Source organism: Pristiophorus japonicus, chromosome 22, assembly GCF_044704955.1.
Source record: "Pristiophorus japonicus isolate sPriJap1 chromosome 22, sPriJap1.hap1, whole genome shotgun sequence".
Lineage (NCBI taxonomy): Eukaryota > Metazoa > Chordata > Chondrichthyes > Pristiophoridae > Pristiophorus > Pristiophorus japonicus.
In genome coordinates this window covers 51,214,988-51,433,432 of record NC_091998.1, presented here as the reverse complement: position 1 = coordinate 51,433,432, position 218,445 = coordinate 51,214,988, and the positions used below count along the sequence as shown (strand labels likewise).

The following is a 218,445-nucleotide window of genomic DNA, read 5'->3' as shown; positions in this document are numbered from 1 at the left end:
TGCCCCAAAGCGCTTTACAGCCAATGAAGTAGCTTTGGAGTATAGTCACTGTTGTAATGTAGGAAACTCGACAGCCAATTTGTGCACAGCAAGCTCCCACATTTCCCACATTACAACAGTGACGACACTCCAAAAGTACTTCATTGGCTGTAAAGCGCTTTGGGATGTCCGGTGGTCGTGAAAGGCGCTATATAAATGCAAGTCTTTCTTTTTTTTCCCCCAACCAACTGCTCTGTCCTAATTCCGCTCGATCCTGTCGCATTGAAGAGATTGTGGCTTCTCCCGCATTGCTCACTTAGTCAGCTCTGGAAGTTCCCTCCTCAGTCATCCCTTCCTCGGTCACTTAGATCTTACCTAAACTGGAACTTCCACGATGACATCATCAACTCTCACTGCCACAACCTCCTCCTCAATCCCCAATCGCCTGTCTGACATTAAGACCCTGATCGTCATCCAAATGTCAACTGGGTTGATTCTGGAGATGAAGGGGTTGACTTATGAGGAAAGGTTGAGGAGGTTGGGCCTCTACTCATTGCAATTCAGAAGAATGAGAGGTGATCTTATCGAAATGTAGAAGATTATGAGGGGGCTTGACAAGGTGGATGCAGAGAGGATGTTTCTACTGATGGGGGGAGACTAGAACTAGGGGGCATGATCTTAGAATAAGGGGCCGCCCATTTAAAACTGAGATGAGGAGCAATTTCTTCTCTCAGAGGGTTGTAAATCTGTGGAATTTGCTGTCTGAGAGCTGTGGAAGCTGGGTCATTGAATAAATTTAAGACAGAGATAGATAGTTGCTTAACCGATAAGGGGACAAGGGGTTATGGGGAGTGGGCAAGGAGGTGGAGCTGAGTCCATGATCGGATCAGCCATGATCGTATTAAATGACGGAGCAGGCTCGAGGGGCCGTATGGCCCACTCCTGCTCCTATTTCTTATGTTCTTAAACAGAAGCCACCCGTTTGGCTGCGACCAGCACCATCATCCTGCGGGATCCGTGACCCCATCAAAGCCCCCAGATGCCACCTCAGGCCAGGTGCGGTGCTGTGGAACCTTGCTGTGTTGCCAGACCCCGACACGAGCTTCCTCCAACCCCGCAATCGCGTAGTCTGCGCCCCACCTCTCCGCACTGTTGCCCCCAACCCTTGTCCCTGCCTCGAGACCTGAAGCTCGGTGTTTCTCCGCTGATCTTTTGACCTCCAGCACGCCACAGGTCACTCAGAACGTTGCAGCTTGTGTCCTCACTCGTACAATGTCTCCCCTCCCCGCTCCCCCTGCCCACATGCCCCCCCCCCCCAATTCCTCCCCAAGTTTCATTAGCTTCCCATGACCCAGAAAATCGACTTGTTAATCATTGTTGGGGGAAATTCGGCCGTGCTTCTGTTGCGGCGTTCACCCAGGCAGGGCGGTACTTTTAGCGCCTTGAAAACGTTTGTGCCTCCCGCCCAGAAATTCGTCAGAATTGCTCGAAGAGCTGACAGGGGCGATAAATCAGCTGATGCACACCAGAGCTGGGGTGGGGGGGGGGGCGATAAATCAGCTGATGCACACCAGAGCTGGGGTGGGGGGGGGGCGATAATGAAAGTTTGGTCGGTACACTTCGCGGGCCCATTGCGCATGCGCGGAACTCCGAATCAGAGCCCGGTAAAAGCCGAGTCTTAAAGGCGCGGCATAGTAACGCGCCCATTAAAGTTTCAAAATCACTTGTTTTCCCCCTGTACTGTTCTGTCTGTCTGCCGCTGCAAACTGGGAGGCTCACGCACCGAGCTGTGTGTAAATGTTGCACTGACTGTGACCTCCGAGGGAAGCGCTTCCTCGTCCCTTTAAGTAGCCGCCAGTTAACGACTCTGCAATCCCGGACCGACTGGTTTCCCAGACGTTGTTCTTGGCGGGCGCTCAATGAGGCGGCCGCACTGAATTTACCAACCTGGGCGTTGCACCAGGAATACGTCAGGATCGGAGCGATCATTAGCAGCCGGGCGCTACTGGTTTGCGCCCCTGGTGAGCCGCTAACGAATTTTCGGTCAGGGCGCGAAACGCTCTGCTCCCAGTCGGTAACCTCTGACCCTCCCATTAATGCCCCCTCTGGCCACTAACTGAGACGTCAGGCAACCGAAAATCCAGCCCAGTGTCTTTGCTTTCACATTCCTCAAGGCCTGGCCCCTCGCCACCCTCCTTCACCAATCTCCCCCAGTCTTACGTATCTGTACACACCCTCTACTGCTCTTCAATCCTGGTTGATCCACGTCCTTCACACCCTTCGCTGCATCATTCATGGCCGCTCTTTTAGTCATGACAGTGTGACCTTCTGGATTTTCCCCAGAACCCTTGCACCCTGTCTGAAAACTTTTCTCTTTGACAAAGCTTTCGCCCCAGTCTTCCCAAATTCTCCACGCTCATCCTTTCACTGCTGTTCTATACACGCTGCCGCGTGAATCACTTTGAGGCATCCATCTGTAAGGTGACTATTGCTGTAGAAATGTAAATTAGTTATTAATTCCATCCAATTTTCAATCAAAGCTACAATCTAATGGCCTCTTTAATTAAAGTCTTCGGCTCTCCTCCTTCCATAGAAGGTCTACCTCTTAAGAACTCAGCAGGGGTTGCTCATGAGGACATCTCGGGGGCAAAATTGCTTTGCGGCCCGATTAGGGGCGGGAACCATCAGTGGGCAGGACTTTCTGCGTCCGGCGTAGAAGTCCCGCCCCGCCGCGGAATTCGGCTTAGCGCCCCTCACAGGAAGCGGAGCGCAATCTCGTGCGCCCCACTTCCTGTGGGGGCGGTTCCTGGGGCGCTGCTGGGGCGGTGGGGGAACCGCTGTGCGGATGTTCCGGGTATCGCTGACGCGCTTCAACGCCCCTCGCCCTCGCTTAAAGGGGCAGGTCACTGCGCACTCTGCATGGCCTCTGATGACCGCCACCGGGTCAGCGTGGGACTGGGGTCAGCAGTCCGGCCACCCAAGACGGAGTGCCAGGCTGAACCATGACGGTATCGACCACACTCATCATCATAGGCAGTCCCTCGGAATCGCTTTGCTTCCACTCAAAGTGAGTTCTCAGGTGGCTGTACAGTCCGATACAGGAATTACAGTCTCTGTCACAGGTGGGGCAAACCTGTGGTTGAAGGAAAGAGTGGGTGCTGTATATGGTTTGCCGCACACTCCTTCCGCTGCCTGCGCTTGTTTTCTGCACGCTCTCGGCAACGAGACTCGAGGTGCTCAGCGCCCTCCCGGATGCACTTCCTCCACTTAGGGCGGTCTTTGGCCAGGGACTCCCAGGTATTGGTGGGGATGTTACACTTCATCAGGGAGACTTTGAGGATGTCCTTGAAAAGTTTCCTTTGCCCACCTGGGGCCCGCTGCCATGCAGGAATTCCGAGTAGAGCGCTTGCTTTGGGAATCTTGTGTCGGGCATGCGGACGATGTGGCCCGCCCAACGGAGCTGGTCGAGTGTGGTCAGTGCTTCGATGCTGGGGATATTGGCCTGATCGAGGACACTGATGTTGGCGCGCACTCGGGCTGTCATGGCGGAGCCGACCCAGAGTGTCCGCAATCAAAACAAGATGGCGGCCCGGGGCGCCCCCAAGAGCGCATGTTGGCCAGCTTCGTGACCCGCGGGGGCAATTTCCTCCGCTGGGCAATAAGGGGCCGGCGAGGGATGGTGAGGGGTCATCCGGTGTTGTCACGGCGACTCGGGGCACTAATTTCCCAGAGGCGCTAACGTGGCTTTAAAAGGGGGGCAATTTCGCAACCCCACCCCCCCCCACCCCCCACCCAACCCCGGACTCCACTGCAGTAGAATTCAAATATGAGTTCTTTGACACAAAGCCACATCATTTTTGTTCCGTGCCACATGCACGGAAACCCCCAACACGCCAATCGCTGAACATTTGATGTAAATTGCGGCCAATTCTCGGCACTGCACTTACAGAGAAGCTGTAAAGACCTTAGGAAGTTTTAGGAGGTTTACCAAGATGTTGCCAGGGATGAGGGGCTTCAGTTATGAGGTGAGGTTGGAAAGGTTAGGACTGTTCTCCTTGGACAGAGAAGGTTAAGAGGTGGCCTATTCCAAGTTTTCTTGATGATGAGGGGTTTTGACCAAGTAGAGAGAGAAAGGTTGTTCCATCTGGCGAATGGAATAACCAGACGCCACAGATTCAAAACCATTGGCGCATTGAGGGGAGAGCAGGAGAATTGTTTTTCACTCGGAGAGCTGTGGCGATCTGGAACGCTCGACCTGAAAAGTTGATTCCTTCAATAATTTTACCAGGGAGTTGGAAAGGTGCTGGAGGATTGGGGAACTTCCAGGGTCACAGACACAAAGTGGGTGGGGTGGGACTCAGCACAACAGCTCTTGCAGAGAGCCGGCACAAGCACGAGGGGCCGAGTGGCCTCCTTCTGTGCTGTAGGTGTCTACAATGAAGGGGTTGTCTTATGACGAAAGGTTGAACAGGTTGGGCCTGTACTCATTGGAGTTTAGAAGAATGAGAGGGGATCTTATTGAAACGTATAAGATTCTGAGGGGGCTGGATAGGGTAGCTGCAGAGAGGATGTTTCCCCTCGTGGGAGGATTCTAGAACTAGGGGGCATTGTTTCAGTATAAGGGGTCGCCCATTTAAAGCGAGGATGAGGAGGAATTTCTTCCCTCAGAGGGTCGTGAATATTTGGAATTCTCTGCCCCAGAGAGCTGTGGAGGCTGGGTCATTGAATATATTTAAGGTGGAGACAGGCAGATTTTTGAACGATAAGGGAGTGAAGGGTTATGGGGAGCGGGCGGGGAAGTGGAGCTGAGCCCAAGATCAGATCAGCCAGGATCTTATTGAATGGCGGAGCAGGCTCGAGGGGCCGAATGGCCGACTCCTGCTCCTATTTCTTATGTCCGTATAAGCTGATTCTATAACTAATTTTAAAAGGGAGCTGGACAGGTTGTTGAGGATGAGGAACTTACAGGCTTAGTCTCCTTATGTGCTGTGAGTGTCTGCGGACCTCTGAAGACGCCGATTGAAGCGTTCACCTCACGGCAGCCGCTCGCGCACACGATGGAGATAGGCCCCTCCCCCGCCGCCAAACCAAAACTTTGCGGCAAATCTTAAGCACCTGCATTGCGCAGAGAGAGAAACGAGAGAGGGGCAGAAAGCGAGAGAGAGTGGGGCAGAGAGAGAGAGAGAGAGAGTGGGGCAGAGAGAGAGAGAGAGCGGGGCAGAGAGAGAAAGCAAAAGGGAGAGAGAGACAGACAGATAGAGCACGAGAGAGAGAGCAAGAGAGAAAGAGGCAGCGAGAAAGAGAGAGGGACAGAGAGAGACAGAGAGGGGCAGAGAGAGAGAGCAAGAGAGAGAGAGGCAGAGAGAGAGAGGGAGGTAGAGAGAGCGAGAGAGGGGCAGAGAGAGCTAGAGAGCCAGAAAGAGAGAGAGGAGCAGAGAAAAAGAGAGAGCAATAGAGAGAGAGAGAGAGAGTGGGACAGAGAGAGAGAAAGAGAGAGAGTGGGGCAGAGAGAGAGAGAGTGGGGCAGAGAGAGAGAGAGTGGAGCAGAGAGAGAGAGAGGGGCAGAGAGAGAGAAAGAGAGAGAGAGAAAGAGAGAGAAAGAGGCAGAGAGCGAGAGAGAGAGAGAGATGGGGGGGCAGAGAGAGAGTGGGGCAGAGAGAAAGAGAGAGAGAGAGTGAGAGAAAGAAAGAGCAAGAGAGAGCACGAGAGAGAGAGCAAGAGAAAGAGAGAGAGAGAGAGACAAAGCGAGAAAGAGACAGAGCGAGTGTCATGTTTGTAACTACAATGTAACACCACTGTATTACTGTATTCACTTAACACAGATGCACACCTTGACCACAGGGGGTGAACTGGTGGGAGACACTCCTTACCTGATCACTCAGGTATATAAAGGGAGGTCCCACGCATGGTCATCACTTCTGGAGTGCTGAAATAAAGAGTTAAGGTCACTGAGTGGCCTTTTCCCTGGAATGTGCCCCGTGTGGTTTCATGCTGTAGAGTAAGGACTTTACATTGGCGACGAGAAACGGGAATCCACGACCCATGAGAATGACCACCGGTAGCACAGATGAACGGTACTGTGTTGGGGAAGACTGGGACGATTGTGTTGAGAGGCTTCAGCAAAGCTTTGTCACAAAAGACTGGCTGGGGGATGCAGCGGTCGACAAGCGTCGGGCTCATCTTTTGACCAGCTGCGGGCCAAAGACTTATGAAGGACTTACTGGCACCCGAAAAGCCGTTGGACAAAACCTTTGAAGAGCTTAGTAAGTTGATTGGGGAGCACCTCAAGCCGGCGAGCAGCATACACATGGCTCGACACAGATTCTACACCCACCGACGTCGTGAAGGACAGAGCATACCGGACTTTGTAGCGGACCTCAGGTGCTTGGCCAGCCTCTGTAAGTTCACAGACGCCTGCAGGGGGGTGATGCTAAGGGACTTCTTTATCGAGGGTATCGGGCTTGCGGGAATTTTCCACAAGTTAATTGAGACCAACGACTTGACCTTGGAAGCGGCGGCGATGTTGGCTCAGACTTTCATGGCGGGGGAGGAAGAGACGAAAATGATTTACGCGCGCAATTCTGCCTCCAACGCGGCGATGGATCAGGGAGTCAACGTCCTCAATGCTACTCAGAGCCCCGCGGGCAGGCAGGGGCAGTCCGACATTCATCAGGCAGTAATAGACCCCAGAATAGGACCTCAGCAGAGACAATGGTAGGCTGAACGGACGTTCACACCATCACAGTGGACAATGCTCCCCGGGATGGGGCCATTGCCACCCACTAATAGGGTACTTAAGAGCAGTCAGAGGGACAGTCAGTGCGGAATTCCTGGCCACAGCCCTTTTGTCCCCAACAATGGAAACTTTAACTCATGCTGGAGGTGTGGGGAAAAACACTCAGCCAGATCTTGCAGATTCCAACAGTTTGTCTGCAGAAACGGCAACCTCAGTGGCCATTTGGCTCGTATGTGCAGAAAGCCTGCAACCAGACTAATATATGAGGTAGATGGACCAGAAGAGGGTTCTGTGAGGCAGGATAACTTTTGGAGCAAATCGATGGACGCCGAGGTTCAGCGGGTCCATGTGGCGAATATTCACAGTTCATACACCAAAACGCCACCAATGATGATGAGAGTTTTATTGAACGGTATCCTAGTACGCATGGAGCTGGACACAGGGGCCAGCCAGTCACTCATGGGCATTCAACAATTCGAGAAGCTATGGCCACTCAAAGCCATTAGACCCAAATTAGAACGTGTCGAGACACAATTAAGGACTTACACCAAAGAAATCATTCCGGTGCTAGGCAGTGCAATGTTGGCTGTCACATACAATGGGTTAGTGAATCGGCTGCCGCTCTGGATTGTCCCGGGCAATGGTCCCGCACTGTTGGGGAGGAGCTGGTTAGCCGAGATGAACTGGAAATGGGGGGATGTTCACGCAATGTCCTCGGTGGAGCGAAGTTCGTGCTCACAAGTCCTACAACAATTCGAGTCACTTTTCCAACCGGGTGTCGGGATTTTCAAAGGCACTAAAGTAGTGATACACATCACCCCGGACGCCAGGCCAGTGCACCACAAAGCCAGAGCGGTGCCGTATGTGATGTGGGAGAAAATCGAGAGCGAATTGGAGCGGGTATTGCGAGAGGGCATCATCTCACCTGTTGAATTCAGCGACTGGGCAACTCCCATCGTCCCCGTTCTTAAAGCGGGTGGCTCTGACAGGATCTGTGGTGACTACAAGGCCACCATCAATCGGGTGTCCCCACAAGACCAATACCCGCTCCCAAGAGCGGAGGACCTCTTCGCCACGCTGGCAGGCGGCAAGCTGTTCACCAAGTTGGACCTCACTTCAGCCGATATGACCCAGGAACTGGCCGACGAATCTAAACTACTGACCACCATCACCACGCACAAGGGACTGTTTGTTTATAACAGGTGCCCGTTTGGCATTCGATCAGTGGCCACGATTTTTCAACGTAACATGGAAAGCCTGCTTAAATCCATTCCTGGAACGATCGTATTCCAGGACGACATCCTCATCACGGGTCGAGAAACCGAGGAACATCTCCACAACCTGGAGGAGGTGCTACGCCGACTGGACTGGGTAGGTCTGCGACTCAAGAAGTCTAAATGCATGTTCTTAGCTCCAGAGGTTGAGTTTCTGGGCAGGAGGATTGCTGCAGATGGGATTCGGCCCAACGAATCCAAAACAGAGGCGATTCAACGAGCACCCAGGCCCTGCAACACATCGGAGCTGCGTTCATTCCTGGGACTGTCGAACTATTTCGGGAACTTTCTACCGAACTTGAGCACGTTGTTGGAGCTGCTACACGTGCTCCTGCGTAAGGGTTGCGATTGGTTTTTGGGGTGACTGTCAGGAACGGGCTTTTGATCGGGCGCGAAACCTACTGTGTTCAAACAAGCTGTTAACTCTGTACGACCCTTGCAAAAGTTTAGTTCTGACATGTGATGCATCGTCCTGTGGGGTTACGTGCGTGTTGCAGCAGGGTAATTTTTTTTTTTTTTTTTTTTGAAATTCGTAGCCAATCGTTCCAATTCTTTGTCAAATCACAAACGCCAGAGGTCACCTTGCACACGCCAAGGATCACTCTGCGCCAATGCTCTTAGCCAAAAATCCTAGAGCCACTGCACCGTTCCTGGAAGTACTGCAATACCAGGTTCGTGCCATGGAGGTGGATGGGTCAAGCCACCCCACCCACCTCCTGTTTCCAAAAAAGCAAGCATATACCTTCCTGATCCAGGGAGAACCACCCGGAGGTCATGGTGGCTACTCCCCTGTCAGGTCAGTTACGCATGATCTTAGCCAAAAGGCCGAGAAGCGATGTTGCAGCAGGGTAATTTATTTATTTTTTTTTGAAATTCGTAGCCAATCGTTCCAATTCTTTGTCAAATCACAAACGCCAGAGGTCACCTTGCACACGCCAAGGATCACTCTGCGCCAATGCTCTTAGCCAAAAGGCCTAGAGCCACTGCATCGTTCCTGGAAGTACTGCAATACCAGGTTCGTGCCATGGAGGTGGATGGGTCAGGTCCCCCACACGCAGCAGGGTAATTTTTTTTTTTTTTTTTTTTTAAATTCATGTCCAATCGTTATCCAATCGTTACAATTCTTTGTCAAACGCCAGAGGTCACCCTGCACCAGTCAAGGATCACTCTGCGCCAATGCTCTTAGCCAAAAGGCCTAGAGCCACTGCACCGTTCCTGGAAGTACTGCAATACCAGGTTCGTGCCATGGAGGTGGATGGGTCAGGTCCCCCACACACCTCCGTGGAGGTGGATGGGTCACCAAAAAATGTAAGCATATACCTTCCTGACCAGGGAGAAACCACCCGGACGTCATGGTGGCTGGTCAGGTTAGTTATGCAGATCTTAGCCAAAAGACTCGCAACACGCAGCAGGGTAATGCTGAGGGTAAACCTGTGGCTTATGCCTCCAGGTGGCTCTCTAAAGCAGAACGGGGCTATGGCATGGTTGAGAAGGAAGCGCTTGCATGTGTCTATGGTTAAAGAAAATGCATCAGTACCTCTTTGGTAGGAAGTTTGAATTAGAGACGGACCATAAGCCACTCACATCCCTGTTGTCAGACAGCAAGGCTATCAATGCCAACGCATCAGCTCGCATACAGCGATGGGCTCTCATGCTAGCGGCTTATGACTACTCCATCCGGCACCGGCCCGGCACTGAAAATTGCGCTGACGCACTCAGCAGGCTCCCACTGGCCATCACTGAGAGGGCAGCTGAGTAAAGAGCTGAGATGGTCATGGCTGTCGATGCCTTCGACAGTGCAGGCTCCCCCATCACAGCCCGCCAGATCAAAATCCGGACAAACAGGGATCCCCTCCTATCCCTGATTAAGAAATGTGTCCTGACTGGGGATTGGGCGCCCGCACACGGAGCATGCCCCGAGGAGGTCAGACCGTTCCACAGACGGATGGATGAGCTCTCCATCCAAGCTGACTGCCTACTATGGGGCAATTGGGTAGTCATGCCCCAGAAGAGCAGGGAGGCGTTCATAGAAACATAGAAACATAGAAAATCGGTGCAGGAGTAGGCCATTCAGCCCTTCTAGCCTGCACCGCCATTCAATGAGTTCATGGCTGAACATGCAACTTCAGTACCCCCTTCCTGCTTTCTCGCCATACCCCTTGATCCCCCGAGTAGTAAGGACTTCATCTAACTCCCTTTTGAATATATTTAATGAATTGGCCTCAACTACTTTCTGTGGTAGAGAATTCCACAGGTTCACCACTCTCTGGGTGAAGAAGTTTCTCCTCATCTCGGTCCTAAATGGCTTACCCCTTATCCTTAGACTGTGACCCCTGGTTCTGGACTTCCCCAACATTGGGAACATTCTTCCTGCATCTAACCTGTCCAAACCCGTCAGAATTTTAAACATTTCTATGAGGTCCCCTCTCATTCTTCTGAACTCCAGTGAATACAAGCCCAGTTGATCCAGTCTTTCTTGATAGGTCAGTCCCACCATCCCGGGAATCAGTCTGGTGAATCTTCGCTGCACTCCCTCAATAGCAAGACTGTCCTTCCTCAAGTTAGGAGACCAAAACTGTACACAATACTCCAGGTGTGGCCTCACCAAGGCCCTGTACAACTGTAGCAACACCTCCCTGCCCCTGTACTCAAATCCCCTTGCTATGAAGGCCAACATGCCATTTGCTTTCTTAACCACCTGCTGTACCTGCATGCCAACCTTCAATGACTGATGTACCTTGACACCCAGGTCTCGTTGCACCTCCCCTTTTCCTAATCTGTCACCATTCAGATAATAGTCTGTCTCTCTGTTTTTACCACCAAAGTGGATAAACTCACATTTATCCACATTATACTTCATCAGGGAACTCCACTGTGAGCACCCAGGCATTGTGATGATGAAGGCCATTGCCCGGTCACACGTTTGGTGGCCCGGAATTGACTCAGACCTGGAACACTGTGTTCGCAGGTGCACAACATGTGCCCAGCTGGACAATGCCCCACAGGAAGACCCCGCTCAGCCCGTGGCCCTGGCCCACTAAGCCATGGTCACGCATTCACGTTGACTACGCGGGCCCATTCATGGGGAGGATGTTCCTTATCGTTGTAGATGCGTACTCGAAATGGATCGAGTGCATCATCCTGAATTCATGCACGTCATCCACCGCTGTGGAAAGCCTACATGCGATCTTTGCAACCCATGGCTTGCCGGACACCCTGGTTAGTGATAATGGCCTATGTTTCACGAGCTATGAATTCCGGGAGTTTATGTCGGGCAAAGGCATCAACCACGTCAGGACTGCGCCGTTCAAGCCGGCCTCCAATGGCCAGGCGGAACGTGCAGTCCAAATTGTTAACCAAGGGATGCTCAGGATTCAAGGACCCTCCCTACAATGCTGCCTATCGCGCCTCCAGCTGGCCTATAGGTCCCGCCTGCACTCGCTCAAGGCGGGTCCCGCCCGCAGAGCTACTCATGAAACGGACTCTCAAAAACTCGGTTGTCCCTCATCCACCCAGTCCTGACCGACATAGTTGAGGGCATACGTGGCTTGAGCAGTGGTGCAGCAGGGAGGGATTCAAATTCCTGGGGCATTGGAACCGGTTCTGGGGGAAGTGGGACCAGTACAAACCGGACGGTCTGCACCTGGGCAGGACCGGAACCAATGTCCTAGGGGGAGTGTTTGCTAGTGCTGTTGGGGAGGAGTTAAAATAATATGGCAGGGGGATGGGAACCAATGCAGGAAGATAGAGGGAAACAAAATGGAGACAGAAGCAAAAGACAGAAAGGAGAAGAGTAAAAGTGGAGGGCAGAGAAACCCAAGGCAAAAAACAAAAAGGGCCACTTTACAGCAAAATTCTAAAGGGTCAAAGTGTGTTAAAAAGGCAAGCCTGAAGGCTCTGTGCCTCAATGAGAGGAGCATTCGGAATAAGCTGGACAAATTAACTGTGCAGATAGCAGTTAACGGATACGATGTGGTTGGCATCACGGAGACATGGCTCCAGGGTGACCAAGGCTGGGAACTCAACATCCAAGGGTATTCAACATTTAGGAAAGATAGACAGAAAGGAAAAGGAGGCGGGGTGGCGTTGCTGGTTAAAGAGGAAATTAATGCAAATGTAAGGAAAGACATTAGCTTGGATGATGTGGAATCGGTATGGGTGGAGCTACGGATTACCAAAGGGCAGAAAACGCTAATGGGAGTTGTGTACAGACCTCCAAACAGTACTAGTGATGTTGGGGAGGGCATCAAACAGGAAATTACGGGTGCATGCAATAAAGGTGCAGCAGTTATCATGGGTGACTTTAATATGCATATAAATTGGGCTAACCAAACTGGAAATAATAAGGTGGAGGAGGATTTCCTGGAATGCATAAGGGATGGTTTTCTAGACCAATATGTCGAGGAACCAACCAGAGAGCTGGCCATCCTAGACTGGGTGTTGTGTAATGAGAGAGGATTAATTAGCAATCTCGTTGTGCGAGGCCCCTTGGGGAAGAGTGACCATAATATGGTGGAATTCTACATTAGGATGGAGAATGAAACAGTTAATTCAGAGACCATGGTCCAGAACTTAAAGAAGGGTAACTTTGAAGGTATGAGGCATGAATTGGCTAGGATAGATTGGCGAATGATACTTAAAGGGTTGACAGTGGATGGGCAATGGCAGACATTTAGAGACCGCATGGATGAACTACAACAATTGTACATCCCTGTCTGGCATAAAAATAAAAAAGGGAAGGTGGAAATCACGGATAGTATTAAAGCCAAGGAAGTGGCATACAAATTGGCCAGAAATAGCAGCAAACCCGGCGATTGGAAGAAATTTAGAACTCAGCAGAGGAGGACAAAAGGTTTGATTAGGGCAGGGAAAATAGAGTACGAGAGGAAGCTTGCAGGGAACATTAAAACGGACTGCAAAAGTTTCTATAGATATATAAAGAGAAAAAGGTTAGTAAAGACAAATGTAGGTCCCCTGCAGTCAGAAACAGGGGACGTCATAACGGGGAACAAAGAAATGGCAGACCAATTGAACAAGTAGGTGGGGTAGCATTGCTGGTTAAAGAGATCAATGCAATAGTTAGGAAGGACATTAGCTTGGATGATGTGGAATCTATATGGGTAGAGCTGCAGAACACTAAAGGGCAAAAAATGTTGGTGGGAGTTGTGTACAGACCTCCAAACAGTAGTAGTGATGTTGGGGAGGGCATCAAACAGGAAATTAGGGGTGCATGCAATAAAGGTGCAGCAGTTATCATGGGTGACTTTAATATGCATATAGATTGGGCTAACCAAACTGGAAGCAATACGGTGGAGGAGGATTTCCTGGAGTGCATAAGGGATGGTTTTCTAGACCAATATGTCGAGGAACCAACTAGGGGGGAGGCCATCTTAGACTGGGTGTTGTGTAATGAGAGAGGATTAATTAGCAATCTCGTTGTGCAAGGCCCCTTGGGGAAGAGTGACTATAATATGGTGGAATTCTACACTAGGATGGAGAATAAAACAGTTAATTCAGAGACCATGGTCCAGAACTTAAAGAAGGGTAACTTTGAAGGTATGAGGCGTGAATTGGCTAGGATAGATTGGCGAATGGTACTTAAGGGGTTGACAGTGGATGGGCAATGGCAGACATTTAGAGACCGCATGGATGAACTACAACAATTGTACATCCCTGTCTGGCGTAAAAATAAAAAAGGGAAGGTGGCTCAACTGTGGCTATCAAGGGAAATCAGGGATAGTATAAAGCCAAGGAAGTGGCATACAAATTGGCCAGAAATAGCAGCGAACCCAGGGACTGGGAGAAATTTAGAACTCAGCAGAGGAGGACAAAGGGTTTGATTAGGGCAGGGAAAAGAGAGTACAAAAGGAAGCTTGCAGGGAACATTAAGACGGACTTCAAAAGCTTCTATAGATATGTAAAGAGAAAAAGGTTAGTAAAGACAAACGTAGGTCCTCTGCAGTCAGAATCAGGGGAAGTCATAATGGGGAACAAAGAAATGGCAGACCAATTGAACAAGTACTTTGGTTCGATATTCACTAAGGAGGACACAAACAACGTTCCGGATATAAAAGGGGTCAGAAGGTCTAGTAAGAAGGAGGAACTGAGGGAAATCCTTATTAGTCGGGAAATTGTGTTGGGGAAATTGATGGGATTGAAGGCCCCAGAGCTTGATGGACTGCATCCCAGAGTACTTAAGGAGGTGGCTTGGAAATAGCGGATGCATTGACAGTCATTTTCCAACATTCCATAGATTCTGGATCAGTTCCAATGGAGTGGAGGGTAGCCAATGTAACTCCACTTTTTAAGGAAGGAGAGAGAAAAAGGGGAATTATAGACCGGTCAGCCTGACATCGGTAGTGGGTAAAATGATGGAATCAATTATTAAGGATGTCATAGCAGCGCATTTCGAAAGAGGTGACATGATAGGTCCAAGTCAGCATGGATTTGTGAAAGGGAAATCATGCTTGACAAATCTTCTGGAATTTTTGAGGATGTTTCCAGTAGAGTGGACAAGGAAGAACCAGTTGATGTGGTATATTTGGACTTTCAGAAGGCTTTCGACAAGGTCCCACACAAGAGATTAATGTGCAAAGTTAAGGCACATGGGATTGGGGGTAGTGTGCTGACGTGGATTGAGAACTGGTTGGCAGACAGGAAGCAAAGAGTAGGAGTAAATGGGTACTTTTCAGAATGGCAGGCAGTAACTAGTGGGGTACCGCAGGTTCTGTGCTGGGGCCCCAGCTGTTTACACTGTACATTAATGATTTAGACGAGGGGATTAAATGTAGTATCTCCAAATTTGCGGATGACACGAAGTTGGGTGGCAGTGTGAGCTGCGAGGAGGATGCTATGAGGCTGCAGAGTGACTTGGATAGGTTAGGTGAGTGGGCAAGTGCATGGCAGATGAAGTATAATGTGGATAAATGTGAGGTTATACACTTTGGTGGTAAAAACAGAGAGACAGACTTATCTGAATGGCGACAGATTAGGAAAAGGGGAGGGAGGTGAAACGAGACCTGGTATATCAGTCATTGAAGGTTAGCATGCAGGTACAGCAGGCGGTTAAGAAAGCAAATGGCATGTTGGCCTTCATAGCAAGAGGATTTGAGTACAGGTCGCAGGGAGGTGTTACTACAGTTGTACAGGGCCTTGGTGAGGCCATAGCTGGAGTATTGTGTACAGTTTTGGTCTCCTAACTTGAGGAAGGACATTCTTGCTATTGAGGGAGTGCAGCGAAGGTTCACCAGACTAATTCCCGGGATGGCGGGACTGACCTATCAAGAAAGACTGGTTCAACTGGGCTTGTATTCACTGGAGTTCAGAAGAATGAGGGGATCTCATAAAAACGTTTAAAATTCTGACGGGTTTAGATAGGTTAGATGCAGGAAGAATGTTCCCAATGTTGGGGAAGTCCAGAACCAGGGGTCACAGTCTAAGGATAAGGGGTAAGCCATTTAGGACCGAGATGAGGAGAAACTTCTTCACCCAGAAAGTGGTGAACCTGTGGAATTCTCTACCACAGAAAGTTGTTGCGGCCAATTCACTAAATATATTCAAAAAGGAGTTAGATGTAGTCCTCACTACTAGGGGGATCAAGGGGTATGGCGAGAAAGCAGGAATGGGGTACTGAAGTTGCATGTTCAGCCATAAACTCATTGAATGGTGGTGCAGGCTTGAAGGGCCAAATGGCCTACTCCTGCACCTATTTTCTATGTTTCTATGTCTAAGCGCAAGTCACAAAACAAGTACCATGACCGTAATTCGAGGGGGAGATGTACAGAAATAAATGATCCTGCATTCGTCCTCAATCACGCCATGGGGCCCAAATGGCTCGAGGGTACTGTAATTGACAAAGAAGGGAATAGGTTCATTGTGGTATAACTGAACAATGGCCAGATATGCCGTAAGCATCTGGATGAAGTAAAATAAAAGGTTGCAATGACATGGAGGAACCTGAAGAAGACCATGAGATGGAGCTCACACTACCGCAGTGAACGTGCAACAAGAGCAATAAGAGGAATGCACAGTTCCTGAGGTCAGCCCGGACAGGCCGGAATCACCACAGGAAGCGTAGACCACCTGAAAGACTAAACCTATGATCCCAATAAGACTTTGGGGGGGGCGGGGGGGGGAAGGTGATGTCATGTTTGTAACTACAATGTAACACCACTGTATTACTGTATACACTCAACTCAGATGCACACCTTGACCACAGGGGGTGAATTTGTGGGAGACACTCCTTACCTGATCACTCAGGTCTATAAAGGGAGGTCCCACGCAGGGTCATCACTTCTGGAGTGCTGAAATAAAGAGTTAAGGTCACTGAGAGGCCTTGTCCCTGGAATGTGCCTTGTGTGGTTTCATGCTGTAGAGTAAGGACTTTACAGCGGGGACAGAGCGAGAGAGAGAGAGAGAGAAAGAGAGAGAGAGAGCGAGAGAGAGAGAGTGAGAGACAGAAAGAGAGAGAGTGGAGCAGAGAGAGAGTGAGCGAGAGTGGGGCAGAGTGAGAGAGAGAGAGAGAGCGAGAGAGAAAGAGAGTCAGAGAGAGAGAGAGAGAGCGAGAGAGAGACAGAGCACGAGAGAGCGAGAGAAAGAGAGCGAGAGAGAGAGAGAGATAGAGAGAGGCAGAGAGAGAGAGAGAAAGAGGCAGAGAGAGGGGGGCAGAGAGAGAGAGAGAGAGAGAGAGACAGAGAGAGAGAGTGGGGCAGAGAGAGAGAGACAGAGCGAAAGAGAAAGAGAGCAAGAGAGAGAGAGCACGAGAGCAAGAGAGAGTGAGAGACAGAAAGAGAGAGAGTGGGGCAGAGTGAGAGTGAGAGAGAGTGGGGCAGAGTGAGAGAGAGAGAGAGAGAGAGTGAGAGAGCTAGAGAGCACAAGAGTTAGACAAAGAGAGAGAGAGCGAGAGAAAGGGAGAGAGAGCAAGAGAGAGAGAGAGAGAGAGAGAGCGCACGAGAGAGAGAGAGCGAGAGAGAGAAAGAGAGAGAGAAAGAGAGAGAGAGAGAGAGAAACAGAGAGAGAGAGAGAGAGACGCACACACACAGACAGAGAGCGAGAGAGAGACAGAGAGAGAGAGAGAGAGAGCCTCCTGTGCAAAAACAGCCGGAGGCACATTCCTTCGCTGGCACCGGAGCACACAGCTGTGCGCGACCTCAAGCGCTTGTCGGCTGGGAACATCTGGCACCATTCCTACTGGATGACGGCAGAACCACTGTCGCCATGCTTGGTGTGTGAGGTGGTCTCGATCAACAACACAATGAACATGGCCCCAATCAAAAAGGGTGGGGATGTGGTGTTGAGGAAGGGGAGGCATGGGGGGGTTTGTTGAGCAATGCGGGGGGGGTGGGGGGTTTGGTGCTGTATGATATTTCCCACTATGTTGCCGTCAGATATGTGTGTGGGTTTGGTTTTTTTGATGAGGTATTCATAATGGTATACACTGCGCCGAACCTTCAAAGGGCGAAGTCTGACGGAGCCATGTCAGCGCACGGGGCCCCGATTACTGTTGAGACAAAGAGAAAGAACCTCTGGTTTCTTGCTGACTTGGCAGATTCATCTCCGCTGAGCATCCCATCAAGCTGCCTGCAGTCAGCCCTCGTCTTGCTTTAATTAGAGTCTGACCGCTGCCTACATACACTGCAGTGAGACTCAGTGGAAGCACAGCCCTAGCTCAGCACGAACAGAGTTATTGGGCCGCAGCCAACTGTACTGCACTGTACTGGGGTTAACCCTTGTGATGTATTCGCTTTGTGGGTTCGTTGCTTAAGAATTCATAGCAACACATTGCTATTGAGAACTAGTTAGTTTATTAGCAAAAGTTTTGAATCACACTACACATTATCAGTTCATCCACTAGGCTCACAACTGCATACCTCATCGTGGATCCCCCGAACCCAACTGGCTGGGGTTTTATTGAGTCTTGTGAACATCATGTGACTGGCGAAGCCACTCACAATGCAACAGCTCTACAACTATTTTAGATAGAACTTTAAATCAAGTGCCCCCTTTTCGTCGGGGCGCCAAAACCCACAAATTACAAATGAACTGGGAACAAATAAGCCACTCACAGTGCAACAGCTCTACAACTATTTTAATGAACAGATAAAGCTGAGTGCCACCTTATTAAAGAGACACTAGAACCCACAAATTAACAATAAAACTTGAAAGGGAATTTGGCAGATTAAATTAGAATTTGGCTGCCGGGGGATGATGAGGCACTCCAGTCCCTCCGGCGCCCACCTCTCACGGAAGGCCACGAGCATACTGGTGGACACTGCGTGCTCCATCTCCAGGGACACCCTGGCTTAGATGTAACCGCGGAAGAGAGGCAGGCAGTCGGGCTGAACGACCCCCTCGACCGCCCGCTGCCTGGACCGGTTAATGGCCACCTTGGCCATGCCCAGGAGCATTCCTACGAGAAGGAGCTCCGACCTGCCCGCTCCCCTCCGCAAAAGCTCTACACACCCGTGAGCAGACACACGGGTGTGTACATTGCAACCCTCATTGGCCCAGATTCGGAATATCTCTTTTCAGCAACCTCGCTTTGCAAATAATTAGTACCCTTTGCTATTTAGCAAGCGGTGCTGAAAAGAACTGTAGCCGGGAGTTATCAGGATAATTTTTTGCTTGTGAATCATCGAGTGAAAGTCAAGGCTCACAACTCAGGACATCAGTCAAAGGTTGAGGGTAGTGCGGCGGATGCTGTGTATATGGACTTGCGAGTCATTTGATAAAGTACCACAAAATAGATCCGTTAACAAAATTGAAGCCCATGGGATTGAAGATCATAGGCGGTCCCTCAAGTCGAGGATGACTTGATTCCACGCCAAAAAAGTTCCCAGGTGTTTCAATGAAGGACCTAATATTCCAGGTCCCGTACTACATCCTGAAGGGTGGAAGATGCGTGGATTTTTTTAACGTGGGGTGGCCGTTGCACACCAGCCACCACATGGGCTTGACAGAGCGAGGTCTTGGTCCAGTGGCAAGGGTTAACCAGGATGACTGGAGACCAAGCTCTGCTGCACGGACCTAGTGCACACACATATCGCAGTGTGAGCTGGGCCCGTGTTGCCCCCGGGCCCTCGGCTCTTCTGGGCCCCAAACTCTTTGGCTCCAATCACACCCCTCTACAATCTCTCGCCGCTCCTGCGTCCCGACCTTGCAGCTCCTGCAATATCTGCCCACGCTCCAATCAGCGACCTGGATCTTGGTGACGTCCAATCCAGTCGCCCTCTTCACTACCGTTGCTCTCCAACTCCAGCACGTGCAGCTCCCTGCAGTGGTATGATGCTCCTTCTGCTCCTCGGCCTGCTCCGATGGTGTGGTGGCCTAGCCCAGCAGGCTGAGCGGCCCCCGGCCTGCAAGCACCATCGGAGCAGGCCGGGAAGGGGAAGGAGCAGCGTGGCGGCCTAGTCCAGCAGTCCATGGGATTAAAGGGGCAGTGGCAGCATGGATACGGAATTGGCTGAATGATAGTAAACAAAGAGCAATGGTGAATGGTTGTTTTTCGGACAGGAGGAAGGTACACAGCGGTATCCCCGGAGGTTGATGTTAGCACCACCACTCTTTTGGTTACATGTGAATGACTTGGTCCTGGGTACCCAGGACAATCTCACCAAATCAAGGATCTCAGTAACTCAGTGACAATGATTTGGTCAGTATAATCACTGGATCACAAGGTCACTGAGCCAATGATTATACTGACTTATTATCATGACCATCCATGATCGCAGCGATCCAACAATCTCAAGGAACCAGTGGTCATACTGAACCAGAGGCCTCACTGACAGGAGACTTGACCCAACCATCACACTGATCCGGTGTCCTGGGCCAATATTTAGCCCTCCACCAATGTCACTAAAAAACAGATTATCTGGTCATTATCACGGGCTGTTTGTGGGACCTTGTTGTGGGCAAATTGGCTGCCGCATTTGCTACATTACAACAGTGACTAGACTTCAAAATACTTTGTTGGCCGATTTCAAAATACTTTGTTGGCTATAAAGCGCTTTGGGACGTCCTGAGGTCATGAAGGGCGCTATATAAATGCAAGTCTTTCTTCTTTTTCACTGATCCAACAATCACACTGACCCAATGCTTGCATTGACTCCATGATCTCATCGACCGACATCCCATTGACCCTCACCAACCGATGTCCCATTGACCCTCACCAACCGATGTCCCATTGACCCTCACCGACCGATGTCCCATTGACCCTCACCGACCGATGTCCCATTGACCTTCACCAACCAATGTCCCATTGACCCTCACCGACTGACATCCCATTGACCCTCACCAACCGATGTCCCATTGACCCTCACCAACCAATGTCCCATTGACCCTCACCGACCGATGCCCCATTGACCCTCACCGACCGATGCCCCATTGACCCTCACCGACCGATGCCCCATTGACCCTCACCGACTGATGTCCCATTGACCCTCACCAACCGATGTCCCATTGACCCTCACCGACCGATGTCCCATTGACCCTCACCAACCGATGCCCCATTGACCCTCACCAACCGATGTCCATTGACCCTCACCGACCGATGTCCCATTGACCCTCACCGACCGATGTCCCATTGACCTTCACCAACCAATGTCCCATTGACCCTCACCGACTGACATCCCATTGACCCTCACCAACCGATGTCCCATTGACCCTCACCGACCGATGCCCCATTGACCCTCACCGACCGATGCCCCATTGACTCTCACCGACCGATGCCCCATTGACCCTCACCGACGATGCCCCATTGACCCTCACTGACCGATGCCCCATTGACCCTCACCGACGATGCCCCATTGACCCTCACCGATGATGCCCCATTGACCCTCACCGACCGATGTCCCATTGACCCTCACCGACCGATGACCCATTGACCCTCACCGACCGATGTCACATTGACTCTCACTGACTGACGTCCCATTGACCCTCACCGACCGATGCCCCATTGACCCTCACTGACCGATGCCCCATTGACCCTCATTGACCGATGCCCCATTGACCCTCACTGACCGATGCCCCATTGACCCTCACTGACCGATGCCCCATTGACCCTCATTGACCGATGCCCCATTGACCCTCACCGACCGATGCCCCATTGACCCTCACCGACCGATGCCCCATTGACCCTCACCGACCGATGCCCCATTGACCCTCACCGACGATGCCCCATTGACCCTCACTGACCGATGCCCCATTGACCCTCACCGACGATGCCCCATTGACCCTCACCGACGATGCCCCATTGACCCTCACCGACCGATGTCCCATTGACCCTCACCGACCGATGACCCATTGACCCTCACCGACCGATGTCACATTGACTCTCACTGACTGACGTCCCATTGACCCTCACCGACCGATGCCCCATTGACCCTCACTGACCGATGCCCCATTGACCCTCATTGACCGATGCCCCATTGACCCTCACTGACCGATGCCCCATTGACCCTCACTGACCGATGTCCCATTGACCCTCACTGACTGACATCCCATTGACCCTCACTGACCGATGTCCCATTGACCCTCACTGACCGATATCCCATTGACCCTCACTGACTGACATCCCATTGACTCTCACTGACTGACATCCCATTGACTCTCACTGACTGATGTCCCATTGACCCTCACCGACCGGTGTCCCATTGACCCTCACCGACCGATGTCCCATTGACCCTCACTGAACTGACTGATGTCCCATTGACCCTCACTAACCCTACAACTATTTTGGTTGTATTGTGTTCCTAACACAGATGAGACTGCACACAGGGAGGTTAAAATAACAGTGACCTCAGTCTTTAATAAAACACTCCAGAGTGAGGAACAGGCCTTAGGAGCCGACTTATATACAGTGCTCCCAAGGGTTGTTGGGATCCCTTGGGACTTCAGGGGATGAGCTCCCTGGCAGTGTACATGGGAGTGCATGATTTACAGATACACAACATCACTCCCCCCCCCCCCCCACCCAAAGTGAAAACTATTTACAAGGTGAGGCGGTCGGGAGCCTTTCTTTCCCTGGTGGACCGCTTCGGTACAAATGTCTGTTCTGGTGTGTTGGCTATGCCCTCGCTGGGCTGGCGTGTTGTTGGCCCTGCAGGGCTGCTTGGTGAGCCTGGCCTTGCTGGGCTGTTGGGCGTGCTGGGTTCGATTTCCTGGTCCGGCGTGGTGTCGTTGATCCTTTGGGTGTGTGTTGTGGGCTCGAAAAAGGTGGTGTCTGCTGTGGGTTGTTCAGGGCAGTCTGTGAACTGCAGCCTCATTTGGTCCTCTAGCTTTCTGCAAATTTGTCCATTGTCTAGTTTGACTACAAATACCCTATTCCCTTCTTTAGCTATCACCGTGCCCGCGATCCACTGCACCATGTCCATAGTTTAATACATACACAGGGTCATTCAGATCAATTTCCCGTGACACAGTGGCGCGACCATCATTTACATTTTGTTACTGCCGCCTGCTCTCTACCTGATCATGCAGGTTGGGGTGAACCAGCGAGAGTCTAGTTTTAGGTGCTTTTTCCTGAGTAGCTCAGCCGGGGGCACCCCTGTGAGCGAGTGAGGTCTCGTACGGTAGCTGAGCAGTACTCGGGACAGGCGGGTTTGGAGTGAGCCTTCTGTGACTCGTTTAAGGCTCTGTTTAATGGTTTGTACTGCCCGCTCTGCCTGCCCATTGGAGGCTGATTTAAACGGGGCCGAGGTGACATGTTTGAGTCCATTGCGGGTCATGAATTCTTTAAATTCGCCACTGGTGAAACATGGCCCGTTGTCCCTGACCAGTATGTCAGGCAGGCCGTGGGTGGCAAACATGGCCCTCAGGCTTTCAATGGTGGTGGTGGCGGTGCTTCCCGACATTATTTCACATTCAATCCATTTTGAAAACGAATCCACCACCATCAGGAACATTTTACCGAGAAATGGGCCCGCATAGTTGACATGGATCCTCGACCATGGCCTGGAGGGCCAGGAACACAAACTTAGTGGTGCCTCTCTGGGCATGTTGCTCAACTGAGCACATACGCTGCATTGCCGTACACAGGACTCTAAGTCAGAGTCGATACCGGGCCACCACACGTGGGATCTGGCTATCGCTTTCATCATTACTATACCCGGGGTGTGTGCTGTGGAGGTCCGAGATGAACGTCTCCCTGCCCTTTTTTGGTAGCACTATGCAGTTACGCCACAACAGGCAATCTGCCTGAATGGACAGCTCGTCCTTTCGCCGCTGGAATGGCTTGATTGGCTCTTGCATTTCAATGGGGATGCTGGCCCAGCTCCCATGCAGTACACAGTTTTTTACTTGGGACAGCAGAGGATCTTGGCTGGTCCAAGTCCTAATCTGGTGGGCCGTGACAGGTGATTTATCATTTTCAAACACTTCCATGACCATCAACAAGTCTGCGGGCTGCGCCACCATCAACAAGTTTGCAGGCTGCGCCATTTCCAACCCCGTGGTGGGCAATGGTAGCTGACTGAGAGCATCCGCACAGTTCTCGGTGCCTGGCCTGTGGCAGATAGTATAGTTATACGCTGATAGCGCGAGTGCCCACCTTTGTATGCGGGCTAAGGCATTAGTATTTATCCCCTTGTTTTCAGCGAACAAGGATGTGAGGGGCTTGTGATCGATTTCCAGCTCAAATTTGAGGCCAAACAGGTACTGATGCATTTTCTTTACCCCGAACATTCACGCTAATGCCTCTTTCTCAATCATGCTGTAGGCCCTCTCAGCCTTAGACAAGCTCCTGGAAGAATAGGCGACAGGTTGCAACTTCCCCACAACGTTAGCTTGTTGTAATACACACCCGACTCCGTATGACGACGCGTCACATGCTCGCACAAGTCTTTTACATGGGTTATACAATACAAGCAGCTTGTTGGAGCATAAAATGTTTCTGGCTTTCTCAAAAGCAATTACTTGTTTTTTTTCCCCATACCCAGTTCTCACCTTTGCGCAATAACACATGTCGGGGCTCTAAGAGGGTGCTTAACCGTGGTAGGAAGTTACCAAAATAGCTGAGGAATCCCAGGCACGACCGCAACTCCGTGACGTTCTGTGGCCTGGGCGCATTCCTGATAGCCTCTATCTTGGCGTCTGTGGGCCGAATGCCATCCACCGTGATCTTTCTCTCCCAAAACTCCACTTCTGTTGCCATGAAAACGCATTTCGACCTCTTCAGCCGCAGCCCAACGCGATCCAGTCGCTGGAGGACCTCCTCCAGGTATTGTAGGTGCTCGGCGGTGTCCCAACCTGTGACCAATATGTTGTCCTGAAAGACCACCGTGCGTGGGACCGACTTGAGTAGGCTCTCCATGTTTCTCTGGAAGATCGCTGCAGCCGACCGAATTCCAAACGGGCATCTGTTGTAGATGAACAGTCCCTTGTGCGTGTTGATGCAGGTGAGGCCCTTCAAAGACTCCTCCAGCTCCTGCGTCATGTAGGCCGAAGTCAGGTCGAGCTTGGTGAACGTCTTGCCTCCTGCCAGCGTCGCAAATAGGTCGTCTGTCTTAGGTAGCGGGTATTGGTCCTGTAGCGAGAAGCGATTAATAGTTACTTTATAATCATCACAAATCCTGACCGTGCCATCACTTTTGAGTACTGGAACAATCGGGATGGCCCACTCACTGAATTCCACTGGGGAGATGATGCCCTCGCGTTGCAGCCTGTCCAGCTCGATTTCCACTCTCTCTCTCATCATGTGAGGTACCGCTCGCGCCTTGTGGTGAATGGGTCGTGCCTCTGGGACCAAGTGGATCCGCACCTTCGCCCCAGAAAAGTTTCCAATGCCTGGCTCAAAAAGGGAAGGAAATTTGTTAAGAACCTGGGTACATGAGGCCTCATCGACATGTGATAGCGCTCGGATGTCATCGCAGTTCTAGCGGATTTTGCCCAGCCAGCTCCTTCCAAGCAGTGTGGGCCATCGCCCGGGACAATCCAGAGTGGCAGTTCGTGCACCGTGCCCTTATCGGTAACCTTGACCATGGCGCTGCCCAGGACAGTGATAAGCTCTTTGGTGTACGTTCTCAGTTTCGTGTGGATGAGGCTCAGGGCTGGTCTGAATGCCTTGTTGCACCACAGACTCTCAAACATCTTTTTACTCATGATGGATTGGCTAGCGCCAGTGTCCAGTTCCATGGCTACGGGTAAGCCATTCAATTTTGCGTTTAGCATTATAGGTGGACATTTCATCGAAAATGTGTGCACCCCGTGTACTTCAGCATCTGCTTCCTCTCTCTGAGGCTCGAAATTGCTTTGATCCACCATGGACCGATCTTCCTCTGCCACGTGGTGGTTAGCAGGTTTTGCAGAGTTTGCAGCTCGTTGGAGGTGCCCCGTTGTTCCACAGCTCTTGCAAACATACCCTTTGAAGCGGCATGAATAGGCTGAATGGAAGCCTCCACAACGCCAACAAGGTGTGAATTGCCTTGCATTCATCCTTTGTTGGGGACTCTGAGTCATCTGGGTCACCTGAGGCCTGCTGACAGTTGCAGACTCATGGATTCTGCCCTGTACATTTCTGCTCGCAAACACAATTCCAGTTAATTTATGAACATTGCTAGCACTTGTGTGCTGAGAGATTTGTTTGGTGTTATCACTGGTGGACATAAACGCCTGTGCTCTCGCAATGGCCTTACTGAGGGTCGGTGTCTCTACAGTCAAAAGTTTTCATAGGATGGTCTCGTGGCCAATGCCCAGTACAAAAAAGTCTCTGAGCATTTGCTCCAGGTAGCCATCAAACTCACATTGTCCTGCAAGTCGCCTTAGCTTGGCGACGTAGCTCGCCACTTCCTGACCTTAAGATCGCTGGCGCGTGTAGAACCGATACCTTGCCATCAGCACGCTCTCCCTTGGGTCAAGATTCTCCCGAACCAGTGTACACAGCTCCTCATACAACTTATCTGTGGGTTTCACTGGAGCCATTAGATTCTTCATGAGGCTGTAGGTCGGTGCCCCGCAGACTGTGAGGAGGACCACTCTCCTTTTTGCAGCGCTTCCTTCTCCGTCCAGCTCATTGGCTACAGAGTACTGGTCTAGCCATTCGACATAGGCTTCCTAGTCCTCACCTTCCGAGAACTTCTCCAGGATGCCCACAGTTTGCTGCATCTTTGCGTTGGATTTGTATTCTCGTCGCCAGTTATTGTGTTCCTAACACAGATGAGGCTGCACACAGGGAGGTTAAAATAACAGTGACCTCAGTCTTTAATAAGACACTCCAGAGTGAGGAACAGGCTTATATACAGTGCTCCCAAGGGATGCTGGGATTCCTTGGGACTTCAGGGGATGAGCTCCCTGGTGGCGTAACATGGGAGTGCTTTACAGATACACAACAGGTTGTTCCTGTAAATCAAATGCCCCCTTATTAAATGGGCACTAAAACCGGCAATTTAAAAAATTAACTTTTAATAATAAAGGATCAAATTAAAATTTGGTTGCCGGGGGTGATGATACACTCCAGTCCCTCCGGCGCCCATCTCTCGTGCAAGGCTGGTAGTGTACCGGTGGACACCGCGTGCTCCATCTCCTGGCTCAGATATAACCATGGAAAAGAAGCAGGCAGTCGGGCTGAACGACCCTCTCAACCGCTCGCTGCCTGGACCGGCTGATGGCTCCCTTGGCCATGCCCAGGAGCAGTCCTACAAGGAGGCCTTCCGACCTGCCCGCTCCCCTCTGCACAGGGTGTCCAAAGATCAGGAGCGTGGGACTAAAGTGCAACCAGAATTTGAGGAGCAGCCCCTTCAAATAGTGTCACTGATCCGACAAACCTTACTGAGGCAATAACCTTGCTAATCGGACCGTCTCCCTGACCTTTCCTTGAGATATTTGGCTGGTCTTCCAGTGCCTTGTGACAGGGAGAATTGTCTCCTTATTAAGCAGATACATCTTTGGCAGATTCCACTGGTATCTCTCTGGTTTGCAACGTCAGAGTTGCCATTGGAAAGGATGATCCACAGTGGTTGTTGAAAGGTGCGATTCCAATCAGCACGCACATCCTGAGAATGACGTCAACGATGCATTCCACTAATTGTTGCGCTAATGAACTGTGATAAGATTGCCTTCAAATTACTGATGTTATACATGGGCCACCTCTCATAGCAATACACATTCTTGCATAGCTCCCAAGAAATTGAAGAAACACTTACAAAAATATCTTTCCTGCACATTTGCTTACGTCATAGTGGAGGAGAATTCCTTACATTCCAGTTTTATATCTTGCGGGGGTCAAAGGTTGTCACTAAATCACATGGCTGCATCATGACTGTATTTCTTGGGGGAGATAGCCCTGTGTGTGCTGTGTGGCGAGATCATCGTGTTCCTTTTACAGACCGATCTCTCAGTTAATTGCACACGACTTAGAGGAAATCTTCGCCTCATGCGGGGAAACAAAGGGACAATATGGAAAGGTTTTTTCAGGGCAGATCTGGACCAGTGGATGTAGTGTATTTGGATTTTCAGAAGGCCTTTGATAAAGTCACACATAACAGGTTAGTGTGCAAAATGAAAGCACATAGGATTGGGGGTAATGTATTGGCATCTCAACCTCAACACTTTCCTGCAATATCCCCATATCCCATAATATCCTGAGGAACCCACAATTGAAGCTTGGTTTAAGAAATAATTGCTTCTTCATAAGAACATAAGAACTAGGAGCAGGAGTAGGCCATTTGGCCCGCTCGAGCCTGCTCCACCATTCAATAAGATCATGGCTGATCTGATCCTGGCCTCTAACCACTCGCTGTGTAAAAGTTTTTTCTTATGTCGTCTTTGGTTCTTTTGTCAATCACCTTAAATCTGTGTCCTCTGGTTCTCGACTCTTCCGCCAATGGGAACAGTTTCTCTCTATCTGCTCTGTCTAGATCCCTCATGATTTTGAACACTTCTATCAAAACAGGGAATTATAGACCGGTCAGCCTGACATTGGTAGTGGGTAAAATGATGGAATCAATTATTAAGGATGTCATAGCAGCGCATTTGAAAAGAGGTGACATGATAGGTCCAATTCAGCATGGAATTGTGAAAGGGAAATCATGCTTGACAAATCTTCTGGAATTTTTTGAGGATGTTTCCAGTAGAGTGGACAAGGGAGAACCAGTTGATGTGGTATATTTGGACTTTCAGAAGGCTTTCGACAAGGTCCCACACAAGAGATTGATGTGCAAAGTTAAGGCACATGGGATTGGGGGTAGTGTGCTGACGTGGATTGAGAACTGGTTGGCAGACAGGAAGCAAAGAATAGGCGTAAATGGGTACTTTTCAGAATGGCAGGCAGTAACTAGTGGGGTATCACAAGGTTCTGTGCTGGGGCCCCAGCTGTTTACATTGTACATTCATGATTTAGACGACGGGATTAAATGTAGTATCTCCAAATTTGCGGATGACACTAAGTTGGGTGGCAGTGTGAGCTGCGAGGAGGATGCTATGAGGCTGCAGAGTGACTTGGATAGGTTAGGTGAGTGGGCAAGTGCATGGCAGATGAAGTATAATGTGGATAAATGTGAGGTTATACACTTTGGTGGTAAAAACAGAGAGACAGACTATTATCTGAATGGTGACAGATTAGGAAAAGGGGAGGTGCAACGAGACCTGGGTGTCATGGTACACCAGTCATTGAAGGTTGGCATACAGATACAGCAGGCGGTTAAGAAAGCAAATGGCATGTTGGCCTTCATAGCAAGGGGATTTGAGTACAGGGGCAGAGAGGTGTTACTACAGTTGTACAGGGCCTTGGTGAGGCCACACCTGGAGTATTGTGTACAGTTTTGGTCTCCTAACTTGAGGAAGGACATTCTTGCTATTGAGGGAGTGCAGCGAAGGTTCACCAGACTGATTCCCGGGATGGCGGGACTGACCTATCAAGAAAGACTGGATCAACTGGGCTTGTATTCACTGGAGTTCAGAAGAATGAGAGGGGATCTCATAGAAACGTTTAAAATTCTGATGGGTTTAGACAGGATAGATGCAGGAAGAATGTTCCCAATGTTGGGGAAGTCCAGAACCAGGGGTCACAGCCTAAGGATAAGGGGTAAGCCATTTAGGACCGAGATGAGGAGAAACTTCTTCACCCAGAGAGTGGTGAACCTGTGGAATTCTCTACCACAGAAAGTTGTTGAGGCCAATTCACTAAATATATTCAAAAAGGAGTTAAATGTAATCCTTACTACTAGGGGGATCAAGGGGTATGGCGAGAAAGCAGGAATGGGGTACTGAAGTTGCATGTTCAGCCATGAACTCATTGAATGGCGGTGCAGGCTCGAAGGGCCGAATGGCCTACTCCTGCACCTATTTTCTATGTTGCTGCAGTGCAGCTTGTAGATGGTGTGCACTGCAGCCATGGTAGTGGAGAGAGTGAATGTTGAAGGTGATGGATGGGATGCCAATCAAGCGGGCTGCTTTGTCCTGGATGGTGTCGAGCTTCTTGAGTGCTGTTGGAGCTGCACTCATCCAGGTCAGTGGGGAGTATTCCATCACACTCCTGACTTGTGCCTTGTAGGGGGTGAAAGGCTTTGGGGAGTCAGGAGGTTACCCCATTGGTCACGGAAGGTCCCGAACGTACTGGCAGATACCACGCGCTCCCTCTCCAGGCCCATGCACAAGAGCGTGGAACAGAGAGGTAAGCAGGCAGAGTGACCCTACCCACATCCTCAGGGAGAGCGGCAGAGGGGGGGGGGGGGGTGAATGTTTAAGGTATGGGGGGGGGGGGTGGCGGGGTGCGAGGGATGCCGTTCGATCGTGGTCTGGATTAACCGCTTGTCTTTCTGTTTGCCCTCCTCAGGGTCGCTGCATTAATTTCACAAGAGTGGAGGGCAGCGGGAATCCACCCGGTTACCCCATCTACAACAACATGCGGAACGGAGGGCTGGCTCCCATCTACTGTCCGCGAGCGAGTCCTCCGGCATCTCCCGCCCCGTCGCCTGAGCCCTCGCCCGCTCCGTCAACAACTCCGTCGCCCACCCCGTCGCCGACCTCCACCCTGCCTCCGCCTCCACCGGGACCGCCGCCCACAAGAGCCCCTCCCCCATCACGCCCGCCCCCCCGCCCTTCTTTCTAAGCGCGGGGCAAGCCGCGTGGTTAACCCTTCGTTTAGCAGCCGGTGGGGAAGGGCACCAAAGAGGCACTGTGTAAAGGTTCTTACTGACCTGAAGAAGACTGTTTCCCTTTCGTCAGTTTACGGAGGACGACTGCAGGCAAACCAATTTACACAGCAATATTCTTTTGAACTTGTGCCGGTTAAGGTTGGCACCATTGTCTTAAACGTGATCAATTGTCGCTTTTAAGTGTGTGATATATTGATATTCGACAGTTACCATTTTATATATATCTTATTACATTTTACTATCTATCTGCAACACAATTGAGTGTGAAAATTCAACGTGAAACATTTTGACCCTGTGTTGAATTTTGACCAATCATTCGATTATCGAGGCGCTGCTCCCTTTAAAATGGGTTGACGGCAGAAAAATGTCAATGTTCCTTGTTGATTTGTGTCGCCCTCAATGTTCATCACAAAGAGTCTCGTGCCGTCTCTCTGTGGAATGTGCCATTAAATAGCGTTGCTGACATTATGATCAGGGTGGGTTGGGGGGGTGGGGGGGTCAACCTGGGGAATGGCTGTAACTTTGAATCCCAGCATTGCCTGCCACTTCAACCCGCCTGGCAGTGTTCGGTCACAAGATGGAGGGTCTCGCGTGTTGGGGGGGGGGGGGGTTGTGTGTGGGGGCGCTGCGCGGCAGTGGGCAAGGAAGAGCTGACAGGAGTCGGCATGCCTCGCTGCATGGTGCCCCGTCCCCCCTCCCGACCCCTCAACCCTCACCCCGACCTCAGCATGTCTAATCTGAGCTGGAGATTACACAGGCCGGAAGGATACTGCCTTGGCGGTCAACAAGGCCCCAGTGGGGAATGGGGAGGGAAGGGAATTGACTCAGAAGATGGAAACGAAAGACAAAAGGAAGGTAGTTACGGGGGGTGGGGGGTGGCACCGTGGATCCATTGAGTCAGTGCGCAGCTCTGAACCACGGAGTGTTTCTAGTGACAGGCCGCATGGCGACCTCTCGCTGAACCAAGTCCCCTCAGCAGCCACTCCCACAGCTACCTGATCATTTCCTCATGCTTGGTAACCTTTTGAAAGCAGCGGTGGCCTTTCTCCAATTAAAAAAAAAATATGTACATATATATATATATATGGCAGCATAAAGAACGCCAACCGATTAAGTTTCATTTCACGCCCGCGGGAAGCGTTGACGCACGTTGACGCTGGGGTGGGCGGGACGCTGGTTCGATCCTCCCACCCCACCCAGTTCGGCCGCACGCCCCCAGATGCCTACCTCCAGGCTCTGTGGCCAGGTGCCTGGCAGAAAGTTGCCCAGGCCGCTCTCTCCCCCCCTCGGGGCACGACGGGTGGAAGTGTGGGGGGGGTGCGGTCATGAGGCAAAGAGAGAGATTTCACACCCCATGAAGAAACTGCACTTGCATCTGTTCACTCACGTCCCGTAGAAATGCACAGGATGTGACAGGGACCTGTCTGAAAGGTCCACAAGGGCAGTGTTGCTGGAGCACTCGATTACCCTGGAGATGCGGTGGACCTAATCAGGATTCTATGGTTGTTGCAGATGCCCCCGAGGGAAAAGTTAATGGAACTCCTTTTGGAGCCCGTGTGCATTTTTAACAATGTGGAATCAGCAATGCTAGGCACAAAAAGTGAAATAAAACACAGACTGATTCAATCCAGAGGCCTACCTAGTCATAAAGTGTGTGGGACCAGGCAGCAACTTCCACACTGATTGTCGTTTGACCTTCATGCTTACCTTGGGTTGTAATTAGATAGATTTTTGGAGTCTTGGGGAATCCAGGGATATGGGAATCTGGCAAAAAAGTGGAGTTGAGGTCGATGATCAGCCCTGATCTTATTGAATGGCGGAGCAGGCTTAAAGGGCGGTATGACCTACTCCTGCTCCTAATTCTTATGTTCTAAAGGTCGCCAAGCACTTCCCCACTCAAAAAAGGCTTCTCTGATCAATTCTGAGCCGCTGCAATCCTTTCATATTTCTTCTATTCCAACAGTGACTACACTCCAAAAAAGTATTCATTGGCTGTAAAACACTTTGGGAAGTCTGGTGGTCATGAAAGGCGCTATATAAATCCAGGTCCTTCTTTGACGAGAAGGACTGAACACATTAATAATCCTTGATGCGATGATGCGTATTTTGACGGCTGTGCTGCTCCACCACCGTTTTACATAGTCTTTTCTTTATTTATTTTTGACGTCCTTTTCACCCACGGCCTAGCGACTACCAAAGCCTTGACGTCACTGTCCCTCTTCTACCGACAGCTAACAGAATCGTTATTTGCGTGGAAACTCAAGTGGAAAACGAATCTGTATTATTATTAATAACTGCAGCGGTCTGGTATGCAAGAGGCTGTCAAATCAGTCTTTGTTGTGCAGAAAAGGGCTTCAGGTTACCTCCCAAACTTCAGCCGATTACCCGTACACTGCAGAAAGGGCCTCAGGACTGACACTGCAGCCTTGCACATTGTGCAGGAAACAGCCAGATTAATAATGCAGGCCCTGTACGCTGAGCAAACTCCTGCGGAGCTGTTGCTTGAACCCAGCAACGCGGTTCGGGTAAGGCCTCGGGCTGACACTGGAACCCTGAATGTTAAAACGTCGCCTCATCGAAAAAAAACTCGCTCCCCGGCCCCTTTCCGGCACACATGACACTGAGCTCATTTTCTCGTCAAGAGGACAAATTGCTGCAAAGTTCTCGAGAAAAGGGAGGATTCACTCTCTCCTTGAAAAGCTTTCCACTGACATCTGGAATCATTTGGACACACTCTGTGATGTTGTTAAGCAGACGTTACTGTACATGTTTATCCACGATTAATGGCAGAACTACCAGAATTTGCACACTTCTCAGGTTGTGCTGGAGGTGAATTTTTCAAGCCTGGTTATAAATTAACATAACACCTTACATCGGATATACGGCACAGAAACAGACCATTCGGCCCAACCAGTCCATGCCACCGTTTATGCTCCACTCGAGCCTCTTCCCATCTTTCCTCAGCTAAATCTATCAGCATAACCCTCTATTCCCTTCTCCCTCATATGCTTGTCTAGCCTCCCCTTAAATGCATCGATACTATTCACCTCAACCACTCCCTGTGATAGCGAGTTCCACATTCTCGCCACTCTCTGGGTAAAGAAGTTTCTTCTGAATTCCCCATTGGATTTCTTGGTGACTATCTTATATTGATGGCCTCTAGTTATGCTCTTCCCCACAAGTGGAAACATTCTCTCTGTATCTACTCGATCGAAACCTTTCATCATTTTAAAGACCTCTATTAGGTCACCCCTCGGTCGCCTTTTTTCAAGAAAAAAGAGACCCAGCCTGTTCATCCTTTCCTGATAGGTCTACCCTCGCATTTCTGGTATCATCTTTGTAAATCTTCTCTGCACCCTCTCCAGTGCCTCTATATTCTTTTTATAATATGGCGACCAGAACTGTTCGCAGTGCTCGAAGTGTGGTCTGACCAAGGTTCGATACAAGTTTAGCATAACTTCCCTACTTCTCAATTCTAACCCTCTCGAAACAACTGAAGGACCTCACTGGATAAGATCACTTCGCTCTGACATGGTTGCTGGTCGAGCGAGGTAACCGCCAATCACACGCGTCACAAACATGACCTGTGGGGCAGAGCGCCAGATTCCAATGGGGAAATGATCGATCTGAAAATGGAATCCATAATCTTATCGTGATCGTTGTGTGACAGTAGCGGGTTAAAAATGTCGCAAGGTGCTGCCTTTAACTGACACTACTTGCAATGAACGGCGGTCTTGAGTATTGAGTAGACTAGGCCTATATTCTCTAGCGTTTAGAAGAATGAGAGGTGATCTCATTGAAACATACAAAATTCTCACAGGGCTTGACAGGGTAGATGCAGGGAGGATGTTTTCTCTGGTTGGGAGTCTAGAACCAGGGGTCACAGTCTCAGGATAAGAACAGAATAACATAAGAAATAGGAGCAGGAGTCAGCCATTTGGTCCCTCGAGCCTGCTCCGCCATTCAATAAGATCATGGCTGATCCAATCCTGCCCTGCCCCCTCCCCATAAGCCTTGACTCCCTTATCTTTCAAATCTCTGTCTATCTCCAACTTAAATATATTCAATGAATAAGGGGTCGGCCATTTAGGACTGAGATGAGGAGAAACTTCTTCACTCAGAAGGTGGTGAATCTTTGGAATTCTCTGCCCCACAGGGCTGTGAAGGCTCAGTTTTTGAGCATATTCAAGACAGAGATCGATAGATTTTTGGATATTAAGGGAATCAAGGGATATGGGGGCAGTGCAGGAATGTGGAGTTGAGGTAGAAGATCAGCCATGATCTCATTGAATGGTGGAGCAGGTTCGAGGAGCCGAATGGCCTACTGCTGCTCCTAATTCTTATGTTCTTATGTAGTCACTGACCCTCGAGCCCAGGAGTAATTCTGGAAGGTCTTTTTGCTTCGTGTTTTTTTTTGCAGGTCTGCCCTGTAACCAAGCAGTCCGGAGAGAGATCCGAGGTGTCCCAACCATTGGTTCAAGGGTCATAGTGCAGGACACGGTGAGAGCACGGGAGAAAAGGTGAGCTCAATCAGCAAGAGGAACGTTTCGCTGTCGCCGAGCGTAGGTTTGAGAAACCTGCAGAATGGGGAGGGGACGAAGTGAGGAGTTCCACAGTTTCAAGGTCCAGGGAAAGGAATTGGTCAAAGCAGGAGGTAGTGTGCCAAGACTTGATTGCAGTCCAGTGACGATGCAGGAAGGAGGAAGAGTGAGCAGGGTGAGGTGTTTGGAGCTCAGCAAAGAACAGAGGAGCAATGAACATAGTACTATTGATCAAACGGAAAGACGAGAAAGCTTGCCACAGAAAAGGTAGGAGAGACAGAAACCCTCACCGCATTTAAAAAGTACTTGGATGTGCACTTGAAGTGCCGTAACCTGCAGGGCTACGGACGAAGAGCTGGAAAGTGGGATTAGGCCGGATAGCTCTTTGCGGGCCGGCGCGGACATGGAGGGCCAAAATGGCCTCCTTCCATGCTGTAAACCTCTGTGATTCTATGAGAGAAGCCGGAGCCTGCACGTGAGAGAAGGATCATCCGTGGTGTGTGAGAAGGGAAAGTGTAGCTGGGGGTGGATTGGCGATAGCAATCGGGGGAATCTCTCTATCCCTCCTGTTGTAGTTTGAATGGCAGAGAGAATGTCCAAGGTGCATGTGATGTGAGATTGATGAGTGCATGTCTTGCAGACATTGCCACAAATAAGTGACTCCATTGCAGTAAAATATGGACAGGTCAGTCTGAAAATTATTATCTCTTCGAATGAGCCGATGCAGAATCGATGGGCCAAATGGCCTCCTTCTGTGCTGTACCAAGCTACGATCCTGTACTGAATGATAAGTTGCTGCCTATATACTATCAGGAGTGTCAGACGAAGCTCTCAGATACAAGGGGAGCAGTATTCACATCACGATCCAACACGTCATATCATCGTGACAGGCCAGAATATTACCTCCATTAAATAGGCAAGGAATCAGGTTTGGTAACAATAGCAACTTGCATTTATATAGCACCTTTAACATCGTGAAACGTCCCAACGCACTTCACAGGAGTATAGTGAGATAATAAATTTGATACCGAGCAGCATAAGTAGAAATTAGTGCAGGTGACCAAAAGCTGAGGTAGGTTTTAAGGAGCGTCTTGAAGGAGGAAAGAGAGGTAGAGAGGCGGAGAGGTTTAGGGAGTGAGTTCCAGAGCTTGGGGCCCAGGCAACAGAAGACACTGCCACCGATGGTTGAGCGATTATAATCAGGGATGCTCAGGAGGGCAGAGTTAGAGGAGCGCAGACATCTCGGGGGCTGGAGGGTTGTGGGGCTTTTGTGTCATTTTGTGATGTAGAGCCAATAAACAAGACCGTCAACACTGAGGGTACAATCCATGGGAACATGATCCTGATCAAACTATTCAGCCTGTTGGCCAGGTTATTGAGCCACACAGACTCAGTGGCTCCCATTTTTTATCCCCATTTTACACTGAGCTAGTATACTACTCCAGGGAATGCTGCACTGGTTAAAGCAGCATGGGTGACTCAATTAAAAAAACACATTTAGAATGCAATAGTAGCCGTCACTTACTTGATTGGCATCCCATCCACCACCTTAAACACTCACTCCCTCCACCACCGGCGCACCGTGGCTACAGCGTGCACCATCTACAAGATGCAGCACCTCCCAAAACCGCGACCTCTACCGCCTGGAAGAACAAGGGCAGCAGGCGCATGGGAGCACCACCACCTCCAAGTCACACTGTCCTGACTTGGAAATACACTTGTAGCTGGGTGAAAATCCTGGAACTGCCCCCGCTAACAGCACTGTGGGAGCACCTTCAGCACACGGACTGCAGCGGTTCAAGAGGTGGCTCACCACCACCTTCTCTGGGGCAATTAGGGATGGCCAATTAATGCCGGCCTTGCCAGCGACGCCCACATCCCAGGAACAATTTTTTTTTAAACTATCGTCCTGATCTAGCCTCGTGCAATGCACTATCCAAATCAGTTGAAGCACTATTTGAAACACTAGTTTTGAGCAGTTGAGCACCTCCCAAAATCATCTCCCAAACTTTGCTCCTGCCCTCCTCCTCGAACCTGGAATATTTCTGCTGGCTTGTTTGTGTCAATCATAGAAATTTACAGCATGGAAGGAGGTCATTTTGGACCATCATGGTCCGTGCCGGCCAACATAAAGCTCGCCTAATCCCTTGGTCGGTAGCCCTGTAAGTTATGGCACTTCAAATGAACATCCAAGCACTTTTTAAATGTGGTGAGGCTCTCTGCCTCTACCACTCTCTCAGGCAGTGAGTTCCACACCCCCACCATCCTCTGGGTGAAGAAATTTCCCCTCAAATCCCCTCTAAACCTTCTTCCAATTACTTTAAATCTATGCCCCCTGGTTGTTGATTCCTCTGCTAAGGGAAATAGGTCCTTCCTATTTATTTAGGTCCCTCATAATTTTATACACCTCAATAAGGACTCCCCTCTGTTCCAAAGAAAACAAACCCAGCCTATCCAATCTTTCCTCATAGCTAAAATTCTCCAATCCAGGCAACAGCCTCATAAATCTCCTCTGTACCCTCTCGAGTGCAATCTTTCCTGTAATGTGGCGACCAGAACTGTACACTCTACTCTAGCTGTGGCCTAACCAGTGTTTTATACAGTTCAAGCATAACCTCCCTGCTTTTGTATTCTATGTCTCGGCTAATAAAGGCACAGTGGCAGTTAACTGTTAGTCAGCTGCAAGTGTTAGTCTTGAATAGGTGTTAATCACAGGGAATAGGGGAGCTGAGTCAACACTTGTAAATTGGGTGTAACTCGTAAGAGTATAAAAGTCAACAGTTACGTATGAGTTACAAAACTCTGTTCAGCAGAAACATGACTGGTCAGGATGATAAATGTGTTAAAATAAAAACTTAAAACCTAAGACGTGAAGACGGGCCACGTGGCTGCCTTCCTAATTCCTTCTGCTCTCTGGCTCGGCGCTGACTCAATAATTATTCCCGCCCAATCCTTCACGTGAACTTCTTCAGCTTCCCCTAGCTCCGAGGACTCAGCCTGGGCCTCTGCTGTTGGAATCTTGGTCTGAAGCCAAGCCTGTATCTCTCAATTTCCTCTCGATGTCAATAGTCTGCCCATGAGCCTTCTTTGAGAGAGTCAACCAGTTCAGCCTACACCCAACTTGGCAGCGATACAACCCACAGATTAACTGTTCCGTAACAGGGCAATGATTCCTTCCTAACTTGCAATCGTAGAATAGTACAGCACAGAAGGAGGCCATTTGGTCCATCAAGTCGGCACCAGCCTCTTTTGAGGAGAAATCCAGTTAGTCCCACTCCCCCGAACTTTCCCCATATTCCCTGCACATTTTTTCCCTTCAAGTATTTAACCAATTCCCGTTTGAAGGTCGCTATTGAATCTGTTTCAACCACTAAATCAGGCACTGCATTCCAAATCCTAACCAACTCGTTGCGTAAATACGTTTTTCCTCATGTCGCCTTTGGTTCTTCTGCCAAGCACCTTAACTCGGTGACCTGTGGTTTGGGACTGAGGGATTGAGCGACATTGGTAGGGGAAGTGTAGAGGGAGATTTACTCTGTGTCTCACCCTGCTGTACCTGATCTGGGACCGCTTGCTGCTGACTAGGGTTCCTGCTACAGGAAAGTGTTCCAATTCACACAGAGCTAAAATCCAGAACCGTGACTAGCTGAAAGTAGCTCAACTATAGGGTGTTAAGGTAATCACTGTATCAAGAGTTAAGGTGGGGTTAGAAAGGAATTGGACAGGGAGCCACTTGAAAGATTCAGCTGGAAGTCTTTTGCCAGTGGGTTTCTGATCAGCCAGGGACTGTTATCAGCAGCTGGTGCTGCAAGCTTACTTAGCTCCTCAAACTAACTATTTGTCTTGTGGCTAAATTTTGAGCAATTTGGAAAGACAAATATTGATGTTCTTGAGCAAGTGCTTGAAGCCTGCTGTGCTTACCTCACTCTGACCTCTGGACTCACACCACACAAACCCCCTCCGTGTGCTAGGGAGTGCAAGCCTCCATCCACAAGTGGAAGCTTTTAATAAAAGTTTGCCAACTCCAAGTCAGCTGTAGCCATAGCGACCGTCACCACGGTAATGGGGGTTGGACCTTCCTCCCCATGTCCACATCCCGGACAAGGCACAACACCGCTGCCATGAAAATCAAACACCAGGCCCTCAATGTTTGAACCCTAATCCAGAGGCCTGGACTAATAATCTGTGAGACGTGAGTTCAAATCCCATCACGGCAGTTAAATTAAATTTTAATATCTGGAATAAAAAGCTACTATCAGTAATGGTGACCATGAAACTACCGGATTGTCGTAAAAACCCATCTGGTTCACTAATGTCCCTTTAGGGAAGGAAATCTGCCGTCCTTACCCTGTCTGGCCTATATGTGACTCCAGACCCAGCAATGTGGTTGACTCTTAACTGCCCTCCTGAAATGGCCCAGCGAGACACTCAATCGTACCAAACCGCGACGATAAAGTCAGCACTGTGGGAGCACCTTCACCACACGGACTGTAGCGGTTTAAAAAGGCGGCTCACCACCACCTTCTCAAGGGGCAATTAGGGATGGGCAATGAATGCCGACCTTGCCAGTGACGCCCACATCCTATGAACGGATACATTTAGAAAAAGCCAGTGTGGTGACAAGTTGCGCAAGTTCATTTCACCCTGAGCCACCACTTCCTCACTTGTCTTAAGGCTCGTTGAGAAAACCTTTTGCGCAGGGATCTGAAACATCGTGGAGATACTTTGCACTGGCATGGTCTCCTTGGCTGCGTCCTCTTCCCGTCACTTGACCATATCACTTGCACCACAATGGGGACGATTGTACCACCGAGCTGTCTTACCACGGCACGGCACACGTGAAAATGGTCGTCACATCAGAGCAAACATCACTGGTGGGTGAAAAATAACATATATAGGATTATATCGGATATACGGCACAGAAACAGACCATTCGGCCCAATCAGTCCATGCCGGCGTTTATGCTCCACTCGAGCCTCCTCCCGTCTTTCCTCATCTAAATCTATCAGCATGACCCTCTATTCCCTTCTCCCTCATATGCTTGTCCAGCCTCCCCTTAAATGCATCGATACTATTTGCCTCAACCACTCCCTGTGGTAGCAAGTTCCACATTCTCACCACTCTCTGGTTAAAGAAGTTTCTTCTGAATTCCCCATTGGATTTCTTGGTGACTATCTTATATTGATGGTCTCTATTTATGCTCTTCCCCACAAGTGGAAACATTCTCCCTGTATCCACTCTATCAAAACCTTTCATCATTTTAAAGACCTCTATTAGGTCACCCCTCGGCTGCCTTTTTTCATCCTTTCCTGATATGTATACCCTCTCATTTCTGGTATCGTCCCTGTAAATCTTCTCTGCACCCTCTCCAGTTTCTCGATATCCTTTTTATAATATGGCGACCAGAACTGTACACAGTACTCTAAGTGTGGTCTGATCAAGGATCAATACAGGTTTAGCATAACTTCCCTACTTTTTAATGATATACCACTAGAAATAAACCCTAGTGTTTGGTTTGCTTTTTTTATGGCCTTGCTAACCTGCGTCGCAACATAGATCTGGAATACGTTCCCTGTGTAAACATCGGACGCTCGGTGAATCCATGTTTCTTCCAACAAGGAACCGTACACTTTTCCTTGTGACACTATTGCTCATCTTTCAAGCATTGTATTCATAGAAACGTAGAAACATAGAAAGTAGGTGCAGGAGTATGCCATTCGGCCCTTCGAGCCTGCACCACCATTCAATATGATCATGGCTGATCATGCAACTTCAGTACCCCATTCCTGCTTTCTCTCCATACCTCTTGATCCCTTTAGCTGTAAGGGCCACATCTAATTCCCCTTTGAATAGACCTAACGAACTGGCCTCAACAACTTTCTGTGGTAGAGAATTCCACAGGTTCACAATTCTCTGAGTGAAGAAGTTTCTCCTCATCTCAGTCCTAAATGGCTTACCCCTTATCCTTAGCCTGTGACCCCAATTCTGGACTTCCCCAACATCGGGAACATTCTTCCTGCATCTAACCTGTCCAGTCCCGTCAGAATTTTATATGTTTCTATGTGATCCCCTCTCATTCTTCTAAATTCCAGTGAGTATAAGCCTAGTTGATCCAGTCTTTCTTCATATGTCAGGCCTGCCATCCCTGGAATCAGTCTGGTGAACCTTCCCTGCATTCCCTCAATAGCAAGAATGTCCTTCCTCAGATTAGGAGATCAAAACTGTACACAATATTCAAGGTGTGGCCTCACCAAGGCCCTGTACAACTGCAGTAAGACCTCCCTGCTCCTATACTTAAATCCCCTCGCTATGAAGGCCACCATGCCATTTGCCTTCTTCACCGCCTGCTGAACTGCATGCCAACTTTCAATGTCTGATTTACCATGAGACCCAGGTCTCGTTGCACCTCCCCTTTTCCTAATCTGTCACTATTCAGATAATAATCTGCCTTCCTGTTTTTGCCACCAAAGTAAATAACCTCACATTTATCTACATTATACTGCATCTGCTATGCCTTTGCCCACTCACCTAACTTGTCCAAGTCACTCTGCAGCCTCTTAGCATCCTCCTCACAGCTCACACCGCCGCCCAGCTTAGTGTCAACTGCAAACTTGGAGATATTACTTTCAATTCACCCCCCAAAAAAAATTCTGCATTGTCATGCAAGTTGGTGTCACTGACCAATTAGGGTTGCCATGGTCTAGTTAGATATCTTGCCGGAGGTTTGATCTGATGATCTCCCACCACCCCACCCAGTCAAATAGCACTTTCTCTCTCCCCCACCCCCCTCCCATCTCCCAATATTTTGACTGTAATAGAAACAGAAAATGCTGGAAACACTCAGCTGGTCAGGCAGCATCTGTGGAGAGAGAAACAGAGTTAACGTTTCAGGTCTGTGACCCTTCGTCAGAACTGGAAAAAGTTAGAGATGTGACAGATTTTTAAGCAAGTGCAAGGGCAGGGAAAGGGAAGAGAGGAGGAAAGAACAAAAAGGGGAAGGTCTGTGATAGGATGGGAGGCAGGAGAGATTCAGTGACAAAGGGGATGATGGTACGAGACAAAAGGAGATGGTAATGGGTCTAATAATTTTGCAACTGAGAAACAAGTGTCCCAAGAAAATGAAACAAATAATGATTTTTTTTTAAATGCCCCTTAGGATTTTTCTCCTGAGGTTCCTTGCAGTACTACTCAGCAAATTAATCTTTAATTCTGGGGTCCACAGCCCTCTGACCTATTAACAAAGCAAAAATTATACCCATTGTTCTGAGACACTTTGACATGCTGTGATGCTGCATCAATAACTGTGCGTATTATTGTTTAGCAGAGCAACTCAGAAAAGCAAAGGCTTCACCTAATTTTGAAAAAAGAAATCTTTTGCTTGTTTACCAACATGTGGCACAGGGGTGCACACCTCACTCAAAGGTGTCTGTGCTGCAAATAACGCTCACCCCCCTCTTCTCTCTCGCCCCCGAACTGGTCGGGGCACTTGTGTTTCAGAAAGCCCCCGCTTCCCTTTAAAGCAGCGGTCTCTCTCGGTGAGTGGGTGAGTGCAGAGAGGCTGAGATGCCTCTGGTTACTGTTGGGAGTGAAAAGGTTGGCAGATTTACACTGCATTTAGAGCAACAACAAAAAAAACTTTTTCTGCAAGATCTCCAAAAAAAAAACTGGAACGAGTTCATTTACACTCCCGGGCCCATTTTGCAAACACTCAAAAGTTAATGCAAGAAGGATGTTTTGCCTGTGGTATCTGTGCAGTTTGCATTTGTGACTCCCTTTCTTAAATGTGCATGTGACACTTTGTGGCGGATATCAGTACTGCACCAAAACAGGTTTTTTTAAACATAAGAATTTCCAGGCCATTTGGCCCATTAGCTCCATGCCGGCGTTAATCTCCACACCAGCCTCGCCCAATCCTGCCAGCATCACTTTCTGTTCCTCTCTCCTTCAGTTGCTCAGTGGGCAGCACACTCGCCTCTGGGTCAACTCCCACCTCAGGGACTTGAGCACTAGGCTGATACTCCAGTTCAGTACTGAGGGAGCGCCGCACTGTCGGAGGGGCAGTACTGAGGAGCGCCGCACTGTCGGAGGGGCAGTACTGAGGGAGTGCCGCACTGTCGGAGGGGCAGTACTGAGGGAGCGCCGCACTGTCGGAGGGGCAGTGCTGAGGGAGCGCCGCACTGTCGGAGGGGCAGTGCTGAGGGAGCGCCGCACTGTCGGAGGGGCAGTACTGAGGGAGAGCCGCACTGTCAGAGGGGCAGTACTGAGGGAGCGCCGCACTGTCGGAGAGGCAGTACTGAGGGAGTGCCGACACTGTCGGAGGGGCAGTACTGAGGGAGGGCCGCACTGTTGGATGGGCAGTACTGAGGGAGCGCTGCACTGTCGGAGGGGCAATACTGAGGGAGCGCCGTACTGTCGGATGGGCAGTACTGAGGGAGCGCTGCACTGTCGGAGGGGCAGTGCTGAGGGAGCGCCGCATTGTCGGAGAGGCAGTACTGAGGGAGCGCCGCACTGTCGGAGGGGCAGTACTGAGGGAGCGCCGCACTGTCGGAGGGGCAGTACTGAGGGAGCGCCGCACTGTCGGAGGGGCCGCACTGTCGGAGGGGCCATACTGAGGGAGTGCCGCACTGTTAGAGGACAGTACTGAGGGAGCGCCGCACTGTCGGAGCCATCTTTTGGATGAGATGTTAATTGAGGCCCTGCCTGCTCTCTCAGGTGGCACTATTTTGAAGAAGAGCAGGGGGAGTTCTCCATGGTGCCCTGGCCAATATTTATCCCTCAATCCATATCACTACAAACAGATTATCTGGTCATGATCACATTTCTGTTTGTGGGAGCTTTCTGTGCGCAAATTAGCTGCTCCGTTTCCCACATTATAACAGTGACTACATTCCAAAAGTACTTCATTGGCTGTACAGCGCTTTGGGACATCCTGAGATTGTGAAAGGCGCTATATAAATGAAAGTCTTTTTTGATAGTAAAGATAAAGAAAAAACTGTAAAGTATTCGTTACACCCCCAAGGAAAAAGCATGAGGGGTGAGCTGAAAGGCGAGCAGGCGCACATTGAATCTGTCTGGGGTTTATTTCACTCCATACTCAATATTTACCCAGTTGAAACATTTCAAACCCAGTGAGGGGACTGTTTTTATTTTGAGGGGTGGGTTGGACGGGATTAGTAAATTATTGTACAGAAGCTAAGTTGTTTGTTGATGGCATGTTTATCAAGCTGTGCTTGTTAAGAATTGTTTAACTGCCTATGTGTTATGTTTAAATTTTCTTTGGGTTTTGAACGAGCGCCTGACTTTCCGTTGCAACAAAATAGCTTTGAACCAAAACAAAAACCCACACACAATTCTAGCAACTCATGAAGACAAATATAACTCGGACTGGTGAGAATGTGTCCTGTTTGACTTGTCCACTGCCAAGTGTGACTGACTCCCCTGGCATGTGAACTGCCAGATACACATATGTGTGCGGACATACCATAATTGGGTCTTTCTTCCAAGTGCTGAGCCATCCATGGAAGAGTTTTGCCATACAACAGCTCACACCTGGCCTGAGACCAGTACGACCTCTCTGGGTTCCAGGTGTGTCCCTGTGTCTGCGACACCTGGTCTGGCCAGGGGGAGGCAGTCATTCACCGTGTGCCCATCCACCAGTAGTCTGTGTTGAGTACCATTCTGTTGAAAGCAGGCTGAAAAAAATTATGATATTCATTTAACACACTGTAAATAATAGTCGCTCTGCCCGAGAATCGTCCCTTAACTTGCACCGAGCACCGAATTCTGACCTGGAGCACATTGCTGGATTTTTTAACGTTGAACTGACAGGCTGGGACATTTACACAGTGACCTCTCATCTTCATTCACACAGTCTCATGAATGACGACAGTTCTCTGCCTCTACAACCATGAAAGGTGCAAGGCCAGATATTACTGCAGGCCATGCTTGTTTATGATGAATGTTTAAACACATTCACGTTGTCTGCGACTTCAGTGGCGAGATTAACCCACTTAAAAGTCAACAGGTTCAACTATTTCAGTTCATGGCTGTGCTAAACTGGCAGGTGTGAATCATCCAAATTTGCAAAACTTTTCGTCCGAGGAACACGCCAACTGTAATTTCAAAAGCTGCAGGGTAGAATTGAAACAAGCCACATTCTTTGATTGGAAACGGACCGAAAACTCTGTTGGGCCTGATATCAAATACTGGCTCTGGTTACATTGAGACATCCATCAGAAATCTGATGACAAGCTAACTAGAAAAACGACCCCTCGAATGTTGCAAGTTGAAATCAGAAATGGAAGACTCTGTTGGTCAGTCCCATTAAAAGATGGCTCAATGTTTTGGGTGTAACCCTCTGCATTAAAACTGGTCTGGGAGTTCAGGTGAGCTCTCCAGGCCCCAGAGAGGAGGGGCTTGCTAAAAGGCAAAAATCATGGCGGAGCAGGCTCGAGGGGCCGAATGGCCTACTCCTGCACCTATTTTCCACGTTTCTATGTTTCTGTCTTCATATTCACTTCACGTGGTTGCTCGCTGATGATGTTTCAGACATCAGTGAGCCTGCGTGTAACAATCCAGCAAGGTAGCCGATGGCCCATCAAACCCAGATATCAACGCCAGCCACAGTCAGAGCAACCGCTAGGTCGGAATGGCGAGTTCAAGGACGGCTCCAGGCAGAGTGCGAGTGGAAATAAAACAAAGTACTCACACCATTGTTATAGAGAGAAATTAGATGGCGGGATATTGTGTTTTTTTTGTGTCTATTCTGTTTTTCCCTTAATGTAACTTTTGTCCAATAAACTTGGTGTGCTGGTACAGTGAATGGGCGTCTCTCTCTCTTGCACTGAGCTACTTCTGCGCCTGAACAGTTGTGGAGAAGGCAGATCACAATGGTGATCCCACCACAGAACACAAAGCAACAGGGGTACTGAAGTTCCATGTTCAGCCATGAACTCATTGAATGGTGGCGCAGGCTCGAAGGGCCGAATGGCCTACTCCTGCACCTATTTTCTATGTTTCTATGTTTAATCCAATCCGAGAGCCCAAAGATGCCATTTTTACTCTACATTGTTGCCAACATAACAGCGACTGCGCTTTTAAAACTCCTCACCGGTTGTAAAGCGCTTTGGGACATTGTGAGAATGTGATGGGGCATTGTGTCAATGCAAGTTCTTTCAACTTAAAACAGATTTAGATTTACTGAGGGGACATCCGGTGTCACTCCTATTACATATCATACGGACTGCAGCGGTTCAAGAAGACGGCTCACCACCACCTTCACGAGGGCAATTAGGGATGGGCAATAAATGCCGGCCTTGCCAGCGATGCCCACATCCCATTAACAAATTTTTAAAAATCACATTCCCATCACATGGCTTCTAGCTGAAATCACACGCCAAATAATTAAATTTGGAATCAATAGTATTCAAAACACCCCCCACTCCCTCAAGCATGCAATGGATGTTGGCTGGAACTGGATTTAAATCTATCAGTTAAATCCATCACAATTGCACCACAGTAACGGATGCTCTTCAACATCCGGGAGGGCGCTGAGCACCTCGAGTCTCGTCGCCGAGAGCATGCAGAAATCAAGCGCAGGCAGCGGAAGGAGCGTGCGGCAAACCAGACTCCCCACTCACCCTTTCCTTCAACCACTGTCTGTCCCACCTGTGACAGAGACTGTAATTCCCTTATTGGACTGTACGGTCACCTGAGAACTCACTTTTGGAGTGGAAACAAGTCTTTCTCGATTTCGAGGGACTGCCTACGATGATGATGACCAGAGTGACGTTTTTCCATTTCCTCCAGGAGCCATCCTGTTTGGTGGTGCAGAGCTGTGCACACTGTGAAATGGGCTGTGGGCACCCGGACTTATTTCACATTGGATCCAAATCAGTATGGGTTAGAAATTAAATGCAAGTCGCAGGAGGTTACAGACTACAGGCCAGAATCTAGCGAGGAAAAATATGTATATAATGAAAGGCCTTAGTATGTCTGCATGGCAGAAGGCAGATCGCGTATATAGAGAACTGAAAATTTCAACCATAATTACTGACTTCACTGACGCAGCTGTGAACATTACATAATAGGAGCAGGAGTTGGCCATTTGGCCCCTCGAGCCTGCTCCGCTATTTAATAAGATCATGATTGATCTGATCTTGGGCTCAGCTCCACTTCGCTGCCCGCTCCCCATAACCCTTTACTCCCTTATCGTTCAAAAATCTGTCTATCTCCGCCTTAAATATATTCAATGACCCAGCCTCCACAGCTCTCTGGGGCAGAGAATTCCACAGATTTACGACCTGCTGAGAGAAGAAATTCCTCCACATCTCAGTTCTAAATGGACGACCCCTTGTTCTGAAACGATGCCCCCAGTTCTAGATTTCCCTATGAGGGGAAACATCCTCTCTGCATCTACCTTGTCGAGCCCCCTCAGTATCTTATATGCTGATATACAAGAAAATATGCAGAAAATTACTAGTCAGTCTTGAAGAATATCTATACACTTTTAAAAATTAAAACTCATACGAATATAGTCGGTCTATGAAGCACATCTTATTTGTCATGTGCCGTTTACGCAGGAGGTAACTACAAAAAGAGGCGCAAACTGAGAGCAGCAAACAGGAGTGTATCAGTTATTCTGCAAGCAGCTAAAACAAGCCAGTTACCTCCTTAAATATCAGCCACACAAAGCAGAAGCCAAAAGCTGCTTCTTTTTCTCTGGAGTTATTCATCTGCTGGAGGCAGTTCAGAGAAGGTTCACTAGGTTGATTCCGGAGATGAGGGGGTTGACATATGAGGAAAGGTTGAGGAGGTTGGGCCTCTACTCATTGGAATTCAGAAGAATGAGAGGTGATCTTATCACAACGTATAAGATTATGAGGGGGCTTGACAAGATGGCTGCAGAGAGGATGTTTCCTCTGATAGGGGAGACTAGAACTAGGGGACATAATCTTAGAATAAGGGGCCGCCCATTTAAAACTGAGGTGAGGAGAAATTTCTTCTCAGAGGGTTGTAAATCTGTGGAATTCGTTGCCTCAGAGAGCTAGGGACGCTGGGTCATTGAATAAATTTAAGACAGAGATAGACAATTTCTTAACCGATAAGGGGATAGGGGTTATGGGGAGAAGGCAGGGAAGTGGAGCTGAGTCCATGATCAGGTCAGCCGTGATCGTATTAAATGGCGGAGCAGGCTCGAGGGGCCGTATGGCCTACTCCTGCTCCTATTTCTTATGCTCACGTTCGAAGTGTTCTGGGCTTTAGAAACAGGGACAGAGGCGGGACGCAGGTCAAAACCAAATTGTTGCGCCACTACCAGTGTAGTCATTACCATCGTTAACTTTATATCACATATCGCAGTGTGGGCTGACCCATGCTGCCCCTGGCCCCGCCTCCCCAGGCCCTGATCACGTCCCTCTACAGTTTCTCGCTGCTCCTTCGCCACTGCGATATGTGTGTGCACTAGGTCCGTGCAGCAGAGCTGGTCTAGGTCATCCACCTTGAAAAAAAAACAGTAAAAGGGAATATTATTTGAATGGGGAGAAATTACAACATGCTGAGGTGCAGAGGGACCTGGGGGGTCCTTGTGCATGAATCCCAAAACGTTAGTTTGCAGGTGCAGCAGGTAATCAGGAAGGCGAATGGAATGTTGGCCTTCATTGCGAGTGGGTTGGAGTACAAAAGCAGGGAGGTCCTGCTGCAACTGTATAGGGTATTGGTGAGGCTGCACCTGGAGTACTGCATGCAGTTTTGGTCACCTTACTTAAGGAAGGATATACTAGCTTTGGAGGGGGTACAGAGACGATTCACTAGGCTGATTCCGGAGATGAGAGGGTTACCTTATGATAATAGATTGAGCAGACTGGGTCTTTACTCGTTGGAGTTCAGAAGGATGAGGGGTGATCTTATAGAAACATTTAAAATCATGAAAGGGATAGACAAGATAGAGGCAGAGAGGTTGTTTCCACTGGTCGGGGAGACTAGAACTAGGGGGCACAACCTCAAAATACGGGGGAGCCAATTTAAAACCGAGTTGAGAAGGAATTTCTTCTCCCAGAGGGTTGTGAATCTGTGGAATTCTCTGCCCAAGGAAGCAGTTGAGGCTAGCTCATTGAATGTATTCAAATCACAGATAGATAGATTTTTAACCAATAAGGGAATTAAGGGTTATGGGGAACAGGCGGGTAAGTGGAGCTGAGTCCACGGCCAGATCAGCCATGATCTTGTTGAATGGCGGAGCAGGCTCGAGGGGCTAGATGGCCTACTCCTATTCCTAATTCTTATGTTCTTATGTTCAGTCGTCTTGGTTAATCCTTGCCACTGGATCAAGAGCTAGCTCGGTCAAGCCCTTGTGGTGCCTGGTGTGCAACGGCCACCACACGTTAAAAGAATCCATGCACGGGCATCTTGCACCCTTCAGTATGCCGTTCAGGTCCTTCTTTGAAACACCTATGAACTTATCCTTTTTTTGCATGGAAGCAAGTCATCCTCGTTTCGAGGGAAAAACTATGAGTGAGTAAGTTTATAAATATCGTCGCTGATTAAGTTTGATATGCTTTTGAGATTCTGCCGGCCACATCGCAGACTCACAGCGAGGTCCGACCTGGGAGTTCGGGAGACCAGGAGTTCGAGGAGCAGGAGGGCCGGAGATAGGCGAGGAATTCACTTCTGACGAGGATTGGAGAGTCGGAGGAGCGGGCAGTTTAAAAAGAGTGGGAGCCGGCGAGTCGGAGGAGCAGTTTAAAAAGAGCGGGAGCCGGAGGAGTGGAGGAGGTCGGAGCGGAGTAGGTCGGGAGCAGCGAGGTCCAGCAGTCGGAGGAGGGCAGCTGGTGCAGGGGCAGAAGGTAAACAAAGAAGTAAAAAGAAATTGAAGTGTGATGCCACAGCCAAGCGGGTAAGTGATTGGCTGGTAGATTCGGGAGTATTTAATCTTTTTCTTTTGTGATCAGTAGGAAACCTTTGGCGTTGTTAACAATTAGGGTAATTTAAGGGTTAAGCCATGGCAGGAGAGCCCTGGCGCATGTCATGCTCCTCATGTGCTATGTGGAAAGTCAGGGACGCTTCCAGTGTCCCTGATAACTACATGTGCAGGAAGTGTATCCAGCTGCAGCTCCTGACAGATCGCATTGCGGCACTGGAGCTATGCATTGATTCACTGTGAAGCATTCGCGATGCTGAGGATGTCGTGAATAGCACGTTTAGTGAGTTGGGCACACCGCAGGTAAAGGTTACACAGCCAGGCAGGGAATGGATGACCATCAGGCAGAGCAGTGGAAGTAAGGTAGTGCGGGGGTCCCCTGTTGTTAATTCCCTCCAAAACAGATACACCACCTTGGGGGAGATGGCTCATCAGAAGGCAGCAGCAGCCAAATCCATGGCATCAGAGATGGCTCTGCTGCACAGGAGGGCAGGAAAAAGAGTGGTAGAGCTATAGTGATAGGGGATTCTATTGTAAGGGGAATAGATAGGCGTTTTTGCGGCCACAAACGAGACTCGAGGATGGTATGTTGCCTCCCTGGAGCAAGGGTCAAGGATGTCTCAGAGCGGCTGCAGCCGCAGTGCATTTTGGAGGAGGAGGGTGAACAGCCCGCTGTCGTGGTGCATATAGGTACCGACGATATAGGTAAAAAATGGGATGAGGGCCTACAAGCTGAATTTAGGGAGCTAGGAGTTAAATTAAAAAGTAGGACCTCAAACGTAGTAATCTCGGGATTGCTCCCAGTGCCACGTGTTAGTCAGAGCAGGAATCGCAGGATAGCTCAGATCAATACATGGCTTGAGGAATGGTGCAAGGGGGAGGGATTCAAATTCCTGGGACATTGGAACCGGTTCTGGGGGAGGTGGGACCAGTACAAACCGAACGATCTGCACCTGGGCAGGACCGGAACCGATGTCCTGGGTGGAGTGTTTGCTCGTGTTGTTGGGGAGGGTTTAAACTAAAAAGGCAGGGGGATGGGAATCTATCCAGGGAGGCAGAGGGAAGTAAGCAAAAGGTAGAAAGGAGAAAAGCAAGAGTGGAGGGCAGAGAAATCAAGGGCAAAAATCAAAAAGGGCCCCATTACAACACAATTCTAAAAGGGCTAAGAGTGTTAAAAAAACAAGCCTGAAGGCTCCGAGTCTCAATGCGAGGAGCATTCGTAATAAGGTGGATGAATTGATTGCGCAGATAGCTATTAACGGATATGATGTAATTGGGATTATGGAGACATGGCTCCAGGGTAACCAAGGCTGGGAACTCAACATCCAGGGGTATTCAATATTCAGGAAAGACAGACTGGAAGGAAAAGGAGGTGGGGTAATGTTGCTGGTTAAAGAGGAGATTAACGCAATAGTAAGGAAGGACATTAGCATGGATGATGTGGAATCTATATGGGTAGAGCTGCGAAACACCAAAGGGCAGAAAACGTTAGTAGGAGTTGTGTACAGACCACCAAACAATAGTAGGGAGGTTGGGGATGGCATCAAACAGAAAATTAGGGATGCGTGCAATAAGGGTACAGCAGTTATCATGGGTGACTTTAATCTGCATATTGATTGGACTAACCAAACTGGTAGCAATACTGTGGAGGAGGATTTCCTGGAGTGTAATGGGATGGTTTTCTAGACCAATATGTCGAGGAACCAATTAGAGAATAGGCCATCCTAGACTGGGTCTTGTGTAACGAGAGAGGATTAATTAGCAATCTGGTCGTGCGGGGCCCCTTGGGGAAGAGTGACCATAATATGGTAGAATTCTTCATAAAGATGGAGAGTGACAGTTAATTCAGAGACTAGGGTCGTGAATTTAAAGAAAGGTAACGTTGACGGTATGAGACGTGAATTGGCTAGGATAGTCTGGAGAATGATATTTAAAGGGTTGACGGTGGATAGGCAATGGCAGATATTTAAATATCACATGGATGAACTTCAATAATTGTACATTCCTGTGTGGCGTAAGAATAAAAAAAGGAAGGTGGCTCAACCGTGGCTAACAAGGGAAATTAGGGATAGTGTTAAATCCAAGGAAGAGGCATATAAATTGGCCAGAAAAAGCAACAAACCTGCGGACTGGGAGAAATTTAGAATTCAGCAGAGGAGGACTAAGAGTTTAATTAGGAGGGGGAAAATAAGAGTATGAGAGTAAGCTTGCAGGGAACATAAAAACTGACTGCAAAAGCTTCTATAGAGATATAAAGAGAAAAAGATTAATGAAGACTAATGTAGGTCCCTTGCAGTCAGAATCAGGGGAATTCATAATGGGGAACAAGGAAATGGCAGACCAATTGAACAAATACTTCGGTTCTGTCTTCACGAAGGAAGACACGAATAACCTCCTTAAAATACTAGGGGACGGAGGGTCTAGCGAGAAGGGGGAACTGAAGGAAATCCTTATTAGTCAGGAAATGGTGTTAGGAAAGTTGAAAGGACTGAAGGCCGATAAATCCCCAGAGCCAGATAGTCTGCATCCCAGAGTACTTAAGGAAGTGGCCCTAGAAATAGTAAATGCATTGGTGGCCATTTTCCAACATTCCATGGACTCTGGTTCAGTTCGTATGGATTGGAGGGTAGCTAATGTAACCCCACTTTTTAAAAAAAGGAGGGAGAAAGAAAACAAGGAATTATAGACCGGTTAGCCTGACATCGATAGTGGGGAAAATGCTGGAATCAATTATTAAGGATGTAATAAGCAGGGCATTTGGAAAGCAGTGATAGGATCAGTCCAAGTCAGCATGGATTTATGAAAGGGAAATCATGCTCGACAAATCTAGAGTTTTTTGAGGATGTAACTAGTAGAGTGGATAAAGGAGAACCAGTGGATGTGGTGTATTTAGACTTTCAAAAGACATTTGACAAGGTCACACACAAGAGATTAGTGTGCAAAATTAAGGTGCATGGTAGTGGGGGTAATGTATTGACGTGGATAGAGAACTGGTTGGCAGACAGGAAGCAAAGAGTATGAATAAACGGGTCCTTTTCAAAATGGCAGGCAGTGACTAGTGGGGTACCGCAAGGTTCAGTGCTGGGACCCCAGCTATTTACAATATACATCAATGATTTAAACGAAGGAATTGAATGTAGTATCGCCAAGTTTTCAGATGACACTAAGCTGGGTGGCAGTGCGAGATGCGAGGAGGATACTAGGAGACTGCAGGGGGACTTAGACAGGTTAGGTGAATGGGAAAATGCATGGCAGATGCAGTATAATGTGGATAAGTGTGAGGTTATCTACTTTGGTGGCAAAAACAGAAAGGCAGATTATCTGAATGGTGACAGACTAGTAAGTGCAGGTGCAACGAGACCTGGGTGTCATGGTACATCAGTCATTGAAGGTAGGCATGCAGGTATAGCAGGTAGTAAAGAAAGCAATTGGCATGCTGGCCTTCATAGCGAGGGGATTTGAGTAGAGGAGCAGGGAGGTCTTACTGCAAAGGGCCTTGGTGAGACCACACCTTGAGTATTGTGTGCAGTTTTGGTCTCCTAATCTGAGGAAAGACACTCTTGCTATTGAAGGAGTGCAGCGAAGGTTCACCAGACTGATTCTCGGGATGGCAGGACTGACATATGAAGAAAGACTGGATCGACTAGGCTTATATTCACTGGAATTTAGAAGAATGAGAGGGGATCTCATAGAAACATATAAAATTCTGACGGGATTGGACAGGTCAGATGCAGGAAGAACGTTCCCGATGTTGTGGAATTCCAGAACCAGGGGTCACAGTCTAAGGATAAGAGGTAAGCCATTTAGGATCGAGATGAGGAGAAACTTCTTCACTCAGAGAATTGTGAACCTGTGGAATTCTCTACCACAGAAAGTTGTTGAGGCCAGTTCGTTAGATATATTCAAAAGGGAGTTGGATGTAACCCTCTTGGCTAAAGGAATCACGGGGTTATGGAGAGAATGCAGGAATGGGGTACTGAAGTTGCATGATCAGCCGTGATCATATTGAATGGTGGTGCAGGCTCGAATGGCCGAATGGCCTACTCCTGCACCTACTTTCTATGTCCTTTAGCAAATTGTCGTATGCATAAAAGACCACTTTAAACTCGAATGGTTTCAGAAACATTCGTGCATTGACAGCCCTTATGGCTCTAGTCCTAGGGCTTCTTCACCCCAGGGACTTGAGCCCCTAAATCTAGGCCGACACTTCCAGTGCAGTGCCGAGGGAGCGCCACACTGTTGGAGGTGCCGTCTTTCGAATGAGACGTTAAACTGAGGGTCTGCTCTCTCAGGTGGAATGTAAAAGATCCCGCGGCACTATTTTGAAGAAAGCAGGAGAGTTCTCCCCGGTGTCCTGGTCAATATCTATCCCTCAATCAGCGCAACAAAAACAGATTATCTGGTCATCATCACATTGCTGTTTGTGGGAGCTTGCTGTACGCAAATTGGCTGCCACATTACAGCAGTGACTACACTCAAAGTCCTTCATTGATTGTGAAACGCTTTGGGATATCCTGGGATTGTGAACAGCGCTATATAAATGCAAGTTATTTCTTTTTTTTTTCAAGTTTCACTACTTGAAAGTAAGGAATGATTTAAAATAGTACTGCAGACTGCATTCGTAAAATTTACTCTTTTCCTCATAGGGAATATATGGAGATTGATAACACGCAATTTATAGATTCTGTTCCAATGGATGTGCTGTGCAGAAAACCCCGCTGTCTTACTAACTGTCGGCAAATCAGTGAATTACCCCATTCCGCAGTTCAGTGTCGTTGAGCGCTTTAAGTCCCTGGCAAAGACATAACAAGGAATTCATTAAGTTTACCTCATGTAGGGCGAGAACATTCTTTGAGCTCATCAAGGTGAGGCATGTTAGTGCTGGCGAATGGGAAACTCTCCATCTCAGGCACCCAGTGTCAAGTACTCCCAGGTGAGGTACAGCAGGTGAGATACTTCCTCCACTCTGCCCCACCAGTGTGCCTCAGCTCCAGAACAGCACCACCTCCTGCACGTGTGTGACATTTCCCACACCAAAAAATGTAGCGGCCTCTTGTGAGCGAGACCCCCAAAGCCAAATTAGGGGGTTTTGTGCTGTAGACTCGAGGGGGGCGATCTTAACCCGACTCGCTGACCGGAAACCTGGCGGGCGGGCAGTTAAAATCGCCCCGGCACTTACCTGTCCGAAAGCCGCCATGATCGTAACCTCTGCAATTTTAACCCGCTCTCCTGAGCAGGCAGCAAGGACAGGCGCCCAGAGCCAACAGGGTCCTACTTTACATATGTATGGTGCAGCCCGATGACATCATTTGAGACCTGACTGTAATTTTAACTCGGGCCTGAGCAGGGAATACACCTACAGTTAAAATCAGGTGCTGAAATTCCGACAGGCTAAACTCTCTGATAAGAACAGGGTTTCTAATGTAAAGCTGATGCGTATGAAACCACTGTATTCAACATCACACATGTGTGCTGATAATTTCATTTATTATTTTTTACATGTACAGTTTAAACAGACAGGGAATAAACATTCTACAATTTTTGGTAATAATTCTCAGAACACAACACGATCAGCTGTGGTCCCATTGCCAAATACGAGTCTAGAATAGTTACAGTTGTGTACCTAAAATCCTCCAGAGAAGAAAATCGATAACACGCATTCATTTTCCCCCCTCGCCTCCTTACACAGCAGCAAAGTTAGCCTTTGGTGATCATAGTTATTGTACAAAAATTGTGCAAATGTAGTTGGGTTGAAGTGCTTTATCTCGTCAGTCTGAACAATACCACGATTGCAATCCGAGGACTGGGGGTGGGGGGCTGTCAAACAGTGCATCCTAACATGGTACGTTTACAGATTCTGTCTTCAGTCTTCAAAAGGGGAATTGGAGGGGTACTGGAAGGAGAGAAGGTTGGAGGGATATGGGGGAAGAGCCGGGGAGGGACTTACTGAATAGCTCTTCGAAAGAGCCAGTCCATACTCGATGGGCCGAATGATTTCCTTCTCTGCTGTACTGTTCTATAATTCTATGAGGAACTCTAGAATATGGCTGTTTAAAATTTGCCTCATTTACACTACAAGTCTAAAGCAATTCTGCATGCACCATCCTGTCCTGATGCCTCGCCATAGTCTGCAAAGGACCCCAACTGGGGCCAATGCAAGATCATTGCAGCATTAATAACTGCGTTTCAAAGTGCAACTTCTGCCCTTTCACATTAGAGACACAAGATTCAACAATGGTGCAAGCAGGGGACCGAGTACACACAATGAGGTGATGTGTACAGCAAATCCCCTTGCGCATCATATTCAAGGCCTTTGTGCTCATGAACCAGCCACTGTGATTCACCGTCAGTGCAGGAGCTGTCCACATCTCCCCACAGTGCGACTGTTTCCATCACACTGACTGGGGCACACAGCTGGAGGACAGGAGCAACCAAACTCCTTTTGTTAGCTCTTTTGGAACAGGAAAAAAAAAATTAATCAATGTTTCTTCCCGAGTAAATGCCACGGTTCGTTCGTTTGTATTTGTTTAGATGGAGCAAACAGGACACACAGATGTCTCCAAATGGGTTTGAGATATTCAAACTCACTCAATCCCCACGATCCATTGGGGGATATTATTGGTGGACTGGCAGCCTAGATTGCCCGGCGACCAACTATCGCCTTGATATTCTCCGTCTGCACAGCGAGACCTGGTTTCACTCCGGTACATGAACCCACTCTCCCGTTAACTGCTGATTCAATTGAGCCGACGAAGGGTTTTTGACGATTTTTTCCGAATTTCTAATGACAATGCAAATCTGGAAAGCGCTCTGTTATTGGAGCTTAGCAAGAGGTTTTCCAACGTCCCAAGGAATCGCGCATCATTTTGTTTTGATGCTCACGTTCATTCGGCATTTTACACTTTACCACCGCACAGTGCAGGAGGGTGAGGAGGTAGCCCCGTACATCACTGTGCTCCACAAGCACAAACAAAGCAGGCCAGATAGTTTCTGATGTCTCAGAGGCTGGTTCAACCGGATCACGCCTCAGGGTCGGCTGTTTCTAATGTGGAGGCAGGCAAAACGCCGAGACTTCTCGCCTTCGTAACATCGCACTGTTGCACCCACTGTAATTGGCAATGCTGCGATGTGACTGAGATGGTGTGCCGGCCTCGCCAGTGCTCGCTGCCAGAGCGAGCTGGGCGCTCAGTCCGTACAGGCTAGGAAAGCAACTTCTGCATCAGTAGGCTGGTATTTCCCAAGCAACTGGGGCGGGGAGGGAAATCTGCATGTGGGCGCGAGTGGTGACTTTGAAAGAATCTGTGCCAATTGCTAAGTGCGGGAAGCTGCAGCATATTCACAAATCACTCCGGAAACAGCCCTCGTTAAGGTAATGGTGGGTTCAGACAACACGTCACCCACAACACAAAACAATTGCATCTAATTAGCGTGTTTGCATCAACTTACAGGGGAAAAAAAACAGAAATAAAACTCGACCCAAACGTAAACTGGTGGGTTGTAAAAAAAAAATTCATGCTCTCCACAACCTTGAGGTTGCAGAAAACTGCAGCCAGTCTCCTTCCTCAGCCTCAGACACTGCACGGTGCGGTTATCCATTATTCTCGTGCGACCTGACCTGGTCGAAATCCAAATGAACTCCACTCCCAGGCGTTGCACCTCAAAAAGCAAGGATTACAAACTTGCCTCCAACTGCACACCACGGGGGGGGGGGGGGGGGAAAGAGAGAGGGACACACCAGTGGGCCCCACATTCCCTCTGCTGGGGATCAATGGCTGCTTACCAGTGGTGCAAAGGGCCAGATGGCCTACTCCTGCACCTATTTTCTATGTTTCTACGACCCCCACCATCTCGTTGCAGCAGCGAGAATGGTAACTCATGCATCAGTTCTGGAGCAAGGGACGGTGGGCATTCCATCCACTGTGGTCAGTTTAGTGGCTCTGGAGGACATATGTGCACGAGAGATACATGCCAACTCACACAGAACACTCGCCTGTCCCAACAAAGGTCACACTCACAGCATTTTCACTTTTAACACGAGACACAACTTTTGCAGCGCTTGTCCAACCCTCAGTCACCTAACCATGAACGCAGAAGCATATCGTGAGACTGAAGAAGTGTGATCAAGGCCTTCAGCCACACTTCAAACGGACACAGAAGGGAGACGTCTATCCACATGACGGGCAGTCTCAATTGTGCGTTTTGTGTCCATTAGAATCAGCCTTGGGGAGGCAGACGGGTGTATTATTCCGTCGGACTGGGACAAGTCCTCTACCTTCCTGTGTGATATCATGGCGTTGCTGCTTGAATGGGCCACACGGCCCAGTGCTCCCCTCAGCTGTTCCCATTTGGAGCAGACATCCGTGGGAAGGGACACGTGTCCCCCAGGCTGTCCCAGCTAGCAGTTGGAAATCAGTAAACAGGCGAGAAAGTAGGAGCTGACAAACACAATGAAATGCACAGATAATGTCACATTACAGGGTAGTCTAGAAGAATTAATTTCTCCTTTAAATACTCCAGTTATTAAAATGCCCCCTCTAGAGCAGGGTTCCAGATTCATTCCATTATACAAAAGCTGGAATCAAACCTCAAGCTTGGGACAAGATAAATTATATATGTATCAGGGTGTATACAGATGAGGAGAAAGGGTGGGAAAGAGGAATTCCTTCTTATCTTAGATTTCTTTCCAGTGTCCCAGATTTTTCAGACGCAGACAGAACAAGAGACACACGGTGGGACATTCCAGAGCGCTCTGTGCAAATGTGCAGGTTCAGCACAACGCGATTCACAGCTGAGGGCTTGGGTCAGCACCTGGGAATAGTTACAGAAGAGAAGAGAACAACCTTGCCACCGCCTGAAAGTTTTCCAACAATTTTTCCAGGATGTTGAGTTTTGTGCCATGAAACCGTTAGAGAGGTGCGGGGAGGAGGGGGGCGGGGCGGGGGAGGGAGGGGCAGAAGCAGTGCCTCTTTGGAGATCGCAGATGATCAGGTGGCTGTCCACTGGAGTGTATGAAATTCTGCTTCTGCGCGCACAGCATTTACGCGACTGTCGTCACACAGCAACACACCTGCCCCAGGACTAAAACCGACTCGTTGTGTTCACATTAAGAGCGTCACTTACCCAAGGAGGTAAGCAAGATTATCCTTGGAGGAATTCAATTTTAAATAAATGATTGTAAAAATTTGCCTTCATCCAATTTCTACCATTCAGATTTCTTTTTTTTTTACTGATTCACATTTCCAAAGAGATGGACTTCCGTAGATTACATCACCCTCAGCGCTTTAAATTCATGGAGGGGAAAAGTAAATTAAAAATCACAGTATAAAGTATTAAGCCGTTATAAATAATGAATCGTTCACACACACACAGCGGGTTCCAGCTCAAGGTCAAACAATCATTAGTGTCAGTTTTAAGCGGTTTATGTTCCCCTCCCCATTTCCAAAGATTGGGTGGGGGGGGATAGTGCAAGTTCGTGAGCTGCCTAAACTCTACACACAGCTGTTGCCTTTTCCGAGAGACAGAAGCTGGTCATCGACAAAAACACTCAGGAAGCCTTGATCTTCACTATTTCAGGAGGGCGATTTCACTGCGGATTGCCTGCGCTATTTATAATCAGAATTAGAGTGCGAAGCGACCGCCCAATAGCCAGGGACCCGCCCACAACATACCGGCAGGTGAAACGATTCGAAGTTTCAAACATTTCTCCTTTTTAACGTGAGCACAGCGATGGAGCCAAGATGTCGTAATGTGCAGCAGGATTGAGAGCAGGAGAGGACGAGGCAAATCGGAACTTTCCAAAAGACAACAATTTTATAAAAAAAACCCATAAGAAGTTGTGGGCGAGGGCAAGCGATTTTGTGACACAATCCCAGGATTCGCTATCTCCAGCCCATTTCCAACACAAGATTCCCAGAGTTAGTCTCCGCCTCATTCTTGCTCCGCTGTGTCTGTGCACAGCCGGGATGTGACGGGAGAACAAGACTATGGTCATCAGCCACACATCTCCTGTGATGCAAGCTGAGGCCACCCCACCTCCCCCCCCACCCCGCTTTCTTCCCCCCCCCCCCCCCACAGCTCTCCCCCTAAGATTTCAGTGTCCCCGTCCACAGTCTTGCTTCACCCTCTCAGTCATCTATTGGTCCAAAGAAAAGAGAAAACAAATATTGCTCGTATCACTTACAGAGAAGGTCGCTGAGCGAGAGATGAGAGTTCAGTGCGCTTGTGCCCACAGAGCTTCCTTCTCCCCGCTACGCTGGCGATTAAGAGTTTGGTGACGGAGGCGGAGGGGGAATGGTTGGAACCCTGACTCGAAACCCAATCGTAACGCTGACAGAAGAAACATTGAACATAGATAAAACCGAATACAAAAAAAAAAGAGATAAGAGCCCACTGCACCTTGCCTTCTAAATCCTTTCGCTAAAATAATTCAGAAATACACAAGCCCGGCTACACGTGCAGATCTGACCCACGGTAGTTGCTCTACTCTAGACAGTAAAATAGGAAGATTTATCCCAGTGGGTTTACGTACTTTTTAAAATATATATATTAAAAAAAAAGTTAAGAATGTTCAGGTTGAAAAATCTTGGCCCTCTGTCTTTCCTGCGGTTTCTGCAGCATGTGTGTCACTCCACGGTCACTGATTTGGCCAGGTTTCGGGGGCAGTCGACCTTCGGGAGGGAATAAAATTCGATTAGTGACTTGTTGCTTCGCAGTGGTGCTCTCCTGCTCTTCAAAAATATCGCTCCTTCTTCCCCTGACTTTCCAGCACTGGCTTTTCCTGGGGAACGGCTACAGATTCAGCAGCAGCTTCATAGAAATCATAGAAATTTACAGCACGGAAGGAGGCCATTTCGGCCCATCGTATCCGCACCGGCCAACCAAGAGTTACCCAGCCTAATCCCACTTTCCCACTCTCGGTCCGTAGCCCTGTATGTTACGGCACTTCAGGTGCACAACCAAGTACTTTTTAAATGTGGTGAGGGTTTCTGCCTCTACCACCCTTTCAGGCAGCGAGTTCCAGACCCCCTCATCACCCTCTGGGTGAAGAAATTTCCCCTCTAAACCTCCTACTTTAAATCTACACCCCCTGGTTGTTGACCCCTCTGCTAAAGGAAATAGGTCCTTCCTATCCACTCTATCTAGGCCCCCTCATAATTTTACACACCTCAATCAGGTCTCTCCTCAGCCTCCTCTGTTCCAAAGAAAACAAACCCAGCCTATCCAATCTATCCTCATAGCTAAAATTCTCCAGTCCAGGCAACATCCTCAGAAATCTCCTCTGTACCCTCTCTAGTGCAATCACACCCTTCCTGTAATGTGACCAGAATTGCACGCAGTACTACCAGGAGCACGCAGAAGCCAGGTATAAACAGCGGAAGGAGCGCACAACAACCCAAGCCCCCCACCCACCCGTCCCTCCAACCACCATCTGCCCCACCTGTGACAGAGACTGTAGGTCCTGCATTGGGCTCATCAGTCACCTGAGAACTCATTAGTGTGGAGGCAAGTCATCCTCGACTCCGGGTGACTGCCTGAGAAGAGGAGGAAGAGATGACACAATACTCTAGCTGTGAAAAGGCGGTGAAAGGATATTGAACGAAAAGCTGTTCGCCCCAGATGCCCGCACACATGTACCTATCGTCAGGGGTTACTGGGGGAACCAATCAGGGTGCGGAATCCTGGCCAACTCTCTCCTTGCTCACGGGCACTTGGGGCAAATCACACTTGGGAAGCTGTGTATCCTGCTCGCTTGACAACAGCTCTTCGATTTTTGATTTTAAAATTACTGGATGAGTATAACTGCCTGCCAAACGACTAAGGGTTTTTAACATCAGCCCTTTTCCAAACACTTGCATTTGTAAAGTGCTTTCCAACATCGCTGAAATATTTCGAAGCCCTTCACGTGATGAGTGATACTGAGGGGCAATGACTGCTGTTAGATAGAACACGGCAGCTATTCTGTACCAACAACATCCCATCCGAAGCGATGAGATAAATCAGCAAATCATCCAGTTAATTTTGTGGTGGTTTGATTGAAGAAAGTTAAAAATCTTTTCCGTATCATTAAAACAGACAAAATTCTTACGGGGCTTGACAGGGTAGATGCAGGGAGGATGTTTGCCCTGGCTGGGGAGTCTAGAACCAGGGGTCACAGTCTCAGAATAAGGGGATGGCCATTTCGGACTGAGATGAGGAGAAACTTCTTCACTTAGAGCTGGTGAATCTTTGGAATTCTCCACCCCAGAAGCTGAGTCTGAGTATATTGAAGACAGAGATCGATAGATTTTTGGATATTAAGGGAATCAAGGGATATGGGGATAGTGCAGGAAAGTGGAGTTGAGGTAGAAGATTAGCTGTGATCTCACTGAATGGTGGAGCAGGCTCGAGGGGCCAAATGGCCTGCTCCAGCTCCTATTTCTTATGAGAAGATTAGAAATAATTTCTTGAACAGAAACAGAAAATGCCGTGGGTAGGTGAGTCGGTACATGAAAGAGAACATAAGAACATAAGAATTAGGAACAGGAGTAGGCCATCTAGCCCCTCGAGCCTGCTCCACCATTCAACAAGATCATGGCTGATCTGGCCGTGGACTCAGCTCCACTTACCCGCCCGCTCCCCGTAACCCTCAATTCCCTTATTGGTTAAAAATCTATCTGTGACTTGAATACATTCAATGAGCTACCCTCAACTGCTTCCTTGGGCAGAGAATTCCACAGATTCACAACCCTCTGGGAGAAGAAATTCCTTCTCAACTCGGTTTTAAATTGGCTCCCCCGTATTTTGAGGCTGTGCCCCCTAGTTCTAGTCTCCCCGACCAGTGGAAACAACCTCTCTGCCTCTATCTTGTCTATCCCTTTCATTATTTTAAATGTTTCTATAAGATCCCCCTTCATCCTTCTGAACGCCAACGAGTAAAGACCCAGTCTACTCAATCTATCATCATAAGGTAACCCCCTCATCTCCGGAATCAGCCTCGTGAATCGTCTCTGTACTCCCTCCAAAGCCAGTATATCCTTCCTTAAGTAAGGTGACCAAAACTGCACGCAGTACTCCAGGTGCGGCCTCACCAATACAGTTGCAGAAGGACCTCCCTGCTTTTGTACTCCATCCCTCTCGCAATGAAGGCCAACATTCCATTCACCTTCCTGATTACCTGCTGCATCTGCAAACTAACTTTTTGGGATTCATGCACAAGGACCCCCAGGTCCCTCTGCACCGCAGCATGTTGTAATTTCTCCCCATTCAAATAATATTCCCTTTTACTGTTTTTTTTCCCCAAGGTGGATGACCTCACACTTTCCGACATTGTATTCCATCTGCCAAACCTTAGCCCATTCGCTTAACTTATCTAAATCTCTTTGCAGCCTTTCTGTGTCCTCGACACAACCCGCTTTCCCACTAATCTTTGTGTCATCTGCAAATTTTGTTACACTACACTCTGTCCCCTCTTCCAGGTCATCTATGTATATTGTAAACAGTTGTGGTCCCAGCACCGATCCCTGTGGCACACCACTAACCACCGATTTCCAACCCGAAAAGGACCCATTTATCCCGACTCTCTGCTTTCTGTTCGCCAGCCAATTCTCTATTCATGCTAATACATTTCCTCTGACTTCGCGTACCCTTATCAAGAGAGAATCAACGATTCAGTCGTAACTTAAGCAGAGCTCTCAGTTGCCATGAAGGGTGATGGTCCTGTGTGTGAACCCCTCCTTCAGATGCTGACTGACCGGCTGACCATGTCCAGCATTTCCTGTTTGTATTTCAGATCATCCATCTTGACTGTCACCTCAAGATTATTCTTGGATCAATGTGACCCTGAAATAATATAATGGGATCCCGCTGGACGAATGCTCGACATGTCTGGCGTTACCCTCTCTGCTATTTTAGTGACGGCGTTAACCGATTGAAAACAACCCATTTGGAATAACTGGGTAAACACCTTCGCACCCTCAGGTATTCCAGACAAACCTGCTGAGCATTGATCCGTGAGCATCCCACAGTGTCATTTCAGGGGCTAAATGTCCCCTTCGTGCATTTACATTTCGATATTTCAGGAAGCTAGTGTTGATCCAAAACTCGGCTGCCCCGTGTCCTAACTCGTAGCATTCGAGACTCTCGCAGCTCGTGCTTTAACCAACAACAACTTGTATTTATATAGCGCCTTTAATGTAGTGAAACGTCCCAAGACGCTTCCCAGGAATACTATAAGATTTTTAAAAATTGACAGCAACCCATCACCCCATGCTCGCTGACCCTACATTGGCTTCTGGTTAAGTAACGCCTCAATTTCAAAATTTTCATCCTTGTTTACAAATCCTTCCAAGGCCTCGTCCCTCCCTATCTCTGTAATCTCCTGCAGCCCCACAACGCCCCCACCCCACCTCCCAGAGATGTCTGCGCTCCTCTAACTCTGCCCTCCTGAGCATCCCTGATTATAATTGCTCAACCATCAGTGGCCGTGCCTTCTGTTGCCTGGGCCCCAAGCTCTGGAACTCCCTCCCTAAACCCCTCCGCCTCTTTCCTCCTTCAAGACGCTCCTTAAAACCTACCTCTTTGACCCAAGCTTTTGGTTCTCTGCGCTAATTTCTACTTGTGCGACTCGGTGTCAAAGTTTTATTGCATTATACTCCTGTGAAGCGCCTTGGGACGTTTCACCACGTTAAAGGCGCTATATAAATACAAACTGTTGCTGGTTAAACCCCGAGCTGCGAGAGAGTCGAATTTTGCACACCGAAAATCATCTACTCACATCAAATCCTCGTAGGACGGCGAGGTGGAAGGAAAGCAGCTGGAGTGGGATGACACTGAGGATGCCCTGCAGGCAGTCCACACTGTGAGGCACTTTAATCACCCGGTTAACGCTCTTTATGGTCTCGTAATCATCCCGGTCACAGATCACCACCGGACGGCCCTGAAACAAATGAACACAGTCACGTTTCGAACAAACTGCAACGTGAGATACTCTCATCTCTAATCTCTCTCTGTTGCAGGCTTTTTCTTGTCTTTCTGTGCTATATCGATGCTTCTCTGAACTTTCTTCTCTTGTACCTTGCCCACGTATCAAACACATTGTCCTTCCCACTCTTGTATCTCCCTGCAGCCTCACTGTCTTAAAGTCAAGACTGGTTGCTGCTGTAACTCTCTCTCAGGGCTCCAATGGAGGAACTTCACACTGCGCTCTCTCAGAACCACCCCAAAAGGACTGCACGGAGTGGAATGCCTTTGAAGTGCAGTGAATACTGTTATGTAGGCCACCTCAAGTCGGTGGAGAAATACCACCAACAATGTCTCCGCAAGATCCTAAAAATCCCCTGAGAACACAGACGCACCAACGTTAAGAGTCCTTGGCCAGGTCAACATCCCCAGCATTGAAGCACTGACCACACTTGATCAGCTCCGCTGGGCGGGCCACATTGTCTGCATGCCTGACACGAGACTCCCAAAGCAAGCGCTATACTCGGAACTCTTTCACGGCAAACAAGCCAAAGGTGGGCAGAGGAAACGTTACAAGGACACCCTCAAAGCCTCCCTGATAAAGTGCAACATCCCCACCGACACCTGGGAGTCCCTGGCCAAAGACCGCCCTAAGTGGAGGAAGTGCATCTGGGAGGGCGCTGAGCACCTCGAGTCTCATCGCCGAGAGCATGCAGAAATCAAGCGCAGGCAGCGGAAAGAGCGTGCGGCAAACCAGTCCCACCCACCCTTACCCACAACGACTATCTGTCCCACCTGTGACAGGGACTTTCCTTTCTTTTGCAATCTGCATGCTTTTGAAGAAAAAGGTCTGCACATAGTGGAATGCCTTTGAAGTGCAGTGACTACTGTTATGTAGGCCAATGCATCGCCCATTTTGTGCAAAGCTAAATCCCACAAAACAATGAGGTGAGTGACAACTTCGTTTTTATTTTAGTTGCATTGGTTGAGAGAGGAGCTTTGCCCAGGACATTGGGACTCCCAACATCTACCTCCTGTTTTCATGTCATGCAATAGCACAGTGAACAACCACCAAAAACAGGCAGGGAATGGTAACGCAGAGGTTATGTCCCTGGACTAGTAATCCAGAGGGCTGGACTGATGATCCAGAGACACGAGGTCAAATCCCACCAAGGCAGCTGGGGAATTTACAATAAGTTCATTAAATAAATCTGGTGTCACAGTTAAGGAGGCCATGAAACTACTGGATTGTCATAAAAACCCATCTGGTTCACTAATGTCCTTTAGGAAGGAAATCATCTGTCCTCGATGCGATCGGTATAAGATAGTCACCAAGAAACCCAGTGGGGAATTCAGAAGAAACTTTTTTACCCAGGGAGTGGTTGAGGCAAATGGTAAAGATACATTTAAGGGGAGGCACATGAGGGAGAAGGGAACAGAAGGTTATGCTGATGAGGAAAGATGGGAGGAGGATCAAGTGGACCATAAACAGGAACTGTAGCATAGTGGTTACGTTATGGGATGAGTAATGCAATCCTCTCGACAAATGATTCGGAGATCCGAGACCCAAGGAAGCTGGGGAATTGAAATTCAGTTAACTAAATAAATCTGGAATTTAGATAAAAAGGTAGTTCCAGAACCCATCTGGTTCACTAATGACCTTCAGAGAAGGAAATCTGCCATCCTTACCTGGTCTGGCCTATATGTGACTCCAGACCCACAGCGATGTGGTCAACTCTGAAATGGCGTGGCGAGCCACTCAAGGGCAATTAGGGATGGGCAATAATTGCCGGCCTTGCCAGCGATGCCCACATCCCATGAATGAATTTTAAAAAAGGATACGACTCCTATTAACATCCCACCTGAAGCTCAAAGTCACTCCCCGATTTGCCTTCCTGTTTTGGTGGCCTCCTGCTGTTACAAGTGAGAAACTAAAAATGGTGGTTAGCATTGTACCTGTCGTGCGACCACTTGCTGCAGGGCGTTTTGGCACTTGGTGTAGGTGTGGTCCCGCATTATCACCATGATGACCGGCATCAGCTTGTCCACCAGAGCCAGGGGCCCGTGCTTCAGCTCTCCAGCCAGGATTCCCTCCGAATGCATGTAGGTGATCTCTTTGATTTTCTGTGAAAATAATTTTGAGATATTTGTGCAGAAAACAGAGGCTGTGGGGTCAGCTTTGCAAACCTCTCCACATCATCTCATCATAAAGTGATTCCCCTTCCCCAAATGTTCCAGCTTTTGTTCCTTTATTTCATTAAAAGCATGGCAACTTGCATTTATATAGCGTCTTTCACGGCCACTGGACGTACCAAAGTCCTTTACAGCTGATGAAGTACTTTTTGGAGTGAAGTCACTGTTGTAATGTGGGGAACGCAGCAGCCAATTTGCGCACAGCAAGCTCCCACACACAGCAATGTGACAATGACCAGATAACCTATTTTTGTTGTGTTGATTGAGGGATAAATATTGGCCCCAGGACACCAGGGATAATTCTTTTGCTCTTCTTCGAAAACGTGCCATGGGATCTTTTACCCGAGAGTGCAGACGGGGCCTTGGTTTAACATCACATCCAAAAGACGGCACCTCCGACAGTACAGCGCTCCCTCAGTCTAGAGTTTTGTGGAGTCTCTGGAGTGGGACTTGAGCCCACAACCTTCTGACTCAGAGGCGAGGGTGCTACCCACTGAGCCACAGCTGATACTAGCATGGACTTCACTCTTACTGGAGTTTTCAAATCGAGCTGATTGATCTCGGACGTTCCATATCTCTTTTTCTGTCCACACAGCCCCTTTCCCTGTTCGGAATGAGGAGTGCTTACAGCCAGGGTGAGATTATGAGGGCAGTTTGCATAAACTTGGCTTGTATTCCCTGGAGTTTGGATGGTTGAGGGGGTGATCTGATCAAGGGTTTGAATTAAGAACCTAAGTAGGCCATACGGCCCCTCGAGCCTGCTCCGTCATTTAATACGATCATGGCTGATCCGATCATGGACTCAGGTCCACTTCCCTGCCCGCTCCCCATAACCCCCTAATCCCTTATTGGTTAAGAAACTGTCTATCTCTGTCTTAAATTTATTCAATGTCCCAGCTTCCACAGCTCTGAGGCAGTGAATTCCACAGATTTACAACCCTCAGAGAAGAAATTCCTCCTCGTCTCAGTTTTAAATGGGTGGTCCCTTATTCTAAGATCATGCCCTCTAGTTCTAGTCTTCCCCATCAGTGGAAACATTCTCTCTGCATTCACCTTGTCAAGCCCCCTCATAATCTTATATGTTTCGATAAGATCACCTCTCATTCTTCTGAAATAATTAAGGGATTCGACAGAGTAGATATAGAGAAACTATTTGCTTTGGCGGGAGCAATCCAGAACAAGGGGGCTTAATCTTAAAATTGGAGCTCGGATATTTAGGAACGAACTGAGGTAGCACTTTTACCACACAGTAGTGAAAATGTGGAAATCTCTCTCTCTCTCCAAAAGGCTGGGTTAAGTGAAACTTTCAAGATCGACAGATTTTTGGTTAGGGTACCGAGGGATATGGTTCGAGTACCAAGGGATATGGTTCGAAGACGCGTGAATGGAGTTGAGATATAGATCAGCCATGATCTAACTGAATGGTGGAATGGAGTCAAGGGGCTGAATGGCCTCCTCCTGTTCCTACGTCTGTCCAGCTTTCTCTTGCTGTTGTTGCAGTGGAAGGGCTTTCATGGTTGCTTTGGATACTGGGACGGGTCTTCCTTCAGAGTGAACACTTTCGGAAATGATATTAATTACCACCTCAGCCCATAAACGCTGAAGGTCATTATCCTCAGCCATGGGGTCACAATCCACCACGACCCCTGGCAAATATGGAAGTTACCAGACGCAGAAACCTTCAAAATAAAGTATTAAAAAAAAAAGCCAAGTTCAAAACAGAACTCGGAAGAATTTCCATTCCAACAATGTATCAGGAGTGATGTTTTGATGGAATTTTACACAGTGCTGCCACTGTGCAGTTCCCATCACCAGATTCGAAGGAGATTGCTTGGGTTGAAGGAGTCCATTAAAAAGAAAATGCAGTTCTTGCAAACTTCCTGGACACATGAAAGACAGGTATTTTTTGTAATATTCTAAAAGAAACTAAAAACATACATATTTGTGTGGAATACTAATGGACAGGGACTTTGAGGATGTTTCCCTCGTGGGGGTATCTAGAACTAGGGGGCATAGTTTCAGAATAAGGGGTCACCCATTTGAGATGGAGATGAGGAGGAATTTCTGCTCAGAGGGTCATGAATCTTTGGAATTCTCTACCCCAGAGATTTGTGGAGGCTGGGTCTTTGAATATATTCAAGGCTGAGGTACACAGATATTTGAATGACAAGGGTTATGGGGAGCAGGCAGGGAAGTGGAGTAGAGGCCAGGATCAGATCAGCCATGATCGTATTGAATGGTTTAGCAGGCTCGAGGGGCCAAATGGCTGACTCATGCTCCTATTTCTTTTGTTCCTATGTCCAGTAGAGATTAAAGAACGTTCTGGGCCAATTGGTTGCTGAAGGCTTTTGCCACGACACTGTGATTCCATTCCAGCCACTCGAGGCACTCAAGCAAGCAAGGGGTCTCTTGTCAAACAGAGTATACTTGTTGGTAGCCAGTCAAGCTAAATGGTGCCCAGAGACCGCAGAGGGACTAAAATTTTCCAGCAAAGCAAAACACATCAACACCCTCGGGGGGGCAACATTCCTGTATTAAAGGAAAACCTAACAAGTTTGAAGAAAGAATTATTCAGAGAGCACTGTGCAGAAATTCTGTGGGGTTGCCTGCTCCATTAAATGCACAGCCTGTAGATGCTGGACTGTACAGACTGCATTCAGATTCCACTAACTGGGACCGGTGATTAGGATCATTTCTTGTGTAGCAAATTAGCACTAACATGGATTATAAGAACATAAGAATGAGGAGCTTTCTTCTCGAGGCCGAATGGCACAGCAGACTTCTCCTCGATCATGGCTGATCTTCTGCCTCAACACTTTCCTGCACTGTCCCCATATCCCTTGATTCCTTAGTATTTAAAAATCTATCGCTCTCTGTCTCGAGTATGCTCAAGGACTGAGCCTCCACAGCCCTCTGGGGCAGAGAATTCCAAAGATTCACTATCCTCCGAGTGAAGAAGTTTCACCTCATCTCAGTCCTAAATGACCGACCCCTTATTCTGAGACTGTGATCCCTGGTTCTAGATGCCCTAGGCAAAGAAAACATTCTCCCAGCATCTACCCTGTCAAGCCCTGTAAGAATGTTCTATGCTTCAATGAGATCACCTATTATTCTTCTAAACTCTAGGGAATGTAGGCCTAGTCTACTCAATCTCTCCTCATTGGACAATCCCCCCATCCCAGGAATCAGTCTGGTGAGCCTTCATTGCATTTCCTCTATCCCTAACTCTAACTCCCAACATAATAGGATTAGTTGGACTGAACAGCCTGCTTCTGTGCTGTAAATGGGAACGTCAGCAGCTGCAGTGACAAACAGATATTGAACATATATCCCTCTTAGAATTCTCTCGTCAAGTGCTTCACACCTCCAGAGGAAACACATATCCTCTGTAAACTCATTAGGGGGCCTCCCGAACAAGGCAGAAAGGAATCTCGGAACCATTTGAGCAACTTTGGAACAGGCGAGTTTCCTCCTTCGTCAATACGACCAGCAAAACTGAAGGTGCAAATCTGACCGGGATTCAGACTGGAGTCTCCAAGTTGGATGGCCAATGACAAAGCCGCTTTTCTCATACTGCATCAGAGAAAACAACAATAGTCCTTTAGTCTCCTTCAAGAGAAAATCCTTTTCATTTTAGGGCCCTTGCTGATATCTCTGATAAAAAGGAGTTACTTAAAAATCTGAAGGGATGTCACTTCTCTTCCGCTCCCTTCTCCCCAACGTGACCCAGAATGGAAACACAAAGTTTGGGGAATTACGACTAGGACAGCATCAATACAGCACCGATTATTAAAAGTTCTTCCACTTAATCTGTGCTCGCTGACCTACATTGGCTCCCGGTTAAGCAACACCTCGATTTCAAAATGCTCATCCTTATTTTCGACTCCCTCCATGGCCCTCGCCCCTCTCCCTCTAATCTCCTCCAGCCCCACAACCCAGAGATGTCTGCGCTCCTCTAATTCTGCTCTTGAGCATCACTGATTATAATCGCTCAACCATTGGTGGCCATGCCTTCTGTTGCTATGCTCCCAAGCTCTGAAATTCCCTCCCTAAACCTCTCCGCCTCCACCTCTCTTTCCTCCTTCAAGACGCTCCTTAAAACCTACCTCTTTGAGCAAGCTTTCGGTCACCTGTGCTAATTATGTGGCTTGGTGCCAAATTTTTTGTCTAATCATACTCCCGTGAAGCGTCTTGGGACGTTTCACTATGCTGAAGGTGCTATATAAATACAAGTTTTCGTTGTTAATCTGGCCTACAAGGTCAAAACCTCCCAGAGGCCCTCTCGCTAATAAAGTCACCAAGTTTCCAGGGCGCTCATAAGATCACAACAATAAAACACAGACACAGTTCCATGAGATAGATAAGATTTCTATCAATAGATAAGATTTCTACTTCTAGCCTGCTGTTGTGCTAAAGTGAGAGTTTTCTACTACTTTCTGGAGGTTTTGCAAGTCGAATACTTGGCTGTTTCTGGGCATGACCATTAATAGTTTATGTTTTGAACATAATATGCGTGGTCCAAATACTTCACTTCCTTTACACATGGCTCCAATTGCTTTTCACCGTGTGCACAGTCAGAATCCATGACCTTTAGTGCCACGATAAAGATTCCTTTCAGATGGTGCTTTGTTTAATTAATGGCAGCAAAGGCCACTCAACTGGGACCCTACACAGCATCTATAGAAGTAAATAGGTTAATTGTCCGTCTCTCCGCTCACTGCGGAAGCAACATTGTGCTTTTAATTTTCCCCACTTAGTTTTCGAGGAATAGCCTATAAATCAGGATCACTGTTTTGTAAATGAAAGTATTCTTCACCTCAGGGAACGAAAATGAAATGTGTTCAGCTGCCTGGGGTTGTTTTGCCATTGGAGGAAGCTTGCTGCCAACACAACTCTGGGATGTATTTATCTGATCATACATTTGAACAACTGTAGTTTCAGACTAATGGCATTTGATGAAGTTGCCAAAAGTGCAACCAGCTGTTTTCCAAGCCAGGATTTTATTAGTGAGTGGTTACAGGACGAGTTGCATTCACTTTACTGTGAACTTTAAATAACTCAGGTTTGATAAGGGAGAACAACCTGTAACAAACACAATGAAAGGTTGAACGGGACCTGTAGCCTTCTGTTGGGGAAGGGGCCAGGACTTTACACACAACTGAAGTGCTCTTGCAGAGAGCCAGCATAGGTTCGATGGGCCGAATGGCCTCCTTCTGTGTTGTAACCATTCTATGAATCTGCTTCCATCGCCCTATCAGGAAGCGCATTCCAGATCCTAACAACTCGCTGCGCAAGAAAAATTATCCTCCTCTCCTCTGGCTCTTTTGCCAATTTTAAATAACTGTTTAGTCAGGTAGAACAACCCGTGACAAACACAATGTTGAAAGGGAGCTGTATCCTGCTGTCGGGTGGGAGGACTTTACACACAATAGGGCAGATAACTCTGGAGATGCTGGAGTCCCAACTCACACATGAAGAATAGACGAAATACAGCTCAGCACCTGTGGAACTGCCCTCGAAGATTCAACACCTTCAGGGAGAATATCAGAGTAAAACGGCAGTGAAAAAAGATGTTGTTTGCAAGGTTACAGAAAACAAAATCCACTATATTGTCTCAGTGAATCTCTCGTTAAGTTCCTGGTGGAGTACGTTGCCATTTTCTTCACAATATTGTCATCTTGATTGTGACAACACTGTTTTTGAAAAGGTCCAGCGCTTTGTGAGGAGACTGAAGTTAACTGACGGGTGCTGAGATTGGCAAGTAGAGAAGTGCATCCAACCCTGCCCTGGTTTTAAATTTTAGCCCCGAGGTCCTGGAATACATCACGGGTCTCTTCTTGGACACAAACACTGTGATTGTGGATTCGCTGTAATTCTAGGAAACGGCAGCTATTCAAGGTGTGTGTGCAAGTTGGAAAAAGTCTTGAATTTTATAGCTTTACACATAACAATAAGCTTTTTTAAAAATTCTTTCTGGGATGTGGGCGTCGCTGGCAAGGCCGGCATTTATTGCCCATCCCTAATTGCCCCTTGAGAAGGTGGTGGTGAGCCCCCGCCTTGAACCGTTGCAGTCCGTGCGGTGAAGGTGTTTCCGCAGTGCTGTTAGGGAGGGAGTTCCAGGATTTTGACCCAGCGACAATGATAGAACGGCCGATATATTTCCAAGTCAGGATGGTGTGTGAGACTTGGAGGGGAAGTTTCAGGTGTTCCTGGGCGCCTGCTGCTCTTGTCCTTCTAGGGGGTAGAGGTCACGGGTTCGGGAGGTGCTGCCGAAGAAGCCTTGGCGAGTTGCTGCAGTGCACCTTGTAGATGGTACACACTGCAGCCAAGGTGCGCCGGTGGTGGAGGGAGTGAATGTTGAAGGTGGTGGATGGAGTGCCGATCAAGCGGGCTGCTTTGCCCTGGATCGTGTTGAGCTTCTTGAATGTTGTTGGAGCTGCACTCATCCAGGCAAGTGGAGAGTATTCCATCACACTCCTGACTTGTGCCTTGTAGATGGTGGAAACGCTTTGGGGAGTCAGGAGGTGAAACATAGAAAATAGGTGCAGAAGTAGGCCATTCGGCCCTTCGAGCCTGCACCACCATTCAATAAGATCATGGCTGATCATGCAACTTCAGTACCCCATTCCTGTTTTCTCTCCATACCCCTTGACCCTTTAGCTGTAAGGGCCACATCGAACTCCCTTTTGAATATGTCTAACGAACTGGCCTCAACAACTTTCTGTGGTAGAGAATTCCACAGGTTCACAATTCTCTCAGTGAAGAAGTTTCTCCTCATCTCGGTCCTAAATGGCTTACCCCTTATCCTTAGACTGTGACCCCTGGTTCTGGAGTTCCCCAACATCGGGAACATTCTTCCTGCATCTAACCCGTCCAATCCCGTCAGAATTTTATATGTTTCTATGAGATCCCCGCTCATTCTTCTAAATTACACTGAATATAAGCCTAGTCGATCCAGTCTTTCTTCATATATCTGTCCTGCCATCCCGGGAATCAGTCTGGTGCACCTGCGCTGCACTCCCTCAATAGCAAGAATGTCAGTCCTCAGATCAGGAGACCAAAACGGTATACAATATTCAAGGTGTGGCCTCACCAAGGCCCTGTACAACTGCAGTAAGACCTCCCTGCTCCTATACTCAAATCCTCTCGCTATGAAGGCCATCATGCCATTTGCCTTCTTCACCAACTGCTGTACCTGCATGCCAACTTTCAATGACTGATGCACCCAGGCCTCCCCTTTTCCTAATCTGTTACCATGCAGATAATATTCCACCTCCCTGTTTTTGCCACCAAAGTGGATAACCTCATACATTATACTGCATCTGCCATGCATTTTCCCACTCACCTAACCTGTTCAAGTCACCCTGCAGACTCTTAGCATCCTCCTCACAGCTCACACTGCCACCCAGCTTAGTGTCATCTGCAACCTTGGAGATATTACATTCAATTCCTTTGTCCAAATCATTCATGTACATTGTAAATAGCTGGGGGCCCAGCACTGAACCTTGCGGTACCCCATTAGTCACTGCCTGCCATTCTGAAAAGGACCCGTTCATTCCTACTCTTTTTGCCAACCAGTTCTCTATCCACATCAATACATTACCCTCAATACCATGTGCTTTAATTTTGCACACTAATCTCTTGTGTGGGACCTTGTCAAAAACCTTTTGAAAGTCCAAATACACCACATCCACTGGTTCTCCCTTGTCCACTCTACTAGTTACATCCTCAAAAAATTCTGGAAGATTTGTTAAGCATGATTTCCCTTTCATAAATCCATGCTGACTTGGACCGATCCTGTCACTGCTTTCCAAATGCACTGCTATTATGTCTTTAATAATTGATTCCAACATTTTCTCCACTACCGATGTCAGGCTAACTGGTCTATAATTCCCTGTTTTCTCTCTCCCTCCTTTTTTAAAAAGTGGGGTTACATTAGCTACCCTCCAATCCATAGGAACTGATCGAGAGTCTATAGAATGTTGGGAAATGACCACCAATGCATCCACTATTTCTCGGGCCACTTTCTTAAGTACTCTGGGATGCAGACTATCAGGCCCTGGGAATTTATCGGCCTTCAACCCCATCAATTTCCCTAACACAATTTCCTGACTAATAAGAATTTCCTCCAGTTCCTCCTTCTCGCTAGACCCTCAGTCCCCTAGTATTTCTAGAAGGTTATTTGTGTCTTCCTTCATGAAGACAGAACCAAAATATTTGTTCAATTGGTCTGCCAGTTCTATGTTCCCCATTATAAATTCACGTGAATCTGACTGCAAGGGACCTACGTTTGTCTTCACTAATCTTTTTCTCTTCACATATTTATAGAAGCTTTTGCAGTCAGTTTTTATGTTCCCTGCAAGCTTACTCTCGTACTCTATTTTTTCCCCTCCTAATTAAACTCTTTGTCCTCCTCTGCTGAATTCTAAATTTCTCCCAGTCCTCAGATTTGCTGCTTTTTCTGGCCAATTTATATGCCTCTTCCTTGGATTTAACACTATTACTAATTTCCCTTGTTAGCCATGGTTGAGCCACCTTCCCAGTTTTATTTTTACGCCAGACAGGGATGTACAATTGTTGAAGTTCATCCATGTGATATTTAAATGTTTGCCATTGCCTATCCACCATCAAGCCTTTAAGTATCATTTGCCAGTCTATCCTAGCCAAATCACGTCTTATACCATCGAAGTTACCTTTCTTTAAGTTCACGACCCTAGTCTCTTAATTAACTGTGTCAATCTCCATCTTTATGAAGAATTCTACCATATTATGGTCACTCTTCCCCAAGGGGCCTCGCACAACAAGATTGCCAATTAATCCTCTCTCATTACACAAGACCCAGTCTAGGATGGCCTGCTCTCTCGTTGATTCCTCGACATATTGGTCTAGAAAACCATCCCTTATACACGCCAGGAAATCTTCCTCCACCATGTTGCTACCAGTTTGGTTAGCCCAATCTATATGTAGATTAAAGTCCCCATGATAACTGCTGTATCTTTATTGCACGCATCCCTAATTTCCTGTTTGATGCCATCCCCAACCTCACTACCACTGTTTGGTGGTCTGTACACAACTTCCACTAGCGTTTTCTGCCCTTTGGTGTTCCGCAGCTCCACCCATACAGATTCCACATCATCCAAGCTAATGTCCTTTCTTACTATTGCATTAATCTCCTCTTTAACCAGCAACGCTACCCCACTTCCTTTTCATTTCTGTCGATCCTGCCTGAATGTTGAATACCCCTGGATATTGAGTTTCCAGCCTTGGTCATCCTGGAGCCATGTCTCCGTAATCCCATTTACATCATATCCGTTAACAGCTATCTGCGCAGTTAATTCATCCACCTTATTACGAATGCTCCTCGCATTGAGACACAGAGCCTTCAGGCTTGTTTTTTTAACACTCTTTGACCTTTTAGAATTATGTTGTAATGTGGCCCATTATGATTTTTGCCTTTGATTTCTCTGCCCTCCACCTTTCGCTTCTGCCCCCATTTTATCTGTCTCCCCTGCATAGATTCCCATCCCCCTGCCATATTAGTTTAAACCCTCCCCTACAGCACTAGGTGAGACACTCGCTGCAGAATACCCAGCCTCTCTTGTAGCCACAGTATTTATCTGGCTACTCCATGTGACCCAATTGCTTGCATTATGCAAGGTTTCCTATGCAATATGAAAACTAGATAATGCTAAACCTAGATGTTGTGAAGCTAATTGAGATCGGATCAGCACAAGAAGAGTTAATGGAAGCATGGAGGCATGGAGGCAAGTTAGGGAGGCTTTGAAGGGGCAACAGAACAATAAAGTCACTCTCTCCATTCAGGACTGCTTGAATGGAACTGGAAACATCAGAAAGAAACCAATGACAATACAGCACAGAAGGAGGCCATTCGGCCCATCGTGTCTGTGCCGGCTCTTTGAAAGAGTGATCCAATTAGTCCCGCTCTTTCTCCAAACCTTGCAAGTTTTTCCTCCCCAACAATGCACACTACACATCCACTCACCTAAGTATGAACAAAACATTAGATCAAATGATCTTGCTAATATTTAAAACTGGAAGTGTTGGCAACTGATTGCACCTTCCATTCAGATTGCCTCACTCAATGATTACAGTATTTGTATTGTCACTGGATCTCTCGGTTAAGATTTTTGGAATATTACTTGCTGGGTCGAGCAGATCCAAGTTGCATCGCTTCCCAGTCTGGGGAATTGGGAGTTTTGCTGCTTTGAATGTTAACAAAGAGTTAGCGTCTCTAACATTAGGATGAATTTTATGAAGTTCCTCAGTGGTCTATACATGCAGGAGTCTCATACCTCCACAGATGGTGTGAGGCCAAAGCGTTGTCAGGGTATTTCCCGACTGGGGTCTCACGCAAGCTGGCCAAGTTCAATAATGGCAACTTGATGCCCAAGTCACACGTTCATTAGTGTGCATCGATACAAAGTCAAAACCACTTCCCAATGACGCAAAAGATGTGTGTGATATCGGGCCGTAAATAGCGGCCTCTCCGGGTGCATACGATGTGTGCACGGGCCTGAACAGACCCCGCAAGTTCTGGGTTTAGGCATGCAAAGCACATACGCCGAAACCCGGCACTTGCGAGCTGTCCAAAAGTTCTTTTGACAGATCGCAAGTATCCCCGAGTCTGTGGGCGGAGATTTGGGTGATTTGCCCAACACCTGCCCAGAGAATGTCCTTAAAACTCTTACTCTTGGTAAAAGCAGGCATAAGGCCTGTTTTTACCAGTTTAAGTGTTTTAAACGATAGAAAAATTAAATGTTATCACTAATTTTTATATTAAAAGCCCTGTCCAATTAAAGCAATTAAATTCTAAAAAAATAAAAAAAATTCTAAACATTTAATTTAATTTCAATTAATTTTAAATGTGTGAGGTGTTTTTTTTTAACATTTATGTAGTGTGTTTTTGGGGGTATTGTCATTGATGGTAATGGGAGCTCCATACAAACAGAACTCACCATGACTAGCAATGAGAATACTCATTAGTGTTCCAGGCCCGCGTGATCCCAGGATGCGCGTACACTCCTGGGATATGTGGGGGGCTGTGCATCTAGGCCTCGGAGCGGAAGTGTTCATTCCCCCGGGACCACCAGGTACTTTCGTTAAAAAAATTTTGGTCGGAAGAAAATACCCGGTGGTCCTGGAAGTTCCACGACTTGTGGTCCTGGGGCTCTACGCGAAGACCTGCGTAGAGGCCCACGTATCCCCGGGAAGCCTCCGACCGCAATTTCTGGCCCATGATCTGGTACTTGTGTGCCAACTGTTCAAGCAGTGCTCTTTTCCGGTTTTGCCCTGAGCTGAGCAGCTCGCCCGAGATTGGCGAGGTTTCTTTGGGAGGGGAGGGGGGGGGGGGTGGTTCCCTAGCTTTAATAAGTCACCCCTGAGCTCACTGACCTACATTGGGCTCCCGGTTGGCACAGCAACGCCGCGATTTAAAAGTCACTGCCTTGTTTTCAAATCCCACCGTGGCCTCACTCCTCCTGACCTCAGTGACCTCCTCCAATATCTCCTTCTTGAATATCTCCTTTCCTGACTCGGTGTAAAATCTTGTTTGATAACGCTCCTGTGAAGCTCTTAGGGACGTTTAAGGCACTATATAAACACAAGCTGTAGTTGTTAGTGAACAAAATGGCCTTGAAATTGCGGTCGGAGGTTTCCCGCGGAAGTACCCAGTGGTGCCGGAGGTCCCACGACGCGAGGTCCTGGGGCGCTACGCGAAGGCCTGCGTAGGAGCCCACGTACCCCGGGAGCGTAAGGGTTTCGTACACATCCCTGGGATCACGTGGGCCGGCCCCTCCTATCAGAGTAGGGGATCCCCATTCATACTTTGTGATTCCGTAGATACAGAGCTCACACAAGTATGAATGGGAATACCCCCAAAAACACTGACCATAAGTTTTAAAAACATATTACATTTAAAATTAATTAAAATGCAATTTAATGAAATATTTTATACAAAAATTTTTTTTTTTATTTTTTTTTAGAAAATATGTTTTAACAGGGCTAAATATAATCTTAATAGACAGGGTTTTTAATGTATAAATGAGTGATAACATTTTATTTTTCTATTTTTAAAAATATCATTAGTAGTCCCTCGGAATCGATGAAGACTTGCTTCCACTCTAAAAATGAGTCCTTAGGTGACTGAACAGTCCAATATGAGACCCACAGTCCCGGTCACAGGTGGGACAGACAGTCGTTGAGGGAAAGGGTGGGTGGGACTGGTTTGCCGCACGCTCCTTCCGCTGCCTGCGCTTGGTGTCTGCATGCTCTCGGCGACGAGACTCGAGGTGCTCAGCGCCCTCCCGGATGCACTTCCTCCACTTAGGGCTGTCTTTGGCCAGGGACCCCCAGGTGTCGGTGGGGATGTTGTACTTTATCAGGGAGGCTTTGAGGGTGTCCTTGTAACGTTCCCTCTGCCCACCTTTGGCTCGTTTGCCATGAAGGAGTTCAGAGTAGAGCGCTTGCTTTGGGAGTCTCGTGTCTGGCATGCGAATGATGTGGCCTGCCTAGTGGAGCTGATCAAGTGTGATCAGTGCTTCAATGGAGAAATACCACCAACGATGTCTCCGCAAGATCCTACAAATCCCCTGGGAGGAGAAGCACCAACGTTAGTGTCCTCGACCAGGCCAGGCATAAGAGTTTGAAGGACATTCGCTGGACAGGAGTTGGGCAAATAGTGCAAATCTCCGCCCACGGAGGTCCCTTTCCTCTGCATGCGAACAGATCGCAAGTGCCGTGTTTAGACGCATGCGCTTAGCGTACCTAACCCCGGAACTTGCGGGGACCCCACTTAGTACCTGCCCGTGGGGAGCGATTTCCGTCGAGTGGCCAAAGAGTACAGCAGCTTTTAATCAATCCCTTCCAACCCAGGACTGGCACGAAGACATGATACTTCAGAAAAGAGCAAGAATGTATAATCTGAACTTTTAGGTCTGGCTGGGCACTTCCAAACAAATGGCAAGATCTGTGCCGTTGCTAAGAAACAATTCTCCACCCTGAACAACTTGTTGTTAACAATTCCCAGAGCGCAGCGAGATTTTCCAATACATTGTGTTTGATGCCAGTTTTCTCTATTGAGCATTTTCGTATTATTGCAAATTGCATTGGCTTTTTATTCCACTTGTGTGTAGCTCAAAACATCAAATGCCTTTATGGCTTGAATGACTCATCGTTCTGTGTGTGTGCGTCAGTGAAAGTTATGGTGGTTTTTATGCGAGTGGTTGCTGCATGGACCTGCCCTCTCCATAGACACTCCCCAAAAATTCACCCAGACAACACAGCATTGTGTGACTTAAACGTACCGTGCACAACCTCGCTATGTTCCTCACCATGCGAATGGCCTTCTCCAACTCCCACCACACAATCATGTCACACAGAAGGAGGCTATTTGGCCCATCATACCTGTACCGGCTCTTTGAAAGAGCGATCCAATTAAAGCCACCCCTCCCCACCCCTCTCTTTCCCCACAGCTCTGCCATTTTTTTCCCCTTCTAGTATTTATCCAATTCCCTTTTGAGTAGTAATTATTGGCTAGTAAAATAACTACTGTATAGGAAATGGGCAAGGGGAGTGGGACTAGCTGAGGTGCTCTTGCAGAGAGCCGCCATGGACTAGATGGGCCAAATGGCCTCCTTCTGAACTGCAACCATTCTCTGATCCTATGAATCTGCTTCCATCGCTCTTTCAGGGAGTGCATCCCAGATCGAAACAACTCGCTGCGCGAGAAAAATTCTCCTCCTCTCTCCTGGTTCTTTTGCCAATTATCTCAAATCTGTTTCCTCTGGTTACCGACCCTCCTGCCACTAGAAACAATATCTCCTTATTTACTCCATCAAAACACTTCATAATTTTGAACACCTTTGTTAAATCACCCCTTAACCTTCTCTGCTCTAAGGAGAACAACCCCAACTTCTCCAGTCTCTCCACTTAACTGAAGCCCCTCATCCCTGGTACCAATCCAGTAAATCTCCTCTGCACCTTCTCCAAGGCCTTGACATCCTTCCGAGCGTGTGGTGTCCAGAACTGACACGATAATCCAGCTGAGGCTTAACCAGTGATTTATAAAGGCTTACCACAATTTCCTTGCTTTTGTATTTGATGCTGCCATTATAAAGTTATGGATCCTGCGTATCTTAACAGCCTTTTCAACGTTTCCTGACACCTTCAAAGACTTGTGTACATAGACCTTAAGGTCTCTGTTCCTGCACCACTAATGTAATTTCAGAAACAAAGGTCACTGTTCAAAAGCCAACCATGAGAACAAAGTTTTTGAAAGCAGACTTTTGGGGAAGGACAAAATTAGAGGCCATCGATATAAGATAGTCACCAAGAAATCAAATAGGGAATTCAGAAGAAAATTCTTTACCCAGAGAGTGGCAAGAATGTGGAACTCGCTGCCACAGGGAGTGATTGAAGTGAATAAGAACATAAGAAATAGGAGCAGGAGTAGGCTATTTTAGCCCCTCGAGCCTGCTCCGCCATTGAATGAGATCTCGGCTGATCTTCTACCTCAACTCCACTTTCCTGCACTGTCCTCATACCCCTTGATTCCCTTAATATTCAAAAATCTATCGATCTCGGTCTTGAATATACTCAACAGCCCTCTAGGGTAGATGCATTTAAGGGGAGGCTGGACAAGCACATGAGGGAGAAGGGAATAGAGGGTTATTCTGATAGATTTAGATGAGCAGGGATGGGTGGAGGCTTGAGTGGAGCATAAACTACAGCATCTACTTGGTTGGGCCGAATGGCCTGTTTCTGTGCTATATATTCTTTGCAAGTCTATGTAAAATGGTGGTGGAACATCACAGCCTCCAAAATATGTATCACCACATCAAGGATTATTAATATGGGCAGTCCTGCTCTTAAAAGACTTGCATTTATATAATGCCTTTCATAAGAACATAAGAAATAGGAGCAGGAGTAGGCCGTACGGCCCCTCGAGCCTGCTCTGCCATTTAATACGGTCATGGCTGATCTGATCATGGACTCGGGTCCTAAATATGACCTCCAATAACCCATATGTGACCCCAATAACCCCATACATCAGCCCTATACCCGTGTGACCCCAATAGCCCTGTATGACCCCCCTCATAACCCCTTATACCAGCCCTATACCCTGTATTGCCCCCAATAACCCCATGTATCAGTCCATAACCCTATATAACCCCTTACACCAACCCTAATAACCCCATGAATCAGCCCTATAAGACCCCCCCAATAACCCCTTATAACATCCCTACAACCTCATACATCAGCCCTATAACCGTGTATGACCCCCAATAACCCTTTATACCAGCCCTACAGCCCCGTGCGACCCCCTACAGCCCTATATAATGCCCTATAACCCCGAGTGACCCCCTATAACCCTGCGTTCCACGTCTACAACCCCCTTTCACCACCCACCCCCCGCTGCCCTCTCACTGGCCGGCTCGGGCCTGTAGCGCTTGCCCCGCTTTCACGACCACCGGACATCTCAAAGCGCCTTACAGCAAATTAAGTATTTTTTGAAGTGTAGTCACTGTTGTAATGTGGGAAATGCAGCAACCAATTTGTGCACAGCAGGCTCCCACAAACAGCAATATGATAACGGCCAGTTAATCTGATCTTAGTGATGTTGATTGAGGGATAAATATTGGCCAGGATACTGGGGGTAACTCCCCCTGCTCTTCTTCGGAATAGTGCCATGGGATCTTTAACATCGACTTGAGAGAGCGGACACAAAAAATCTAGGTTGACACTCCAATGCCGTGCTGAGGGTGTGCTGCACTGTCGGAGGTGCCGTCTTTCGGATGAGACATTAAACCGAGGCCCCGTCTTTCAGGGTGGACGTAAAAGATCCCATGGCACCATTTCGAAGAAGAGCAGGGGAGTTATCCCCGGTGTCCTGGCCAATATTTATCCCTTCAGCAACAGAAAAAAAACAGATAATCTGATCATTATCACATTTCTGTTTGTGGGAGCTTGCTGTGCGCAAGTTGGCTGCCGTGTTTCCCACATTACAACAGTGACTGCACTCCAAAAGTACTTCATTGGCTGTAAAGCGCTTTGAGAGGTCCAGTGGTCGTGACATGCGCTATATAAATGCAAGTCTATCTTTCTTTGTAAGACTGGAGACCCAGTTTTTGTCACAAGGCACTTACCACCCCACCCCCCCACCCACCCCCCCACCCGTTGCAAGATTGGTTGCTTCCTAACATCTGCAGGCAGATCTCAAACAATATGTTCATTGTGTGCGACCCTCCACTTGATTACAACTGGCAGAACCAGCACTCTGCCAAAGCCCTGCTCCATGGCCACAGAATGCATTGCAGCCGAGCAGAGGGCTGGGCAGCAAGACATATTTCACTTGCCTGGCGAGTTATTCGCAATGAACACAACCCTTTTTGAACCATAAACTGCAAGGTTTTCTCTCTCCCTGCGATTGATGTAATTAAATTATAACAAGTTCATCTGTGGAGGAGAGAATAGTTATCATTCCGTCTGCGGGATGCTGTGTTTTCCCTGCTGTACCAAGTCCTACAAACAGTAAACGATTCTCAGACCTCATGTCGCACAAATAATTCTGGATAAATGCCACCAAGTCACGCCTGCCCTGAAAAGCACCTCGCTGGTTAAAGCGCCGAATACCACATCATCTCTCACTGAAAAGTGACACCATTTTAAAGAGAGTTGGATACATAAGAATTAGGAGCAGGAGTAGGGCATTCGGCCCTTCGAGCCTGTTCCGCCATTCAATAAGATCATGGCTGATCTGATCATGGACTCAGTTCCACTTCCCTGCCCACTCCCCATAACCCTTTATTCCCTTATCGCTCAAATATCTGTAAGAACATAAGAAATAGGAACATCTCAGCCATGAGTATACTCAATGACTGAGCCTCCACAGCCTTCTGGGGTAGAGAATTCCAAAGATTCACCACCTTCTGAGTGAAGAGGTTTCTCCTCATCTCAATCCTAATTCACCAACCCCTTATTCGGAGACTGTGACCCCTGGTTCCAGACTCCCCAGCCAGGGGAAACATCCTCCCTGCATCTACTCCGATTCGGAAAAGGAACAATATGAAAAAGGGAGACCTAAAAAAGGCAGGGGAAATAGGATTTGGATAGCTGCAGTTTAAGAGCTAGCACTGGCGAAGGTGGATGGGGCAAATAATCTGCCTCTGTGTTATTTGTTCTGTCATTCTATCCAGATGATGATTCATATAACCCCACGACTTCAGTCAGACTGGCTATTAAAGACTTGCATTTCTGTAGCGCCTTTCATGACCTCAGGATGTCCCAAAGTGCTTTACAGTCACTGTTGTAACGTGGGAAACTTGGCAGCCAATTTGTGCACAGCAAGCTCCCTCAAACAGCAATGTGATAATGACCAGATAATCTGATTTTGGGATGTTGATTGAGGGATAAATATTGGCCAAGGACACTAGGGAGAACTCCCCTGCTCCTCTTTGCAAACGGGATCTTTTACGTCCACCTGAGAGGGAAGACGGGGCCTCGGTTGAGCGTCTCATCCGAAAGGCAGCACCTCCGAAAGTGCGGCACTCCCTCAGCACTGCACTGGGAGCGTCAGCCTAGATTTATATGCTCAAGTCCCTGGAGTGAGACTTAAACCCATAACCTCCTGACTCAGAGGTGAGAGGTTGCAATGAGAGGTGGACAGGTTAGATGCAGGAAGAATGTTCCCGATGTTGGGGAAGTCCAGAACGGGGTCACAGTCTAAGGATAAGGGGTAAGCCATTTAGGACTGAGATGAGGAGAAACTTCTTCACTCAGAGTTGTTAACCTGTGGAATTCTCTACCGCAGAGAGCTGTTGATGCCAGTTTGTTGGATATATTCAAGAGAGAGTTAGATATGGCCCTTATGGCTAAAGGGGTCAAGGGGTATGGAGAGAAAGCAGGAAAGTGGTACGGCGGTGAATGATCAGCCATGATCTTATTGAATGGTGGTGCAGGCTCGAAGGGCCAAATGGCCTACTCCTGCACCTATTTTCTATGTTTCTATGAGAGTGCTGCCCACTGAGCCACGGCATGCAGAGAATGACCTGGCACACACGACTGCTTATGGTGAATTATAGGTGACTGATAGGGCGGAATGAATAGGAGGAAGCTGTCTTATCATTCCCTTGCACACTGATGGGTTACAGTGGCAAAGGGAACAACTGGAATGGCCTTCTGGCTTTGGAAGAGAGGTAAGGAGACATAAAACTGGCAAAATTTCAAATTGTTTGAACATTTTTTTTCCCCCAAGACAGTTTTCCAGACACTAGTGCGAAAAGATCTTTAATTGAATCTCTCTGGAGTGGCCTGAATATGTGTGTCCAGATGTGGATGATTGTGAAGAGACTGCTTATTAGCCAGCTGGTTTGTCTGGCCTCTTTTTATAACGTTCCACCTTTAAAACTCGTAAATGATAGCACTGTGAAATACTAGCATCTGCCAAATGTCATTAAACAGACGCAAAAAAAAAAAAAAGATTTTATATGGGAACTGACACGTGTCTGATCGGTAACAGCGAGAGTGAACAGCTTTCGTTGCATCGTTCAGTCTTGTTTACAGATCCAAGTACACTCCCGTTCCCACAACCGATATCTGGCCAAATAACACGCAACTCACCAGCGCCCCCTCCAGGCAGGTGGCATAGTGATATCCGCGGCCCATGATGAGAACAGATTTCTGCTGGTACAGCTCCTTCGCCAGATTCTGTATCTCCTCGTCCAGAGTTAGGATCTCTTTAATGAGGTCTGAGAGAGAGAGAGAGAGAGAGAGAGAAAAAAAATCACTGATTAAAGATGAGGAGAAATTTCTTCACTCAGAGGGTGATGAATCTTTGGAATTCTCTGCCCTAGAGAGCTGTGGATGCTCAGTCGTTGAGTATATTCAAGGCCAGGGATAGACATGGTTTTAGAATCTAGGGGAATTGAGAGATAATGGGATCGGGCGGGAAAGTGGAGTAGGTCGAAGATCAGCCATGATCTTATGGAATGGCGGAGCAAGCTCGAGGGGCTGAATGGCCTACTCCTGCTCCTAATTCTTATGTTCACAGGAGTCATTTTGCACACAGTAGGTGATACGATTCTGGGATTGTGCACAATGAGCTTGGACTATGCAGCGACAACTGCAATTTTCTTGTGAAATAGCTGTCAGGGTGACAGAAAGTGGTCTTATTTCTGACCTCATCTCCTCTGCACCTTCTACTACAGCTCACTTAACATTCAAGATGCAAATAAAATACCAGCCCAACCCTGGAAATAATTCCAATGCCGACCATATGGAAAATCTGCTTATTCAGTCAAGTGATAGCAAAAGGGAATGCTGGCAAAATAGGACCTGAAAATTAATATAATTTATTAGCTTGCTGTAATTCTTTTCCTGGACGTTGGTTGGAACCTCTGAAAATAGTTCTTTTTTTGACAACGTTTTGAGCAAGTGCTCACTTTGTTTTACAGCAGGCGGTAAACGCTCTCCCTTGCTTACCTGGCAATGCCTTCATTCCCCGAATAATCTCCTTCCTCCTCTCCTGCATGGAAATTCTGTCTTCACACATCAGGAGTGCAAACATCACCAGAGAAACAAACTGGCTGGTGTAAGCCTAGGTGAAGAGAAGAGAGAGTAAACCAGCACTGGCGAAATTCAACTGCTCTGGTGGTGTTTAGAGAACACAAAATGGCAAAGCTGCACTCGCGCTCAATGTCAATAATAAGAACATAAGAAATAAGAGCAGGAGTTGGCCATAGGCCCCTCGTGCCTGCTCCTCCATTTAATAAGATCATGGCTGATCCGATCATGGACTCCGCTCCACTTCGCTGCCTGCTCCCCATAACCCTTTACTCACTTATCACTCGAAAATCTGCCTATCTCCACCTTAAATATATTCAATGACCCAGCCTCCACAGCTCTCTGGGGCAGAGAATTCCAAAGAGTTACAACTCTCAGAGAAGAAATTCTTCCTCATCTCAGTTTTAAATGGGCAGCCCCTTATTCTATGTCCCCTAGTTTTAGTTGCCCCTATGAGTGGAAATATCCTCTCTGCATCCACCTTGTCGAGCTCCCTCATTAATTTATATATTTCAATAAGATCACCTCATTTTCTTCTGAACTCCAATGTGTATAGGCCCAACCTACTCAACCTATCTTCATAAGTCAACCCCCTCATCTCCGGAATCAACCTGGTGAACCTTCTCTGAACAGCCCCCAATGCAAGTATATTCTTCCTTAAATACAGAAACCAAAACTGCACTTAGTACTCCAGGTGTGGCCTCAGAGTTGTAACAGGACTTCTCTGCTTTTATATTTTATCCCTCTTGCAATAATACAAACTAATTTCTCCTTATGTGACTCGGTATCAAATTTTTAATCTTGTAATACTCCCGTGAAGCGCCTTGGGGCGTTTTGCTACGTTAAAGGCACTATATAAACAGAAGTTGTTGTTAAGAACATAAGAAATAGCAGGAGTCGACCATTCAGCCCCTCAAGCCTGCTCCGCCATTCAATATCATGGCTGATCTGATCTTGGCCTCAGCTCCACTTGCCCGCCCGCTCCCCATAACCCTTGATTCCCTTATCGTTCAGAAATCTGTCCATCTCCACCTTAAATATATTCAATGATCCAGCCTACACAGCTCTCTGGGGCACAGAATTCCAAAGATTCACCACGCGCTGAGAGAAGAAATTCCTCCTCATCTCCGTGTAGGATTCGGTCTGTTGTTGTTGAACTGTGGAAGTCATCTCAATATTGTGTCAGAAATCTACAGGCTCCTTTCTGACAGCTGCCTGCAAGCTAAGTAAGTGTCCTAAAGTGACATCACTGCTGTGAGTGCGTAACTAAAGGGCAGAGGGTGAGATTACAAGAGAAGTGACTGCAGCTCAGGTCACACAAGCAAATCCAGGCATGTTCAGCAACGTGTCTATAACATATGGATAGTCTCCAGCTCAGCACACACCTGACAGGACAGAGGAGCCACACCCTGGGACTGTTCAACTGGGCTTGACACTGAAGCAGTTCAAAGAGACTGTGTCAGAGGAAGGAGTTTCACGGCAGCTTACTGAGTAAATACATCAAGCGGTGTGATATGAAGCTTACAGACAGAGGTCTCATGTTTGGTCCCCTCTCTAACCAGTGCCTCCAGGTTACAAAGGGAAAAATAGCACCAATGGTTCCTGATTCGTTAACCCTGTTTCTCTCTTTACAGATGCTGCCTGACCTGCTGAGTATTTCCAGCATTTTCTGTTTATGTCGAAGGCGTTTGGGCCTATACTCATTGGAGTTTAGAAGAATGAGAGGTGATCTTATTGAAACGTATAAGATTATGAGGGGGCTTGACAAGGTGGATGCAGAGAGGATGGTCCCCCTCGTGAGGGAATCTAGAACTAGGGGACATAATTTCAGAATAAGGGGTCGCTCATTTAAAACGGAAATGAGGAGGAATTTCTTCTCAGCGGGTTGTGAACCTTTAGAATTCTCTGCCCCGGAGAGTTGTGGAGGCTGGGTCATTGAATGTATTTAAGGTGGAGATAGACAGAATTTTGAATGATATGGGAGTCAAGGGTTATGGGGAGCGGGCGGGGAAGTGGTGTTGAGGTCGATGATCAGCTATGATCTTATTAAATGAATCATGCAGGCTCGAGGGGCCTAATGACCTATTCCTGCTCCTATTTCTTATGTTCTTAATGTTTTACAAGCTGGGTGCTTGATTACTGACTGGAAAGGTTAAAAGATCCCAGCATGATAGACGTAGGCATTGGAGCTCATAGCAACTGGATCACTCTGCATATTTCTCATACTTAGCTTTACTCATAGCGAGAGGATTTGAGTATAGGAGCAGGGAGGTCCTTACTGCAGTTGTACAGGGCCTTGGTGAGGTCTCACCTGGAATATTGAAGTAACCTTAGATTTAAAAAAGGACAGATGCACCAGCAGAGCGTTTGAGAGCCGCGTGGAGCCAATAGCTGAGACGCAGCTCAATGACACAAGCGTGTGTAGGGGCATCAATGTGATAGAATGGTAGCATAGTGGTAATGTTATTGAACTAATGATCTGGAGACAGGAGTTCAAATCCCACCACGGCAGCTGGGGAAATTTAAATAAATCTAGAATTAAAAAGCTAGCATCAGTAATGAAACTACCGCATTGTCATAATAAGATGACACTAAGCTGGATGGCAGTGTGAGCTGTGAGGAGGCTGCAGGGTGACTTGGACAGGTTAGGTAATTGGGTAAATGCATGGCAGATGCAGTATAATGTAGATAAATGTGAGGTTATCCATTTTGGTGGCAAAAACAGGAAGGCAGATTATTATCTGAATGGTGACAGATTAGTAAAAGGGGAGGTGCAACAAGGCAAGGGTGTCATGGTACATCAGTCATTGAAAGTAGGCATGCAGGTACAGCAGGCAGTTAAGAGAGCAAATAGCATGTTAGCCTTCATAGCAAGGGGATTTGAGTATAGGAGCAGGGAGGTTTTACTGCAGTTGTACAGGGCCTTGGTGAGGCCACACCTGGAGTATTGTGTGCAATTTTGGTCTCCTAATCTGAGGAAGGACATTCTTGCTATTGAGGGAGTGCAGTGAAGGTTCACCAGACTGATTCCCGGGATGGCAGGACTGACATATGAGGATCGACTGAGCTTATATTCACTGGAATTTAGAAGAATGAGAGGGGATCTCATAGAAATGTATAACATTCTGACGGGATTGGACAGGTTAGATGCAGGAAGAATGTTTCCGATGTTGGGGAAGTCCAGAACCAGATGTCATAGTCTAAGGATAAGAGGTAAGCCATATAGGACCTAGATGAGGAGAAACTTTTTCACCCAGAGAATTGTGAACCTGTGGAATTCTCTACCACAGAAAGTCTGAGTCCAGTTCGTTGGATATATTCAAAAGGGAGTTAGATGTAGCCCTTATGGCTAAAGGGATCAGGGGGTATGGAGAGAAGGCAGGAGTGGGGTACTGAAGTTGCATGATCAGCCATGATCATATGGAATGGTGGTGCAGGCTCAGGGCCGAATGGCCTGCTCCTGCACCTATTTTCTATGTTTTTCCATGTAACCCATCTGGTTCGTTAATGTCCTTTTAGGGAAGGAAATCTGCTGCTCTTACCCGGTCTGGTCTATATGCGACTCCAGACCCACAGCAATGTGGTTGACTCTCAACTTCCCTCCGAAATGGCCCAGTGAGACACTCAGTTGTACCAAACCGCTACAAAGAAGTATACTGACTCGGAGTGCCTGCACCTCACGGACTGCAGCGGTTTAAGAAGGAGGCTCACACCACCGCTTTTCGAGGGCAATTAGGGATGGGCAATAAATGCCGGCCTTGCCAGCGACACCCACATTCCGTGAACGAGTAATAATTTTTAAAAAGTCAACCAGAGTGGAACTACAACTTTAGCAGTGATCCAATGGAGCGGGTTAGAATGGTGAAAGAATGTACTATCTGCTGCTGAAACCCTCATCCATGCCTTTGTTACCTCTAGACTTGACTACTCCAACTCATTCCTGGCCGGCCTTCCACATTCCACACTACGTAAACATGAAGTCAGCCAAACCTCAGCAGCCCGTGTACTAACCCGCACCAAGTCCAGATCGCCCATCACCCCTGTGCTTTCTGACCTACATTGGCTCCCAGTTAAATGATGCCTCGATTTCAAAATTCTCATCCTTGCTTACAAATCCCTCCATGGCCTCGCCCCTCCCTATCTCTGTAATCTTTTTCGGCCTCATAACCCCACAAGATGTCTGCGCTCCTCAAATTCTGGCCTCTTGAACATCCCTCATTATAACTGCTCAACCATCGGTGGCCGTGCTTTCAGCTGTTTGGGCTCTGGAACACCTTCCCTAAATCTCTACGCCTCTCCAACTCTCTTTCCTCCTTTAAGACGCTCCTTAAAATATACCTCTTTAAATAAGCTTTTAATCATCTGCCTTAATTTCTTCTGTGGCTCGGTGTCAAAATTATCTGTTTGTCGGTAACAGTGTTGTGAAGCACCTTGGGACGTTTTACTACGTTAAAGGCGCTCCATAAATACAAGTTATTATTTGCTCAACCTCTGGGCGTTGTGAAACCCAGTCGATAGCCGCGGCTACCCTTGAGGGCTGGAGTACATCATCTCACCGCCTCGCCCTTGGGATGCTCCAACAACCGCAGGTCCACGCAGTGGAATTAGAGCGTCGTCAAACCATTTAGTTACAGAATTAGTGAACAGAAAGAATTTTTTAAAAACACACACACACACACAGGTCCTTAAAGTATGTCACATCACGGCTATAACCAGAGCTTGCGAATAATTTCTGCCACGGGGCCATTAAAGGTCCCCCCGCGCCCCCCCTCCCCGTCCCAATGGAATTGCTCCAATTTCTTTACGCAGATTTTTAATTGCAGCCAATTTGAAGGTAGTGAGTGACACATACCAGGTTTACATACCACACGACGCACAAGGGAAGAGTATCTGTGGCGGGCTGATGCAGATGTGAAAAAAAATCCCAAATCAAACCCCCACCCCCCTCCCTCCCCAAGACAAACGCCGACAGACTCCAGTTGTTTCCATGATCATATTCCCAGGGGAAGAGCCACAGTCTGGAGTGGTTTTAACTGACAAAAATGTGGCTCGCTGACATCATTTCTCACCAGCAGAGCTAAGCAGAAGCAGATTTCTCAGCACAAGCACTCTTTCAAAATTTAGGAGAGGCAGGGAGACAACATAAACGGCATTTCTGTTGCCCGCGTGCATTAGGGACGCCAATCGGAAACCGAGCCAGAAAATCCGCCACATAGGCCGTGATTGTACAAGTTTATGAAACCCCCACTCTCGCTCACACCCGAGCGATAAGGGAGTGAAGGGTTATCAGGAGCAGGCAGGAAAGTGGAGCTGAGCCCAGGATCAGATCAGCCGTGGTCTTATTGAATGGGAGAGCAGGCTCGAGGGGCCAAATGTTCTTATGAATGTCAAAAGTAGTCGCCGTCTCCTCCTTAAAAGCCTGGGATTCAAGGCTGGCATTTATTGCCCAATGAGAAGGCGGTGGTGAGCTGCCTTCTTGAACCACAGAGGGACAGTTAAGAGTCAACCACATTGTTATGGGTCTGGAGTCATATGTAGGCCAGACCGGGTAAGGGCAGCAGATTTCCTTCCCAAAAGGACATTAGTGAACCAGTTGGGTTTTCAGACAATCCGGTAGTTTCATGGTCACCGTTACTGACACTAACTTTTTATTCCAGATTTATTTAATTAACTGAATTTAAATTCCCCAGCTGCCTCTGGATTACTGGTCCAGTGACATAATCACTATGTTACCGTACTGTACGCTCTGCAATGTCAACCAGCGCCCATGGAAATAGAAGCAAAGACTGGCAATGCACAAAGATGGACGACGCATCAACGCCAATGAAGATCGCACTCGACTATCTTTGCGGCTCGATGCGCTGAGGCACAAGAGTGAGGATGCTGGTGAGGCCACACCTGGAGTACTGCCTACAGTTTTGGTCTCCTTATTTGAGGAGGGATACACTTGCATTGGAGGCAGTTCAGAGAAGGTTCACTCGGTTGATTCCTGAGATGAAGGGGTTGTCTTATGAAGAAAGGTTGAGCAGGTTGGGCCTGTACTCATTGGAGCGTTTAAGATTCTGAGGGGGCTTGACAAGATAGATGCAGAGAGGATGTTTCCCCTCGTAGGGGAACCTAGAACTAGGGGGCATAGTTTCAGAATATGGAGTCGCCCATTTAAAACGGAGATGAGGAGGGATTTCTTCTCGGAGGGTTGTAAAGCTGTGGAATTCTCTGCCCCAGAGCGCTGTGGACACTGGGTCTTGAATATATTTAGAGACAGAAGGATTTTTGAACGATAAAGCGAGTCAAGGCTTATGGGGAACAGGCAGGTAAGTGGAGTGGAGGCCAAGATCACATCAGCCATGAACTTATCTTCTGCTCTTATTTCTTATGCTCTTACGTGTGCAGGCTTACTGCTTATTGTTTTCAGATGTGAAGCACACTGGTGGAAGCAGCCCGCGAGCGAGAGCTCGGAGATATTCCTGAGGGAAGGTCCCTCATCCAGGGCGCACAGCATAAAACAGGCTGAACCAATTGCTCAGCTAATGGAAGACCACAGTGAAAGAATACCTTGCCGCAAGAATGTTTAGTAAGAGAAGTGTTAGAATTCAGAGGACTTGCCTTCGTGCTGGCAACTCCAATTTCAGGTCCAGCGTTGATGTGGACCCCACAATCCGTCTCCCGGGAGATGGAACTGCCAACGGTATTTGTAATGCCCACAGTCAGGGCCCCCCGCTCCTTGCAGTACCTCAGTGCCATCAGAGTGTCGGCCGTTTCCCCTGGAAACAATCAAACAAATCATTATCATCATAGGCAGTCCCTCGAAATCGAGGAAGACTTGCTTCCACTCTAAAAATGAGTCCTGAGGTGACTTAACAGTCCAATATGGGAATTACAGTCTCTGTCACAGGTGGGACAGACAGTGGTTGAAGGAAAGGGTGGGTGGGAAGTCTGGTTTGCCGCACGCTCCTTCCGCTGCCCGCGCTGGTTTTCTGCATGCTCTCAGCGATGAGACTCGAGGTGCTCAGTGCCCTCCTGGATACACTTCCTCCACTTAGGGTGATCTTTGGCCAGGGATTCCCAGGGAATGTTGCATTTTATCAAGGAGGCTTTGAGGGCGTTCTTGAAACGTTTCCTCTGCCCACCTTGGGCTCGCTTGCTGTGTAGGAGTTCCAAGTAGAGCGCTTGCTTTAGGGGTCTTGCATCGGGCATGCGAACAATGTGGCCCGCCCAACAGGGCTGGTCGAGTGTGGTCAGTGCTTCGATGCTGGGGATGTTGACCTGGTCGAGGACGCTAACATTGGTGCATCTATCCTCCCATGGGATTTTCAGGATCTTGCGGAGACATCGTTGGTGGTATTTCTCCAGCGATTTGAGGTGTCTATTGTATATGGTCCACGTCACTGAGCCATACAGGAGGGCGGGTATCACTGCTGCCCATGAGCTTGGTGGCAGATTTGAGGGCCTGATCTTCGAACACTCTTTTCCTCAGGCGGCCGAACAAATTAAACAAATGGAATCAGGGTGACAAATCAGACCACAATTAAACCTTGCATCTGTTTTTCACAGGAAACTTGCAGTGGGTGCTGTGGGCAGGGCTACTGAGTTAGTGACTCAAGGTGTCAAATTCTGATTTTAGTACGATGTTGGGACTCGGCTGCAATTCTAATCCATTTTTCCATCTGGAGCATTACGTTCCCAGCTAAAGGAACTTTGGTAGGAAAAATTAAAAAAGCAAATTATTATTTAAATAGGCAGAGATTACAAAATGCTGCTGTACAGAGTGACCTGGGGGTCCTTGTGCAAGAAACACAAAAAGTTAGCATGCAGGTACAGCAAATAATTAGGAAGGCAAATGGAACGTTGGCCTTTATTGCAAGGGGGTGGAGTATTAGTAAGGAAGTCCTGCTACAACTGTACAGGGTGTTGATAAGACCACACCTGGAGTACTGCATACAATTTTGGTCTCCTTATTTAAGGAGGGATATACTTGCATTGGAGGCAGTTCAGAGAAGGTTCACGAGGTTGATTCCGGAGATGAGGGGATTGACTTTTGAAGATGGGTTGAATAGGTTGGGCCTATACTCATTGGAGTTTAGAAGAATGAGAGGTGATCTTATTGAAACGTATAAGATTCTGAGTGGGCTTGACAGGGTAGATGCAGAGAGGATGTTTCCCCTCGGGGAATCTAGAACTAGGGGACATAATTTCAGAATAAGGGATTACCCATTTAAAACAGAAATGAGGAGGAATTTCTTCTCTGAGGGTCATGAATCTTTGGAATTCTCTAACCCAGAGAGCTGTGGAGGCTGGGTCATTGATTATATTCAAGGCGGAGATAGACAGATTTTTGCACGATAAGGGAGTCAAGGGTTATGGGGAGCGGGCGGGGAGGTGGAGTTGAGGCCAGGATCAGATCAGCCATGATCTTATTGAATGGCGGAGCAGGCTCGAAGGGGCCAAATGGCCGACTCCTGCTTCTTATGGTCAGTTTTGGGCCCCGAACCTCAGGAAAGATAAATTGGACTTGAAAGGGGTAGAGCACAGATTGATCAGAATGATACCAGGGCTCATGGGGTTAAATTATGACAGACAGGTTGAATAAACCTGGCTTTTATTTCCTTGAGCTTTGAAGGTTGAATGGTGATCCAATCGAGGTAATTGAAATGATTAAGGGATTTGTTAGGGTAGATAAAGTGCAACTACTTCCTCTTGCGTTAGAGTTCAGAACAAGGGGGCAAAGCTTTAAATTTAGCGCTCGGGGTGCTGTCAGGAAGCACTTCTTCGTATAAAGGGCAGTGGAAGTCTGGAACTCTCTTCCCCCAAAAAGCTGTTGCGGCTAGGGGATCAATTTCAAAACCAAGATTGCTAGACTTTTGTGGTCAGGAGCTTTCCACAGGTGGATGCGCCAGACCTGAAAAATTTCGATGAACTTACCTGGTGATCGGTGCGGTTCGGGGACCTGCGGTCCAGGCCCGCTACTCGAAGGCCTGCGTCGCAGCCCACGTATCCCAGGGACGCAGGTGTTTCGTACACATCCCTGGGATCATATGGGTCGGCCCAACCAATCAAAATAGGGGAAATTCCCATTCATACTTGTGGCGAGTTCCATGTATACGGAATCACCAGAAGTACGAATGGGAATATCCCACACAAACACTTAAAATAAATTCACATTGAAACCTCACGTTTTAAAATCAATCAGAATGGAATTTAACTAATTCTTTAGAACAAAAAAATAATTTTTTTGAAAAATAAATGTACATATTTTTGTAGGGTCTAAAAATAAACTTACCTTATTTCACAAGGTTTTGAAATGTTTAAATTATTGAAAAAAAATCTATTTTTCTGTCCTTTAAAAGTCTTACGCTGATAAAAGCAAGCCTTACGCCTGCTTTTGTCAGCCGTAAGAATTTCACAGGCATTCGCTGGGCAAATAGGCCCCTTTCTTGCGGATCGCAAGTTCCAGGTTTAGGCGGCACGCGGAACTTGTGGGGCCCCTATGGTCGCGTGTGCACCTTGTCTGCTCCCGTAGGGGCCGCGAATTCAGCCCCAAGGTTATGGAACCTAGGCGGGTAGATGGGAGTTAAAGTCCAGATCAGCCATGATCAAATTAAATGGCGGAGGAAGATGCACGAGGGACTGAACGGGCTTCTTGTATTCTTGTGCGGTGTGCCTAACTTGACGCCACCAATAATTCTGTTAGGAACCGAGACGTTAGCACACATTTATTCCAGTGCAGATTGAGGCCTCTGTTGAAATACTGGACCGGGGGGAATTTAATAGGAATATGTTGCACGCTTGTACACTAATCTTCACAGCTTAATTCCTATTTCTTAAGGTACTCTGCCAAATCCCCTGCAACTTGTATTTTCACGGGCAAGGATTGTCAACATTTTAAAAGTTTTCAGTTGCTCTTTGCCAACATCAGCGACATCATGTTGCTGAGTCAGTGCTGCCACCCATGAACAACCAATGCCAGCTATCCCAGCCATCACCAATCATCTGTAACCACGACTCGGGCCAAGAATGCCTCAGTTGAATCACTGACTGTCAGAGTACAGCACTAAGGTTCCTCCTTGCAAGCAGAAACAAAAGTTTATTTTCCGCCCGGCCTGGCCGGATTTGGGTGTGAAATGCTCCACACGCACAGAAATGTGCCTCAGCTCAGCAGTGGGTACACCACCCAACAGCTGCAGGCCCCAGTGAGCGGACAACCCAGTCCTGTCATTCTGCCAACGACACGCACCGGCCCAGCGAGTGAGGGAACGTCGAGTGACCGCTTCCATCCGGCCTCATCGCCAATCTTTCATCCTCCCTTTGGGAAAATGCCTGCCTTCCATCTGGTGCCTCTCCAAGGCTTCGCAGAGCAGATTGGGCAATTCATCATCATCATCATAGGCAGTCCCGCGGAATCGAGGAAGGCTTGCTTCCACTCTTAATACGAGCCCTAGGAGGCTGAACAGTCCAATACGAGAACCACAGTCCCCGTCACAGGTCGGACAGATCGTCCTTGAGGGAAAGGGTGGGTGGGGAGTCTGGTTTGCCGCACGCTCCTTGCGCTTGATTTCTGCACGCTCTCGGCGACGAGGCTCGAGGTGCTCAGCGCCCTCCCGGATGCACTTCCTCCACTTAGGGCGGTCTTTGGCCAGGGACTCCCAGGTGTCAGTGGAGATGTTGCACTTTATCAGGGAGGCTTTGAGGGTGTCCTTGTAACGTTTCCTCTGCCCACTTTTGGCTCGTTTGCGGTGAAGGAGTTCAGAGTAGAGCCCTTGCTTTGGGAGTCTCATGTCTGGCATGCGAACTGTGTGGCCTCCCAGCGGAGCTGATCAAGTGTGGTCAATGCTTCAATTGGGCAATTAAGCAAGTGAAGGAGGTGTACAGACTCAAATACAAACTTCATCCGTCCACAGTGCCCTCAGCGCTTAAAATTAATCTGGCAGAGGTTTTGAGGGAGGATTTTAAATATTCACAGCCTGAGCTTATAGAACTTACATTTACATTGTGCCTCTAATGTAGAAAAACAATGAACAAGAATGATTCTTTGCACAGGAATTTGCAACTTTTATCTTAATCTCGTCAGCCGTGGCTCAGTGGGCAGCACTCTCACCTCTGAGTCAGAAGGCTGTGGGTTCAAGTCCCACTCCAGAGACTTGGGCACAAAAATCTAGGCTGGCACTCCCAGTGCAGTGCCGAAGGAGCGCCACACTGCCGGGAGGTGCCATCTTTCGAATGAGACATTAAACCGAGGCCCCCTTGATCAGCTCCGCTGGGAGGCCAAAGTTCGCATGCCAGACACGAGACTCCCAAAGCAAGGACCCTACTCGGAACTCCTTTACCGCAAACGAGTCCCAGGTGGGCAGCGGAAACGTTACAAGGACACCCTCAAAGCCTCCCTGATAAAGTGCAACATCCCCACTGACACCTGGGACTCCCAGCCCACTCAGGTGGACGTAAAAGATCCCGTGGCACTGTTTGGGGACTTGAGGCGAAATTCCTTCACCCAGAGGGTGGTGGAGGTCTGGAACTCACTGCCTGAAAGGGCGGTAGAGGCAGAAACCCTCACATTTAAAAAGTACTTGGATGTGCACTTGAAGTGCCGTAATTTACAGGGCTACGGACCAAGAGCTAGAAAGTGGGATTAGACTGGGGGGCCCTTTGTCGGCCGGCGCGGGCACGATGAACCGAAATGGCCTCCTTCTGTGCTGTAAATTTCTATGATTCTAAGAGCAGGGGAGTTCTCCCCGGTGTCCTAGGGCAGCATCTGTTCCTCAATCAGCATCAGTAAAACAGATTATCTGATCATTATCACATTGCTGTTCGTGGGAGCTTGCTGTGCGCAAGTTGGCTGCCATATTTTCCACATTACAACAGTGACTACACTCCAAAAGTACTCCATTGGCTGTAAAGCACTTTGAGACATCCGGTAGTCGTGAAAGGCGCTATATAAATGCAAGTCTGTCTTGTTTTTTTTTTTAAATGAAGTTTGTATCTTACTGAATGATTGTATCTGAATGAAGTACCTGACTGGCTGAGGAAGAAACAGACGTCATCTCTAAAGACGGGAGTGTTTCGGTCCAGAAAGTCACTCGCAAGTTCAACCATGACAGGCAGTTCGGTAAGTTCTTCCAGCACCTGTCGAGTCTGAAAACCCACAAACATAGTAAGTCGTCAGATTTCTGTATTAAATAAATACTTCCCGAGATGCTTGGAAAGTGTGACCTCACCCTGTATTGGTGAGGCCATATCTGGAGTACTGCGTACAGTTTTGGTCTCCTTATTTAAAGAGGGATATACTTGCATTGGAGGCTGTTCAGAGAAGGTTCACTCGGTTGATTCCCGAGATAAAGGGGGTTGTCATATGAAGAAAGGTTGAGGAGATTGGGCCTGTACTCATTGGAGTTCAGAAGAATGAGCAGTCATCTTATTGAGACATACAAGATACTGAGGGGGCTCGACAAAGTAGATGCAGAGAGGATGTTTCCCCTCGTAGGGGAATCTAGAACTAGGGGGCATAGTTTCAGAATAACGGGTCGCCCATTTAAAACGGAGATGAGGAGGACTTTCTTCTCCGAGGGTTGTAAATCTTTGGAATTCTCTGCCCCAGAGAGCTGTGGAGGCTGGGTCATTGAATATATTTAAGACGGAGATGGACAGAATTTTGAGCGATAAGGGAGTCAAAGGGTTATGGGGAGCGGGCGGGGAAGTGGAGCTGAGTCCCTGATCAGATCAGCCATGATCTTGTTAAATGGCAGAGCAGGCTCGAGAGGCCAAATGGCCTACTCCTGCTCCTATTTCTTAAGTTCTTATGGTCTGACAGCTGGATGGGGCGCAGCACGGTTCGGAGTGCCTGGGCAGTCTGTCACGCAAGACCACAGATCGAAAACAGATTCACTTAACTGTCAATCAGTCTCAACAAGCAAGGTACAAAAAGCTGCAGACTCACATTTATACTGTGCCCCGTCATATTGTCGATATGTCTCATTGTTTCTCAAGTAAGGAGAAGGCTGAGGGCTGACCTGATTGAGGTCTTTAAGATTATGTAAGGGTGTGATAGGGCAGTGGGCGAGACCAGAACTCGGGGCCATAAATATAAGACAGTCACTAAAAAAGCCCAACAGTAAATTCAGGAGAAACCTCTTTACCCAGAGAGCGGTGAGAATGAGGAAGTCGCTACCACAGGGAGTGGTTGAGGCGAATAGTATCGATTCATTCAAGGGGAAAGCTAGATAAACACATGAAGGAGAAAGGAATAGAGGGATATGTTGATGGGGCGAGATGAAGAGGGGTGGGAGGAGGCTGGTGTGGAGCATAAACCCCGGCATGGAGCCGTTGGGCCGAATGGGCTGTTTCTGTGCTGTCAATACTGTGTACAGGTTGAACCTCCGTTATCCGGATCCCTCAGGACCTGGCTTGTTCTGGATAAGATATTTTTCTGGACAAGGGGTGGTCACATTAAATTGGAACGTGCAGGCACTGAGCAAGGGAATATTGGGGCTGGCTGGCCTGGGGCCAGGAGTGCGGCAGAGAGATGGGGGTGGTGGGCGGGGCGGTGGATCACAGGGTCAGGCCAGCGATTGCTGGAGTCGACAGCGAGGAAGGACTTCAATTTGTTCACGTCGGAATTCCGCGCATGCGCCACCCAGTGGCCAGGAATGGTTCCGGACGAGGGGTGGTTCCGGATAAGGGAGTTCTGGATCTGGGGGGTTCAGCTTTTGGCATGCAGTGACTGTTATGTGGGCAGATGCGGCAGCTGTTCTGTGCCAGCAATGTCTCACAAAACAGCAACTGCCCAAAGGATCAGCAGCTAAAGCAGGTTTATATTTTTTGGGGTGCTGGTTGGTGAGTGACAAATGCTGGCTGGAGCACTGGGACAGGTCTTTCATCAGAAGGAGCGACCTGGGATCTTCAACATTGCCAAGGGATCTTTGCGAGTCACCTGAACAGGCAGCTGGGGCCTCGGGTTGACGACTCATCTGAAAGCGAATACCCCTACGTACTGCACTGAAGCGTCAGCTTGGACTGAGTGCTCAAGTCCGAGGATGGGGCTTCAAGTCACAACCTTCTGACTCAGTGCGACCACAGAGCCACACGCACACCAACGTGGATCTAGTCAGAAATGAATGATACACCGCGAGGATGCTTTTGACTTACAAACCTCTGTTAACACCGTAAGCAATAGGAGCAGCAGGAGGCCATTCGGCCCCTCAAGCCTGCTCCACCATACAATAAGATCATGGTGGATTGACCTCACTCCACCTTCCCACCCAATCTCCATATCCCTCGATTCCCCTTAGTATCCAAAAATCTTATCGATCTCCGTCTTGAATATACTCAACGACTGAGCCTCCACAGCTCTGTTGACTTTGTTTAGCTGACAAGGGATGTCACGAGAGAAAACGTTTTCAGTCAACCCTCCTGGGAAGGTAGCTGCCAGTGTGTTTTCAGGCAAGCTTTTATCAGCCCGACTATGCTCAGAGAACCAGAAACACCGGGAGGCAAGTAGCTGCTGGACTGGGCCCCCTCAGATTAGCTTGAAGTAGATTTGCATCATTCCTTTAAGATAATCGTTATTTGTAATTTGACACACGGATTTTCCTCCGTGGTGTTTCCCCAACAGGGAATGGAACTGCTGGCGGCAGCACGGAGAGGTAATGGAGTAATTTGATAGCTCCAGGGCCAAGCGAAAGCCGGATTGGTTTCTGGCTGCGGCGGCGATCACCTCTTAAAGAAGGGTAGGTACTGCAGGGAATTCAAGGCCAGAGTGATCTCCTGGACTCGTTTCGATCGTCTAGATGGGTCGGAGTTGAATTTCCAGATTTTTTCCTCCCAAATTGGCCTGGGTTTTTTATGAATCTGTTTTTTTGCGCCTCCCAGGAGACCACATGGTTTGAGGTGGAGGGTATATGTTGTGATACACACGGTATCGCAATTGTGTGGGATGGGCCGGATGGTCTTTACCTGTCTGTCATTGTTTGTACGTGGAGCGGCGAGGTCGGAGCGAAGGAGCGGTGAGAGATTGCAGAGCGACGTGATCGGGACCCTGGAGAGGCGCGAGTTCAGGGCCCAGAAGAGACGAGGGACCAAAGGCAGCCCACATTGCGATACGTGTGCGCACTCGGCCCGTGCAGCAGAGCTGGTTTCCAGTCGTCTTGGTTAATCCTTGCCACTGGACCAAGACCTAGCTCTGTCAAGCCAGTGTGGTGGTTGGTGTGCAACGGCCACCCCACGTTAAACAACTTCACACACAGGCATCTTCCGCTCTTCAATATGTAGTTCAGGACCTGGAATATTAGGTCCTTCATTGAAACACCTGTGAACACTCATCCCTTTCTGGCATGGAAACAAGTCATCCTCGTTTCGAGGGACTGCCTAAGAGAGAGAGGGTTCGTAAAATGTGCCTTCAGAGAGCGGGAAAATCTCAGCAACGAGCAGAAATAAGACGGACGCGAGCAGGAGGCTCGTCTGCTCATTCTCGTTATTAATAACTTGCATTCATGCAATGCTGCTCATTCGGGGGAGTGAGGAAGGAGGCATTGGCAGATTGGAGATAGCCCACCACCCCCCAACAAAGGCACGGTTGAAGAGGTGGGCTTTTAAACAGCCCTTTGAAAGAAGGGCGAGAGGAGGCAGGACCCAGTGGCTTTGGGAAAGCGACCACAGAGCAATGCGCAGTGACCAAAGGGTGGATTGGAGGCGAGCAGGAGAGGAGCAGTAATCTAGAGTCAGAGGACGAGGCTGGGTCATGCAGCTGAAGAGGTTCACTACAATGGGGCAAGACTGTGGAAGGAAATTAACAAGGACCTTGAAGTTGCCTTGACTGAGGGGGTGACCAGGACGACATTGATGGGCGTGCAGGATTTTATGCGAGAGAGAATTTGGCTCGGAAAGCTCTGGATTAACGGGAGTCAATGATGGCAGTGCTCAAGGAATCAGTTTTCAAGGTGATGAAAGATGGATTGAATAAATGCACATCAACGTTAAAACAAACAGATGACATTACTGAAAAACTACACATTTCCTCATTGTGTGATTTGGCGCTGATTCTAAGCTGTGACCAAGCATCATGTAAACACACATTCTTTCCTCACAGCAATAGTGTGGTCAATTGCACTGCACCCATGTCTACTGTAAGATTTGGATCACAGGTCATACACTGATTGCCCAATGGGTCTTAGGAGTTGTGAGGTGTTTCATTAAAGAGCGGAAATTATAAGCACAGTCAGAAACAACACGTGATTTAGATATAGACTTACAACCCGTGACAGATGAAAGCGGTCTACGGCCCCAGAACAGAATGGACGGACATTGAGGCAGAACGGTGGTCTCGGAATAGGTCCCGAGCTGGTGGAGGGGTTAGGCCACAGCCATCACTGGGGGTCCACCTCAGAGGTTTGAGCTTGACCAAGGTGTTAGGCCGAAGCCCGGATGAGATCAACCTCGAGAAACTCTCTAATCAGTGTGCCCGTTTCTCTCTCTCGGTTGCCTGTTTTTATATCCAGTGGATTCCTTGCATCAATCATTTTTTTTACCCATTCAATTGTCCAATCATAAGGGAGAGGGTACCTATGAGGTCATTTTCTTCCTTATCTCAGTCTGAATGTCTTATTGCCCTTTCAAGAGACAGCTTGCTTATCTTTAAGGCTCCTCGCTACATCCCTTATCGTTCGAACTTGAAGGCTTGTTTTTTTCTCTTTCTGATCTCGCAACTCAGCTCTTCTCCTGACATGATTGGAATTCTTCTGTGTCCTCAACTTAGGCACACTGCTGAGCTGGGGAACCCGAGACTATTATTTCTTCCAATCCACGATTTCTTACAGTACTACCCCAGATGAGCTAACGCACCACAGAACGGGGGTGGTACCCATGAGTTTCCTGCTCCGCACGGCTCAACAACGGCCACCAATCCAACGGGGGGGGGAGGAGTCATTATTGTGCTGCATGCTGCAAACTGCAGCGAGCGAGATTAATTGTCTCCCAACTGAGACCAGGGCAGCAGAACCATGTCTTTTTGCTTTTTTATAAAAACCACCCCCAAAACGTGATGGGTGTCATACCTTCAAATAATGACGAGCGCAATGTATCATTTATGCTAATATACCGCATGAATAAACGTACAGCAACACCAGCATGAAAACTTGTCCCGCAGGCAATGAGAATCAAACGTCTGCACCTCAGGATCTCCTTGATGTGATCCTGTAAGCCACCGAGAATCACTGTGGAAGGAGAAAGACTCGTCACTCACTGTTGCAGGAACATCAGGCACATCTACAAGCATTATCCCCAAATCATATCGTCAAAGACACGAAAAGGCCATTTGGCCCATTGAGCCTGTCCCTGCTTGCTTCAGCTCAACCAGCCAGGCATCCAATTACCTCGCCATTTGCCCCAACACCTTTGAGGCGATTGGTTGGTGGAGAATTCCTAATGCTTGTCATCATCTGAATGAAGATTTTCTTTTGAGATCCATTTGAAGTTTACCCAGCAGTGATTTAAAATAGTGACTTATTCTACTGGACTGACTGACAAAATGATTATTCTGGGCTCATTTTGCCTCAGTCAGCCATTTAGGACTGAGATGAGGAGAAATTTCTTCATTCAGAGGGTGGGGAATCGTTGGAATTCTCTACCCAAGAGGGCTGTGGAGGCTCAGTCGTTGAGTATATTCAAGACAGAGTTACATGTTGTCCCCAGCAAGGTTAGCAGAGGCTCATACACAGACTGTCTCCAAATGGCACATCTGATCCGTGGGAATGCCTTGCACAGGAAAAATCACTGTTCAGACCCTTGATGAAAACAGGAAACTCATCACAGTTTAGAGCCTTTCCTAATAATGATAGCGTCAGCCATCGAAGAATTATGGGGAGCGGGCAGGGAAGTGGAGTTGAGGCCAAGATCAGATCAGCCATGATCTTATTGAATGGCGGAGCAGGTTCGAGGGGCCAAATGGCCTACTCCTGCTCCTATTCCTTCTGCTCTTATGAAGCCCACGTTGCCAAGATACCAACGGCCCATAAAACCAAACAACATTAAAATAAAATGCAGGAAGGACGACAGCAATGATGGCATTGAACGACAATGTAAACGAATCCAGCAAGGCAACTTAAACAGAAGTGGGCGGTTCACTACTTCACAACACTTGTTGTCGATTATGAACTGTACAATGAGCAAAGTTGGCACTTGCAGAACCATTTATGTTCAGCTCGTGCAGCAAATGCAAAGATCTTCGACAAGATACTTGCCTTCTCTCCTGCACAGGCAAGTACAATGCAGTAATGGGCGCGCACCTACAGTGTTCAGGGGAGCCGAGAACAGGTAGATCACAGCAGGACTTTAGGGGGGACGAAACTGGCCCATCTGGGGGGGGGGGGGGGCACCAACCTTCCTGGCCCGGGTCAGTGAACGACTCGCTCCTGGGGTGCTGAACAGGTCAGCCCTACGCGGCTGCTCCGCCTCGCGCTGAGACGCCACAATGCTGGATTAGTTTGCATTGTCGTTCAACGCCATCATTGCTGTCGTCCTTCCTGCGTTTTATTTTAATGTCGTTTGGTTTTATGGGCTGTTGTTGGTATCTCGGTAGCGTAGCCTTCATAAGAACAGAAGGGATAGGAGCAGGAGTCGGCCGTTTGGCCCCTCGAGCCTGCTCCGCCATTTAATAAGGTCAATTAAAGGGAAGGGCCTCTGCGGATTTTGTTGCCCCGTTTGGTGAGCATCACTGGGCCGCCAGGCGCATTTTCGACCGGAGCAGCGGCCCGCCACACAACAGGCGGTGCTGGGCTGCATGATTGCGGCCCTGTCGAAACGAGGGCCGCCATTGTTGGGTCGAAAACATGGCGGCCCGGGGCGCACACGACCTCCCCTTTGAGGGGCACCCCGGACGGATGTCCACGCCCCATGAAGCTGCCGCTGATATCGGCTCGCGGTGCTAACCACCGATCGCCCCCAGAATCTCGAGGGCAGTTTCAGTCGAGGCGCCACCCCCCCGCCTGCTCCCGGACAAAAAGGGGTTTGCTCCCAGTTAGCGCCAACGTGGCGCACAAAGGGGGCAATTTCGGCCCCTAGGTCTCGGTGAACATGAACAATCAGACAGGGAAATTGCAGAGTGAAGTACGACACTGAGACAGCAATGCTGCTCTTCACCCTTGTTACCTGTATTGTCATCGAAGTTGATTCTTCCTCTCATTGTGTTCAGCACAGACTCGGGCTGCTCAAAGATTTCTTTCTGCATAAAAGAGCTGAAGTTACCTGTAAATAAAATTGGGGGGGGGGGGGGGGGGGGGGGGGGAAAGATGAGACACAAATTAGGATGTTAAAGTGTCACCACTGCACTCAAGCTCAATACGACTTGGTGTACACAGCCCTTCAGGGTCAGCAGTTATAGGACTGGCAACAACACGTGCACAGAATCCAGGTTTGGTATCAAAGGTGAATAAGTCTATTTTTATATTAAAGGACTGGGAGAATTAGAAGCCTATATTGAGCTACTTGAAGTGTCAGCTGTGGCTCAGTGGCTAGAACGCTTGCCCCCGAGTCAGAAGGTTGTGGGTTCAAGTCCCAATCCAGGAACCTGTACACAAAATCTAGGCTGACATTCCAGTGCAGTGCTGAGGGAGTGCTGCACTGTTGCAGGTGCTGTTCAACCAAGGCCCGTCTGCTCCCTCAGTTGGACGTGAAAGATCCCGTGGCACTATTTCCAAGAGCGCAAGAGGACTTATCCCCGGTGTCCTGGGGCCAATATCTATCCCTCAATCAACATCACAAGAAAAAAGATTATCTGGATCATCATCACATTGCTGTTTGTGGGAGCTTGCTGTGCGCAAATTGGCTGCCTCGTTTCCTACATTACAACAGTGACTACACTTTAAAAAGCACTTCATTGGCTGTAAGGTGCTTTGGGATGTCCTGAGGTCGTGAAACATTGAAACATAGAAAATAGGTGGAGTAGGCCATTCGGTCTATTGCACCTTCAATATGATCATGGCTGATCATGCAACTTCAGTACCCCATTCCTGCTTTCTCTCCATACCCCCGGTCCCTTTAGTCGAAGGGTCACGTCTAACTCCCGTGAAAGGCGCTACATAAATGCCAGTCTTTTTTTTTTAAAACTGGACCTCAAAATGCCCTGGCAGCACTGGTTTGGCTTCCCTGGGTTTTTCTATAAAATGTTGCCCCAGATGACGGGACATCAACTTGAGTGTCACCCCGCAGCCTCTTGCTCCATTTGAAACTGCTGTAACCCAAGTGAAAAGCTGAAGCCCGCTTGTATACGAAGAGTACATCCAAAAGTGATCACTAATGGAATAATAAACTGCTTGTGTGGTAGCGGCAATACTTGGGTCGAAAATTGCTTTCTGCAGAGCTCCATAGTCTGATGGACGTTCTCCACACATCACCACCTCCTGCACAAAGCTCCCAATTCAGTGAACAGTTGTGCAATCCTCAAAATTGGACAAGTTAATAGATTTTATCGTGCAGGTACAAAGAGCTGAATAGGGCCAAGGTGTTGTTCCACTACTCAATTATGCACCGGAACGGAAATGAGTAAATTGGATGACTTGATTCTGTCAATCAGACAACATTCACCACCAAAATTCACACCGCATCCTCAACATTGCGATATTCCCATTCAAGTGCGGAACATCTGTTGCAGGTAAAGTTACTGGGAGTCTTTGCCTCGGTTTAGGTTTTAATCACAATTCACATGCCAACGAACTCGGCCAAACGGAAACCCAATTAGTGCCAAAGGAAAATACAGCTTCGGTGTAACTTTTGATGTCCTTCCCTTTTCATGCATCAGAAAAGTTATTGAAATTAAATTTGGCAAAACTTGCTAAATCTTGAAATGGCAAAGATGGTATCAGTTTGTCAGTACACATGGAATTTATTACAGCAATAATCAAGAACACAGGGACTGGCTGACAAAGGGAATTGCATGATTGCTCTTCACCCTCAAGAGCTGAGATCAACTCCACCAGGAATGATGGAATGAAAACCTCCCAAAGCTCTGCAGGAAATGAATTTGACACATCTCAAATCAAGTTACTGGAGGGGACAGCAAAAAAATGCATTTCCACATGGAATGTATTTGCTTCAATGGTTCTTTACTTAAGAATTCATAACACATTGCTATCAAGAACTCGTTGATTTATCAGCAAAAGGTTTAACAATCACACTACACATTACCAGTTCATCCACCAGACTCACAACCACCTGCCTCATCGTGGATCCCCAGAACCCAACTGGCTGGGGTTTTATTGAGTCTTGTGAACATCACGTAACTGGCTAAGCCACTCCCAGCTCAACAGCTATTTTGAAAAGTAACTTTAAATCAAATGCGCCCGTTTCTTTTTGAGGGTACCAAAAACCACAATTTAACAACTGGAAATTAAAGGGAACCTTTTTCAAATCAGATCAAATTAAAATTCTGTTCTCTGTTGAAATGATGCACTCCAGTCCCTCCGGTGGCTTCAACAGCTCTACAACGATAAACCTGTGAGCATACTCACAGGTGCATGCACCAGACTTTGGAAAAAAAAACTCATTCACGGGATGTGGGCATCGCTGGCAAGGCCGGCATTTATCACCCATCCCTAATTGCCACTTGAGAAGGTGGTGGTGAGCCGCCTTCTTGAACTGTTGCAGTCCCGTGTGGTGAAGGTGCACCCACAGTGCTGTTAGGGAGGGAGTTCCAGGATTTTGACCCAGCGACGATGAAGGTATGGTGATATACTTTCAAGTCAGGATGGTGTATGACTTGGGAGGGGAACTTGGAGGTGGTGGTGTTCCCATGCGTCTGCTGCCCTTGTAGGTGGTAGAGGTTGCAGGTTTGGGAGGTGCTGCCGAAGAAGCCTTGGTGAGTTGCTGCAGTGCATCTTGTAGATGGTACACACTGCAGCCACGGTGCGCCAGTGGTGGAGGGAGTGTTGTTGGAGCTGCACTCATCTAGGCAAGTGGAAGGTATTCTATCATACTCGAGAGCACAAGAACATATAGCAACTCAAGTCTTGGCTTTTCCCAGATGCTGTTCATCACTAGGCATATGTCGAGTATGATCAGCATCACTAAATACATGAAAGCATTTGGCCACACGATCTGGCAAGACAGCATCATGGAGCTGCTAATATTGCTCACGATTAACAGCACCCCATTTATTCTGTCTCATTAACTGAGCTACAATCTGTTGGTACCACAATAACTCCAACGGAGTCCCAGCTTGGAGAAATACTGCAGGTTGAGTCGCCCCTGGCCAATCTTGTTCATCTGCGAGATTATAACTATCGGGGAAAGATTGAACAGGTTGTGGCGTTTTTCTTTCAGAATAATAGGTGGCCCATTTAAAATGGAGATGAGGAGGAATTTCTTCTCTCAGAGGGTTGTAACTCTTTGGAATTCTCTGCCCCAGAGAGCTGTGGAGGCTGGGTCATTGAATATATTTAAGGGGGAGATGGGCAGATTTTTGAAGGATAAGGGAGTCAAGGGTTCTGGGGAGTGGGCGGGGAAGTGGAGTTGAGTCCATGATCGGATCAGCCATGATATTAAATGGCGGAGCAGGCTCGAGGGGCCGAATGGCCGACTCTGACGGACATTTCACTCCTCCGCTTCTTGGTCAAGGAATCGTGCTTTGAAAAATGAGGTGCCTGCGCTACTGCCCTCGTACCTTTCATGATTTGTTGAAGTTCCAGCTGAAGGGTCTGGATGGCACGGGCTGGGTGGTCCCCAGCTCGGCGTTTGATCCTGTGAATGGAGAGGTGTCCATCCACTACAGCCGCCACATCATCATCCTCCAGAAAGATCACTCGGTTGGTGTGTTCGATGACAGCGCTGTCGGACACGAGCACGACACAGGTTACAACATACCCGGGGCAGCGCACCGTCACGGTCTCTTGCGTGCGATCACGGCAGCCCCCCCCCCCCCCACAGAACTCGCTATCCTCTCCCCAGACAGAGCCCCTTTTATTTCCACTCTAGATACCAGTGGACTTTATTTGAAGGAAACACAAATCCCATCATAACCCCCCCCCCCCCCGCTGCCTCTGTCCACATCACTTCACGGACATAAGAAATAGGAGCAGGAGTTGGCTATTCGGCCCCCCGAGCTTGCTCCGACGTTCAACAAGATCGTGGCTGATCTGATCTTGGCCTCAACTCTACTTCCTTGCCCGTTCCCGAATCGTTCAAAAATCTGTCTCTCTCCACCATAAATATATGCAATGACCCAGCCTCCACAGCTCTCTGGGGCAGAGAATGCCAAAGATTTACAACCCTCAGAAAATAAATTCCTCCTCATCTTAGTCTAAACGGGCAACCCCTTATTCTTAAACTATGCCCCCTGGTTCAAGATTTCCCCTACAAGGAGAAACATCCTCTCTTCATCTATCCTGTTGAGGGCCCCCCCCTCCCTCCCCTCAGTATTTTATATGTTTCAATAAGACCCCTTTCTCATTCTTCTAAACTCCAAAGAGTACAGGCCCAATCTGCTGCTCTGGGCCCAGCCGGCCACAGGTCTGCCCATTGAGAACCAACGCTCTGCGTCACTTAGGTGCACTGCACGCAACGCGAAGGAGCGCGAATCGTCCGCTGCTCGGGTAATCGGGACAATTGAGCTTACCTGGCGTCTGAGGCAAAGTAGTATTCGACGGCTTTTTCCTCCACTGGGAAGAGGCAGGTGGTGCTGTCGGCACGAGGAAGGCTGCAGTTACCCTTCTTGTCCTTGCCTGTTGGATCCAGGACAGGAGAATCAATGCACGCACACAGAATAAGCGATCCGAGCCTGCCACCATATAGCAAACGCTGATCCATACATCACCCCCCATCACTCTGGGAATTTCCCAAGAATTGACTGCGTCGCTCTGTTGGCCAAAATGGAGGAAAAGACTTGGAATTGTTTCCACTTCCCCAGGGACCTTCTTTACTGCTCACACTTTCTGCGGGTACCCGGGTCCCAGGCCTTGACCACTGTCGCTCGGCTCACAAACATTGCCCATAGATTTCCAGCTCTGCTTCCTCGGAGGGAAGTGCCTGAACTCTGCAGGTGGTGAAAATTCAACCCACGAGGAGAACGGTGGGCGGGGTCTGTGGGCTATTGCCAACTGAGAAGGCGCAGACTGTTTGACCTCAATGCATTCTCAGAGGATGATCAGAACACAACGGACTCTGTGAGAGAGCGGGTTCCAGAGGTGAAAGGGTCCACTTCATTCACCCTCTGACCGTCTCTAATCATATTTCAGCAGCAACTTTTCTAATTTTTGATATTTATCTTGTTTTTTCCCCCCAAAGCTTTCCCTGAGCTTAAGCGGTGCTCCTTGTGTGTGTGTGCGCTTCTCAAATTTCACTTTAAAATTTTGTTGGCTAAAATTTGGAAAGAAATGAATTTTTCACATTTAATGGGAAAAAGGAAATCTAATACAAGAGGAAGCGCTGAAAATGCTATGTCAATCTCTGAAGGGGACAAGACAAAGAATTTGCAGCGATATAGCCCCTTACCATGTCTCCAAAGGGCACCATAGTACTTCACATACTGTAGTGACTGTTGTGTCGGCAAATACAGCAACCATTTTGTGCCCAAGGTCCCACCCAATAGCAATGACAAGATTAAACATTTTTAAATGTTGCTGGCCGAGGAAAAGAAGTGGCCAGGACAGCAGGAGAACGCGTTGCATTCTTTAAATAGTGCGACTGAAACTTGGTCATCCACCTGAATAAGCAGATGGGGACTTTGGAAATTTGATGTAAAATCCTGCAAAGCTCCAATGTGAGGTGGATCGAAAAAGTAAATGAACTTCGCACGGTTACCTTGGAGATGGAACGGTTCAATGCTTCACTATGGACGTGAACACAGAATCTCGGTTGACGCTTCAGTGCAGTCCTGAGCACTCTTTTTATTTTGGGTGCGCCGCCCCTTTAAGGGGCTATGCGACCCGTTCGAATTACTGCACATGGGTTTTTTTCCCCGTTAGAACGCCATGGAGCGGTCTGCACGGGATTAAGGGAACATTGGTCCTGAGGGATTACTGCATCGTCGGAGGTGGTCTTTTGGATGAGATACTAAGCCGAGGCCCCGTTTGCCTGCTTAGGTAAATGCCAAAGATCCAGAAGTGTCAGCTGTGGCTCAGTGGGTAGCACTCTCGCCTCCGAGTCAGGTTGTGGGTTCAAGTCCCACTCTGGGAACTTGAGCACAAAATAAATCTAGGTTGCCACTCCCAGCGCAGTGCTGAGGGAGGTGCCGTCTTTCGGATGAGATGTTAAGCTGAGGCCCTGACTGCTCTCTCAGGTGGACGTAAAAGATCCCATGGCACTATTTCAAAGAAGAGCAGGAGAATTATCCCTGGTGTCCTGGGGCCAATATTTATCCCTCAATCATCATAGAAACAAAGAAAATCCCTCTCGCTGTTGGTTGTGGGATCTCGTGGAGTGCAAATTGGCCGCTGTGCTGGCCGACACATCAAGTGACTTCACTTGGCAATCATTGGCTGTGGCGGGCTTTGGGACACCTGAGAATGTGACCATGCGCTGCAAAAATGCGACTTCGCTTGTTCTTTCTCTGGGTCACTGGCTTCTCTTCTAAAGGTGCATTTAATCATTCGTTCAACGTAATTTGCTCAGCTCTCTAGGAGATCCCAATAAATATTTCCCCCGGAGCACATTTTTACTTTGTGCTTTCAGGACAGCAATTGGGAGAAGGACGGGAGAGGAGTTGAGGAGAACCTTCTTTACCCAGATGGTGGTGGTCTTCTGGAACTCACTGCCTGAAAGGGTGGTCGAGGCAGAAACCCTCACCGCATTTGAAAAGTACTTGGATGTGCACTTAATGTGCCGTAACCTACAGGGCTATGGACCAAGAGCTGGAAAGTGACATTATTAGGCTGGATAGCTCTTTTTTGGCAGGCACAGACACGATGGGCCGAATGGCCTTCTTCTGTGCTGTAAATTTCTATGATTCCATACAGGTTCGTGTGTCAGAAGTGAATATCGGGATTTTAGATATGCTTCCTGCATGGTTTGCAATGACAAGAACTCACAATCATGTTTTTCATTGTTAATTTTAATTGGACAGAAACCGGGGAATTGGGAATAATGCCAGTTTCCGATATGCACTCCCGGCATGTGAAGTTCTGCGCTGGACTCGCTAAAGACGGAAGTTTACCCTTATATTCGCCCAGGTCAAAAATAAATTTTTAGCAAATACACTGCAATATGTTAAAGGGGGAAGATGCATAGATTTTGGGGCAGAAATTCCGACATCCAGGGCCCGTACGAAGTTTCTACAGACCTGGGAAGGCATCGGAAAAGCTGGTTTTCAGCGCACAATGTGCATGAAAACCGACTTTTCCGATCCGTCAAACTGGAGCTCGACAGATCGTAACCAGATCGGGAGCGAGGACATTTGGTTGGGCAAGATTGCGATATTTACCCATAGCTTGCCCAGCAAATGTCCTCAGAAATCTTGCGCCTGATAAAAGCATGCCCATAGCCGACTTTTACAGGCACAAGTGTTTTAAAACACACGAAAACATAGTAAAATAAAGTTATGAAAACATATTTTATTGTTAAAAACCCTCCCCATTATGGTAAGTTTATTTCAAGGCATAATTAAAAAAACTTTTTTAAAAATCGGGAATATATATATTTTTTTAATAAGACAATAATAACTTTAATTTAAATGAATCTTAAATTTGTAGTGTATTTTTTCTATTCTTTTAGTGTTTTAGGTGTTTGGGGGGTTTCTCATTCATAATAATGGGAACTCCAACTTATGGAGTTCCCATTATGAAGAATGAAAAAATACTGTACCTTGATTTGCTGCCCAGAGCCATGTGACTGCAGCTCCAGCTTACGGACGTCCCTACGAGCACGCGCTGCGATGTGCAAGGAGAGGAGACCCGTGGACCAGGATATCGAGCGGGTGCAGCAGCTTCAGGTAGGTGCGCATTTTTTTCTCTAAAAGCTAGTCGAACGCCCGCGGGAAGGAGAAAGCGGGATTTCTGGGCCTTTATGTTAAGACCAAGCAAGCGTGTGGAGGTTATGCTGCTATACACAGCCATGGCTCCCTGATGCCCCTCACAGGAGACGAGAGCGCGCTGATGTGAGTTGACAACCGTGGCAGCATGAGACATACAAAAACAAAATCCCAGTCTTTCTCTCGCGGTATTCCAGTTACTTGCAAATAAGCCCCAGAGAAAGGAAGCGAGTCATGCAGAATTCTGTGCGTTGAAGATAAAGCCTGATATTTCCTTTTGTAATTATGTTGTCGACAGAGATTAGTACTGCTTTCCGTGAGATGAACCACTTTGCAAGGGGACAAACATGAGCCTGGGGCGGGGGGGAATCCGCTCACTGATCAACCAAGGGAAGCAGATTTTGAGGGGGCAATTTGAAAAAGGCAATTAAGCGTGAGACACCGAAGTGTAGCAGGACCAAGATTTGTGAACTGCACTTATGGTTTTTGCAAAACAGCGCAGGTGCTGGGGATCTGAAATAAAAACTGGAAACACGCAAGCAGACGTAGGGCAGCCTGATCTGCTGAGTGCGTCCCGGCATTTTTTTCAGCTTTTAATATTGCGTCATGCTGAAGGAATCATAAGGAATGCAGCACCAATCACCGCCTTGCCCACTAAACCCTCCGCATGGAGTGGTGTGAAACTTGACAATCAAAGTCACAGGATAAGACGAGGCATAAAAGGCTCAACTAAAGGTTCAATACTCGACCAAAACCTTTGCTTTCTGATTCCGTAGATTGGGCATCCATCTTAAAATCAGCTGGAAGTGCAAAGTTAAAAAAAATAAACAAACGTAAAATACTACCGGTGATAAGACCACTGAACGGACATCTTTAATGTTTGCAAACGAGTACTTTTCAGAGGCCCATGCCCTGCTGGGAAGACTGTGAAAGAATACAAACCATTCGTGAGGAAGGCACTTTACGAGTACTGCATGCACCACATTACAGGAAAGATACGATTGCACGAGAGAGGGTGCAGAGGAGAGTTACGAGGTTGTTGCCTGGACTGGAGAATTTTAGCTGTGAGGAAAGATTGGATAGGCTGGGTTTGTTTTCTTTGCAACAGGAGGCCGAGGGGAGACCTTATCGAGGTGTATAAAGTTACGAGGGGCCTAGATAGAGTGGATAGGACGGACCTATTTCCCTCAGCAGAGAGGTCAACAACCAGGGGGCATAGATTTAAAGTAATCGGTAGGAGGTTTAGAGGGGATTTGAGGGGAGATTTCTTCACCCAGAGGGTGGTGGGGGTCTGGAACTCACTGTCTGAAAGGGTGTTAGAGGCAGAAACCCTCATCGCATTTAAGAAGTACCTGGATGTGCACCTGAAGTGCCGTAACCTGCAGGGCTACGGACCCAGAGCTGGAAAGTGGGATTAGGCTGGATAGCTCTTGGTCGGCCGGCGTGGACACGATGGGCCGAAATGGCCACCTTCTGTGCCGTAAATTTCTACGATTCATGTCTATTTTTCCTAATTAGATCAAGCATCAGTATTTTTTAAAATGCAATAATCAACAGAATAATACTAACATACTTCATCTAATAGTTATCTGTGTGAGAACACCAGCGGCAGGTCGGGGCTATAAAAGGGGCGGGTGTGCGGTGGCCCAGGGAGCAGCGTGGGGGCCACTCCAGGGAGCAGCGTGATCTGGAGCAGGAGGGCAACGGCAGCGAAGAGTGATGTGATCAAGGTCCAGGTCGGTGATTGGAGCGTGGGCAGGTACAGCAGGAGCGGCGAGAGACTGTGGAAGGAAGTGATCGGGGCCCAGGAGAGGCGTGAGTTTGGGGCCAGGGCCCAGGGGCAGCACGGGCCCAGCCCACACTGCTATATGTGTGCGCACTAGGTCCGTGCAGCAGAGCTGGTCTCCAGTCATCCTGGATAGCCCTTGCCACTGGACCAAGACCTAGATCTGTCAAGCCCGTGTGGTGGCTGGTGTACAACGGCCACCCCACGTTAAAAAAATCCACGCACAGGCATCTTCCACCCTTCAGGATGTAGTTCAGGATCTAGAATATCAGATCCTTCATTGAAACACCTGTGAACTCATCCTTTTTTGGCGTGGAAGCAAGTCATCCTCGATTCGCGGGACCACCTATGATGATGAAAAGTTGTCTATATATCGTTTGATTTCTGAAAGGGTATTCTGAAGTAAACACTGCCCCCAACAATCCAGCATGCAGCTTCTCATCAACGGGCTTGGGTCGAGATATACCTGACCATGGCGGGTTTAATAATGCAGACACATTTACCCGTTTGTATCAACATCTGTTTCAAGATACTGGTTAGAGCAATGTCATTTCCAGGTGAACGTCATATTTAATGTAAACCATATTATGCCCTCCGCGTTCATGTTATGTTGTGTTTGCATATGCTGCACAATTTTGTGTCAATTAAATACTTGATGAAGTTTTTACAATACAAGTAATTTTTGCCATCTGCTTCGCATTCAGCTTAATTTACTGCGAGCAGCGCAGGCCCAAAAAGCAGCAGCACTGACCCCCAGAATCAGAAAATCCAGCTTCAACACTTCACACCAGCACAAAGTGCCCTCTGGACAGGGTCAAAGATGTATTTTTATTATTCCCTATCTGAGGTTCTCTTCCCCCTTCCCCAGATTCATGTTGGGGCACATTTCCAAGTGTGCTGCCAGCATATAATGGCCACTCGTCACTTGTGTGAACCTGGTCACCAAGTATTGGCAGGGCATTAGGAGAGTCTGATCCTGCCCGCGCCCCCCCCCCGACCCCCACCGTTTAATATCTTGTTCAAAGGCAGAGCAGGCTCAAGGGTTCGTGTGGCCTACTCCTGCTCCTAGTTCTATGTTCATAGAAATTTACAGCACGGAAGGAGGCCATTCCGGCCCATCGTGTCCGTGCCGGCTGACAGAGAGCTATCCAGCCTAATCCCACATTCCAGCTCTGGGTCCGTAGCCCTGTAGGTTACGGCACTTCAAGTGCACATCCAAGGACTTTTTAAATGCGGTGAGGGTTTCTGCCTCTACCACCCTTTCAGGCAGTGAGTTCCAGACCCCCATCACCCTCAGGGTTAAAAAAATTTCCCCTCAAATCCCCTCTAAACCTCCTACCAATTACTTTTAATTCATGCCCCCTGGTTGTTGGTCCCTCTGCCAAGGGAAATAGATCCTTCCTATCCACTCTATCCAGGCCCCTCATAATTTTATACACCTCAATAAAAGCTCACCTCAGCCTCCTCTGTTCCAAAACAAACAACCCCGCTCTATCCAATCTTTCCTCATAGCTAAAATTCTCCAGTCCAGGCAGCATCCTGGTAAATCTCTTCTGTACCCTCTCGAGTGCAATCACAACTTTCCTGTGATGTGGTGACCAGAACTGCACACAGTACTCCAGCTGTGGCCAAACTAGTGTTTTATACAGTTCAACCAATTTCTTCTCTCAGAGGGTTATAAATCTATGGAATTCTCTGCCCCAGTGGTGGCTGGGTCATTGAATATATTTAAGGCAGAGATGGACAGATTTTTGAGCGATAAGGGAGTAAAGGGTTATGGGGAACAAGCAGGGAAGTGGAGCTGAGTCCATGATCAGATCAGCCATGATCTTATTCAAAGGCGGAGCAGTCTCGAGGGGCCAAATGGCCTATTCCCGCTCCTCGTTCTGATGTAAGCATAATCTTCTTGCTCAGGTTCTTAACTTTATACCTTGCTTTTCCACAAGGGGGCACTACACAGCCATCAAGAGCAGGAACCCTGGCTAATTTTTCCTCCTTGATTAGGGACATGGAGACTAATTGTCATGGCCCATTGCCTCTTGGCCTGAGATCACCTTAACTCAGCTCAGACCGGGGATCACACCCGAGAACCTCCCCGATCTCTGCGGCTCCGAGCCAGATCACCACTCGGCCATCGAGGGAATCCAATTTGATTCATTTACGGCTCTGTGCCTCCTCGACACAACAAGATGCCCTGTTCTTGGACTGCTCGGAAGTGTGCTGGTAAGTGGATGATTTCCCTCCCCTCCTTGGATTTCCCTCTCAGGCATCGGAACTGCAAGAGGCCTAGCAGTTGCAGGGAGCAGCTGCAGCGTTGCCGGTGGTCAGCCGGTGCAGCTGCACCGGGGAGGCAATAAAGGAGAAAGAAATCGAAAGGCGACGTCACAGCCAAGGGGGTAAGTGATTGGCTGATGATTAGTAAGTAGTTTTCTTTTTTCTTTATCAGTAAGTAACCTTTAGCCTTGTTGCCAAATTAAGTTAATCTAAGGGTTAAGACATGGCAGGAGAGCTCGGACACGTGTTATGCTGCTCCTGTACTATGTGGGAAGTCAGGGACACTTCCAGTGTCCCTGACGACTATGTGTGTAGGAAGTGTATCCGCCTCCAGCTCCTGACGGACCGCATTGCGGCACTGGAGCTGAGGGTGGATTCACTCTGGAGCATCCGCGATGCTGAGAATGACGTGAATAGTACGTTTAGTGAGTTGGCCGTACCGTAGATAAAGGTTACACAGCCAGATAGGGAATGGGTGACCAACAGGAAGAGCAGTGCAAGGAAGGTAGTGCAGGGGTCCCCTGCGGTCATCCCCCTGCAAAACAGATACACCGCTTTGGGTGCTGTTGAGGGAGATGACTCATCAGGGGAGGGCAGCAGCAGCCAAGTTCATGGCACCATGGGTGGCTCTGCTGCATAGGAGGGCAGGAAAAAGAGTGGGAGAGTGATAGTGATAGGAGATTAGATTGTAAGGGGAATGGATAGGTGTTTCTGCGGCCGCAACCGAGACTCCAGGATGGCATGTTGCCTCCCTGGTGCAAGGGTCAAGGATGTCTCGGAGCGGGTGCAGGACATTCTGAAAAGGGAGGGTGAACAGCCAGTTGTCGTGGTGCATATAGGTACCAACGATACAGGTAAAAAACGAGTTGAGGTCCTACGACACGAATTTAGGGAGCTGGGAGCTAAATGAAAAAGTAGGACCTGAAAATCTCAGGATTGCTACCAGTGCCACGTGCTAGTCAGAGTAGGAATCGCAGGATAGCTCAGATGAATACGTGGCTTGAGGAATGGTGCAGTAGGGAGGGATTCAAATTCCTGGGACATTGGAACCGGTTCTGGGGGAGGTGGGACCAGTACAAACCGGACAGTCTGCACCTGGGCAGGACCGGAACCAATGTCCTCGGGGGAGTGTTTGCTAATGCTGTTGGGGAGGAGTTAAACTAACATGGCCGGTGGATGGGAACCTATGCAGGGAGACAGAGGGAAGTAGAATGGGGGCAGAAGCAAAAGATAGAAAGGAGAATAGTAAAAGTGGAGGGCAGAGAAACCCAAGGCAAAAAATAAAAAGGGCCACATTACAGCAAAATTGTAAAGGGGCAAAGTGTGTTAAAAAGACAAGCCTGAAGGCTCTTGCGAGGAGTATTTGTAATAAGGTGGACGAATTAATTGTGCAGACAGCAGATAACGGATATGATGTAATTGACACATCACGGAGACATGGCTCCAGGGTGACCAAGGCAGGGAACTCAACATCCAGGGATATTCAACATTTATGAAGGATATGCAGAGAGGAAAAGGAGGCGGGGTGGCATTGCTGGTTAAAGAGGAAATTAATGCAATAGTAAGGAGGGACATTAGCCTGGATGTTGTGGAATCGGTATGGGTGGAGCTGCAGAATACCAAAGGGCAGAAAACACTAGTGGGAGTTGTGTACAGACCACCAAACAGTAGTAGTGAGGTTGGGGACAGCATCAAACAAGAAATAAGGGATGTGTGCAATAAAGGTACAACAGTTATCATGGGCGACTTTAATCTACATATTGATTGGGCTAACCAAACTGGTTGTAATGTGGTGGAGGAGGATTTCCTGAAGTGTATTAAGGATGGCTAATCTTCTAGAATTTTTTGAGGATGTAACTAGCAGAGTGGACAAGGGAGAACCAGTGGATGTGGTGTATTTGGACTTTCAAAAGGTTTTTGACAAGGTTCCATACAAGAGATTGGTGTGCAAAATTAAAGCACATGGTATTGGGGGGGTAATGTATTGACGTGGATAGCGAACTGGTTGGCAGACAGGAAGCAGAGAGTCGGGATAAACGGGTCCTTCTCAAAATGGCAGGCAGTGACTAGTGGGGTGCCGCAGGGCTCAGTGCTGGGACCCCAGCTATTTAAAATATACATTAATGATTTAGATGAAAGAATTAAGTGTAATATCTCCAAGTTTACAGATAACACTAAGCTGGGTGGCGGTGAGAGCTGTGAGGAGGATGCTAAGAGGCTGCAGGGTGACTTGGACAGGTTAGGTGAGTGGGCAAATGCATGGCAGATGCAGTACAATGTGGATAAATGTGAGATTACCCACTTTGATGTTAAAAACATGAAGGCAGAATATTATCTGTATGGCGGCAGATTAGGAAAAGGGGAGGTGCAATGAGACCTGGGTGTCATGGTACATCAGTCATTGAAAGTTGGCATGCAGGTACAGCAGGCGGTGAAGGCGGCAAATAGCATGTTGGCCTTCATAGCTAGGGGATTTGAGTATAGGAGCAGGGAGGTCTTACTGCAGTTGTACAGGGCCTTGGTGAGACCTCACCTGGAATATTGTGTTCAGTTTTGATCTCCTAATCTGAGGAAGGACGTTCTTGCTATTGAGGGAGTGCAGCGAAGGTTCACCAGACTGATTCCCGGGATGGCAGAACTGACATATGAGGAGAGACTGGATCGACTGGGCCTGTATTCACTGGGGTTTAGAAGAATGAAAGGGGATCTCATAGAAACATATAAAATTCTGACGGGACTAGACAGGTTAGATGCAGGAAGAAGGTTCCCGATGTTGGGGAAGTCCAGAAACAGTGGTCACAGTCTAAGGATAAGGGGTAAACCATTTAGAACTGAGATGAGAAGAAACTTCTTCACTCAGAGAGTTGTTAACCTGTGGAATTCCCTACCGCAGAGAGTTGTTGATGCCAGTTCGTTAGATATATTCAAGAGGGAGTTAGAGATGGCCCTGACTGCTCAAGGGATCAAGGGGTATGGAGAGAAAGCAGGTGAATGATCAGCCATGATCTTATTGAATGATGGTTCAGGCTCGAAGAGCCAAATGGCCTACTCCTGGCACCTATTTTCTATGTTTGTACGTTTCTATGTCTCTGAGCCGTACAGGAGGGCGGTTATTACTACAGCCCTGTAGAGGCCTGGTCTTCAAACACTCTCTTTTCCTCAGGCGGCCAAAGGCTGCACTGGCGCACTGGAGGTGGTGTTGAATCTCGTTGTCAAGCATTATCAGCTTGGCAACTCTGTACAGCAGCCTGGCGGAGATCGGCAAGTCAACCGAATGTAGTTCAACACACAACCCTCCACGCTGCTGCAGCTTGCAACGGTGCCAGGTCAATGACTTCCGCCAATTCTGGATTCACATGCGAGAAGGCCTCTGACAATCATATTAACGACCTTTCAAGTGAGGTTGTGCAAGACTAAACTGAACCGTAATGGAGCAATGCTGACTCACAGTCCCAAACATGTGTGAAAAGATGTGTCCCTCAATGAAGGGTTGTAAATCTGTGGAATTCGCTGCCTCAGAGAATTGTGGAAGCTGGGACATTGAATAAACTTAAGACAGAGATAGACAGTTTCTTAAACGATAAGGGAATAAGGGGTTATGAGGAGCGGGCAGGGAAGTGGACCGGAGTCCATGATCGGATCAGCCATGATCGTATTAAATGGTGGAGCAGGCTCGAGGGGCCATATGGCCTACTCCTGCTCCTATTTCTTATTTCTTGTGAAATATCAGTACTTAAATAAAGCAATCATTTATTTCGCTTTATAAAAAATGCTCACACTTTGAACTTCAGTCATCAGAGATTGGTATGACAGATTACTTAGTTGCAGGACACAAGGGTCATAATGCCAACACAACACGCTCCTATCCAGGCAAGCTATGCTCAGAGAAAGACCATTACTGGACGCTGCCACAAGAGGTGGCTGGGAAAATGGGAATCGCTCTAATCAACTCTTAAAGCAGAACCAGTCAGCTGGTTACAGAATGGCATTGCCTGTCCTGGCTCATGGCCAGGGTATTGTGTGGAGTATGTTGAAAGCAGGCAGGGACAACAGGAAGTTAAATAAAACACTTTTAGAAGTGCCACGTATTAAAGGAGGCCAGTCTCTGAATTACATTACATAAGAACATAAGAATTAGGAGCAGGAGTCAGCCATTCGGCCCCTGGAGCCTGCTCCACCATTCAAGATCATGACTGATCTTTGACCTCAACTCCACTTTCCTGCACTATCCCCATATTCCTTAATATCTAAAAATCTATCGATTTCAGCCTTGAATATGCTCAATGACTTGAGTCTCCACAGCTGGGTTAGGGAATTCCAAAGTGAAGAAGTTTCTCCTCATCTCAGTTCTAAATGGCCGACCCCTTATTCTGAGACTGTGACCACTGGTTCTCGACTCCCCAAGCCAGGGGGAACATCCTCCCTGTATCTACCCTGTCAAACCCTGTAAGAATTTTGTATGTTTCAATGAGATCACCTCTCATTCTTCTAAACGCTAGAGAATATAGGCCCAGTCTGCTCAATCTCTCCTCATAGGACAATCCCCCCAGCCCAAGAATCAGTTTGGTGAACCTTCGTTGCACTCCCTCAATGGCAAGTATATCCTTCCTTAGGTAGGGAGACCCAAACTGCACACAATACTCCATGTGTGGTCTCACCAGGCCCCTATATAATCGCAGTAAGACATCTTTACTCTTATACTCAAATCATTTTGTAATAAAGGCTAACCATATGAGCTTGTTGAGGGAATAACTCAACAGAATCCCATAACAAGGTGTGGTTCACATCCTACAGAAGGCCTTAGAAGTCCTTTACCTGAGCGGTACAGTACAGGGATGTGGTCAGTGGAGAGTCTGTGCTCACTTCGCACGCCTATCAGCAGAGGGCCCCCACGCCTGGAGAGAGAGAAAAAGAAATAGATGAACACTTATTATCGAACACTGTTACACAACATAGGAACAGAATTCAGCCATTGAGCCCCTCAAGCCTGTTCCGCCATTCAATGAGATCACGGCAGATCTGAACGACACTGTGTATCCAAGTACGTCAGAGTGAGAGGATCTCAGGACCAAACTAAACCTAACTGCCCCACCACTGCTGGTGAAGATAACAACAACTTGTATTTATATAGTACCTTTAATGTAGTGAAACGTCCCAGATCCACAGGAGTATTATGAGATGAAAAATTTGACACCGAACATCATAAGGAGGAATTAGAGCAGGTGACCAATAGCTGGGTCAAAGAGGTAGGTTTTAAGAAGTATCTTGAAGGAGGAAAGAGAGGTAGAGAGGCAGAGAGGTTTAGGCAGGGAGTTTCAGAGCTTGCGGCCCAGGCAGCTGAAGGCACGGACACCAATGGTTGAGCGATTATAACCAGGGATGCACCACAGCAATGTGCTCCAGTTACTAGCTTCAGGCATGAAAGGGCAAATGCTATGGCTTCAATCATGGTGGAACTAATTTGACGTCCCATTAAAAACCGTAATAGTATATACAATTATATATAATACAATGAATGCCTAGAGTACTGCGTAAAGTTTTGGTCTCCTTATTTAAGAAGGGATATACTTACATTGGAGGCAATTCAGAGAAGGTTCATTGGGTTGACTCCTGAGATGAGGAGGTTGTCATATGAGGAAAGGTTGAGCAGGTTGGGCCTATACTCATTGGTGTTTAGAAGAATGAGAGCTGATCTTATTGAAACATATAAGATACTGAGGGGGCTCGACAAAGTAGACGCAGAGAGGATATTTCCCCTCGTGGGGGAATCTACAACTAGGGGACACTGTTTAAGAATAAGGGGCCGCCCGTTTTGAACTGAGATGAGGAGAACTTTCTTCTCAGAGGATCGCAAGTCTGTGGAATTCTCTGCCCCGGAGAGCTGTGGAAGCTGGGACATTTTAAGGTGGAGATGGACAGATTTGTGCAAGATAAGGGAGTGAAGAGTTATGGGGAGCGGGCAGGGAAGTGGAGCTGAGCCCAAGATCAGACCATGATCGCATTAAATGGCGGAGCAGGTTCGAGGAGCCGTATGGCCTACTCCTGCTCTGATTTCTTATGTTCTTAACGCATTAGGGAATTAGATCGCGAGTATTAAAATATGGAGGATATCATCTGTGCTCCCTGCTAACTTCAAAATATATTAAGAATCTACAACCAAAATCGGTGTACCAGCACTGTTTGGCATGGTTACTGAACAAGACTGGACAAGCTGTCGAATTTCCAGCGTTTTAGGGTTAACTGCTGCACATTATTTTGATACTACAAGGCAAATTGGCACGTGAACTTCATTTAAGCTGAAAGAGATGAGCTAAGTGGCACTGATCAGCCACAGGAGGTTCCCTGGCCTCTCAGTCAGCTATCTCGGAACTTGCAGTTCCACCAACATGAAAATGTATCCTGTTAACTTTTAATTAAATGCAGGGAGAAGTTAGTTTAATCGTGGAAGGCTTTAATTGGAATCTTACCACGAACCAAAGAGTAGCTTTAAGCCAAGGGTTTGGTCAAACAAAGGCCCCTTCATTGTTACCCTCGCTAATTAAGTGCAGATGCGTTTGTGAAACTTTAATTAGAATACTAGCTGCGATGGAGAATGGCAACTAGTTAGGCTGCCTCAAGAAATGCTTTATTTCTGAAGGACTTAAGAGGAGGTTTTTGGTCTCAGATATCAGAGGTAAAAATAAGGAGCAAAACAAAAAAAAAAATCAGATGACGACAAGCGCAGGCGTATGGTGGGAAAATGTTGATAAAAGTGTGCAGATCAAAGGTAGAACTGTGGAACAATAATTCAGCTTGTATGAGTTAGTAGAAGCACAAAAGACAAGTTAATATCCTCTGAACAAAAAATACTCTGTAAATACCAACTCACTAGCAAAATCATTTTCTTGGAACCTGCACTTTTCAAAGCCCACAATTGTGTTTGCGGGTAGTTAATTGGGAAAAACAGCTACTCTCCTCTCATTTGTTTTGTTCAGAGATGAACTGTGGGCCCATAACGTAGCATTCTAAGTGCATGCAAGGAGATAACTAACATTGCGAAAAGAGGACGCCTGCCAACTAAAAAAAAACAGGGCAACCTACCCAAAATTGTACCAGAGGTCAAACAGGCACGCACAAATAGCAATTAGACTGCTTGATCAAAGGGGTCAAATGTCGTCACACTGGTATCACAGACTTAAATAGGAAGTGCTTGATTGCTAGGTATCACCTTGTTATACAGAGAAATTGCCAAAGAATGTTTGATATTATTACCACCAAGCTACATTAAGTTGAACCAAGCCATTGACAGGTTGTTGTGATTCTGAAACCTGTGTTATTTGTGATAATTGTGTTGATAAGTTCACCTCATCTTTGAATTAAGTCGTTGCTGTCAACACTGACATCAAACTGTGACAATGTTCAGCCCTTGATTGAGCTGTGGCACTCTCGCCTTCGAGTCAGAAGGTTGTGACTTCGCGTCCCACTCCAGGAACTGGAGCACAAAAATCTAGGCCGACACTCCAGTGCAGTGCTGAAGGAGTGCTGTACTGTCGGAGGTGCCGTCTTTCGGATGAGACGTTAAACCGAGCCCTGTCTGCCCTCTCAGGTGGACGTAAAAGATCCCATGGCACTATTTCAAAGAAGAGCAGGGGGAGTTATTCCTCAACCAACATCACTAAAAAAGCAGACGATCTGGTCATGATCACATTGCTGTTTCTGGGAGCTTGCTGTGCACAAATTGGCTGCCGCGTTTCCCACATTACAACAGTGACCACACTCCAAAAAGTACTTCATTGGCTGTAAAGGGCTTTGAGATGTCCGATGGTCATGAAAGGCGCTATATAAATGCAACTCTTTCTTCTTTGGTTATCTGAGCGAGCCACAGCTGCTCCAAGCCCGATCCCCTCGACAGTCTTTGTCCCCTTTCCTGACAGTATGCTACAGTAAGCATTGAGCAGATGTTGAGCTGATGTTGCAATCCATGCCTCCCAATGGCCACACTGCAAGCAGCTCCCTTCCTAATTTGAGTCAGGTTATGTCGGATAACTCAAGGGCAGTTCAACTGTCACGATAAAACGGTCGACATCAACATAAATCCTGATCCATTTTCTTTCAAGACAAATCCTGAACTAAAAATATAAACTTTTCTCCAATAAAACTAACATATTTCGATCATTATTTTCAGTAACAATGGTCTTGGCAGATGATAGGTCCTTACTATTCAGTATAAATGCACACGAGGCCCATTCTTGAGAGGTCAGTCTGTGACCTGTCCTTTATTCCTTAGCACTAAGTGATGAAGGTGGAGCTTCCCCTTTTATACCTGAAGGTCCAGGTTAGGAGTGTCTCCCACCTAGTGGTCAGTGTTCTCACGGTGTACAACTTAGGTCAGATTATACATGGGTTACAATGCTGGTTGAATACATGACAGCAGACTTTGATAATCTCAACATTTAAAAAAAAAATTATTTTATAGTATGGCTTCTCTTCTCTCAGTTTGTTTTCCACCCAAATGTCTGCAATTCATTTATTTCAAAGCTTTTTTTCCCCTTTTCTTGCCTTCCACCCTTTCCTGTAGTGCTGTGTGTAGTATTGAGAACCGATTCTCGACAGCTTGCTCATTTCAGGCTGAGGTGCATGGAGGTCCAGTGGATTTGTCAGCTGTCGAACCACATTCATCTTTCTAGCCAAATACACTTAAATACCTTCCACTGTAACATTAGCTATAAGCTGTGGCTCAGTGGATAGCACTCTCGCCTCCGAGTCAGAAGGTTGTGGGTTCAAGTCCCACTTCAGGAACTTGAGCACAAAAATCAAGGCCGACACTCCCGCACAGTGCTGAGGGAGCAGAGCACTGTCAGAGATGAGACGTTAGACGTCTGCTGTCTCAAGTGGACATAAAAGATCCCAAGGCACTATTTCGAAGATGAGCAGCAGGGGGAGTTATCCCCGGTGTCCTGGGCCAATATTTATCCTTCAAATCAACAGATTATCTGGTCATCACATTGCTGTTTGTGGGAGCTTGCTGTGCGCAAATTGGCTGCCGCGTTTCCTACATTACAACAGTGACTGCACTCCAAAAGTACTTCACTGGCTGTAAAGTGCTTTGAGACGCGTCCGGTGGTCATGAAAGGCGCTACAAAAATCCAAGTCTTTCTTTCAATCTATAACTCCCAATGTTCCCGCTAATTTTCTTTGGGGTGCGTGGTCCCTTTTATGGGCCGAGCGGCCCATTCAAATTTACGTTTTAAAAGCCACTGAGCCGATGGTGTGGAACCTCCAGACTGCTGCGCTGCCGTGCAACTCAAGGCAAACATTGCTCCCCGTGCCTTCTCTTTTCCTTCCTTCCCCCCCCCCCCCCAGTAGCATGTGCAGAATCTGTCCTAGTGCCCGTATCGCGAAACAGGAGAGGTAAGTAGAGCGCCCGCCGATCGACATACCTTGTGCAGACAGCTTCACCTGGGTAGTGGATACTCTTCAGCACCAGAGCAAAAGCCCCTTCCTAGAAAACAAAGCACATGCTAGGATCAGGACAAAACGCAAGTGGAGCATCGCACTCGTAACCAAACACAGCAACTGGCTCATGCAGTGAAGCCCTGCACTTTTCCTCTTGGCCGTTCCAAGTTTGATAAATGTTACACCCAAAAGGGTGAAGCCCAGATGATAATATCCTCCCCGAGGGACTAATTGGGTCAGGCAGGAGGTTTTGGGTGGTGCTGTTGCTGTTTGTTAAACTCTGCTTTGTGCTCACGTCATAACGGACACAGTACCCAAGCAACATTGGGGGGGGGGGGGGGGGAAGCGTCTCGGATCAGGGCAGGGCAGCATTCCAATCGAGGGGCTCTGATCTCATCGCAAACCTCACGAGGGAAAGTTCAAGCAGTTCATGAATATTTAGATGAATCCCAGACGTTGGATTAGTGCTCTGCGCTCACCCAGCACTGCTGCGCTGCACTTAGAATATAATGAAAACAGAGACTTCTGATTGTGGTCCGGCTGCAGCGCAAACTGGCTACTTTCACGTGAAGGTTCTCTGACATCATTGGAGTTTTACGTCAGAAGGACTCGGCAACTCTCAAATTTTACAAGCCAACACCCGAGGGCACATTGCATTGCCAGCTCAATTTTAACTAACTGCGCCAGAGCTCACTACGTGCATGCAGATAGTGTGTGTAAAATAAATATTTCAACGCACAGCAGATAAACTCACGGTGGGTGCCGAAACAGCTTCTCTGCTCACAAATGAACTGACAATACAAATACCCCTTTCATGGCTTGCAAATCATAAAAAGAAAATCGAGCATTTATATAGTGCCTTTCACAACCACCCAACGTCTCAAAGCGCTTTACAGCCAATTAAGTTATTTTTTGGAATGCAGTCACTGTTGTAATGCAGGAAACGCTGCAGCCAATTTGAGCACAGCGAGCTCACACAAACAGCAATGTGATAATGGCCAGAGAGTCTCTTTTTTTGTTGTGTTGATTGAGGAATAAATATTGGCCCCAGGACACCGGAGAACTCCCCTGCGCTTCTTCGAAATAGTGCCTTGGGATCTTTTACATTCACCCGAGAGCTGTGGCTCAGTGGCTAGCAGACTTGCCTCCGAGTCAGAAGGTCGTGGGTTCAAGTCCCACTCCAGGAATTACAGCATCAAAATCTAGGCTGACACCCCAGTGCATTGCTGAGGGAGCGCTGCACTGTCGGAGGTGCCGTCTTTCGGATGAGACGTTAAACGTCTGCTGTCTCAAGTGAACGTAAAAGATCCCATGGCACTATTTCGAAGAAGAGCAGGGAAGTTCTCCCCGGTGCCCTGGGGCCAATATTTATCCCTCAATCAATATAACGAGAACAGATTATCTGGTCATTTATCACATTGTTGTTGTGGGAGCTTGCTGTGTGCAATTTGGCTGCCGTGTTACCGCCAAAAGTGACTACACTCCAAAATACTTCATTGGCTGTAAAGCGCTTTGAGCCATCCGTGAAAGGCACTATATAAACGCAAGTCTTTCTTTCTTTAGGTAGCGCCTTTTACATCCTCAGGATGACCCAAAGCATTTTTTAAATGTTATTTTGTAGGAAAATACAGCAGTGAATTTATGCACAGTGAGGTCCCACAAACATCAATGAGAGGAATGATTAATTAATCTGATTTGGTGTTCTTGATTGAAGGGTAAACATTGGCCAGGACACCGGCAGAACAACTTTGGTTTTCTTGAATAGTGCCCTGCTATCTTTTATGTTCACCTGAGCCAGCAGACGGATCTTTGGTTTAATATCTCAGCCAAAAGATGGCACCTCTGACCATGTAGTACTCCATTGTAGCACACCGAAGTGTTAACCTAGATTTGTGTGCTCAAGTCTCTGGAGTGGGGCAAGAACGCACAACCTTCCGGTTCACAGATGAGCGCACTACCCATTGAGCCACAGCTAATCATTTGTAAAGCTGTGCGCGAAACTTTTAAACCAGGTCATTACATGTATTAGATTTTCTGATTTTAGAAAGGTCACCATTTACAATCAGTTTTGAAAAAAACCCTATTCATGCACACAGTTCTTGGAGTTAACCTTCGCTGCCCAATATCCCGACTCCATTACGACAGGTGGATGGTATCTGGACACAGTTACAACACGAGATGGAGTTTGGGGAGCAAAAGAAAGGCCATGATTGTGGTCATTTTAAATTGTTTCAATAATTTGATCTAAGAAATTGCAACTTAAAAAAAAAAGTTTAAAAAGACTTGCATTTATATAGCGCCTTTCACGACCACAGGGCATCTCAAAGCGCTTTACAGCCAATGAAGTATTTTTTGGAGTGCAGTCACTGTTGCAATGTAGGAAATGCAGCAGCTCATTTGCGCACAGCAAGCTCCCACAAGCAGCAATGTGATAATGACCAGATAATCTGTTTTTGTTATGTTGATTGAGGGATAAATATTTGCCCCAGGACACGGGGGATAACTCCCCTGCTCTTCTTCGAAATAGTGCCATGGGATCTTTTACGTCCACCTGAAAGGGCAGACGGAGCCTCGGTTTAACGTCTCACCTGAAAGACGGCACCTCCAACAGTGTGGCACTCCCTCAGCACTGCACTGGGAGTGTCAGCCTAGATTTATGAGCTCAAGTCTCTGGCGTGGGACTTGAACCCACTGAGCCAAGGCTGACACTGTAAGTTTAACATCTCAGCCAAAAGAGAAAGAGACTGGGCAGTCGTGCGACGAGGGTGAGAACGGCAGAACAGGGACAGCCCATCTCCCTGGGCAACACGATCCAGCGCCCAACTTTAGCCCATGCCTCAGGACAATTCTTTCCCAGAAAAACAGCGATTTAAAAAAAATATATATTCCTTTGATGGCGCAGTTGGAGAAGCTGAGAGACGGCAAGTGAGCGTGAGGGGGGAAAAAAAGTTTTATCTGCAATAAATGCCGCAGGAGATTAAGCTTGAAGTACGTTTGGCATAGGGTGCCAGGAGCTTCAAAGGAACATAAGCAATCCAGATCACTTTTTGTTTTAAAGCAAGAGGGAACATTTTACCAGCAGAGGTAGTGAAATAGCAAATCACATTGGGACTTATAAAAGATCTGGATGAATTCTTGTTTGGAAGTGCATTTATCTGTCTAACCTACCCTTCCAACCTCCCGAAAGACCCCTTACTGGTTGTACAACTAATAACCCTGTATTACACTTCCAAACTGGAATTCAGCCAGACTTTTTATAAGCCCCGAGGTGATTTGCTATTCACTACCTCTGCTGGTAATGTGTTCCCTCTTGCTTTAAAAAAATAAGTGATTTAAATTTCTCATGCCCGAACCATTACTATGCATGTTAATCTTTGCTTTTAAGTTACAAGGAAAAATAACGTTCACAGTCTAAAATATTACCAGTTGTTGAATGACCCTCTCCACGAGGGTGGCAAAGCTGATATCGTCATTTTCACGGTTGTCGTACATGTACTTGACCAGCTTTGCAATCGACTCGGTGTCAGTGTCGGATTCAAATTCGTAACCTTTGCTTTCCTGCAAAAAACAGAGAGATGCCTCAAAATAAACGGACACTAAATACTCAATCAGCAACACAGCTATTGCAACTGGGTGGCGGAAATAAACGGCGTATATTGCATCGCAGTTGCGTCTTTGCCGGCTGCTGCAGGAACATAGCGATTTTCTCCCCATTAAATTAAAACACTGGTCAATAAACACAGATTGCCAGACAGCACGGTGCAGTGCAGCATCAATGTATCACACCAAAGGGTGAACGATCGCAGGACAATCCCCTCTCTGCTGGGATCCTAATCTGGCCTATGCTGCAATAGGTGATGCCAAGTGGAGGCCAAATGCAGAGTGAAGATTAGAAGACTTGCATTTATATAGCGCCTTTCACGAGCACCGAACGTCCCAAAGCACTTTACAGCCAATGAAGTACTTTTGGATGGCAGTCACTGTTGTAATGTGGGAAATGCAGCAGCCAATTTGCGCACAGCAAGCTCCCACAAACAGCAATGTGACAATGACCAGATAATGTTTTTTGTTATGCTGATTGAAGGACAGATATTGACCAGGACACCGGGGATAACTCCCCTGCTCTTCCTCAAAATAGTGGCATGGGATCTTTTACATCCACTTGAGAGCAGACGGGTCCTCGGTTTAAGGTCTCATCCGAAAGACGGCACCTCCGACAGTGCAGCGCTCCCTCAGCACTGCACTGGAAGTGTCAGCCTAGATTTATGTGCTCAAGTTCCTGGAGTGAGACTTGAACCCACAACCTTCTGATTCAGAGGCGAGCGTCCTGCCCACTGAGCCACAGAAGCAGTGTTGCCACCTGGCTGTTGTGATATTCGACATCTCAATGACCATATTGGGACCACTGGGAAGGTCATTCACCTCAGCTTCAAGAAGGTATGTGAACAGGCGCGCCGCTTACATTCAGAAATAAGCGTGGGGGCATTTCGCATCCTCTCATGGAAAGTAAGATTTGTTTTCGGAGAGTTGTTAGAACAAGCCACAGGGGTAGTTCGTGACTCAGCCAAGCCTTTGTCGGAAAGCCAGCTCCTGAATCGGAAGGAAATAGTAACACATTCCCAATAGCCCCCCGTTTCAATCAAAATTGTTTTATCAAGAACTGTGGCAGGTTGGTTACTAATGTTTATTGGACAGGGAAACTGCTCGATAGAAGCTGTCCGCTTAATACGGTTTAAGCAGCGCCCTCGTAACTGATGCCAATGATGACGACAAATGGTTTGCGCTGTCTGCCCAATACAGTCGGCTGTCCGGGATAAGCGGGGACAATGTAAGTAATGGGGGCTGTATTTAAATTTATTTGTACTCTCTCTCTCTGTCAACAAAGAACAACAAAACGCCACGCCTGCAAATAATTTTTTATATGTATATATACGCACCAGGAATTTCTTCAGGTCTTTGTAGTTTGTGATGATGCCATTGTGGATAACGATGAACTCTGAAAATAAAGAATAAAAGCATCATGCTGTTAACTCTGTTATTTAAGTGAGAGAGAGAGAGAGAGAGAGAGAGAGAGAGAGAGAGAGAGAGAGAGAGAGAGAGAGAGACACCAGGGAATGATAAAACCTGTTAGTCCAACATCTGTTGTGGGGCAGTTAGTGGAATCAAAGCCTTCCTGATAAAATGCAACATCCCCACTGACACCTGGGAGTCCCGAGCCCAAGACCGCCCTAAGTGGAGGAAGAGCATCCGGGAGGGCGCTGAGCACCTCGAGTCTCATCGCTGAGAGCATGCAGAAACCAAGCGCAGACAGCGGAAGGAGCGTGCGGCAAACCAGACTCCCCACCCACCCTTTCCTTCAACCACTGTCTGTCCCACCTGTGACAGAGACTGTAATTCCCATATTGGACTGTTCAGTCACCTGAGAACTCACTTTGAGAGTGGAAGCAAGTCTTCCTCGATTTCGAGGAACTGCCTATGATGATGACTGGAATCTATAATTAAGGACAGAGTGACTGAGCACTTGGAGAACTTTAGGCTGGTTAGAGAGAGACAACATGGATTTGTAAAGCAAAATACTGCAGATGCTGGAATCTGAAATAAAAACAGAAAATGATGGAAATATGCAGCGGGTCGGGCAGCAGCTGTGGAGAGAAACAGAGTTAACACGTTCCAGCTCGACAATCCTTCGTCAGAACTGAATAAAGTCCAGTTTTGTCCCTTTTGTCATTTAATCTCTCTCGCCTCCCATCCTGTCACAGACCCTCCCTTTTGTTCCTTCCTTCCCTCCCCCCTTTCCCTTGCTTAAACACCTGTTACATCTCTAACTTTTTCTAGTTGTGACGAAGGATCGCCGGCCTGAAACGTTAACTCTGTTTCTCTTACCACAGATGCTGCCTGGCCCGCTGAGTATTTCCAGCATTTTCTCTTTTTTATTATGGATTTGTGGACGGGTAAGATCATGTCAAACGAACCTAATGGAATTTTTTGAGGAAGTAACTGTAGTAGTAGACAGGAGAATGTCTAGGGATGTAGTTTATATGGAATTCCAGAAGGCATTCGATAAGGTTCCACATAAGAGACTGTTAGCTAAAATTAAAGCTCATGGAATTGAAGGCAAATTATTGACCTCGTTAGGAGATTGGTGAGGTGCTAGAAGAGCGAGAACAGAGATAATGGGTATGTATTTGAGTTGGAAGGAAGGGAATACTGGTGTCTCACAAGGATCTGTAACGGAGCCTCAACTATTCAACGGGAATGACAACTTGTATTTATATAGCGCCTTTAATGTAGTGAAACGTCCCAAGGCACTTCACAGGAGCATTACGAATAAAAATTTGACACCGAGCCGCATAAGTAGAAATCAGCACAGGTGTCCAAAAGCTTGGTCAAAAAGGAGCATCTTAAAGGAGGAAAGAGAAGTGGAGAGGCGGAGAGGTTTATGGAGGGAGTTTCAGAGCTTGGGCCCCAAGCAACGGAAGGCACGGCCACCGATGGTTGAGCAATTAATAATCAGGGGTGCTCAAGAGGGCAGAATTAGAGGAGCGCAGACATCTCCGGGGGGGGGGGGGGGTTGTGGGGCTGGAGGAGATTACAGAGATAGGGAGAGACGAGGCCATGGAGGGATTTGAAAATAAGGATGAGAATTTTGAAATCGACGCAGTGCTTAATCGAAAGCCAATGTAGGTCAGCGAGCACAGGTGTGATGGATGAGCGGGACTTGGTGCGAGTTAGGACATGGACTGTCGAGTTTTGGATCACCTCTAGTTTACGAGGGGTAGAATGTGGAAGACCAGCCCGGAGTGCGTTGGAATAGTGAAGTTTAGAGGTAATAAAGGCATGGATGAGGGCTTCAGCAACAGATGAGCTGAGGCAAGGGCGGAGACAGGCGGTGTTACAGAGGTGGAAATAGACCGTCTTAGTTATGCTGCGAATGTGTGATTGGAAGCTCATTGCAGGATCTAATACAACACCAAGGTTGCGAACAGTCTGGTTCAGCCTCAGACAGAAGTTGGGGAGAGGAGTTTGTGGCGGAAACCGAAAGCAATGGCTTCGGTCTTCCTAATATTCAATTGGAGAAAATTTCTGCTCATCTGGACAATTTAAAGACCGTGTATTTATATATTCAGTATATTTGCCCCAACCTGTCATCGAGCTACAGTAGACAGACGACAGCTGCGTCTGCGCACATACAGAGGCTGAACTCCAGGACATAGTCAACGTATTTACTGAGGGGTGTGAAAGCATGGGCCTTACGCTAAACATCAGTAAGACAAAGGTCCTCCACCACACAGCACCACCCCCCAGTCATCTAGATCCACGGCGTGACCCTGGACAACGTGACCACTTTTCATATCTCGGGAGCCTCCTAACAATAAGAGCAGGCATTGACGACGAGATCCAACACCGCCTCCAGTGCGCCAGTGCAGCCTTCGGCCGCCTGAGGAAAAGAGTGCTTGAAAAGCGCCCTCCTGTCTGGCTCAGAAACATGGACCATGTACAGTAGACACCTCAAGTCGCTGGAGAAACACCCCCAACGATGTCTCCACAAGATCCTACAAATCCCCTGGGAGGGACAGAGGCACCAACATTAGCGTCCTCGACCAGGCCAACATCCCCAGCATTGAAGCACTGACCACACTTGATCAGCTCCGTTGGGCAGGCCACATTGTTCGTATGCCAGAAACCAGACTCCCAAAGCAAGTGCTCTACTCGGAACTCCTTCACAGCAAGCGAGCCAAAGGTGGGCAGTGGAAACGTTACAAGGACACCCTCAAAGCCTCCCTGGTAAAGTGCAACATCCCCACTGACACCTGGGAGTCCCTGGCCCAAGGCCGCCCTAAGTGGAGGAAGTGCATCTGGGAGGGCGCTGAGCACCTTGATCTCGTCGCCGAGAGCATGCAGAAACCAAGCGCAGGCAGCGGAAGGAATGTGCAGCAAATCTGTCCCACCCTCCCTTTCCCTCAACAGGAACTGTGGCTCTCATATTGGACTTTTCAGCCCCTAAGGACTAATGTTAAGAGTGGAAACAAGTCTTCCTCGACTCCGAGAGATTGCCTATGATGGATATTTGTTAATGATTTAGAAAACATGAGAGAGAGCCATACATACAAGTTTGTCGTTGACACCAAGTGGAGACAGTGCATGAAATTACAAAGGGACATTGATAGATTATGTGAGCGGGCAAAACTGTGGCAGATGGATTTCAATGCAGGTAAGTGTGAGGTCAATAATTTTGGACCAAAAAATAGGATAGATCAGAGTAGTATTTAAATGAAGGAAAGTTAGGAACAGTGGAGGACCGAAGAGATTTAGGGTTGCATGTGCACAGATCACTAAAGTGTCGTAGTCAGGTACAAATAATCCAAAAGACCAATGGAATATTAGTCTTTATAACTAGCCAGCTAGAATATACAGGGGAGGAAGTTCTATGCAAAGCCCTGGTTAGACTATAGCTGGAGTACTGTGTACAGTTCTGGGCACCACTCAGGTTATATTGATCTTGGAAAGAATGCAGCGCAGATTCACCAGAATGTTATCAGGGCTCCAAGGGTTAGATTACGAGGAGAGATTATGTGAACTAGACCTGTATTGCCTGGAATATTGAAAGTTCAAGGTTCATTGAGGTGTTGGAATGTTGACAGGAATTGATCAGGTGGATAGAGAGAAGCTTTTACAGGTGATGGGGGAGGCGAGGGTATGGAGATAATCTTAAAATCAGAATCAGGGCATGCAGGAAAGAATTCACAAAACACATCTTCACGCAAAGGGTGGCAGAAGTGTAGAATTCTCTTCCACAGAAAACAATAGTTGTCAGCTCAATTGTAAATCGGAGACCAATAGACTTTTGCTGGCCAAGGGTATAAAAGGATATGGATCCAAGGCAGCTGGATTGGGGGTTAAGATACAGTTCAGCCATGATCTCACCGAATGGCAGAACAGGCTCAAGGGGCTGATAGGCCCTGCCCCCTGCAGATTGCTACCTGGCTTAGCTTTAGGCTTGGCACCACACAGATTCTTGGATTCTCTGCAGGAAATGGCTCTGTGCCAATCCCAAAATGGCAGATTAGCTTTTTGGTGCAATCTGCCAATTTGTAGATGATGTTGCTGCCAGCACTGAAATAAGGGGGAAGTGGAGTTGAGGCCAAGATCAGATCAACCATGATCTTTATTGAATGGCGGAGCAGGCTCAAGGGGCTAGATGGCCTACCCCTGCTCCTATTTCTTATGTTCTTTGTATCAGGAAACACACAATATACCTTCATCCGGCCAACCAGACACCCCACAAACATTTCATATAAACAGAGATAATAGGAACAGTAGTAGGCCATTCGGCCCTTCAAGTCTGCACCGCCATTCAATATGATCATGGCTGATCCTCTAGCTCAACACCATATTCCCGCTTTTTCTCCATACCCCTTGATGCCTTTTGTGTCTAGAAATCTATCTATCTCCCTCTTAAATATATTCAGTGACTTGGCCTCCACGGCCTTCTGTGGTAGAGAATTCCACAGGTTCGCCACCCTCCGAGTGAAAACATTTCTCCTCATCTCGGTCCTAAATTTCCTACCCCGTATCCTGAGACTGTGACCACTTGTCCTAGTCTTCCCAGCCCGGGGAAACATCCTCCCCGCATCCAGTCTATCCAACCCAGTCAGAATTTTATACGTTTCAATGAGATCCCCTCTCATTCTTCTGAACTCGAGTTAATGCAGGCCGAGTCAATCCAATCTCTCCTCATGCGACAGTCCGGCCATCCCAGGAATCAGTCTGGCGAACCTTCGCTGCACTCCTGCAAACTATTAGCCAAACTGGTCCCATCATAAGTTCACTGTAGCGAAGAAACTGGATCCCCAACTCTGTGGCTGGTAGACAGCATGGGAGGAGCATCCTCAGAAGGTCTGCAATGACTACAGAAGGCGGTACACCACTACCATTCTCTCTGGGCACCGGGTACGGGCCAGAAATGCTGCGCGGCCATTGCAGCCCACATCTCAAGAACAAATCTCTTTTTTTAAGCGGAGGCCTTTTATTGGGCTCAGAGCCTAACGTGAAGACAATTCATTGCATTCAGTGTATTTTTTGATACCGATAAGGTTGGGTGAGCTGGGCACCTGTCACTTGCAACCTCTGTTCAAGAGGGCATGGCGGCCTGACGGTCCAAGACTCTGAACAGAATGGTGAAAATCCAGTAGGAGGAGCTGAATCCGGAATAGGTGAATTTGAAAGTTTACAGGTAAAACAAATAACTTTTATACAGAACGATAGAAACTACTTAATAAGAATTCTCCTGCTAAACAATCCCCAAATCCAACTTAAATACTTTGCATGAAGCACATTGGTCAAAACACATTTTCATCTTAAACAAGAATTTGCCAGTAAGAGGGCACTGTAGTTTTTTTTTTTATTCGTTTCTGGGATGTGGGCGTCGCTGGCAAGGCCAGCATGTATTACCCATCACTAATTGCCCCTTGAGAAGGTGGTGGTGAGCGGCCTTCTTGAACCGCTGCAGTCCGTGTGGTGAAGGTGCTCCCACAGTGCTGTTGGGGAGGGAGTTGCAGGATTTTGACCCAGCGACGAAGGAAAAGCCGATATATTTCCAAGTCGAGATAGTGTGCAACTTGGAGGGGGAACATGGAGGTGGCGGTGTTCCCATGCGCCTGCTGCCCTTGTCCTTCTAGGAGGTAGAGGTTGCGGGTTTGGGAGGTGCTGTCGAAGAAGCCGTGGTCAGTTGCTGCAGTGCATCTTGTAGATGGTACACACTGCAGCCATGGAGCGCCGGTGGTGGAGGGAGTGAATATTGAAGGTGGTGGAGGGGGTGCCGATCAAGCCGGCTGCTTTGTCCTGGATGGTGTTGAGTTGTTCGAGTGTCAGTATAATAGGAGGAGACACGTGCTGGCCAACGTTCGCTAAAAGCCGCACAAACGGTCCCACACAGACCAGGACCGGCAGAGAGCTGCGTGATACGAAGTTAAAGTTCGCGCACGTGAATCTAAAAAGAGGTTACGGGAAACATTGGCGCTAGCTTCATTGAAGGACACAGTTTGTGGTCCACAGCAAGAATTTAGAGTATGGCTACAGACAGAAGCACGAAAAAAGGTTTGAAGAGAAAGGGAGACTGTATGTCCATTAACCATACCCATGGAGGAGGACATCCTGATTTGATCTTGGAGTGGCTCTCGGTCTTAATACATTATTATAGAGCTTCTCTCACAGGATACAGAAACATTAGTAGCGTTATCTTGAAAGATTCATCGAGACAAAGCCATAGCTTCCCATTTTCCCAGGGCTCTCACATTAACAGTCGTAGCGGTGCATCGAGTTTACTAAAAGGATGATTTACCGATTCAGGACAAAACTTACCATTGTTCTTGTCGGAGCGGTGTGGATGGCTGTTGAGGGAGCTGGGGACTCCATGAGTGGCCCAACGTGTGTGCGCAATGCCAAGATGCACTTCAAAATCAATGTCCAAATCTATGGAGTCTTGCTCTGGAAATGAATAGGCATTGAGACAGTCAAAACCAGTGTGTGCAACTTACCGGACATCAAACGTCCGATAATCAACAAAAGATTATTCATCCACAATCCCACAGTGATGACCTTAAAGCCTCTGTTCTGACCATCGCAGGGGTACTGAAGTTGCATGTTCAGCCATGAACTCATTGAATGGCGGTGCAGGCTAGAAGGGCCGAATGGCCTACTCCTGCACCTATTTTCTATGTTTCTATGTTTCTATATGAAGGGCAACTAATACGAACAGACATCGCTGATAACAAAATCTGACTCGAGAATGAAAATTATATACAGTTAAAACTGACACATAACTTGTATTTACATAGCACCTTTAACAGAGTGAAATATCCCAAGGCGCTTCTCTCAGGATTATTATGCGCTAAAAATTTAACAAGCCGCATAAGTAGATATTAGAGCAGGTGACCAAAAACTTGTTCAAAGAGATATGTTTTAAGGAGGAAAGAGAAGCGGAGAGGTTTAGGCAGGGAGTTCCAGAGCTTGGAGCCCAGGCAACAGAAGGCACGGCCACCAATGGTGGAGCGATTACAATCAGGGATGCTCAGGAGGACAGAATTAGAGGAGTGTAGACATCTCGGGGTGTTGAGAGGCTGGAGGAGATTACAGAGATAGGGAGGGGCGAGGCCATGGAGGGATTTTGAAAATAAGGGTGAGAATTTTGAAATCGAGGCGTTGCTTAACCGGGAGCCAATGTAGGTCAGCGAGCACAGTGGATGATGGGTGAGTGGGACTTGGTGCGAGTTAGGACACGGGCAGCGGAGTTTTGGATCACCTCTAGTTTACGTAGGGTAGAATGTGGGAGTCCAGCCAGGAGTGTGTTGGAATGGTCAAGTCTAGAGCTAACAAAGGCATGGATGAAGGTTTCAACAGCGGATGAGCTGAGGCAAGGGCAGAGACGGGCGATATTACGGAGGTGAAAATAGGCGGTCTTAGTTATGCTGCGGATATGTGGTCGAAAGCTCATTTCAGGGTCAAATATGACACCGAGGTTGTGAAGAGTCTGGTTCAGTCTCAGACAGGAGTTGGGGAGAGGGACGGAGTCAGTGTTGAAAGCCTGACAACGTATAATGAACCAATCTGAATGACTATCAGCTAGGTGTGGGGGGGGGGGGGGGGGGGGTGATGTTCTTCACTGAATTCAAACAGCGGAGGGGCATTCTCCAAATGGCAGGCTCTGATGTTTTTTTTTAGCAAAATGTGACCCACGTTGCTTATCACTCGGTAAAGGCCCTGGAAGATTGGTTCTGACTGGAGCGGTTATGTCGTGTGGTGTCCCAGCCCAGCCTCCATGGTGTAGAGGGATCGATGCTAGTTTCAGATTTTGTGCTTCATCAGATTTCATACCCTGTGTCAATATTGGAGATTGTTTAATTCCACTTGCTATCACCATTTCAAAGTTGGTGTCTCAGACATCTAACCTGGACTGTCCACTCTGCATGGTCTAAACTTCACTTTGATTTATGATAAGTTTAAAAAAGAAATGATGTATCTTAAATATAATTAACTAATATTGGGAAGGAGCAATAACAGGAGATAAAGGTGTTTGGAGTTTTGCCACAGAGTGGCAGAGAGAAAGGGCATTGGTTTGACCCCATCAACAACACAATAAAAACAGATTATCTGGTCATTATCACATTACTGTTTGTGGGAGCTTGCTGTGCTCAAATTAGCTGCTGCGTTTCCCACATTACAACAGTGATTACACTCCAACAGTACTTCATTACCTATAAAGCGCTTCCAGATGTCAGATGGTTCTGAAAGGCGCTATATAAATCCAAGTCTTTCTTTCTTTTCAATGCGTTTTAATATCGTGCTCACTGCTAAACTGTCCCTCAAAGTTTTTTAACGCAATCCTTTGATGCTAGGGATCAGCTGGAGAGCTTTTATTTGCATTGCCCCCTGTGGGTGGAGCAGTGACCCTATGGCTTGGTGACTAAAACCTCATCATCATAGGCAGTCCCTCGAAATCGAGGAAGACTTGCTTCCACTCAAAGTGAGTTCTCAGGTGGCTGTACAGTCCAATACAGGAATTACAGTCTCTGTCACAGGTGGGACAGACAGTGGTTGAGGGAAAGGGTGGGTGGGGAGTCTGGTTTGCCGCATGCTCCTTCCGCTGCCTGCGCTTGGTTTCTGCATGCTCTCGGCGACAAGACTCGAGGTGCTCAGCACCCTCCCAGATGCTCTTCGGCCAGGGACTCCCCGGTGTCGGTGGGGATGTTACATTTTTATCAGGGAGGTTTTGAGGGTGTCCTTGAAACGTTTCCTCTGCCCACCTGGGGCTCACTTGCCAGGTAGCAGTTCCAAGTAGAAGGCTTGCTTTGGGACTCGTGTCTGGCATGCGAACAAAGCCTCCAACACAGTACTCAAGGTGCAGCCTGGCAAGTGCAGACTAGTTTTAGCACGACATTTTCTGACTAATATAATTAATGATCCTATTTGCTTTGAAAGAGGGCTGAGACCAAGTCTCCTGCCTGCCTGCCTTCTTGTTGATTTTGTGGGGACTCAACTCGAAAACGCAGAGGAGAAAACAAAAGCAGTATTATATCGATGGCAGATGCAGTATTATGTGGATAAATGTGAGGTTATCCATTTTGGGGACAAAAACACAAAGGCAGATTATCTGAATGGCGGCAGATTAGGAAAAGGAGAGGTGCAACAAGACTTGGGTGTCATAGTTCATCAGTCATTGAAAGTTGGCATGCAGGTACAGCAGGCGGTGAAGAGGACAAATGGTATGTTGGCCTTCATAGCTAGGGGATTTGAGTATAGGAGCAGGAGGTCTTGCTGCAGTTGTACAGGGGCTTGGTGAGGCCTCACCTGGAATAGTGTGTTCAGTTTTGGTCTCCTAATCCGAGGAAGGACGTTCTTGCTATTGAGGGAGTGCAGCGAAGGTTCACCAGACTGATTCCAGGGATGGCTGGACTGTCATATGAGGAGAGACTGGATCAACTGGGCCTGTATTCACTGGGGTTTAGAAGGATGAGAGGGGATCTCATAGAAACGTATAAGATTCTGACGGGACTCGACAGGTTAGATGCGGGAAGAATGTTCCCGATGTTGGGGAAGTCCAGAACCAGGGGACAGTGTCTTAGGATAAGGGGTAGGCCATTTAGGACTGAGATGAGGAGAAACTTCTTCACTCAGAGAGTTGTTAATCTGTGGACTTCCCTGCCGCAGAGAGTTATTGATGCCAATTCATTGGATATATTCTAGAGGGAGTTAGATATGGCCCTTATGGCTAAGGGGATCAAGGGGTACGGAGAGAAAGCAGGAAAGGGGTACTGAGGGAATGATCAGCCATGATCATATTGAATGGTGGCGCAGGCTCGAAGGACCGAATGGCCTACTCCTGCACCTATTTTCTATGTTTCTATTTAGAGCTATAATCTAAGCTCCGGGTTCAGATAAACAAAGTAAACTTTGCATTTGTCATATGCATTGTTATGCAAGTCTTTTTTCATTCGATTACTTCCTCAATCACTCCCAGATATCCCTACGTTAAAATTTATTCCCTTCTCCCTTGAGCTTTTCGCTGTGACATGCCCCTAATCATCACATGTACATCCTGCTTGGGCTTTCCGATGAATTGTCTCAAGACACAATCCACTTAATTCCGCCTTTAGTAATGAGAATCATATTCATTTTGGCAATCTTTAAAATCTGAATCCCAGCCCGGTAATCCTCTCCGGCTGCCAGAGCCACCGACATTCCTTCGATGTCGTGGGCGTGTAACCATTCTTCTGCGCGAACACAACGCTGGTATTAAATTCGTGCAGGGCTTCAAAGCTGATGCTTTCCGCCAAAGGGTAACCGTTAGTGATCAGGTAGAGAAAGAAAGACTTGCATTTATATCGCGCCTTTCATGACCACCGGACGTCTCAAAGCGAATGAAGTACAGCCAATGAAGTACTTTTGGAGCGTAGTCACTGTTGTAGTGGAGGAAACGCGGCAACCAGTTTGCGCACAGCAAGCTCCCACATACAGCAATGTGATAATAACCAGATAATCTGTTTTTTTATGATGTTGATTGAGGGATAAATATTGGCCAGGACACCGGGGGTAACTCCACTTCTCTTCTTTGAAATAGTGCCACGGGATCTTTTACATCCACTTGTGAGCAGACGGGGCCTCGGTTTAACATCTCATCCGAAAGACGGCATCTCCGACAATGCAGCACTCCCTCAGCATTGCACTGGGAGCGTCAGCCTCGAGTGGGACTTGAACTCTCAGCCTTCTGACTCAGAGGCGAGAGTGCTGCCCACTGAGCCACAGCTGACACTAGTGACACTTGAGAGAGAGAGAGAGAGAGAGAGAGAGACCGGGGCTGCTGCTTTCTCTCTCCCCAAACTAGGAGAGGGTGTACCACCCTGGCTGCAACAAGCTAACGTAGGCGGAGTCACTGAATATATTCACGGCGGAGATAGACGGATTCTTGAACGATAAGGGAGTCAAGGGTTATGGGGAGCGGGCGGGAAAGTGGAGTTGAGGCCAAGATCAGATCGGCCATGAACTTATTGAACGGCGGAGCAGGCTCGAGGGGCCGAATGGCTTACTCCTGCTCCTATTTATTATGTTCTTAATCGCAGACACAGGTCTAAACATGGGACATTTCTGGTCAGTATGGCTCAGCAGTCTTAGTGCCAGACTGAGCAATGCATCATTATGGCAATTAGGAACTACGACATCAATCTAAACCCCAGTGATACATAAAGAGCCTCGTTGTTTATCACTGCCATTTTATGTGTGAGCGAGCGAGAGTGCAAGGGCCTGTGTTAGCCTTTTCTGTTGCCGCCTGTGGTTCCTTTTTTGAGCTACTTTCTGACTTTTGCTCGCAGAAAGCCCCGTCCCTGACGGCAGCCAGTGCTGCTTAGAGACCAGCGATGAGAATGGTGCGCAAGGCTGACCCGAGGAATGACTGTCATCACAGGGGATCAGAGCAAACCACTTCGTTATAAAGGATGGCGCTGAGTGAAAGCAATTGACAATCTAATCCACAATGCCTTACATGTGTTTGTCATTGGGGCTGGTTGGGTTAAACTTGTGGTTGAGTGAACGGTACCCATTATATACTGCTCATGATACTGGGTTAGCTGCCATTTTGTGGCGATTAAGCCTCTCCACCAAGCGAGGCAATGATGGGAAGTTTCAGAAGGATGCCATATCGGCCCATCTTGTCCACGCCAGCCGACAAAGAGCTATCCAGCCTAATCCCACTTTCCAGCTCTTGGTCCGTAGCTCTGTAGGTTATGGCACTTCAAGTGCACATCCAAGTACTTTTTAAAAGCGATGAGGATTTCTGCCTCTACCATGCTTTCAGGCAGGGAGTTCCAGACCTCCACCATCCATCTGGGTGAAGAAGTTTCCCCTTCAAATCCCCTCTAAACAATCAAGCACCCTTCAGGTACCAGAATACCTACTGTCGATTTCGTCCTCCAGCGCTTTGACCTTCCCACTCTTCTTGATCAGATGGATCTGATGCGCATTATTTTCCCAGTTCTTGTCATTTCCACCATCGATTCCAACACCTGGCAAGCAAAAGGACACTTTTCAGAACACGGCAGGAAACGTATTCTGGAGCGGCTGAACCCGAAGAGCTGACGAGAGGCAAGTGGTGATTGGGGTCTGAACAATCGGGGGAAGTCCCTTGGCCACTCCTCCCTCCCCAGCGTGGAGTATCATTGCTCAGGATTTGAGCACTCTGGGGAAGCTCGCAGGCTGGACTTGAGTAGCACTTTCACCCTCTCTCCCTTGCCATTGTTCCCCTCACGCATGCTCTGGAGCAGCACTGGGGTGGTGCAGTAGTGGAGAAACCAGTTCTTTTACAAGTCAATCTAAACCTTTCTATAAAACAGAGATGGAGTGGTGGAAAATTGTGAAGAAAAACATTTACAGAAAGCACCCATCCTACACTTTCCTCCCCTTCAAGTGTTCTGATGTGATAATTAGCAAATAGCCATCGCCCAGGAACACTTCTGATCAACTGGGTTTGAGGGCCATTGCAACGATACTTTGCTCTCCTGATCGAAACAATGGCACTGCCAGGGCGGACCCATATGCCATGCTGAAAGCAGCAATAGTTTTCCGCAGTCATCTCGTGCTGCCACCATTACCAAAGGGCACAGCTTTCCAGCAGTTTTAAATCCGCCTTTTTAAACTCATACATGGTAATTGCTATTCAATTCTTCCAAAGCCACGCTCACCTCTTTGGTTCCGATTTGCTATAAATGCCAGACCGACAGCGCTCCAATGGGAATGCTGCGAGTGTTTACACGGGATCTAAATCCCGTTCAGTGCTGGGTTGAACGGATTCTGGCTCAATGCATTCTCTTATGTTGAGTGACGACCCCCAGCCCCCAAGCCTGCCACTCCCACTTTGAAAGAAATGCATGCATTCGAACGCCCCGTGTTTAGAAAGGGCACGGAAATGCTTCCGGTCGCTTGCCATGTTAATTCTCTGTCCCACTCTGACCTCTGCCTCTGCCTCCTACACGGTTTGAACAAAGCTGAAACAGCAGCACCTCCATTCAGCACTTCACTGGCTTGTCACGGAGTTAAAAAATGTCAGAATCCAACCAGCGCTCCCATTACAATCGGACAGCGGTGCTGGTAACGATGCTGCCGTTACCCTTTCCACTAGATCCATCTCTTTGCTTGCCCTGCTACCACCCTCCCATTTGCCATTTAATTTCTTCTGCCTTCCACTCTATCACAGACCTTCCCTTTTGTTCTTTCCTCTCCTCCCCTCCCCGCCATCACTGCCTCTGTGGGATAGCCCCCCCCACCCCCCCCCCCGTGTAAACCAAAAGCGATGTGCTTGCCAGCAGAGTCGTATCCTCTGTACTCGAGGCGCTGAAGTCCCTTGATGAGAGTTTCCAGGATCTCCCGCCTTGTGCGAGGCACATGGTAGTTCAGGTAAGCAAAGATTCCTGTAAATTAGAGCACACAAGCGAAACAAGCTCAGTGTCTTAATCCAACCACAGTGAAAGACAGACAGTTCCTGCTCGACTAGAAAATCAAGAGTTGAACAGAATGATATTTTATTTCACAAACGTTTATATGGGACAAAATTGAGAAACAGAATCCAGTACCTATTCCAGCACTGGAAACCATGTTATACAGGTGGCGATTGCAAGAATCAACTCTGCTTAAAAAGTGAGTTTCGATCAATCAAAAGAACCAGCAGAATATTGAATCCCAGGGACAGGTTCACTAAAGATTTATCAAGATAGTTAGAACTTACTGTGCTGGCCATGAAGTCTACTTTATGGACAATGTGACTACTGACTTCTGCCAGCTTTCAGTAATAGGACAATGTACTGAAACTTGAAAGACTTGGTATTTAAGTAGTGCTTTATTGTGTCTCAGTAACATCTAGAGGCGTTTTACACACAGTAAACTACTTCAGAAAAAAAGGATACTTCAAAATGCCACCTCAAAATGGGCTCCTCGGATGAACTGATTTAACCCTACACTCTCCAAAGCCACGTTGCCCCACTATTAATCAGTCAGACAAGAATCTCCTCCTTCTCCCGCCTCCACATTAAGCCAGTTAACTGAGGGAAGCCGATCGCTTGGGTATACTGAAAAAGTCACTTCGTTGATAATCATTAATCACACCCTCATCTATATAAGAACATAAGAAATAGGAGCAGGAGTCGGCCATTTGGACCCTCGAGCCTGCTCCACCATTCACTATCATGGCTGATCTCATCTCTTTCATCGCCCGAGTTCAGCATTCTAAATCCACAGAGCATATTGGGACAGCAACAAATGACTTTACATCTCCCCGTGTAAAGGTGCATTTACACCACAATTGCAGCATTGGTGTTACGCAGTTTCACCTCAAACCACCTCCGCAGTTGTAGCAACGATTCCGGAATCTGAAGCTCGGCTTTGCTTGTGACAGAAACGCAGCCTTCTCACCAGACTTACATTCCACGACAGGGCTATAGTAATACCCGGCCTCCTGTATGTCTCAGTAGACACCTCAAGTCGCTGGAGAAATACCACGAACGATGCCTCCGTAAGATCCTACAAATCCCCTAGGAGGTCAGGTGCACCAACGTTAGTGTCCTCGACCAGGCCAACATCCCCAGCCTTGAAGCACTGACCACGCTCGATCAGCTCCGCTGGGCAGGCCACATAGTCGTAAAGGAGGAGAAAGAGGTAGAGAGGCGGAGAGGTTTAGGGAGGGAATTCCAGAGCTTGGGGCTCAGGCAGCTGAAGGCACGGCCGCCAATGGTGGAGCGATTAAAATCGTGAAAGCACAAGAGGCCAGAATTGGAGGAACGCAGATATTTCAGAGGGTTGTAGGGCTGGAGGAAATTCGAGAGATAGGGAGGGGAGTGTTTTGAAAATAAGGATGAGAATTTTTTAAAATTAGGGCGTTGCAGGACCGGGAGCCAATGTAGGTCAGCGAGCATAGGAGCGATACTAGCAGCAAGGTTTTGTATGAGCTCAAGTTTATTGAGGGTGGATGAGATGCCGGCCAGGATTGTGTTGGAATGGTCAAGTCTAGAGGTAACAAAGGCATGGATGAGGGTTTCAGCAGATGAGCTGAGGCAGTGGCTGAGTCGGGCGATGTTACAGGTGGAAGTAGGGGGTCTTGGTGACGGAGCATGTGGTCAGAAGCTCAACTTGGAGTCAAATGCGACACCAAGATTGTGAACTGTTTCGTTGAGCCTCATGCAGTTGGCAGGGAGAGGGATGGGGTTCCAGAGCTGAGGAGCGGAGTTTGTGTAGGGAACCGAAGACAACAGCAGATCCCCTGCTCGCTCCCACTCCCCAGACTCTCATTAAATGCTTGTACGAGTCAGAATCGCGGTAGGTGGCAGTACGCTGTGTACCGTGCAGGAGGTCCAGTGCTTAATAACAAAGAAACAATTCATGCAACTCTAATGCAGTTTGGACATGTCGAAGCATTGTGACAAACACACACACACTTTCTCTCCAATTAATTTGTGACAGGAAACTTGATATTGTTTTGCGGTATGAAACAAAATGAGAAATTGTGACATTGTCAATCCAGCAACATACTCCCGACAAACACTGAGTGTCCGGCAATACGTACCCATTGCAATCTCTCCCCTGCCTCGCAACACAGCCCAAGCACTCCCACCACCGCTCAGTCTTCTCTTAAGAAGCAGAAACGTCCAGAACAGAGTGTACTGTGAATCAGCCGCGGAAACAGATCAAGTCCCAGCTTCCCAACCGTTGACCTCGGTCTCTGGCTCACATATCTTCGACAATCTACTGCTTGGCTTCCCAGTGTGAAAGAATCTTGAGAAAAGGACAAACGGATACCGATTCTGGGCATCTCGCGACCAGGACGGACATCAAGGCCTTGCAGTGGGTAGAGAGGAGGTTGACCAGGATGACGGACTTCGGTTATGTGAAGAGATCGTAGGAGCTGGGATTGCTCGCCTTACAGAGCAATGCTGAATGTGTAACGTTTGGGGTCTATAATAAGTCGCTTACACTCATTCCCGTCTGTCAGCAGTGCTGAGAGACTGCACCGGACTCCAGTTAACATCGGATGAATATAACAGACCGGGCATGGCATCAGACATTCCTGCAGCTCACCTGAAGTGAATTCACCAAGTTTGTTAATGCAGTAATGAAGCAGAGGGAAGATGAGGAGCTGTGATGCAGTGAGCTGTAAAGATCTGGAATGCACTGCCTAAAAAGGGCAGCGGAAGCAGATTCAATAGTAACTTTCAAAAAAGAGAATTGGATAAATACTTGAAGGGGAAAACTTTTCAGGGCTATGGGGGAAGAGTGGGGCTAATTGGATAGCTCGAAGAGGCTTGATGGGCTGAATGACCTCCTTCTGTGCTGCAAGATTCGAGAGCAGAGGTGGCTAAGGGGAGACCGAATAGCAGTGTTCAAAATTACGAGGCGTTTTGAGAGAGTAAGTGGGGAGAAACAGTTTCCTCTGGCAAGTAGGTCGGTAACCAGAGGTCAGAGATTTACAATAACTGGCAAAAGAGCGAGGAGAATTTTTTTTCCACAGAGAGTTGCTAGGATCTGGCAGGCACTGCCTGAACGTGTGCTGGAATCAGATTCCAGAGGAACTTTCAAAAGGCAATTGGACATGGACTTGAAGAGGACTCATTTGCAGGGTTATCAGGAACATAAGGAGTCGCCGTCGGCCAGTCGGCCCCTCGAGCCTATCCGCCATTCAACGAGATCTCGGCTGATCTTCGACCTCAACTCCACTTTCCTGCACTGTCCCCATATCCCTTGATTCCCCTAATATCAAAAAATCTATCGATCTCTGTCTTGAATATACTCAACGACTGAGCCTCCGCAGCCCTCTTGGGTAGAGAATTCCAAAGATTCACCACCCTCTGAGTGAAGAAGTTTCTCCTCATCTCAGTCTCAAATGGAGTGGGACTAAATTGGTCAGCTCTTTTAAAGAGCCGGAACGGGAAAGACAGGCTGAACGGCCTCCTTCTGTACTATAAGATTCTATGATTCACACAGCTTTGATAGGCCCGTGTAACTCAATCACTATCGCCACCTGGTGTTTTACTCGAGTGATAATCGCTTCTCGGCCTTTTGGCTAAGATCATGCGTAACTGACCTGACAGGGGAGTAACCATGACCCCAAAGTGGTTCTCCCTGGATCAGGAAGGTGGTTCTCCTATGCTTTTTGGAAATAGGAGGTGGGTGGGGTGGATTGACCCATCCACCTCCACGGAGGTGTGTGGGGTTGCTGACTCATCCACCTCCATGGCACGAACCTGGTATTGCAGTACTTCCACTCTGCCTTTTGGCTAAGAGCATTGGCGCAGAGTGATCCTTGATGTGTGCAAGGTGACCTCTGGCGTTTGTGATTTGACAAAGAATTGGAAAGATTGGCTACGAATAAAAAAAAACAATGCAGCACACCGCAGTTCAATGAAGTGTCTGTGACATCTCAGTGACAACACCTATAGGGCCAGCATATTGAGTAGGGAATACATTCCACCCATCACAGTTGATATCTGATGGCAGGAAAGGACGAGCCGATATTGGAGAGTAGCGCCAGAGAACCTGTGAAAACGTTAACTTCTCCAGCATCCCAAAATGGTCCAGTAACTGCAGGTAAAGCTTGCATCCAGTTCTCATCAATGTGCTGCTCTCTCTTAAAGCTGTTGATGAAAGTCAACCGGCACTACGATGCTCTGCCGCATCTCGTCCAAACGACCATTACTTACTTGCGATGACAATGAGCGTCAACGAGATGCCTGACCAGTGAGAGTCATGGCCCAATGCAGCCCAGCCCAGCCCCCACTTCTGCCCGCTAGACTGCCATCAGGAGCACCGAGTGAAACTAATTTCCCGCTCCCAAAAGCCAGGTGTGGAGGCCGATTCTGGAGCCCCTACCTGCGAGACTAGCTGACATCAGCCAACTCAATTCAAACTGGGGAGGGTACGTGGGACCGGTCCACAGGGCTCAACTCCAGGTGGTTGGATTCCGCGAGTCCCACAGACTGTTGTTATCCATGTCCCACAGTCACCGTGTGTTTTTATTAGTGGCCATAGCACAACTGAAGATAAGCATATAGAATGACATGGAATTTACAGCACAGAAACAGGCCATTCGGCCCAACCATTTATTTATTCTTATTTGTTCACGTAGAAAATAGGTGCAGGAGTAGGCCATTCGACCCTCCGAGCCTGCAACGCCATTCAATATGATCATGGCTGATCAGGCAACTTCAGTACCCAATTCCTGCTTTCTCTCCTTGATCCCATTAGCCGTAAGGGCCACATCTAACTCCCTTATGAATATATCCAACAAACTGGACTCGGATGGGATGTGGGTGTCGCTGGCAAGGCCGGCATTTATTGCCCATTCCCAATTGCCCTCGAGAAGGTGGTGGTGAGCTGCCTTTTTGACAACTGTCTCACTGGGCCATTTCAGAGGACAGTTAAGAGTCAACCATATTGCTGTGGGTCTGAAGTCACATATAGGCCAGACCGGGTAAGGGCAGCAGATTTCCTTCCCTAAAAGACATGAATGTTCCAGTTGGGCTTTTACGACAATCCAGTAGTTTCATGGTCACCATTACTGGAACGAGTATTTTTTTAGTTAATTAACTGAATTTAAATTCCCCAGCTGCCGTGGTGGGATTTGAACTCATGTCTCCAGAGCCTCTGGGATTGTACGTCCCGTAACATAACCACAATGCTACCGCACCCGTTTAAGCTCCACTTGAGCCTCCTCCTATCCTTCCTCATCAGCATAACCCTCTATTCCCTTCTCCATCATGTGCTTGTCCAGCCTCCCCTTAAATGCATCGATACTATTCGCCTCGACCACTCCCTGTGGCAGCGAGTTCCACATTCTCACCACTCTCTGGGGGAAAAAGTTACTTCTGAATTCCGAATTTGATTTCTTGGTGACTATCTTATATTTGCTCTTCCCCACAAGTGGAAACATTCTCTCCATATCCACTCTATCAAAACCTTTCATAATTTTAAAGACCTCTATTAGGTCACCCCTCAGCCTTCTTTTTTAAACTCTTACATGGCAAGCGAGCCCCAGGTGGGCAGAGGAAACGTTTCAAGGACACCCTCAAAGCCTCCCTGATAAAGTGCGACATCCCCAACGACACCTGGGAATCCCTGGCCTAAGACCGCCCTAAGTGGAGGAAGAGCAGCCAGGAGGGCGCTGAGCACCTCGAGTCTCGTCACCGAGAGCATGCAGAAAGCAAGCGCAGGCAGCGGAAGGAACGTGCGGCAAACCAGACTCCCCACCCACCCTTTCCTTCAACCACTGTCTGTCCCACCTGTGACAGAGACTGTAATTCCCGTATTGTTGTCACTTGAGAACTCACTTTTAGAGTGGAAGCAAGTCTTCCTCGATTTCAAGGGACTGCCTATGATGATGATATTTTTAAAGAGTAAAGAGACCCAGCCTGTTCATCCTTTCCTGATGGGTATACCCTCGATTGAATAATCTGAAATAAGCCAAACTGTCCTTTTTGTGGGAACCAAAACTTATTGCTCAGCATTCCACCAATGAATAACCTGATAAGTGAATTAACAGCAACTTGCATTTATATAGCGCCTTTAACGTAGTAAAATATCCCAAGGTGCTTCACAGGAGCGTTACCAAATAGAATGTGTCAGAAAGCCACATATGGCGATATTAGGATAGGTGCATAGAAAATAGGTGCAGGAGTAGGCCATTCGGCCCTTCGAGCCTGCACCACCATTCAATATGATCACGGCTGATCATGCAACTTCAGTTCTCCACCCCTGCCTTCTCTCCATACCCTCTGATCCCTTTAGCCGTAAGGGCCACATCTAACTCCCTTTCGAACATGTCCAACCAACTGGACTCAACAACTTTCTGTGGCAGAGAATTCCACAAGTTCACAACTCTCTGGGTGAAAAAGTTTCTATTGAGGCCATTGGGACCGTCTCTTAAGGCTTGATGCCACGTTTTAACTTAAAAAAAGGAGAGGTTGCAGCAATGACAAACGGCGATTGGATTGTGGGTTTGCCTGCAAGCTGCGCTCCAGTATCCTGTGCAACACTCTCACCGTGGCTGGGTGAGATGGGCCGCCCGCACAATGTGTCCCAGCTTCCCCGGAAACCCGGGGTGCCGCTGGGAACATGGTACTGCCATGGTGGGGGCCTTCAGGCGGAATCTAGGCTACCGTGAATCGTGGCAATGAAACTAGGTGGCCTTGTACAGCAGGCCTATCTTGCACTGAAGCTCAAAGGCATATCAAGGTGCAACTTTGTGAGCACGGTGTGGATTTGGGAGATTCCACATATTTCAATAATTGGACTACACTACATAGGTCAAGGAGGTAGGCTTTAAGGAGGAGGGAGAGGTGGAGGCGCTTAGGGAGGGAGTTTCAGAGAAAAGGGCTCAGCCATTAATGAAGGGATAATAATTCTAAGTCTGCTGCTGACTATTATTACAGGAGCATGATAAAGGAGTTGAAAGGGATCGGCTTTCTGAGTCGACTCAAACAACAATTTTGCGATGACGAGGAAGGATACAGAACGGGGGCAAGAACGTTTGACTCAGCTGCCGTACCCACAGTCAAACACCGGCGAGGGCAATACTGGGACAGACCAAGAATGTCCAGCAGTGTATCGGCCCCAAGTGAAAGTGCTGGGGGAGGATTGCATCACACCGTGGACTAACACACTCTGCTTTCACCTCCGGGACCCAGATTTGAACGCCGGCCAGACGAACGAGATGAAGGTTTCCTCTGTCTGCTGCTTGGCAAGGCCGGGCAGTCTCGACCCATTTCCCAGTGGATGCGGGCCAACAGCACAACGCTGCCTCTAATTTGGCACCGGGATCTAGATTTTACACACTGAGTCTACAAAGGGTAGCTGGTGTTTGGAGCAGTTAAGGCACGATTTGGGGGAGGGGGGGGGATGGGGGGAGAGATAGAGCTGTGCATTTTGCTCGACATTGAATCCAGCAGTGCTCGATGTCGACACTGGGCCCTTTGACAGCGACAAGCAACAGGATACCGACTGTACGTCTACCTGAGCTTGACGTCAACATCTAGTGCACAAAGAGTAAAAGTGTTTCTGTTCTCCATGATAACACATCGGATCAGCACAAACCAACCTCCAAACTCAAAGGGGGAGGGGGGAGAGAAATTAAATGGCTCATTCACGTATATGAGCTGATAGAAACTGGCGGCACCATAAGGAGGCCATTCGGCCCATCGTGTCTGTGCCGGCTAAAAAAGAGCCATCCAGCCTAATCCCACTTTCCACCTCTCAGACCGTCATCTAAACGGCACTTCAGGTGCACATCCAAGTACTTTTTAAATGCGGTGAGGGTTTCTGCCTCTACCACCCTTTCAAGCAGTGAGTTCCAGACCCCCACCACCCTCTGGGTGAAGAAAGTTCTCCTCTAATTCTTCTACTAATTACCATGCTCACCCATCACCACTGTGCTCGCTGACCTACATTGACTCCTGTTTAAGCAACACCTCGATTTCAAAATTCTCATCATGGTTTACAAATCCCTCCATGGCCTCGCCCCTCCCTATCTCTGTCATCTTCACCAGCCCCACAACACCCCCGAGATGGCTGCCCCCCCTCCAATTCTGCCCTCTTGAGCATCGTTGATTATAATCGCTCAACCTTCAGTTGCCTGGGCCCTAAGCTCTGGAACTCCCTGCCTAAACCTCTCTACCTTCCTTCAAGACTTTCCTTAAAATCTATCTCTTTGACCAAGCTTTTCACCTGCCCTAATTTCTCTTCATGCGGTTCGGTGTCAAATTTATTTTTTTTGTTTTAAAACATTGCTGTGAAGCGCCTTGGGACGTTTTACTATGTTAAAGGCGCTATATAAATACAAGTTGTTAGTGCAATCGCATATTGATTTCTACATTTCAACCTGACCATAAGAAATAGGAGCAGGAGTAGGTCATACAGCCCCTCGAGCCTGCTCCGCCATTTAATACGATCATGGTTGATCCGATCATGGACTCAGATCTACTTCCCTGCCCGCTCCCCATATTCCCTCCCCGCTCCCCATATTCCCTCATCATCTAAGAAACTGTCTATTTCTGTCTTAAATTTATTCAATGTCTCAGCTTCCACAGCTCTCTGAGGCAGTGAGTTCCACAGATTCACAACCTTGCGAGAAGAAATTTCTCCTCATCCGAGTTTTAAATGGGCAGCCCCTTATTCTAAGATTATGCCCTCTAGTTCCAGTCTCCACTATCAGTGGAAACATCCTCTCTGCATCCACCTGGTCAAGCCCTCTCATAATCTTAAACGCTTTGATAAGATCACCTCTCATTCTTCTGAATTCCAATGAGTAGAGGACCAACCTACTCAACCTTTCCTCATAAGTCAACCCCCTCATCTCTGGAATCAACTTAGTGAACCTTCTCTGAACTGCCTCCATAGCAAGTATATCCTTTCGTAAATATGGAAACCAAAACGGCACGCAGTATTCCGGGTGTAGCCTCACCAATTCCCTGCATAACTGTAGCAATACTTCCCTGCTTTTATACTCCATCCCCTTTGCAATAAAGGCCATGATTCCATTGACCTTCCTGATCACTTGCTGTACCTGCATACTAATCTTTTTATTTCATGCACAAGTACCCCCAGGTCCCGCTGTACTGCAGCACTTTGCAATCTTTCTCCATTTAAATAATAACTTGCTTTCATCATATTGTAATTATTTAGCGTTTGGGGTTATTTTAAATGTTTCTTTTAATCTAGAACTTTCACACTATACTTACGATCATCCTCATGTGAGATCAATCGATTGGGCATAGAGTGCGCATCGATCCAATCGTTGCCCCCCCCCCCCCCACCTCCCCCCCTTTCCCTTTATGTTCAGCCATGAACTCATTGAATGGCGGTGCAGGCTCGAAGGGCCGAATGGCCTACTCCTGCACCTATTTTCTATGTTTCTATCAATTGGGAGCTGGTTTCACTAACACACCTGGTTTAGTACCCAGGCTTGACATTCATCCATGCTCCGACTTCAAGAGGTAGAAAAATGGGAAGGGCTCAGTCCTTTCGAACTCGGGAATGACTTCTTGATTCGGAAGCAAGATTTCGCTCATCCAAGTTATGAAGCACATTTCAAGCTCGTCAGATTGGCACCATTTCAGGTCTAGCACCATAAACCTGACCAAAAACAATACTTCTGTTGAGCAGCAAAAATGGCTGCATCATCACTCTGAGAGGACAGTGAAAGATTGTTCCCACTGGCTGATGAATCAGTAAAATGGAGACAAACGACGCAGAAGAATTTTTATACACTGAAGGTTTTGAAGCACAGATTGCGCTATCGCAGATGGATATTGAGGTAGAGACCACATCATTTTAGAAGGAGATTGTAAATTTATTTGGGAAGGGGGAATATAATGGGAAAGAGGAAAGGGCTGGGAAATGGGATTAGGGTAAATAGCTCCAGCTGAAAACCCAGAACCAAGGCAGATATCCTGGGCGGAACAATCTCCTTGTGCTCTGTAATTTCTATGGCATCACTCTCCTGACTGGAAAGGGTGGAGATACTGGGAACATAAGAACTTAAGAAATAGGAGCATGCGTAGGAGTCGGCCATACGGCCTCTCGAGCCTGCTCAGCCATTCAATACGATCATGGCTGATCTGATCATGGACTCAGCTCCACTTCCCCGCCCGCTCCCCATAACCCCTTATCGTTTAAGAAACTCTATTTCTGTCTTAAATTTATTCAATGACCCAGCTTCCACAGCTCTGAGGCAGCAAATTCCACAGATTTACAACCCTTAGAGAAGAAATTCCTCCTCATCTCAGTTTTAAATGGGCGGCCCCTTATTCTAAGATTATTAGAAACATAGAAAATAGATGCAGGAGTAAGCCATTCGGCCCTTCGAGCCTGCACCGCCATTCAATGAGTTCATGGCTGAACATGCAACTTCAGTACCCCATTCCTGCTTTCTCGCCATATCCCTTGATCCCCCTAGTAGTAAGGACTATATCTAACTCCTTTTTGAATATATTTAGTGAATTGGCGTCAACAACTTTCTGTGGTAGAGAATTCCACAGGTTCACCACTCTCTGGGTGAAGGAGTTTCTCCTCATCTCAGTCCTAAATGGCTTTATGCCCCCTAGTTCTAGTCTGCCCTATCAGTGGGAACAGCCTTTCTGCATCCACCTTGTCAAGCCCCCTCATAATCTTATACATTTCAATAAGATCACCTCATTCTTCTGAATTCCAATGAGTAGTGCCCTACCTCCTCAACATTTCTTCATAAGTCAACCCCGAAGGTGCAAATAAAGTTTTTAAAGAAACTTGCAAGTTGAAATGCCAATTGCTTTTGGAATACTGTTGAAATATTTTCAGTAGAGTTTCACACCACAAATTGTGAGCATAATGTTTCAATAGTTGATCTTAACAACTGAATGGCATTTAGTCCCACTTCCTTGTGGGGGGGTGGGTGAGTGTGTGTGTGCCCTTTCAAACCTGACAACCTCCCGAGATCATTGGCGACTCATTGTACGAACCCAATCATGTGTAACCTGTAACCTGATTAATGATTGCAAACTAGAAATACGCAGGTTAGCTCACATCTGAAAAAGAACGGCTCACTTTAAACAAGAAAGCGCCTTTTGAGGCTGATTGATGGCACTTACTTAATTTCTACTGAAGTAAAATAACTCGGGATACTAAAAGCAAGTGCTTGTTGAAACCTTCAATTCGATTGTTCACGAACATGGCAGCATAAATGGCTCACGACATGGCTGTGGAATCAGAGACCACGGGACGCAATAGTGCCAAAAATAGTGACACTGTCACGTGGAGAACAAGTCATAAGCAATGCCGCGGTGAAGACAATGCCGTCACACTCAGCCATAAGAAATAGGACCATTCGGCCCCTCGTGCCTCCTCCGCCATTCAATAAGATCATGGCTGATCTGACCTTGGCCTCAACTCCACTTTCCTGCCCACGCCCTGTAACCCTTATCGTTCAAAAATCTGTCTATCGCCACCGTAAATATATTCAATGACCCAGCCTCCACAGCTCTCTGGGGTAGAGAATTCCAAATATTCACAACACTCAGAAGAAATTCCTCCTCATCTCCGTTTTAAATGGGCGACCCCTTATTCTGAAACCATGCCCCCTAGTTCTAGATTCCCCCACGAGGGGAAACATCCTCTCCGCATCTACCCTGTCAAGCCCCCTCAGAATCTTATACGCTTCGATAAGATCTCCTCTCATTCTTCTAAACTTTAATGAGTATAGGTCCAACCTGCTTAACCTTTCTTCATAGGACAACCCCGTCATCTCAGGAATCAACCTTGTGAACCTTCTCTGACTGAACTGCCTCCAATGCAAATACGGAAACCAAAACACAGTACTCTAGGTGTGGCCTCACCAACACCCTGTACAGTCGTAGCAGAACTTCTCTGCTTTTATCCTCCATCCCCCTGGCAATAAAGGCTAACATTCCATTTGCTTTCCTGATTACTTGCTGTACCTGCATACTAACTTTTTGTGTTTGATGTACAATGATACAACATCGTCCCAGCCACCGTGACATTGCAGCAAGCTCAAGCCTGGCATCCAATGCTCCAGTTAAGCTGCACTTCCGCACAGCGGTCTGGAGGTCCTGCACAGACTGCTCATCGGCTTTTACATTGAAGGAACTGCGCATGCGCGGAAATCTGAATGGACCACACAGCCAGTTAAAGGGAGCGCCTGCTGAGGTCACGGATGCCCAGTGTGACGCCAAGAGATGACGTGTCCCCTTTTCCTTTCCTATCCACACAAACAAAAAATAAATGGTCAACACTTTTTTTCATGCAGCCTGTGGCCATGCCCCTTTAACAAGCTGGCCCAGAACAAGGTGTGTGAAGCTAGGCTACGCAGAAAAGACATTTCTGCATGGCATGGCAGAATTTACGGCCTCGGGACACACCAAAGCGCTTTACAGCCAATTGAGTACTTTTGGAGTGGTCCCTGTTGTAATGTAGTAAAAGCCAATTGGCGCACAGCAAGCTCCCACAGACAACAACTCTTTTGGGAGAAAAAAAACTAAACATTAAATCGTGCCCCTGATCTGGGGGACACACCAAACATTTTCAAGGCCCTCTTTTTTTTTGTGGTTTTTTTGGCTTTTTTTGGGCACTAAAATCAAAATTTTTTTTCCAAGTGCCCCCTATAAAAGTGGAGGGGGACACTAAAAACACCAGCAATTAAAACAAATTAAACTTTAAAACATAAAATCAAATTAAAATTTGGTTGCCGGGGGTGATGATGCACTCCAGTCCCTCCGGCGCCCACCTCTCGCGGAAGGCCGCGAGCGTACCGGTGGACATCTCCCACAGACAACAATCTGATAATGACCAGATCATCTGGCTTTTTAAGTGGTGTTGATTGAGGGATAAATATTGGCCAGGACACCCCTGCTCTTCTTCAAAATAGTGCCGTGGGATCTTTTACATTCACCTGAGAGTGTAAACGGTTTAACACCTCTTCCGTGGCAGCAGTGGCTCAGTCTCTCGCCTCGGAGGTAAGAAGGATGTGGTTTCGAGTCCCACTTTAGCACGAAACAGACACTCCAGTGTGGTACCGAGGGAGTGCTGCACTGTCGGAGGTGCCGTCTTTCGGATGGGACGTTAAACCGAGGCCCCGTCTGCCCACTCAGGTGGACGTAAAAGATCCCATGGCACTATTTGGGGATTTGAGGCAAAATTTCTTCACCCGGAGCTGGGGGGGGGGGTCTGGAACTCACTGCCTGAAAGGGCGGTAGAGGCAGAAACCCTCACATTTAAAAAGTGCACTTGAAGTGCCGTAACCTACAGGGCTACGGACCAAGAGCTGGAAAGTGATTGGATGGCTCTTTGTCGGCAGGCTGCCCGCCCAAGATCCCATGTATGCATTCCTCCTCTACGCATAGCTCTCTCCGTCTGTCTCCCTATTGCCCTGTATCTTGCATTGACTCTCCCTCCACACTATTTTGCCCTGCATCTTGCATGGTCTGTCCCCATTGCATTGCCACTCTATTGCCCTGTATCTAGCTCTCTCCCTATTGCACTGCCACTCTATCTATTGCCCTGCATCTTGCACGGTCTGTCCCCATTACATTGCCACTCTATCTATTGCCCTGCATCGTCCCTCTCCTCATTCCATAGACCCCCCCAATTGCATTAACCTCTCCCTCCACACTGTATCTCTTACATTGACTCTCTCTATCTCCCTGCCAGTCCCGACACTCGAGCACCAATATTGCAGCGCTGGGCCGGGGATTCGAACCCCGAGCCCTGGGGCCGGGAGGTGGGCGGCGCTGCCCGCTGAGCCACGGCCGGGGGAGGCGGGCCGGGAGCAGGGGCTTTAAAAACCTCCCCTCCCCCTCTCCTCGCCGCAGCCGCACTGTGATTCACCACACCCTCAAATAAAAATCCCTGAGGCGGCGGAGGTGATAAAAAGCAACCCGGCCATGGCCGGCCACTCACCGCACATCCCGGCCTCGGTCTCTCACACGCCTCGCCGCCGCCTCTGCTTCCAACTGCTCGCTGCCGACCCACAAAATGGTGGGGGGCCGGGCTCCGGCCTGCCGACCCCATCGCCCGCCCTCATTGGCCCGCGCCCCGCCCCGCCCTCCACGCCGGCAGCGCGACAGCCGATTGGCCCCCGTGCTGTCGCTCAAAGGCAGGAGCAGGAGGGTGGTGGCGCTGGCCCAGCCTTTGATTGACAGCTCTGCTGGAGACGTGGCACCAGGATGTCCTATGGAGTCAGGCAGCAGGTTTACCTGAGGCAGCCCAGGGCTCCATCCATATCAGCCTTACGTGGCATCAAGACACAGTGGTTCTTAGGATGCACCTGGGCGGGGGCTGGGGGGTTCTGCCCCAAGTTCATTTTAAGAAAGACTTGCATTTATGTAGTGCCTTTATTGCAAAGGGGATGGAGTATAAAAGCAGTGAAGTCTTGCTACAGTGATGCAAGGTATTGGTGAGGCCACACCCGGAATACTGCATGCAGTTTTGGTTTCCATGAAAGGATATACTTGCTTTGGAGGCAGTTCAGAGAAGGTTCACTAGGTTGATTCTGGAGATGAGGGGGTTGACTTATGAGGAAAGGTTGAGTAGGTTGGGCCTCTACTCATTGGAATTCAGAAGAATGAGAGGTGATCTTATCGAAACGTATAAGATTATGAGGGGGTTTAACAAGGTGGATACAGAGAGGATGTTTCCACTGATGAGGGAGACTAAAACTAGAGGGCATGATCTTAGAATAAGGGGCTGCCCATTTAAAACTGAGATGAGGAGAAATGTCTTCTCTCAGAGGGTTGTAAATCTGTGGAATTCGATGCCTCAGAGAGCTGTGGAAGCTGGGACATTGAATAAATTTAAGACAGAAATAGACAGTTTCTTAACTTGTGAAAGACTGTGATAAGATCTCAGAGGAGGGTATTGTCATGTATGTACGTGCTGTTTGTAGTCACCAGATGGAGTCATTGTTGGAGGCCACTGAGTAGCATGCACATGGTGCTGCTCTGGTATAAAAGGCCAGCCATTTTGTGAGTCAGGCATTTTGGGCCGTTATAAAGCAGGAACAAGGTTGTACCTTGTTCAGTTAAACAGTACTCAATTTGTACCTTTATTGCATCATAACAGTAACTATTGTTAGCGTTAGTGTTTTCTCTGAAGAATCACTCAACACTCAGAGTCGGTTCCAACGCCTGGCGGCATTTAATAACGCTCAGCGGGGAGGAAAAACTCAGGACCGTATCCAGGTTTCTCTCCACAGAACAAAGGGTTACATGTACCTTTATATGTTTCACAACAGTTACAAAACAGTTTACTACAGTTACACAGCCCATCACGGCTGGACACAAGCCAATCACAACGATTATAGATTACATATAGAAACATAGAAAATAGGTGCAGGAGTAGGCCATTCGGCCCTTCTAGCCTGCACCGCCATTCAATGAGTTCATGGCTGAACATTCAACTTCAGTACCCCATTCCTGCTTTCTCGCCATACCCCTTGATCCCCCTAGCAGTAAGGACCTCATCTAACTCCTTTTTGAATATATTTAGTGAATTGGCCTCAACAACTTTCTGTGGTAGAGAATTCCACAGGTTCACCACTCTCTGGGTGAAGAAGTTCCTCCTCATCTCGGTCCTAAATGGCTTACCCCTTATCCTTAGACTGTGACCCCTGGTTCTGGACTTCCCCAACATTGGGAACATTCTTCCTGCATCTAACCTGTCTAACCCCGTCAGAATTTTATATGTTTCTATGAGGTCCCCTCTCATTCTTCTGAACTCCAGTGAATACAAGCCCAGTTGATCCAGTCTTTCTTGATAGGTCAGTCCCGCCATCCCGGGAATCAGTCTGGTGAACCTTCGCTGCACTCCCTCAATAGCAAGAATGTCCTTCCTCAGGTTAGGAGACCAAAACTGTACACAATACTCCAGGTGTGGCCTCACCAAGGCCCTGTACAACTGTAGCAACACCTCCCTGCCCCTGTACTCAAATCCCCTTGCTATGAAGGCCAACATGCCATTTGCTTTCTTAACCGCCTGCTGCACCTGCATGCCAACCTTCAATGACTGATGTACCATGACACCCAGGTCTCTTTGCACCTCCCCTTTTCCTAATCTGTCACCATTCAGATAATAGTCTGTCTCTCTGTTTTTACCACCAAAGTGGATAACCTCACATTTATCCACATTATACTTCATCTGCCATGCATTTGCCCACTCACCTAACCTATCCAAGTCGCTCTGCAGCCTCACAGCATCCTCCTCGCAGCTCACACTGCCACCCAACTTAGTGTCATCCGCAAATTTGGAGATACTACATTTAATCCCCTCATCTAAATCATTAATGTACAGTGTAAACAGCTGGGGCCCCAGCACAGAACCTTGCGGTACCCCACTAGTCACTGCCTGCCATTCTGAAAAGTACCCATTTACTCCTACTCTTTGCTTCCTGTCTGACAACCAGTTCTCAATCCATGTCAGTACACTACCCCCAATCCCATGTGCTCTAACTTTGCACATCAATCTCTTGTGTGGGACCTTGTCGAACGCCTTCTGAAAGTCCAAATATACCACATCAACTGGTTCTCCCTTATCCACTCTACTGGAAACATCCTCAAAAAATTCCAGAAGATTTGTCAAGCATGATTTCCCTTTCACAAATCCATGCTGACTTGGACCTATAGGTTCTTTTAACCCAATAGAATTCTGCTAGTATCCAGGGAACCATATGTTCAGTTATTGTCAGCTTGGGCTGATCGATGACTTTATAGGTTCTCTCCCTAGTTCTTTCATCTGGGAGAAATAATTGGTTTATAGCCTTGTTTACAGCAAATGGTTTCCCTTTTATCTTTCTTCCTGGGGAATTAATTGGTTTATGACCTTGTTCACAGGAGATGGTTTCCTTCTTATCTCTGTCTTCCCGCATCCCAGGCATTCCTACAGTGGGCCTCACAGGGTTATTGCTTGGTCATTGAACGTTCAACAGTTCACAGCTTGACTACCTGATTTCCCATCATGCCTGGGCAGCCATTTTATGTGTGTGTCCATTTTAAGCTTATGTGAGTTTTGATATATCTAGCAGGTGCCTAATGCCTAGTATTCTGGTATATTCTAAAGGTGCCTACCTCCTACAACACTATGTAATACTTGCCACCAGTCCTAACGATCACCTGCACACATGTGCAGGGCTAGTATAAAAGGTTGGCTGCCATGTTGTTTAGGCACTCTGGAATTGAATAAAGACTAAGGTCACACTCAGTTTAGCTCACAATACTCAGCCTCGTGGAGTTCTTATATACACAACAATTGGCGATGAGTAACAGAATACGAACGGAATATTAGAGAGATTCGTAGAGGGTGATGATTGGGAAGCCTTCATTGAGCATCTCGACCAGTACTTCATGGCCAACGAGCTGGAAGGAGACACTAACGCGGCCAAGCGCAGAGCGGTTCTCCTCACCGTCTGTGGGCCTAAAATATACGGCCTCATCAAGAATCTACTCGCACCTCATCAAGAATCGACGGAAGGGAATACACAGAGTTGTGCACGCTGGTTCGGGACCACCTCAAGCCGAAGGAGAGTATCCTCATGGCCAGATAATGTTTTTACACGCACTATCGCTCCGGGGGCCAGGACATGGCGGATTATGTCGCCGACCTGAGACGCCTCGTGGGACCTTGCGATTTTGGAGCTGCGTTGGGGCAAATGCTGCGGGACTTTCTCGTGCTGGGCATCAGCCACGAGGTCATTCTTCGAAAGCTGCTGGCTGCCGAAACCCTAGACCTGAGCAGGGCCATCGCGATCGCCCAGGCATGCATGGTCATGGACGATAAGACCAAACAGATATCTTCTCAACATCGAAGCTCACCAGCCAGTACTGTGCATAAAATGACGCCGCTAGCAGGCCGAACTGCATTCGACAGGGCCTATTCGTCTGCGGCTGCAAGACCTGTGATGACTCAGAGTCCGCCATCAGGGATGAATGTGAATCCATTATCACCGTGTTGGCTCTGTGGGGGTAATCATCGGGACCGTCAATGTCGATTCAAGCACTACGTGTGACTGGTATAAGTTCTTTGGTGTAGTTTCGCAGCTTTGCATTAATCGGGCTCAGTTTGGGCCTTTGTGCTTTATTGGCCCACAATTTCTCGAAAGCCTTCTGGCTCATTATTGACTGACTCGCACCCGTGTCCAACTCCATGGATACTGGAACTCCATGTAATTTGACTTTCAGCATTGTAGCAGGGCTCTTGGTGGTGAAGGTAAGTACCCCATACACTTTTTCCTTGGGTTGAGTTGCCTGTGCTGCGTGATCCACGCTGGATCGATAATCCTCTGTCACGTGGTATGTTGCAGCATGTTTGCACATTCGCTGGAGGTGCCCCATCATTGGAAGTATGGCAGTGAAGGTATCGTATGATGGAGCTGTGCATGACCTATCATTGTGGATTGTTCCAGGCAATGGCCCAACACTGTTCGGCAGAAGCTGGCTAGAAAAGCTTAGATAGAATTGGAACGACATCAAAGCACTATCTTCAGTGGATGACGCCTCGTGTGCTCAAGTGCTGAGCAAGTTTCCCTCGCTATTCGAACCAGGCATCGGCAACTTCACAGGCGCCAAGGTACAGATCCATCTAGGCCCTGATGCAAGGCCCGTCCATCAGAAGGCTCGGGCGGTTCCGTACATGATAAGGGAGAAAGTCAAAATCAAATTGGACAGACTCTAACGCGAAGGAATCATATCACCAGTCGAGTTCAATGAGTGGGCCAGTCCTATTGTTCCGGTGTTGAAAAACGATGGCACGGTCAGAATCTGCGGAGACTACAAGGTAACGATTAACCAAGTCTCACTGCAAGACCAGTACCCGCTGCCCAAGGCAGATGACCTGTTCGCAATGTTAGCGGGGGATGGGGGAAGTCATTCACCAAGTTGGACCTAACCTCCGCCTACATGACGCAGGAGCTGGCTGAATCTTCGATAAGACTGACGTACATCAACACACACAAAGGGCTGTTTATATACCACAGGTGCCCTTTCGGGATTCGCTCGGCCACAACCATTTTTCTGAGAAATATGGAGAGTTTGCTGAAATCTGTTCCGCGCACCGTTGTGTTTCTAGACTATATCCTGATCACTGGTCGTGACACCATCAAACATCTACACAACCTGGAAGAGGTTCTAAGTGACCTAGACAGAGTGAGACTCAGGCTGAAATGCTCCATTTGTGTCTTCCTGGTGCCAGAAATTGAATTTTTGGGGAGAAAGATTGCAGCAGAAGGCATCAGGCCCACGGACTCAAAGATAGAGGCCATCACGAATGTAACCAGACCACAGAATGTGACGGAGCTGCGTTTGTTCCTGGGAATCCTCAACTATTTCAGTAACTTTCTACCAGGTTGAGCATGTTGTTAGAGCCTTTGCACATGTTGCTACATAAGGGTGACGACTGGGTTTGGGGCAAATCTCAAGACACAGCCTTTGAGAAGGCCAGGAACCTGCTATGATCAAATAAGTTACTTGTACACTATGACCCATGTAAACGTTTAGTGCTAGCTTGTGACGCCTTATTGTATGGGGTCAGCTGTGTGTTACAGCAAGCCAATGTATCGGGCAAACTCCGACCGGTTGCATACATGTGTAGAAGTCTGTCTAAGGTTGAGAGAGCTTACAGTATGGTCGCGAGGCGTCATAGTAAAGAGTTGAATCCTAAATGGGAACTGGTTGGCCGTTCCCGGGGAAATACAAGATGAAATTAAGCCGTTTCACCGACGCAAAGATGAAATGTCCATCCAGTCGGATTGTCTCTTATGGGGTAATCGCGTGGTTTTGCCAAAAAAGGCAGGGAAACGTTTATACGTGACCTACATAGTACCCACCCAGGCATTGTCATGATGAAGGCAATTGCCAGGTCGCATGTTTGGTGGCCTGGCATTGACTCGGACTTGGAGCCATGCGTGCATCAGTGCAACACTTGCTCACAACTGAGCAATGCACCAAGGGAGGCCCAACTGAGTCTGAGGTCATGGCCCTCCAAACCGTGGTCGAGGATCCATGTAGATTTTGCCGGCCCCTTTCTAGGAAAGATGTTTTTAGTAGTTGTAGACGCTTACACCAAATGGATTGAATGTGAAATCATGTCATCGAGTACGTCCACAGCAAACCATTGAAAGCCTCCGGGTCATGTTCGCCACCCATGGCTTGCCCGACGTCCTTGTCAGCGACAATGGACCGTGTTTCACCAGCTTGAAATTCAACGAGTTTATGACCCGCAATGGCATCAAGCATGTCAGGTCTGCTCCGTTTAAGCCCGCGTCTAACGGTCAAGCAGATCAGGCAGTCCAAACAATCAAGCAGAGCATTAAACACATGAGGGACGGTTTTCTGCAAACCCGCTTCTCTCGCCTTCTGCTCAGTTACCGGACGCGACCCCACTGACTCACCGGGGTTCCCCCAGCAGAATTGTTAATGAAGAGAGCCCTCAAAACCAGGCTCTCCCTAGTCCACCCCGATCTTAATGATCACATGGAAACCCGGCGACACCGCCAGAACATGTACCATGATCGCGCGGCTGTTTCACGTGACATTGATGTTAACGAACCTGTGTTTGTCTTGAATTACGGTCATGGTCCCAAGTGGGTTGCTGGCACTGTTTTGGCCAAGGAAGGGAATAGGGTGTTTATAATCAAACTGTTAAATCGCCAAACGTGCAGAAAGCATTTAGATCAGACCAAATTGCGATTTACTGACTTGAAGAGGACATCACCATCGTCGATCCACCAACACACACCCAACCAACAATCGACCTCGCTGTCAATCACGAGGATGAACCCACAGTTCCTGACAGTCCGGTCAGACCAGCCGCGGTGCAGTGCAGCAATGGTCCAGCCAACTCACACACGCTAGGGTTTGAACTTAAACGATCAACCAGGGAACGAAGGGCTCCGGATCGCCTCAACTTGTAAATAACTTGTACCGAAGACTTTGGGGGGGGGAGGGGGAAGTGATGTTATGTATGTAACTATGTAATACTTGCCACCAGAGGGCGTGACTGTTGGAGTCCTAATGGTCACCTGCACACACATGCAGGGCCAGTGTAAAAGGTTGGCTGCCATGTTGTTTAGGCACTCTGGAGTTGTAATAAAAAAGACTAAGGTCACACTCAGTTTAGCTCACAGTACTCAGCCTCGTGAAGCTCTTATATACATAACAAGAACATAATAAGAATTAGGAACAGGAGTAGGCCATACGGCCCCTCGAGCCTGCTCCGCCATTCAACAAGATCATGGCTGATCTGATCATGGACTCAGCTCCACCTCCCTGCCTGCTCCCTATAATCCCTTATCCCCTTATCGTTTAAGAAACTGTCTATTTCTGTCTTCAATTTATTCAATGTCCCAGCTTCCACAACTCTCTGAGGCAGCGAATTCCATATATTTACAGCCCCTCTGAGAGAAGAAATTTCTCCTCATCTCAGTTTTAAATGGGCGGCTCCTTATTCTAAGATCATGCCCTCTAGTTCTAGTCTCCCCCATCAGTGGAAACATCCTCTCTGTATCCACCTTGTCAAGCCCCCTCATAAACTTATACGTTTCGATAAGATCACCTCTCATTCTTCTGAATTCCAATGAGTAGAGGCCCAACCTACTCAACCTTTCCTCATAAGTCAACCCCCTCATCTCTGGAATCAACCTTCTCTGAACTGCCTCCAAAGCAAGTATATCCTTTCGTAAATATGGAAACCAAAACTGCACGCAGTGTTCCAGATGTGGCCTCACCAATACCCTGTATAGCTGTAGCAAGACTTCCCTGCTTTTATACTCCATCCCCTTTGCACAAAGGCCAAGATTCCATTGGCCTTCCTGATCACTTGCTGTACCTGCATATTATCCTTTTGTGTTTCATGCACAAGTACTTCCAGGTCCCGCTGTACTGCAGCACTTTGCAGTCTTTCTCCTTTTAAATAAAAACTTGGTCTTTGATTTTTTTTCTGCCAAAGTGCATGATCTCACACATTCCAACATTATACTCCATCTGCCAAATTTTTGCCCACTCACTTAGCCTGTCTGTGTCCTTTTGCAGACCTTTTGTGTCCTCCTCACACATTGCTTTTCCTCCCATCTTTGTATTGTCAGCAAACTTGGCTACGTTACACTCAGTCCCTTCTTCCAAGTCGTTAATATAGATTGTAAATAGTTGGGTCCCAGCACTGATCCCTGCGGTTTCCCACTAGTTACTGGTTGCCAATCAGAGAATGAACCATTTATCTCGACTCTGTTTTCTGTTAGTTAGCCAATCTTCTATCCATGTTAATATATTACCACCAATCCCGTGAACTTTTATCTTGTGTGTAAAGTTCTGTCCCCTCAGTACAGATTCACACGAGGCATGTAGTGAAGTCAAGGTCACTCTGGACCTGCACCTTTATTTCACAGCTCTGGAATGCTGCACTTGCCTGAGACCTGTCCTGAAATACCTGTCTCTTGCAAGTGCACCCCTGGTGGTAAGGTATGCTGGTGGTTACAGGTCATATCTTATTACAGTCATGTATAGCATGTTAGGATATAGTTTTATATAATAATGTAAGATACATGACATCACCCTCCCCCAAGGTCTTATTGTCTTTATAGGTTCAGTCTCTCAGGTGGTCTACGCTCTCGCGTGGAGCGTCTGAGTTGTGGTTCAGTTGTTTGCCTTGGTGTCTGTTTTTCTTTGTGTGCGGTTGCTGGTATCTCGCCTGGGCTGTCTGTTTCGATTGATGTGATTGTTGTTGACTCGCCTGGGCTGTCTGTTGGGAATGCCCTTTCCTCAGGTTGTTCCCTCTGTCTGTCCACCAGGTGTGGTGCAAGTTCCACATTGTAATCTGCCTCTGGTTCCGCAGTGTTGTTGGTAAATCTGCTTTTGACTTGGTCTACATGCCTCCGGCAGGTTTTGCCATTGTCCATTTGTACTACCAGAAGCCTGTTTCCTTCCTTGCCCGTTACTGTCCCTGCAAGCCATTTGGGACCCCTGCCATAGTTTAGTACAAACACTTTGTCCCCTATCTCATTCCATCTCCCCCTCGAATTTCTGTCATGGTACTCAGTCAGCTTACGGCGCTTTGCCTCAATGATTTCATGCATGTCTGGGAGGATTAATGAGAGCCTCGTCTTTAAAGTCCTTTTCATCAACAGTTGCGCAGGGGGGGGGATCCCAGTCAATGAGTGCGGACGTGATCTGTATGCCAGCAGCAGTCGCGACAGGCGACCCTGCAGCGTGGGACCTTGGATTTTAAGCATGCCTTGTTTAATGATTTGCACTGCTCTCTCCGCCTGGCCATTGGAGGTCGGCTTGAACGGTGCCGTCTTGACGAGATTTATGCCGTGGTCAATTATAAAATCTTGGAATTCTGCGCTGGTGAAGCACGGACCATTGTCACTGACCAATATGTCAGGGATTCCGTGCGTTGCAGACATGGTTGCGAGGCACTCCACAGTGGTGGAGGTTGTGCTCGAGTTTAAAATGGTGCATTCGATCCACTTTGAAAATGCATCTACAACTACGAGGAACATTTTGCCCATGAATGGGCCCGCATAGTCTACGTTTGGTCGGCCAGGGCCAGGGGCGCCTCCCTGGGGGCATTGCTGAGTTGGGCACAAATGGTGCACCTTCGGACGCAGAGCTCCAAGTCCGTGTCAATACCAGGCCACCAGACGTGGGATCTGGCTATGGCCTTCATGAGAACGATCCCCGGGTGCTCGCGGTGGAGCTCCCGGACAAATGCCTCTCTGCCTCGCAGAGGCATGACTACTCGGCTGCCCCATATCAGGCAGTCTGCTTGTAGTGATAGCTCATGCATGCGCCTGCGAAAGGGTTTTAATTCCTCGGGGCAGGCATCGCGAGCCTCTGCCCAGTCACCGGTTAGGACACATCTTTTTACTAAGGATAACATGGGGTCGCTGGCCGTCCAGGCTCTGATTTGGCGAGACGTCATGGGCGAACCTGTGGATACATGACATTGTGTGGTAACCTTTTATGTGGCACCTTGTTAAATGCCTTCTGGAAGTCCAAATACACTACCTCCACTGGATTCCCTTTATCCACCCTGTTCGTTACATTCTCAAAGAATTCCAGCAAATTTGTCAAACATGACTTCCCTTTCATAAATCCAAGCTGAATCTGCCTGACTGAATTTTGCTTTTCCAAATGTCCTGCTACTGCTTTAATAATGGACTCCAACATTTTCTCAACCACAGATGTTAGACTAACTGGTCTATAGTTTCCTGCTGTTTGTCTGCCTCCTTTTTTAAATAGGGGCGTCACATTTGCAGTTTTAAAATCTGCTGGGACCTCCCCAGAATCCAAGGAATTTTGGTAAATTACAACCAATGCATCTACAATCCCTGCCGCTACTTCTCTTAAGACCCTAGGATTGCTGTTTGTGGCAGCTTGCTGTGCGCAAATTGGCTGCCACATTTTCTACATTACAACAGTGACTACACTTCAAAAATTGGTTCATTGACTGTAAAGCGCTTTGGAACATCTGGTGGACGTGAAAGGTACTATACAAATGCAAGTCTTTCTTTTCTTTCTTAATGGTTACAGCACGGAAGGAGGCCATTCGGCTCTGCGAGAGCACTTCAGCTAGTCCCACTCCCCAGACCTTTCCCCGTAGACCGGCAAATTTTTTTCCTTCAGGTACTTATCCAACTCCCTTTTGAAAGCCACGATTGAGTCTGCCTCCACCAGCCCCTCAGCCAGCGCATTCCAAATCCTAACCACTCGCTGCGTAAAAATCTTTCCCTCATGTCACCTTTGGTTCTTCTGCCAATCACCTTAATATGCTCCTCTGCTCCTCGACCTTTCAGTCAATAGGAACAGTTTCTCTCTATCTACTCTGTCCGCACCCTTCATTGTTTTGAACACCTCTATCAAATCTCCTTCTCTGCTCCAAGGAGAACCCCAGCTTTTCCAGTCTATCCATATAACATTAGATTACATTGGATATACGGCACAGAAACAGGCCATTCGGCCCAACCAGTCCATGCCGGCGTTTATGCTCCACTCGAGCCTCCTCCCGTCTTTCCTCATTTAAATCTATCGGCATAACCCTCTATTCCCTTCTCCCTCATATGCTTATCTAACCACCTCTTAATTGCATCGATACTATTTACATTCTTACCACTCTCTGGGTAAAGAAGTTTCTTCTGAATTCCCTATTTAACTTCTGTGAGAAATAGGAGGTGGTCATACGGCCCTTCGAACCTGCCCCGCCATTTAATAAGATTTTTAAATATTCATTCACTGGAGGTGAGTGTCGCTGGCAAGACCAGTATTTATTACCTATCCATAATTGCCCTTGAGAAGGCGGTGGTGAACCGACTTCTTGAACCGTTGCAGTCTGCAAGGTGCAGGCACTCCCAGAGTGAGTATACTTCGTTGTAGTGGTTTGGTGCAACTGAGTCTCTCGCTGGGCCATTTCAGGAGGGCAGTTAAGAGTCAACCACATTGCTGTCGGTCTGGAGTCACATATAGGCCAGAGCGGGTAAGGGCGGCAGATTTCCTTCCCTAAAGGACATTAGTGAACCAGATGGGTTTTGATGACAACCCGGTAGTTCACGATCGTTTCATTCAATAAGATCACAGCTGATCTTCTACCTCAATTCCACTTTCCCGCCCGATCCCCACATCCTTGTAAATCTTTATGCACCCTCTCCAGTGTCTTTATATCCTTAGAGTCAAAAAATCTATCGATTCACCATACACACTTGTGAATAACTCCCATGGCATCTTTGCTTACTGTGCAATGCACCTTCACGCTCTGCCTAAAAGGGTGGTGGAAGCAGATTCAATAGTAACTTTCAAAAGAGAATTCGACAAATAGTTGAAGGTGGAAAATTTGGCAGGGCGATGGGGAGAGAGTAGAGGAGTGGGACTAATTGGATAGCTCTTTCACATATGGGCATGATGGGCCAAATGGCCTCTTTCCGTGTTGTATCATTCTATCCCTTGCATAGCCATTAAGGCTGACATTTAAAAGGACAAACTATAAAAAGATAAAATGTGTTGTTTGATGAACGTCAGCTTAGGAAGCCAGTTTAAACACATCCTTATGGTTAGGGGGTGTAACGAGAAAAATAAACAGGAATTGAAACCATTACATTTCGTTGACTGACCAGGTCAGGTACCATTTTATTCAACAGATAGCAGAATTTTTTGTTGTTGTGTAAGGTGACATTGAATAATTCCTTGGAAATCTATGGCCTTGATTCCTGGAACTGCCTCTCCACTCCTTTAAGACACTCCTTAAAACCTACCTCCGTACAATTCTGGTCACTATATTATAGAAAAGGATATAGAGGCACTGGAGAGGGTGCATAGAGATTTACTCGGATGATACCAGAAATGCGAGGGTGTACCTATCAGGAAAGGATGAACAGGCTGGGTTTCTTTTCTCTTGAAAATGCTGAGGGGTGACCTAATAGAGGTCTTTAAAATTATGAAAGGTTTTGATCGAGTAGATGCAGAGAGAATGTTTCCACTTGTGGGGAAGAGCATAACTAGAGGCCATCAATATAAGATAGTCACCAAGAAATCCAATGGGGAATTCAGAAGAAACTTCTTTACCCAGAGTGTGGTGAGAATGTGGAACTCGCTGCCACAGGGAGTGGTTGAGGCGAATAGTATCGATGCATTTAAGGGGAGGCTAAACAAGCATATGAGGGAGAAAGGAATAGAGGGTTATGCAATAGATTTAGATGAGGAAAGACGGGAGGAGGCTCAAGTGGAGCATAAACGCCAGCATGGACTGGTTGGGCCGAATGGCCTGTTTCTGTGCCGTTTCTATGTCCCTCTTTGATCAACTTTTGGGTACCTATCCCAATAACACCTCACGTGGCTCGGTGTCAAATGTTGTTTAACAGCGCTCCTCTGAAGCGCGCCTTGGGACGTTCAATTTTGGAGGCAAATTGTCTCGGCTCCGAGGAATGTGATGGCTGAGGCTGCTGGTTCAGTGAATGGTAAATAATAAGCATTCCACCTAGGTTGGGCTCATAAAAGTTGCTCAATCCTTTTGTGTGAAAACTGCATAATTAGCCCCTCTGGCATTGTGAAAACTACCAATAGGAACATTTTCACAATTCTGCTAGGCAAACTAATGGGACTAACGGCTGACAAGTCCCCTGGACCTGATGGCCTGCATCCTAGGGTCTTAAAAGAAGTGGCTACAGAGATAGTGGATGCATTGGTTGTAATCTACCAAAATTCCCTGGATTCTGGAGCGGTCCCAGCGGATTGGAAAACCGCAAATGTAACGCCCCTATACAAGAAAGGAGGGAGTCAGAAAGCAGGAAGCTACAGGACAGTTAGCCTAACATCGGTCATTGGGAAAATGCTGGAGTTTGATCCTCATCTCCGCAAGTTCCTGCAAATCTCCTGGGAGGACAGATGCACCAACGTCAGTGTTCTTGATCAGGCCAACATCCCCAGCATCGAAACACTGACTACACTTGACCAGCTCCGTTGGGCGGGCCACATCATCCGCATGCCCGACACAAGACTCTCAAAGCAAGCGCTCTACTCGGAACTCCTACACGGCAAGTGAGCCCCAGGTGGGCAGAGGAAACGTTTCAAGGACACCCTCAAAGCCTCGCTGATAAAGTGCAACATCCCTACTGACACCTGGGAATCCCTGGCTAAAGACCATCCTAAGTAGAGGAAGAGCATCCGGGAGGGCGCCAAGCACCTCGAGTCTCGTTGTCGAGAGCATGCAGAAAACAAGCGCAGGCAGCGTAAGGAGCGTGCGGCAAACCAGTCCCACTCACCCTTTCCTTCAACCACTGTCTGTCCCACCTGTGACAGAGACTGTAATTCCCATATTGGACTGTTTAGTCACCTGAGAACTCACTGAGTGGAAGCAAGTCTTTCTTGATTTCGAAGGACTGCCTATGATGATGCTGCAATCCATTATTAAGGGAGTAGTAGCAGGACATTTGGAAAATCATAATACAATCAAGCAGAGTCAACATAGTTTTATGAAAGGGAAATCATGTTTGACAAATTTATTACAGTTTTTTGAAGATGTAATGAGCAGGGTGGATCAAGGGAAACCAGCAGATGTAGTTTATTTGGATTTTCAATAGGCATTCGATAAGGTGCCACATAAAAGGTTACTGCACAAAAGCTCATGGGTTGGGGATAATATATTAGCATGGATAGAGGATTGACCAACTAACAGAAAACAGAGAGTTGGGATAAATGTGTAATTTTCAGGTTGGCAAACTGTAACTAGTGGGGTGCCACTGGGATCAGTGCTGGAGCCTCAACTATTTACAATCTATATTAATGACTTGGATGAAGGGACTGAGTGTAATGTAACCGAATTTTCTGACTATACAAAGATGGGTGGGAAAACAAGTTGTGAGGAAGAAACAGTCTTCAAAGGGATATAGACAGGCTAAGTGAGTGGGTAAACATTTGGCAGATGGAGTATAATGTGCGAAAATGAGAGGTTATCCACTTTGGCAGGTAAAATAGAAAAGCAGAATATTATTTAAATGGAGAGACTATATAATGCTGCGGTATAGAAAGATCTGGGTGTCTCGTACGGGAAACACAAAAAGTTAACATGTAGGTTTCGCAAGGAATTAGGAAGGCAAATGGAATGTTTCCCTTTATTGCATGGGGGATTAGAGTGTAAAAGTAGGGAAATCTTGCTACAACTGTACAGGGCATACACTTTTGGTCTCCGTAATGAAGGAAGGATATAATTACATTGGAGGTAATTCAGAGAAAGTTCACTCGGTTGATTCCCGAGATGAGGGGGTTGACTTATAAAGAAAGGTTGAGCAGGTTGGGCTTATAATCATTGGAGTTTAGGAGAATGAGAGATAATCTTATTGAAAAATATAAGATTCTTAGGAGACTTGACAAGGTAGATGCTGAGAGGATGTTACCCCTCGTGGGGGAATCTAGAACTAGGGGGCAATTTCAGAATAAGGGCTCGCCCATTTAAGACGGAGATGAGGAGGAATTTCTTCTCTCAGAGGGTCGTGAGTCTTTGGAATTCTCTACCCCAGAGAACTGTGGAGGCTGAGTATTTGTATATATTCAAGGCTGAGATACAGATTCTTGAACTATTGGGGAGTCAAGGGTTGTGGGGAACAGGCAGGGAAAATGGAGCTGAGCCCAAGATCAGATCAGACATGATCTTATTGAGTGGCAGAGCAGGTTGTGTGGCCAACTCCTGCTATTTCTTATGTTCTTCCTTTAAGACGCTCCTTAAAACCGACCTCTTTGACTAGATTTTTGGTCATCTATCCTAATTTCTTCTTATGTGGCTCGGTGTCAAATTTTTGTCTTGTAATACTCCTGTGACGCTATACAATGTTAAAGGTGCTATATAAATATAAGTGTTGTTGTTGTTACTGACCTTCAACATTGCTGCCATTTCTCAGTCAATCGTTCTTTGTTTGCAGCTTAACTAGGTGAGTGTGTAGCACATATGAAGGATGACCAGGAATCAGCACACGCAAGTTTATCCTGACAGGGTGGGGTGGGTGGGGTAGGATTACGTAGCACATACTTGTCGCAAAACAGAGTGACATAAATACACACAATCCCGGTCAAATTTGACTTTACCTTTATCCTGCAAGCAGCAGCCAGGGAATCCTAGAATTGTCCAAATTCGCAGGACAAAATAATTTGCAAACCGTGTTGACTTCTATGAGTGGTGATCAGAAAAATCAAGCAATTGTATAATGCTTAATTACTGATAAGTCAATACATGATTCACTGCTAGTGTGTCAATCCAATTTGCTACATTCCTTTGTTTAAACAGCCTCTTCGGAACTTAGTTTTTTTAAAATTTGTTCATGGGATGTGGGCGTCACTGGCAAAGCCGGCATTTATTGCCCATCCCTAATTGCCCTTGAGAAGGCGGTGGTGAGCCGCCTTCTTGAACCGCTGCAATCTGTGTGGTGAAGGTGCTCCCACAGTGCAGTTGCGGAGGGAGTTCCAGGATTTTGACCCAGCAACGATGAAGAAACAGCCGATATATTTCCGAGTCAGGATGGTGTGTGACTTGGAAGGGAACGTGGAGGTGGTGGTGTTCCCATGCGCCTGCTGCTCTTGTCCTTCTAGGTGGTAGAGGTCACGGGTTTGGGAGGTGCTGCCGAAGAAGCCTTGGCGAGTTGCTGCAGTACATCTTGTAGATGGTACACACTGCAGCCACGGTGCGCCGGTGGTGGAGGGAGTGAATGTTGAAGGTGGTGGGTAGCGTGCCGATCAAGCGGGCTGCTTTGTCCTGGATGGTGTCGAGCTTCTTGAGTGTTCTGACCATGTGATTGGGGAGTAAGGAAGAACCAATCTCGTCTGCTGCTTGACATCTCTCTCTCTTTCGGGCTCAACTGCATGAAGCATGTTGTAAGAATGTAAGCTGTTAACGAGCCCCTCGACACTCCCCGTCCAAACCCACACCTTCGCCATGGTCGCTCGCGGGAGATACCAGAGCGACTCTGTTCCAGAAAGTGAGGGGCGGGGGGGGGGGGGGGGGGGGAGGGGAGAAAGTGAGCAACAGCCGCAGAACGGAGATGAAGAGTATTGATGCATGACTGCCGTGTTTGCAACACAACTTTTGTGGAATCATAGAAATTTACGGTACAGAAGGAGGCCATTCGGCCCATCCCGGACGAAACAGAGCTGCCCAGCCTAATCCCACTTTCCAGCTCTTGATCCGTAGCCCTGTAGGTTTTGGCACTTCAAGTGCACATGCAAGTACATTTTAAATGCGATGAGGGTTTCCTCCACCACCCTTTCAGGCAGTGAGTTCCAGACCACCACAACCCTCTGCGTGAAAACATTTCTCCTCAACGACCTTCCAATCCTTCCACAAATTAGTTTAAATCTGTGCCCCCTGGTTATTGACCTCTCTGCTGAGGGAAATAGGTCCTTCCTGTTCCCCACCCCCCCCTTCGGCAACTGGGCCTTCTCTCCTCAGCGACGACTGGGCCTCTCCTTCCCCACTGGAGACCTGGCCTCTTCTCCCCCGGCACATGGTGAGTACCATGGCTGTGAGCCCCCTGACCTTCCACACTGAACTCCAGCGGACCGGTGACCCTCTCAATGCCTGCCCCCCAACCAAGCCTCGGGCCACCTACCATCAAGTGCACTACCCGGTGCCGAGCCTGCGGCCAACATCTCGCCGTAGGCAACTAGGCCCATCCAGCAGTGCCTGGTCTCCAGTCGTCTTGGACCCCATTGCCACTGGTCCAAGACCTCGCTCAGCTAAGCCCGTGTGGTGGCTGGTGTGCAACGGCCACCCCACGTTAAAAGAACTCACGCACAGGCATCTTCTACTCCTCTCTAATTATGTGTACACTGTCACAACTTCTGTGACACAGGATTTTTGTCAGATCTGGCGTGACAGAGTTCACCCAGAGGGTGGTGGGGGTCTGGAACGCATTGCCTGAAAGGGTGGTCGAGGCAGAAACCCTCGTGACATTGAAAAGCCTCGCATAAAAATGACTGAAAAATAGAAGCTTAAATTCTTTATTGAAAAATATATTAGGATACAGAGTTTGATTTTCAATGTTTTGCAGTCAGTGCAGGCGTCATCGATTGTTAAGGTGCACAATAAGTTCCTCAACAGGCAGCATCTCGATCAGAACACAATGATTGGGGTAGCGGCCTGTGAGTTAGAGTTACGCAGAAGCAAATCACGAAATTTCAGCTTCTTTTTCTTCATCTACAACCTGACAATAGAATAAGCAGCAATTAAACACATTATTCTCTCCGTCATTTAAAATGAGACTTTTGTATTTGGCGGTGAGGGGGAAAGATCTATAATCAATTATTTAAATGGAGAAAAATTGCAAAGTGCTGCAGTACAGCGGGACCTGGGGGTACTTGTGCATGAAACACAAAAGTTTAGTATGCAGGTACAGCAAGTGATCAGAAAGGCCAATGGAATCTTGGCCTTTATTGCAAAGGGGATGGAGTATAAAAGCAGGGAAGTCTTGCTACAGTTATATAGGGTATTGGTGAGGCCACACTTGGAGTACTGCGTGCAGTTTTGGTCTCCATATTTAACGAAGGATATACTTGCTTTGGAGTCTGTTCGGAGAAGGTTCACTAGGTTGATTCCAGAGTTGAGTGGGTTGACTTATGAGGAAAGGTTGAGGAGGTTGGGCCTCTACTCATTGGAATTCAGAAGAATGAGAGGTGATCTTATCGAAACGTATAAGATTATGAGGGGGCTTGACAAGGTGGATGCAGAGAGGATGTTTCCACTGATAGGGGAGACTAGAAGTAGGGAACATAATCTTAGAATAAGGGGCCGCCCATTTAAAACTGAGATGACGAGGAATTTCTTCTCTCAGAAGGTTGTAAATGTGTGGAATTCGTTGCCTCAGAGAGCTGTGGAAGCCGGAACATTGAATAAATTTAAGACAGAGATAGACAGTTTCTTAACCGATAAGGGATTAAGGGGTTATGGTGAGCGGGCAGGGAAGTGGATCTGAGTCCATGATCGGATCAGCCATGATCGTATTAAATGGCGGAGCAGGCTCGAGGGGCCGTATGACCTACTCCTGCTCCGATTTCTTATGTTATGTTCTGAATTTGTTCAGAGTGATGCGGGATGGAGCTGGAATGGAATAACTCCACTATACACACAAACTATCTGTCAGCTGTGGCTCAGTGGGCAGCACTCTCGCCTCTGAGTCAGAAGGCCGTGGGTTCAAGTCCCACGTCAGAGACTTGAGCACATTAATCTAGGCTGACACTCCCAGTGCAGTGCTGAGGGAGTGCCGCACTGTCAGAGGTGCCGTCTTTCGAATGAGACGTTAAACTGAGGCCCCGTCTGCTCTCCCAGGTGGATGTAAAAGATCCCACGGCACTATTTCGAAAAAGTTATCCACAGTGCCCCGGCCAATATTTATCCCTCAATCAGCATACCTCGCCTCAGTCAGAAGGTTTTGGGTTCAAGTCCCACTTCAGGATCTTGAGCACATAAATCCAGGCTGACACTCCAGGGCATGGATTTGGGGTGACTGGCAAAAGAACCAGAGGCAACATGAGGAAAACCTTTTTACACAGCGAGTGGTTAGGATTTGGAACGCACTGCCTGATAGGGTGGATGATACAGATTCAATAGTAGCCTTCAAAAGGGAATTGGGAAAATACTTGGAAGGAGAAAAAATTGCAGGGATGCGGGGAAAGAGCAGGGAGTGGGACTGACTGGATTGCTCGTTGAAAGAGCCGGCGCAGACTTGATGGGGCGAATGGCCTCCTTCTGTGCTCTACTATTCTATGATTCAGGTCGGTTCATCGCAGGTCGGGGCCTTGCTGTGGGCTGGATCACCGCTCCTTTTATGGAGCCCCGACCTGCCGCAGATGATTCCTCACAGGTCTGCGGCCAATCGGGGCCATAAAAGGAGCGTATATCATCATCATAGGAAGTCCCTCGTATCGAGGATGACTTGCTTCCACACCAAAAAGAAATGAGTCTATTTGCCGCCATTTTGGCTGCCGCTTCGGACCCGAGCCATTCACTTCTATCGCCACTTCTTTCTCCCACTTTTTCTTTGCTCTCTATCTCTCCCTCGTCATGTCGACTTTCATCTCTCCTCTCTCGGACACTCTGTCCTCCCAAAGCCCGACCCCAACCCTTCATGAATAAGAAGAATGAGAGGGGATCTCATAGAAACATATAATATTCTGATGGGATTGGACAGGTAAGATGCAGGAAGAATGTTCCTAATGTTGGGGAAGTCCAGAACCAGGGATCACAGTCTATGGATAAGGGGTAAGCCATTTAGGACCGAGATGGAGAAGAAACTTCTTCACTCAGAGAATTGTGAACCTGTGGAATTCTCTACCACAGAAAGTTGCTGAGGCCAGTTCGTTAGATATATTCAAAAGGGAGTTAGATGTGGCCCTTATGGCTAAAGGGATCAAGGGTTATGGAGAGAAAGCAGGAATGGGGTACTGAAGTTGCATGATCAGCCATGATCATATTGAATGGTGGTGCAGGCTGGAAGGGCCGAATGGCCTACTCCTGCACCTATTTTCTATGTTTCTATGTTTCATTACTCTTCGACCTTCCGACTCTCCTGCCGCCGTCCCAAGCTCGACTCCCTTTTAGACAAGCCTGCAGCTTCCCTCTGTGCCTCTCTTGGCATCGAAGGGCCCACCGTGGCACTCGTCGCTATCACCTCACGAGCAGCAACCCCGACTGTCCCATCCTCCCGTCTCACCGACCTTGCCGCCCAGCTTGCCCGGGGAGATGGGGGGGTTAACTTTGCCAATCTCCTCCCCATCAAACTCTCATCCCTCCAAACGCTGACCCTGTGTATGCTGGCAGTGGATCAGCCATCATCGATCCTCTCTGGATCTCCTTGCAGAATGTCCGTTCAAGGAGCAGATACCAAGCTGTAAGGTAGAGCGCGAGCCGGTCTGGGGAGGGAGTCGGCTGTGAAGAGGGCGACTGGAAGAGGGTGTGCAGTAGAGCTCTTGGGACAACTCTTCTGTACCTGGCAATAAAGCGGGGGCTCTCCGCTTTCCCCAAGCCGACGCACTTAATCGTTAGGGTGCGCACTTAATCCTAAAGCCTTGCCATTCTGTGTGTGTGGAGAATGTTGGATGGGCAGTACCACTGGTCTAGTTCCAGCACTATGGAACGAGCGGTCAGTGGGGAGTTGGCTGCGGCTTCCCTCTAATGGCCCCGGCCTGCGATATGTGCGCGCACTAGATCCGTGCAGCAGAGCTGGTCTCCAGTCGCCTTGGTTAATCCTTGCCACTGGACCAAGACCGAGCTCTGTCAAGCCCGTGTGGTGGCTGGTGTGCAACGGTCACCCCACGTTAAAAAAAATCCACACACAGGCATCTTCCACCCTTCAATACGTAGTTCGGGACCTGGAATATCAGGTCCTTCGCTGAAACACCTGCAAACTCATCCCTTTTTGGTGGAGGCAAGTCATCCTCGACTCGTGGGACCGCCTAACTCGAGTCTCTGATTGTATTCCAGCATCCGCAGCGTTTTGGAGGGAGTACAATCTGGCCCACACGCAGGGCACATCTTTAATTGCTCCTACCTGTTCAACGCCTTCGACCTCCGGGACATAGAACTGCAGCATGTTTTGAATCCCGCTCCTCAAAGTCACGATGGAGCTGGGACAGCTGGTGCAAGAGCCCTGGAGCATCAACTTCACAATACCGTCCTCAAACCCTTTGTAAATCACATCACCCCCGTCCTCCTGAACTGTGGGCCTGATGGTTAAGGGCGGGGGAGGGAGAGAAAGAACAGTTAAAACCCTTCAGCCACAACCCAGACGGTCATTGAGAAGCAAACTAGGATTGAGATTCACTTTGCATCAAAGCCAGTTCTCCTCGAGCTAAAATCTGCCACAAAGAATTGCCTTTTTAATTAATTTTACTACTCGTTCATCATTTAGATTTTAAACAGTCTTTGCAGAATCCAGAACCTCAAGAGTCCACTCACAGCTGAGCAGTGCGTCCCCCTTTGGGGAAGGCATTTGACTCGTCGAGGGCTGGGAAGGGAAGAGAGAGGAGAACTGAGAGCGAGGCTGCCATCTTGTGGCTCGCAGGTAATGCAGCACAGGAAGGTGATTGAAGGTAAACAGGAATGGAGAAAGAAAATGACAAAAGTATTTTCAGCACTGGTGCAGGCCATTCGGCTCAAGAGATCCGTGCCGGTGTTTATGCTCCACTTGAGCCACCTCCTACCCTTCCTCATCTAATCCCAGCAACTTATCCTTTTATTCCTGTGTCAGCTGTGGCTCAGTGGGCAGCACCCTCGCCTTGGAGTCAGAAGGTTGTGGGTTCAAGTCCCACTCCGAGGACAAAAATCTAGGCTGACACTCCAGTGCAGGGCCAAGGGATGGCTGCACTGTCGGAGGTACCGCCTTTTAGATGACACAGATGAAACCGAGGCCCCCATCTGCTCTCTCAGGTGGACATAAAAGATCCCATGGCACTATTTCGAAGAAGAGCAGGGGAGTTCTCCCCGGTGTCCTGGGGCCAATATTTATCCCTCAATCAGCACACAAAAAAACCCCAGATTATCTGGTCATTATCACATTGCTGTTTGTGGGAGCTTGCTGTGCGCAAATTGGCTGCCCCGTTTCCCACATTACAACAGTGACTACACTTCAAAAGTACTTCATTGGCTGTAAAGCGCTTCTGGACGTCCGGTGTCTGTGAAAGGCGCTATATAAATGCAAGTCTTTTAACAGAACAAAGAGAGAACAGCCAATATTGGCAGAGTTGATTGACACATATTAATCTGTCGATCACAATGCCACTCCAGGACAAAAGATAAAGTACGAGAAAAGCCTCTATAAGAAGCAAAGGTTGCTGAGACAACAATGGAACAGGATATTGACCAGGATGTGGCCCTTATGATTGCGTCTGTGTGTGTGTGAATAGCAATCTAATCGATGAGGCGAGGGTCATAAATCACCCAAGTTAAAGGCAGCAAGAGTTGGACAGTGAATGCTGCTTTTTACACGGGGTCTAGAAAGCTGCACTCGGTTAGCAACTCCAGCTAACTTCAAGGCGCGGTCCCGTGAGCAGCCTGGACAGACTCACTATTCCTGGGAAGTTCTTTACATCCAAGTTTCTAGATGTCGGACTCCGTGCATGGCTCAGTGTGCAGTTTTAAGGCAAATGCTTTGAAACAACGGCTCAGAAATCCTGCTTTCTCTCTCCACGGATGTTCGATTGGATTCTACAAAAAGGATGTGCACTTACCTTATCCTGCTGTGCCCACGTGAGATCCCGGTCCTGAGGCCTCTGGTCCTGAGGCCTCCACTGACTGCGCGTCGCGACGCGTGCACGTCAGGACGTGCGCAGGCCTGGAGCTGCAGTCACATGGCTCTGGGTAGCCAATCAAGGTAAAGTATGTTCGCATTCAGAATAATGGGAACTCCGTAAGTTGGAGTTCCCATTATTATAAATGAGAAACACCCCCAAACACTAAAAATAGAAAAAAATACACTACATATTTAACATTAATTTAAATTAGTTATTTATGTATTAAAAATATATATATTTCCGGTGTTTTTTTTTTAAAGTTTTTTTTAATTACACTTTAAAATAAATGTAACGTAGTGGGCCAGGTTTTTAAAAATAAAATGTGTTTTTAAAATTTTAATTTTATATGTTTTAAGTGTGTTTTAAAACTCTTACGCCTGTAACAGTAGGCTATGCTTCTGCTTTTATCAAGCGCAAGAGTTTTGAGGATATTTGCCGGGCAAGATATGGGTAAATCCCGCAATCTTGCCCTTGCAAATATCCTCGCTCCCGAGACGCGGAGGATCTGTCGACAGGTTGACAGGTCGGAAAAGCCGGTTTTCAGCGCAAGCGCGATTGTGCTCTGAAATCCGGCTTTTGCGTTGTCTTCCTGGGTCCGTACACACTCCGTATGGACCCAGGGAGGCCTGGATTTCTGGGCCATTAACAAATTCAGGAATCTGTTCTTAAAAGGGTAAGGGGGCTTGACAGGGAGATGCAGAGAGGATGTTTCAATTCGTGGGGAAATCAGTAACTCGGGGACATAGATTTAGAATAAGTGGTCGCACATTTAAAACAGAAATGAGGAGAAATTTCTTCTCTCAGAGCATCGTGAATCTTTGGAATTCTCTACCCCAGAGACAGACAGAGTTTTGAACTATAGGGGAGTCAAGGGTTATGGGGAATGGGCAGCGAAGAGGAGTTGAGGCCAGGATCAGATCAGATGTTATTGAATGGCAGAGCAGGCTCGAGGGGCTTAATGGTCTACTCCTGCATCTTATGTTCTTATCCTATCAGTGGGCATTTTCAACTGCAGTTTTTAAACGCCTTCCGACATACTGGGTGCATTTTTTGATTCGTGTTAAGTAATAGGTGAGCAAATGGGCATTCGTCACACCCCATTTAGTATGGTCATTGTGGGCATTAGTGAATAAAATTAGCTTTGCATAAAGAATGCACATTTCCCTGGAAGACAGATAGCGAGAGACACTGACTGACAGACAGACTTGTATTTATACCTCAGGACTGCCCAAAGCCCCTTAGAGCCAATTGAAGCATGGTCACTGTTGTAATGTGGGAAACGCGGCAGCCATTTTGTGCACAGCAAGCTTCCACAAACGGCAATGTGGTAAAGACCAGATAATCTGTTTTAGCCATGTTGATTGAGGGAAAAATATTGGCCCAAGACACCAAGGATAACTCCCCTGCTTTTCTTCGAAATAGTACCCTGAGAGAGCAGACGGGACCTCGGTTTAACGTCTCATCTGAAAGACGGCACCTCCAACAGTGCAGCACTCCCTCAGTACAGCAGTGGGAGTGTCGACTTAAGACTTTTGGGTTCAAGTCTCTGGGGTGGGACTTGAACCCACAACCTTCTGACACAGAGGCGAGTGTGCTGCCCACTGAGCCACAGCTGACGGACAGCGAGTCTAAACCAGAAAACCATTTGCTTCTGGTGAGTGTCAGAAGGTTACCACTGCCCTCCAGATGTTCTTGATACAGAAATGGAGCTAAAACAGGCACTGTGGTTAATCCCGGATTCATATTTGAAGCTTTTAGGCAGTGTTCAGCTGGTACTCACCGAATTCTGGTGTCCAACAACTCCTTAATTATGGCTACTACTTCATCATCTTCCTCCGAAGAAGCTGAAAGCACAGGGGAAAATGTAAGTGTTCTGACAATCCCATGATGAGCAATACACATAATTAAATAAAAAGTTGTGTCTCTATTCTGTGGATCATAAAAACATAAGAAATAGGAGCAGGAGTAGGCCATATGGCCCCTTGAGCCTGCTCCGCCATTTAATACGATCATGGCTGATCCGATCATGGACTCGGGTCCACTTCCCTGCCGTTCCCCATAATCCCTTATCGGTTAAGAAACTGTCTATCTCTGTCTTAAATTTATTCAATGTCCCAGCTTCCACAGCTCGCTGAGGCAGCGAATTCCACAGATTTACAACCCTCAGAGAAGAAATTCCTCCTCATCTCAGTTTTAAATGGGCGGCCCCTTATTCTAAGATTATGCCCCCGAGTTCTAGTCTCCCCCATCAGTGGAAACATCCTCTCTGCATCCACCTTGTCAAGGCCCCTCATAATCTTATACGTTTCGATAAGATCACCTCTCATTCTTCTGAATTCCAATGAGTAGAGGCCCAACCTCCTCAACCTTTCCTCATAAGTTAACCCCCACATCTCCAGAATCAACCTAGTGAACCTTCTCTGAATTGCCTCCAAAGCAAGTATATCCTTTCGTAAATATGGAAACCAAAACTGCACGCAGTATTCCAGGTGTGGCCTCACCAATACCCTGTATAACTGCAGCAAGACTTCCCTGCTTTTATACTCCATCCCCTTTGCAATAAAGGCCAAGATACCATTGGTCTTCCTGATCACTTGCTGTACCTGTATACTATCCTTTTGTGTAAAGTAAGAAAACATCTCACAGCACGGGCCGAACGGGAAGGCATGCATGCAACAGACTTGCTCCCAGACCTTGGTCACTGCCACTCTGATTGATCGGGGGACCCGGGGAGGGGGGGGGCGCCAACTTGTAAAAGTTTGAAAAATTAGCGCCAGGAACTGGCAAAAAAATCAAACGCCCCGCTTCATTCCCGGAGCGCGATGGGCAGCAGGCAGGGTGGTGAGTGGGGCATCGTTGCACACAGGGCCGTGCAGCGCTGCCGTGTTGAAAGGCTCCCTCCCTCCATCGCTGCAAAATAATTAAACTCACCTTCCCCACGTCGTCATCATCATCATCATAGGCATTCCCTCGAAGCGAGGATGACTTGCTTCCTCGCCAAAAAGGGATGAGTTCACAGGTGTTTCGATGAAGGACCTGACATTCCAGGTCCCGAACTACATCCTGAAGGGTGGAAGATGCCTGTGCGTGGATTTTTTGAATGTGTGATGCACACCAGCCACCACACGGGCTTGACAGAGCTAGGCCTTGGTCCAGGGGCAAGGGTTATCCAGGACAACTGGAGACCAGCTCTGCTGCACGGACCTAGTGTGCAAACATGTCGCAGTGTGGACTGGGCCCGTGCTGCCTCTGGGCCCTCGCCTCTTCTGAGCCCCAAACCCGCGCATCTCCCGGATCCCGATCACATCGCTCTACATCCACGTCGGCAGCCGTGATCCCGCCCGACACTCACGCAGAATGCCGGCTGATCGATCGTGGTCAGGAACCCGGGAAAACAGCTGCGAGAGAGAAAGTACGTTTTAAAAAAAAAAAAAAATTATCTCGGCCGCTTCACCTTTAAGCATCGCCCCCGAAGTGCCCGGCCTCCTGATGGACGCCTCTCCTGCAGCTGCCGGCGTCATCACCCCGGCGATGCTGCAGGGGGCGGAGCCCAAGTCCGGGTCCGGGGCGACGACATCACGATCTCTGGGCGCAAAACACCCGTCGAATTTAGCGGGAGTCGCTGATCTCACCGCGCCCGGTCGCAAACCCATTTGCGCCCCGTTATTGCACCCACCCACACCACTTCGGAGGCCAATTTCTCCCCCTGGCCTCCTCTGATCATTACGACAATCTGCGACACCTCGGATGTCAAGTCCCTGACCTTGGTCGGTCAGGGAACACGTACCTCCTCCAGAAGGCGTCACGGCCGCTAAACTTTGCCGTAATACTCCTTCCTGGAGTGTGTTAGGCAACCGGAGTTCGTTTTTACTGCAAGGAGCAGCTTCAATTTCCATCTGAGCTGTTTAAACCACCACCCAGCGACATACAGCTTCCACCGCCCTCGCAGCTGGCAAACGACACGTGAACCCTGGAACGAGACTGAAGCCCACTCCAGTTACGCATTCCAGACTCCGTGTTTGTCTAACCTCCAACCTAACTCTAGGTTTGCTCTCGTCAGTCCTAAATCAGAAACAGGCCTCGATATCCTGGCAGCAAATCTGTAACAAGAACCCCCCATCTGCAGCTGATTGCATCTTCTTCGCTTCTAAGCCCCCAGGTTGGGCCAGGTAATGACAGCTTCCTCGTCTTCTCTACACCTCTTCAACCTGCGCAGTGCCTGCATTATGGGCCTCGGTATCTCAAATTAAAATAAATCCTCTTTGGGACGAGACGTTAAACCGAGGCCCCGTCTGCCCTCTCCGGTGGATGTAAAAGATCCCATGGCACCATTTTGAAGAAGAGCAGGGGAGTTCTCCCCGGTGTCCTGGGGCCAACAATTATCCCTCAATCAACATAACAAAAACAGATTATCTGGCCATTATCACATTGCTGTTTGTGGGAGCTTGCTGTGCGTTTCCCACATTACAACAGTGACTACACTTCAAAAAGTACTTCATTGGCTGTAAAGCGCTTTGAGACGCCCGTTGGTCGGGAAAGGCGCTATCCAAGTACTTTTTAAATGTGGTGAGGGTTTCTGCCTCTACCACCCTTTCAGGCAGTGAGTTCCAGACCCCCACCACCCTCTGGGTGAAAAAAGCTCTCCTCAACTCCCCTCTGATCCTTCTACCAATCACTTTAAATTTATGCCCCTTGGATACTGAGCTCACTGCTAGGGGAAAAAGGTCCTTCCTCTCCACTCTATCTCGATCGCTCCTAATTTGATACACAATATAAACAACTTGTATTTATATCGGGCCTTTAATGTAGTAAAACGTCCCAAGGCGCTTCACAGAAGTGTTATAAGACAAACATTTTTTATTTTATACTGAGGCACACAAGAAGAAATTACGGCAGATGGCCAAAAACTTGGTCAGAGGGGTAGGTTTTAAGGAGCAGGAAAGAGAGGTAGAGAGGCAGAGAGGTTTAGGGAGGGAGTTCCAGAGCTTGGGGCCCAGGCAACAGAAGGCAAGGCCAACGATAGTTGAGAGATTATAACCAGGGATGCTCAAGAGGCCAGAATTAGAGGAGCGCAGACATCTCGAGGGGTTGTGGGGCTGGAGGAGATTACAGAGATAGGGAGGGGCCAAGGGCCATGGAGGGATTTGAAAACAAGGAAACATCTCAATGAGGCCTCCCCTCAGCCCCCTGGGCTTGGTGGCACTCAGTGAATCGTGGCTGCGAGCAGCTCGCGCACGTATACCTGTGTCAGTCCGCGGAGCTTCATCCGTCACTATCGGGAGGCCAGACGCAAAGAAATCCATAATGGTGGCGTACACATCTGGCTTGAGCAGTTTCCACTCCATGCCGTTGTCTTCCTGGGAATATATCAAAAGGAATCATCGAAGGAGGCCATTCAGCCCATCGTGCCCGGTATTTGAATGAGTCCTACTCCCTCTACCCTCCCCCCACCACCACTCAGCTGTGGCTCAGTGTCAGAAGGTTGTCCCACTCCAGGGACTTGAGCACAAAAAAAATCTAGGCTGACACTCCCAGTGCAGTGCTGAGGGAGTGCTGCACTGATGGAGGTACCGTCTTTTGGAGGAGATGTTAAACCAAGGCCCCGTCTGCTCTCTCAGGTGGATGTAAAAGATCCTCATGGCTCTATTTCAAAGAAGAGCAGGGGAGTTATCCCCGGTGTCCTGGGGCCAATATTTATCCTTCAATTAACATAACGAAAATTGAAATATCTGGTGATTATCACATTGCTTTTTCTGGGAGCTTGCTGTGCGCAAATTGGCTGCCGCGTTTCCCACGTTACAACAGTGACTACATTCCAAAGGTACTTCATTGGCTGTAAAGCGCTTTGAGACGTCGGGTGGTTGTAAAAGGTGCTATATAAAAAGAAATATTTCACAACCACCGCTAAATACAAGTCTTTATTTCTTTAAGACTTTTCAGAGCGCTGCAATTTTTTCCCCTTTCAAGTGTATATCCAATTCCTTTTTGGAAAAAGTGACTCCTAACTCACGGGATACCAGCACACTGCCAGAGATGATTAACTGAAGTGCAACTGGTCACCCGGTGCGAACTTTTTAAAGTGCTTTCAATCTGCTGCGGGGGGTTGAGAGGAAGGGGTGTTTGACAGGAAGGGGTGTTTGACCATCTCCCTGCCGCTGCTGCTGGCCCCGTCTCCACCCTGCTTGCTTGCAGTCGGGCATGTCCCTCTCGTGCCGAGTGGCAGTGGAACTGGCCAACCCAGCGGCACTGAGCCAGCCCTGCGGTGAAGCACCCGCCCACTGCCACCCGAGTGAGGCGAGTTGGTGTTGCAAAGCGCGGCAGAAGCACGAGGAGTTTATCAGCCGGCCTTTCAAACTGGAAAAAGCACCGTTGACCTAACCCCCACCAACCCCCCCCACCCCCAGATAGCAGTCAACAGACCTTAAATACAAGGGCTATTTTCCTAACTAAGCCTCAAATCATTTTAGGCATCGGGAAACCTGGTGGTTCAAATGCACAGATTTTAAATTCACGGCTGAAGGAATGTGTGACTCAGTGATACAAACATCAGAGTATTATCAGAATGATACAGCACAGGAGGCTGCCATTCGGCCCATCGTGCTGGTTACTGGCTCTTTGCTAGAGCTCTGCAATTAATCCCACTCTCCTGCGCTTTCCCCATAGCCCTGTAATTCCCATCCCCCCCCCTCCCCCACTTCAAGTATTTAACCAACTGAATGTTACAATTGAATCTGCTTCCCCCGTCCTATCAGGCAGTTCCGTTCCAGATCACAGCAACTCGCTGCGTAAGAAAATGTTTCCTCGCGTCATTGAATCATAGAAGAGTACAGCGCCGAAGGAGGCCATTCGGCCCATCGAGTCCGCGCCAGCTCTTTCGAAGAGCAATCCAGTTAGTCCCCCTCCCCCGCTCTTCCCCCATCTCCCTGCAATATTTTTTACTTCTTCAAGTATTTATCCAATCTCTTTTGAAGGCTACTATCCCCACCACCCTATCAGGCAGGACATGCCCTGCATTAGAATGTTTTTCCTCACGTCCCCTCTGTTTCTTTTGCCAATCACCTTAAATCTGTGTCCTCTGGTTACCAACACTTCTGCCACTGCAAACTGTTTCTCGTTCACTCTATCAAAACCCTTGAATGATTTTGGACACCGATATCAAATCTGATCTTACAACACGAGCTGGAAGAGGGGCAGCAGCATAGATTTCCTGCTTACCTTGGTGATGGTTATGAAGTCCGGCCCAAAGAAAACCCCTTTCACTCCGTCAATCCGGAACAGCTGCCTGCCGAGGAAAAATAAAACCACTTCAAATATGACGTCAGAACCGCTTCTGTTCACCCGGCAGTGCTGGCCGGCGATTGCCCTGTAACCAGCCCCACAGCCCTGTGTTCATCCAAATACTGGCCCATCTCCCCCTCCTTCATACCACCATTGGCAGCCGTGCCTTCAACCATCTCAGCCCAAGCTGTGAAATTCCCTCCATAAACCTCTCCACCCACCCCCCCCTTAAAACCCACCTCTCTTTCCTGCCCTGATAGCTCCTTCTTTGGCACTGTCAATTTTTACCTCATTATGTTCCTTGGGACGTTTCACTACGTTAAAGGCGCTGTATAAATGTAAGTCGCTGTTGTTGTCTTTGGTGTACCAGTAAAATACAACCTGAAACAGAGCAACTGTCTTTTTAAGAGAACATGAAACTACTACTTCTTCATAGGCAGTCCCTTGGAGTCGAGGAAGACTTGCTTCCACACTAAATACGAGTTCTCAGGTGACTGTACAGTCCAATGCAGGACCTACAATCTCGGTCACAGGTGGGGCAGACGGTGGTTGGAGGGAAGGGGTGGGTGGGGAGTCTGGTTTGCCGCACGCTCCTTCCGCTGCCTGCTTTTGGTTTCTGCATGCTCTCGGCGACGAGACTCGAGGTGCTCAGCGCCCTCCTAGATTCTCTTCCTCCACTTCGAGCGGTCTTGGGCCAGGGATTCCCAGGTGCCGGTGGGGATGTTGCACTTTACCAAGGAGGGTGTCCTTGAAGCGTTTCCTCTGCCCACCTGGGGCTCGCTTGTCATGTAGGAGTTCTGAGTAGAGCGCTTGCTTTATGAGTCTCGTGTCAGGCATGAGGACGATGTGGCCCCTCCAACGGAGCTGATCGAGTGTGGTCAATGCTGGGGATGTTGGCCTGAGCAAAAACACTGATGTTGGCGAATCTGTCCTCCCAGTGGATTTGCAGGATCTCGCGGAGGCAGCGTTGCTGGTACGTCCGGAAAACGATCCATTTATCCCGGCTCTCTGTTTTCTGTTAGTTAGCCAATCCTCTATCCATGCTAATATATTACCCCCAACCCTGTGAACTTTTACCTTGTGCAGTAACCTTTTATGTGGCACCTTATAGAATGCCTTCTGGAATCCCAAATACACCACATCCACTGGTTCCCCTTTATCCACCCTGCTCGTCACATCCTCAAAGAACTCCAGCAAATTTGTCAAACGTGATTTCCCTTTCATAAAACCATGTTGACTCTGCTTGATTGAATCATGCTTCTCCAAATGTCCTGCTACTGCTTCCTTAACAATGGACTCCAGCATTTTCCCAACCACAGGTGTTAGGTTAACTGGTCTATTATAGTTTCCTGCATTTTGTCTGCCTCCTTTTTTAAAATAGGGGCCTTACATTTGCGGTTTTCCAATCCTCTGGGAGCTCAGCCCACCAGGGGGAAATGGCTGCCCAACAGCGATCAGCGCAGACGATACTCGTAAATCTCTCCAACATCTTGTGCCACCCTTTAAAAAAAAAAAATTGTTCTTTGGGATGTGGGCGTCACTGGCAAGGCCGGCATTTATTGCCCGTCCCTAATTGCCCCTTGAGAAGGTGGCGGCGAGCTGCCTTCGTGAAATGCTGCAGTCCGAGTGGTAACTGAGTGGCTCACTCGGCCACTTCAGAGGGTTAAGATTCAACCACATTGCTGTGGCTCTGGAGTCACATAGAGGTCAGACCGGGTAAGGGCGGCAGATCTCCTTCCCTGAAGGACATTAGTGAACCAGATGGGTTTTTATGACAATCTGGCAGTTCATTTAATAAGATCACGGCTGATCTTCGACTTCAACTCCACTTTCCCGCCCGGCCCCCCATATCCCTCGATTCCCTTCGAGTCAAAAAATCTATCGATTCAGCACACACTTGGGAATAACTCCCAGGCCATCACCGCTTATTTTGCACTCTACCTGAAAGGGTGGTGGAAGCAGATTCAATAGTAACTTTCAAAAGGGAATTCGATAAATACTTGAAGGAGGAAAATTTTGTAGAGCTTTGGGGAGAGCAGGGGAGTGGGGCTAATTGGATAGCTCTTTCATATAGGTGGGACGGGCATTATTTCAGGGTATTGGTGAGGCCGCACCTGGAGTACTGCGTGCAGTTTTGGTCACCTTACTTAAGGAAGGATATACTAGCTTTGGAGCGGGTACAGAGACGATTCACTAGGCTGATTCCGGAGATGAGGGGGTTACCTTATGATGATAGATTGAGTAGACTGGGTCTTTACTCGTTGGAGTTCAGAAGGATGAGGGGTGATCGAATAGAAACATTTAAAATAATGAAAGGGATAGACAAGATAGAGGCAGAGAGGTTGTTTCCACTGGTCGGGGAGACTAGAACTAAGGGGCACAGCCTCAAAATACGGGGGAGCCAATTTAAAACCGAGTTGAGAAGGAATTTCTTCTCCCAGAGGGTTGTGAATCTGTGGAATTCTCTGCCCAAGGAAGCAGTTGAGGCTAGCTCATTGAATGTATTCAAATCACAGATAGATAGATTTTTAACCAATAAGGGAATTAAGGGTTACGGGGAGCGGGCGGGTAAGTGGAGCTGAGTCCACGGCCAGATCAGCCATGATCTTGTTGAATGGCGGAGCAGGCTCGAGGGGCTAGATGGTCTACTCCTGTTCCTAATTCTTATGTTCTTATGTTATGTTCATTACTGACTAGCTTTTTTTTCCAGATTTGTTTAATTAACTGAATGTTTAAATCCCCCAGTTGCCGTGGTGGGATTTGAACTTATGTCTCCAAATCATTAGTCCAGGCCAGTAACATAACCACTATACCACCGTACATATAAAGATGCAAACCACCTCGTCAGATGGCACTCTGCCTCTCCATTGGCATGTATATTCCCCCCCGCCATCCCTTATATTACAGCATTGATTCCCACGCCAGACTGGCTCCAGACACAGACCTGTAATCCGGCAGCAACAAGCCGGCACCCTTTCCACACTCACCCGACAAAAGAAGCTATCCTCTCTTATATCGCTGGGCTTCTAAACCCCCTCCTGAACCGGCTCCACTTTACCCAAGCTCCACCCTTTTAACGCTCCCGCGACTGACAAGTGAAGGGGGTGAGGTACTGCACCTGGCCAAAGGGGAGCAGAAGGCATTGCGGGGTGCAGAGAAATCCATGGTTCCCGATTCCAGCACTGGGCGGCCGGGGATAAACTTCAAGCTGTTTGGGTTTGGTGTGTCCTGGGTCTGAATGAACATACTTCGTGCTGAAAAAAGGCAACAAGACAATAGATTAATCACCAGAGCCATGACCCACTGATCTTCCCCCTTCGAACAAGAACATAAGAAATAGGAGCAGGAGTCGGCCATTCGGCCCCTCGAGCCTGCTCCGCCATTCAATAAGATCATGGCTGATCTGATCTTGACCTCAGCTCCACTTCCCTGCCCGCTCGCCATAACCCTTGACCCTCTGTGGCATTCTCTGTGGAGAGGGAGGTAATGTCCCTAATTGGTGCAAAGTTCAACTTTTTAAAATTCATTCATGGGAAGTGGGCACGCTGGCAAGGCTGGCATTTATTGCCCGTCCCTGGTTGCCTTCGAGAAGGTGGAGGTGAGCCACCTTCTTGAATTAGTGGCTGGCTGGGCCATTTCAGAGGGGCAGTTAAGAGTCAACCACATTGCTGTGGGTCTGGAGTCACATATAGACCCAGACCGGGTAAGGACGGCAGATTTCCTTCTCTAAAGGACATTAGTGAACCCGATGGGTTTTTATGATACTAGCTTTTCCAGAGTTATTTAATGAATTGAATTTTAATTCCCCCAGTTGCCGTGGTGGGATTTGAATTCACGTCACTGGATCATTACTCCGGGCCTCTGGATTACTGGTCCCGTAACATAACCACTGCGCTACTGTTCCCAGTACTGGACGGAATGCTTTTATATCTCTTAAATCCAGCATAATCCTGGATTACATGTGCCCGGGGAGGTAGGTAGGTGTTTTACTCCCAACTTGGGGAGATCAGGGCTGGCACAGCCAGTGCAGGTAATCACCAATGAGAGTAGCCCAGTCAACCATGCACCCCCTTGTGGCTGATCACAGAACAGCACTGACACAGTAGCGGGTAAAATCGGGTTAAAGTTGCGATGTGGGCAAGTCAGATTGCCGTAAAACGCACCTTGTATTTTGTAAATAAGAGTAGTATACTGCTGGGGGGGTGGGGGGGGGTGGGCGTTAGCTAATGTGGGTACTTTACTGATTTCCCCCTTCCAGCTGCAGAAACCAACACCTACCCATAAAAGGAACAGTTCGCACAGGAGGGGGGAAAGAGAGGTCGAAAGGACATCCACGCCGACAATTAATCGGGGCCGGCGCAGTCAAGGTTTGTGCCAAGAGTCAACAATCAACAATCAACATTCCCGCTAAGATGCGCAGGAATCTGAAAATAACCTGCCTGGGTCCCAAGCTCTGGAACTCCCTCCCTAAACCTCTCCATCTCTCTGTCCTCCTTTAAGACGCTCCTTAAAACCGACCTCTTTGACCAGTGCTAATTCCTTCTTATGTGGCTCGTGTTATTTGTTTTGAGTTATAACACTGCTGAGATGCGCCTTGGGACGTTTTACTACATTAAAGGCGTTATATAAATACAAGTTGTTGTTGTTGAAAGATCCCGCGCACGAGACAGAAATTTAAAGGGACCATGCATTAAAAGACACAGGCTACGCAGAATCAAGTGCAGCTTACAGGGAACGTTGTTTACAATCCTCCCCCCCGCACCCCACCCAAAGAATCAATTCATCATTAAAAAAGGAGGGAGAGAGAAAACAGGGAATTATAGACCGGTCAGCCTGACATCGGTAGTGGGTAAAATGATGGAATCAATTATTAAGGATGTCATAGCAGTGCATTTGGAAAGAGGTGACATGATAGGTCCAAGTCAGCATGGATTTGTGAAAGGGAAATCATGCTTGACAAATCTTCTGGAATTTTTTGAGGATGTTTCCAGTAGAGTGGATAAGGGAGAACCAGTTGATGTGGTATATTTAGACTTTCAGAAGGCGTTCGACAAGGTCCCACACAACAGATTGATGTGCAAAGTTAGAGCACATGGGATTGGGGGTAGTGTACTGACATGGATTGAGAACTGGTTGTCAGACAGGAAGCAAAGAGTAGGAGTAAATGGGTACTTTTCAGAATGGCAGGCAGTGACTAGTGGGGTACCGCAAGGTTCTGTGCTGGGGCCCCAGCTGTTTACACTGTACATTAATGATTTAGATGAGGGGATTAAATGTAGTATCTCCAAATTTGCGGATGACACTAAGTTGGGTGGCAGTGTGAGCTGCGAGGAGGATGCTGTGAGGCTGCAGAGCGACTTGGATAGGTTAGGTGAGTGGGCAAATGCATGGCAGATGAAGTATAATGTGGATAAATGTGAGGTTATCCACTTTGGTGGTAAAAACAGAGAGACAGACTATTATCTGAATGGTGACAGATTAGGAAAAGGGGAGGTGCAAAGAGACCTGGGTGTCATGGTACATCAGTCATTGAAGGTTGGCATGCAGGTACAGCAGGCGGTTAAGAAAGCAAATGGCATGTTGGCCTTCATAGCAAGGGGATTTGAGTACAGGGGCAGGGAGGTGTTGCTACAGTTGTACAGGGCATTGGTGAGACCACACCTGGAGTATTGTGTACAGTTTTGGTCTCCTAACCTGAGGAAGGACATTCTTGCTATTGAGGGAGTGCAGCGAAGGTTCACCAGACTGATTCCCGGGATGGCGGGACTGACCTATCAAGAAAGACTGGATCAACTGGGCTTGTATTCACTGGAGTTCAGAAGAATGAGAGGGGACCTCATAGAAACATTTAAAATTCTGACGGGGTTAGACAGGTTAGATGCAGGAAGAATGTTCCCAATGTTGGGGAAGTCCAGAACCAGAGGTCACAGTCTAAGGATAAGGGGTAAGCCATTTAGGACCGAGATGTGGAGGAACTTCTTCACCCAGAGAGTGGTGAACCTGTGGAATTCTCTACCACAGAAAGTTGTTGAGGCCAATTCACTAAATATATTCAAAAAGGAGTTAGATGAGGTCCTTACTACTAGGGGGAATCAAGGGGTATGGCGAGAAAGCAGGAATGGGGTACTGAAGTTGAATGTTCAGCCATGAACTCATTGAATGGCGGTGCAGGCTAGAAGGGCCGAATGGCCTACTCCTGCACCTATTTTCTATGTTTCTATGTTTCTATTACAGTTGAATTCAGTTTATATTTAGTTACGATGATTAGTTCTGCTGCCAGAAGTCTTGGTCGCTGACGGTCTTATCGTAGCTTTGGCTGTTCAAGTTGCTCAGGCTGCCCCCCACCCCCCCCCCCACCATCTCCGCAGCCAAGGACAATTTATTGTTTAAGCCCATAATTCACTGAAGACATTTTCCTGCCTAAGTCAGTGAACTGTGCAATAGTAGGCTCTACAATCACACTGGCTACATTAATGGCAGAGTCCAATGAGGTGTAATTATTACACGCTAAATCAGAGCTGCCTCAGTGGGCAGCACTCTCGCCTCCGAGTCAGACAGTTATGGGGTTCAATTCCCACTCCAGACACCGGAGCACATAAATCTCGGCTGACGTTATACCGAGGCCCCGTCTGCCCTCTCAGGTGAATGTAAAAGATCCCATGGCACTATTTCGAAGAGCAGGGGAGTTATCCCCGGTGTCCTGGGGCCAATATTTATCCCTCAATCAACATCACTAAAGCAGAATATCGGGTCATTATCACATTGCTGTTTGTGGGAGCTTGCTGTGCGCAAACTGGCTGCTGCGTTTCCCACAGTACAACAGTGACTACACTCCAAATGTACTTCATTGGCTGTAAAGCGTTTTGAGACGTCCGGTGGTCGTGAATGGCGCTATATAAACGTAGGACTTTGTTTTATTAAGAAAAATCACTGCCGCAATCTAATTACAGAACTCCGCTGTAACTATCTCTCCCTGGCTTCGCTCCCCTCCCCCTCCCCCCACAAACTCTAAGGCTTCACAACACAGGAAGTGACAAGCTCGGGCACCTGGGTTATCAGGAGCGTCAAGGCTAAAGGCTAACTACATGGGAGCCGAGGAAACCAGGTGCATGATGTGGAGCATCAGACAACGGTTGTTAATCTGGAATCTGTGTTTTCAATAGCACCGTGTTGGAGTAGACACAGTTGGTTTCCACTTGCGGGGAAGAACAAAACTAGAAGCCATCAATACAAGATAGTCACCAAGAAATCTAATCGGGAATTCAGAAGAAGCTTCTTTACCCAGAGAGTGGTGAGAATGAGTGATTAGTTCTGCTGCCAGAAGTCTTGGTCGCTGACGGTCTTATCGTAACTTTGGTTGTTCAAGTTGCTCAGGCTCTCCCCCCCACCACCTCCGCAGCCAAGGACAATTTATTTTTTAAGCCCATCATTCACTGAAGACATTTTCCTGCCTAAGTCAGTGAACTGCAATAGTAGGCTCTAAATTACACTGGCTACATTAATGGCAGAGTCCAATGAGATGTAATTATTACACGCTAAATCAGAGCTGCCTCAGTGGGCAGCACTCTCGCCTCCGAGTCAGACAGTTATGGGGTTCACAGGGAGTGGTTGAAGTGAATAGTATCGGTGCATTTAAGGGGAAGCTGGACAAGCACATGACGGGGTCTGGACAGAGTAGATAGAAACTGTTCCCATTGGTGAAGGGTCGAGAACCAGAGGACACAGATTTAAGGTGATTGGCAAAAGAACCAAAGGCGACATGAGGAAAACCATTTTTAGCAGCGAGTGGTTAGGATCTGGAATGCGCTGCCTGAGAGGGTGGTGGAGGCAGACTCAATCGTGGCTTTCAAAAGGGAATTGGATAAGTACCTGAAGGAAAAAAAAATTGCAGGGCTGCAGGGAAAGGGCGGGGGGAGTGGGACTGGCTGAGGTGGTCTTGCAGAGAGCCAGCACGGACTCGACGGGCCGAATGGTCTCCTTCTGTGCTGTAACCGTTCCATGATTCTAGGGAGAAGGTAGACAAGTATATGAGGGGGAAGGGAATAGAGGGTTATGCTGATAGAGTTAGATGAAGAAAGACGGGAGTAGTATGGACTGGTTGTGGCGAGTGGCCTGTTTCTGTGCCGTATATTCGACGAGCTGCGTGGGCTCAATACGGCACTGTGGCAGCGTCGGTAACTTAAACTGTCGACTGGTGCAAAGTGCCACTGGCAAGAGAATCACAAAAATGCTCAAAGAAAATATAAAGATTGGGAAATAACGTGTGAATTTCGGAGAACCCCGACATCAGGAGCAGTGGGGCGATTCCTGAACCATGCCTTCCTGATGAACACTGAGCACGCAAGCCTTTCCCGTCCCAGTCGTGGCAACATCCAATTCTCGGGCTCCATTGCCGTAGCAACACGGGAGGCAGAGTGCGACACTTGAATCGCAGGTCTGCTGCGAGAGACTGGCAAGATGCCAGTTCCTGCGCTAAATATAGATCGAGAGGGATTAAACGCAGATTACATCTGAACATGGAAAGCTGCAGGCACGAGATCCTTTACAAAAAAAAAAATGCCAAAACAGTTCCAAAAGGCGACGGTTTAATGTCCCCTTATTCTACATGTTGATGCGTTTTTAAAGCAAGAGCCGATGTTATCATCGGGCGGCAGCTTGAAGGAGATGTGGAGCTGGTGGCAACAGAATTAAATCCACATTATTCAAGACACACGAACCGAGGAATGATTCAGCGACAACTACATATAGTAATTAATCCTCGGCACCCAGTCTGGCTCGGACAGGTACCTGGAGTTGGTACAACTGGATAGTATTTATACTCACTGACCATATCTCATGCCATCGTAAAGAAAGGAATGCTTGCATTTCTATAGCGCTTTTCACAACCTCAGGATGTCCCATCGCGCTTTGCAGCCAATGAAGTACTTTTGGAGTGTAGTCACTGTGGTAATGTGGGAAACGCGGCAGCCAATTTGCGCACAGCAAGCTCCCACAAACAGCAACGTGATAATGGTCAGATAATCTGTTTTTAGTGATGTTGATCGAGGGATAAATATTGGCCAGGACACCGGGGAGAACTCCCCTGCTCTTCTTCGAAATAGTGCCACGGGATCTTTTACGTCCACCTGAGAGGGTAGACGGGGCCTCGGTTTAACGTCTCACCCGAAAGACGGATCCAAAAGCTGAATAAACACGAGGGAGATGGAATCGAAGGATACGCAGATCGTGTTCGATGAATTAGGGTGGGAGGAGGCTCATGTGGAGCATAAACACGGCACAAACCAGTTGGGGCGAATGGCCGGTTTCTGTGCAAACATGTAGCTTTCTGAACTACCCCAGTCAAAGAAATCCTCCACTTCCAGACTGTCCAATTTACCCTCTTCTTTCCCACATTACAACAGTGACTACACTCCAAAAGTACTTCATTGGCTGTAAAGTGCTGAGACGTCCAGTGGCCGTGAAAGGCGCTATATAAATGCAAGTCTTTCTTTTCTTTTCCTCCCTAACCTAGAAATACCAAGGCAAATGTCTCCTCTTATGTCCTTTGAGATCATTTATCAGAGTGCAGACCAGGAATCAAACTTTGGAGTGAGACCTTGCTAGCTTCCCACAGCTCAGCACCACACCGCACATGTCCAGTGAGTCAATTTCATAGAATCACAGAAATTTACAGCACGGGAGGCCGCCATTTCGGCCCATCGTGTCCGCACCTGCCAACAAAGAGCTATCCAGCCTAATCCCACTTTCCAGCTCTGGGTCCGTAGCCCTGCAGGTTACGGCACTTCAAGTGCACATCCAAGTACTTTTTAAATGCGGTGAGGGTTTCTGCCTCTACCACCCTTTCAGGCAGTGAGTTCCAGACCCCCACCACCCTCTGGGTGAAGAAATTTCCCCTCAAATCCCCTCTAAACCTCCTACGCCAATTACTTTAAATCTATGCCCCCTGGTTGTTGACCCCTCTGCCAAGAGAAACAGGTCCTTCCTTTGCAATCTATCCTCATAATGTTATACACCTCAATCAGGTCTCCTCTCAGCTTCCTCTGTTCCAAAGAAAACAGACCCAGCATCTCCAATCTTTTTTCATAGCCAAAATTCTCCAGTCCAGGCAACATTCTTGTAAATCTCCTCCGCAACCTTTCCAGTGCAAATTTATAAAAGAATGAGTCGAGAAGATGGGCTGAATGATCTTCCCGATGGCTCACACAAAGATCATTTCTGTGAAATTTAGACTCTTGGCAGACAGAGCTCTTCGAAACCGATAACCCTCCAGCACCTCAACTAAGTTGCTGTTCCTCGTGTGCGAGCATCGACAGCTTTAAGACCCTGGAGGTGATGGCATGGCGACCTAATCCAGCCTTCACCCGATGTCTACTTGTCCAACACTTTCCAGCAAGACTTAGTGGAGAGCAATTAAGAAAGGGAATCCCTGCAAATTCCCTCCCCCCCTCCCTAACGCAGCAATGCAGATGTAGTTGCAGCACCCTTGCTGACATCAGTTAAGCAAGACGTTAAACCTTGGTTCAGGGATAGCAATCTCGCCCCCCCCACCACCAAAATAATTAGCCCTTCGAACCTGCTTCACCACTCAATAAGATCATGGCTGATCTTCTACCTCAACTCCACTTTCCTGCAAGCGAGCCCCAGGTGGGCAGAAGAAACGTTTCAAGGGCACCCTCAAAGCCCGCCTTGATAAAGTGCAACATCCCCACCCACACCTGGGAGTCCCTGGCCAAAGACCGCCCTAAGTGGAGGAAGAGCATCCGGGAGGGCGCTGAGCACTTTGAGTCTCGTCGCCGAGAGCATACAGAAAACAAGCGCAGGCAGCGGAAGGAACGTACGGCAAACCAGACTCCCCACCCACCCTTTCCTTCAACCGCTGTCTGTCCCACCTGAAAGAGAGACTGTCATTCCCGTATTGGACTGTTCAGTCACCTGAGAACTCTCGTTTGGAGTTGAAGCAAGTCTTCCTCGATTTCGAGGGACTGCCTACGATGATGCCGACTTTCCTGTACAATCCCCATATCCCTTGATTCCGAGTGCCCAAAAATCTATTGATCTCTGCCATGATTATATTCAACGACAGAGCATCCACTCCTTGCGGTCTCCGCTGCTACTGAAAGGGTATTGTGGATCTGCAGACAATCTGCAATGTTCCAGGAGAACTCCCACTGATCGAAGCGCCTAGCGGCAACTACAAACACACAGGATGCTTGATGCTTCAAATAGCTTACTGTGAGAGGAGAGTGTCGGTGACGGTAGCAGAACGTTTTGATGTCCCATGCCATTCCCACTCCACTTCTTGGTGCAGTACAAGTGTTTCACCAGCTGTCCTGTGTGTATTCTGAAAAATAAGAGATTCAATTAGCAGTGAGGATTCACTCTATCAAAAGGAGGGAGGTAGTTAATGCACCTTAAATTCCAATAAAAATAAATGTGTCCCTTTTCTTGTGCCATGGCTGCTGGTTTTAGAATCAAGTGCACCAGGTATATTATAGACAGGCTTTAACATCCCTTCATTTTGCAACCTTCCTAACAATCTTATTTTCAACCCAAACCTTGCAAATGCTAAATAACTCATCTACACCCACGCCTTGCAGCCCGACAAATGTAACAACAAGGGAGGCACGTGTGGAGCATAAAGACCGGCATGGGCCTCTTGGGCCGAATGCCTGTTTCTGTGCACTCATGGTCTTTTGGATGAAATGTTAAGAGGCCACTTCTTCGCTCTCAGGTGGACGTAAAGGACACTATTTCGAAGAAGAGCACGGAAGTTCTCCCCGGTGTCCGGGCCAATATTTATCGTTCAATCAGTGTCAGCTGTTTGTTTGCTCTGTGGTTCGCACTCTCACCTTGGAGTCAGAAGATTGTGGGTTCAAGTCTCACTCCAGGGTCTTGCGTAAAAAAAAATCTAGGCCGACACCAGTGTAGTGCTGAGGGAGTGCCGCACTGTCGGAGTTGCTGTCTTTCGGATGAGACGATAAATCAAGGCCCCCGTCTGCTCTCTCAGGTGGGCGTAAAAGATCCCATGGCACTATTTCGAAGAAGAGCAGGGGAGTTCTCCCCGGTGCCCTGGGGCCAATATTTATCCCTCAATCAACACAACAAAAAAACAGATTATCTGGTCATTATCACGTTGCTGTTAGTGGGAGCTTGCTGTGCACAAGTTGGCTGTCGTGTTTCCCACATTACAACAGTGACTACACTCCAAAAAGTACTTCATCGGCTGAAATGCTCTTTGAGACGTCGGGTAGTCGTGAAACAGTGCAGCACTCCCTCAGTACCGCCAATATTTATCCCTCCGTCAACATAACAAAAAAACAGATTATCTGGTCATTATCACATTGCTGTTTGTGGGAGCTTGCTGTGCACAAATTGGCTGACGCGTTTCCCACATTACAACAGTGACTACTGTCGTGTATTCAACCAGCATTGAAACCCATGTATAATCTGACCTAAGTTGTACACTGTGAGAACAATGACCACTAGGTGGGAGACACTCCTAACCTGGGCCTTCAGGTACAAAAGGGGAAGCTCCACCCACCTTCATCACTTGGAGTGCTAAGGAATAAAGTCACAGACTGACCTTCTCTCAAGCATGGGCCTCGTGTGCATTTATACTGTATGGTAAGGACCTATCAATGGCGACGAGAAACTGGGATTTAAACCACGCAAGCATGGCCACGAGCAGAACAGACGAGAGGTACTGTGTTAAGGAATGGTTGGGACAGAGATTCAACATTGTTAAAGCAGCACACAGTTCTCCAGGCAGGCAGGGGCAATTGGGCATGCCCCAACATGTAGTCGAACCCAGAGGGGGAGTTCGACAGAGATAATGGCAAGCTGAACGGCGATTCACGCCATTGCAAGGGACAATGCGACCAGTAATGGGGCCATCAACACTTGTTAATGGCGCACTCAAGGACAATAACAGGGGCAGTCAGGGACGATCGACTGGCAAGGGATCTTTTGTTTCCAACAACAGCTCATGTTGGAGGCGTGGAGGCACACACTCAGCTGGAGTTTGCAGAGATGAGCAAAATACCTGCAGAAATTGCAGAAATGAATGCTGGGGGAAATCGCTGGAAGCTGAAGTTCAGCGAGTTCATGTGGAGCACGTATACAGTTTATACACCAGGACACCACCGATAATGATGAAAGTGCTCCTCAATGGCATCCCAGTATCAATGGAGCTAGACACGGGGGCCGGCCAGTTTCTGATGAGTATCAAACCGTTCGAAAAGTTGTGGGCGTCCAAGGCCAGGAGGCCAAAATTATCGCCGACTGATGCACAGCTACGGACATATACAAAGCAGATCATTCCGGTGCTAGGCAGCGCCACGGTAGTCGTGACCCACAAAGATTCGGAGAACAGGTTGCCACTCTGGGTTGTCCCAGGGGACGGTCCCGCACTACTGGGGAGGAGTTGGCTTGCTGTCATGAACTGGAAATGGGGCGATGTCAATGCAATTTCCTCTGTGGAGCGAGTATCATGCTCACAGGTCCTGGACAAATTTAACTCACTATTTCAACCCGGCAACGGCACCTTCATGGGGGCCAAGGTAGTGATTCACATAAACCCGGACGCCAGGCCAGTACGCCATAAGGCCAGAGCGGTGCCGTACATGATGCGGGAAAAGGTAGAAGGCGAATTGGACCGCCTGCTGAGGGAAGGCATCATCTCGCCAGTCGAATTCAGTGACTGGGCGAGCCCGATTGTGCCGGTGCTCAAGGCGGATGGGTCGGTCAGGATATGTGGTGATTACAAGGCCACCATCAATCGGGTGTCACTCCAAGACCAGTACCCGCTACCAAGAGCGGAGGACTTCTTTGCTCCTACGCAAAGGTCGCGAATGGGTCTGGGGGGACAGCCAGGAAAGGGCTTTTAATAAAGCACGCAATTTGTTATGTTCCAACACTCTGTTAACACTATACGACCCATGTAAGAAACTTGTGTTAACGTGCGATGCGTCGTCCTATGGTGTTGGGTGTGTGTTGCAGCATGTCAATGTCAAGGGTCAGTTACAGCCGGTAGCTTATGCCTCCAGGAGTCTGTCCCAGGCAGAAAGGGGTTACGGGATGGTAGAAAAGGAGACGCTCGCATGTGTATATGCTGTAAAGAAAATGCACAAGTACCTGTTTGGCAGGAAATTTGAGCTGGAGATAGATCACAAACCCCTAACGTCCCTTTTGGCCGACAACAAGGCCATAAATGCAAACGTATCGGCCCGCATACAGAGGTGGACACTCACGTTAGCCGCCTATGACTATACAATTCGCACAGACCGGGCACTGAAAACTGCGCCGATGCACTCAGCAGGCTCCCACTAGCCACCACTGAAGGGGCTACCGAGCATGCTGCTGAGATGATCATTGCTGTTGAAGCTTTCGGAAGCGAAGGCTCACCCGTGACAGCCCATCAGATTAAAGTCTGGACAAATAGAGACCCGCTATTGTCTCTAGTCAAGAAATGTGTCCTGAATGGGGACTGGGCAGCCACGTACAGGGCATGCCCTGAGGAATTTAAACCATTTCACAGGCGCAGGGATGAACTCTCGATTCAGGCTGATTGCCGACTGTGGGGAAACCGGGTAGTCATGCCCCACATGGGCAGAGAGGTGTTCATCAGAGAACTCCACAATGAGCACCCGGGCATTGTCATGATAAATGCAATTACCAGGTCACACATTTGGTGGCCAGGGATAGACGCAGATCTGGAACTTTTGTGTTCGCAGGTGCAACACGTGTGCCCAGCTGTGCAATGCGCCCAGGGAAGCCCCCCTTAGCCTCTGGCCATGGCCCGCCAAGCCTTGGTCACGCATCCATGTCGACTACGCAGGTCCTTTCATGGGAAAAATGTTTTTGGTTGTAGTAGACGCCTACTCCAAATGGATCGAGTGTGACATTTTAAATTCAAGCACATCCTCTGCCACGGTAGAAAGTCTACGGGCAAAGGTCTACCGGACGTCTTGGTCAGCGACAATGGCCCGTGCTTCACAAGCACTGAATTCCAGGACTTCATGGCAGGCAATGGAATTAACCATGTCAGAACGGCACCGTTCAAGCCGGCCTCAAACGGCCAGGCAGAACGAGCAGTGCAGATAATCAAACAGGGGATGCTCAGAATCCAAGGGGGTTCCCTACAAAGACGCTTATCACGTCTCCTGTTGGCCTATAGATCCCGACCACACTCGCTCACCGGGGTTCCACCCGCAGAACTACTAATGAAAAGGACGCTCAAAACCAGGTTATCCCTTATACACCCCACCATGAAAGAAAATGTCGAGAGCAGGCGCCAGCCACAATATGACTACCATGACAGGAATGCGAGGGCGCGATGTATTGATGTAAATGATCCTGTTTTTGTCCTCAACTACGCTGCAGAGCCCAAATGGCTCGCAGGCACTGTGATTGCCAAAGAGGGAAATAGGATTCTGGTAGTTAAACTTACCAATGGACAAATCTGCCGCAAACACGTGGATCAAACAAAAAGGAGGTTCAGCAACCCCATAGAAGAAGCAGAGGAAGAACACGATGTAGAGTTCACTACACCACAGGTGACCAAATACCGGAACCAAAGGGAGGAGAGCCCAGTCACTGTGGGCAGTCTGGATAGGCCTGAGGCACCACAAACAGCAGACACTCAGGCCAGCGCCCAACAACCGGAGCCCCAACTCAGGCGCTCTACAAGAGAGCGTAAACCACCAGAGAGACTCAACCTGTGATCCCAATAAGACTTTGGGGGGGGAGGTGGGGAGGTGATGTCATGTATTCAACCAGCATTGTAACTCATGTATAAACTGACCTAAGTTGTACACTGTGAGAACAATGACCACGAGGTGGGAGACACTCCGAACCTGGACCTTCAGGTATAAAAGGGGAAGCTCCACCCACCTTCATCACTTGGAGTGCTAAGGAATAAAGGACAGGTCACAGACTGACCTTCTCTCAAGCATGGGCCTCGTGTGCATTTATACTGTATAGTAAGGACCTATCAACTACACTTCAAAAGTACTTCATTGGCTGTAAAGCGTTTTGAGACATTCGGTGGTCATGAAAGGCGCTATATAAATGCAAGTCTTTCTTTGGGTGAAGAAGTTTCTTCTGCATTCCCTATTGGATTTCTTGGTGGTTATCTTATATTGATAGCCTCACGTCATGCTCTTCCCCACAAGTGGAAACATTCTGTATCCATTCTGTCAAAACCTTTCATAATTTTAAAAGACCTCAGCCTTTTATTTTTAACAAGAGAAAAGAGACCCAGCCTGTTCTGATAGAATCGTAGAAGTTTACAGCACGGAAAGAGGCCATTTCGGCCCATCGTGTCTACGCCGGCCGACAAAGAGCCATCCAGCCTAATCCCACTTTCCAGCTCTGGGTCCGTAGCCCTGTAGGTTATGGCACTTTAAGTACTTTTTAAATGTGGTGAGGGTTTCTGCCTCTACCACCCTTTCAGGCAGCGAGTTCCAGACCCCCACCACCCTCTGGGTGAAGAAATCTCCCCTCAAATCTCCTCTAAACCTCCTACCGATTACTTTAAATCTGTGCCCCCTGGTTGTTGACCTCTCTGCTGATGGAAATAGGTCTGAGCTGTGAGGTTCACTTCAACCAGCACTTAACTGCTTTGTTTATCTGTTAATTCCGGGGATTTAAAAAGGAAAAAAAAAAAAATCCCTGACATTTTAAAGAGGAAACAAACTCACTGAAATGTTGGAAATAAAGACTTGTTGCCACAACTTTCTGACCCAGGGGCTGTGCAGGGAGGCCCAGTGTGAAAAGTCAGTGGTTTGTCTCTGTGCAAAACTCCCTGCACTGACTGAAAGGGCAACCTTGGAGCGTGCAGACACTCAGCAAGGTTTGAGGAGAGCTCCCCGCCACCACCCCTGACCCAGGGAGCTCAGAGACAGGCCCCAAACTCACCTGGCAACCAGGCTGTAGCAAACCTTGGCCCAGCTCCCCGCCGCCATCTTTCATACAGGCAACAACAACAAGGGCGTCGCCATCTTTGATACATCTACCCGCACCGAGGGAGCCGCCATCTTTAGTACAGGCAACCACAAACCTGCCACACTCCAGCTTGCCGCCGCCATCTTTCATGCAGGCAGCTGCAAGGATTTCCCCCAGCTGTTTCATCTCACACTTATTGCCTTTTTGGATTTATTTCTCCCGCCCTTTCCCAAAATAAAAAGCAGTCTTCCATTTCCACCCCCCTCTCCTCCTTCAAATTTGATATTTGAATTATTTTAAAATGTTTTTTTTTAAAAAGGGGGAGTTTTTTTGAGTCAGGCAACATAGCGGGTAGGGTGGCGTGATGTTACTGGACTAATAATAATCCAGAGGCGTGGACTGATGATCCAGAGGCAGGTGTGCAGATCTTGGCACGGCAGCTGGGGAATTTAAATTCCGTTAATTAAATGAATCTGGAATTCAAAAGCAAGTGTCAGTAATGGTGACCATGAAACTGGCAGATTATCGGAAAAACCTATCTGGTTCACTAATGTCCTTTAGGGAAGGAAAATCTGCCGCCCTTACCCGGTCTGGCCTACATGTGACTCCAGTCCCACAGCAATGTGGTTGACTCTTAACTGCCCTCTGAAATGGCCAGTATCAAAAGCGCTTAAAGAAGTATCACCGCACAGACTGCAACGTTTCAAGAAGGCGGCTCACCACCACTACAGTTAGGGATGGTGCAATAAATGCAGGGCTTGACGGCAACGCCCACATCCCGCGAAGTAATAAAAAAGGCAATGCCAGTGGACGGCCGCATGTGCTCTGCGGATAGAGCACTTTCTGTGGGCTGCAAGGACCCTGCTTCCTGAAGCCGCTCCCCCCTCCCCACACACACACACACACAATGGCACCAGAGCAGACCTGCTGTGGCTACTGGAAATCTCAAACAACAGCCAGAAAAATGCTCAGCGGGACAGGCAGCATCTATGCAGCGATTTCATGTTTCAGCTCTGTGACCCTTTTAATCAGAACTGGAAAACAAAAGTTAGAGATAGAACAGGCTCTAAGCAAGTGAAATTGGGGAGGAAAGAATAACAGGGTCTATGGTGGGGTCTGCCTTTTCATGGGATATATGGAACATTCTTTATTCCAGTCCTACTCCGATCCCCTTCCGTCACTTCTTTTTACAGTACATTGATGACTGTATCAGTGTTACATCTGCTCTCACTCCCAAACTGGAAAATTGAAGCAACTTTGCTTCAAATTTTCACCCCTCCCTCGCCTTCACCCGTCTTTTATTTTTTATTTGTTCCTGGGATGCAGGCATCACTGGCAAGGCCAGCATTTATTGTCCATTCCTAATTGCCCTGGAGAACGCTTTCCTTCCCTTCCTCAACTTCTCTGCCATCATTTTTGGGGCTAGGCAGTCAACCAATATCCACTCATCACAGGCAGTTCTTCGAATCGAGGATGACTTGCTTCCACGTCAAAAATTTCACAGGTGTTTCAATGAAGGACCTAAAATTCCAGGTCCTGAACTAAATCTTGAAGGGTGGAAGATGCCTGTGCATGTTTTTTTTAATAAAAGGTGTGGTGGCCATTGCACACCAGCCACCACACGGGCTTGACAGAGCTAGGTCTTGGTCCAGTGGCAAGGGTTAACCAAGACCAGCTCTGTTGCATGGACCCAGTGCACACATATCGCAGTGTGGGCTGGAGCGTGCTGACCCGGGCCCTCACCTCTTCTGGGCCCCGAACTCATGTCGCTCTATGAACTCTTGCCGCTCCTGCTGTACCTGTCCACGCTCCAATCACTGACCTGGATCTTGGTGACGTCCCTCTTCACTGCCGTTGCTCTCCTACTGGAGTGGATATCTACTATAAGCCTACTGACTCCCACAGCTACCTGGATTACGCTTCCTCCCACCCCAACTTCCTGTAAAGACTCTATTCCATTCTTCCAGTTTCTCCATCACATCTGTTCTGAAGATGCCACCTTCTATAGCGGTGCTTCCAATATGTCTTCCTTTTCCCTCAACTAAGGGTTCCCCTCTCCCGTGGTTGACATGGCCCTCGACCACGTCTATCCCATTTTCCAACATCCTCAAGCATTGAAGCACTGACCACACTTAATCAGCTCCGCTAGGTGGGCCACATTGTTCGCATGCCAGACACGAGACTCCCAAAGCAAGCACTACTCGGAACTGCTTCACGGCAAACGAGCCAAAGGTGGGCAGAGAAAACATTACAAGGACACCCTCAAAGCCTCGCTGATAAAATACAACATCCCCACTGACACCTGGGAAACCCTGGCCAAAGATCACCCTAATTGGAGGAAGTGGATCCAGGAGGGCGCTGAGCACCTCGATTCTCATCGCCGAGAGCATGCAGAAATCAAGCGCAGGCAGCGGAAAGAGCGTGCGGCAAACCTGTCCCACCCACCCCTTCCCTCAATGACCATCTGCCCCACCTGTGACAGGGACTGTAGTTCTCGTATTGGACTGTTCAGTCACCCAAGAACTCATGTTTAGAGTGGAAGCAAGTCTTTCTCGATTCCGAGAGACTGCCTATGATTTCTCACACTTCTACTCTCAGCCCTTTCCCGCCCAGTCAGAACCACGACAGGGTTCCCGTTGTCCTCTTTCACCCCACCAGCCTCAACGTTCAACGGATCATCCATCGCCATTTCCTCCACCTCCAGCGTGATGCAACGACCAGACACACCTTTCCCTCCTCATCCCTTTCAGCATTGCAAAGGGACCATTCCCTCAGTGACACCCGGATCCACTCTTCAATTAGCCCAATACCCACTCCCCATCCCATGGCACCTTCCCGTGGAAGCGTAGGAGATGCAACACCTGCCCTTTTAACTCCTCCCTTCCTACTATCCAGGGCCCCAGGTACTCCTTCCCAGTGAAACAGCGATTTACTTCTTGCAAATCAATATACTGTATTTTGCGCTCATGATGCTGCGATTTCTCATCCCATGAGAACAAATGAAAAACTGGGTATAGATGTACCCACGACCTTTAAAAAGTGATGAGCATAGGCCACACACAGTGTGACAAGTTTCAATCGCAACAGAGCGCGGTTTGGGTTGGGATTGTTTTAATTTCTAATGTTTTCTTTGCTACTGATTAGAAAAAATACAAGATCAACACTTGACAGCTAAAGTAAGTGGGGAAAGGTATGGGAGCTTTATTTTAAAACGGTATCCGGGTCACAGGAGGGAAACCACCCAACTATTTACACAGCACCTTCTCACACCTCACAAAAATGTCACGCAGAAGATTACATACAATTAGTTACTTTGAACTGCCATCAGTACAACAAGATCCCCCAAAACGCTGTTGGATAATCAGCAAGTTAATCCATTTTGGTATTTGTGGGGGGCCGGGGGGTGGTGGCGGAAAAAAGGGGGGGGGGGGGGAGGTGGAGAGAAAAGAGATGGAGGCCCAATGTTGGTCAGCACACCTGACCAACATATCTCACCCAAAGGACAGAGTGGCAGATGAGGAGATGCGCCCAAGTCCTGCAGTGGTGCTTGAAGCCACAATCTTCTGATTCAGAGACAACAGTGTTAACAATTGAGCCAAGCGGACACTTGTCACGCATAAAATATAAATATGGAAATGCATTTGGGGGAAGGGCCCGGTTGTCCTACAACTTGTTGAAGAAATGTTCCATGTGCTGCTTGGAGTCCTGTTATATCTAATATTACCTAAACACAAAGACAAGAGGTGGCCATGTTTCTTTATCGACTGACGCTAATATTCCATAACCAACATGGACACGTGAAGATCACATGTCAGCACAAATCACAGAAGAATTACATCGGATATACAACACAAACAGGCCACTTGGCCCAACCAGTCCATGACGGCGTTTATGCTCCACTTGCACCTCCCCCCATCTTTCCTCATCTAAATCCATCAACATAACCCTCTATTCCCTTCTCCCTCATATGCTTGTCTAATGCCCGCTTAAATGCATTTATACTATTCGCCTCAACCACTCCCTGTGGTTGCAAGTTCCACATTCTCACCACTCTCTGGGCAAAGAACATAAGAAATAGGAGCAGGAGTAGGCCACCTGGCCCCTCGAGCCTGCTCCGCCATTTAATACGATCATGGCTGATCTGATCAGACTCAGCTCCACTTCCCTGCCTACTCCCCATAACCCTTTACTCCCTTATCGCTCAAAAATCTATCTCCGCCTTAAATATATTTAATGATTCAGCCTCCACAGTTCTCTGGGGCAGAGAATTCCATAGGTGTACAACCCTCAGAGAAGAAATTCCTCACCTCAGTTTTAAATGGGTGACCCCTTATTCCAAGACAATGCCTCCTAGTTTTAGTTTCTCCAATGAGTGGAAATATCCTCACTGCATCCACCTTGTCAAGCCCCCCTCATTATCTTATAAGTTTCGATAAGACCACCTCTCATTCTTCTGAACTCCAATGAGTATAGGCCCAACCTATCTTCATAAGTCAACCCCCTCATCTTCGGCATCAACCAAGTGAACCTTCTCTGAACTGCCTCCAATGCAAGTATATCCTTCGTTAAATACAGAGACCAAAACTATCCGCAGTACTCCAGGTGTGGCCTCACCAATACCCTGTACAGTTGTAGCAGGACGTTTCTGCTTTTATACTCTATCCCCCTTGGAATAAAGGCCAACATTCCATTTGCCTTCCTGATTACTTGCTGTACCTGCATACTAACTTTGTGTGTTTCATGACAATGACCCCCCCCAAGGTCCCTCTGTACTGCAGCTGTACTAAAGAAGTTTCTTCTGAATTCCCTATTGGATTTCTTGGTGACTATATTGATAGTTATGCTCTTCCCCACAAATGGAACATTCTCTCTGCATCCATTCTATCAAAACCTTTCTTAATTTTAAAAGACCTCTATTAGCCTTCTATTTTTAACTCTATGTATACCCTCACATTTCTGGTATCGTCTTTGTAAACCTTCTCTGCACCCTCCCCAGTGCCTCTGTATCCTTTTTATAATATGGCGACCAGAACGGCACGTAGTACTCCAAGTGTGGTCTAACCAAGGTTCGATACAGGTTTAGCATAACTTCCTACAGTAATTCAGTAAGAAACTTGTTATTCAGGAGGTGGCACAAAGTGATGCATTGAGCACCAACAAGGGAATAAGCAGCACAAGTGCTCAACAGGGCAGAAAGCAGGCATGCTGCATGGTAATGGAACAACCCTTTCTGGAGTAACGATCTGGGACTGGGGAGAGCACAAGCATTAATGGCCAACCGATCACCTTCTCAGACAATGCATACAAAGATGGACTTGCATTTATATAGCACCTTTCACATCCTCAGAACATCCCAAAGCACTTTACAGCCAATTAAGTACATTTGGAGTGCAGTCACTGTTGTAATTTAGGAAACGCGGCAGCCAATTTGCACACAGCAAGCTCCCACAAACAGCAATGTGATAGTGACCAGATAATCTGTTTTAGTGATGTTGGTTGAGGGATAAATATTGACCCAGGACACTGGGGATAAATGCGCTGCTCTCCTTCGAAATAGAGGCCATGGGCAACTTGAGAGAGCAGTTTAAAGTCTCATCTGAAAGACAGCACCTCCGACAGTGCGGCACTCACTCAGCAAGGCCCTGGGAGTGTCAGCCTGGATTTTTGTGCTCAAGTCTCTGGAATGGGACTTGAACCCACAACATTCTGAATCACAGCAGCCACTGAAGGGTACAGTTCCCCCACTACACTCAGATAAATAAAACACCACACACTTCATTCTCAACAAGACCATTTTAATACAGAGATTTTAAAATTGGTATCATTTCTTCATGAAAACTAGATGTATACAGTACTATTGAACACCAAAATATAATCAAAATGAACTACAGTGGGGGGGAGGGGGGAAATATTTCAATCACCTCTTACAGAGGCACATGTACAACCAAGGGAAAAAACAAATCTACATTTACAACCCCGTTCAGTTACAGAAACACTAAAAATGATAATTCAGCTTTTAGGATCCAACCACTGTTTTCTTTGGATACTTTCTCCAATGCATGATTGCTGTGTATATTACATGAATGGGATCCATTGCACAACAGCATTCGGGTCGTCGGTAATGTTCCTCGTCAGTTGCGCTTTGTTCTATGTGGTCTGTTTCTTTCAATGCGCGCTTTAAAAATTTCTGTGCACGCACGGTATTTAGGATGCAAAGGCCGGTGAGCGGCCTGCGCGGGACCTTTCGGATTACTGCGCGACCTCGCGTGCACACACCTTAGCGGGACCATTGGTCAGTCAGTAAACAGGAAAATTCCATAACCCGACAACCCCTGATCAGGACACAAGACTTAAAATGAACAAAAATCTGACTGTATTCCTCACTCCACACTATGGTGTAATAAGAACATAATAGCAGGGGTAGGCCATACGGCCCCTCGAGCCTGCTCCGCCATTTAATTAGTTATTTAAAGTTATCCGCCCCATATCTTCAGCCCTTTACTGATTCCATTATTGCTTTTTTTCCCCTGGTTTCTTAAAACTTTGTTGATTTTCGCCCAGCGGTTTAAATGAGAAAGGGCACTGCTTGGTATCGTATGGAGATGGGCCGATCAGATGGTCTCCATGCTCTGTCTGCGCTGAATGTGCGAGCCTTGGCTTGGGCAGTGGCTGCGGAGCGAAGATTGGCCTCAAATGTCGAGGGGCCGCGGGTGGGAGAAGCCAGTGTGCTTTGCTCTTTTGCTTGCCCACTCCCCGGCGGCACCTTTTGGAAAGTTCGGAGGCGAGGAAAGGTGACCATGGAGCATAAGCGGCTCAATACCCTGCTGACCCATGCCACAGCTCTCGTGGGTAAGAGGGGTTGGCCAATATCCATCACAACACTTGGGTAAGAGGGCCAGCCAATACCCATCGGACTGCACCCTAGCAGTAGGCAACAGCTGCGGTTTGGGAAAGTGGGGGGGGGGGAACGGTAAACAAAACGTGTAAACAAGACTTCGATCCTGTGCTGAGTGCGCTGCAAATATGCAACACCAAGTCTTGACTGTGCAGCAGCAGGGTCAGTAAACAATGCTGAGAGAACGGAGATGGAGATGACCCTGTTGCCTGCATCAAGAAGCTGAATCCATAGAGGTAAGAAAATGAGGTGCCCTGGGAAAGTAGAGCAGAAACCCTTGGGGGAAAAAAAAAATGGTCTGTTTGAATCCCTGAAACCGTTTCTGTAACTGTGATCATGAGGGAACGTCAATCTGAAGCATTCCTTACAGAAATTGTCCTGTCATTTTGCACACATCAAGAACATGAAATTATCTGGCGTGAATCTCACTCAAGTGTACGATACGTTCATGTTAAATTAATTTGTCTATTTTATTGGATGCTTAACTTGCTTCACAATGGGCTCCATAAAAATAGAAGAATGTCTGACGAATGGGCTAAGAGTCTGTACGATAAAATTCCAGTGCAACTTCAATGCTAAAGTCTGGGCAACAGTGAAGTGATTGATGTGGGAAGGAAGGCCAGTATCTTGGCATGAGGTCTGATGTGTCAGCCGAAGTCTAACTTCAACCTGGGATAAATCTGTTCTGACAGACCCAAGGTCTGAATCTACAACTGGAAGTTCGTCGCAATGTTATAATTCTAGTTTGCAAAGATGGGGCATCTCGGCGAGAGTCAAACCATCTTCAGAAAGACACAAAAGGCCAACAATACCTATTTAGCTGTCCTCAAATCAACCCCTTTCTTTGTAACTTGTGCGCGCAGTTTTGGCAGTTCTCAGATATTGTGACAACATTAATAGCCAACGTGACAACTAGCAGAGGGCCTGTTCTTTTCAAAAGATATCATTGTGACGACAACTCAATCCAGTCACAACTCTCTTCCAGAAAACGGATTGTTGAATGAGCATTCAATGGTCAGAGCAAGGCAACGCTCCTTATTGCAGCCACTTGCAGACCAAAGCAAGTCTCCTCCCCAGGTCCAGCAGCTCGCTGAAGATGTTGCAAAATAAAATGGAGCAGGACTCCAATATGCACCTAAATCAAAATCAAGGGCAGTGTTTGTGTACTCCTCCCAACATCCATCACCAGAACAGGTCAGTGCTCTTCAATGCAATGTCTGGTTAAGTATTCAAGTATCAACAAATTTATAAAACTGTCCACTGAAAATGCAAAAGCCGAAAGCAAATGGCTTTGGATTTACAGAGCAGGAGCATATCATTCATCTAAAAATATCGCCTTAACTTCACTATTTTGGAGTTAGCTCTCTATTTACAATATTCTTTTTTTTGTGTTGAAATATGGAGTGCTTCCAGAAATCTCTGCATGGTGGAAGAGGTTTGTGGGAAGGTTGCAGGAAAAAGCTTCTGAACCCATCGAAAGTGTGATGGGATCAGATGTATAAATAAGACGCGCGGAACTCGCTGTAAACGGAAATTGATTTAGTGCAACATTTGCTCAAAGCTTCTGTAGCCTTGGACCGTCGGAAAACACAACTTAACAAAACACAAAGTCTCATTAAATGTAAGGCTGCGGAACAAACTGCACAAACCAAATGGAGAAAGGTGGAAGCTTTTTCCCGGGATCAAGGCAAAACATATTGTGCTGAACCGTTGCATGATGGTCAGAGCTTTGACGAAGGGCCTCAGACAGTCGATCAAAAGCCCAACGCTCCCTTCCTGGCAGCTTGTTCTGCCTTAATATCGCTGCTCACAGGCTCGTGAGCAGTTTGTGCAGACTTCTCCAAAGGGGGCGGGGGGGTGATATGGGGAGGTATGGGTTAAGCTGTACCTGTTGATAATCAGTCACTGGTTTTACAGTAAAATAGAATTTGGACAACTGCAAGTGCTGGAAATACACAGTGGAGTGTTCAGTATCTGTAAAGAGTAGTTATGCCATTTTTGGTGCCTGGCCCTTTATTAGAATGATGAAGGGCGCACACATTAAACGCCACAACCTTGGTCTCTTGACCTTAGTCACTGTAGGCCACCAAGAGATACAGAAAATGTTGGAAAACCCTAGCAGATCCATCAGCATCTGTAAGGAACATAGGAACAGGAGTGGGCCATTCAGGGACTAAAAGGTTTAAATTACAAGGGCAGATTGCATAAACTAAACTGCTACAGCGAAACAGGGTATTGGTGAGGCCACACCTGGAATACAACGTGCAGTTTTGGTTTCCATATTTACAAAAGGATAAACTTGCTTTGGAGGCAGTTCAGAGAAGGTTCACTAGGTTGATTCCGGAGATGAGGGGGTTGACTTATGAGGAAAGGTCGAGTAGGTTGGGCCTCTGCTCATTGGAATTCAGAAGAATAAGAGGTGATCTTATCGAAACGTATAAGATGATGAGGGGGCTTGACAAGGTAGATGCAGAGAGGGTGTTTCCACTGGTGGGGGAGACTAGAACTAGAGGGCATAATCTTAGAATAAGGGGCTGCCCATTTAAAACTGAGATGAGGAGGAATTTCTTCTCAGAGGGTTGTAAATCTGTGGAACTCGCTGCCTCAGAGAGCTGTGGAAGCTGGGACATTGAATAAATTGAAGACAGAAATAGACAATTTCTTAAACGATAATGGAATAAGGGGTTATGGGGAGCGGGCAGGGAAGTGGACCCGAGTCCATGATCAGATCAACCATAGAAACATAGAAAATAGGTGCAGGAGTAGGCCATTCGGCCCTTCGAGCCTGCACCGCCATTCAACGAGTTCATGGCTGAACATGCAACTTCAGTACCCCATTCCTGCTTTCTCACCATACCCCCTTGATCCCCTTAGTAGTAAGGACTACATCCAATTCCTTTTTGAATATATTTAGTGAATTGGCCTCAACAACTTTCTGTAGCAGAGAATTCCACAGGTTCACCACTCTCTGGATGAAGAAGTCACTCCTCATCTTGGTCCTAAATGGCTTACCCCTTATCCTTAGACTGTGACCCCTGGTTCTGGACTTCCCCAACATTAATAAGAACATAAGAATTAGGAACAGGAGTAGGCCATCTAGCCCCTCGAGCCTGCTCCGCCATTCAACAAGATCATGGCTGATCTGGCCGTGGACTCAGCTCCACTTACCCGCCCGCTCCCCATAACCCTTAATTCCCTTATTGGTTAAAAATCTGTATCTGTGATTTGAATATATCAAATGAGCTAGCCTCAACTGCTTCCTTGTTCAGAGAATTCCACAGATTCACAACCCTCTGGGAGAAGAAATTCCTTCTCAACTCGGTTTTAAATTGGCTCCCCCGTATTTTGAGGTTGTGCCCCCTAGTTCTAGTCTCCCCAACCAGTGGAAACAACCTCTCTGCCTCGATCCTGTCTATCCCTTTCATTATTTTAAATGTTTCTATAAGATCACTTCACATCCTTCTGAACGAGTAAAGCCACAGTTTATTCAATCTATCATCATAAGGTAACCCCCTCATCTCCGGAATCAGCCTCGTGAATCGTCTCTGTACCCCCTCCAAAGCTAGTATATCCTTCCTTAAGTAAGGTGGCCAAAACTGCACGCAGTACTCCAGGTGTGGCCTCACCAATACCCTGCACAGTTGCAGTAGGACCTCCTTGCTTTTGTACTCCATCACTCTCGCAATGAAGGCCAACATTTCATTCGCCTTCCTGATTACCTGCTGCACCTGCAAACTAACTTTTTGGGATTCGTGCACAAGGACCCCCAGGTCCCTCTGCACCGCAGCATGTTGTAATTTCTCCCCATTCAAATAATATTCCCTTTTATTTTTTTCCCCCCTCACATTTTCCGACATTGTATTCCATCTGCCAAACCTTAGCCCATTCGCTTAACCTATCTAAATCTCTCTGCAGCCTCTGTGACCTCTACACAACCCGCTTTCCACTAATCTTTGTGTCATCTGCAAATTTTGTTACACTACACTCTGTCCCCTCTTCCCCTGTTTATATTGTAAACAGTTGTGGTCCCAGCACCGATCCCTGCGGCAGACCACTAACCACCGATTTCCAACCCGAAAAGGACCCATTTATCCCGACTCTCTGCTTTCTGCCAGCCAGCCATGCTAATACATTTCCTCTGACTCTGTGTACCTTTACATGATCTTATTAAATGGCGGAGCAGCCTCGAGGGATCATGTGGTCCACTCCTGCTCTTATTTCTTATGTAAACTTGTATTCCACTGGGTATAGAAGATTCAGAATAGATCTAACTATTCTGGGTAGAGAGAAACTATTTCCTCTTGTGCGTGGAGTCCAGAATCACCTTAAAATTGGGGCCAGGCTGCTCAGGGGTGATGTCAGGAAGCACTTCTTCACACAAAGGGTAGTAAGTGGACATCTGAAACACTCCCCCCGCGCCCCCAAAATGTTGTTGAGGCTCGTGGTCAATTGAAAATGTCAAAACTGAGATGCATAGGTTTTTGTTACACACAGATATTAAGGTCACGGAACCAAAGCAGGTAGATGTAGTTAAGATACAGATCAGCCATGGTCTAATCGAATGGTGGAACAAGCTCGATGGGGTGAATGGCCTCCTCCTGTTCCTATGTCCCTTACAGATGCTGACTGACCTGCTAGGTATTTCCAACGTTTCCTGTTTGTATTATTGGCTCACTATGATCAATGAAGCCAAATTCCATTTTTCTTACCAGTGTTCTGGCATCACATTTTATTTAGTTTTTTTTTCTGTGAAAACATCAGATCATTTTCTTGCTCATAATTCACAAAGAGTCTGTTGTTGTCATTGATCAGGGCCACTGGGTAAATCATGACTGAATAAGTCAAGGGCAATAAGAGAAGAACTAGTGTTTTTAGGAATCGCATTGCAACAAAAATCATAAGCAAGGCCTTGCTCATCACGTGTTGGGTGCAGAACATTATGAGCAGTGGAGTTCCACACAAGATGTCTGCTCCTGAATCACCAGCAATGACCAATTTTGAGTGGAGAACACTCTTAAGAGGGGTTGGTGGGCGAAGAAGCGAGACATCGCTACGTTGACACTTCATTCTCAACATTAGAACTGAGAGACAATTCAACGGAAATACAATTTTCACTTTAATATAATGACGAGTGCTACATTCCATAGGATAGCCTATACGTGCCAAGTTCAAGTTAGTCTACGTGTCGGGGGGGGGGGGGGGGGGGTGGTGACACAATTTTCCTCAGGCAGGCTGGGCATTGAGCAAAAGTGAAGCACCTCTCAAGCAGCCTCACTTCCCTTGCTTGCCCACCCAGCTTTAACTTCAATGTCCCCAGCACCTTTTCCTTCAGC

General features: G+C 47.8%; 3 protein-coding genes, 1 non-coding gene and 1 pseudogene across 6 annotated transcripts in view; 2 read left to right on the top strand and 3 right to left on the bottom strand.

The window, feature by feature from the left end:
* LOC139234761 (anthrax toxin receptor 1-like) overlaps nt 1-30,545 on the top strand; it is a 246,144-nt gene extending 215,599 nt beyond the window's left edge. For both annotated transcript variants that reach the window (XM_070865452.1, XM_070865451.1), the window contains one exon: nt 29,753-30,545. In XM_070865452.1, coding sequence (XP_070721553.1) covers nt 29,753-30,028 — 276 coding nt within the window. In that variant the 3' untranslated portion in view covers nt 30,029-30,545. The remainder of the gene's footprint in view (nt 1-29,752) is intronic.
* LOC139235243 (U2 spliceosomal RNA) lies at nt 8,624-8,826 on the bottom strand (annotated as a pseudogene).
* Nucleotides 30,546-55,002: 24,457 nt separating the features above from the next.
* LOC139235026 (glutamine--fructose-6-phosphate aminotransferase [isomerizing] 1) lies at nt 55,003-159,260 on the bottom strand. Of its 2 annotated transcripts, XM_070866119.1 has the most exons (20): nt 159,149-159,260; nt 145,024-145,131; nt 143,623-143,730; nt 138,038-138,163; nt 131,614-131,672; nt 130,100-130,234; nt 126,661-126,722; nt 122,057-122,136; nt 113,937-113,981; nt 109,834-109,939; nt 108,883-109,046; nt 105,375-105,470; nt 103,344-103,441; nt 98,249-98,369; nt 92,847-93,004; nt 86,160-86,274; nt 85,299-85,426; nt 66,426-66,593; nt 64,285-64,446; nt 55,003-60,199 (listed from the first exon to the last, which is right to left on the bottom strand). In XM_070866119.1, the coding sequence occupies exons 1-20, from the start codon at nt 159,153-159,155 to the stop codon at nt 60,155-60,157; spliced, it is 2,091 nt and encodes a 696-aa protein (XP_070722220.1). In that variant the 5' UTR covers nt 159,156-159,260; the 3' UTR covers nt 55,003-60,154. The 2 variants fall into 2 exon arrangements, with proteins under 2 accessions (XP_070722220.1, XP_070722221.1); XM_070866120.1 differs by lacking the exon at nt 113,937-113,981.
* On the top strand, nt 148,750-148,946 carry LOC139235208 (U2 spliceosomal RNA). Its single transcript, XR_011588434.1, has one exon. It is a non-coding gene; the product is annotated as a U2 spliceosomal RNA (small nuclear RNA).
* A 17,435-nt stretch (nt 159,261-176,695) lies between the features above and the next one.
* On the bottom strand, nt 176,696-206,270 carry LOC139234760 (NFU1 iron-sulfur cluster scaffold homolog, mitochondrial-like). Its single transcript, XM_070865449.1, has 8 exons — nt 206,191-206,270; nt 200,505-200,614; nt 192,392-192,527; nt 189,211-189,277; nt 187,238-187,352; nt 183,776-183,839; nt 180,255-180,429; nt 176,696-176,912 (listed from the first exon to the last, which is right to left on the bottom strand). Exons 1-8 carry the CDS (start codon nt 206,235-206,237, stop codon nt 176,877-176,879), a joined length of 750 nt encoding a protein of 249 aa, XP_070721550.1. The 5' UTR covers nt 206,238-206,270; the 3' UTR covers nt 176,696-176,876.
* Nucleotides 206,271-218,445: the final 12,175 nt, after the last annotated feature.

What these genes read in the sequence shown, in the direction of transcription:
- LOC139235026 (XM_070866119.1), bottom strand. An exon ending in CCCTGTACTGTACCGCTCAG is followed by an intron (nt 113,982 to 122,056) that starts GTAAAGGACTTC and finishes TTGCACTTCCAG; the next exon opens with CTGATTTTAAGATGGATGCC. An exon ending in CAACTTCGATGACAATACAG is followed by an intron (nt 103,442 to 105,374) that starts GTAACAAGGGTG and finishes CTCCTTCCACAG; the next exon opens with TGATTCTCGGTGGCTTACAG.
- LOC139234760 (XM_070865449.1), bottom strand. Translation starts at nt 206,237, where the DNA reads ATGGCGGCGGGGAGCTGGGCCAAGGTTTGCTACAGCCTGGTTGCCAG. An exon ending in AGCTCCGCGGACTGACACAG is followed by an intron (nt 183,840 to 187,237) that starts GTATACGTGCGC and finishes CTGTGCTTTCAG; the next exon opens with CTTCTTCGGAGGAAGATGAT. An exon ending in AGGTCGAAGGCGTTGAACAG is followed by an intron (nt 176,913 to 180,254) that starts GTAGGAGCAATT and finishes TTCTATTGTCAG; the next exon opens with GTTGTAGATGAAGAAAAAGA.